The sequence below is a fragment of the Myotis yumanensis genome, unplaced genomic scaffold, assembly GCF_028538775.1.
Source record: "Myotis yumanensis isolate MYYU_CA2020_CCGP unplaced genomic scaffold, mMyoYum1.0.hap1 SCAF_9, whole genome shotgun sequence".
Taxonomy (NCBI): domain Eukaryota; kingdom Metazoa; phylum Chordata; class Mammalia; order Chiroptera; family Vespertilionidae; genus Myotis; species Myotis yumanensis.
Genome location: NW_027223760.1, coordinates 4647332 through 4923633, shown reverse-complemented (window position 1 = coordinate 4923633; position 276302 = coordinate 4647332). Strand labels below are relative to the sequence as shown.

The following is a 276302-nucleotide window of genomic DNA, read 5'->3' as shown; positions in this document are numbered from 1 at the left end:
CCCCACAGGCTTGGAGCTCCTCCTGGACCACAGCAGCATGAACGCCCAGGACTGGGCGGTGGAGCAGGTCTGGTACAACGGGAAGTTCTACCGAAGCCCAGAAGAGTTGGCCCGGAAGTACGATGCTGGAGAGGTGGACGTGGTGGTGCTGGAGGACCCGCTCCCCGAGGGCAAGGGGGCCAAGGGCAGGGAAGAGCCGCCCCTCTTCTCGTCCTACAAGCCGCGCGGACACTTCCCCAGCCCCATGACCGTGAAGGGCCCCCACCTGGTCCAGCCCCAAGGCCCCCGCTACAGGCTGGAGGGCAACGCCGTGCTCTACGGGGGCTGGAGCTTCGCCTTCAGGCTGCGGTCCACCACGGGGCTGCAGGTGCTGAACGTGCATTTCGGTGGGGAGCGCATTGCCTACGAGGTGAGCCTCCAGGATGCAGCGTCGCTGTACGGAGGCCAGACGCCTGCGGGCATGCAGACCAAGTACATCGATGTGGGCTGGGGTTTGGGCACCGTCACCCATGAGTTGGCCCCCGGCATCGACTGCCCAGAGACAGCCACCTTCCTGGATGCCGTCCACTACTATGATGCCGACGACCCTGTCCACTACCCCCGAGCCCTCTGTGTCTTCGAGATGCCCACGGGGGTGCCCCTTCGGCGACACTTTGACTCCGACTCCAACGGTGGCTTCAACTTCTATGCAGGGCTCCAGGGCCAGGTGCTGGTGCTGCGGACGACGTCCACGGTCTACAACTATGACTACATTTGGGACTTCATCTTCTACCCCAACGGGGTGATGGAGGCCAAGATGCACGCCACTGGCTATGTGCACGCCACCTTCTACACGCCCGAGGGGCTGCGCCACGGAACACGCCTGCACACGCACTTGATCGGCAACATGCACACTCACCTGGTGCACTACCGCGTAGACCTGGACGTGGCAGGTAGGACTCGCTGGCGCCAAACGTCCCCAGGCCAGACCTCTGTGTGCAAACACTGACTCCCACTGTGGGAGACAATGCTGCACCCCGGAGGCACACCATCAGGAGAACCTGCCCCACCTGCTCTGAGCCCACAGGGCTGGAGTCCCTGAGCCCCCGGAAAGGGGTGAACGTGAACAGCGCCCCAGTGCTGCCCGGGGTGCGGCAGCCTGGACCCTGTCCCTGCCTTGGGGCTGCGCTGACCCCTGGGTCAGGTGGGTTGGGTAGAAAGGTGCGCTCAGGGTAGCAGAGAGGACAATGCCTCGATGTCAGCAAGGTCGCTGCTGCCTGGCACCTGGAGGTGGACGCAGCACCATTGGGGTTACTCACTGTGTCTCCTGGGTTGATGGTGTCACCGCGGTATAGGCCTCATGGCAGGATGTGGCCTGACATCAAGTCAGAACCGCCCCCAGAACCAGACAGGTGGCTCCCCTTCCTAACCCCGCCCTCCCCACCCGGCTCAGCCCCCTCCACCCACGCCCTGGGCACAGCAGGTGGTGGACACAGCCCCCGCCTGGGGAAAGGTGGCCGCCCCTCTCTGGGGCTGCAGGACAGCCCAAAGCCTGGGACTCAGGGCTCAAAGAAACTGCCCACAGTCCCACCGCAACCACCGCAGCTGCAGCGACCTATCGCATCGTCCCTGGTTCCCCTGTTGGTTTTCGTGTTTAATCCCTTCCTCCCACCCCACAGGGGCTTCATGCGAACCCACGACACCCGCTTCGCCCCTGATGGTTTGCTGCTGCACGTGGTCTGGGGTGGAGAACCCAGTGTAAAATGGGGGAAGGGGTACTTTGGGCGCTGGATCCTCATTCTGCATCTCCCTTCACACCCACAGGCACCAAGAATAGCTTCCAGACGTTGGGCATGAAGCTAGAAAACATCACCAACCCCTGGAGCCCGGAGCACCGGCTGGTCCAGCCAACCCTAAAGCAGACGGGGTACCCCCGCGAGCGCCAGGCGGCCTTCCGCTTCGGACAGACTCTGCCCAAGTACCTGCTCTTCACCAGCCCCATGGAGAACCGCTGGGGCCACCAGCGCAGCTACCGGCTGCAGATCCACTCCATGGCTGAGCAGGTGCTGCCGCCCGGCTGGCAGGAGGAGCGGGCTTTCACCTGGGCCAGGTAAGAAGGCCTAGGAAGCTGGAGGGGCCGGGGGGGGTTCTATCCTGTGTCTGGGGTGGCTGTGTTTCTGTCTGAGACTCTGGGTCTGTGTGGCAGTGTGTGTGTGTGTGTGTGTGTGTGTGTGTGTTACAGGGCGTGGCTCTGTGTTTGAGGAGGGGAGTGGAAGGCCTGTTCTGAGCACCTGAGCCCCCGCTGACCCTGGGTCAGACTGACAGGCTCCCAAGACATGATGTGGAAATCCGGTAAAGCCATGTCATTGACCCTGCAGATGTGCCCCGGGAGGGGCTGGGCCACCCCCAGCGCCCAGAGCCACCTGGCTGCTCTGCCCGACAGGTACCCCCTGGCAGTGACCAAGTACCGGGAGTCTGAGCTGTGCAGCAGCAGCATCTACAACCAGCTTGACCCCTGGGACCCGCCTGTGGTCTTTGAGGAGTTTCTTCAAAACAATGAGAACATTGAAGAAGAGGTACTGGCCCCGCCTTCTTCCAGCCCCAGCCCCTGACTAGAGCTGTGCCCTGTCCCGGGGCCTGTGCCAGCAGCACCTCGCTGTGTGGAGAGCAAGCTCAGTGTCCCCAGATCTGCCCATTCCTTATGAGGAGAGCTTGAGGGGTCGCCCACCCCTCACCTCTCCTAGCCCGTCAGCACTGCCCACCCCTCTCTCCCACAGGACTTGGTGGCCTGGGTGACAGTGGGCTTCCTGCACATCCCCCACTCAGAGGACATCCCCAACACGGCCACCCCCGGGAACTCCGTGGGCTTCATGCTCCGGCCCTTCAACTTCTTCCCCGAGGACCCATCCGTGGCATCCAGGGACACCGTGATCGTGCGGCCCCGGGAAAAAGGCCCGAACTACGTGCAGCGATGGATCCCTGAGGAGGGTGGGGACTGCTGGAAGCCTACTCCCTTTAGCTACAATGGGACTTACTGGCCGGTGTGAAGGGCCCCTTGTTATAGTAATCCTTATGACGCTTAATGTTAGGGCCTTAGAATGTAAGACTTAAAGCATGTAACCCTGTGTGGGCTGTTATAGTAATGCTAGGTATAGGAATGCTGTGTGGGAACCAGGAATGCACCCTTGTAGCTCTGCTTAGTACTGATAAACAGCCTATCTGATGGTAACGCTCAAAGCCTGTACACACCCATAGATTAACAGACCCTGGGTGGATCCACACATGGCAGCCGCTGATAACACACACACCAACAAAGACCACGTCTACAGAGGGCTATAAGATCAGACAGTTTGATGGACCCAGCAGCGCATAGCTCTCCTGTCACCAGAGCGTGAGAACCTGTGTGTGCTCATGTCTTGGTTCCCAGCACCAAACTCTGCCCAATTAACTGTTGATCGACAAAAGAGCCAGCAGCCAACGGCGCCGTCTACCCCTTTGTGTGTGTCAGCAAGCATTGCCAGTGGATCCTTCCTAGCATCTGAGACCCATCAGGAACTGGTAAATAAACCCTCTGTGTGCTTGCATCTAACCTGTTTGTCTGTGTGTAATTTCTCCGGCTCGGCTCAGATCTCGGTGCTGTCTCTGTGAAAGTGTCTGACCAGAAGGTATTGGCGCAAGCCTCAGGCAGATGGTCCAGACCACCTGTGCATGTCCCACTTAGGAGCAGCACCTTTATGGGAAACCCCCGCACCTCAACATAGGTGACGGGCCTTAAATATACAAAAACAGAAACTTGCCCTAACCAGTTTGGCTCAGTGGATAGAGCATCAGCCTGTCGACTGAAGGGTCCCAGGTTCGATTCTGGCCAAGGGCACATGCCCAGGTTCAGGACTTGATCCCCAGTAGGGGTCGTGCAGGAGGCAGCCAATCAATGATTCTCTCTCATCATTGATGTTTCTATCTCTCTCTCCCTCTTCCTTCCTCTCTGAAATCAATAAAGAAATATATTTAAAAATAAAAATAAATAAAAATACAAACTTATTTGGGACATTCCTGCCCCAGCTAACTCCTCACTAGAAGCCCGAGTCCCCCACCCCACACAGGGACAGATAATAAACCCTCCAGGGCTCAGCTCCAAGTGCTGCTTCTTGTGGGGGGCCCAGAGGGTGAGACACACCCCTGCCCATGGCCTCCATTCACCTTGGTCTACTCCATCCCAGAAAAGACCTCCATTACAAAGGCACATGACAGCCACTGAAACACAAACTTTACCTGTCACATTAGTTTTAAAAGCCTGAGGCTGACAGCTCCCTCTTGGGAGTCTGTGGGGGGAACTCCCCTACGTCACCAAGGGGCGGGCAAATTAGGACAACGGTAGGGAGACACTTTGGGAAAAATCTAGCAAAATTGCCAACACCTTTACCCTTGGACACATTGATCCAATGTCTAGCGGTTTATCCCAGAGATCTGCTCACAAACACAGAAAAAAGTGTGTACACAGTGACTCACTGCAGAGCTGTTTGTCATAGCAACGTCTGAAAACAACCCAAACATCCATCTATGGGAGAGAGCTTGCAGGTCTGAGTAAACTATGGCACGTCCACACGGTGCAATTCTAGGGGGTCGTAAAAGAAGCGTGAAGGAGCGCCTTCTCTGTACCGATGGGGAGTGGGGGTGGGGAAACCTAAGGAAGAAAAGAGCACGGATATAGAACAATCTCTACAGCGTGCCAACTTCCGCATAAGAGAGGAGGATGTATATTGACTTATAAGACTACACACTTGTTTACATTGATTTGTAGAAACTCTAGGAAAGTGGCTGCCTGTCCTCTTAGTCCCTTCAGGCAGCTATAACTAAATGCCACAGGCTGGGGCGTTTCTGAGCAGAAGTCTATTGCTCACAGCTCTGGAGGCTGGAGATCAAAGATCAAGGTGCCAGCAAAGTCACATGAAGGCCCTCTTCTGGCCTGCAGACTGCTGACCTCTGTCTGTCCTCACCTGTCTGAAGAAGTGCGGGGCTGCGTGGCGTCTCTGAGAGCTCTAGTCCTGCCCTGGAAGCTCCTCCCTTGTAACTAAGCTCCTCTCAAAGGCCCATCTGCTCCTACATCTCAGTGCCTTTCCCAGGCTGCACTTAGTGGGCGCCCAGCCGTGCTTGTTGTGGGACTGAGGGACTGACCCACAGCTTAGGAAATGCAAATTCCAAAATACACCTATTCCTCACACCCTGCCTTCCCCCATCCTGACCCTTTCTTGTCCCTTGGCCCTAATCATGATTTTGGCTGTTCCCTTGGCTATGACCACACTGTCTCCCCCCTAATGAGATGGCAAGAGAACCTGAGCCTTGCCCCTCAGAAAGGAGCCCAAGAACCTCAGAGAGTTCACTTCTCCCTCTCATGAGATCCGGTCCCTGGTGGTCCTCGCAAGCAACCAATTCCCCACCTCCTTCCCTGCTAGTCCCTGGAGTCTACTTACCAGCATTTCTCTCTTTGCTTTAAGCCTGATGCAAACCCAGAATACAAAGGGAGACAAAGATGAGGACGCTAGAGTCCCATCCTCAGAAGTCTAGGTCACGCTGGGGAGACAGGCCAGAGAGACAGGGCAGTGCCACTGAGAGGGCTGTCCCCAGACGGTCATCTCATTTTCGACACTGGAAGTCTGGTCTGACCTAGAGCCCGAGTGTGACCCCAGCATTCTCGAGTGTGCAGCGTCCCGGGCCTGGAGGTGGCTCTATCCTCAGGCTCTCCTCGGGGGGGAGAAGGGAGACTAGCAGATGTCCCCACCCAAGCCCTGACCCTGACTCAAGATAGGGAGACCCCAGAATCCTCATGGCCAGTCTGACTGGTCCTCTGAAAACATAGGTGCCCTGGAGAAACCCAAGTCCAGCTACACGGGGTGGCCCAGCTGGCCAGCCAAGGGACCAGGACTTCTTCACAGCAACCTGCCAGCACTCACAGGGCCTGAGGGCAGCAGCGATGGGACAAGGTCTCTACAGCTGGAGAACCACAGCGACAGGGGTGTCAACTACAAAGTCTTGGGGCTTGGAGTTGACTTGTGGAGTCTGTGCTGGTGGCCTCTGTCTAACCCTCCAGGTTCCCTGGGGACCAGGCCTCCATTGTCATCCCCCTTGGCCTCTGGGTGCCCCAAATCCTCCTTGTGGACTTACACACCTTCCAGAATCAGCCACCTGTCCTTCCTAGTGGGAGATAAATCTCAGCTTACATCCAAGCCAGCAGCCTGGCCTGCTGCGGACAACTGCCCACCAGGACCAGCGACGTAACTTGTGGCCCCAAATGAACTGCAGACCAGGCCCCTGGTTCAAAAGTTAAGGATTTGAAGGTGGCACCGGGTGGTGTGGCTCAGTTGGTTGGAGCATCGTCCCATGCACTGAAAGGTGGCCGGTTAGATTCTTGGTCAGGGCACATACCCAGGTTGCAGGTTCCATCCCCATTTGGGGCAGATATGGGAAGCAACCAATTGATGTGTCTCTCTCACACTGATGTTCTCTCTCTCTCTCTCTCTCTCTCTCTCTCTCTCTCTCTCTCTCTTCCTCTCTCTAAGAATGTCCTCAGATGAGGATTACAAAAAGGAAGAAGAATTTGAAGATGGTGACAACAGAGAATTAAACTAAGTGTGGGCCCTTCAGATTAAGGCAGAGGTCCTCAAACTTTTTATTTTATTTTTTTAATTGTTTTATTGCTTAAAGTATTACAAAGAGTATTACATATGTCTCCTTTTTTCCCCGCCCTTAAAAATCTCCCGGCCTCCCCTACCCCCGCCCCCAGTGTCTTATGTCCATTGGTTATGCTTATATGCATGCATACAAGTCCTTCGGTTGATCTCTTACCCCCGCCCCTCAACCCTCCCTGGCTTTCCCGTTGTAGTTTGGCAGTCTGTTCGAGGCAACTCTGCCTCTGTATCTATTTTTGTTCATAAGTTTATAATGGTCTTTATTATCCATGAGTGAGTGAGATCATGTGGTGTTTTTCCCTCATTGACTGGCTTATTTCAAGTAGCCTAATGCTCTCCAGTTCCATCCATGCCATTGCAAATGGTAAGAGTTCCTTCTTTTTTACAGCAGCATAGTATTCCATCGTGTAGATGTACCACGGTTTTCTAATCCATTCATCTACTGATGGGCACTTAGGCTGTTTCCAGATCTTAGCTATGGTGAGTTGTGCTGCTATGAACATATGGGTGCATATATCCTTTCTGATTGGTGTTTCTGGTTTCTTGGGATATATTCCTAGAAGTGAGATCACAAGGTCAAATGGGAGTTCCATTTTTAGTTTTTTGAGGAAGCTCCATACTGTCTTCCATAGTGGCTGCACCAGTCTGCATTCCCACCAGCAGTGTACGAGTGTTCCTTTTTCTCCACATCCTCTCCAGCACTTGTCGTTTGTGGATTTGTTGATGATAGCCAGTCTGACAGGTGTGAGATGGTACCTCATTGTTGTTTTGATTTGCATCTCTCAGATGATTAGTGACTTTGAGCATGTTTTCATATGTCTCTTGGCTTTCTGAATGTCCTCTTTTGAAAAGTGTCTATTTAGATCCTTTGCCCATTTTTTGACTGGATTGTTTCTCTTCCTTTTGTTAAGTTGTATAAGTTCCCTATAAATTTTGGAGATTAGGCCCTTATCAGATATGGCATTGGCAAATATGTTTTCCAACAAAGTGGGCTTTCTTGTTGTTTTGTTGATGGTTTCTTTTGCTGTGCAGAAGCTTTTTATTTTGATGTAGTCCCATTTGTTTATTTTCTCTTTAGTTTCCAATGCCCTAGGAGCTGTATCGGTGAAGAAATTGCTTCAGCATATGTCTGAGATTTTGTTGCCTTTGGATTCTTCTAGAATTTTTATGGTCTCACGTCGTACATTTAAGTCCTTTATCCATTTTGAGTTTATTTTTGTGTATGGTGTAAGTTGGTGGTCTAGTTTCATTTTCTTGCATATATCTGTCCAATTTTCCCAACACCATTTATTGAAGAGACTATCTTGACTCCATTGTATGTTCTTGCCTCCTTTGTCAAATATTAATTGAGCATATTGGTTCGGGCCGATTTCTGGGCTCTCTATTCTATTCCACTGATCTATATGTCTGTTCTTGTGCCAATACCAGGCAGTTTTGAGAACAGTGGCTTTGTAATACAGCTTGATATCTGGTATTGAGATCCCACCTACTTTGTTCTTTTTCAGGATCACTGCAGCTATTTGGGGTCTTTTTTTATTCCAGATGAATTTTTGGAGGGTTCTTTCTAGGCCTGTGAAATATGCCGTTGGTATTTTAATGGAAGTGTGTTGAATTTATAGATTGCTTTGGGTAGTATGGACATTTTAATGATGTTGATTCTACCAATCCAAGAACATGGTATGTTCTTCCATCTGTTTATGTCTTCCTCTATCTCTTTTTTCAATGTCCTGTAGTTTTCTGAGTAGTAATTTTTTTTGTGCAATGGTAAATGGAATTGTTTTTTTAGTCTCTCTTTCTGTAAGTTCACTATTGGTGTATAGAAATGCCTCAGATTTCTTGGCATTAATTTTGTATCCTGCTACTTTGCAGAATTCATTTATTAAATCTAATAGTTTTTGATGGAGTCTTTAGGGTTTTTTATGTATAATATCATGTCAACTGCAAATAAGGACAGTTTTACTTCTTCTTTTCCTATTTGGATGCCTTTTATTTCTTCTTCTTGTCTAATTGCAATGGCTAATACTTCCAGTACTATATCGAACAGGAGTGGTGAGAGTGGGCATCCCTGTCTTGTTCCTGTTCTTAGGGGAAATGGTGTTAGTTTTTGTCCATTGAGTATGATGTTGGCTGTGGGCCTGTCATATATGGCTTTTATTATGTTGAGGTATGATCCTTCTATTCCTACATTGCTGAGAGTTTTTATCAAAAATGGGTGTTGGATTTTGTCAAATGCTTTTTCTGCATCAATTGATATGACTATGTGGTCTTTTTCTTTCAATTTGTTTATGTGATGTATCACGTTTACTGATTTTCGGATATTGTACCATCCTTGCATCCCTGGGATAAATCCTACTTGGTCATGGTGTATGATCTTTCTGATGTACTGTTGGATCCGATTTGCTAAGATATTGTTGAGGATTTTGGCATCTATGTTCATGATGGATATTGGCCTGTAATTCTTTTTCATTGTGGTGTTTTTCCCTGGTTTTGGTATTATGGTGATGCTGGCTTCATAGAATGAGCTTGAAAGTGTTCCTTCCTCTTGGATTTTTTTGTAGTAGTCTGTGGAGGATAGGTTTTAGTTCTTCCTTGAATGTTTGGTAAACTCCCCGGTGAAGCTGTCTGGTCCTGGGCTTTTGTTTGCTGGAAACTTTTTGATGACTGCTTCAATTTCTTCCATAGTTATTGGCCTGTTGAGATTTTTAGATTCTTCCTGATTGAGTTTTGGAATGTTGTATTTTTCTAGGAATATGTCCATTTCTTCCAGGTTATCTAATTTGTTGCAGTAGAGTTGTCCATAGTATTGTTTAACAATCATTTGTATTTCTGTGGGGTCTGTTGTTATTTCGCCTCTATCATTTCTGATTTTGTTTATTTGGGTCCTTTCTCTTTGCTTCTTGGTTAGCCTGGCTAGAGGTTCATCAATCTTGTTTATCCTTTCAAAGAACCAGCTCTTGGTTTCATTGATTTTATGTATTGTGTGGGGGGTTTTTTGGCTCTATGTCTTTATTTCTGCTCTAATCTTTATTATCTCCTTCCTTCTGCTCACTCTGGGCTTTTCTTGTTGCTCTCTTTCTAATTTTTTGAGTTGTAGAGTTAGATGATTTACTACCATTTTTTCCTTTTTTTTTTTTTTTTTTTTGAGATAGGCCTGTATAGCTATAAACTTCCCTCTCAGGATTGCTTTCATTGTGTCCCATAGTTTTTGGATTGTTGCATTTTCATTGTCATTAGTTTCCAGGATGTTTATAATTTCTTCTTTGATCTCAGTGGTAACCCAATCAATATTTAATAACATGCTATTCAGCTTCCAAGTGTTTGAGTATTTTGGGTTGTTTTTTTTTAATATTTTATTGATTTTTTACAGAGAAGAAGGGAGAGGGATAGAGAGTTAGAAACATCGATGAGAGAGAAACATCGATCAGCTGCCTCCTGCACACCCCCTACTAGGGATGTGCCTGCAAAAAAAGGTACATGCCCTTGACCGGAATCGAACCCGGGACCCTTCAGTCCATTGGCCGATGCTCTATCCACTGAGCCAAACCAGTCAGGGCTTTGGGTTGTTTTTATTGTAGTTTATTTCTAATATTATGCCCTTGTGTGGTCTGAGAAGATGCTTGGTATGATTTCAATCTTCTTGAATTTGGGGAGACTTTGTTTGTGACCCAATATGTGGTCTATTTTTGAATATGGCCCATGAGCCCTTGAGAAGAATGTATATTCCATTGCTTTGGGGTGAAGTGTTCTGAAGATGTCAATTAAGTCCATCTGATCTAGTGAGTAATTTAGGATTGCTGTTTCTTTGCTGATTTTTTGTCTAGAGGATTTATCCAGTGATGTCAGTGGTGTATTAAAGTCCCCTACTATGATTGTATTGTTGTCGATCTCTCCTTTGATATCTTCCAGGAGTTTTTTATGTATTGGATGCTCCTGCATTGGGTGCATATATGTTTATCAGGGTTATATCTTCTTGTTGTATTGATCCCTTTAGTATTATGAAGTGGCCTTCCTTATCTCTTCTTATGGCCTTCACTTTGAGGTCTCTTTTGTCCGATATAAGTATTGCTACCCCAGCTTTTTTTTCATTTCCATTTGCCTGAAAGATATTTTTCCATCCCTTCACTTTCAGTCGTGTGAGTCCCTTCTTCTGAGATGGGTCTACTGTAGACAGCAAATGTATGGGTCATGTTTTTTTATCCATTCAGCCACTCGATCTCTTTTGGTTGGAGCATTTAGTCCGTTTACATTTAAAGTTATTATTGAAAGGTACTTGTTTGTAGCCATTTCTTTTTTGTGTGTGGCTGTTTTCTTTCTGAGCTTTGTATTTCTTCTTTTTACACCAGTCCATTTAGCATTTCTTTTTTTTAAAATATATTTTATTGATTTTTTACAGAGAGGAAGGGAGAGAGATAGATAGTTAGAGACATCGATGGGAGAGAAACATCGATCAGCTGCCTCCTGCACATCTCCCACGGGGGATGTGCCCGCAACCCAGGTACATGCCCTTGGCCAGAATCTAACCTGGGACCCTTCAGTCCGCAGGCCGATGCTCTATCCACTGAGCCAAACCGGTTTTGGCCCCTTTAGCATTTCTTGCATTGCTGGCTTGGTGCTGATAAACTCCCTTAACCTTTTTTTGTCTGTGAAGTTTCTTATTTCCCCTTCAATTTTGAATGATAGCCTTGCTGGATCGAGTATTCTTGGATTCAGTCCTTTGCTTTGCGTCACTTTGTAGATTTCCGTCCATTCTTTTCTGGCCTGATGTGTTTCTGTTGAGAAATCATTTGATAATCTAAAGGGAGATCCCTTGAATGTAACTTTTCATCTCTCTCTTGCAGCCTTTAAGATTCTCTCTTTGTCCTGAACATTTGCCGTGGTAATTATGATGTGTCTTGGTGTGGGTCTTTTCGGGTTCACCTTGTTTGGGACTCTCTATGCTTGTGTGATTTTTTTCTTCCCCACCTCTGGGAAGTTTTCTGATATTATTTCTTCAAATAGGTTTTCTAACCCTTGTTCCTCTTTCTGTTGTTCTGGCACCCCTATTATCGTATGTTGTTTCGTTTCATGTTGTCCCATAGCTCCCTTAGGCTCTCCTTCTGTCTTTTAATTTTTTTCTCCAATTGCTGTTCAGTTTGGGTGTGTTTTGTTTCCCTGTCTTCTAATTCGCTAATTCGGTCCTCCACTTCTCCTAGTCTACTGTTGAAACTTTCAATGGTGTTTTTTATTGCAGCTATATCACTCTTCATTTCTTCTTGGGTCTTACATAATTTATTGATTTTTTTCATCTGTTTCTTCTTGCTTCTTGCATAAGTTGTTGATTTTTTCCTCCATACGGTTTTTTCGCTCTAGGACCCTTAATTTGAATTCTTTTTCTGTCATGTTGCATGCCTCTGTATCACTTAGCTGCTTTTCTGGCGAGTCCTCCTTTTCTTTCCTTTGGGGGTTTCTTTGTCTACCCATGTTTGATCGTACTGCCATATCTAGATGTTGAGTCATTCAGTGGCTGCTCCTGGGGTGGCAGTGGCTCCTCAGGCTGCGGTTGCTCCTCGGGCGGTTGTGGTAGCAGCTGCTCCTCAGTTGGTAGCAGCTCCTCTGGTGGGTGCTCTTCACAGTTGTGGTGTCTCCTCTAGCTGGTGGGGGCAGTCTTCACACAGCTGCTGTTCCTCAGACAGAGGGTGTGGTGATCAGGAGGCTGCTGTTCCTTGGATCTCCTCAAACTTTTTAAACAGGGGGCCAGTTCACAGAGCCTCAGACCATTGGGGGGCCAGACTATAGTTTTTTAAAAAAAACTATGAACAAATTCCTATGCACACTGCACATATCTTATTTTGAAGTAAAAAAACAAAACGGGAAAAAATACAATATTTGTATTTGCATGTGACCCACGGGCCGTAGTTTGAGGACCCCTGGACTAAGGCCATGTGCCCAAGAGGCTGGTTCTGCTGCCTGCACCCACAGCCGGCCTTAGTCATTCCCCAGGCTGTTTCCTTTCAAGAAGCAACATAGCAATATAGCATGTGATCTGCAAAGTACTTTCCGCCTCCCAAAAGGAAATACATATTCAAGCAATATGCCTATAGCCATAATATTTCATTTTTAACCAAATTCAAGCTTATGCAAATTGCAGCAATTACACACTTAACCCTAAATTATCATGGCAGTAAACTATTTTTGTTAAAAGGACATGATTAGTTCAACGTTTTTCTCACCTGGAGATTTGCCAAGAACTAACCTAAACCCTTGGCCAGCTGCAGGCAGTTTCTCAGAGCCGTCAATCTGGCCTCTTTAACTCTCTCTGCTCTCCAAGTTAGGTGTGACGTCTGTAATTTACTACTGCACATGAGATAAGTTACCTGCCCTATTGCATTGCCTGATCCCTTGTTCTGGGGCCTCTTCCAAATCCACATCCCATAATCTGGAGTTTCTCATTTATATTTTAGAAAAATGGATAAAACTGACCCTGCACTTACCCATGACCAGCAGACTTGCTCTTGGGCATTTAGCCCAGAGAAATGGATTCCTATGTTCACACAAAAACCTGTGCACTCATGTTCACAGCAGACTTATTCATCATAGTGGACTGGAAACACCCAAATGTCCCTCAGTGGAGAAGTCCCTGAACCAGGGGTCCTCAAACTTTTTAAACAGGGGGCCAGTTCACTGTCCCTCAGACTGTTGGAGGGCCGGACTACAGTTTAAAAAAAAACTATGAACAAATTCCTATGCACACTGCACATATCTTATTTTGAAGTAAAAAAACAAAACGGGAACAAATACAATATTTGTATTTGCATGTGGCCCACGGGCTGTAGTTTGAGGACCCCTGCGCCTGACAAACTCTGTACAGCAGAGCACTGATCAGCAGTGAAAAGGAATGAACTTGTGATCCAGGCACTATGCCTGGTAAAAACAAAAGTCCATCCCACAACGATGCTTCCAGAATGATATCATCCAGATGGCATCTCCAAATGAGAAAACCGTGGAGATGGAGAAGAGGTGAGTAGGAGTGGGCGGAGCATGCGAATAACAGAGGCAGCAGGTGATGGAGAGGTTCTGCATCTTGATTTTTGTGGCGGATTCACAAGTCTACGCCCGAGATAAACATGGTGGAAACTGAGCCCCTCCTGTGGCCCAGCTAGCAGTGTGCCAACATCAAGGTCCTGTTGTGACTTTGAACCACAGCACCAAGATGGCACCACTGGGGAAATCGGGAAGAAGGGGACTCTGATTCCTGGTACCATTTCTGCTATCCCTTGGGATTTTATAATTATTTCAAATTAAAAGGATCTTTATACCTGAAAAAATACATGTAACATTCCTCAAGCAAAGGAGAGTAAAGCTCTTCTTACTTTTTCAGGTTTCTTATTCCTTTAACTGTATATTGTTTGAAAAGGTACAGAACTCATAGAAACAGAACAGATTGGTAGTTGCCAATGGAATGGGTGACAGTGGTCAAAAGGTACAAACTCCAGTTATAACAATTGCTGGGGCTGTAATATGCAGCTGGTGGCTGTCGTTTACAGTACCATATTGCACATTTGAAAGATGGTAGGAGAGCAGATCTTAAAAGTTCTCATCACAGGAAAAAAATTGTGACTCTGTGTGGTGATGGATGTTAACAAGTTGTGGTGATCATTTGCAATATTTACATGCTTCAAATGATCACATCATACACCTAAAACTAATGCAATGTAACATGTCAGTTACATCTCAATAAAACTGGGGAGATTGAAATGCAAAAGGAAAGAAAGAGGTACAGCATGAACAAATACTGTGGCGGGGATATTTCAATAACTCTCAACTCCCCACATCCAAGAGCTGGAGCACAAGAACAAAACACTGCGCCCAAGCAATCCAGCCATTACTCTTTCAGTAACAGTACGGACCTGAAGAAGGACAGAGAAAAGAAGCACTATTTTCAAACCTCAGGCATCAAATCAGCATATTTTACAAGGACACGTGAATTCAAGGGTACACGTCCAAGAGCAAGGGGCTCAGGCTGTTCCTATGCTCCTTTCCTCATGGCCTCCCTGCCCTCCCTCTGCCAGGACTTCCCAGGCACTGAAGGCCTATTGTTTCTGGGCTCCCTTTCTTTGTCCTTGGTGGGAGGGGTTGGCGGGTGGGGAGGACGTTTTTCCGGCACCGCCACCGGTTGAGCGCTAGGTGGCGCCCTGAGCTGATGCGACTCCCGCGCCCAAGGTTACCACCAGAACCCAGGCTCTGAGACTATCCTGCTCTTTGCACCACTGGGTCCAAGTTCATGGTCCAGACCGGTGTGCCTGGGGAGGACCAGGAGGGCTGGAAGGCTAAAGACAGAGCGGCCAGATGCCTGCCTTCCTGCAGGGAATGTCTTCTCCGGGCACTGACAAGTTTTGTCTGTCTGTTGCACCCCCTTTCTTTATCCTGCCCTCTCTGTTTCTCCATCTCCAGGCCCTGAAGACTGTGCCTTCACCTTCTCCTCCCAAACCTCCCAGGTTGTCTCAGGCCCCCGGGGTGATTCACTTTTCAGTCGAAAGGGCAAACCACACATTTGCAAGAAGAGCACCCACCAAAAAGCACAGGCACTTCTCTATTGGCTGGGAAAGCACAGTTTGTTGAATTAGTGAATTATTTTAATTCTGTGGATTAGTCTCCTCTTGTCTTTACTTGAAGTAACAGAAGCATCTCCAACCAGCTTAAGCATAAAGGGAGAATGTATTGGCAGGACAGTGTGTAACTGGCCATAACCAAGGAGGACTGCAGGCTGGGAGCTTGGGCCTGCAGGGAACTGCTTGGGAATCATTGTGCGGCATGCTGGTCCCTGGAGACAGCCAGGTGCCCTGGCCACAATCACAGAAGTAGCTTTCAGAAGTGACAAAATGCTCCTACAGCCACCCAAACCCCTGGACAATTAGACTTGGACACCAAACTCAATAGGTTAACAAGGGACAGTGCAAGTTAGAGGAGAAACCGCTTCCTCCCACATCGCCACCTTCCCCAGACTTTCTACTCTGGTCTCAAAGAGGAGATGATGCAGAAAAAGATGCAGCTCCCCCCTCCCTCTCCCCCACGCCTCAGCATACAGAGCTAGTGCCATCCTCAGCTGGGAGCTGGCCTAACCTTCCCATCCCTGCCCTTTACCATCCACCCAAACTGGGGAGGGAAGGGGGGCAGCCCAGCACACCCGTCATCATTCACTTCTCTCCCTTCTGAGCCTCCAGCTGGTGGGAAAGACTGAGACTGGGCTTTGGAGGGGCGCACAGAGCCGCCCCCCATTACCTGCTGTGTGGGGGGCCCTCACCAGGCTTGGGGCCCACCCCCTGCTGACAATCCATGTGACCTTGCTTGCCTTTGCCTTTGCTCCTGGTTTTCTCCATCCTACCCCGGGACTCCGTGGGAAGGTGTGGCCATGGTCTGGGGCAGGATTAGTCTGCGCCCCCTGGTTTCCAAGGGATGTCTTAAGCAGACAGACCGTTGATTATGCGCAACTTTCCAGAAACCTGTCTGAAGAGCTTTCACTTTTAGGACAGCAGGAAGATGGACCTCAAACCTATTATCTTCCCACTATTAAGGTAAACATTCTGGGATGTGGACAAAGCACTTTTATAACAACTGATACAATATTTAAAACATCAACAAATTTTATCTTGGTGATTTTTTTTAAATTGTTAAATCATCCTAACATTGTATCAAAGCTTTGAAACCATTAAAAAACAAAGGATCATAAATGTTCATAAAAGGAAAGGGAAATAGCAAATCTTTCAGCATTAGGGCAAAAACATCTCATCTTCCCCAACGAAAAGGGTTAGGGGTTCAGTGAACAATAACTTCTTGTAAAGAGGAGCCAGAAGTGTACTTTGCTTTGAAACTGCTTAGTTTTGACCTTCAGTAATACTGAAGAAGCCGGTCACTGTGCTTTGAAAATTCTTTTTTTTTCCTCATATTTTTCTTGAGTTGAAAGGAGTGTCTTCAACATTAGCTAGTATAACTATTAATAGCATTCCACATCCTAACATCATTCCTAACATCTGACATACTCTACTATTAATCATTAGATTAACAAAACAAAAATATAAAGAAAAAAATACATACACACACACAACTCAATAAAAAGATACATTTGAATACCTTTTCTCCTTTCAGTAGACACAAATGGCCAATACGCATATCAAAAGATGGTGAACCTTACTGTTCATTAGGGAAATGCAAATCAAAGCCACGAAGAGATGCCCTTTCACTTTCACCAGGAAGGCTAGACTCAGACAGACAACAGCAAGTGCTGGAGAGCATACAGAGCAACTGGAGCCACCATATGCCATCGCTGGTGGGCGTGTGAAAGGGTGCAGCCTCCTCCCTCCTCTCTGTAGAGTAGTGATTGCCTCAGGCTGGAGAGTGTTGGGGAGAAACTGGGAGTGACTGCTAATGGGTATAGAGTTTTGTTACCCTGTGTAATAAAACCCTAATATGCAAATCAACCAAACAGCTGGACGACCAGTCGCTATGATGTACACTGACCACCAGGGGGCAGAGGCTCAACACAGGAGCTGCCCCCTGGTGGTCAGTGCACTCCCCCAGGAGGAGTGCCACTCAGCTAGAACCTGGGCTCACAGCTGGCGAGCACAGTGGTGGTGGCAGGAGCCTCTCCCACCTCCAGGCAGCACTAAGGAGCAGCGAGCATGCAAGTGATAAGGGGCAAGGGGTCCCAGACTGCAAGAAGGATCCTGGACTGCGAGAGGGATGTCCGACTGCTGGTTTAGGCCTGATCCCCAGGGGCAGGCAGACATCCCCCAAGGGGTCCCGGACTGTGAGAGGGCCCAGGCAAAGCTGAGGGACCCAACTCCCCCCCCCCCCTGCCGGGCACAAATTCCATGTACCGGGCCTCTAGTTGGGATAATAAAAATGTTCCAGTGTGGCAATCATTGCACAACTCTATTAAAAATCATTGAATTGTGCACTTTAAATGGGTGAATTATATTGTATATGAATTATATAAACTGTTATATTTTTTATTTTATTAATTGAAATTTGGAAAGAGAGGAAGGGAGGGAGGGAGGGGGCGAGAGAGAGAGGCATCTATTGGGTTGCCTCCTATCAAACCTGCAACTCAGGTATGTGCCCTTGACTAGGAATGGAACCCATGACTCTTCAGGATGTGGGCCTCTGGACTAACGCTCTAACCATTGAGCAATTTCAGCCAGGGAAAACTGTTATTTTTTTTTTTTTTTAGGAGGGAGGGAGGGAAGGCGGGGCCTTTTTGCTATGGGGAGAAGCATTCAACCCCTCTTCATTACTTCTAACATCCTTCCACAGTATCTGGAGTTAGGAATAATTTGTGCCGCCAAGCCACAAAGATCTCTGCTCCTACATTGGGATCCCTGGCTGTGAGCCACAAACAATCCATGTCAAGGAGGCAAGGAGGGTCCGGGTGCGAGTTCAACCCAAAGGGCCTGGCCACCAGCCACCAGCCTGGTGTCCAGTGTTGGTAGCCAGCAGGAGGCTCTGGGCTGGCAGGCCAGGTCACTGCAGGAACAATTTATTGCCCAGAAGTAAGTAAACAGATTTAGACTTGACCATAAGCCTGAGCAGATGCCTGAATTTTCACTGTTAGGGTAGCTAATTAAAAAGAAAAATGAGGAAGAGACAACAGATCATTGAATGGGACCTTTTCAGTGTCTGTGAATCTTTCCTAAAGCCCAAAGCTGGAAACACCACCCACACAGTCCCTGCGAGTATCGTGAGGCTGAAATTCCCTGTACCGTCTCGGCACCTTTCAGGGTCTCCGGTCCCACAGGCCCAGTCCTGGGTTAGCTCCCTGTTTTCTCCAGGGATGCCCCAGCCGCTGGCTCACTCCTCGGCCCTCTGGCCCTCCCTCCGCCTCACAGATTCACTTCCTCTGCACCAGGAGGGCGGTCTCCGCAGTCCCCTCCCAGCCCCGCCCTGAGCCCAGGGGAGGCGAGGCGCAGACAGCAGCCCCTGCCCATCCTCGGACTGGGTTCAGGCTGAACTGGGAAGAAAAACTTTTAATTAAGTGTCGAATGAGAGTTTTAAATTGATTTGACAAGCTGTTCAATACCCGAATGTAATCAAACATTGATGGTAGGGCCTGCCCAGGGTCATTAGGGCCAGGATGGAAGACCTGGGCAGACGAGGGGATGGGGAAGCAGAGCCTGGGGTACCGAGCACAGAGCCCACAAACCCAGGGGCCCAATGGCTCGGGGGACGGAGGAGCTGAGAAGCAGGCAGGGCAGGCATTGCCAGGAGGGGTAGCGGGGGCGGGGGCGGGGGCGGGGTGCTGTCACTGACCACTGACCGGGCGCCTGGCCACCAGGGAAGCTGGACACCACCCCGCCCCCACGTCTGGAGCGTGGGGAGGAGGGATCTCGGACCAGCACCGCAGGTTGAGCGGCAAAGGGGAACCTCCGTTTGTACGTTGCACCCACCCAGCTCCGAGCGTTCAGTAAGTGGGCTCATGGTCCTGCTGGCCTCAGAAACAGGACCAAGGGTGTTCAGAGATGCCGGGTGGCCCGACCCAAAGTCGCATAAGCCACACAGGAGCCCTGACCACGCCCTTGGGCAGATCACTCCGCCTGGGTCGTGGGCGCCTCCACGTGGCCAGACTGACCGGCTCCTCTGGCTGCTCACGGGCCCCAGAACACAGGGGCAGGGAAGGCGAGGCTGTACCGGGAGGGAGCCCCTCCTATGTGTACCTCTGCCCTCTCACGCCTGCCAGAGGCTCCCACCTGGGGTGAGGCGAGGGGGAGGAGGGGGTCCCTATGCATTTCCCCCAGGACAGGCGGAAATCCAAACCCAGCCCAGTCCTGCTGGAGGAATGCTGGGGACGCCCAGGCCAGGCAGGGCGGACGGGAAGGGCAGCAGGTGAAGCTTGGGGCTGGATTCTGAGTGGCAAATGGCGCCCCGACCTACTTGAACTTTCTAGGACCACAAAGACCCGAGAGAAGGGAAAGGAGAGGACAGGACTTCCACCCTCCGCCCTCCCTCCCTCCAGCCCAGCACATCCTGCTGTTTTGTTTGTGGCTCTGCTTCAGGTGGAGGTGCAAATGGGGAAAGCAGAGAGAACGCACTGCTTTGCATGAGGAGGGGGAGCTAGACAATTTACAAAACCCTGTTGCTCCTAGAGGCCTTTGCTGAGGGGTGTCAAGAGAAGGGGAGCCAGAACCGGTTTGGCTCAGTGGATAGAGCGTCAGCCTGCGGACTGAAAGGTCCCGGGTTCGATTCCGGTCAAGGGCATGTACCTGGGTTGCGGGCACATCCCCAGTAGGAGATGTGCAGGAGGCAGCTGGTCGATGTTTCTCTCTCATCGATGTTTCTAACTCTCTATCTCTCTCCCTTCCTCTCTGTAAAAAATCAATAACATATATTAAAAAAAAAAAAAAGAAGAAGAAGAGAAGGGGAGCTTTGGGAGGAGGACAGGAAAGGGGAGTCGAGCGACCTTCTCGCCTGGCCAACACACGGAGACCCTTTTGTCATCTTGAGCATAAAAGGGATGAAGAATCACCAGGCGTCCCCATTGTCTGGGTGCTGATTCCAGACCAGCAGGACTCTGACCCCAGTGGGTGGAGGGCCTGGCCTGACCCCAGCTCTACCAATCAACCCTGCGCCAAGCTGTGCAGGTCACACCCTCTCCGAGGCCCAGCTTCTTCCGCTGTCAAATGACAGGTTAACTCTAAGGTCCTTCCTTGAAGCCCTGAGGTCCGGGGCTCTGGGCCGGCCTCTTTATCCCCACCACGCCCCCCGCCTCCGCCCACCCCAGATCTCATTCCTTCTTCCAGCTCTATCTTCTCATTACCCCCACTGCCTGCCTCTGACTCCTGTCCACTTCCACCCAGGCTTACAGGTCCCTCCCGGAGACTAAGGATGGTCATGAACCCGCTGGATCCCACCCTTCCGTGTAACAGGGACCTACACACACACACACACACACACACACACACCACCGACATGCAAGCGTCTCCTTTCCACTCTGGGTAAGAGCCGGGGAAGTCACCTTCCCGCTGTTCTTGCTTCTGCTCCTCCCCCAAAGCCTCTGCTATATCGCCTTAGTGACTGAGGGCCCGCTAACTGCAAAGGCCGAAGTAGTGGCACAATGTCAGGGCTGAAGGCGTTCTGGCCACCTTAGGTACCAAGTGGAGGGAACCTGGAGAGAGAAAGTGGGCACCAGTCACACACTGTGGGTGGCAGGCTAGGTGTACACCTGTGTGTCCAGGTGCCAGGGGTCTTTCTGCCAAACCTCTCAAATTTCCAAAACTCCAAGACTGGTTTTGGCAATTTGAACTCAACTTTGGCCATTGTTGGGCATGTCGGGTGTGTGCCTGTGGTCAGCAGAAGGAAGCGTTCATCAGCCACCCAGAAAGCCCACGTTGCCCGAGGCTCGGAGACTGCACATCCTTGTGTCCCAGCGGCTGCCAGATTAGGGCCCCTTGCTGCTCATTTCCTGCTCATCGAGGCCATGAGTCATAGCCTCCCTTCCCTCCCCTTCCAGCTATTGCTCTGAAACCAGAGTCTGCAGAAGGAGAGGTCACACCGAATCTTTCATTTTAGCACAGAAGTTCTCAACCTAGGGAAGGGGAGCCCGCCCCCCCCCCCCCCCCAGCAAAGGTAGCTGGAAACAGCCCCCCGCTGGTTCTGAGCATCTCGGGACAGAGGGGAATTCCTGGAGCTCTCAGAGGCCCACAAACGTTCAGGGCTCTGGAGCACTCATTTTGTAACTGGTTAAAGATGATTCAGGGAACCAAAATGGCAGTGTAGGTAAATGCCTATACACGCCGCTTCCCACAACCACATTAAAATTAAACTAAAAGACAAAACAACCATCATTCAGAACCGCCTGAAAGCTGGCTGAATGGAAGTCCTACAACTAGAGAAGTAAAGAAGAAAGCACATTGAGACTGGTAGGAGGGCTGGAGGCATGGCATGGGCTGGTCCAACATCCACGTGTGCTGTTTTTTAATTGGGAGGGAGATCTCTGCAGAGGCTGCCTTTGAGAAGCAAGGGGTCCCAGCCCCACACCAGACTCCCAGCCCATGATCCAGAGCTGAGGAGAGAAGTCCACACAACTACGGGCTGTAAAAACAAGTGGGGATTGTGGCTGAGTGACAAGGAGGCTGCTGGAGACCCAGGTGTTCCATTTAAAGGGCCCACACACAAACTTAGTCAGACTACCAGTACTGGGTGGCTTTGGGAGACCCAGACACATATGGGGAGGAACTGGATTGTCTGGCATCAGGGCAGGAACTAGGGGGTGGCTTTCTCCCAGATAGGGGTGCTTGCAGGAGTCATTGTTCCTGTGCTGGGACCTCCCCCATCACAGGGTTGATTGGCAGCCATATCTGAGTCTCCATCAGCCTGGAGCACACTGTTTGCTCCACCCTGGGGATTCCCTGAGACCCCACCCTATCCAATTTGCAGCCCCACCCAAGTTATTTACAGCAGCTTTTCCATATGAATGGCCTGTGCTGGCTCAGGCTTCAGACTTTGCTAAAATCTCTCAAATAAGCAGCAGCTGGTATCTTCATTCAGGCCTCCTGCTCACTGCCCCCTTTTGTTCTTTAATGGTTGAGGCCGAGAAATATTCCTCCTAGGGCTTTTCTGTTCCACTTTCAGGTCTGTGGGACCCACCTTTCCCCCTAGGTGGTGGACAGGCCTTTGGGAACTGGAAAGGGCTCAGCCTGCTGCTCAGGTGAGACTTCACACTCACCCACTGGAGAGCATTTTCCTGGCAGGCATCCTGGTGCTCAGACCACGTGGGGCCCTTGAAGGACATACGCAGAGGTCCATCTATCTCAAGTGCTTGGTATTCTTGAAATGAATTTGAAGCGCAGGGCTTTCCAAGGTGACTGTTTTGAGACATCTTTAGATAATTGTATATCAAGAAAGGGTGGTTGGTGTGAAAATTAATGAGGAGTTAGTAAAAGACTGAGTTGTCATAGTTTTCTTAAAGCTGCATAGATGCATGATATTAAATCCTATAAAAATTCTATGTACCTTAATCATCTTATTGCAATAGCAATTTACATAAAGTGATTATTGACAGTCCAAACACAGGGCAAGTTTTTTTGCTTAATTTTGTATTCCAAACAATTGCTTAAACCATCAGCTTCATTATTTTATAATCACAGCTTACAAGTGAGTTGGAAGTCTGCGAGAGCCATCGCTAAGAAACCAGAGCAGGAGAATTTAGCATGATGTCTTACCATTATTTTAAAATTAGCACTAGCATAAGGTCTGGCTGCAAAAGACTTCGATGCTAACTGGCAAGGAAATCAGTCATTAGGGAAACAGCCTGGAGAGGGTTTGCGCAGTGAAGTGGCCGTATGTGACGGCGGTGCTTCCTCTTCCAGCTCTATCAGGTGACGGAGAGCTGCAGACTCTGAGGGACCTTGCTGATTAGGGACAGTAGGAGGGTCAAATGAGGCTGTTCTCATGCTCTCGAGTGGCCTAAGTGGAATGAAACTCTTAGCAGATGGGAAAATGACCAAGTGCTTTATTTAATGTCAAACTGCCCCAGGCGCTCCCAAATTATGACTGTCATTCATGCAAGTTTGGCTTACTGTGGGGCTCTGAGTGGCCATAAAGAAGAGCGATGGTCAGGGCTGGTGACAGGAGTGTGGGGAATGAGGACTGGGTTAAACCGCGATTAGAGACATGGCCCAGCTGCCCTCCCTCCTCCAGCCCTGAGTTGGGGGGCTTCCTTTGGGGTGCTGAGAATTGGCTGGAGCCCCATCCTGTGGAGAATAGGGTGTGCCCATTGCCTCCCCATCTTGGAGCCCTGAGGGCCGAGGCTCCAGTTCCAGCCAGCCCCCTGGACTTGTGTCTCTGCAGGCACTTGTCCCCTAAGCATGCTGTGGCTGCTGCCACCTCTTCCATCCCTGAACCCCACTAGCCACAGGCTGTTGCCTACAGCAGATGACACATGCAGATTTGGGGGGTCATTGTGAGCACAGGGGAAGTTATCTCACAGCACAGCCCAGAAGACAACCAAAAAGAGGGTCTCAGACATTACAGCGGAATTCTTGGTGCCTCCTTGTCCACATCTTTCTCACTGGCTGACCTTCCTCATCTTTCCAAGACCTTCTTGCTTGGTTCCCATCTTTCTAAAGACCCTTCTCTGCCTCCCCCAGCCCCCACCCCCATATCCCTGGCCGGTTCCCAGACACTCAGATTGTCCTTGCTGGATGGACAGATCCAATTAAGTTACTCCAGGCTGCTCTCAGCTGACCTTGCCCAGGGCTCCACCCTTCTTCTTCTAAGTGGCCATCCCAGGCTAAGGGGCACTATCCAGACCTTCATCTGATGGACCCAGGACTAACTATGCCACGAGAAGGGAGCAGTGCCTGAGGCAAAGTTCTCCGCCCCCCCCCCCCCGCCCCTCACAGCAAGCACTTCCCCCAGATAACAAGTTGTGAGTCACAGTGAGACAGCAGATGGGAGCATGGGGCAGATCTGAGGATGGCTTGGCCCTGTCCAGTGGCTCCTGTCACTGTCCTTCCACGCAGGTAGTCTTGACGGGCATGGGAGGAAGGGGAGTGCATGAGCTCAGGCAGAGCTGTGCAGCCCAGGTCTTAGGAAAATCTGCTCTCGTGAGCCATTAAGCTTCTCTCCTGTAGCAGCACAGGCTGGGGCTCCAGCCCAGGTCACCCTCTTGTGACCTCAGGCATTTGGTGAAGCGGCAGTGTCTGGAAGGGACTGTAAGAGACCCCGCTCACATCACACAAGGCCATGGGGAGGGGTTGGGGTGAAGCACCTATGACTGAGGACAGACGACTCATTTCCCACTAACTTCTTGCCAACAATCTGGCAAGCACTAGATGTGCTGGGCGACTGTCACATGTGTGGTTTGGGAAGGAATAAAATGCAGAAAAGCTGCAAGTGACATTGGTGAGGAGGCAGCTCCTTTGACTAATTGCTTGGCAAGCTGCTGCTGCACTAGGACGAGGCTTTTGTCTCTGCACCGTCCTCGCTCAGGGGAACACCTTCGGGGTGCGAGCAGGGGTGCTCTCCTCAGTGACGACATGTCCACTCCCACTTCTTGCCTGGACATGGGCACATCCTTCCAGCCCTTCTGGTGTGCCCCTCATTCAGCCTATCCACAGCTTGGCTGGTCCCAGTCTCCTCAATTCCTGGTTTCCCCCCCACTCCCCACTCCCCACCCCCGCCATGCAGATGCCTTCGGGGAAGCGTCTCAGTGCCTTGCTCCCTCTCCAGCTGTGCGTTGGTCAAGCACAACTTGTAATTAGGGGGGAATGCCCACTCTTCCTTCAATAGCAGAGGCTCCCCTAACTGTGATGTCTCTGGTTCCGGTCCTTGGCATCCTTTCTCCGCACAAGAACCCTGGAAGCTGCCCCACGTGGGACCAGGAGTCTGTGTAGATGGAGCATGGAGCCTGGGGGAACTCCTTTCAGTGCTACCTCTTACCTGAGATTCTGATCTCACCTATGGCCCACGCTTGAACACCAGGTGGTGGGCCCCAGATGACTCTTAAAAAGACTGACCTTCCATGTCTTAATGGGAAACCAGCAGAGCAAACTTTTCCTGGACTGATACTGTATTCTCTTTGCTCTAAAGGAGGGCTTGAAAGGGAGTCTCCAGTTTGCCCTGGCCGGTGTAGCTAAGTTGAATGTCAGCCCCACACTGAAAGGTCACAGGTTTGATTCCCACTCAAGGGCATGCATCTGGGTTGTAGGTTCCTTCCCCTGGTCAGGGAGCGAACCAATATCTCTCTCTCTCTCTCTCTCTCTCTCTCTCTCTCTCTCTCTCTCTCTCTCTCTCCCCCTCCTTCCCTCCCACTCTCTCTAAAAATAAAAAAATAATAAAAGGAAAGATATCCTCGGGTGAGGATTAACAAAAACTAAAAAAGTGGGGGAGGAACTTCAGTAGTCACAGCAATACCATGCTGTAGAATTCTTTTCATTTTCAGAACCTTTCAAACACAAAATCGTCCCACATGGGGGAGCAATGCACAAATTGGGATCAGAGCCTGGCAGGGTCTCATTTGTCCGCTGGCTCCTCAGACAGGGCCAGTCTGATGAATTCAACTGAAGTCACACACTGACCCATGGATAAAACCTGCACAGTTGTGAGTGGGTTGGGGTTGCTAGAAAGCCAGCCAGGAGAGCTGAGGGATGAGAGTGTGAAGGGCTCATATGCTATAACTCATATGCCGTTCAGGCTGCTATAACTTAAGTACCACAGACTGGGTGCCTCATAAACAACAGACATTTCTTTCTCACCGTCTGGAGGCTGAGGAGTCCCAGATCAAGGCAGATGCTGTGTCTGGTGAGGACCCACTTCTTGGCTCATCGGCTGAGAGGGTGAGGGAGCTCTCTGGCTCCACCCTCATGACCTAATCACCCCAAAGGCCCCACCTCCTAATATTCACCTTGGGCATTAGGTTTCAACTTACTAAATGTTTTTATGGGGGCGCGGGAGGTGTCACAGATATTCAGTTCATGGCAGATTGGACCAATCACAGCAGGATGATCCAGTTAGACCAACTGACATACCCTTACATGGACCCGATCGATCGCCACATTCTCCTTGGCCAGAGGGAGAAGAAAAGAGTGCAATGAATGAACTATAAAAGATGGATTTGTTCTTGTAGAATTTAAAAGCTCATGTCAAGAGTTATAAATTATGAAACAGGCCTGGAATAAACCAAGTTATTTTGGGGCTACATTTTACAATTGTGGAGAAGGTGGCATTTTTCACCTTTGGCAAAATAAAATAGAAATGTGTGCTAGTCTTGACTTCTCAACCCAAGTATAAATTGCTTGGAGACAGGGCTAAGACTGGAGTTGAAATTAAAAGTGAGGGGCCATCTGAGAAAGTCTCTCACCAAAGGATCACATGAAAGGGCAGCTGCCACACAGCACTCCCCAACTCCTGCCTCCCTTGTCCCTGAATGCAGCAAATAAAAACCTGGGGTTAGGGTTAGGGTTAGGGTTAGGGTTAGGGTTAGGGTTAGGGGAATGGGCCTGGGCTCCATGAAGGTTGGCTGGCTGATTGAAAATATCAGGGTTGGAGAACTGGGCTGTTGGGAAAACTCAACAAGTGATGGAAAAGTAGAAGGCCAGGCAGGGAAACAGGCTCTGTGGGGCCAAAGGTCAGAGCTGGAAGATTCGAGAGCACTTGGCCACATCCGTTCATTACTATACCAGGAAGCTGAGAGCCCAGAGGGCTTGCAGCTCATCCAAGGTCATACAGGTAATTAGTGGCAGGCAAGGCCAGGTCTAGAACACAGGTCTCTGGCCTCTCTACCCCACCAGATGCCCAAGTCATGACACTCCCAATCCTTGGGACACGTTGTTGTGAAACCCGGACTGTTCTTTGAACATGAAGATGTTACACTAGGCCAGGGGTGGGCAACCCCTGGCACACGTGCCAAACATGGCACGCCGGTAACTTTTGCTGGCACTCAAAACCCTCTCTTATAATCTTCCATTTACAATTGTGAATCTTTGTTCTCAGTGATGAATTTTGTTAAGTCTTGTAATAGGAGTAGCCTGACGGATGAAAGTAGTAGCTCGTGCATATCTCTGAAGGTCACGAAATATAAACCTGATGTAAAATCTCTGTCATCAGTGATGCAGCAGCAAAAGTCCCACTGATAATATCAAATAGAGTCATAAAGTTTTCTGTAGGACTATCAATGTACATGTATACATTAAAAAATAAATGTATTTTTCATCATCATATACTGTGTTTTTGTCGCTCAAATGAATTGTATTATTTCTTCAAGGTTCTTCACATATGTACACCTTAAGAGATATCAAGTAGGTGTAACATGTTCTCAAAAAAATTAGGGTTGGCAGAAGAATTTTGAGTCAGAGATTTTGCTGGTTTTGGCACGCACTCACAAAAAGGTTGCCCACCCCTGCACTAGACTCTTCTCACACAGCTTGTGTCTGAGAGTCTTCCTCAGGGCTTGGGGCAGGATTGAGTTGAGCCATTCAGCCCCTCCTACCTACTCTTCCCAGGGGTGTCTCTGTCCCTCAGGGGTGCAGAGCGGTGGAACCCGTTCAGTCAATGTCTACTTGGACACCAGCATCTCGCCCCAGCTCTACTGCCTCTCAGACCCTTTTATTACCCACTCTCCATGTCTGGCTCCCTGCTAGCTGGCCCTGGTCACAGGACCAGCCTCAAGTGAGCTGTGAGGGGATCCTTGGATCAGAAGGCACAGAGCGAGGTTATCTTGTCCTGTCCTATATCTGAGGCATGCCTTTCTACAGCCCTTGGTTCTCAAGCAGGGGTGATTTTGCTTCCCAGGATCTGATGATGTCTGGACATATTTTTGGTTGTCACAACTAGAGGTGGGGGTAGGTGGCATTGGTGGGTAGAGGCCAAGGATGCTACTAAACATCCCACAAGGCACAGGGCAGCCGCCCATGACAAGGTTGTTTGCCTAAAATGTTAACACTGCAGAGGCTGAGAAATGCTGTTCTATCCCTCCCCCTTACAATATGTTGGGAAGAGGGATATCGCAGACTTCTTTTCCCCTGTCATGTGGTGAGTCTTGTTATACCTAATTTGACTCCTACTTCGGTGTTTTCTCATTGAAAGTGGGGACAGCCTTTCTATCCTCTACATGTAACAGAAAAACTATTCTAAAAAGCTGACTATAGTCAAGGACATGTGCCTGGGTTGCAGGTTCCTTCCCCTGGTCAGGGAGCAAACAAGACTTTCACCATAGGAGAAAAGGCAGAATATTCCTGCTAGGAAAGAACTTTAGGAATATCTTTGTGGGCCTTTTGGTTATTAAAAATGAGGTTCTGTTGGGGTCCAGCCCCAGCGGGTCTAGGGGTCCCCAAAGGTGTGGACAGAGTCGGCGAAGAAGGAATGACATGAAGACAGCCTTCAGTTGATCAGCAGCCTATTCAGGACCTCTAGCCAGGATCTCCAGCCAAAGTTCTGGTCGGAGTTCTGGTTAGGAACTGATGAGGATCTGATGTTTATTGTCTTGTTACATCCGTATTTATACCAGCCGATTTTAATCCTGTCAATTTCTATTACAAAGGTTAGGGCATTTCTTATCTCCATTCCAGGGAGTAAAGATTATGTAGCTTAACTACCCGCCTGGCACTTAATTAAGGGGTTGTATCCCCTCCCTAACCTCAGGGAAAGATCCCCACCTGGGGAAACAACCTTTCTTGGAGAGGTGACCTTGGTTAAAACACATGGCGCTAAAGGGAGCAAACATATTAAGAACAGTATGCTATATATGCCAGGTCCATTGAAACATATGCTGTGCAGATGTTTCTTTCCTGCAGCGACTGTGTCAAGCAGCAAGGATGGACCGGCTTCCGGCACAGAACCTAGACACAGAACCTAGAGAGACACAGAACCCAGAGACAAGACTTGGCTGGAGATCCTACACAGGACCTAGAGACAGGACTTGGCTGGAGATCCTAGACAGAACCTAGAAACAGAACCTAGAGACAGAACCTAGCAGGAGAACATGGCAAAAGATCCTGGACAGAACCTGGCTACAGAACTTTGCTGGAGAACCTAGACAGAACATGGCAAAAGAACCTGGATAGAACCTGGCTACCGAACCTGGCTGGAGAACCTGGAGAACCTAGCGAGAGAACATGGCACCAGAACTTGGTTGGAGATCCTGACCAGAACTTGGCTGGAGATCTTGGCTAGAGAACCTGGCTAGGCTGCTGATCAACTGAACGCTGCCTCTGTGTCATTCCTTCTTCGCCGACTCCGTCCACACCTTTGGGGACCCCTGGACCCGCTGGGGTTGACAAGGTTCCTAGAGATAGGCCTGGCTAACTGAGCTCAGGGCAGGGATGGAATACAGGAATAATTTATGGGCATCCTGGAAGGGAGAGTTCAGGACCCAGAGATGAGAGGGAGAAGGATCCAGGAACTATGGAGACCCTGACAGTAGGAAGAACTCTGGGGCAGGAAATGGCCAATGAATTCTTCAGAAAATTGATGCTTGATCTTCAGTGCTGCAATATTTCCTACCTGTAATAAAATTACTGTCTGTGCTGCATAAGCCTTTAGGAGAAGTCCACTACGCACATCACTGTGTGATAGCAGTGCTTTGGGGATGGAGGAAGGGGAGTTTCCAGGAGGACACAGATGCAAAGTGGGTGAGGCAGAGAGGAGAGAGATGGTTAGAAGCCAGGCAACGTCTTTTCTTCCTCTCCTGTAATCTCTTGTCATTGGTTCTCACTGATGAAACTTAACTGGAAGCCAGTTGGCGAGGAGTTTGGGATATGTGTATTTCAGATTTCCAGCCCTCACAACACAAAGGCAAGTATGGAAGGTGAGTATGGGTCTAGGACCAACAGACAAATAATTGGAGCATGGAGGAAAGCAATGTTTACAGTGTTCAACTTTCCAGATGAGCCTCACTCTGAGTATCTTTTCTTTTGGGGATTAAATTTTATTTTTTTTATATATATATTTTTTATTGATTTTTTACAGAGAGGAAGGGAGAGAGATAGAGAGTTAGAAACATCGATGAGAGAGAAACATCAATCAGTTGCTTCCTGCACATCTCCCACTGGGGATGTGCCCGCAACCCAGGTACATGCCCTTGACTGGGATTGAACCCGAGACCCTTCAGTCCGCAGGCCGACACTCTATCCACTGAGCCAAACCGGTTTCGGCTAAATTTTATTTTTAATATGAAAAATTTTAAACATATACAAAAGCACTAAGAATAGCATACTCACCCTTCATGCGTCTATCATATAAGTTCAATAGTAACCAGTTAATGTCTCAGCTACACCATTCACACCCCTGACATCAGATTATTTTGGTACAGACCCCAGAATATTTCCTATTCATCTGTAAATAGGAAATAACCACAATAGCATTGCCATACCTAAAACGTAATAATTTCTTTTTTTAATGCATATATATTTATTCCAATAGATACAATTTTATCAAAATAAGATTATATCATAAACACATTTTTTACTATTTCATACATGCTATTTTTTTTAATTTATTAAATCATTATTGTTCAGATTACATTTGTTCCTCTTCCCCCCCGCCCCATAACTCCCCTCCTCCCTGTTCCCGCCCCACCCTCCGCCCTCACTCCCCACCCACTGTCCTCATCCATAGGTGCACGATTTTTGTCCAGTCTCTTCCCGCATCTCCCATTCCCCTTTCCCCCCCAAGAATAGTCAGTCCATTCCCTTTCTATGTTCCTGATTCATTATAATCACCAGTTCATTCTGTACATCAGATTATTTATTCACTTGATTCTTAGATTCACTTGTTGATAGATGCATGTTTGTTGTTCACAATTTGTATCTTTACCTTTTTCTTCTTCCTCTTCTTAAAGGATACCGTTCAGCATTTCGTATAATGCTGGTTTAGTGGTGATGAACTCCTTTAGCTTTTCCTTATCTGTGAAGCTCTTTATCTGACCTTCAATTCTGAATGATAGCTTTGCTGGATAAAGTAATCTTGGTTGTAGGTTCTTGGAATTCATCACTTTGAATATTTCTTGCCATTCCCTTCTGGCCTGCAAAGTTTCTGTTGAGAAATCAGCTGACAGTCGTATGGGTATTCCCTTGTAGGTAATTGAGTCTCTTTCTCTTGCTGCTTTTAAGATTCTCTCTTTGTCTTTTGCTCTTGGCATTTTAATTATGATGTGTCTTGGTGTGGTCCTCTTTGGATTCCTTTTGTTTGGGGTTCTCTGCGCTTCTTGGACCTGTAAGTCCATTTCTTTCACCAGGTGGGGGAAGTTTTCTGCCATTATTTCTTCAAATAGGTTTTCAATATCTTGCTGTCTCTCATCTTCTGGCACCCCTATTATTCTGATGTTTGTATGCTTGAAGCTGTCCCAGAGGCTCCTTACACAATCTTCATATTTTCGGATTCTTTTTTCATTTTGCTTTTCCGGTTGGGTGTTTTTTGCTTCTTCGCATTTCAAATCTTTGACTTGATTCTTGTGCTTCTCTGGTCTGCTATTGGGTGTCTGTATAATATTCTTTATTTCAGTCGGTGTATGCTTAATCTCTAGTTGGTTCTTTATCATAACATCGAGGGTCTCATTAGATTTCGTGAGGGTCTCATTACATTTCGTGAGGCTCTCATCAAGTTTATTGGCAGCTTGTAGCACATTATTGCAAGCCCTCAAAATTGCGTTTTTTAGCTCTATATCCTCCATTTCTGTCATATTTTTTTGTCTCCGCATTTTTTATGCTTTCTTGGTGCACCGCCTTGTGGTCTTTGTACACAGTCTTGTTCTAGTTAAGCCCTGATTGTTGTAGTTAATACTAGAGGGATTTGACCACCAGGCCGACTGGCTGTAAGAATCACCTGTGTCTGCTGGGAAAACTTCTGTCCTCTGGAGAGGTGCTAATCTAGCCTTTGCCTGAGGCGATCCGGCAAATGGCTCTGCGCAGGGCTTGGGCGGGGCGGGTCGCAGGGGATCAACAGGGCGGGCGGAGGGAGCAGTTATGGCTGCTCTCAGTCGTGTTCCCAGGGCTCTGCTTCTCAGAACCCCGGCAGCCGCTGCAAACCTCGGAGAGAAAGCTGCCCTCAGGTTCCAACTGATGCCGGACAATCCCGCTTCTCCTGTCTGAGTCTGAGTCCCTAGAGACTCGCCCGGATCTGGAGCCCAGAGTCTGAGACTCACTCCCAACCGAAAACGACAACTGCACCCTCAGCCACCAGCCAGCTTTGCACGCACACCTCGGTACCTTTATATTTTCCACACTGCGCCTCCTCTGAGCTTCGGTATGCTGTTCTCTTTCCTTCTAGTTGAAGAGTCTCTCCTCAGCCAGCTTTCCTGTGGTTCTGGGTGATGTCCGTTACGTCTTTTAGTTGTATTTTTGAAGTGGTTGTTTGCGGCAGCAGTCTCCGGTGTTTACCTATGCCGCCATCTTCCGTAATAATTTCTTGATTTCATCAAATCTCCAGTTGGTGATTAAACTTCTTCAGTTGGTTCACACATTTTTGAAAAACAATTTCTTTATTTGAATCAGAAACCAAATAAGGCCCATACATTGCAATTGGAAGATACCTTTTATATAGGGCTCTCCTCCATATATTTTTCTTGATTTTTTGGTTTTCATTGAAGGTTCTAGGTCACTCATCCTATATTTTTCTCTGTCACCTATTTTTCTCATTAGTTGGTCATTAACTCTAGAGCCATTGTCATACTCAGGTTTAGTTTTCTGGTAGGATTATTCCATAGTTGGTGGTACATTATTCTAACAGGGGGCACATAAATAGTTGGTTGCCTTTTGTGTCTGTGGTATTAGCTGCTATTCATGACCATCACTTAAACCCATTCATTTGTTAAGAGTTGTAAAATGGTATGTTCTAATTCTATTTTCCCTTCCTATTTGTTATCTGGACTTCTTCTTTTTTAAATTTTTTTTTATTGTAATACTAGAGACCCAGTGCACGAAATTCGTGCCCATAGGGAGCGGGCTTAAGCCATCAGTCAGACATCCTTAGGGCTGCTGTGGAGGCGGGAGAGGCTCCCAGTACCGCCACTGAGCTCACCAGCCCTGAACCCAGCTTCTGACTGAGAGGTGCTCCCCCTGTGGGACTACACTGACCACCAGGGGGCAGCTCCTGCATTGAGAGTCTGCTCCCTGGTGGTCAGTGCACGTCATAGTGATCGCCCCTAACTGCCTCTGCCAGCCTGCCTGATTGCCCCTAACCCCTCTGCCTGCCTGCCTGATTGCCCCTAATCCCTCTCCCAGCCTGCCTGGTTACCCCTAACCTCTCTGCCTGCCTGCCTGATTGTCCCTAACTGCCCTCCCCTACCAGCCTGATCTCACCCCCAACTGCCCTCCCCTGCTGGTCTGACCTCGCCCCCAACTGCCCTCCCCTGCCAGCCTGATCACCCCTAACTGCCTCTGCCTCGGCCCCCACCACCATGGCTTTGTCCAGAAGGAAGTCCGACATCTGGAAGATGGCCAGTTGACGCAGTCTAATTAGCATATTACCCTTTTATTAGTATAGATAGATTATATAGAATAGGATTGCTTAAATGGGGGGGGGGGGGAGCTTTTTCAGTAGGAGGAGATGCTCTTGGCAGACAAAAATACATAATCCCTATATCTGGACTGATAGCCAGCCATATGCACTATACTACCAAACCAGTCATTAAAAAATTGAACCGCTTTCTTACACCTTATACCAAACAGCTGTTGCCCTTAAAACCCCTCCTCATCCCCCACCTTAGGTTCTGCCTTCGCAGTTCACCCAGATTAAGTTCTGATTGATCAGTTTCTATGCCAGTCAGTGTCTCTGGGCCTATCTCCAGGCCTGATCAGGGAGGTGGGGCTGATCAGCAGCCGCCCCAGGCTGCTGGCAAGCGGGCTGAACTGCTGACCTCTGGGAGAGAGAGAGAGGCTTGGCTGCTAATCAGCCTTTTCCTCTCTCTTTCTCTCCAGGCCTCACCAGCAGTCTGGGACAGCCGCTGATCAGCTCCATCTCTCTCTCTCTCTTTCCAAAAGGTTAGCAGTTCAGCCCGCTTGCCAGTCCCCGCCCACCCAAGTCTGCTGCGCGCACAGCCTGGAGTTCTGTCGTTCCTTCGGTCGTTTTGAACATTGCAGACCCTGGCTCTTTATATATATAGATAATCCTATCTAATAATAGACAAACATGGTAATTAACCATAACTTCGCTACCCTTTCCATTGGCTAATCAGGGCAATATGCAAATTAACTTCCAACAAAGATGGCAGCTAATTTGCATACATAGGTTCATTGATGGGAGGCGAAAGGGGAAGGACGGAAGAACGGTGATCGGAAACCCAGGCGGCAGGCAAGAGCCGGGTGGCAGGGTAAAGGCACTTTGCCTTGCCCCCAGCCCTGGATCCAAGAACCTGGGCAAAGGCCCACCCCCCAGCTGGTGATCAGAGAAGTCGGGCGGGGCAGAGAAGCGGCTGCCAGTGTCTGCCTCTTCCCTGGCCCCCACCCCGATGGTGATTGGTGACCCCTTGAAGCAGGGAGGGACCCAGAACACCGAAGCCGTCCTGCCTGGCCACGGGGTACCTGATCGCATCCCCAGCGGTGAGGCAGGGAGGGGCCCAGAACACGCAGAAGCCAGGTCTTTTTTTTTTTTTTTAGATTGTGTAATTATTTATTACAAATAAACGGTGGTTTCACATCTGTCAAAAACGGGTCCTCTTTTTACATGTGTATGCAGGTTGTGATGTACAAGAAAGGGTCATGTGCTTAGTTCGTCCATGCAAAGCTCACAGGTACATCACTAAATACTTTAAAAATAGAATGATCTCTTTTTGAACCAATCTGTTTAGATTCAGGATTAGTAAAACAGTATGAAACTAATGAAATACAGTGATAGGAATTAGGAAGTGTGACACTGATGGTTCTGGGCATGTGAAGGGTGAGGGACAGAAGGGTATACATGGCCTTCCCTTCAGTTCTGCTGGAGAGATGAGCTCTGAGGGCCGGAGCTGCTCCATGCCCAGAGGAGGTGGGTGTGGTCGGTGGCTCTGTTACAGAACTTCTTGCCAAGCAGAGAGCTTACCCGACCCACAGGAACCTTTTACTCCAGAAAACAGAAACAGTCAGTTCCCAATGGGCATGGGAAAACCAGTGTACCCTCCTGTGCACGGTGTCCTGATGGAGTGACGGGGGAGGTGGGCGAGGGGAGCAGTGCAGAGTTGTTAGGCAGCTGGAGTGGGAGTGGAAATGCCATGAAATGTCCATAGTCCTGGCTGTGCCCACGGCCTGGGCTGCTCCTCCAGGCCCTGGCTGAGGGATTAGGGCTGATTCTCTCAGGAAGGGAATAGTCCATGGGTCGAAGATTTACAGGCTCAGGGTGGGCCGTGTGTTAGTTTGGGGCAAATCCCTCAACATTCCTGCTGCCAAGCCCTCAAAGGAACGAGGCAGAGGCACCCCTCACCCCCAAGACCCCTTCGTGGACATTTTAGCATCTACATGATTTTTAATCCCTTCAGGGAGACTTTCTACCCTGCAGTCCCATCCCACCCCACTGTTGCTGTTTGTCTGCCAGCTGGGTCGAGCATCAAGGGGAAAGGGGGTTAATACTCACTGAAAGACTACTGATCCTACCGGGAAACCAACCTGTTTACTGTACTGTTGTAAATATCATACCCTTTATATCCTGTATATTGGCTTCTTTTAAATAAAGTGAAGTGTCTTAGAAAAAAAAAAAAGGCAAGGCAGGGCGGGACCCAGAAGACCCATATGGGGAGTGCCACTCAGCCAGAAGCTGGCTCATGGCTGGCCAGCGCAGTGGTGGTGGAAGGAGCCTCTCCCACCTCCGTGGCAGCACTAAGAATGTCCAACTAATGGTTTAGACCTGATCCATTGGGGGCCTAAGCCTTTAGTTGGACATCCCCCAAGGGCTCCCTGGCTGCCAGAAGGATGTCTGACTGCAAGGTTAGGCCCGATCCCTAGGGGAGTGGGCCTAAGTCAACAGGTGGACATCCCCCAAGGGGTCCTGGACTGTGACTGGGCACAGGACAGGCTGAGGGACCCTCCTCCCCCGATTGCACAAATTTTTGTGCACTGGGCCTCTAGTTGATATATAACATTATATTAGTCTCAGGTATGTAACATAATGATTATATATATATAGTTAATAATCTCTAAGTCTAGGTAACATTCATCATCACACAGTGACAATTTTTTTCTTGTGGTAAAAACTTTTAATAACTACTCTTTTAGTATCTTTCAAATATACCATACAATATTATTGACAATACTGTTAATATACCCTCAGGACTTATTTATTTTATAATTGGGAGTTTGTACCTTTTGACCTCATTCACCCATTTCCCCTACCTCCCAATACCCACCTATCTGTTCTTTGCATCTAGGAGTTTGGTTATTTTAATTTAGATTTCACATATAAGTGAGATCATATGGTATTTGTCTTTCTCTGTCTGACATTTCACTTAGTATAATACCCTTGATGTTCCCCCATCTATATTATAAAAAGCCAGTGGCCATAACACCATAATGCCGGAATGACCAAAGAACCAGTCAGCAGGAGGTTCATTGATGGGTCCCTCCAGCCTTGGGAGGGACTCTGGGTCTCGCGGGAGCAGTGGGAATCTGGGTCCCATGGTGCCAAAAAGACTCGGTCTCACGCGATTTCATGCCCTGGGCCTACTAGTAGTGTTGTCATAAATGGCAAGATTTCCTTGTTTTTATGGCTAAATAATATTCCATTGTATTATTTCCTTTATAAGTGATATGGACTATTTAATCAATGTTCAAATGTATTTTTCCTCTTTAATGTTCATTTGTCTAGCATTTGTCATTGTCAGCTGTGCTGGGATGATTTTCCTGGGGAGTACAGTGTTCCATTAAGTACAGCTTTATGTATTTTTATTTCAGAAACAATTTTTCAAAATTTTAGTTTTGAGTATTCTGTTTTATAGACTTTTTTTTCCCTTGGGATTCTAATCTATAAACATTTGTTTTATCTTCTTCACCTATCTCCTGTTACTTTCTCTGACATTCTTTTTATTTTCTAACTCATTCTTTTTAACTAAAATGTTTTCCTTTTTCATCTTTTATTTCACTTAAGGCATTACCCATTGTGTTTATTTGCATTTGTGATTCTTTTAGCTTGGTCTTCATTTCTGAAATAATTTTGATTTCATGTCTAATTCTCTCATCTCTTTTCATACCTCCCTTTTCTCCAGTCACCTCCTTTCTGAGCTTTTCTGATTAATGATGTTCTTTCCCAGCTTCTATCATTTTATTTACTTTAGCTCATTTTGGAATGTTAAGTGACCAGCTTCTTTTATGTTCTGGCCTCATCACTCTGGTCTGTCTTTACTGGCTGTGGGGATGTCATGCTACCCCCATCTCTCTTCTTTCCATTTTATGTGCTTTCACTTGGTATTTAGGAAGGTTTGAATTATTGTTCTAATAAATGAGTGCATTTATTCTAATGCCGTTACACGACACTTTTTGTTCCTAGTTTTACTTACTTTTTATTAGTTCCCTGCTAGGAACAATATTAAAATGAGCTGGTAACCTTTCCTTCTCACTCCCCTGTGTCTTCCTCAGCATATAATTGGAAATAACATTCTTTTACTTACTGTTTCTACCTTTGAGGCAACCAGCAAGCTGATTCTACACTTTATGTTTCTTCCCACTCTCTCCCGCCATCATTTTTGACAGTTGCGTTATATCTACAGCATCAGACACAGCAGTTCCCTTCTCTGTGGTCTCTCATAATTATCTCGGAGTCTGAGCACCAGTCTTGCTGCCTGTCCTTATCCTGATGGGAATCCTAGGGGAGGTGTCAGGGAGGGTCTTAACAGAATATTCATTAATTTTCAGGTGTGTCCTTCAATATGTTGATTCATCAAAATGAGTGTATAGAGGGGTCAGGGTCATTCTCTGGTCATTTTCATCTTTAAAGCATGCCATTAAAGAGGGACTGGGACTGAGGCAGGTCTGCCCCAACATGGTCTAGAATGTGTAAATCATTTGTTCCTAAGTGTCCTTGGTTCGGGAAGATAATATCTTGTGATTCTCTAGCTGGTTATAAATTGCTCAGATGGTGTGGCCTTGTGTAATTATTTTCTCTAAATTTCCCACATTCCACCTGCCAAAGAATTTCCCTAGCTTCTTACTATCCTGCCTCAGAAGTATGTACGTGGTATTCATGAAATGCTAACCAATCATTGTATCCTGTGTGTTGCAAATGTCCTATTCAGGGCAAAGTGTCCAGAAGACACACCCTGAGCAAATGTAATAAAGATTTAGGGGTTGTATTGATTTCCTAGGGCTGCCGTAACAAAGTGCCACAAACGTGGTGGCCACAGAAGTTTGTTCTCTCACAGTTCTGGAGGCTGAGGTGTTGTCAGGCCACACGCCCTCTGAAGGGTCTAGGGATGAATCCCTCTTGCCTCTTCCAGCTTCTGGTGGTAGCCAGCAATCCCTGGCTAGTGGCCTCATCACTCCGATCTCTGCCTCCGTCTTCACATGGTCTTCTCTCCATGTGAGTGTCTGTGTCTCTTCCTTCCTTATGAGGACTCCTACCAGTCACTGGGTTAGGGCCTAATGCAGTATGACCTCATCTTAACTCAATTTCATCTGCAAAGACTATTTCAAAAAAGCCTTCACTCCCAGGTACAGGGTGGACATGGGTTTTGGGGGACATTATTCAACCCAGTACAAGGGTGATAGACTACATACCAGTACATGTATAATAGGGGGGTTTCCTAGACAAAGAAGAACAAAAATGTCTCCAGAAGAAGAGAGTCGGAAGATTTCAGCCCACTTCCTCCCATCTAGGTCATCAATCATGAGGCATGTTCCCCATTAGTGAGGCATGGCCATGGTGACATGTTCTCTCCAGGCAGCTCAGGGCTCCTCCTGAGGTCCAGAGTGCCCTTGGCTGTGTCCTTTGGGCTAATCTCCATGTGGACCTTGCACCAGGCTGGGGAGTAAATTTGGTTCAGAGAGAGTTTAGCTCCCTGCCAACCTTCAGAAAGGCCATAACCTGAGAAACTGTCAGAGAGAAGCTCTCTACATCCAGACCCAGTGGGTAGCAGCAGAAGAGAAGGGCTGTTCTCTGCTCCCTATTCTGACCATAGAATTCATATAAATGAGCTTCTTTTTAAAAGCCTGAAACACTCACACAGGCAGAGAAGGAAACAAGGAGGCAGAGCAGGTGCCAAGAGCTATAAATTTTCTCTGTCTGTCTGGAGCCATTATTCCATTGCCTGCAGGCACTCGCTTGGCAGCTCAGAACAAATCAGTCACATCCAGGTGGATGCACTGGTGGTTTAATTAATCGGATGTAGAGACCAGGGTCCTAGCTCTGGCTCGGCACGCCTGCCAAGTTCTCAATAGTCTAGAAATATCCCAAGGAACTTTTCTGACTGATAAATAGAATCACTGTAGACATACCTCTCTTGTTCTAACTCAAAGCCTATCACTCTCAGTCTATTTGAACAGCAGCAACAACAGAACAACAGTGACTCCACTCCAACCCACCATTTCTGGACATTGTGTGTATCCTTAGACCATTTGCAGCTGCTTCACAATGAATTCAGGGGAGTCTCTCAGTTGACATGGTCTTATGCCTCATTAATGTGCCCTTTGCCTTTATGAAGCATTTTTTAAGAAGTTAAATTCCGTTGGAAATCAACTCTGTATTCTCTTTGCAACCTTTCTGTAAATCTAAAATTATTCCAAAATAAAAGATTTGTTAAAATAATACATCTTTAAGAGAGGAAAAAAGCTAAGCCACAGAGTAGAAGACAATATTTGCAATGCATATAACCTACAAAAGACTCACATTTAGAGTATACAAAGAATCCTTACAAATTAATAAGAAAAATGCAGACAAACCAACAGAAATTAATAGATAGCCGAAACCGGTTTGGCTCAGTGGATAGAGCGTCGGCCTGCAGACTGAAAGGTCCCAGGTTCGATTCCGGTCAAGGGCATGTACCTGGGTTGCGGGCACATCCCCTGTAGGAGATGTGCAGGAGGCAGCTGATCGATGTTTCTCTCTCATCGATGTTTCTAACTCTCTATCTCTCTCCCTTCCTCTCTGTAAAAAATCAATAAAATATATTTAAAAAAAAAAAGAAATTAATGGATAAAAGAATGGAACAAGCACATTACCAAAAAAAAAAAAAAATGGCCATTAAGCAGAAAGAAGTGCTTTATTCCATCCAGGACATGCAAATGAATTATTTCTTTTTTAAATACATTTTTATTGATTTCAGAGAAGAAGGGAGAAGGAGAGAGATAGCAGCATCAATGATGAGAGAATCATTGATCTGCTGCCTCCTGCGTGCCCCCTACTGGAGATGGAGCCCACAACCGGAGCATGTGCCCTGACCAGGAATCGAACCTTGACCTCCTGGTTCACAGGTCAAGGCTCAACCACTGAGCCACGCACGCAGGGCTGAATTTCTTCTTTAAGTATTTGTTGTTACTTTGTTTTTCCTCTCCAGACCTTCCAATTATGTGTAATTTGGAGCTCTTTCACCTTCTCTCACATCTGCCATTTTCTCCCTGTATTTGCCATTTGGTTTGCTTGTCCTTCTAATTTATGCCCTCCTTGTCCCTGTACTCAGAGATGTCTGTTCTCTCTTGTGCTGTTTCCAGTGTTGTCTTCATTTCTGGGATGATTTTATTTTTGATTCTGCACTTCCCTGAGTTTTGACAACTTGGCTTTTCATATCCTTCTGTTTTCTCACCATCTTTTTCTTGAGCTGTTGCTTCATGAAGTTTAACAAATTCATGGCAAAATATTTGGATACAGTTTTTATCTGTTCCTTGCAACACATTTTTATGAGTATTTTTCATCTGCCAGTTTTTCTTTTATTTTCTCTGCTACTGTGTTTTTTTATGGATTTTTTTTTTAGTTCTAAATATTATCCATATTTGAAGCAGGTGAGTTTTTCCTGAACCAGATATCTTCAGAAGGTCCATAAAGATTAGGGTTCAGGGCCACTCCAGCCTAGAAAAAAATTTTTCTTATAAACTGTTTTTTTATTATTTTGAGTTTAATTTTTACTTTTTCCCACTAAATAGATAAAGGAAGGTAGGGAGCTGGGCTTAGGGGAGGAGAGAAATTCCCAGCACACAAATCAATTGGGGACTGTACTCTTTTAAGAAAGGGACTGATGGAAACATTAGCTTTGGAGTCGGACAGATTTGAATTCAAATATGAGCTCCAATATGTGCTGGCTGCTGATTGTGTGACCTTGGCGACATTGCTTAAAGTCTCAGAACCTCAGTTTCTGCATTTATAAAATGGGAGTGATATTACCTCCACACATGGGGTTGTGGAAACTTAAAGAATATGTGAGCCCTGGCTGGTTTGGCTCAGTGGATAGAGCATCAGCCTGCAAACTGAAGGGTCCCGAGTTTGATTCTGGTCAAAGGCACATGTTGGGTTGCCAGCAATCCCCAGTGGGGGGCGTGCAGGAGGCAGCCAATCAATGATTCTCTCTCATCATTGATGTTTCTATCTCTCTCCCTCTCCCTTCCTCTCTGAAATTAATAAAAATATTTTTAAAAGAATATGTGAAAAAGCAAATCACTAGTTATATAAATCAAGGCTATCTGCCAGGGCAGGCAAACTCCATGGTTTGTTTCTTGTTAGTGCAAAGTCCAGACTGCTCAGCTCCATGCGGTGACAGAGATGGAGTTGGTTAATCTGTGGCTCTATCTCGCAACATGGGGTCTGTACAGTTGCTGCCAAGAGGAGCTGGAAGAGGCATATCTGCTCTTTGTGCCTTGGGTGGAACTGGCCACATGGCCCCACCAGGACGCAAGGGAGGCTGGGAAATATAGAGAGCACAGGGATATCGGGGGACACTCACATTTACTCACACAGCTCAGTGCTTCACTCCACCAGCGTGGTAATGTTTGCCTTTGCCTTTGCCTTTGCCTCTGATTGATCATTTCCCAACAATTCCTTTAGTGTATCCCAACATTGCCTCTGCTGTAACAACAGGAAAGGGAGTTTCATACTTTGAGACGCAGGCCAGTATGGGGGGAAGACGAGGCATCACCCAGAGGATATGGTGATGAGCTTGGCAGCAGGAAAGACATTTCTAAAAGAGACTGTAAACATATCTCAGAAAAACAAAGGGAAAAATAAATAGATTGGAGGAATTAGAAACTCTGTCTTTTTAGGATAGAGGAAAGAACTGGGGCTAGTGATAAATACAAATTCTTTCCTCTTGGAATATTCCGCCGAATCCATACAGAATGGAAACCCTTCCACTGCATCCCAGACGCGCAGACCTCTGGGCAGCGATGAACAGGTTCTACTTTATTGGACAATGTCTATTTTTATGACGAACCGTCTTCCTGTACCTTCCATTCATGGGTCCTGTTTCTTCACTGGGCAGCCCCGGCAGCCCCACCCTGTGACGATGACTCGATGAGTTAGATGCTCTATTCCCCTCAACCATTCCCCCTTCAGGCAGAACAACTCCCATTTCAGCCACAGCTTGTAGGATGTACTTTTGAGATGCTGACCACAAAAGGCATGGCAGCCCTCACCACTAGCCCAAAGGTGCTGGTTTCATCAGCCTGCAGAGCTTCAGCCCTGGTCATCCCATTGGGGCAGGTGGGCAGGGGGAGGAGTAGAGGCCCCTCAAGACAGAAAGCTTGAAGCATAAAATCAACACAAATGGTAAGAGACAGTGCACCTCTGGGCCAAATATAAGCCAAAGAAATGTCATTAGCAGAGCTAAAAAAATAATGTGATGGGGGAAAAAGGGGATTTGGACATAGACGCAGGGAGTCGGAGAGAAGAAAGTTGACAGTGTCTGTCCAGTACAGTCTGGGGACTGGTACGTTGAACCTGAGTGACTTGAGCAATTAGGTCACAGGAGAGCTGGTCAGCGTGGGCAGGAGAGTCACCAGTGCTCCTGGGTGGGGTGAAGTACCCTTCAATATCAGCCTCCTGGCTTGGATCTGATGCTACATGTTTAGATTAATAATTTCACTTCCAGGTTCCCTGATCCTAGGGAGGAAAATGTTCTGGTAGATAACACGAGAATTCTGGTCACTGAAATGGGATCCTGTGCCCTGAAAATGAGTACATTGGTGTTTGGTTAATATCTCAGTAAACTAGGAAATATCAACCCTTCCCTGCTGCAGTGATGGCCCATGGGTACTGTGCATCACTGACAGTTGCTATCCAACTATTTTCCACTCTTCCTTATTGAGTCTCATGTGTCCAGCTAAAAAGACTCATTTCCCCAGACTCCCTTGCAGCTAAAGGTAGCCATGTGCCACAGTTCTGGCCAATGCAATGTAGATGGGCCTCGCTGGAGAGTGTGTTCCTTTTCTGGATAACAAAAGTGAAGCCTTACTAGGAGAAAGTGGTTTTGCCCTTTTTTCATCTCTCTACCTAGAACATGGATGTGAGGCCTGGAAGTACAACAGCCATTTTGTGACAATGAGGACAAAAGCCATATAGAAGGATGACAGAGAAATCAGAAAGAGGGGATCTGCTCTTTGATGACATCCATGAGCTGCTGCACCAGCCCTGAATTGCTTCTCTCCACTCATTGTTAGAAAATTAAGCCCCTATCTATTTAAGCCAAAATGGGTAGGGCTTTCTACTATTTACAGCAGAACATATTCTTCAGGAATACAGGTTCTAGGTGGAGTTTCTGAGTTAGCAAAGCTGAGAACAAGACTCTAGAACAGCGGTTCTCAACCTGTGAGTCGCGACCCCTTTGGGTGTCAAACGACCCTTTCACAGGGGTCGCCTAAGACCACCAGAAAACACATATATAATTACATATTGTTTTGTGATTAATCACTATGCTTAAATTATGTTCAATTTGTAACAATGAAATTGGGGGTCACAACAGCATGAGGAACTGTATTAAAGGGTCGCGGCATTAGGAAGGTTGAGAATCACTGCTCTAGAATGTGGCTTATTGACACAGTGATGCATTTATGATGCTCTTTGGTAGTCTTCGCAGTTTTGTTCTGATCATAAATATAGCTCATATATTCTGTGAAAATTCAAATGAAATAGTAAATCATAAAAAATAAAGAAAAAATGTCTCTCTAAAGCTCACCATCCAGAGATAACCATTGCTTGCACAGTAGTAAATGCCTTCATAGATATCTGTGGGCCTATTTAAGTAATACATTTTTCACATAAATAGGATTGATGTTATAACTTGCTATTCATTGGACAATTATGGACATCTTTCTAGCAATTTTGTGAAGAAAACCCATTCTGACTATTGTCTGATTAAATATAGATCCTCATTTTTAATTTTAACTATTTTAATATTCAAATACTGTTATTTAATTAGGTATACTATAATTTAGCCAGCCAATCTTGGATTGTTATCTAGTTTTTTATATTATGTACTAGAGGCCCAGTGAATGAAATTCATGCACGGGGGTCCCTCAGCCCGGCCTACACACTCTCACATTCGGGGACCCCTCGGGAGATGTCCGACTGCCGATTTAGGCCCAATCCCAGCATGTCAGATATCCCTCTCACAATCCGGGATCACTGGCTCCTATCCACTCACCTGCCTGCCTGCCTGATCACCCCTAACCACTCTTCCTGCCTGCCTGATTGCCCCTAACCGCCTCTGCCTTGCCCCCCAACACCACGGCTTCATCTGGAATGAGGTCCAGAAGGTTGTTCGGCTGTCCGGTCTAATTAGCATATTATGCTTTTATTATTATAGATAGGGCTGCAGTGAAAGTTCTTGGGTAAACATCTTCGAGAACTTTTCTGATTATTTCCTAAGGAGAAGTTCTAGAGGTGGGCTTACTGGCTCTGAGGGTTAGGCAAGTGTGCCTGTGTCTCCCACGTGCCCTCCAAGCCCCACTGCTGCCCACTGTGTGACCCCTGCATTACAAGGTCATTCTGGAGATGCCCTGGCTCTCTGCTGGTTTGCCCTTCCATGTGTCTAAGCTGCCTAGTCTCCGTGGACCCTGAGATAACTCAGCAGGGGTTTAATCACCACCTTTTCTCTAACACGTGCCCACAACAGCTGTTTTAGTCTCCACATTTCTTAAACTCCTAGTATGGGCTGAATTGTGTCCCCTCTCAAAATCACATGACGAAGTCCTAACCCCCCAGTGCCTCAGACTATATTTGGAGAAACGGCCTCTAAGAGGTAATTAAGATAAAACGAGGTCATATGGGTGGGCCCTGATCCAATAGGACTGGTATCCTTATAAGAACAGGAGATTAGGACACAGACACACGCAGAGGAAAGACCATGTGAGGACACTGGAAGCAGCTGGCTGTCTACAGGCCAAGGAGAGAAGCCTCAGAAGAAATCAACCCTGCTGACACCTTGATCTCAGACTTCTAGCCTCCAGAATGTAAAACATAAAAAATCTGTTGTGTAAGCACCCACTGGGTGGGATTTTGTTACAGCTACCCTAGGAAATGAATGGAGACCCCCATCCCACCCTCTGGAACCACACTGAGGAGAGGGTTCCTTTTCTGTAGACCAAAATTAAGCTCAATTCAGGCTGTGTTTATAAGGCATTCTAAAATATTCAGCTTTCTAAGGGAGATATTATAATAGACTTTCTTTTTTGAAAAAATTATTGATTTTAGGGAAAGAGGAAGGGAAAGGGAGAGAGATAGAAACATCAATGATGAGAGAGAATCATTGATCAGCTGCCTCCTGCATGCCCCCTACCAAGGATCAAGCCTGCAACCTGGGCCTGTGCCCTTGATCGGAATCAAACCCAAGACCCTTCAGTCCATGGGTCAACACTCTATCCACTGAGCCAAACCAGGTAGGGCCAGCCTCTCTCTTAAAGAGGTCTCTCAGCACAGTTCTTTACTCCACTCCCACACACACACCCCACCCCCAGGAGAGGTGGACAAAAAGAGGTTAGTCTGCAGGCCACCTGGGCTGTAGCCACACCAGCGCTTTTCTCCAGAGAGGCTGGCTGCTCCCTGCCCAAGCTGATGGACAGTGATGACAATGGACTTCAATGTCCTAGTCCTCATGGGGGACTTGAGAAGAGGGCTTCCTCTGTTCTCCCACACAGATATTGTAAGTAGCGAGCATGCAAAGTTTTCTAACCAAACCATCTATACTATTAAAAGAGTAATATGCTAATTAGACTGGGAGACCTTCTGGAGACCTTCCAGACAAAGCAGGGGCTTGGCTGGCCTGCAAACCACACCCAGGTCCTCGCCCAGGCCACCCCGCCCCCCAGCCCAGGCCAACCCTACCCCAGCAGGGACCCCCACCCCATCAGGGGGCTGGCTGGCCTGCAAACGGCCCCAGGCCCCTCGCCCAAGCCGCCCACTCCCCAGCGGGGACCCCCACCCCTATGGTGGCCTGGATGGCCAGCAAATGACCCTCCGCCCCTCGTCCAGGTTGGCCTGCCCCCAGCAGAGACCCCCACCCCAATGGGGGTGTGGCCAGCCTGAAGACAGCCATCAGCCCCTTGCCCAAGCCCACCCCACCCCCAGCGGGGACCCTTACCCCAATTGGGGTGTGGCCAGCCTGGAAATGGCCATCAGTCCCTCACCCAGGCTGGCCCTGCCCCCAGCAGAGACCCCCCACCCGACCCCAATGGGGGTGTGGCCAGCCTGAAGACAGCCATCAGCCCCTCGCCCAGGCCGGTACCGCTTCCAGTGAGGACCCCCACCATGATGGGGGCATGGCCGGCCTGCAAACCTCTGGCGGCACCTCACCCAGGCTAGCCCCACCCCCCAAGGGGACCCTCACTCTGATCCAGAACTCTTTTAAGGGCAGACCAGCCAGCCCTCACCCATGCATCTGGCCTCTATCTATAGTAATAAAAGGGTAATATGCTAATTAGACCAGACATCCTTCTGGACAAAGCCATGGTGGTGGTGCCAAGGCAGAGGCAGTTAGGGGTGATCAGGCCAGCAGTGGAGAGCAGTTAGAGCAATCAGGCTGGCAGGGGAGAGCAGTTAGGGGGATCAGGCCGGCAGGCAGGAGAGCAGTTAGGAGCTAGCAGTCCCAGATTGCGAGAGGGATGTCGACAGGGATTGGGCCTAAAGCGGCAATCAGACATCCCCAAGGGGTCCTGGATTACAGAGGGTGCAGGCCAGGCTAAGGGACACCCCCTTCCTGTGCACGAATTTCATGCACTAAGCCTCTAGTCTATAATAATAAAAGTGTAATATGCTAATTAGACCAGACAGCCAAACAACCTTCCGGACGTCATTCCTAACATCCTTCTGGATGAAGCCACAGCAGCGGGGGCTGAGGCAGAGGCAGTTAGAGGCAATCAGGCAAGCAGGCAGAGTGGTTAGGGATGATCAGGCAGGCAGAGTGGTTAGAGGAAATGAGGCAGGCAAACGAGTAGTTAGCAGTGATCAGGAAGGCAGGTGAGTGGTTAGGGATGATCAAGCAGGCAGGCAGAGGCAGTTGGGGATGATCAAGCAGACAAGCAGTTATGGGCGATCAGACAGGAAGGCAGAGTGGTTAGGAGCAATCAGGCAGGCAGACTAGCAGTTAGGGGCATCAGGCAGACAGGCAGAGCAGTTAAGGGCAATCAGGCAGACAAGCAGAGCAGTTAAGGGCAATCAGGCAAACAGGTGAGGGGTTAGGAGAGATCAAGCAGGCGGGTGAGTGGTTAGGAGCCAGCAGTCCTGGATTGTGAGAGGGATATCCGACTGCAGGTTTAGGCCTGATCCCGCAGGGATCCTGGATTGCGAGAGGGTGCAGGTAGGCTGAGGGACCCCCCCCCCCCCATGCATGAATTTTGGGCACCTGTCCTCTAGTCTATAATAATAAAAGGGTAATATGCTAATTAGACTAGATGTCTTTCCAGACGAAGCCAAGGCCGGAGCGAAGCCCAGGTCCTGGGTGCCTGCAGGCAACCAGAGGGAAGCCAACCTGGGTCCTGGGTGCCTGTGGGTGGCCAAAGGGAAGCCCAAGTCCCGGGTGCTAGAGGGAAGCCGGTGCCAGCAGCTGGGGGAAGGAAGGCCTACTCTTGCACGAATTTCATGCATCGGGCCTCTATGTAAGACATAAAGACTAAAGAACATCCTGGCCCTCCTATTTACCCACTTGTTATCATCTCCATTAAGTATCTTGTGGGCCAGGACATCCTAGGCCTTGGGGTACCAGTCTCCTTAGGGATAGTTTTCAAAACCCAAACATTCACAGGTGGGTAATATTATAATTGACAAATGGCCAAGGGCCATCCCCCTACCCACCACTTGTGTAGGACCACCCTGCTGTTCCCAGCACATCAACTCTTTTGTTTCCTCCTGGATAAGAGAAATAGGAGATTTCTATTTGCATTTTTTTCTTTTAAAAATTTGTAGTAAAATACACAGAACATAAAATTTATCATTATAACTATTTTTGAGTGTATACTTTAATAGGATTAAATACATTCACATTGTAGGGCAACCACCACTACCATCCATCCTCATAACGCTCTTTATTTTGTAAAACTAAAACCCTATATCAAATAATAACTCCCTATTTCCCTCTCCCCAAAGCCCCTGGCAACCACTGTTCTACTTCCCCGTGTTTATGATTTTGACTACAGTAGTACCTCATAAGAGTGGAATCATATAGTGTTTAACATAATGTCCTCAAGGTTCATCCATGCTGTAGCATGTGTCGGAATTTCTTTTCTTTTTTAAGGCTGGATAATATTCCATTTTATGTATTTACCACATTTTGCTTATCTATTTATCCATTAAAGGACCCTTAGATTGTTTGCAAGTTTTAGTTCCTGCGAATAATGACGCTATGAACATGGGTGTGCAAGTATCTCTTTGAAATTTTGCTTTCAATTATTTTGGGTACACACCCAGAGGTGGAATTAATCACATGATAATTTCATTTTTAACTTTTTTTAGGAAACAGTATACTGTTTTCCATGGTGGTTATACTATTTTCCATTCCTACCAACACTGCACAGGGCTCCAGTTTCTCCACATCCTTGCCAACATTATTTTCTGTGTGTGTGTGTGTGTGTGTGTAGTAGGTATTATAGCATCTCCTTGTAGTTTTGATTTGCATTTCCCTAATGATTACTGATATTGAATATCTTTTCATGTACTTATTAACCATTCATAATCGTCTATCGAGACGTGTCTTTGTACGTCCTTTAACCATTTTTGGTTGTTGAGTTTTAGGAGTTCTCTATATGTTCTGGATATTGATTCCTTATCAGATAAATGATTTGCAAATATTTTTCTCCCATTATTTAGGTTGACAGTGGGTTTTGATGCCCCCAAGTCCCACTTGTCTTTTGTTGTTGCTGTTGTTGTTACCTGCACCTTTGGTGTTATGTCCAAGAAATCATTGCCAAGGTCAATGTATGAAGCATTTCCATTTTGTTCACACATTGTTTTCTAAGCTTTCTCCACATCTTCCTTTGGTTCTTCAAGCACCTTAAAGACAGTTGCTTTAAAGACTTTGCCTAGTATGACTGCCATTAGGGCTTTTTCAGGGACAGTTTGTGTTGAATTATTGTTTTCCTTTGATGAAACACACTCTTTTGTTTGTATGCCCTGTGATTTTGTTGTCGTTCCATAATGAACATTTGAATCTAATCATGTAGATTCCTCCTTCCCAAGGGTTTGCTTTTTTTTCTTTTTCTTTTCTTTTTTATTGTTGTAGGTTGTCTGTGTGCCAAAGATCAGCCTGAGATGCAAACCTAATGTCCTCTCAGGTTTCTTCTGGCCTTTTCCTGGGCATACACGGTCACTTTCTAATTCCCTGTATATGCAGTTGCTTTTTTAAAATTTTTCTTTATTGATTAAAATATTACATATGTGTCCTTATCCCCCTCCTTTCTCCCCCCACCCCCACTCATGTCCTCACCCCCCTGTTGTCTGTGTCCATTGGTTAGGCTTATATGCATGCATACTAGTCCTTTGGTTGAATTCTCCCCCTTACCCCCAGCCTCCCCTACCTTCCCCCTGAGGTTTGAGCATCTGATTGATGCTTCTCTGTCTCTGGATCTGTTTTTGCTCATCAGTTTATGTTGTTCATTATATTCCACAAATGAGTGAGATCATGTGATATTTATCTTTCTCTGACTGGCTTAATTCACTTAACATAATGCTCTCCAGTTCCATCCATGCTGTTGCAAATGGTAAGAGAGCCTTCCTTTTTACAGCAGTGTAGTATTCCATTGTGTGGATGTACCACAGTTTTCTAATCCACTCATCTGCTGATGGGCACCAAATCTTAGCTATGGTGAATTGTGCTGCTATGAACATAGGGGTGCTGTGGTTGCTTTTTAATGTCCTAGTCTTTTATGTCAGACTCTTAAGGGGGAAAGAGTCTTATTTATGAAATCTTCCCTGAATTCAACCTCAGGTATCAAATACATTACAAAAACATATTATTGTATGTTTTTCCCTCTTAGTTTTATAGTTACATCTTCTCCATGTAGATCTGTAATTCACCTGGAACTAGTTTCCCCAACAACTATTTACTAAACAAGTTCCTTCTACACTGACTTGTGGTAACTTCTCTCTCATGAACCAAATTCTTGTATATACAGGGGACTATATCTAAGCTCTCTATTTTGGGTTATGGTGCAAGACTTTGTTGTTTTATTACTATGGCCTTGGAGTATGTCTTTATATCTGATAAGATCAATTTCTTCTCACCCTTCTATTCTAAAATTATCTTAGTAATTTGGGAACTTTTATTATTCTTCCTTATAAATTTTAGAATAAGTTTAATTCCTAAAAAAGTACAGTTGGAATTGATTAGGATTATAATTATGATAATATTTGGGTGGAAGTGACATTTTTATATTGCATGGATTAGTTCATTTACTTAGATCTTCTTTTATCTCATTTAATAGAAGGTAAAAATTTCCTCCATTGAGGATGATGTATTTTTTGTTATATTTTTAGAGATTTTGCAGGTTTTGTTGCTATTATTAATGAGATCCTTTATTCTATATCCTACATTGTCATATTTCTAAGTGGTTATTTTGGTCTGGAGAAAATGCTATTGATGTTTGTAAGTTGATCTGACATTTATCTGACAACCCTTTTATTAGTTCTAATAATTTGTTCAAATTTCTATGTAGATCATCATATTGTCGGAAAACAATGACATTTTAATCTCTTTCCTCTCAATTCCTATGTCGCTTATTTATTTTTCTTATTTTATAACATTGGCCAGGACCTCCAGTTCTTTGTTACATAACAGCAGCACTGATAGGCTTTTTATCTTGTTGCCAATCTTTTTTTAAAAAATACATTTTATTGATTTTTTACAGAGAGGAGGCAACATCGATCAGCTGCCTCCTGCACACTCCCTACTGGGGATGTGCCCGCAACCAAGGTACATGCCCTTGACCGGAATCGAACCTGGGACCCTTGAGTCCGCAGGTCGACGCTCTAGCCACTGAGCCAAACCGGATAGGGCATCTTGTTGCCAATCTTGATCAAATGTTTCTAAAGTGCCACTAAGTATGAAGATTGCTGTGGGTTTTGATATACAGCCTTTAAAAGGCATGGAGAGAACGCTGGACATGAATCAGGCTGTTTTGGCTTCAAAACTGGGACCTGCCACTTACTAGTGTGATGATGACAAGCTATTTAAACTCTCTTCGTCTGAGTTTCCCCATTTGCAAAATTGGGAAAATAACCATACCTGCTTCCCTGGGGAAGCCACAGGGTAGGCTGTCAAATGTAGTAATTCAGAAAAACGCTTAGCAGAGACTAGTAATTGTCAGCTATTGTATTCTGAACCCACACAAGGAATATCATGGACACACAAAAAGGTTCACGGAATTTTTAATGATATGCAAAATGCTTTTGGTAAAAAAGTTAAACAAAAGCTATAAACTGACTAAGTCAACATTTATTCTAAAATGTTTTTAAGTCTGCATAAATAAGAGATTAAAGAGAAAGATGTTGAAATGAGGGGTTACAGGTGATTTTAAATGATCTTTTTATTTTTCTGTGTTTTCGAATTTTTTTCTAATGAGCACAGGATGACTTTTATAATCTTTAAGACATGTTTTCTGGAAACAAAAACTCAGTGTGACTCAGCAATGACGAGGCTGCCAGGAAAGCTAGTGCCATCTTTGGCCGCCCTGGAGAAATACCCAGGACCGGAGGGACGGCCTGCAGTGTTTGGCACTGGCCAGACCCTGTCTAGATCAGCGTTTTGTTTAGCTCTGAGCATAGGTAACCATGGGGACCTTAAATGTCAGGGAGGAACAAAAATGTGGTGAGTGCGTGAAGGCCTCACAATCTAGAGGAAAACAGGGCTGCAAAAGCAGGAAGGGAGTGACGCCAGATTGGGAGAAGCAGAAGAGCCCCCAGCTTGGGTGTGGGGGGCAACAAGATGACACATGGGGGTTGGGTGAGGGGAGAAGAGATGGAAATAGAGGTTGGGGAGAGGAGAGGAAAGAGAGGGAGAGAAAGAGAGGGAACAGGGAGGGGGGAGATAGAGAGACAGAGAAGGAGAGGAAGCAGGGAGAGAGAGAAATATCAGCATGGGAAGGGAGCTTCCGTAGGAGCACAGCTGGACCTAGGGCCCATCCATTGCTTTCCTTGTGCCTGGTACCCGAAACATTCTTCTGGGCACCAGGTAGTTGACTCTGAGTTGCAAGGTATCCCCTGGTCCATTGATCCCAGCAAACAGGTGTCCTTCTGGGGAGCTTGCACACTGGCCCTGGGGACAGAATTGCCCCTCAGTGGGGATGAACTCACCTTGGGGGGCTCAGGCAGCAGCAGGACCCTAACCTCTGGTGGTGGCCAGTGCTGGGTCCCCGCCAACCTGTCCTCCTCCAGGGCCTGGCCCTCCTAATCCCCTGCACCCAACAGCTTTTCAGAGCAGATTTCTTGTTTCTTAACCTTCAGGCTGGGTTTTATCACCTGAAACCAGAAGGGTCCGGAGGAACACAGCATGACAGACGTTATTGGTAAAGAGGAGCTAAAATGAGAGTTTCTAGGGAGGCTTCATCTTGGACACCTTCATAGAGCTCCTATACCAGCCCCAGGCTGCTTTTTTAAATAATTTGTATTGATTTCTGAGAGGAAGGGAGAGGGAGAAAGATAGAAACATCAGTGATGAGAGAGAATCATTGATCGGCTGCCTCCTGCACGCCTCACATTTGGGATGGAGCCCAAAACCCCGGCATATGCCCTGACCAGAAATCAAACCGTGACCTCCTGGTTCATAGGTCAACACTCAAGCACTAAGCCATGCTGGCTGGGCCCAGGCTGCTTTTTCATAAAACAAAACTTCTCTCTTGCTGAAGCCACTGTTTTATTTTTCTGTAAAATTTAGCTGAACTTAGTCCAAATGAAAACATTGTGATTCTGTGATGTTTGTCAAGCTGCAGCCTGGCACCCGGGAGCATTTCCAGGCGCTGCTGTGCTAATCTCTAGGGCGGGTATGAGTGAAAGGCCAGCTGCGCCAGGGAGCTGATGGCTAAGGTGAGATTCGTCACCAGGTGCACATATGTCAGACAGCACCCCTTTCAAGGAAGGTGCAACATAGCTAGAAGCGAGGATGCTCTCCTGGGCTGTCAGGCTTTTACCACAGATCCTCACCCCACTTGCTAATTTGACCTCAGTCCCAAATCATTTTTTAAAAATCTTTATTGTTGAGAGTATAGCAGATGTCCCCTTTTTTTCCACCCAGTGCCCACCCAATTCCTCCCCCACCCCAGGCCTTCACCTTCTTATTGTCTGTGTCTACAGGTAAGATCTTTGGTTAATCTCTTCCCACCCTCTCTCCCCACTTCCCTCTGAGATTCGTCAGTCTGTTCCATGCTTCTATGACTCTGATTCTATTTTATTCACCAGTTTATTTTGTAGATTTCTTGTTCATTTATTTTGATTTTTAGATTTAATTGTTGATAGATATGTATTTGTGTTGCCATTGTATTGTTCATATTTTTTTATTTCTTCTTCTTCTTCTTCTTCTTCTTCTTCTTCTTCTTCTTCTTCTTCTTCCTCTTCTTAAACATTTCATGTACACTGGTTTGGTGGTAATTAACTTCTTTAGCTTTTTCTTATTTGTGAAGGTCTTTATCTGATCTTTAACTCTAAATGAGAGCTTTGCTGGGTAGAGTAATCTTGGTTGTAGGTCCTTACTATTCATCACTTTGAATATTTCTTGCCACTCTCTTCTGGCCTGCAAAGTTTCTGTTGAGAAATCAGCTGACAGCTGTATGGGTGCTCCCTTGTAGGTAACTAACTGCTTTTTCCTTGCTGCTTTTAAGATCCTCTCTTTGTCTTTTGCCCTTGGCATTTTAATTATGTTGTGTCTTGGTGTGGGCCTCTTTGGGTTCCTCTTGTTTGGGACTCTCTGCACTACCTGGACTTGTAAGTCTATTTCTTTCACCAGTAGGGGGAGTTTTCTGTCATTATTTCTTCAAATCAGTTTTCAATATCCTGCTCTCTCTCTCTCTCTCTCTTCTCTTTCTGGAAATGGGAATGTTGGTACACTTGAAGTTGTCCCAGAGGCTCCTTATACTATCTTCATATTTTTGGATTCTTTTTGCTCTTCTGATTAGGTGTTTTTTGCTTCCTCGTATCCTAAATCATTTATTTGATTCTCTGAATCCTCTACTCTATTGTTGAATCCCTGTAAATTATTCTTTCAGTTATTATGCTTAATTTCTGACTGGTCCTTTTTCATGTCTTTGACATTCTCACTAAGATCCTTGAAAGTTTCATGAAGATCCTTGAGTAACTTTATAATTATGGTTTTGAACTTTGTATCTAGTAGTTTGATGCCTTCTATTTCTTTCATTTGTGACATGTTTCTTTGTCTCCCCATTTTAGCTGCTTCCCTGTATTTGCTTTTATGTATTAGGTAGAGCTGCTATGTCTCCTGGAATTGGTAGAGTGGCCTTGTGTAGTAGATGTCCTGTAGGGCCCAGTGGCTCAGCCTCCCCAGTCACCTGAGCTGGGCACTCTAGGTGCACCTCTGTGTAGGCTGTGTGCACAGTCTTGTAGTTGAGCCTTGATTGCAGATGGCATCACTAGGAGAAATTGACCTCCAGGCCAATTGGCTGTGAGGACCAGCTGCAACTATAGTGGGAGAGCTACTATGCAGGGAATACCCTTATGAAGAAGGACTTGCTTCAGTAGGGCTTTAGTGCTCACTGAGTTTGCCTTTTGAGTGTTGCTTATAGATGTGTAGAGTTGTAATCTGCTATGGTCTGAAGCTGTCCAAAGGTACACTGGCTCTCAGGCCTCCAGGGATGTGCAAAATCAGCCACTGCCTGGGGCCACCTGTCAGGAGCTACAGAGGGATCTGCAGAGGGCCGCTATTTGATACTTATATTGGGCTTGGAAGTGCCCAGGAGAGGCCCAGCTGTGAAGCAAGTCAGGCCAGTCCTAGTACCAGGTCTTAGGCCTTTTATTAATAGGTTTGGGGCATGATGTCACCAGCTACTGCTTGTTTGAGAGATTTTAGCAAAGTCTGAATCCTGAACAAGGACCGGCCATTCATATGGAAAAGCTGTTGCAAATAGCTTGGGTAGTGCTGCAAATTGGATAAGGTGGGTCTCAAGGAATCCCTAGGGCAGAGCAAACAGTGTGCTCCAAACTGATGGAGACTCAGATATTGCTTCCAGTCAGCCCTGTGATGGGGGAGGTTCCAGTACAGGAAGGATGACTACTGCAAGCACTCCTGTCTGGGAGAAAGCCACCCTGGAGTTTCTGCCCCTATGCCAGACAATCCAGTTCCTTCCCACATGTGTCTGGGTCCCCCAAAAGCCACCCAGTGCTGTAAGTTTGAGTAAGTTTGTGCACCAGCCCTTTAAATGAAACACCTAGGTCTCCAGCAGGCTCTGTGTCACTCGGTCACATCCCAACTGGTTTTTACAGCCCAAAGTTGCAGTAACTTCTCTTCCCAGCTCTGATACCATGGGCTGGGGGGCTTGTGTCAGGCTGGAACCCCTTGCTCCTCATAGGCAGCCTCCACAGAGACAATTTCCCTCCCAATTAAAAAAACTGGCACATGTGGTTGTCAGACCAGCCCATTCCATGCCTCCACCCCTCCTACCGATCCAGTGTGCTTTCTTCTTTACCTCTCTAGTTGCAGGACCTCCATTCATCCAGCTTTCAGGTGGTTTTGAATGATGGTTGTTCTGTATTTTAGTTGTCATTTTGATGTGGTTTATTGTCAAGTACCTTTTAATGTTAAGGATGTTGGCAGTAATCAAATCCAAAATGCATTTAGTAAGTTGCTGAGTGCCTACTCTTTGGGGAGCCACTGTGCTTGGCTCTGGAGGGGACAGAGTGTAGCACAGAGGCAATGAGTCCCCCATATCCAGCAGTCCTGTGTCTGAGAGCGGGGTGAGGAGAGCAGAAGGTGGGGAGGTTGCACAGTGAAGCTCCCAGCCTAACAGAGTGGAGCTCTGAGCCTTTCTTAGAAGAGTCCCCTGAGGACCAGCAAGAATTCACCAAGCAAAAGGTGCTCCAGGCAAAGGAGCAGAAGTACAAAAGTCTGCAGGGGAGAGAAGGTTCTAGAAACCCCAAAACCTTGCAATTATCTCCTAGTCACTGTCCCTTGAGCAAGGGAAGCCATGTGAGCAAGGGTTTAAGCCAGCAAGTGGTGGTTCTGATCGCCTGGTTCACTACAGCTCTGTTCTCAGAAGCTGTGGGCTCAGGCAACTTACTGTGTGTCTTTGGGTGCAGCCTCAACCTTTGGTTTCAGACAATAGGAATAGTACTGGCCACAAAACATGTGTTGAGTATCAGTTCCTCCTATTTGTCAATGAAATGTGAGAGCTGGTCTGCCTGGGCTGAGTAGGGGCAGAAGTCCAGGTAAGGACAGGTGTGGAGCTTGCACCTGGTTGCGGGCAGAGGCTGAGTCATGAGGCCGGAACACACCACCAGGGCCTCATTCAGCTCCCGGGCCCTTGGTGCACAGGTGGAGGTGGGGGAGGCAGCCTGGTCCTGTCCCTTTGGTTCCAGCCTCAACTCTTGACCGTGTTCCAGCTCTAAGCCCTTCCTGGGTGCTGGCAACCACATGGAACTCTTTCCTTACCCAACACAGCTCCTCCACCTCCCACCCCACCTCACTGGCCCTCGTAGTTTGGGAGAACCTTCAGTTCTGGACAACAGCCCGCCTCCCCCCCCCCCCCCAGCCAGTAATTTGGTGCCCAACCCTGCAGGAGAGAGGACTACACCACCACCCTGGCCCCACCCCATCACCAAAGTTCTTGTGGCTCTGCGAGCCCAGGTCACAGGGGAGGCCAGGGAGCAGGTCTGGTGCAGGCCTAAGGACAGACACAGAGATATGGTCACCAGGGTGAGGGACCAGAGCCCTGGGAAGGTGCCCCTCTCTGCTCCCACCAGCCATGTGAGGCCTCCCACAGTCCTGCCTGTTCCGCCCAAAGGCCTCTGTCCCAGGGAGGAGGGCGCTGCTTTCATTCATCCATTCAGTCGTTCGTTCAACTGAGCATGTTCCGGTGGCAGGCATTGCACCTCCGCCTCACGGAGCTGACAGCCCACATCTCATTGCCTGCAGGCCAGCAGAGGGAGCAGCCCATTTGTCTGACCGGACCTGTCCTAGGATGCACAGTGGCTGCATGGTGGGCCCTAGGCAGTTAGTGGGGCCCACCTCCTCCTTTCTCCCTTCCTGAGGCCCAGGCATCAGTTGCCTCTTAGGCATCCCTTCTCCCAGGCTCAAAGGTTACTATCACCCTTTCTGCCTGGCCCACCTCTCTCTGCCACACCTCTCTACCCTGACCCCAGGGTCACATACTTCTCCTGTCTCTATGCCCTGGTGCACAACTGTCTGGACAAGAGAAATTCTTCCCCACTCTCCTATCTGCCCTGGACACAGCAAAGACCCCTCCAGGATGTTCAGAGACCTGGTCTCTCCTCCCAGCACCCCCCATCCCTGGCACTGACATGGCCGAGTTTGACTTTTAATCAAGGTTAACAGAGTCACCTCACAGGGTCAAGGGACTAGGTGGGCTCTGGAGTCCTTTGGTAGCACCTTCGCCCACCAGCAGAGCTGACTAATGCACTTGCTCCTCAGGGAGACTGGGTGTCCTTTCGGGGCCAGCAGCCCACACGCACCTGCCCACCCACACTTGCGTACACGTGAGGGCACCACCCTTCATTAGCCCAGAACGTGTTCTGAATTGTTACCCCAATAATGGGAATGAGCCACCCTCTTTCAGCAGCTCATCTGTGATCAATGATCACAGGTGAGCCCACCTGCAGCCAGACACCAGGGAAGCTCTAGTCAGGGCTAGGAATCCAGTGTGCCAAGAGCGGGGTTGGCATATATAAGGTCCATGAGAATCTGGGTTAAGGTCAACATAAGGCCAAGTTGAGGGTTTAAGCAGCGGTTCTCAACCTGTGGGTCGCGAACAATAAAAATACATCCTACATATCAGATATTTACATTACGATTCATACAATAGCAAAATTACAGTTATGAAATAGCAACACAAATAATTTTATGGTTGGGGGTCACCACAACATGAGGAACTGTATTAAAGGGTCGCAGCATTAGGAAGGTTGAGAACCACTGGGGGTCATGGGCCAAGACTTAGGCCAAATCCAGCTGCAGGTTACAGTCAGCATGACTGGGTTTATGAACTGTGTAGGAAATAAGAGCATGGCTGCATTAGTGGTCAGTGTGGGAAGGGCTTTGAGAACCAGTACCAGGCAGCAAAGCAACATGACCTGGAGGGGCTGGACCCCAGCCTGCATCCCATCAGGTCTGCCTCCCATCAGGACTGCCTCCCATCAGGACTACATCCCATCAGGACTACTTCCCATCAGGACTACATCCCATCAGGACTACATCCCATCAGGACTACATCCCATCAGGACTACATCCCATCAGGACTGCCTCCCATCAGGACTGCCTCCCATCAGGACTGCTTCCCATCAGGACTGCCTCCCATCAGGACTACATCCCATCAGGACTGCTTCCCATCAGGACTGCCTCCCATCAGGACTACATCCCATCAGGACTACATCCCATCAGGACTACATCCCATCAGGACTGCCTCCCATCAGGACTGCTTCCCATCAGGACTGCCTCCCATCAGGACTACATCCCATCAGGACTGCTTCCCATCAGGACTGCCTCCCATCAGGACTGCTTCCCATCAGGACTGCCTCCCATCAGGACTGCCTCCCATCAGGACTGCCTCCCATCAGGACTGCTTCCCATCAGGACTACATCCCATCAGGACTACATCCCATCAGGACTGCCTTCCATCAGGACTACAGCCCATCAGGACTACATCCCATCAGGACTACATCCCATCAGGACTGCTTCCCATCAGGACTGCATCCCATCAGGACTGCATCCCATCAGGACTGCCTCCCATCAGGACTATATCCCATCAGGACTGCCTCCCATCAGGACTGCCTCCCATCAGGACTGCTTCCCATCAGGACTACATCCCATCAGGACTGCCTCCCATCAGGACTACATCCCATCAGGACTGCCTCCCATCAGGACTGCCTCCCATCAGGACTGCCTCCCATCAGGACTACATCCCATCAGGACTGCCTCCCATCAGGACTACATCCCATCAAGACTACATCCCATCAGGACTGCCTCCCATCAGGACTGCATCCCATCAGGACTGCCTCCCATCAGGACTACATCCCATCAGGACTACATCCCATCAGGACTGCCTCCCATCAGGACTGCCTCCCATCAGGACTACAGCCCATCAGGACTACATCCCATCAGGACTGCCTCCCATCAGGACTACAGCCCATCAGGACTACATCCCATCAGGACTACATCCCATCAGGACTGCCTCCCATCAGGACTGCCTCCCATCAGGACTGCATCCCATCAGGACTACATCCCATCAGGACTGCCTCCCATCAGGACTGCATCCCATCAGGACTACATCCCATCAAGACTGCTTCCCATCAGGACTGCATCCCATCAGGACTGCATCCCATCAGGACTGCCTCCCATCAGGACTACATCCCATCAGGACTGCCTCCCATCAGGGCTGCTTCTACATTCAAACAGCTCAGGTGGTTCTTTGCTTCCCTGAACCCAGGGCCCCACAGAGGCAGGAAACCCTGGTAGTGACCTGTGTCAGCCCCAGGGATACCCGCCACCACGCATACACCACACTCAGCGAGGCAGCCCCCGCAGGCCCTGCACATGCATTCCTGCAGAGTCTGGTACGCACGGACACATGTGAACGTGAACACAGGCTACTGTATGCTGATGCCACGCCCTCCCAGCACCACTGGAGTCAATTCAGGATAATTATTTATTATTCATAGTCATCAGCATCTTCATTAATTATTCATATGATCCTTAATTATTATCCTTAACAATAAGAGCAGTAAATAGCAGAAAAGTCCTTGAGTGCCTAAGGCCTAGGGCGGGGTGTCACCAGGCAGTTAGACCAGCTACTGCCCCCAGAGCAGTGGGGGGACCACAGACCCCCGTCCACTGCCCAGCCTTGCCCCTGCCCCTCCCACTGCAGGAGGAGATGGTCCCAAGAGCTGGGGAGGGGCTGTGCCTTGAGTTCCTCTCCCCTTTGAGTTCCTCTCCCCTTCGTGGCCAGGGCCTCCTGGGCAGGGCCTCCGAGGGGAGGGGCCCAGGCCGTGTGCTGAACCCGAGGTGAGCCACGTGTCCACACCGGGCCGCCCCACTAACTGCCTGGGTCTGAGCCGTGTCTGTGCAAGGGCTGGGAGGTGAGGGCGCCCAGCTGGCCCGGCAGGGAGAGGCGTCGAGTAGGGCCATCTTGAGGGAGCTCTGGGCCCCCCGGGGGGAGCTCCTCACACACCATGAACTGGGAAACCTGCAAAGAACAGAGAGTGTAAGAGGCAAGGAGCCCTCAGAAGGGGAGGGGGTGGAGATGCAGTCATGTGGGTAGAGAGGAGGTCAGAGTTTGGAGAGGGTCGGGAGAATCTGGGGGCAGAGGACAGGAAGACAGAAAGGGGTTGGAGAGGACACGTTGAAGGGCCAAGGCAGACAGCGCAGCACAGGACAAGGACCACAAGGGAGGCTCTGAGGATGGAGGTAGATCAATGTACTGTCAGTGGGCAAGAGCCAAACCGGGCAGCTGGGAGCTGTGGGAGCTTCCCTGATAGGGGAGAACTCAAGGCCACAGCTACTCCCCAGGAACGGGGCAGCTGAATCCAAACCAACCCAGGACAAAGGGCCCTGAGTTGGGACAGAAGCTGGGACAGAAAGAGAAACAAGGTTGCTTCCTCCAATCTAGAAAGAACTCAGGGACCAAATGCGAAGGCCAGGGAGCATACAGGGCCAGCAGAGGGGTTTTCGGGTGCTGACGAGTCTGTGTGAGGTCTGCGGGGGAGGCTGTGAAGGGAGACTGGCACATTTGCTGGCATGGGCCCTGTGTCTGAAAACAGGAGCTGGCAGCAGCAGCATGGGCGGGGGGGGGGCGGGGGGGGGGGGCGGGGGGGGGGCGTCAAATGCCAGAAGAAGGGGCAGATCCAGTTAGGAGGCCATTCAGGAGAGGACAAAGGGCAACAGAGGCCCATCTCCAGCAGAAGGAGGAAAATGGGGCCAGAAAGCTACCCTAGGAACTAGCCAAAGCCCTCAGGACAACCCTGCAAGGCAGCCAGTGTGACAGCCACTGGCTCCAACAGTCAGGTCTAGGGGTGCCCTTCACACGAGAGACCTGGGACCCTGTCCCAAGGGCTCACTGGCACTCAGCACTGACTACCAGGCCATGGGGTCAATTAGTATCCCCTGAAGACCACTTATGGTCACGACACAGGCATCATGAGCAGATCGGGCCCTCCAGTGGCATAGGGGAGCCCACACCACTCAGCCTGCTCGTGCCTCTGCCCAGCTGCCTGGGGACCTTGGTTTGGGGGCTCTGCTGCTTTGCCCTGTGCCCACAGCTCCTGGGGCTGCCCTCCTTTAGGAGCACAGTCTGGGAGAGGCTGGGGCCCACGGCTAAGCAGAAAGGGCAGCAAAGCAGGTTAGGGTGGCACTGGCTCAGAAAAGGCAGGGCTGTGGTGCCATGGCAGAAGGGGGTTTGGAACTCACCTGAGAAAGGGAGTACTGGGTGAGGGTGGGAATGGGGCTGACAGGCAGCAGGGGGCAGGTAGAGGTGGGGCCGGGGCCGGGGGGTGGTCACAGCACTGTAGGTGGGCGGGACCAGCGTCATCTGCCTCTGTAGCAGCTGCAGGATGGTGGCCATGTCTGCACTGAGCCGGGTCTCCAGCCTGGGGCAAGAAGGAGGATGCTCTGGGTCTCGGGGAAGCGGAGACATCAGTAGCTGTGACTTTGAGACACTCTTGATGGGCCAGCTGGTCAACCCCAGGTATGTCAGTCCCTGGCTCAGCTCTGAATGGGCTCAGCTCTGAATGGGACACTCAGGCAGGCCTGGACAGAGCACACTCTCCAGTCTCCATACAATACAGCCAGGAACCCAGAGATCACACTGCAATATCCCGCACCACACAACTCACAGATCCCCAACACACAGCTGGCGCTCAACTGGACCCCAGGGGCTGCCCTCACCTGTTGAGCTGCCTCTGGAGGGCATCCAGCCTGCTCTCCACGTCACCCCGGGACCGCCGGCCGGGGCTGGAAAGAGGGATGTTGAGGAGGCTTGGGGCGGGGGCGGGGGCGGGGCATCGAGGCAGCTCCTGGTACTGGCGGCCCCGACTGTCCCCCCAGAAGCTGAAGATGTTGGACACTCCTGAGAAGGCCCCTGGAGCCAGAAAGCTGGGTGAGGGAAGCCAGGACAGACACCACGCCCCGCCTTCCCCTCTCAGCCCTCGCCCTACCTGACAGTGGGTTACAAGTGTCACTGCTCTTCTCACAGTCCTCAGTCAGGGGCTCCCCACCCGGCAGCTCTCCAGGGGGCCTGGGGCTGGAGAAGGGCACCAGGCGGAGGGGGCTGGAGCTGCGGCCTGGGCCTTCGTCGTCACTGCTCTCAGGGCTGGAGGGGCCACTGGATGGGCTCTCCCCCCATGGCCCCCCCTGGCCGGCCCCGGCCACTAGGCGCTGCCCCCACCCGGCCTGGCCCCAAGGCCGACACCTCCCCTGGCTGCTCCGGGTCTGTCAGAAACAGAGAACGGGCCTCAGAGAGGGCAGGAGGCATGGAGGAAATCAGAGTGGAGAGGCAGGAAAGGGGAGAGAGGGAACCAGAGCAGGCCCGGAAGAGGGCTGTGGCAGGCCACCCTGGGGTGTCTTCCCCTGGCAACAGGCCCAGGTCCTCTCCAGCCACTGGCTGCCTAAGATGGGCAGCAGCAACGCTGGACGGGCCCCTCTGGGTTCCCGGGCCCTCAGCCCAGGTCCTGCCCCCTTGTTCTCCTTTGTCCTGTCTCTTGTCCCCTCATCAGTTCAAGGCAGCATCCACCCAGACACCAGCCCTGGGAGGACCAAAGAAGCTCAGGCGCGCCCCTGCTGTGAGGGCAGAGGGCTTCCTGGAGGAGGTGACAGTTCAAGTGGCCTGAAAAGACGGGCTAAGTTTGGACAGTTAAGGTGAGGAGTAGGGAGCACTGAAGGTAGAGGCATGGAGACAGGACAGAGCGATACTACTGGACCCCGAGCTCTGCCCTCCTCCTTGTCACCTGGACCCCACCCTCTGCCCTCCATCCGCCTGCCTGGACCCTGCCCACACCTCCCTCCCTCCACCCTGTCCCCTCCTCAACAGGACCCGCCTGCCCCTCCCCCGCCTCACCCTTGTCGGTGCGCCTGCGGAAAGACAGCTTGCGCTTGCGTTGCCGGTTGAAGCCACCCTCCAGCTCCGCGCTGCCGGGAGAGCCGGGGATCATGTTGGTCTGGAACCAAGGCAGGTGTCAGGGCCCTTCCACGCCACCCACCCTGCCCGGGGTCAGGCTCAAACCCCTCATTAACGGAGATGGGGGGGGAGGGCACTGCCCTGACCTCTGCCTCAGGACAAGGGCGGAGGCGGAGTTTTCACATCCTGGTCAGACTCTGTACCATTTGACAGGCAGGGAAGCAGGCCCAGGAGGGCAGGCAGCTTAAGGGCAGCCCACTAGGGCGCAGCCTGCAGGGGCAGCCCACTCACGTCTCGCAGGTTGAATGTGATCTCCAGGCTGGACCAGAAGTGGTCGGAGAACTCGGGGTACATGTCCAGCACCTCCAGCAGGTCGTCCCGATGGATCTTGTGCAGGTCGCAGTAGGTGAGGGCCCGCACGTCCCCGTTGGACTTGCCAGGCCTCGCGTAGAGGTTCAGAGGCTCTCCGAAAATGTCGTTCTTCCCTGGAGGCCATGGAGAGGGGGACTCAGCCCCGGGCAGCAGCCAGACAGCAGCACCTGTCTTCCCGAATGCTCACCCATTGTCCACACCTAGCCCCCACCCACAGAGCCAGAGACCTACCAGCCAGCCCCCTCCTCCCTCAGCTCCCAGCAGTGCCTGGTGGGGTGAAGGCAGGAGTCCGGCTCTCCCTGTCTCGGCTCTGGGCCTCGCAACACCAGGAACCAGCCAGCAGGACCAGTTGGAAGCCTCGCTGTGCCCACAACCCAGGTTTCCTTAGATTCTTACTCCACTTCTCCCCCTGAAACCCATGTTCCAAACCTCCCCTGGCCAGTCACCACACCCTCATAAGCATTATTCAGACTACAGATCAGAACACAGTAGGGACTCGAGGCCCATATTTTGTTTACTGAAAGACAGGCCAGCATAGCTTCGCACAGCAAATACCTAGTAAGGCTGAGTGTTGTGTAGAGAAACTGGTTTTGGTTCTGTTTGGGGGTGTTTGTGAACTAAAAATCTAAAGTGGCCCTCGGTGACAAGGAAAGAACAGGAAGAAGGCAGGAGGTCCCCTGCCCAGGCACACCGCCCGGGTGGGCAGGTGCCCAGGAAGGGGCGAGAGGGGAAGAGGGGCAGGACTCCCTTTGTTTGCAGACTGTGCTGGGCCTGGTTGTATAACATGAGGCTGCAGAGACTTAGTACATTTCCTTAGTAAAATCAGATGCATAACCTCCCTCCACTGCCCACCTTGGAGCAGGCTTTGCTGCTACTCTAAGGAAGCCAGGGGTCGCTGCCTGTGGGGAGCTCCTGAAGGGAAACCAAGTCTGGGGACCCTCAGAGTTCAGCACCCCTACCCCCTGGGGGGCTCCTCTCTGCTGCCCCCTTGGGCCTGAGCTTGGGTGAATTAAAGGAGCTCAAGGTCCCTGTTAGCCGTCCCTGGTCCACAGACCCCACACCTGTGTCCTCAAAGGGCTCAGACCTCTCCAGGCCTTGGCCGACACTCGGGCCTGGCGCCCAGTCCCCACCGTACCCAGGATGGCCACGACGATGTCACCCCGCAAGATCTCGATGGAGCCCCGGGAGATGAAATAGAGGGCAGTGAGCAGGTCCCCCGCGTGCACCAGCGTGTCCCCTGGTGGCGCATGTGTCGTCTTGAACTTCATGGCCAGGGCCCGCAGGCAGCCCTTGGTGGCCCCGCGGAAGGGCTTGCAGTGCTGCAGCAGCGAGCGGTTCAGGTGCAGGCAGATGTCGGCCTGCAGGCACTCCGGGAAGCCCTTCAGCACCTGGGGACAGGGCCAGCTCAGCGCGGCACCCTGGGACCCCCACCCCACCCCCACCCAGAGATCCAGGGAGGAGCATCAGGGTCCAGTTTGGGGGGAAGGTTGTGGGTGCCAATTCCAGCTCCACTCTTTCTAGCTAGGCACCCTTGGGGACCCACCTCATTGCCCGAGGCCCCCATTTGCTCATGTGTTCAGTGGGAGAGCAGTTCCGGGCAAGGCTGTTGCAAGGATTAACCATAATGGCCTTCATGCAAGAGCTGGTCGCCGCCTGCCCCAAAGTGAGAGCTCTCCCAGTAAATGAGCTCCAAGGGCAAAAGGAGGGTGACCACTTCTCAGGGGCTTTCTAAGCACTAACCGTGACCACCTGAACATAGGATGTGAGGTGTGATTACGGCACCTAGAGGCGTTCCCACCGCCACTCCGCCGCTCCCTTCAGCCAACCAGCCAGCCTTCTACAAGCCAGGGGCCTCACCGCGTTCATGTCGATGCCGTTGGTGTAGGACCAGGCGTGCTGGAAGTACTCCTCAAGGCGCTGGCGCAGCGGGTTGGGGATCTGGTGGAAGCGGATGAACTCACGCACCCGGAGCATCTGCGTGTGGTAGCGGGCTGTACCCGAGTACAGCCGCTGGATGATGGCCGACACGTTGCCAAAGATGCTGGCGTACATGAGGGCTGGGGGCGGGGGTGAGTGGGGCTGTCAGCATCCAAGGAACCTGCCCGCCCCTGCACCAGTCAAGGACACATGCATGTGAGCGTACACGCAAGAGTCACAAACACAGAAGCCCAGGCCTGCATGCCCTTGGGCTCTGTCTGTGCCCTTACCCCAGTGTCCCAGCCCCCAAACACACCGTGATAGTGGCCCTGGAGTCTCCAAGTCCCAGGGCCCTAGTTGGCCCCTCCAGCATCTACCCTTTCCTCCACCTGGGGCTCTTCCCACACCCAGCGCACACTCACAGCCGATGAGCATGACGCAGATGGAGAAGATCTTCTCTGAGTTGGTGTTGGGGGAGACGTTGCCAAAGCCCACGCTGGTGAGGCTGCTGAAGGTGAAGTAGAGGGCCGTGACGTACTTGTCCTTGATGGAGGGGCCGCCCAGGCCGCTGCTGTTGTAGGGCTTGCCAATTTGGTCACCCAGGTTGTGCAGCCAGCCAATGCGGGAGTCCATATGCGGCTGCTCCATGTTGCCGATGGCGTACCAGATGCAGGCCAGCCAGTGCGCGATGAGCGCGAAGGTGCACATGAGCAGGAAGAGCACGGCTGCCCCGTACTCCGAGTAGCGGTCCAGCTTCCGGGCCACGCGCACCAGCCGCAGCAGCCGCGCCGTCTTCAGCAGCCCGATGAGCTGGGGTGGGAAGAGATAGTCCACGTGGGGCCAATGGAAAGTGGAGGCACCGAAGCCCTCGGGGAACATCAGAGGAAAGGTCCCCAAAGACTTCCTCCCAGAACTTCCTCCTAATAATTGAAGCACCTCCCACTGAGCCCTGCACAGTGTCCTGCTAATCTTGGCTTGGCTTTGGGACAAAGGGTTCATGGCTCCCATGGTGAGAATGAGGAAACTGAGGCTTGGAAAGGTGCAGCACCCACCCTAAGGTGCCTGGCCAGAGGTCCCACTGGCGCCCAGGGCACTTTTCTGTGAATTAGAAGAAGTGGCCTTTTTGGATAGACAAATGAGAAAAAAGCTCCCCCTCTGGACCTCTGCACCTGTCGAGTGGCTGGGGTAGACAGGGACTGGCATGAGCCAGCTGGGGCGGCCTCCAGGCCCCTGCAGCCCTCTTTCTAGCCACCCCTCCACCCTACCACCTCCTCACCCTTCTCCCACACCCTCCAGAGGCCTCTGCTCTCCTCCCCTCCCCCGGCCTCCCTACCAACCCACCTCCTCCGAGCCAGAGCCAAAGATGAGCAGGTCGAAGGGGATGGCGGCCACCATGTCAATGAGGAACCAGCCCTTGAAGTAGTGGACGGCGATGCGGCCCGGGTGGCTGACCACCTCCTCGTTGGCATTGACGTAGGTGGTCCGGAAGTTGATGAGGATGTCCACGATGAACATGATGTCCACAATGAGGTCCACCACGGCCAGGGGCTGGCAGGCGTAGCCACAGTCGGGGGCCACCGGGCCCTCCTCCGTCTCCTTCAGCAGGAAGGCGGCTGAGTAGGGTGTGAATACGGCCGTGTAGATGACCAGCAGCAGGATGAGCCAGTCCCACACGGCCTTGAAGGGGCTGTAGTGCAGGATGGTCCAGCGGTGGATGCGCGGCGCCTGCAGCTTGTACTCGGGCAGCACGTCCGCCCCCAGGGACAGGACCTGGACAGGCAGGGAAGGTGGCGGTGAGGGGGTGGTGTCCAACTGGAGTCAGGAGAGGGGAGGACAGGCCATGGGACCTCCAGGGTGGGAGCAGGTGACATCTCTGTTTGGAGCCTCCAGACAAGAGGCCAAGCAGAGTAAGGAGGGAGGCCAAAATGTTTTGATCAGAATGCCCGCCCCTCGGCCAAGTGGCCACAGCCACTGACCACCCCTCAATCTGGGCACTCCAGTTCCCCATAGCTGGCTCCAAGTCCAGGGCACCATGCAGTAACGCCCAGAATGGCTCCCACCAGCAACACAGACCCCTGCCTGGGGGTGGGACTCCCATCATTCGATCTTGCCCACATCTCCCCAACAGCCCCACACACACATACACCCACACACACACCATGGCCTCCGTCCATGCCACTGGCCCAAGGATACCAGCCATCCAGACTCAGGCCCCTTGGCCCCAAGGGGAGAGAGACTAAAACACCCCACCCCTGCTCCTGCAGCCCCCTCTCGCCTGGCCCAGGGCAGCCCTCTCACACTCCCACAAAGGCACGCAGAAGACCTCACCCAGCAGAGACGTGCCTACACGTACACAGAGGGACATGCTCACGGGCAGACGTCCAGAAGTGACGCAGACAGCCAGCAGAGGCTCACCTTCACATCCTGCCCCACAATATCAGGCAGAGGCAGCTGGCCACCCAGACCAGGTCGCAGTAGGCACGCCACGCTTTCTCCCCAAGCCAAACTAGGAAGAGCTGAGGCCAGCTTCCCCCTGTCCCAGGAGCCTCTGTGCGTCTCCCTATGGCCCCCCCCCCCCCCCCCCGCCCCTGAGAATCCTCTCACAGACATATGACTCAACCCAGGAGCCCCTCCCCAAGCTCTCCCGGCCTGGCCCACCCTGAGAGCCAAGGTTTCCGGCCCTGCTGCTGTAGCACTGAGTGCCAGAGTCCCTCCCCCCCCACCCCCACCCCACTCTGTCCTCAGGCCTCTGGGCTGGGGAGGGCCATGGTGGGTGGAGCCTCAAAGAGTCCTACTCACATTCAAGCTGGGAATCCCCTGGGCCCCCCCTCACCAAAGGGACTGTTTGGAGAACATCGCCTTAGAAGAAGTAACTGGAAGTTCAGACAGGCAATAGTTAGGGGTTGGTCCACCCTGGGCTGGCCACAGGGCTCCAAAGGCACATGATGGGTGGAAGGAGCAGCTGGGGCCTAGGGCAGGGGAGGGAGCGTGTGGCTTCCAGGTCCTCACTCTGCCCTGCCTTCAGCCCAAGCTGCCTGCTCCCTAAGGCAGAGAGCATGGGGCAGTGGCCTTTCCAGGGTCTGGTGGGGATTGGGAAAAAGGAACTGACCAGGGCCCCTGCAGACAAGGGACAGTATAAGGTAACTGCCTCCCCTCCCCTGCCATGGGTGTCCTCCAATGCCTGAGAGGCAAAACCACGCCTGATAACAGAGATCCGGTCCCTGAGGTCTGCCCACAGCAGGACCACCACCACCCTAACGCACACACACACACTCAAGGGACAAGCCTGGACACAAGACCTAGACCTGCAGACCTCATCTCATGGGAGCCAGGCCCAGCTCTGCAACCACCAGTGTACTGTGTGGCCTTGGGCCGGGTGTGTAACCTCCTTTGACCCACAGAACACCGAAGCCCACTTAAGCCAAATCCTGGATCCTCACCTGTGGGTGGGAAGGAGTCTCCCCATACCTGTCCCGGAGCTGGGAGGAGCACATGAGCCAAGGCAGAGAGTGTTGCCAGGTGGTGGTGGCAGCGGTGGGATCCTCAGACTCACCTCCAACACCCCCTCTGCCGCCCTCCCCAGCTTGCTCCAGTCTCTCTGACATGGGATGGAAAGGTGGCTCCCAGAAGGTACCTACAGAGTCATCAGCCTAGGGGACCTGGGGCAGCTCAGGCTGTCCCAGGTGAGCCAGGTGCCTCAGAGTTCAGCTACCCTCACCGCATCCATTGTCCTCTGACCCCACCCTCTTCAGACTCCAGCCCCAAAGCCTGGACCACTGAAGCCTGGACCACTGAAGCCTGGACCGCGCCTCCCTCACTGGCCCACCCCCAGCACGTGGAGAAGAGGAGCAGTGGAGCCGATGGCTTCCAGGCCAGGCCTGGCCACTGCCCACTGCGGGAGGTGTGGTGGGAGGGGGAGGCAGGCTCCTCTCCTCCGTCCTGCCATCCTCTCTGGGCACCCATTTGATTCCTACTCTTCCTCCCCTCCCGGAGCATTTTGAGCTAGAAGTGTGTGGGCCATGGAGGCCCTCAGAGAGGAAAGTCCTGGCGAGAAAAATACTGTCCTCCAGGCCCAGCAGGCCTGGGGAAGAGCGACCTGGAGCCAGGAGTGGGATGAGCAGGGCTGCGGACCCTCTGGCTCCCCAAACTGGCCTGCTTCTCAGCAGCTCTCTCCTGCCTGGAGCCAGAGTCGCTCCTCTGGGCTACATCCTGAGTCAGTGCCCAGCCTGGAAGGGAGAGGGAGGGGCTGGGGGTCACCTACCTCCTGGGCCACCAGGCTGGAGATGCGCACGGCCCGCCTCACCCGGCCTTTCTGGGCCCTGGGCTGCAGAGCCCCAGTCCCGCTCGCCTTCCTGGCGGAGGCCGCCATGGAGGACTTGGCTCCCCCCAGCCTGCCTGCCCTGGGGCCCGAGAGCCCAGCCAGCGCCTCACCTGCGCCCCAGCAGCAGTCCCAGCCCAGGCTGCGCCCCAGAGACTGGCGGCCTGGCTCCCAGGGCAGCCTCTGGAATGAAGCCAGGGTTGCTGGGGCTGGGCCCCAGGGCTGGGGTCACCCTGGCAGCGAGCGTGGACAGCAGCCCGCCTGGCTCAGGCTGCGCATGGCCCCCTGGTACAGGCCCGGCTGCCAGGGTGCTGCGCTCTGCCTGCCGCCAGCCCAGTGGCGGCTCCGCGGTCAGAACCTCCGCTCCTGGGCCCGCCCCTCCTCCTCCCCGTCCCCACCCCCACCCCGCCAGCCCGGCCAGCGGCCCCCTCCCCCGCAGCCGCTCTGGGCTCCTGCTGCAGCCGCTCCTGCAGCCCGCACCCCTCCCCCTCCCCCAGCAGCCCGGCCTGTCACCACAGATTAATGGTCTCCCCAACACCCCCGCCCGCCAGTCCAGTACCCAGCCAGCCAGTCAGACAGACGGCCAGAGATGGAGAGACCGGCAGAGCCAGGAACACCGGACACATAGACGCACACACACAGACCACAAGTACACAGAAGCGCACGCTGAGGGCCAGGAACAGGGCTCCAGGTGGGAACAACAGAGCCAGGGGCCAGAGGGGAGAGGGAAAGGCAGCCAGATATGGGGCCTGGGTGTGGGGGAACATTCTGGACTCAAGGCCAAGGGGCTGGAGACCTGGCAGGGACCCAGAGAGCCAGAGGCAGTGGGAGCAGGGCCAGGAGGAGGGCTGAGGAGGCCGGTGCTGGCGGCTCTCACGCGGGCCAACTAGGGGAGTTGCTGTGGAAGGGGCAGGAGGCAGCCACGGGGATTGAGGCATGGCAGGCAAGGGACAGGAACCCCCTGTCCCAGGCTTCTCACCCTCTGCCAGGACTTGAGGAAGGATCTGGAATGGACTGGGCAGTGAGGGTGATGCAGGCGATCTTCCTGCCGGGAAGGGGCAGGAGACAAGGCTGGCCCTGCCACCGGGCAGTGCTGGGCACAGCCCCCAGAGTCAGGGACTTGATCACTCCATATCTGTACACCCACCACCATACCCTCCCCTCCCGACCTTGCTGGGAACAGGGGTGGGCACTTCCAGGCCACCCTGGCCCCTAGCACCAGCCCCCACCATCTCCTGGATCATAACCTTGGCCTAGAAGAATCAGGACCCCCAACTTTGACCCCTGAGGCCCCTTCTAATCAAAGCCTCCTCTTGGTTGCCCCTCAGTACTCCCCTCATGACACCCTAAGAGCAGACCCTGTCATGCCCCTGTGGCTGCCTTCTCCCACCCACCCTGACCCTCTCAGGTACCCAGCCTCAACTGCACTGTTCCCCTGAGCCCCATCAACCTGTTCTCTGTACCCATCCTGTCCTAAAGCCACCGGCCCTCCAGTCTCCCTTTCTCCAGGACCTCCCAGACTGTCTGTCCTCTCACCCCAGCTCTGAAACCCCCACCCCCACCCCTAGCCAGCAGGTCTGCCCACCCTCAAGAGGCCCTCACTGTGGCCCCCTCCTCCCCACCTTTAACCACAGCCCACAACCACCCCTTCTGAGCTCCTGCAAGCTGAGGGGAGAGCCAGGGACTGGGCACCTACCTGGGTGACCTTCTCCGTGACATTGTGGGTCCGCTCCTTTATCTTGGGTGCTATGATCTCCCGGTCGCTGGAGGGCGAAGCCAGGAAGGGGTCGCCCTTGAGGTCCACAAAGTTGAGGGTGATTTGGGGGATCTTGCTAATGGTGCGGTAGCGCACGAGGTCCGAATCTGATGTGGAATTAAGCAGGCCACTGCGCAGGGGGTGCATGGCCCCTGGGGTGAGGGGAAAGCGGAGTCAGGGTGGCAGGCAGGGATGCATGGCCCTGGGGTGGGGGGAAAGTGGGGTGTGGGTGGCAGGCAGGGGCCGGCATGACACTGTGGTGGAGACCAGGCCTGCAGGAGCCAGGCCATGGGGGTCAGTGTGTCATGGAAGCCAGCTCAAGAGCTGGGGCAGAGTCGCCGAGAAACAGGCCAGACTCCTCCCCACTTAGGGGAAGCGCAGGGTGAGCAGAGGAGGAGGAGCCTCCCGCAGGCTCTGTTCTAGGGCACTGAGACCCCGCCAGAGGGCCAAGTAGGGACAGGGCCCCAGATGCTGTCCTGCCCTTCAGACTCCCCCAGGCGACCCCTGCTCCAGGACCCCAGCGGGAGGGAGCTTCATGGGCCCAGCAGGCTCTGAGCGTGCACGAATGAACCGCGATGGATGGGCATTCAGTGGGATTAAACAGGCGTGAATGGGGTTTCCATCCCCCAAGCACCCTGGACGGGTGGAGACCAGGAAACTACGGTCCTGGAACTGGGCAGGCTGGCTGCGGCGGGGAGATGCTCTCACCGGTGGCGGGTGGGGAGGTGCCCTCACCGGTGCTGGCGTGGCGCGGGGGCGGGGGCAGCACCCCGGCGCGCATGGCCTCGATGTCATCGGCTGAGGAGGCGCGGCGCACGCTGGCGCAGCTCTCCCGGGAGCGAGTCCGGGCCAGGCTGCAGGTGGATCCCGAGGCCTCGGGGTTGAGGCCCTGCGCCTGGGGCGCCTGGGGCGCCTGGGGCGATGGGTGCGGGCCTGGCTCACAGGAGGGCGGGGAGCTGGGGGCCACCAGCGCGCGTTGCTCCTCCGTGGGCCGGAGCCCTGCCACGTGGTTGTCCATGGCCGGCACCTCGTCCAGGGCCAACGACTCGCTGCTGGGCGCCGCGGGCGTCAGGTCCAGGTCCACGTCCACCACCACGGCCCCCGCGGCCCCCGCGCCGCCAGTGCCCGTGCGACCCGGCCGCCCCGAGGACTCCCGGGCTGTTAAAGCCAGCATGGCGGGCAGCTTCAGGCGGAAGGTCTTGGCGCGACCTGTGGGGAGAAGGGAGCTGTCTGGCTGGGGGACAGGAGCGGCGGAAGCAGGCAGGCCCAGGAGCTGGAGCCCCTGCCAAACAGAAGGGGAAGGTGGGGAGTGGGAGCCTGACAGTGGGCACCCCTCCACCCGACTTCCACTCATCTCAAAAAAATTCTAGGACCCGATCTTATCCGAGGCTCTGAAAATAATAAACTACTATTTCTTGAGCCAAATACCCCAGTGGGCTCTACTCAAACCGTGGGTGACGCGACTGCACTGCGGGCAACATTTCCCCTTAGCGAGGCAGGAAACGCAGGCGTAATGCACTGTGACTCGCTGGAGGCCGCTCGGTGCCTGGTGGGCCTGCCTCCAAACGGGGCAGCCACGCAGGCCTTCTTGCCAGACCCCGCCAACTTGCAGATGGCCCCAGCGTTAACACTGCCAGGTTAGAGCTTGAGAGACCACGGGGTGTTCTCCTTGCCATGACTCTAAAGGGCAAATGAGATTTAAACTCAAAGAGGCCACTGCAGGGAGGAAAGGAGTCTGAGCCTGAGTCACAGGGGGATGAGGGGAGGGTTCCATGTCTCCAGCCACGGTGAGCATTTCCCTCAAATTCTCTCCTCAATTAGCCCAGGCCACACCAAGGAGCTGTCCTGTCCAGGAACAAGGACCAGGGGCAGAAGTTCCCCAGAAAGACATCTGGGTCCCTGAGAGACGGGGCCTTCTGATGAGCAAAGGGCCAGAATGTCTGGAAGGGTGAATGCCCTAACCCTGGGCTGCAGAGAGGACCACACCCAGAGGATGCTGCGGTGGAAACCTGAGCAGGTAAAGCTAGGACACCAGGTGCAATCTTGCCCCAAGGACCTGTGGCGCTGTCACTCCATCCCTGTCTGTTCATTTTGAGCCAGATGAGACCAGGCCACGTCCTCGGTAACCTCTGAAGGGACCCCGCACACACATTCCTTCATGCAGGGCAGTGGCCTTGGGTAGCCTCACGGCCCCAGAAAAGGGAGAGCTCATTATTCCTGCACCAGTCCGAGTGTGGCTACACTTACCTGGGGCCAGCCAGCTGGTGGGGGGCCCGCGGTGATTGGTGTCATGAGCCGGGGACCCCACCATGTCCTTCTCCATCACCACCTCGAAGTTGAGGATAAACATGATGACAGCTCCATCCTCGTTCTTCACGGGTACCACGTCCACCAGGCACAGGAAGCAGCTCCCTGTGAAGTGGGGGACACGGCCACTGTGGTACCAAGGCCCCTGGGTGGGCAGAGCAGAAACCTGAAGGGGCCCGTCCATGTCTGCCTCCCCCACGGCTTCACACAGTTCTGCCCCTTCCTCGCCAAGTCTCCTGTCCCACCCCCCTTTCCCCTGCAGCTTTGTGTCAGCCAGACTGAGCTTGTGACCTCAGTCTACCTGCTCCGACTTGCTGCTGGCCAGGCATTCCCTCTCTCTCCGCCTGTCTTGTTTCTCTAGCCCTCTCCCCGGGTGCATTCTCCCTCACCTTGGCTTAAGCTCCTTTCTGCCTCCACCTTGTCATCTCATTCTCCCTCACCTCTCAATGTATCCTTGTGACCCTCACACAGGGCAGTGTTTGGGAAGCCGCCTATTGTCTTCTCTAGCAGAGAGGTGTGGACAAGGAGCCCAGAATGCTGGTGACCCTTGAGCCCTGGCAAAGGTCAGGGCTATGCACCCACTGTTTAGTCGAGACAATGGTAGCTGAAGCAACTTCCCCACCAGATAGTCACGTAAATCCTTACTGACAAGATAGTCTGTCTGTTACTGGAACTTGCCTGTCTAAGGGCTATGGGTGGATCCCAAACTGAGTAAAAGGATGGCGAGGCCTGAGCACAAGCGGAGTCCATCCTCTTGGGATGGGCTCTCGCCTGGCCCCCCAATTTCCAAATTATTATCTCTTGTCTCTTTCATTTGTGTGCGGCCCCTCTTCCAGATCCTGAACCCTGAACCACACGGGACGTGGGGGTACACATACACAGCAGTGCAGTGTGGGAATTAAGCCCACAGACTTTAGGCCCAGGGTCTCTGGGTTCAAATCCCGCCTCTGCCACTTAGTCCTTTATGCTCAACTTAGTTAGCCTTCCTGTGCCTCGTTATCCTCATCTACAAAGTGGGAATAGGAGTTCCTTTGAAGGCTGTGAAGGAAAGTTGCAAAGATGAAGTCAACACATGCTGAGGGCCTAGAGCAATGCCTGGTGTACACTGAACACTGCACACGGGTTAGGGATCGCTCTCTGTCCCCATCCTGGCTCTTTCTGCATTAGTCCCACCAGTCGGTCCACAACAAGATACACTCAAAGTTGAGAGCAAGAGTTTCAAAACCTTCAAGCAATTCAACATTGCCACGATGTCCAAGCATGTGATTTTGCACTTCACAAAGGTCTGTGATGTATTAGAAATAAAGAAAAGTGATCCTTCACCAAAGAGCCGTGAAGCACAGCTCCTACATCTTGCATCACTGTCTCCCCTTGTCTTTCTTTTTCTAAAAATATTTTTTTATTGATTTCAGAGAGAGGAAGAAAGAGAGAGAGAAACATCAATGGCACGCCCCCCACTGGAGATCGAGCCCACAACCAAGGCATGTGCCCTGCCCGGGAATTGAACCCTGACCTCCTGGTTCATAGGTTAATGCTCAACCTCTGAGCCATGCTGGCTGGGCTCCTTGTCTTTCTCTTCTCTCCCAGTCTCTCTGTCTGGCTACCAGGTGAGGCCAGTGCACCAGGCCAGATGTGCCCCATCCACCTCTGCTCCCTGTCCAGCGCACAGCCTCTCACCCTCCTCTGCCAATTTCTGAAGAAGACCTTGATGCTCATATTAACATCCTGTTCCCCTTTCCCCATGTTCCCTGCGGGCACCAGGCTTATCCCTCATCATGCTTTCTTCTCAGGACAAACTTCTTTTCTTGTCCACCTGCTCATCTGTCTTCTCTGAATTGCAGGGACCTAACTCACCAGTGTCTGTGTCCCCTCTGCTGGCCTAGCACCTAGAACAACACACCAGGGAGCAGACATTGGCCAGTGGGGCTAGTGATGGGGCAATGCTGGTGGAGAGCGGTGGAGAGGAAGTATCGGTGGTGGATTGAGTCAAGGGAGGGGCCAGCAACCTGGAGGCTCTCTGGACAGGCCCTGGTGGCTGAGCCGTGGGGCCTGCAACAGCAATGGCCTGAGCAGACCAGACGTGCAGGGCCTGGTTCCTGCAGAACAGCAGTTCTAACAGCCGTGGGATTCATCTTGTGGAAGGAGATCCTCTGCAACCAACTGAAACAGGATGGCGGAGGGGGGAGAGAGGGAGGGCGGGCTAGACCAGGTGAGGGGCTGGCAGGGATTCTCCGCTCTGCCTGAGGTCCTTCCACTCACCTCATCCCAAGCCCTTATGGCCCAGCCCTTAGAACCTAAGCTGAGGGCTCTGTCTGGATCTCCCATCAGCAGCCTCTACTGTCCCCTGACCTCCGGCCTCTGAAATGGCCCAATTGAAGCATAGCTGTGGTGCTGGGAGCTGCAGGGGGCCAGACCCAGCTGGAGACTGTTTGGCACCCAACAGCCCGCCTAGAGTTCATGTCCTAATATGGTGATGGCCGACAGCGGCCTGAACAGGGACTGGCCCTGATCTGGACTAGAGAGGCCAGAGACCAGGAAACCTTAGCCCTGGAGATCCTGAACACCCAGCCCCAGAACCCCAGGCATCCAGGCTCCTGGTCCTCATTCCTCACTAGGAACTTGTCCCAGAAGTCCAGAGTCTGGAACCCGGAAGAGCCCACCCTTTCAGGACAGCCTGGGGATTCTGACCTTGAGGCCTCCGCACCCTGCCCGCTCCATTCAGACGTCTCAGCGAGGGAGGGCAGAGCTGCATTCTGCCAGCCCACCCCCTGCCTGGCTGCAGAAACTCCAAATAGAAGCCTCCTTGCAGCTCAGGCTCACCCCTGCCCCTAGACACACACTCAGACGCAGAGCCCCCTTGGCCCTCTCTCCCTTTGTGACATTCAAGGAATTTTTCCTTTCAAATAACCCTGTCAAAGCCCAGCTTCTTCCAAAAATGTGACCTGGAGCCCTGCCTGGTGGCTGCGGGACGTGGCAGGGGGAGAGGAGGCGCCAGCTGCTATTTTCAAGGAGACACAGAAGAAAGGAAAGCAGGCAGCCGACTCGGGGCTCTTTGAGGCTCTGCCTTCCCACCCCCTGCTCGCGTGGATGGTTGGTTGGTTGGTTGGTTGGTTGGGTCTTCAGTGAGCGTCACATCACTCACCCCCAGCCAGACCTTCCAGCGGACCCCATGGACCCCATCTCATCTCTGGCTGGGAGTCTGGGAGGCGGGGGTCCCTGAGGGCAGCTGAGGTTCAGAGCAGGTCAGGGGTGGGGCACAGGGATAGTGGGAGCCATGTCAGGCCTGCAGGCAGGTGGTCTCTGACCCTCACACAGCAGAAATGTCGGCAGTCGGTGGCTGAGCTGCTTCTGGGAGACCCATGCTGGCACTAGCACATACAGTGTCTTGCCCCCCACAGTCCTGCTCCTGGCCCTCACTCTCTGCTCTCCTCCCTCAAACCTTGCCCTGCACCCCAGCAAAGGCTGACTCTGCCCGCCCAGCTGCGTGAGGTTGCAGTTCCTCGGAGAGCCACACCGTGGCAGGCGCGGCCCACACTCCCGAGGCAGCCAGCACCAGAGCGCGCTGGGAAGGAGGGAAGGGGTGGAGGGGAGCAGAATTCCCACCCCCGGGCTTCCCCCACCACCCCCCTCTGCCCACAGATAGGATGTGGGGTTCCCCGACGCAAAGGGGAGGGACACAGGCTGTGGAGTCAAATAGCCTTTGCTGATTGTGTCAGAATCACCTTGGGCAGGTCACCTCCCCTCCCCAGCCCCAGGGTCACGCCCACCCCAGGAGGCTGGAGGTATGGATGACATGTGTGAAGCAGAGCGGGACTCATGGGAAGTCCTGATCCTGGGAGGAGGAGAGGGAGAGACAGGTGGCTGGGTCTCCCCAGTGGAGAGGCCCCGAGCCACCTGGCTCTTGTAGCTGATGCCAAGAGCCCTTACTCACACTCCCAACCCCCAGCCCAAGCTGAGGACACCCGGCTCTGGGTGGGGAGGCTGAGTGCCCAGCCCTCGCCTGCCTTCTGGAGCTCAGGGCACCCTGGGTCCTGCGGGATGGAGACAGGAAAGTAGACTCAGCCATGCAGCTCACCAAAGGTCACTGAGAAGGAGAGGAGGAGGGGACAGCAGAGGGACCCTGGGGGAGAACCAGGCCTGGACACATTCCAGGTGCAGCAGGTACAGCTCTTCCTGTCCCCAGGGAAGGGTGCCGTCGCTCAGCAGAACCCAATGTTGGCTTACTTTCATCTGCTGCCAACCCTGGTCATCATCTTGCTCAGTGTCCCAACCCAACCGGGGGCCCCACTCATGGTCCCAAACTGGATTTCCCACCTCTGGGCACCCCTGGCCTCAGCTTCATCACTCCCAGGCCTTATCCATCAGGGCGGTGTGGTCAGGGGTGGAGGGGCCAGCAAGGATTCGGAACGTCCTTCAGCAAACCCCCAGGTCAGCCCTCTGCCTGTAAACAGGTCCTGATGCTCCTTCATCCCCCACAAGCAGTCACTGAGGGCACCAATGTCAAGCATTTGGGCAGCACAAACCACACAGGCCTGGCACCTGCCCTCATTACGCCAGAGAGTCAACAGGACCCCAATCCGGAGCCTGGGCAAGATGAGGAAGAGAGAATAACCGAGGCAGAGGGACGGGCCCGGGGAGCAGAGGTGATCTGCCAGCCATCAGGAGACCTGAGCAAGTGCTGTGTGACTGTGGGCAGGTCGTCCGCCTCTCTGAGCATCAGGCTCCCTGGGGGCACCACAGGGATGAGTGATTCCTGCCCTGGCCGCCAGAGGAGATGACAGATGGCTTGTGGAAGCATCCAGAGCTGTAACGAAACAGGGCCCTGCAAGGAAGGTGACCTCAGGGAGGCAGCCATCCTAGCCCTGGTCCCCTCCCTGTCCCACTCCCAGCAAGAGAAGCTGAGCCCAAAGTCACGCTGAGGGCAGGAGGCTGGGGCCCCATCAGCCCTGTCCGCCCCCAGGCAGAGACGCTGTCTCCATGCAGGGCTGTGCAGTGTCAGGTTATATTTAGCCTGGTGGCGGCGACAGGAAGATGCAGAAGGAGCGACTCCTGGACGGGGGCCATCGTGTCACTAACACGGCTCTCATGGGCAGCCTGGGGCCTAGGGAAGCGAGGGACATTGCAGGACCAGGGGACAGAGTAGGGGAGCCTGAGAGGCCAGCCAGTGAATGAGTGCGTGTGAGACGGTGGGGTGGGGAGAGAGAGGCCATCTTCTCAGCTGCTCCAGGGGCTGCGAGGCAGACACCCTGGGGAAGACTCACTGCGGGGCAGGAGTGGGGAGCCAGGGTCCAGACCCCGACTCACACAAAAGAGGCATCATCCCCAGACAGACCTCCACAACCCTCCCTGTCTAACACCTACCCAGGGAGTTAGAGGCCATACAGAGGGTCTCGGGGGGCCAGTCATCTAGACCCCCCAAACCCACTGCCTGTGGCCTGCCTGCATCATCTCCCCCTCCCCAACCACAGTGATAGTCTTGAGAAGAGCTTCTTCTAGAAGAGCTCTGGGCCCAGCCCGGCCCTGCTCCAATCCGCTGGGTGCCACTCAACCTCTCGGGGACACAGCCTCCTGATCTCTCACGTGGAGTCACCGGCCCTGTTCCCCAGGAGCCCGAGGAGGTAGAGCAAGGCTGTGCTCAGGCGGAGAAAGCTGCTCCGTGGACCCATTCCCTTCCTCCCCAAGGCCTGCACGCTTCACCTCCCTCCTCTGACTTCCTGGAGTCCGTCCCCGCTGAGAATCCTTCAGGATCTGCCCTTCTGGATCCCAGCATTCCCTGCGCACAGGCACCTGAGACACGAGTAGGCTGGCCTACAGGGCACCCCAGCCTCACCGGCCTCCCACTCCCCACAGCCCTGACCCCTCTCCCCTCTCCCCTCTCCCCTCCAACTGAGCCATCCTCTAGGCCAGCCGTGGGCAAACTACGGCCCGGCCCGAGGGCCGGATCCGGCCTGTTTGAAATGAATAAAACTAAAAAAAAAAGACCGTACCCTTTTATGTAATGATGTTTACTTTGAATTTATATTAGTTCACACAAACACTCCGTCCATGCTTTTGTTCCGGCCCTCCAGTCCAGTTTAAGAACCCATTGTGGCCCTCGAGTCAAAAAGTTTGCCCACCCCTGCTAGGCTCTGCAGGATCCCTCCACAAAGATTTCCCTGACTGCTCCATCCAGCCCACATGGATGTTTCTCATTGAGAACTCTTCTAAAACGATATCCCTAATTTGGGAGATAATTGTATGCTGGCTTCTGCAGTGAGGTTCCTCCCTCCCCCAGAGTCAGAGCCCTGAGGCTAGGGCTGGGCTGTTCGCAGGAAGTACTGGGGAAGCAGGTGTTTGAGGACTGCTGGTGGACTTGAGGCCTCCACCTGCGCCAATGACAGGTGTGTGTGAACAGGGCCATCTCCCACCCTCAAAGCTCTTCCAGATCCAAGGGTACCAACTGTCCCTTCACAACCTAATTTGTCCATTTCAAACCATCAGAGTCTAGATAGCAGTCAGGACCACCGTGGGACTCAGGCGGTATCTTTGCGGACGTGTTATGAAATCCGGTCAGCAGTTAGCATGGCACATAGAGGCTGCCCACCCAGGAAGCTGGGGAGCAGTGGAGCAGGAGCCTCACAGGTGTGGGATTTCTGAACCTCAGACCCCTACCAGCCTGCTTCACCGTGACCCCACACAGACGTGGCCACCAGGAGACAACCTGGGGGTCCTGCCCTCCCCCAGGGCTCAGCAAGCTTCCAGAACTGTGCCTCCTCTTAGCCCCCAGCGTGCCCCAGAAAGCCTGGGGTGCCTGGAGAACACCTCTCCCTAACTCCAGCTCTCCATCAGCCACAGCTTCTCAATCACTCAACCAAGACTTGTAATCCCTCCAGAACTCGACCACCTCACAGGGCTCTGAGACGTGCCACCACAGACAGCACACATGAAAGCTTCCTGAAAAGTCCAGTGGAACATTCTAATGGCATCAGAACATATGACAATGATCCAAACATAAACAGAAAACCGGCATTATGTGCAGATGATAGGGTCATCTCCCTAAAATAACAACCAAATCAACAGATAAACTATTAGAACAAATGATGGCGTTCAATATAGCTGCCTGGTACAAGGTCAGCCCACAAAAATGGGCAGCATTTCTCTCTACCAGCATGGAGCTATTTAAATAGGTGTTCCAAAATAAGACCCTTTTCATAACAGCAACAGAAGGATAAAATATCTAGAAATTGACCAGAAATGCACAGGCCTTTAGGGGGGGCGGGAGGGGGGGGGGACAAAGCTTTAAACTAATAAAGGATACAGAAATGATCTGATAAATGGAGGGATAATCCAGGCCCTTGAATAGGAAAATTATTATAAAGATGTCAGTTCTCCCCAAATTCATCTATAAAACCAATCTAATTCCAGTCAAGATTGTAGGGGGGTTTTTCTTTGCAGGGACTCGATAAAAGTTTTTTAAAAGTTTATAAAGAAAAAGAAGCCTTGAGTGCTTTGGCTCAGTGGCTAGAGCATCGGCCTACAGACTCAAGGGTCCCAGGTTCGATTCTGGTCAAAGGTATGTACCTTGGTTGCGGGCACATCCCCAGTAGGGGGTGTGCAGGAGACAGCTGATCCATGTTTCTCTCTCATGAATGTTTCTAACTCTCTATCCCTCTCCCTTCCTCTCTGTAAAAAATCAATAAAATATATTTTTTTTAAAAAGAAAAAGAGGAGCCCACAAATCCCTGTGTCAACCATTAGAATGAAGAATAGAGAGAAAGCCCTAGCCAGTTTGGCTCAGTGGATAGAGCATTGGCCTGTGAACTGAAGGGTCCTGGGTTTGATTCCGGTCAAGGGCACGTGCCTGAGTTACGGGCTTGATCCAGCGTGCAGGAGGCAGCCAATCAATGATTCTCCCTCATCATTGATGTTTCCATCTCTCTCTCTCCCTTCCTCTCTGAAATCAATAAAAACATATTTTTTTAAAAAAGAATAGAGAGATGCCCTAACCGGTTTGGCTCAGTGGATAGAGCGTTGGCCTGCGGACTGAAGAGTCCCAGGTTCGATTCTGGTCAAGGGCATGTACCTTGGTTGCAGGTACATCCCCAGTAGGGGGTGTGCAGGAGGCAGCTGATAGATGTTTCTCTCTCATCAGTGTTTCTAGCTCTCTATCTCTCTCCCTTCCTCTCTGTAAAAAATCAATAAAATATTTTTTTTAAAAAAGAATAGAGAGAAAAGATGTGCCTTTCCAGATGATGAGATATACTAAATGTCATTGTTGTTGTTTTTTTCATGTGGTTTTGACGCAAGAACAGACAAATAAATATTTGGAACAGAATAGAGAGCTCAAAAACAGACCCAAGGATATATGGGTAATTAACTGGTGGTACAGGGGGCCCCACACACCAGTGGAAAAGAAGAGGCTGTTTACTAGTCATGTTGGGAAAACTGGCTCACTACATGGAAAAAAACATAACTTGATCCCTACTCGACACCGCAGACAGAGGTAGGCTCCGGATGGATCAGAGACCCAACCGAGGAAGGTGAAACAATTACGTAAATAGAAGAAGGGGGTGTAGACTTTTGCAACCTCCGGATGGTGAAGAATTTCTTCAACAAAACTTCAAAAGCTCAAACAAAGCTAAAACTCAGGCAGTGTGTTTGTATCAAAATTCAGTATCTCTGTTGGATAACTTGAACAGACAACTGAATGGGAGAAAACATTTGCAGTATCTTGATTCAGCAGGAAACAATGCCCAGAATATGTATGTTGAATATTTAACTAGGCATTTGCATTTCTAGAATACACAAGCAACTCCTGCAAACCAAGAACAAAAGACAGCGGCTTCGGTGGAAGAGTGAGCAAAGGATATGAGCAGGTGATTGACGGGAAAGTAAGCCGAGAGGCTGTCCAGCCTATGAGGTGGATGAGCGAACTCATGTGAAGCCAAAGAAATGCAAATTCAAGCGGCAAGATCTCACTTTCACCTATTAGACTGGCAAAACTTAGGAAGGTAGACAATGCCAGGTTGGCAGAGATATGGCGGAACAGCAGCCTCGTGCTCTGTGTAGGTGGGTGATGATGGCGGCAGCCAAGCTGGTACACAGTCAGACAATACTTAGTTGAATTAGGTGCCCACAGATCCCAGGATCCAGCTATTCCACCTCTGGAGATATATCTCAAAGACACCCTCACATGAGTCCAAAAGGGGCCACGGGTGAGGATGGTCACTGCAGCATTATTTAGGGAGACGCTGTGGAGGGCCCTCCCTGGGAGGAAATTAGGTGGGTTCGCCCCACAGAATGTGAAGCTACAGACTAGATGTCAAGTAACAGCCTGGATGGACTTACAGGCGTACTCCTGCGTAAGAAGAGTAAGTGCCAGAATACAACAGCTAGCACATCCCATTTACATAAATTAAACCTATACGCATCCAGACAAAACACACATTTTGCAAGAACATATGCAAGCAGCATATTCACAGGAAGTACATTTCAATGGTTGCCTACGGGGAGGGTAATGGGATCGGGGAATGAGAGCAAAAGGGAAAAAAGCAAGGGAAAGAGAAGGCAAAAACAATAACACAAATATCGTGTTTGCATGATTTGAGGGAGAGGCAGGAGCTGGGGCAGGCAGGGTCCCTTGCAGGACAGGGCAATGGGGCACAGGGGTGCTGAGACCCTGGCTCATCCAACTTCAGTACCTGGGAGGGCAGGCGCTTGACGCCACTTAGCCAATGAGGAACTGTGGCTCTGGAACCGAGCTGACACCCACACTTCTTGGGGCCCTGAACCCATCGTGCCCCCAAAGGACTCTCTGGGGCAAGACAGCTGGTGTGGCAGAATTCCAGCTGCATGTGGGAGGGCTCTAGAGCTGAAAGAGGAAAACTGGGTTCCAGTGCCCACTCAGGTGCCCACCAGCTGGGTCAACAGGCGCAAGTGCCCTAGCCTTTCTGAGCAAGCGTTTCCCTCCCGTGAAACGATGGAGAGGAAGTCTGCCTCTCGGAGGGCTGTGAGGACCACCTGCCAAAAAGCACGCCTCCCTACCTGAAACCTGGAAGGGCAGTCACAATGGCTGTGCCTGTGAGTGCGGCCCAGGCAGCTGCCACCGCCACCTCCCCCAGCTTTGCTCCCCCACTCAAGCCTCCTCGGTCCATCTCTGGCCTGGGGGAGGGGGGGGGGCGGGGGGGCGGGGGGGGGCTGGGAGTCCCAGATACCTTCTCTGTACCCCACCATGTCCCCACACACAGCAGGGCTGGAGGACTCCTAGGCCTCTCAGGCAACCTCTCCCTGGCCCACCTTCCTTTGGCCCTGAAGCCTCCCCATCCTCTAATCCTCATCCCTCACAGAGGGAGAGACTGAGGCCCAGAATGGAAAGTGATTTACCCAAAGTCACACAGCAGCTCTATAACTGGGCCAGAAACTGCTCCCAAGTCACTGACACCAGTGTATGGCTTCTGCAACAACATCCTGCCCACCTTATTCATTCTTTCATTCGTTCATTCATTCATTAAGTGAGCAAGCAAGCAAGCATATACTGAGCTCCCACTATGCACTAGACACACAGATTCAACAGAGAACTGAACAGACGGCAGTCTGCCCTCACGGAGCTTGCAGTCTGGTGGGAGAAGTCTGACATGGCACCCTCATCCACAACTGTGAACAAGGAAGACGGCGGGCCAAGGAGAAGACACTGCCCAGCCCTCAGGCGCTTCATGTCACCTAGACAACCAGAGGTTTGCTCCAGGCCAACAGTCCACAGCATGGAGACCTGTAGGTACCCAGGACAGGAGGGGCCTCTCCTGTACTAACCACCTGCCCCAGGCGCCCTCCACTCTCCCTGTTCTGGCCTTGCCCCCAGGGCCTTCCTCCATGGCAGGGAGCAAAGTTTCTGTTAAGCTCCCACACACTAAGGGGCTAGATAACTCCATGTTCCTCCCTGCATGTGATCAGAGAGAATGTATTTTTAAAGAAAAAGACTCATTCTCCCTCAAGCAAAAGGTTCTCTAATGGAGGTATTTGAGGCACCGTGTGTGTGTGGGGGGCGGGGGGGGGGGTGTTTAAGTGTGAAAGGGGTTTCTTAGAACCTGTCACAACACCCCGGAAGCCACCTCTGGGCTAAAACATGCTGAGTCTCAGCAGTCTCACCCCCACTCCACACTGGCCCCCCTCCCTAGAGTCCAAGGCCATCACCAAACTCTGCTCCCATCCCGCCCGCTCTGTGCAAATATTTACATAGCTCCTCTCTGGGGTCTACAGCAGACACAACACGGAGGAGCCGCCCTCCTGACACTCTCCAGAGCCAAGTGTGCAGGAGTGGCCCGCACCCCTCAGTGCTGGCAGGCCTGCCTCACTTCTGCCCCAAGAACGGGAAGACCCATCCAGAACTGTGAACAGGGCACCCTGCTCCCACTCAGGAATGTCTCCTCCTGGAGCCTTGAGGAAAGGTGCTGGGTGGGGAGAGCCCTGGGCACCGTTCCTGGCCTCCTGGCCTCCTGGCCTCCTGGCCTCCTGGCCTCCTGGCCACAAGCAGGTGCTCTCACCTGCCCTGTCTTGGAAGGCCCAAGGTGAAGGGAGCCCCTGATGGCTTCCGCTCCTCCAGAGAAGTGCTCCCTATATCTAACCTTGTCCTCGGTGTTCAATCTAGGCTGCTCCCATCTCAAGGATGGCACCAGCCTGGGTCCCGCCCTGCCTGCCCAGCTCAATAAACCCTGGGGCTGCCTCACCAGCATCCCAACACAGGGCTTCTGCACACAGCACACTGCAGTTAGGGGTCTGGGCCTGAGGGCCATGGGACTGGAGAGTGTGGAGGAGGGTGGGGGTCTGAGCTTGGAGAGAGGTCAGCTGTGCTGGAGGAGGGGCACGGGAGGAGATAGGGAAATGGCCTGGGTGTGTCGAGGGTCAAGGGAGGCCCATAGGAGTGTCACTGGTGCCAGCAGCGCCTGCATAAGCTGGGGTCTGAATCTGGAAACCATAAACTAGCTGGTATGGGGCCACCTCTGGGGCTCAGGTTCCCCACAAGCACTGGGGGATCCAGGGCACAGGCTGGCCCACTGGTCCCCACTCCTCCCCAGCCCACAGCTCAGCTGTTGCAGTGGGTGCCCTCTGACCCTGTTACCATGGCAACCAGCCTGCAGCTGGAGCAGAGAAGCAGACAGATTCTTCTCTAGAGACACCCCTATCTCCACCCACGCATGGGCTCCTGGGGACACAGGGACACAGAGACCAGGCCAGTGCAGGCAGAGGTATGGGGGAGCCAGACAGAGCCCACAGGGAGAAGGGCTCAGGGGGGCTTGTGGGGAAAAGAAGACAGACAGATGCAGGGAGGAGGAGATAAGACCAAGGGGACAGGGTGTCTGCAGGGAGGGAGCCCTGGGGAGAAGGAAAGCAGCAGAGACCATGGGCACAGGCAGACAGGCTGAGCGCTGCAGGAGGTGGGGTGAAGAGAGACAGCGGGAACAAAGAGCAGAGGGGCCAGGGACCGCAGGGACAGAGAGCAGGGGGGACCTCCACCAGGCCCGGCAGAGGAGGGCAGCAAGGGAGGAGGAGCCTTGCTCAAAGGGATCCCGGGCCACCCCTCCAGCGATGTGGGGATGCAGATGTGCTCCAGCAGCACCTGCTGCCCAGGCAAGGCCCCAGGGCCCTGCAGCCATGTTACTGCCTGCCAGCCCCACACTAGCTGGCTCTGCTCCCAGTGCCACCTTAATCCTGGCCTGACGTGAAGGGGCATGGACGCGGGGCCAGCAGGTCCCTGGCACCTCGTGTCTCTCCTTCCAGCCCACACACCCCCAGTCCAGCCTCCCTGCCTCCCAACAATCCCAGCAACTAAGTAACGGAGCTGTCTGGCTCCAGGCCCTGATACTGCACAGAGCTAGGCCGGAGGCACCGACACAGCACAGCTGTCCGCACTGGCGCCTGCCAGCAAAAGGCCCCGCCTCCTGCCCAGCCACCCACCTCCCTGGGGCTGAAGCCCAGGGACCTACTCCCCCGTGGCTGGCCCAGGCAGAGACCCTGAGAAAGGCCTGGACAGAAACAAGAGGTGGCCCTGGCATTCTACACCTCTGCCTCCCTCCTCTGCCCGGGCGCAAAGTGTGAGCTAGTGCACGCACACACACAGCACAGGTCAGGCCACACAGAACCTCCCTAGGGACCCAGCGTCTCACGGCAGCGGGGGAAGGCGGAGGAAATCTGTCTGCTTCCTAGGCTCCAGTGCCAGGACAAGTGGGACTCACATGACCTGAGGGCCCAGGCCAGTCTGCTGGCCAACAGGAGATACCTGGCCCCATGGGAAGTCTGAGAGCAGCGAAGGGGGCGGGCAGAGATGACTGGCACAGGATTTTCTGGGTCACAGCCTCCTTTGGACTAGTAACCTGACGGGGCAAAGAGACTGAACCTGGGCAAGAGGCCTGGGTTCTAGTCCCACTCCCTCCACTGATTCACTGGTAACTGGACCTCCGCCTCTCAGTTTCTCCATCTGTAACCTGAGTGAGCTGGATTGTGATCCCCAAGGTCACCAAGATTCCAAGCACCCCTGCAGAAAGGGTCCCTTGGCCATCCTCCCCCAAAGGAGCCAACCTGGGGAAAGAAGGAAGGCCTGCTCCATACACACTACCGAGTAGACAAAGCACTCAGGCCCCTGGTGCCAAGGGGCCGAGCAGATACATTATCCCAGAACTAGAAAGAGGCTCAAGACAGTAACCAACTTGGCCCTACATTACATTATTTCTGGTGTCAGACCTGAACATTAGACTTAATGTATTCACATTCTGTTCATTACACCAACGGTTTGCAACTTTCAGATAAAATTGTACATGAAGTCATTCGAATCTGCAGATACCCCTGTAACTAGTTGGTGTCACTGTTAATATATGACAGCAAAGCAGAGTGGGGAGGGCTCTGACCAGACAGACACAGTCGCACTCCCCGCTCTGCCACTTACTGGCTGTGTGACTTTGGAAAAGTTTCTTAATTTCTCCAAACTTGTTTCCTCATCCATAAATGGAGAAAAAATTATATCTACCTCCCAGGGTTGTTGTGAAGATTCTGTGAGATAATGTAAGTGAAACATTTAGTAGCACAGTGTCCAGCACATAGAAGCCACCCACCGATGTTAGCTAGTACTAGATGGCCAGGCAGATATAAAAGCAAATCGGCTCTGGTTTAGGTTCTGGGAGACATCGGTGAAAAAGCAGACAAAGGCCCTGCCTTCCGAGTTTCCATCCAGTCTTGCAGCCCCTGCCTCCCAGCCAGAACCCCCACGTGCTGTAAGCTAATCCTCTCCCACAGTGTCCCCTCTATGCTGTGCAGTGATGTCCAGGCTGGGCACCCTGCAAAAGCAGGGCCATGGGGGAGGCACAAGCCTTTACAGGGCAGCCTCCGCCAACCCTGTGCATAGAGGGGAGGTTCCAACAGGCAGGGCCAGGGGCCTAGCTGCTGACTCACTTTGCCTACCCCCAAGGGGAGACAGAGCATGTCAGGGAGACAGACCTGCAGGTCAGCTCCCTACAGGCAGGAACCCCGAGTGGTGTTCACTGCTCTATCTACAAGACCCTGAGTTCAGCAAATGCTCCTCGGAAAGCACTGAGCAGCAAGGTTTGGGCACCCACGGGCAGTCCAGAGGCACCTTCTGGAGCCACCTCCCTAGCCCTGTGCAGACCTCCCAAAGCCCTGTGCACTGAACTTCCAGAGCAAAGCCCACCAGCCAGGACAGACACGTGTGGGAGCAGCTCCGCCCAGAGCTCTGTTTATCCGATCTCCGGAAGCCCAGAGCAGATGAGCTAGGAGGCGGTGGCTGAGCCGAGACACCTGGCGCAGGAAGGGATGGAAGGCGGGGCCTCAACGGATGAGACAAAGGGAACTGGGGTTGGGAAGAGGCACACACCTCATGCCAGGTGCAGCTGGAAGTGCAGAAGAGAGAGGGGGCAGGAGAGGGGCAGTAGAGAGCGAGCTAGTCCTCAGCCCTCCCCCTCTTGGCCCTCTGTGACTTCTCCCCAGACCTGTCAGGCACACGGCAGGGGCTGGCTGCTAGGGTCCCTAGAGGCCCGTGACCAGAGGTCAGCGCCCAGCCGCCAGCCTGACCTATTCTGTCCACGCACGCACCTGCCATCCCGGCCCCATTCACCTCTAGCGCATCGTGCCCACATCTGCCCAGGGAGGAAGGAACCAGAGGTCCAGACCTACAGCCAAGCAGCCCACTGGCTACCCCGGAAAACCATCCCGCCAGAGAGAGGTGAAGACGCAGACCGCCCAGCAGCCCCAGTGCCCAGCCCTGGTCTCCCACCTGGCCCACTGCAATGACCCCAGCTGGGGTCACGCAACTATGGAACCCGCCCAGGCTCGGGCCATTTTCCAGCTGCCCCCATCCCGGGGCCGCACCTCCCCCGCCGTGGCCCCGCCCCGCGGCCCCGCCCCCGCGGCCCCGCCTACCATCCTTCCGGTAAAAGGCGATCTCCACTTTGCGCTCCTCCGCGCCCAGCAGGGCCTGCGCGATCTGCGCGGCCGCCCGGCGCTGAGTGCGCGGCCCGTGCAGGAAATCGCAGGTGCAGGGCCGCTGCATCACCTCGGCTCGCGAGTAGCCGCACAGCTCGCAGAAGCCGTCGTTGCAATAGATGACAGCGCAGTTCTCTACCCGAGCGTTGGCGATGATGAACTTGCGGCCTGGGGGGCGGGGGGACGGGGTAGGGGAAATGGGGGGATTGAACAGGCACGTGAGCAGGGACCCCTGCCCCGAGGGCTCAAGCCCTCACCTACATCCTCTCGTCACACACTGCCGCCCGCCCGGGGACTCCCGGCCTCAGGGAGCACCGCGGAGCCGGGGTCCCCAGCAGGGGGGCGAACGCAGCTGCGCCCCGACACAGGTGCCTCGCCAGCCCGTCAGGCGGCGCCCCCCCCCCCTCCCGCCGGGCCCTCGGGCTGGCTCCGTGGCTTCCCCCGGGCAGGCTGCCAGAGGCCTGCCGCCCCTCCGCGCCTGGGGCCAGGGCCAGACTGGGCGGGTGTCAGCAACGTGTGTCAGCAGCCGTGGCGGAGGGATAAACACTGGGCCTGGAGAGGGAGGCTGGGAAGGGTCAGAGATGGCGGCCGGCCTTCCCTTTGCACGGCTCCTTCAGCTGCTTTTGCAGACACACACCCCATCTCTGGACCGAGAGGAGGTCCCCGGACACTCCTTACCCCGGGGATCCCTAGGGAATCACTCCCCCGAGTATCAGTACTTCCTGGAAGGGCAGTTGGGGGCTGGGGAGGCTGAGGAAAGTACCACGTGAGCACCTGCTATGCTGTATCTCATGTAATATTGACAACCCCATAAGGTAGGCGTCCTCGTATTGTAGATGGAGAAACTGGGACTCAAAAGAAGTTCGGAGCCGTGCACACAGCTTGCAGCTTGTAAATGAGAGCCAGCTTCTGAACCCAGTTCTGGCAGCTGGTGAAGGAATATGCTAAGGGCCACAGGCAGAAGCCCAAGGTCATAGGGAGCAAGGAAAGGGACCTGCAGCGCCAACCCTGGGGACACCTGGAGCCTGGCACTTGTAAGAAGACAGATGCAGGAAGGGGACCTTCCGCAGGAATGTGAGGGCTGCCTCAGTTTTGCCCCATCGAGGAGGGGTGCCCCAATGGACCTATTTCAGCTAGACTGGGCTCGCCCCTCCATGCCTGCCCTGAAGGCTGAGCTGGCGGGTGAGCAGCAGGCAGGCAGCAGGAACTGGTGCCAGGGAAGATGCTCCCAGGATAAGAGCTTTTTATAAATGCATAAGTTTCCGGCCACTTTGGCCTTTAATGCTGGGGCTTTCAGTAACAGTCGGAACTCTGTCCCTTCCCTTCTCAGTGGGCACAGGCCGCAGGCTGCAGCCCTGGGCAATCCCAGGGGCAAGGCCTAGGCTGCCTAGGCAAGGCCTCACTGAGGCAGGCGAGGCCACAGGATCTGCCTCCCCCTGCCTTCCTCCGCAGCCCCTGACCCTGGCCTCCAGGAAGTTACTTTTTGAGGATGGGTCATCTTTAGGTCAGTTTCCTAGGCCTCAGGCAGTGGTCAACCCTAGTCAGGGCTCTCTGTCACATACAAAGACCCCAGATTCGGCCTCCATCTCCACCTAAGTCCATGGCAATCCAGAGTTCCAGCCACCCGCCAGCTCCGGAGGAAGAAGAAAAAACCACCTGGCACCCAATGCCAGGCCTGGAGAGGAGTTTCTTCGAAGGCAGGCCCCACCCTCACCCCCTTCACTGAGCTCCTGGAAAACTGGACAGAAGGGACCTGAAAGGCTCCTTCAGTCTCATGCACCCTTCTTCCCAGATGTGGAAACTGAGGCTCAGACAGGGAGGAGACTCGCTCAAGGTCACAGTGGCAGAGGTAGGGCCAGAAGCCAGACCCCCGGCCCCAGCCCAGGTGCCTGCCCTGGAGCTCCTGGGAAAGAAAGCCCCTGCCTCCGGGCCTCCACCCGGCAGTCTCCTCCCCCTCGGGATCATCGTGTTCCTTGCTCAGACAATGCTGTGCATCGAACGGACCCCTCCCTCTGCCCACCACTGTAACAAGCACACGTTGTCCTATGTTTGCAGGGTCATGGGCAAGGAATGTCACCAGCTCTCTGCTCCCAGGGCCCTTGGCAGTCACACCCACCACGGTACACGCAGCCTTGGAGCAGACACATGCGCTCGGGCAGGTGCAAAGCCCCCGCCAGCACACTCACCTAGCCTGGGACACTTCTGGAAGCCTCCCCTGCCAGGCCAGTTTAGGGTGCTGAGTCCCCGAGAAGGGGCTCACGGCAGGAAAATCCACAGCATGGGAGCACTGCATTGGGGCTGTTAGACCCTCAGAACTGGGGTGCAGCCCATGACATCCTCTCACCCCAGGGCCCACAGTGTGTAGCCTTGACTAAGACACCACCCCGCTGCCCATGCAGGGTCAAACTCATAGGTGACAGACACACATCCCACACCCCCAAGAGCAGGTTAGGCAATGATCCTACCTGCTGGCGTTCCCTCGCCCACAGTACAATCAAGACGGGCACCCATACGTCCTGTTGGGGTCCCACAGTTTGGGAGATACCTCCTCTCCTGTCCTTGCACCCACAGAGCCCCTCCACATCCAGGCACCCAGAGCCAGGGGTACCTGCACACCCCATCCCATCTCCCTGCCCTGCACACTCAGGGTCACACACCCTCCCCATCCCGGAAAACTGAATTGAGCCTTCCACCCGGCGCCCCAACACCAGGTCTCTTGGCCCCCAGCACCAAGCCTTGCCCCCGCGACCCCTGGCCAGCGCCCTGAGGACATCAGCCCCTCTGACTCGCACTTGGCAGGTGCACACGTCCCGGGCACGCCCCCCTCCCCCCACTCACACTCGGAAGAGCTCGCCCCCCGCCCAGTGCCCGGCCCCGCCGGCCCCTCCCCCACTCACTCTGGCCCTCAAACTTGCGGATGATGGTGTCCAGGAAGGTGTTCTGCGGCGCGACGTGGCCCCTCCGCACCGGCATCCTGAGCCCATGGGCGGGCCGGGCGGGCCTCCACCCACCCCGGCCCGGCCCGGCCCAACACTCGGCTTTGGGTAGCCCTGCCTAGCCGTGGTCCCCGCACCCCGCGGCCAAGCAGAGCACGGGCGGGGTCGAGACTGGGCTGCGGGCGTGGAGTCCCCGGCTCAGCCCGGCTCCGGACGCGGGCCCGGCCTGGAGCCGCCTGAGCTTGGGCCGCCCGCACACCTGTCCGCCTGCCCCCGCCGAGCCGCGGGCCCCGCTCCGCCGCGTCCCCGCGCTGCGCTCCGCTTTCCCGAGCTCGGGGCTCCCGGCTCCCACCCTCCGCGCCCACAGCGGCTCCGGCGCCGGCGGCTCGGGCTGCGCCTGCGGCTCGGCCCGGCCGCGGAAGGGTTAACGCGTCGCGCGCCCCTCGGGCTCTGGCCCCCGCCTCCCGGCCCCCTCCCGCCCGCCGCGCCGGCAGCGCCGCCCTCTCCCCACCCCGCTACACACACCCCGCGCGCCCGCCCTTCCCATTGGCTGAGCCGCGCCGAGGGCTCCCCCCACCCAGCCCCACGCTCAGCCCGGAGCCCCCGGGACTCGCGCCCCCACGAGGGGAAGGGACCCTTAGGGAACCTTGGACAGGTGCGCAGCGGCAGGGCGCGGCCTGGGGATTCCGCGCCCCCGCCCTGCCTGGGAGGCCTGGGGACCTGACTTGAAGGGAGAGGGCGGGTCCCTCACGCCCTGGCCCCGCACAGCGCCGAGCACCGTGGTCCACCCCGCAGAGCGGCGGCTGGTACACCCCGCACGCGCTCGGTGGCCGCTGCAGGTGACAGGGCGAGGCCTGGGCCCGGGGAAGACGAGTCCGGGGTCAGGGGAGACCCGAGAAACGTGAAGGGCAAGACAGTCTGGAGGCCCCGGCCAACCGAGAATTGAGATAATACTGGGTGAGATTTAGGGGGACGCGCACCGAGAGCGGGACGCCCCCACCAACACACACACACACACACACACACACACACACACACACACACACACACGGCCCTCTCGGGGTTATGCGGGGCCCTCCTCTACAGGGACATTCTGACAGTTAGCTGCGGGATCAAAGAAAAGCCCCTGAGCGCGAGGTTCCAGCCTGGGGATCCCCTTGTGCTAGCGGCCCGCCCTCCGTCTGCAGCTCGCGGCTGAGGTGCAGACCCAATGGGCGGGCTCGGGGCCCTGAGGCTGCGGCGGCCCAGCCCCTCAGAAAACCCTGGCCTCGCCGCCGGCCCCTCCCCCCGCCAGCTGGCTTGCTGCAGCTGCAGCTCCCTTATTTAGGCAAGGAGGCCTGAGGATGCTCAAGGGCAGGCAGGGTGTCTGTCTGTCGCCTCCCCATCTCCTGCCTGGGTCTGAGTGAGGGTCTCCTGGCGCGGTGTCCCTGGCTTGAGCAGCCAGGCACGGCCCTGGGAAGGCGAGGGCGGGAAGGTGAGTGTTGACAGCTGTACCGACAGGCGGGCATGAGCCGGCAGCCTGCCGGGTCCTCTCCCCTGCAGCCCCGATCAGAGACCCGGCTAGATGGATGGGACCAAGTGGGGGCCCCTGAGGGCTTGCAGCTGCCTCTGTCCTTGAGCTAGGGGGTGGGCCTTGTCACCAGGGAGAACCTTCATGGATGTGGGGGAAGGGGAGGAACAAAGGGCAAAGAAGGAAGCCGAGTCTGAAAGAAGAAAAGCACAGAGGGAGAGGTCTTATGGAGACCTATCCAGACTCTCACCTATCACCCAGGAGCACAAAGACGCAAACAATGGGGCCATAGGCCAGCAGATGACACCCCCTTTTTATTTGCTGGTGGGTGGGCAGTGACTCAGGGAGGCAGCCAGTGGGAGAGAAGGGGGTGGCTCTACCCACTGATGCTAAAAAAGACCAGAGGCTCCTGCCTGAACAGTCATCTCATCCCTTCGGCCCTCTCCACCTCCAGCAGCTTCCTCACTTGCATCTTCACTTGGCCTCCAAGATTCCCAGAGCCCTCAGTGGCACAGAGTCCCCTTCCGCTGTGCCTGGCATCAGGCACATCCACCCACCTTGGGTGCTAGGCAAAACCCAGCCTATAGTCAGACTGGCCCAGCACCTCCCCCGCCCTCCACCACTCCCTGGGGAGTTAGTTACCTGCCCTAACTCCAGGGTGATTCCCATTTGAGTGCAGTGTTTGCCCCTCAGATTGGGGATCTAGAGAGTGAGAAAGGGCCTGCAGTAATAACGGAGAGAGGACATGAAAGTGACATCTGTCGGTAGCATCCCTTTCTCTCCAGACCAAAGGTGAGGAAGAGCCAGGCTGAAGGGGACTGGGGAGGGGGGCAGGGGTACTACTCATCTAGCCCAGACAGCTGTCCACACTCCAGTACCCATGTTCCCAGGACAGGCATCTGCTCTCTTTCTAGCTGCTTAGGAGGACAAAGGAATCTGAGGGGCCCTTAGTCTTCCCAAAATAAAGGTGACAAGGCTCAAAGTAGCCCTCCTCCTGGGCACAGAGGCAGGCAGGGGGGAGCTGCCTCTCTCTCTCTCTCTCTCTCTCACACACACACACATACACTTCATGGAGGCTGAGAGGAGAGCCTGAAGGCAGTTTCACTGAGCCACCCCCACAGCCAAGAACTGGGACAAGGAAGGGAGGTTGTCAGATGGGGACAAGCTCTCGCCAAAGGCATCCTTCCTGGGCCCACAGGTGTCAGGCACCAAAAGGTAAAGGGCAACATGCGAGCTGAAGCCTCCCTGCCCATCGCTTCCACTTCCACTACCCTGGACCCCGGGGAAAGAGGCAAGTGCCCAACCTTAATACCCGGAGCAACTAGAATCCGTCCCACCCCAACTTCCGCTCACAGAGCCATTTGCAGGGACTGGTCCTGGGAAGAGCTCTCCCCACCCGGCCTGTGGCTGAGAGACCCCCACTGTACCAGCGGTTCTCAATCTGTGGGTCGCACCCCCTTTGGGGGTCGAACGACCCTTTCACAGGGGTCGCCTAAGACCATCGGAAAATACATATATAATTACATATTGCTTTTGTGATTAATCACTATGCTTTCATTATGTTCAATTTGTAACAATGAAATTGGGGGTCACCACAACATGAGGAACTGTATTAAAGGGTCACGGCATTAGGAAGGTTGAGAACCACTGGTATAGACAATGAGACACTAGGCTCCTCCCAGCTCCCAGAGACAATTTGAGGAGAAGAGTCTGTGGAAAACATCCTGCCCACCCCACCCTCTGCTCCTGCTCAGTCTGAAGGAGTCAAGCCAGGACACCCTGGGAGGAAAAAAGAAACTACAGCCTCCCTGCTGTGGACCCCCGAGGAGTGGGCCAGGCAAGACAGCCAAGGCCCAGGAGAGCAAGTGACAATCACAGGGGACTGGGAAGCAGCTGAGGGAGGAAGGGTGCCTCAGAGCCCCTGGGAAGGGAGCACAGAGCAGCCCTCCCTGTGCAAGGGGAGCTCGGAGTGCACGGTGGGGCCTTGCTCTTCTTCACAGCGGAGTCCTGAAGATGCAGATGCTTTCAGGTAGGACCTGGGCTGGAGGAGAGAAAGAGCAAAGAAACTGCATGTTTCCTCCCCAGAAGTGGGTGCTCAGGGCTTGCGGAAGGCCAGAAAGAATGGGAGAAAGGGGAGGAAGGGGAGGAGGGAGAAGGGAGGAAGGGATCCACCTCAAACCCATAGCCAGGAATCTGTGCTCCCTCCACTTATTGCCACCTGCAACCCCACATGCAGCGATCCCATCACACACACCCCACACAGCCAGGGCCATAACCCAGGTCTTCTCCCACCAACCTGATACACACCAATGACGGGGCTTTTTCTTCGCTGTGATGATATAAAAAGAACCAAAGAAGATATGCCGAGGAGCCCTGGCCGGTGTGGTTCAGTTGATTGAGTGTCGTCCTGTGCACCTAAAGCTTCCTGGTTTGATTCCCAACGGTTAGGGCACATGCCTGGATTTTGGGCTCGATCCCCAGTAGGGGGCGTGCAGGAAGCAGCTGATTGATGTTACACTCACATCATGTTTCTCCCTCTCCCTTCCTCTCTCTCTAAAAATCAATAAAAATTAAAAATATAGAAGATATGCTGGAGACTAGGACTCAGAAGACTTGACTTCTAATTCTGGTTCTGCTACTAATCAAGTCAACAAATGTTTACTGGAGGCCTCCTGTGTACTGATCCCAGCACCAGACGCTGGGCGGTGGACTAGAGAAGGGACAGGAAGGGAACCCAGGATCTCTGCTCCAGGACTCAGGCTACTGAGGCTGAGAGAGGCAGTGGGCAGGCAGAACTGTGCGGTCTGCGCTGAGTGGGGTTGCCAGGAAGTGTTGATTACGCTCATGGGAGGAGTCCAGGAGGGCCTGGCGAAGGGAGGAAGTTTTGGAGCAGGTCCCCGAAGGTCGAGATGAGGCAGGACAGAAGCACGGCAGGTGGAAGGGACAACATGAGCAAAGGCATAGAGACTGGAGACTGGGTCTGGGCAGCAATAGGCTGGAGCCATTAGTGGAGGACTGAGGAGTTTAGTGTTTATTCTGTGTGCAAAAAAAAAACAATGGTGGTAACTGAAATGTATTGTCCACAAACATAGAAATCATGTGCATTTGCACAGATCCTAGCATTGCAGTCGGTACCTAATAAAGGTCTGTTGAATTCATGAAACACGTAAAATCGTTGGGAGAAACTGAGGCAGCTACGAGGTGTTTCAGTTACTACTGCTGCCTGACCGCTATGCCAAATCCCATGACTTAGATCAATGGCAGCATTCATTCTGCTCAGGACTGCCGTTTGGGCAGGTGCAGCGGGAACCACTTGTGTCTGTTCCACTCAACTCAGGACTGAAAGGCTCATTCACTCTTCACGTCTGGTGGTTGATGCTGGCTGTCAGCTGGGACCTCAAGTAGGACTGAGGCCAGAACGCCTACACGAAGCCTTTCCTCGTGGCTGTCTGGCCTCCTCCCAGCACGTGGCTAGGTGCCAAGGGCATGTGTCCCACCAGAGGTCCAGGCAGCAACTGTACCACCTTTAATAACTCGGCCTCAAAAGTTGCATAAAATAACTTCTGTCACAAGCATGGCCAATCAGACTCAAAGAGAGAAACATAGATTCCGCCTCTCAATGGAGCAGTGTCTCTGACATAGTTTAAGAAAAGTGACGGGATCTATTGGCACAACCATCTTGGAAAAATAAAATCTGCCACAGGGAGCTATGCAGTAGTCCAGGAGAGAGATGTTGAAGACTTGGACCAGGTTAGAGGTGATGTAAAGGGGCCTGCTTATTGGGTAACTTTAGGAGGATCACTAAATGTCACTTTCCTTATACCTGTAAAATGAGGAGACCAAACAAGCTGATCTCTCAGAGTCCTTCCAGCCCCAACAGTGAATGATTTCTTTTCTTTTTAATTAAATCTTTATTGTTCAGATTATTACAGTTGTTCCTCTTTTTTCCCCCCATAGCTCCCCTCCACCTGGTTCCCACCCCACCCTCTGCCCTTACCACCCCCCCACAATGTCCTCATCCATAGGTGTACGATTTTTGTCCAGTCTCTTCCAGCACCCCCCACACCCCTTTCCCCCCTGAGAATAGTCAGTCCACTCCCTTTCTATGCCCCTGATTCTATTATATTCACCACTTTATTCTGTTCATCAGATTATTTATTCACTTGATTTTTAGATTCACTTATTGATAGATGTGTATATGTTGTTCATAATTTGTATCTTTACCTTTTTCTTCTTCCTCCTCTTCTTTTTTTTAATAATTAAATCTTTATTGTTCAGATTATTACATTTGTTCCTCTTTCCCCCCCCCCCATAACTCCCCTCCTTCCAGTTCCCACCCCACCCTCCGCCCTCACTCCCCACCCACTGTCCTCATCCATAGGTGCATGATTTTTGTCCAGTCTCTTCCCGCATTTCCCACACCCCTTCCCCCCCAAGCATAGTCAGTCCATTCCCTTTCTATGTCCCTGATTCTATTGTAATCACCAGTTCATACTGTTCATCAGATTATTTATTCACTTGATTTTTAGATTCACTTGTTGATAGATGTGTATTTGTTGTTCATAGTTTGTATCTTTACCTTTTTCTTCTTCTTCCTCTTCTTAAAGGATACCTTTCAGCATTTCATATAATACTGGTTTGGTGGTGATGAACTCCTTTAGCTTTTCCTTATCTGTGAAGCTCTTTATCTGATCTTCAATTCTGAATGATAACTTTGCTGGGTAAAGTAATCTTGGTTGTAGGTTCTTGGTATTCATCACTTTGAATATTTCTTGCCACTCCCTTCTGGCCTGCATAGTTTCTGTTGAGAAATCAGCTGACAGTCATATGGGTACTCCCTTGTAGGTAACTGACTTTTTTTCTCTTGCTGCTTTTAAGATTCTCTCTTTGTCTTTTGCTCTTGATTTATTTTTTTTTTAAATATATTTTATTGATTTTTTACAGAGAGGAAGGGAGAGAGAGATAGAGAGCTAGAAACATCGAATCAGTTGCCTCCTGCACATCTCCCACCGGGGATGTACCCGCAACCCAGGCACATGCCCTTGACCGGAATCGAACCGGGGACCCTTCAGTCCGCAGGCCAACGCTCTATCCACTGAGCCAAACCGGTTTCGGCTCTTGATTTATTTATTAAAATAAATTTTAATTATGATGTGTCTTGGTGTGGTCCTCTTTGGATTCCTTTTGTTTGGGATTCTCTGTGCTTCCTGGACTTGTAAGTCTATTTCTTTCACCAGGTAGGGGAAGTTTTCTGTCATTATTTCTTCAAATAGGTTTTCAATATCTTGTTCTCTCTCTTCTTCTGGCACCCCCATAATTTGGATGTTGGTACGCTTGAAGTTGCCCCAGAGGCTCCTTACACTATCTTCATATTTTTGGATTCTTTTTTCTTTTTGTTTTTCCGGTTGGGTGTTTTTTGCTTCTTCGTATTTCAAATCTTTGACTTGATTCTTGCGATCCTCTAGTCTGCTGTTGGAACTCTGTATAATATTCTTTATTTCAGTCAGTGTATGCTTAATATCTAGTTGGTCCTTTATCACAACATCGAGGGTCTCACTAGATTTCTTGAGGGTCTCACTACATTTATAGGCGGTTTCTAGAAAATTCTTGAAAAACCTTATAAGTGTGGTTTTGAACTCTATATCCAGTAGTTTGCTTTCCTCCATTTCTGTCATTTATGACCTGTTTCTTTGTCTCTTCATTTTTTATGCTTCCCTGTGTTGATAGAGTGGCTTTCTGTGCTAGGTGTCCTATAGGGCCCAGTGGCTCAGCTTCCCCAATTACCTGAGGTGGACACTCTTGGTGCACCCTTTTGTGAGCTTTGTGCACAGTCTTGTTGTAGTTAAGCCTGGATTGTTGTAGGTATCACTGGGAGGAATTGACCTCCAGGCCAATTGGCTGTGAGAATCAGCTGTGTCTGCAGTGGGAGAACTTCTGTGCTGGAGACACCCTTCTGGGGCAAGACTTGCTTCAATGGGGCTTTGGTGGTCACTGAGTCTGCCCCCTAAGTGTGTCCTTTATAGATCTGAGGAGTTGTAATCTGGATGGTCCCGCTCTGACCACTGGGTACACTGGCTCTTGGATCTCTAAGGAGGTGCTAATTTAGCCTCTGCCTGAGGCTACCCAGCAGGAGCTATGGAGAGTTCTGCAGATTCCTCTTCTTTGTTTGGGATTTGGAGGTGCCCAGATGAGGCCCAGCTGTGAAGCAATGCAAGCTGCTGTGGGGCCATGGGCCTTCTTTTAGAAGTTCTGGGTCTCTCTGACCCAGCTGCAGTTTGTTAGGTAATTTTCAGATTGCAAAGGGCCAGGCTTTTCATATGCAAAAGCCTCTGCGCACAGCTTGGGTGGGGCGGGGTCTCTGGGGATCAACAGGGTGGAGCAAACAGCTATGGCTGATCCTCAGTCCTACCCTAAGAGGCCCTGCGTCTCAGTGTCCTGGTAATCGCTGCAAGCACCTCTGAGAGAAAGCCACCCTCGAGTCCCGACCGATGCCAGACAGTCCAGTTTCTCCCCGTATGAGTCTGGGTCCCCAGAGACTCGCCCGGAACTGGAGTTCAGAGCCATCGGGAGCTTGTGTCTCCCTCCTGATTGAAAAAGACAACCATGTCCTCAGTTGCCAGCCCTTTCCTCGTGCGCCTCCGTACCTCTGCACTTTACTTCCGCACCTCCTCTGAGTCTCAGTGTGCTTTTCTCTTTCCTTCTAGTTGTAGAATTTCCACTGAGCCAGCCTTCCTGTGGTTCTGGATGATGTCCATTTTATCTTTTAGTTGTATTTTTTAATTTGTTGTGTGAGGCAGCAATTTCCGGTGTTTACCTATGTCGCCATCTTGGTTTCTCGTGAATGATTTCTTAATGCTACACAATCATATTGTCCACCCATCAGTGCATCCTCCATTTTTCCCTCAATACTCATCTCCAGCTCCACCTCCTGTCTGCTCAGTGATCCTAGGTGCCCTTGAGGCCAACGGTTACTCCAGAGATAGCACCCTGGTCCATCCTACATATTTATTCAGAATTTAAAAGTGGACTGGGAGAGCCTTAATGACATGTGAGAAGACCCTCAGACTCCTCAGTCTCCCACTCCCCTCTGCGGTGTGCTCTTTACTGGAGGGTCTTCTGAAAGAAGATATGTGATATGGAGTCCACCTGCATGGAGTTCATAATCTAACGGGGGAGAGGGATCTAATGGGCATGAAATGTCATGAAAACAATCTGGCGTGACTCTGTGTAACTGACAGTACTTGCAGGGGGTCTGGAGGAGGTGGGCTCTGAGCTCCCCGGGGCAGCCAGGAGGGCTTCCCAGGAAGGCTGGCCCTCCTGGATGGGAAGGGTTTTTTCAGGCACAGAGGGAGTGAGCATTTTCCTAAAGCAAGATCCCAGCAGGGGTCATGTGTGGAGTCTTCCCACCCATCTACTTACCCCCAAATGCCTGAGAACTCAATAGATTTAAGGATAAGGCTCAGCCTCTTCAGACACCAGAAAGAGCTCTCCAGAACTTAGCGAGTTGAAGCTCTAGAATTACTATATAGGAGTCACTGATGGGAAGGGGAACCCGCGTGTAAGGGAGACTAGGACACGTCACCATAGGGTGTCTATGAGAGACTGAAAAAATATTGAGGCAAACCCCTCTTTGGTGCCACCCTGCGGGGTAGCTGGCCTGGAAGGAAATCCCAGGCCTCTGGGCTGCTCAGGTCCAGCAGGGCTGGTGCTCTGTCCCTGTCCGAGGTGCTGAAAGCCCTTCTTGCCAAGCTGGGCAGGAAACCAGGGATGGGCACTCAGGTGATTAAGACTGGGGCATCCTTGGACACCGTGAATTAGACAGTCACCCCGAACCATGAAAATACTTTTGGAACTGGACAGTAGCTCCAGGAAGCAGCATATGGTGAAGCAAGAGCTTGCTTTGGGGGGAAAGAAAGGGGAAATGGGAGACATATGTAATACTATCAACAATAAAAAATAAAAATAGATAAATAATAAAAATGTTAAAAAGAGCTTGCTTTGCCAATCAGTGCTAAGAAGCCAGAGTTCTCACTTCCATATGTCCATAATGTGCCTTCCCCTCCACCCCCACCCAAGTCTTCAAGAAAAAGATATAACTCCTCCCCTGAACTTTACACTTGCAAGCTGTGGGCTTTCCCTTGGGGGTTTCTGTTGCTTTATAAAATACTAGAGCAGCGGTTCTCAACCTGTGGGTCGCGACCCCTTTGGGGGTCAAACAACCCTTTCACAGGGGTCGCCTAAAACCATCAGAAAACACATATATAATTACATATTGTTTTTGTGATTAATCACTATGCTTTAATTATGTTCAATTTGTAACAATGAAATGGGGGGGTCACCACAACATGAGGAACTGTATTAAAGGGTCATGGCATTAGGAAGGTTGAGAACCACTGTACTAGAGCCAAAAGGAAGCATTTTCATATTTTTATTTATTTTTTTCCCATTTTCATATTTTTAGATGAGAAAAAAGATTGAGAGCCCTGCAGACCCACAGAGCTCTAAATACAGAGATGGCTACCTCAGCTCTGCAGAACCAGCCCTGCTCATTCTGCTAAATTCATCAGGCAGAATTCAGAGCCTGCCCCAGCCTGGGTGATGGGTGAGCATGTGGATGCTAACCTGATACTAGTTCCATATCCTGTAGGTAGCTATCCCACCCCATGGATCAACGGCCAACATGAAGGACCAGAAAAGAGAACTCAGGTCCACAGGGTCCCCCAGTCCATCATCTCCTCAATCTACTCACAAACAGTTACCCACCACTTTCCATGTGCCCCAAGCTGGGTGGGATCCATCTATACTAATAAAAGGGTAATATGCTAATTAGACCAGGAGACCTTCCTGATGTCCTTCTGGACAAAGCCATGGTGGCAGGGCCGAGGCAGAGGCAGTTAGGGGCAATCAGGCCAGGAGGGGAGAGCAGTTGGGAGTGATCAGGCCAGTGGGGGAAGGTGGGCAAGCAGGCAGGCAGTGGGGGGCAGTTGGGGGCTATCAGACAGGCAGGCAGGTAAGTGGTTAGAAGAGGGTGCAGGCTAGGCTGAGGGACACCCACCCCCACCCCCAGCTGCTGTGACGAATTTCATGCACTGGCCCACTAGTAGGGTAATATGAGGCATACAATCCAGGCCCTGGGCCTTAAAAAGTTTGCAATAAGTTGGGAAGAAAAGATGCTCACACATGAAGACAATATTACAAGAGCCAAATACAACTCTTGGCAGCCAACAGAGAAGTGCCTAAATCCCAAATACCAAGAAGTGGCACAGACCATGAACGTTTTGACTTCAGAGAAGGAAGAGACCATTTTAAGGCTGGAAAGGGTGGAACCTTCACAAAGGAGAGGGGTTTGGGGATAATTCGACTGAGTTGAGAACAGAGGCCAGGACACCTCCTCTCTGTCCCTCTGGAGGATGGCAGCCCAGCGTTGGGCCTTCCTGTAGGAAGATAAAGCTGGTGATGGTGGAAAGACGAGCACAGAGGCCAGTCACAGGGCATGGGCCCAGAAGGTCCAGGAAGAGAGGACTCTCTCCCCCAGGGGAAAAAAAAAAGTTTAGAGAGCTCCCCCTTCTGGATCCATGAGGCAGAACACCATCTAAATCAGGATCCTCCCAGGGGTGGGGACCACACAGCCTTCCAGGCCAAGGGCTGTAAAAGGCCAGCGAAATCATCTGGTCTGGCCCTACCAAGGCATTAGGGGTGAGTTAATTAACCGTTTGAGTCCCAAGCATGCGATCGCGCTGCTTGGTATTTCTCGTCATAAAATAAAACAAGCGCTATCACGCTGTTTGGGTCTTTTCGTACTCATTTAGAGAAAGCGCGGTTGCGCTGTTTGGGATTCTTCAACAGTGTTTTTTCAATACCCCCTGGGACTCAAACGAATCGTATGTTTTCTCCACATAAAATCTCAGCAGCACAATCGCGCTGCTTGGGACTCAAACGGTTAAATGTTTGACCAAATATAGCAGGCTAATTTTTTTAAAATATATTTTATTGATTTTTTACAGAGAGGAAGGGAGAGGGAGAGTTAGAAACATCGATCAGCTGCCTCCTGCACACTCCCTACTGGGGATGTGCCCGCAACCAAAGTACATGCCCTTGACCGGAATCGAACCTGGGACCCTTGAGTCCACAGGCCGACGCTCTATCCACAGAGCCAAACCGGTTAGGGCAAGCTAATTTTTTTAAAAATATATTTTATTGATTTTTTTACAGAGAGGAAGGGAGAGGGATAGAGAGTTAGAAACATCGATGAAAGAGAAACATCGATCAGCTGCCTCTTGCACACTCCCTACTGGGGATGTGCCCGAAACCAAGGTACATGCCCTTGACTGGAATCGAACCTGGGACCCTTGAGTCCGCAGGCCAACGCTCTATCCACTGAGCCAAACCGGCTAGGGCAGCAGGCTAATTTTTAAGTGGATAATTTTGTGTGGCCTGCGAATGGTGTTAGAAATATACAAATGGCCCTGGGCAGAAAACAGGTCCTCACCCCTGTTAGGAGCTGGAGTCCACCAGTCCTTCAGCAGCCTAGCTGGAGTTAGAAAACCAGACAACAGAACGGGGGCCCCAGGAAAAGCCAAGATCATCATCTGCAGCAAAGATACCAGGAACATCTCACTTGCTGGTCATTGGGAGTCAAGGGGCTTATGATCCGGTTGGGAGAGCAGGAAAAAGACCACACAATAACTGAAGTTACGTCAGGGTTTGGGGTCAGGGTCTCCATATCTCACAAATCAGTGCAGGGATCTAAAGGCTTCTCCTCCCACCCCGGTTTGGAGAGAGGGTCTGGCCCCTCCCCGGGCACCTGAGAAGCAGGGGAAGGGTTTCTGCCCAGCCAATCCCCAGTGATGGTTGCTATGGAATTTCCAGGCTGGGCATACTCGATGCTCAAAGCCCTGGTTCCCAAGAGACCCAGCACCACAGCAACCACACCAGGAAACTGAGCCAGCCAGAGCGATTGAAAGAGAGAGGACAGGGAGAGGAGGAAGGAGGGGGGCAGGGCCTGTCAGACTGATCCCTGACAACTGGGACCTTCTATGTAGGGCCCCCATGGCCTGAGACAGGGGCCCCCATAGTCATCATTCGGGAGAGCGCCACCTGAACCTAAAAACTCCTCGTTCACTCAGGATCCCAAGAATGAAAGATAATTTCAAGTCCCCGTGGATGTGACAGCATTCATATCCACAGCAGTGTTCTTGGCCCAAATTAGCTTTGGAGGGGCAGGACCAGATGAGGAGGCCAGTCAAGGAGTGAGCCTCAGGACACACTGCCCAGGGACACATGCACATGTGTGTTTACACACATGTGCGTGCACACACATGCTTACATGCATGCACAGTCACACTCACACATACATACATATACACACTCAAACATAAACACATAAATATACACACATACACACTCACACCCATGCACACTCACACATAACTTACACACACACACACACACACAGGCACAGGATCTGCTCAGGATGTCGTTCAGAAGGCAGAGTCTAACCCTCAGGACAATCAAGGCCTCAGGAATTAGTGCAACTCCCCAGGAGCTCCCATTGGCCAGCACTCACCCGTCACCCCAGAGCAAGGACTTAGGGTTCTCAAAGCCTCTTGGCCCCAGGACTTTCCTACCAGGCTGAGGACCAAGAGGCAGAAGAGTGTCCAGAATGAACGGGCCATCTGCCCTCGGAGCCCCTCTGTGCGACGGGGGCCCCTGCACTGCTTCCCACGCCACCCCAGCAGCTGCCTCATGGGGTTGGCTCTCTGCGTCTTCAGCACATCACACCCCGAGTGGTCTGTGCAGAAGCAGGGAGGTTTCTCAAGGGAAGGTACCCCGGTTCCTGTCAGGTGGGCTGATCACAGAGTCATCGTCAGGAATTTCAGGCTTATGAGACCACTTTAGGGTCCTAGAGGGCTGGGCTGACTCACCAGCCCAACGTGCCAGGCACGGGCCACACTAGCCCTCCCTCACCCTGGTCTCATTGTCTGTCTCAGGGTGTCAGAGCCCAGGCCTCTGCTCCAATCTCTTCTCGTTGGCTCTCTGCTGCCCCCATGTGGCTGCCTCAAGAAGGGCCGGGGCTGCTGAATGGCTCCGCAGTGCCAGCTAGGAGTCCCTTTCAGACAGGCAGCGCCTTCCACTGCCTGAGCCCTAGACAGCCAGACCCTGCCCAAAGCCTCTCCCCAAATGCCCAGCCTCCACCTTGCAACCTAGAAGCTGAGCAAACCTTTCTAGGCCCGATCTCAGAATGCAGCATGAGTTATATCCTGAGTCAAAGAGGGCTGATCCCCTCCCTTCTGCCCACTTCCCCCCTCCCTCCCCTCCTGTCCCCTCGCTCCCCACCCAGGCCTTGCCAGCGGGCAGGAAGGAAGCTGCTCATAGTGGGGAGGGTGGGGCACTTCCAGCTCACACTGAACAACCCCGGGTTGGGCTATAAAGAGCCAGGGCCTTCCGCTCCCATCACCCGCCACCCTCCACAGCCCCCACAACCCCCACAACCCCACACACACCCCTGTGGCCAAGGCCTCCCCTCCCCCAAGGTCAGAGCATCCACCTCCAGCACTGCCCAGCCCTGTGCTCTGAAAGGGAGGCTGGAGCCAGGTTTGCCACCCTCAGAGAAAGCAGGAAGCAGGGTCCTGGATACTCACCCACAGAGGGTCTGTTGCCCTCATCTACCAAGGCCAGTGGGGGCTGGGGTCTAGGCCAGCCTTCCCAGTGGCAGAAGACACAGGCGCTGTCAGAGACCAAGGGGCTAGGTTCCCAAAGATCCTCTCCAACGCCCTTGACAGCTTGAAGTCCCGCCATTTAACGTTAAAGTTCTTCCCTATCCGTGGGACTTCAAATCTGTAGGTCTTGAAAAAAAAATTTTTCAGAAATTACTCTTTAAAATGCAACTACTGAGAAGAGCATTCAGCCACTGGGATGCAGAGGCCTAAATGCCCTAGCAGGATGGCTGACAAAGATCAAGGAAAACAGAGAACTGGGCAGGGTCCTGCGGAAGGGAGAGAAAGCCCTCCCAGAAGCAGAAGAATCAACAACTGCCAGGAATGCCATAGTCCCTTAATGGCAATTAGGACACTTGGGACAGTGTGGCCACAGCCCCAGGACAAGTAGAAGGAGGAAAAGTCCCCAAAGAGGAAGCTTCCACCTTCAACTTCCTCTGACTCTACCTTGACTTTCTCCTCCTCTTCCTAAAACCCAGGTGGTGGCTCCTTGTGTTCAGATCAGTACCAGTTCAGGACTAGCTGGCCCCTGCCACCAGTAAAGCTGTGCTGGATCGTCCCCAACCTCCCTGTGGCCAGAGAATGCCCCTCTTGGGGCCATCCCCTTCACCAGCCGGACCCTTCTTTTTGCCCACATAGACCCTGTCCAACCTCGGCCAATTCCCTTCTCGGTGGCCCCAGAACACACATCTGCGGTGAAACAAGCCAGTGTTCACAAAGCACCTACTCCATGCAGGGTCCTGGGGCCCAGCAGGATCTCACATGAGCAGCACTTGATCTGTTATTCCAGAGCATACATGGTCATTTAGGAGAGAAATTCCAGATGCAGAGCAAACTGCCCCAAAACCACCCCAGGAGAAACCAAGCAAGTGATGCTCCGTGGCCTGCGGGTGCTGGCAAGGCCTCCCAGGGGCAGGATACCGGGGCTGGGTATGGACAGAGCCCTCTGGAAGCACCTTGAGAAGGAGTTAGAGGCATAAGAGAATGACGGGGGTAATGCCTGTGAACGGTGACAGGAGGCAGGGAACGTCTCTGGAATGAGATGCAGGTCTGACATCTGTGAAAGGAGAGAGGGAAGGAGCAGGGTCAGGCGGGGAGAGCCTCAGACCAGAGTGAGCTCCACAAAGCTCTCTGCCAGGCCAACGGGAGCTCTGCAGAAGCCGACCGCAGAGGAGCCCAGCTGGACAGGCGTGGTGAGTCCGTGAGCCCGTGAGGCTCAGTGACCCTCTGGAGCTTCTGGAGGAGCACGGGCCTTGGGGTGCACGCTGGGCAGATTCTGAAGACATTGCAGCTGGAGCTGCCCGCCCCCTGGACCTCCTGCAGCAAGTTCTCTCTTGAAGGGAGATCTGGGCAGGACGCGTCCAGAACTGCCCAGGCTGAGCCACAAGGAAGAGGAAGAAAGATTCCAATTAGTCAGAGGGCAAAGGGAGAGGTCAGTATAGGCAAGCGCCCAGAGGCAGGAAAGCACAGGACTGTTTGGGAATCTGTGAGGAAGCCCGTTTGTCTAAAACAGAGGGTGTGAGCAATGCGCTTGGAAAATTGAGGGCCAGGCCAATGTGTTGAAGTGGCCTTGGCCTTAGATTAAAAATTTCAGGGTGAGCCAAAGCATGAGGTAAGCCCTGCTTTTGAGGTGAATTTGACAGCCTTGTGGAACACAGAGGGGAGGGGAGCCCCCAGGTCAGGGAGGGGCGGTGGTCAGTGGTGCAGGCAAAAGGTCAGGAGGACCTCCGTATCTGACACCTATCACCTTGTCTCTGAGGAGGCCAGCCACAGTTCCATTAACTGGAATCTGGAAAAAGTCATGCACACTTACTAGGTGGTGGCTGAATGAGAACCAGAAATGGGGTCTGTTGCTCAGCCATTGGGGTGAAAATGTCTAAGAGGAGAGGCCTGGGTGCCATCTCCTGCCTCAAGGGAAAGGGGGCAAGTGGGGTGGGGTCTCGGGCTCCAGGGCCGTGGGGCCAGGTCGGGACTCAGCACAAACCTCATGTTTCTGCCCCTCGTCTGCTCCTTTGCTGAGATAGGCAACAAAACTCTAGGACAGGGGTGGGCAACCTTTTTGTGAGTGCGTGCCAAAACCAGCAAAATCTCTGACTCAAAATTCTTCTGCGTGCCAACCCTAATTTTTTGAGAACATGTTACGCCTAACTTGATATCTCTTAAGGTGTACGTATGTGAAGAACCTTGAAGAAATAATAAAATTCATTCGAGTGACAAAAACACAGTATATGATGCTGAAAAATACATTTATTTTTTCATGTATACATGTTATGTATAATTATTTATTTATCTAAGATGCACCTACACTGAATTTATCTGAAAAATAAAAAAGTCGATATTAAGAAAAAAATTGTAAATGGAAGATTATAAGAGAGGGTTTCGTGTGCCAGCAAAAGTTACTGGCGTGCCATGTTGGGCACTCGTGCCAGGGGTTGCCCACCCCTGCTCTAGGAGCTCAGGTTTGTCCAAGTTTACAAGGCCCCTTCACCCTCCTCCCTCCAAGCTGGCAGACCCTACCTTCTTGTTGTGACCCCAGAGCTCACAGCACACCCCTTCCTTCCGGTTGATCCGCCAGCCACCCCCCATCCAGGCCCACCCCAATCTATCCTCACTGCTTTCCAAAGGAGTCCAGCCAACACAAATCTATGTTTGTTTGTCTGCCTGTCTGCCCCTCCTAGTCTCTGCCTGTCCTGTCTCTCAACTTCCATTTCTTTCTTGCAGTTTCTCTTGGTCTCTGTGGTCTCAGATCCACACGGCTTGGACCCCTGTAGATCCAGATGCCCCAGCCTATGGCCTTTCTCCAGGCCACAGATGTCTTGGAACTACAAATCCCAGCATGCACCACTCTCTGAGGTGTCTGGAGAGTGCTGGTGTGCACCATCTGCATTCTGGGAATTGTGGTTTCCCTGTCTCCATTCTCTTGCTAGTGCTCTAAGGTCTCCCCAGTGGTCAGTCCCGCCTCAGCCCTGACTACTGGATCTATCAGCTGACCTACCACCCCCAGGGAAACATACGTCACTGGATGACAGGGTAGGGGGTGGAGGCCCTGGATGGCAGCTTCCTGCAATTTTGTGTTCCCCACTTGAGTCACAGGGGGGCAGGGTTCCAGGAAATTGGGGCTGGGAGGGGAAGGGATGCCCTAATGCCAGACTCAAGGACAAAAGGTCACTGCATCCCTGCTGGGTCGATATCCCTAAGGGACTCAAAGGCGGGGTTGGGCGACACTGAGATGTAGGGAAGGTGGAGGAGGAGAGTGCCTGAGGGGGCCCTGGAGGTTCCTGTGGTCACTGAGAGTCTGGGACTCATCCCTTGTTGCTGACATGTGCTCACCTTCCACAGGACTCTTAGGGCACGGCAAGGGCCAGGTTCAAGGTCTTCCCTGGTCAGACACCACTGAAGAGCCTTTCTGACCCTCTGGTTGGCCATTCTGCCATCCCCTGCCCCCGCACCCCCTCCCTCCCCCGGCTCCTGCACTCCAGCCCCAGAACACAGCTGGACACCTGGGTTCCCACTTATCAGCCCCAGTCCTTGGAGCGGAACCCAGGCGTCCGCTCCCCACCCTGTGGGCGGGCGGGCATGGAGCCCGAGGCTTTAGAGCCTCCCAGCTGCCTTGTTCCTGTCCCATTGTGTGTGGACAGGGGCGGGGCGAGGGCCAGCACCGGAGAGCCCCCTCCCCTTCCTAAGGAAAAGGCCGGGCTCTGCTCAGAGACGCAGAGCTGAAGCGAGGTCGACATGGGCAACTTGAAGAGCGTGGGCCAGGAGCCTGGGCCACCCTGCGGCCTGGGGCTGGGGCTGGGCCTCAGCCTGTGCGGCAAGCAAGGCCCAGCCTCCCCTGCGGCATCCGAGCCCAGCTGGACACCAGCAACCGCACCCGCACCCCTGCCTGCGCCAGACCCCAGGTGAGCTAGGAGCAGGTGACAGGAGAGCCAGAACACAGGGCTTGGAAGGGCTGGAGCCTGCAGCCCAGCCAGGAGGGCCAGTGCCAGTGCAAAAGGGCTGTCAGTGTGGACAGAACAGGACCGTCAGGGTTAGGACGTGAGGGGCACTCACACAAGAGACCAGGATCAGGGACCGCAGGCAGTAGGTGAAAGTCGGAGGTAAGGGCACCCACTTACCAGGTTTGAATGCTGCTCTGCTGCCAAGAGCTGTTTGACTTTGAGCAAGTTACTTAACCTCTCTGAGCCTTCATCCTATAAAATGGGGATGTAGCATACCTATTGTCAGCTTCCAGCTCAGGACAAGTATTCCACAAACAGGATGATGATTGAACAGAAGAAAGTTGCTGGGGGGGGTTGGGGGGGGTAGTTACAGGAGACCAAGGAGACAGGTCTTGTGGGAAGGGAGAGCCAGGGCACAGGTCCTTGGGGTGGGAGATTGAGGTCTTTTCCCCCTGCTCCAGGCCCCTCCTCCTCATGGCCATCAACCCCGAAAGTAATGGGCAGCCCCAGAAGGGGCGTCCCTGGGGCAGAGGTCCCTGGACGGAGGAAACTGGAGTCCAGGTGGGGAGCCCGGCTGGTAGGGTGGCTGGGCTACAGGCAGCTCCGCGGAAAGGTCTCCGCACAGGCGCACCGGCGGCCTGAGGCCCTCCCTTCCTCCCGGGGGCTGGCCTGGCGGCTCTGGGAGGAAGTGATAAGGCCTCCGAGGCTTCCCTTCACACGATGGCTACTGTCAGGAGGGGTGTGAGTGAGGAGGGAAATCTGGGCTGAGAATCCCTGCTGGGCACGGGCCTCTACACCTTCAATGTCCAGCTCATTGCAACTTCGGGGGGTTGGACACCCCATGTTCAGAAGAGGTGAAGTGGGCCCAGCAGGGGGATGAGGACCCAGCCTTGGGCCAGAGGCTGGGGGCTCAGCACTAGAACACTGCTAGATGCCTGGGTTCAACCCCAGCAGCCCCAAGTCGGGGCAGGGGGGCGGGGGGGGCCTGTGTGTGGACAGGACCAGCGCTGCCTGTGTGGCCTCTGGGAAGATACTTAACTTCTCTGAGCCTCCAGTAGGTCCCTCCTCTGTGAATGGGATGCAGACACTGCCTACCTCCTAGGGTTGTGGTGAAGGGAGAGAAAATGTAAGAAAGCAGCAAACCAATGGGAGTATTGGTGCTGTCGGTGGGGCCTTGGGTTCATCCAAAAGGAAACACACTCCCCGCTCCCAACAGCCCCCCGCTGACCCGGCCCCCGGAGGGGCCCAGGTTCCCTCGTGTGAAGAACTGGGAGGTGGGGAGCATCACCTATGACACCCTGAGTGCCCAGGCACAGCAGGTAAGGGGAATCCCCACCCCATCAGCTGAGGTCTGGTCCCTCCTAAACTGGCCAGGAGATAAGACTAAGAAGAAGCGGAGGAGCTAAGGGAAGGCAGGGACCTGGGGACTCCGAGCCTCCAGCCCTGGCCCAAGTCCTGCCCTCACCCAGCCCAACCTCACCCCATTTCCAGCCTCAGCCCCGGCCCTGAGCCCACACCTCTTCACTCAACCTCCCTCTGCCCCGACCCCTGGTTCCCGCACCCTGACCTGGCCCTGACCCGTGTGCTCCCTGCTCGCTCCACCTCTGCTCCCCACCGACCCAGGACGGGCCCTGCACCCCACGACGCTGCCTGGGCTCCCTGGTATTTCCACGGAAACTGCAGAGCCGGCCCTCCCAGGGCTCTCCACCCGCCGAGCAGCTGCTGAGCCAGGCCAGGGACTTCATCAACCAGTACTACAGCTCCATCAAGAGGTGTGACCCCGACCTGACACCCACAGCCCACCCTGTCCTGCCCCAGGGTCACCCCCATCCCCCTCCTGATACGGCCCACACGGAGCCTGAGCTCAGCGCCAGGGGCCTCCCCCACACCCCCACCCACATGGTCTTAGGGGCTCTCTCCGCGCCCCCCCTCCACTTCCTTCTGCTCCCCTCTCCTCCGCAGGAGCGGCTCCCAGGCCCATGAGCAGCGTCTTCAGGAGGTGGAAGCCGAGGTGGCGGCCACAGGCACCTACCAGCTGCGGGAGAGTGAGCTGGTGTTCGGGGCCAAGCAGGCCTGGCGCAACGCCCCGCGCTGCGTGGGCCGGATCCAGTGGGGGAAGCTGCAGGTGTGGCTGACTAGCAAGCACCCAGGATGGGGGTGGGGGGCACAAAAAAGGAGGAAGAGGGGTGCAGGCAGCTCCTGATGCTTCCTGGAGGGTCCCAAGCAGTGGGAAGATTCCCGCTGTTCCCTCAGACACTGGCTCCCCTGGGAGCCCTGGCCCAGTTAAACCCCTGCAGTGCCGCAGCAGAGAAACACCAGCCTCACGGCGTCAGTGAGGGTAGCTGAGCAGTGCTCCCTGGGGGTTGACAGAGCCATGGGAGCCGCCTTCTGGAAAAGCCCAGACTGCCTCTCCCAGGCGGGCCTCACTTGCCCGGCCTAGTCCCCTCACCCCAAACACACTGCTCCCTTCCAGCCCCGTGCCCAGCCCACGCCCCCCCCCCCCCCCCGCCCCCTGCACAGCCCCACCACGTGACTCAGCACGCCTGGGCTCCTGGGACAGTGTGTGGCGCTCAGGGAAGCAAGCTGACCCACAGGGGAACTGAACGCATGACCTTGGTCTCCTGGCTGTAACTGACCACCAAAGCCTTTGGAATAAAGCCACGTGCTTAGTCAATCCCAAAGGAGCACCAAGTAGAATGAGAACAGTCTACCTGACGCGTGCATAGCCCTTTAAGTGGTTCAAAGCTCTAGCTCCTCTCTGAACCCATCAGAGCCTCCATATTTGACCCCACTCACTGCTATACCCCTCCTTGGCCCCAGGCCAGCCCCTGCCACCTCCTGCTCTGTCACTAGCACAAGTCTCCTCCGCCCTCAGGCAGAGAAGGGGCCTCCCAGCCTCCCTCCCGCTGGGGAAGGCTCCTCCGAGCACCAGAAAGCCAGCTCTCGCTGCCCCCCTCCCTCCCCAGCGCCAATGTGCCAGGGAGAGTCGGTGACTTGGTGACTTCGCTTAAGCACCGTGAATAATGGGGAGCCCACCACCCACACCTCTAGGTGGCCTCCCCGTCCCTTGGTGCCCCTCCCCAGGGCAGTGACTGGGTCCCTCCTCTGTACTGAGTGCCAAGTCTTCCCCTGTCGGGTGGGCTAAGGAGCAGACCAGGCTATCCGGGGGGTGGAGGTCAGGGCAGGAAGGGTCAGTGTGGCTGCAAATGGTCAGGGAAGCGCCTGAGAGGAGAGAGAAGTGGGCTCCCAGCAAGTGGCCCCCAGCCTTCAGGCTGCAGAGGGAGGTCGCTGCTCTCTCCGGCAGCCAAACCTCCTCCTGGGCTGGCCTCACCCCTGCTCTCGCCCTGCCTCGCGGCCCAGGTGTTTGATGCCCGGGATTGCAGCTCCGCGCAGGAGATGTTCACCTACATCTGCAGCCACATCAAGTACGCCACCAACCGGGGCAACCTCCGGTGAGTGTCGGAGCCTGCCAGCCCCAGCCCACCCCGGGCGGCAGAGAGGCTGGGGCTGACCAGTTCTCTCCCGTCAGCTCGGCCATCACAGTGTTCCCCCAGCGCGCCCCGGGCCGGGGAGACTTCCGAATCTGGAACAGCCAACTGGTGCGCTATGCAGGCTACAGGCAGCAGGACGGCTCTGTGCGAGGGGACCCAGCCAACGTGGAGATCACCGAGGTGGGCACAGCCAGGTGGAGGAGGGGCCGGCCATCCAGCGAGGGCTCTGGGGTGAGGTGCGGGTGGGGCGGTCAAAGAGGGGTCAGTGAAGCAGCGAGAGGGGACCTCACCAGATGAAGATGAGTGATGCCCAAGAAGGGTCCCGGGGGGGCGGGGGAGGGGACCGAGATCCAGCCACTGAGGGTCCCTGGGAGGAAGGGTGGCGATGGCTGATGAACGGCGCCCACAGCTCTGCATCCAGCACGGCTGGACCCCAGGCAACGGTCGCTTCGACGTGCTGCCCCTGCTGCTCCAGGCCCCAGATGAGCCCCCGGAACTCTTCACTGTGCCCCCCGAGCTAGTCCTCGAGGTGCCACTGGAGCACCCCACGTGAGCACAAGAGGGAATGGGCCGGTGGAGGAGGGGGCTGCCCCGAGGGTGCCCAGGCAGGCAAGTCTCCACAGGGGCCTGACCCCGAGCCCCATGCCCCCAGGCTGGAGTGGTTTGCAGCCCTGGGCCTGCGCTGGTACGCCCTGCCGGCTGTGTCCAACATGCTGCTGGAAATCGGGGGCCTGGAGTTTCCTGCGGCCCCATTCAGTGGCTGGTACATGAGCACAGAGATCGGCATGCGGAACCTGTGTGACCCTCACCGCTACAACATCCTGGAGGTGAGCCCCAGCTGCAGGAGGGCGGGAGGGTCCAGGCACTGGTGCAAACAGAGCCACAGAATGCCAGCAGAGGGAGGAGCTGAGCATGGGCAGGCCAGGCTGCCTCCTAGGCCAGAGCTGATAGGCGCCTGGGAGCACCAGGGCTGTGTGTGTCTGCTCCCAGGAATACAGCTGACCCTTGAATATCACAGGTTTGAACTTTGAGGGTGAGTTGGGGAAACCAGCGTGTAAGTGAACCCCTGTTGTTCAAGGGTTAACTCTATGTAGTTATTTTTCTGGGAATAGGACCTATAGTTCCATAGCTTACATCAAATTCTCAAAATGGCCAAAACCGGTTTGGCTCAGTGGATAGAGCGTCAGCCTGTGGACTGAAGGGTCCCAGGTTCGATTCCGGTCAAGGGCATGTACCTTGGTTGAGGGCACATCTCCAGTAGGAGGTGTGCAGGAGGCAGCTGGTTGATGTTTCTCTCTCATCGATGTTTCTAACTCTCTATCCCTCTCCCTTCCTCTCTGTAAAAAATCAATAAAATATATATTTTTTAAAAATTCTCAAAATGGACCTTGACCCCAAACTGTGAAGACCCATTTAGAGATGAGAAATTAAGGCCCAGGGCTGAGAAGGATCTAGCCCAGGGGTGGGCAAACTTTTTGACTCGAGGGCCACAATGGGTTCTTAAACTGGATCGGAGGGCTGGAACAAAAGCATGGATGGAGTGTTTGTGTGAACTAATATAAATTCAAAGTAAACATCATTACATAAAAGGGTACGGTCTTTTTTTTTTAGTTTTATTCATTTCAAACGGGCAGGGTCTGGCCCGCGGGCCGTAGTTTGCCCACGGCTGGTCTAACCCAAGGTCTCTGCTCTGTGGTGCCCCTGCTAGCAAGGACCCGAACCCGCCCCAAACTAGGTAGACGGGCCTCCCAGAGGGCCACCCACCCACCTCACTGCTTCCACTCCCGAGTATGAGGCAAAGACGCTGTCGGCACCTCCCCACCCTGTGCCTACACCACCACCCACCTCTGCTCCCAGGATGTGGCTGTCTGCATGGACCTGGACACCCGGACAACCTCGTCCCTGTGGAAAGACAAGGCAGCAGTGGAGATCAACTTGGCTGTGCTGCACAGTTACCAGGTGCGCAGGCCCGGGCTGGCCAGGAGGGCAAGGGCGAGGGCGAGGGCGAGGGCGAGGGCGAGGGCGAGGGCGAGGACAGGGCAGGGCTGCCAGAGAGGGAGGCACAGGAGCTGGACAGTGGGAAGGAGTTCCACGGCCAGGTATGATGGCGCACACGGGGCCTGCATTTTGGGCACAGCACACACTAGTCCGGGTGCTGCAGTACGGGGCTTGTGTGTGCTGGGACCCCAGCGACTAGTGTGTGCTCAGCAGTTCTGGGCCCCAGGCCACACTGGGCACTGACGTTTATGCCACCCACTGGATTTTGGAAACTCGTTCCAGAGAGCATGCCGGGTGCAGTGCCTGCTGAGTACTTCTAAGGGGTGTCCAGAGTTTAGGACATTGGGTTTGGGGGGCGGAGCTGCTATTGTCTGCTGAGCTTTGAGAGTGACCTTGTATGCTGCTGGTAGGGGCCACGTGCAGTTGGGAGAACAGAGGATATGTTGGGTTTGGGGTGACGAGCGGTGGGGCCTGTAGGCTGAGCCTAAGCCACCCCCTCCCACTCGCCCAGCTGGCCAAGGTGACCATCGTGGACCACCACGCCGCCACCTCCTCCTTCATGAAGCACCTGGAGAATGAGCAGAAGGCCAGGGGGGGCTGCCCTGCCGACTGGGCCTGGATCGTGCCCCCCATCTCGGGCAGCCTCACCCCTGTCTTCCATCAGGAGATGGTCAACTATTTCCTGTCCCCTGCCTTCCGCTACCAGGTGCTCACCCACCGGCTGGTCCCCCAGGGTGGCTCTAACCAAGCAGCCCCCCGGGCTGCTGTTTTCATTACTCACTTTCCCCTCCACCCCTGCAGCCAGATCCCTGGAAGGGAAGTGGAGCCAAGGGTGCCGGCATCACCAGGAAGAAGACCTTTAAGGAAGTGGCCAAGTAGGTGCCCCAGGAGTGCCACCCTTCTCCCACACCCAGTGACCAGCCAGTGGTGGTCTGGCACCACCCCTCCATGCCTACCACTCAGGGCCCCAAGGCCTTGCTTGGCCCACGCGCCTGGGGGGACCCCAGCTCTGTGCGCCTGGGATCCCCTCACCCCACCCTCGTCCGCAGTGCGGTGAAGATCTCTGCCTCACTCATGGGCACGGTGATGGCCAAGCGTGTGAAGGCCACAATCCTGTACGGCTCCGAGACCGGCCGGGCCCAGAGCTACGCGCAGCAGCTGGGGAGGCTCTTCCGGAAGGCTTTCGACCCCCGGGTAGGACTGAGCCTGCAGAGGCAGGAATCTGGAAGGGGGGCAGCCCTTCAGATATGCCCTGGAGGATAGGAGAGGGTCACAAGGCAGGGCTCACAAGGATCCCGGGGATCCACGGGGAATCAGGGACCAAGTCGGGGCCTGCGTCTTGCCCGCCAGGGAAGCCAGAGTGAGAAGGACCAGGCAGTAAGGACATCTGTCTTCCCACCCACAGGTCCTGTGCATGGATGAGTATGACGTGGTGTCCCTTGAGCACGAGACGCTGGTGTTGGTGGTGACCAGCACATTTGGGAATGGGGATCCCCCAGAGAATGGAGAGGTGAGGCCTGAGGGGAGGGGGTGAGGGGAGAATCAACACTGGGGTGGCTGGGCAAGACCCCCCCCCCCCCCGCCCATGATGGAAAGTGGGCGAGCATGAGAGTCCCCCAGAGTGTGACCTACACGGGCCACACTCCAGGCCCACCCTCGAGCTGCAACACTGTTTTACTGGGTCCTCGAGTGATTTCCATCCCCAGTGCAACTGTGTAACACGCTGAAGGCACTTCTGTGAGGCTGCTCTGGGATACTGACAACTGAGGAAAACAGGAATACTCCATTTAATACGCAATTTCAGCTTTTTCTTCTTAACGGAAGAAACTAGCCCTGTTCAGATGTCAGCAGATTAGGTACCTTTCACTTTCTGAACAAATATTAAAAGAAAGAAAGAAACTTGAGCACCATTCAGTCCTTTACGGTTAACCATCATCTTCCAAGCATCTCTGTCCCCATCCACTCCTGGCGCCCTCCTGCCTTTGGCTTCTCCGCGCCTAAAGCAGGAGGCTGATGTCAGCCTCTCCCCTACCTTGCTGCCTGGGTTAGGCCTTTTAAAGAAAAATAGAACCACGAGCTTTTGTTTAGTATGAAAGTATTTACATCCATGTGACCCGCAGCACTACCAAGATCTAGAACATTTCCATTGCCCTGAAAAGCTCCGTTGTCAATTCCCCCATCAACCCCCTTCCCAGTCAACCTTCCCCCTCCCCCTGCCCACAGGCAGGCCTTCTGACTTCTGTCCCCGGTTAGTTCATCTGCCCTCGGAAGGCAGGAAAGGGGAGCACACAGTACCCCGGCTTCTTTCGCTCACCCAGCTCTCAGGTCCTCTCCAGGTGGGGGGCTCGGGGTGCGGTCCCAGGCGGCGAGCAGCGTCGCTGTGTGACTACCCGTGTTTCTCTCCACTCTCCTGTGGACGGACACTTGGGCCCGGTCCAGTGCCCAGCTATTGTGAATCAAGCTGTTATGAACATTCCTGTGCAAGGCTTTTGTGGGCTTATGTTTTCATTTCTCTTAGAAAAATACCCAGGGGTGGAATGGCTGGGTCATCGGGTAGATGTATGTTTAACTTTTTTATTTAACTGCCAAACGGATGGAACTACACCCTTAACTTCTGTGCATTTCTATGTATGTAAACTGTGTTTCAAATTTTAAAAAGTGGAGCAAACCTAGGCATACACCCCACAAAAAATGGGATATATTCACTAAACCCACAAACAAGAATATTCATAACAGCATTGTTCATCATTCCCCACACCGGAAATAGCCCAAGTGGCTGTCAGCGGCAGACCGGATAAGTAAATTGCGGTATATTCGAACGCCTCCCAGTAAGGAGGGTGGACGGATGACAACCACATAACGACGTAGATGAGATTCAAAATGCCACGTAGGGTGAGAGAAGCCAGACACAAAGGAACACAGACCGTGGGATTCACTCTGTGTAAAGGTCAAAAGGAGGCGGCCGCACCTGTGCTGCCTTGCTCAGGAGCGCGCTGGTCCCCTTGGGGTGGGCTGGTGGCAGGGAGGGGCACCGAGGTGACTTAAAGGACGCCGGTGGGTTTTCTTGATGGGATGCTGATTGCACAGTCTGTTCGGTTTGTGAAAATCTAGAAAGCTGTACGTTTATGATATGTCTGATTTTCTGTCTGTACTTTGCGCTTCAACAAAATGTTTTAAAAATCAAATTAAGGTAGGACAGGCCAGTTATGGCGAACCTGACAGACCCAAATACACCTGCATTTGACACTGGATGCAATGGCCTGGCCGCATTTTGCTGTTTCCTGCGCGAAGGCTGAGTAGTTCTAAGCTGCTTCCGTGGCAGCGGTAATGTGGCTCGGCTCAGGGAGGTGTCCGTGCCGGCAGTGCCAGGAGTCCGCCTGTAGCACTGGCTGGAACATTAGGACTCATGACACCCGGTGGTTTTGTTTTTGTTTTTAATATACTTTTATTGATTTCAGAGAGGAAAGGAGAGGGTTAGAGAGATAGAAACATCAATGATGAGGGAGAATCATTGTTCGGCTGCCTCCTGCATGCCCCCCACTGGGGATCCAGCCTGCAACCCCGGGCATGTGCCCTTAGCCGGAATTGAACCTGGGAGCCTTCAGTCTGCAGGCCGATCCACTGAGCCAAACCAGCGAGGGCATGACGCCCAGCATTGATGGCAGTGAGGAAAGAGCAGTCCCCTGCCCTGATGCAGTCCCCTGACTCAGCAACCCCACTTCTCAGGACCACCCTACTCAAATATGCAAAAGAGGAAGCAGTACCTGAGTGTCTGAGCCTTGGTCATAGACCACCCAGATTCCTCGGTCAGAGGGAGTCTCATATGTGAAAGGTACATGTCATGGCAGACAGCATAGCCACGCAGTTTTGTGTACTGACCTGGAGGGAGGTCCGTGACAGACTAGTGATAAAAAGCAGGTAAAGCCCTGGCTGGTTTGGCTCAGCGGATAGAGTGTCAGCCTGCGGACTGAAGGGTCCTGGATTTGATTCCAGTCAAGGGCCCATGCCCAGCGTTGCAGGCTCGATCCCGTGAGGGGCATGCAGGAGGCAGCTGATCAATGATTCTTTCTCATCATTGATGTTTCTCTCTCTCTCCCCCTCCCCCTTTCTCTCTGAAATCAATAAAAATATACATTTTTTTAAAAGCAGGTAAATACAGTTTAGTCCCATTTTTACTTTTTTAATATATATATATTTTCTATTTCAGAGAGGAATGGAGAGGGAGAGACAGATAGAAACATCAATGATGAGAGAGAATCACTGATTGGCTGCCTCCTGCACGCCCCCGACTGGGGAGCGAACCCGCAACCCGGGCATGTGCCCCTGACCAAAATCAACCCGGGACCTTTCAGTCTGCAGGCCAACGCTCTATCCACTGAGCCAAACTGGCCAGGGCCCATTTTTACTTTTTAAAAAATTATAAATGCAGGTATGTGTATAAAGACAACAGGAAATGGGCGAGATGGTCAAATGCCTGTCAGGCGTTTACGTGCCTTCGGGTGAGACTGGAGGGAAGATGAGGGCAGATTTTCTCTTTTATCACTTTGCATGCTTCTGGAATGTTCTCAAAAAGTCACTTTCAAATTGAAAGTTACAAATAATAAGAAGGTCCAGCCTGGTGCTGGCCTAAGCTTCTGTGTACTTACAACTGAACTAACCGCGATGCCCACGCTTCCCCTCGCAGAGTTTCGCGGCGGCCCTGATGGAGATGTCGGGCCCCTACAACAGCTCCCCTCGGCCCGAACAGCACAAGTGAGTGGGGGGGGGGGGGGCGGTCTGGGGGCCGGAGGCGATGAGGCACCGGGAGACAGGAAAGGAAGGCAGCTGTGAGGAGCTCCCCCTCTGTGCCTCCAACAAGCTGGCACCCCCCCCCACAGCCTCCCACAGCCCCCCTTCCTGTGACCTGCCCCCCTGCAGTCCCGGGACTCTAAGAGGCATCAGTCCTTCAGAGAAGGGAAGGAGGCAGAGCAGAGCAGAGGCACAGAGACCCTCAGCCTCCACCGGAGACAGCACCAGAGAGCAAAGCCCAGCCAGGCAGGGCCTTTCCTGTCCCCGATGCAGAGACCCTGAAGCTGTGCCCTGGCTGTGTCTGAGCCTGTGCCATGTCTCCAGTCCCCTGTGTCACCCTTGTCTTTGTCCTCTCTTGCCAGGAGTTACAAAATGCGCTTCAACAGCGTCTCCTGCACAGACCCGCTGGTGACCTCCTGGCGGCGGAAGAGGAAGGAGTCCAGCAACACAGACAGCGCAGGGGCGCTGGGGACCCTCAGGTCTGGGGGCCTCAGGGAGGGAGGCGAGCGGGAGGGCAAGCTCCCCGGGCACAGGGGCTGGAACGGAGTGGGCTCCCGTGACAGCTCCCTGCCCCCAGGTTCTGTGTGTTCGGCCTGGGCTCCCGGGCGTACCCCCACTTCTGCGCCTTTGCTCGCGCGGTGGACACACGGCTGGAAGAGCTGGGTGGGGAGCGGCTCCTGCCTCTGGGCCAGGGCGACGAGTTGTGCGGCCAGGAGGAGGCCTTCCGCGGCTGGGCCAAGGGCGCCTTCCAGGTGAGCCCTGGGCCTGTCCCAGCATCTGACCCCTGTCACTGCTCCGGCCCCAATTCTGACTCACTCAGACCTGGACACCTCCCCACTGAGACCTGCAATACTAAGACAGGGCCTCACTGCCGCCCAATCCCTTTGGGTGTTTTGGTCTCTTCCTGTTCCTTCCAAAGTCCACCCTCATTTGGCTCAGTCCTGAGCAGTGGATGACATGGCCCTAACCTCATGGGAGGCTGCTGGCCAGGACTAAAGAGGGCAGACAGGCCCTGGCAGGTGGGGGCCTGAGTGGGCGCACAAAGGGAGGGGCTTCAGGGGGGACAGGACGCAGGGAGAGGGAAAGGATGGAGAGAGAGCTAGGCAGAGGTGAGTGTAGAGCTGAGGCCAGCACAGAAACTCAGGGAAATCAGAAGGCAGACAGGCTTGGGGCAGTACCAAGGGGTGAGTCCCGGGGCTGTAACTTTCTAAGCCGGGTTCCCTGCAGAAGCAGCTCTGCCTGGTCTGGTAATCATGCCTGGACCTGAAGGAGGCTTGTTCTCCCAGTCCTGACAGTGTTCTGGGCAGTGCTGGTCCCACTGGGGTTCCCGGGCTTGAGCTCAGCAGGTGTGGGAGGAGGAGAGGAGGAGGGTGTCCCAGAGATGGGCTGGGCAGGCCGCCTGGCACAGGTGGAGGGTTTGCTGGGGAGAAGGTCAAGCTGGAAAAACAAGCTCAGATTGGAGGAGAAGATGAGAATGGAAAACAAGACCACAGAATCTAGACACAGGGAAGCAACCGGAGGTCAGGAATGGGACAAGAGAAGGGGCCCAACGTGAAGTTTCGGGACCTGGTCTAGAGGCACAGGGTGGGCGGAGGAGAATCCCGCTGGAAGCAGGAAGGCTCTGGCTAACGAGGGTGGTAGCAGTGGGGGAAGGAAGGAAGGGAGGGGGCCAAGGAAGGAAGGAAGAGATATAAGACTTCACACGCACAAAGGAAAGATTAACAGGACTGGCGGTGCAGGGTGAGAAGAGAGGGGAGGCCCAGCTGGATGCGCCTGGGATTGCAAGCTGGGGGCTGGCCATGCGGTTCACCAGACTTGTGCCTGAGCAGAAACTAATGAAATACGGACCCTCCTGGGGCTGGGCTCCAGCGGCTCCTCCGGCCCCTGCATGGGTGCAGGGCAGAGCAGGCTGCCAGAGACCCCTCCGCGGCCTTTTACATAAAGTATCTCATGTCATCGTCACCGGACCTACTGAGGTGTAGAGACAGGGAAACAGGAGGTTTACTGTGAGGGCAAGAGCAGAACTTTAATGCGGGTCTGAACACAGAGAACGGCAGACACATTCAGCGGGTGCTACCGCGTGCCAAGCACGGTGCTCCTCGGACACCAGACTAACACTCCAGGTTACGGAACTAGTGGCCGTGACAGAAACCCATGCAAAGGGACAGCTAGCACAGCGGCCGAGGCAGGACGTGGGCTAAAGATCGAAGGGCCGCAGCCTCAGCCTCCATTTCGGTCCCATTCTCCCTCCTGCCGCTATGGCAGCCGATCCCACAGTCGTCTGTGAGCCTCGGATGGTGCCCCCCGACTCCCGGACCCCTCTGCTCCCACAGTCCCAGGCAGGTGGCAACTGGGGACCCAACAGGCCAGCCCCACCTCCCCCATCAGCCCCCCTCAGTTCCACAGCCCTCATCACCTTGCCCCTCAGGCCTCCTGCGAGACCTTCTGCGTGGGAGAAGATGCCAAGGCCGCTGCCCGGGACATATTCAGCCCCAAACGGAGCTGGAAGCGCCAGAGGTACCGGCTAAGTACCCAGGCCGAGGGCCTCCAACTGCTGCCAGGTGCGCCCTGACCTCCCGCTGACCCTGCTGGCCTTCTGGACCCTCCAGGGTCCCACGACCAACTCCCAGGCACCCGCTCCCTGGCTCAGGCTTGTCTCACCCCCTGCCCCCAGGCCTGATCCACGTGCACAGGAGGAAGATGTTCCAGGCCACAGTCCTCTCAGTGGAAAACCTGCAAAGCAGCAAGTCCACGTGAGGAAGACTCCCCCCCACACCTGTCCCAGCCCCTCCTTCCCCAGACCCTGGCACCCTCCTCCTCCCACATACTGCCTCCCACTCCCTGTAACTGCCTCTCTCCTCACCCCCAGCCGGGCCACGATCCTGGTGCGCCTGGACACTGGAGGCCAGGAGGGGTTCCAGTACCAGCCGGGGGACCACATCGGCGTCTGCCCGCCCAACCGGCCCGGCCTTGTGGAGGCCCTGCTGAGCCACGTGGAGGACCCACCCCCCCCAGGCGAGCCAGTGGCCGTGGAGCAGCTGGAGAAGGGCAGCCCTGGTGAGGGGGCTCGGTCTGAAGCATGGCATTGAGGGCTTGCTCCATCCTCATGGCACCAGGGTTCCCTGGGTTCAGGACCTGGCAAAAGGTTGCCACATTCGCTCAGCTGGACAGTCCACAGAGCGAGGCTCTGTTCTCTGAACCTGTCCCCACACCTTTAGCCTAAAGCAGTGGTTCTCAACCTTCTGGCCCTTTAAATACAGTTTCTCATGTTGTGACCCAACCATAAAATTATTTTCGTTGCTACTTCATAACTGTAATGTTGCTACTGTTATGAATCGTAATGTAAATATCTGATATGCAGGATGGTCTTAGGCGATCCCTGTGAAAGGATCCTTCGACCGCCAAAGGGGTCACGACCCACAGGTTGAGAATCGCTGGCCTAAAGGCTGTCTCCGGCCTCAGGGCTCCTCCCAAAAGCTCCGCCTGGCCACTAGCCTGCTCTGTAGCTGGCATGCGGTCTACCTTCCGCTGCCCCCCGAGCCTGGAGTGAAAATAAGTTGGGTGGGGGAGAAGTAGAGGAGCCCAAACCAACCCAATCCAACCGGGGGCCCCAAAAGAAGCAACATGGGGGCTGTCCAGACAGTTCCAACACCGCTTTCAAGGGCAAGGTCACCTATAACACGAGGCATGGTCAGGCCCCATGTCCTCTCCAAGAAGCAATCATCACCCCAGTCCGGCTGCCCCTTCCTCAGAGCTCCTCTATGCACGACCCCCAGGTGGCCCTCCCCCCGGCTGGGTGCGGGACCCCCGGCTGCCCCCGTGCACGCTGCGCCAGGCTCTCACCTTCTTCCTGGACATCACTTCCCCGCCCAGCCCTCGCCTCCTTCGACTGCTCAGCACCCTGGCTGAAGAGCCCGGCGAACAGCAGGAGCTCGAGACCCTCAGCCAGGTTGGGGGCCACCCAGTGCGGGGAGCAGGGGCTAGTGAGGCTGGATGAGCTGGGGGGAGGGGGGCCTGCCTGGCTCACAAGTTCTGACCCAGCTCAGAGTCACTAATGCATCTAGAATGCTCAAGGTCTGGAAGAGCTGGGCACGGAGAAGGTGTGCGGGAAGGCTGGGCTTGGTGGGGTCAGAAGGTGAAGTCAGCAGGCAGCACGGGAGGTTCCAGCACGCTGCACCCCACCCCCCAGGACCCCCGGCGCTACGAGGAGTGGAAGTGGTTCCGCTGCCCCACGCTACTGGAGGTGCTGGAGCAGTTTCCGTCGGTGGCACTGCCTGCCCCGCTGCTCCTCACCCAGCTACCCCTGCTCCAGCCCCGGTACTATTCCGTCAGCTCAGCACCCAGTGTCCACCCACGGGAGATCCACCTCACAGTGGCCGTGCTGGCATACCGGACCCAGGGTGAGGCTGGGGAGGTGGGGCAGGACCAGGGTCAGGGCCACATAGTGACCCTGGAGTGGGCCCCTCACTGACCCCTTCTCCTCCCAAACTAGATGGGCTGGGTCCCCTGCACTATGGAGTCTGCTCCACATGGCTCAGCCAGCTCAAGGCCGGAGACCCTGTGCCCTGCTTCATCAGGGGGTAAGTGAGCACGTCAGGGGATGGAGTGGACAGACAAGAAGAGAATGTCTGTCCGAGCAGGGGCAGAGAAAGAGCCACATGGGCGGCCAGGACAGATGGAGGACTCTGTGGGGGCTGCACAGGGTGAGGCTGGAAGCGCTGGTGGGGGGTGTGACTGGGAGCAGGGAAGACCCACTTCACATATCCGGGACAGGGTATCCGGCTGAGCCACTCCAGGACGTGGGCTAAGCTTTGGGCCTTTCACCAATTTGGATGTAGGGTCCTGCTCTGAAATGGTGGCCCCCAGAGGGAGGGCTGGGTTCAGCCTGAGGTTGGGAGGCACAGCCCCTAGGCCCGTGGTCGGCAAACTGCGGCTCGCAAGCCACATGCGGCTCTTTGGCCCCTTGAGTGTGGCTCTTCCTAAGCCTTAGGAGTACCCTAATTAAGTTAATAACAATGTACCTACCTATATAGTTTAAGTTTAAAAAATTTGGCTCTCAAAAGAAATTCTAATCTTTGTACTGTTGATATTTGGCTCTGTTGACTAATGAGTTTGCCGACCACTGCGCTTAGGCACTGTGCCTGTTCAAGGACAAGCCCCTCTCAGTCCAGGGAGAACTAGTTCAGTTACGGTAGGATCAAGGAGGACTCAGGATACCCTCCCCTCATGCTGTGTAAGTCTTGCCCCATCTAGCAGCGAGGAGCCGAAAGTCTCAGGCGGGACAATGAAGAGTTCCCAGGATGGCACCAGCTAGGCCCAGTGACCCAAACCCATCCAGGAGGCGAAATTACAAATAGGCTGTGACCTACTGAATACAAACTACCTACCAATACGGAGACTAATAAGCACACTCAGGGAACTCATAAACCAAGACTGGCCTTCCCTTCCCCTAGTTTCTAACTCTCCTCAACTGAGACATCAAAATGGTCTTCAGTTCAGGTTTGCACTGTGTTTCCTTTCACCCAGCTAGCAGAGTTGTTACTAAACACGTCATGCCTACTATGAACTAGACACGGTCATAGCACTTGACAAAGCAGTCACTCGGTGGCCAACAGAAACCAAGTTCTCCTCTCTCCACCCCGCACAAGTGGTAGGACTGGGAAGCGGGGAAGCAAGAGGCCTGACCAAATGTCTCTCTGCTAGGGCTCCCTCCTTCCGGCTGCCACCCGACCCCAGCTTGCCCTGCATCCTGGTGGGCCCAGGCACTGGCATCGCCCCCTTCCGGGGATTCTGGCAGGAGCGGCTGCACGACATTGAGAGCAAAGGTTCGGCTGGGGGGCCAAGGGATGACGGGGTCACAATCTAGGGACAAAGAGGTGGGGACTGGAGTGCAGGAACCAGGTAGGAAAGAGGGCAACGAATGGGCCACAAAGGTGATCTAATAAGTTCAAGGGGAGGGGAAGGCCTAGAGGCCAGGGCAGTGCCCGTCTGGCCTCCTAGTGCTGGGCACAAAGTCGGGGTTGGATTGGATTAAGGACAAAGAGAACTGGAAGGGGACGGGGCTGAGGCTCAGAAGACAGAAATGCCCCAGGAAGACTCACCCAGGTCAGGCCAGGACCCGAGGTACAGGGTGTTCAGGGTGGGCACAGGGTGCCCAAGGCCTCCGGTAAGTCACAAGAAGGGGGGCTGTGACTGAGAGGACGGTAGGAAGTGTGGGAGCCCAAGGTGGGGGGAAATATGGGTTGGAGCAGGGAAGGAGCCAGATAGAATCCCCACTGCAGCTCAGAGGGTGCAAAGGACAGCAATTCTGGGTACTGAGCCCGTGTTCTAGCGCCACACACTGGCCACTGGAGCCCAGGAGAGGCACCGCCCCGGGTGAACGTGGGCTTCCCTGTGAATCAGGATCAGGCAAGGCTTCTGAGAAATACGTCCTGCGCTCACCTAGAAGCCAAACAGCCCAGAGTGGTTGTTTCTGCCCGAAAGGCGGGGGCTGTCGGCCTGGGCGAGAGTAGCCAACAAGAGGTGCGCCCCGCCCGGGGAGGCAGCCTCCAACCCGCAGCGCTGCTTGCAGGCCTGCAGCCCGCCCCCATGACGTTGGTGTTTGGCTGCCGATGCTCCCAGCTTGACCACCTCTACCGCGATGAGGTGCAGGGTGCCCAGCAGCGCGGGGTGTTCGGCCGCGTTCTCACCGCCTTCTCCCGGGAACCCAACAGCCCGAAGGTGGGGACCCCGGCGGGCGCAGGGGCAACCTGAAGCGAAGGATGTGGGCAGGCCCGGCGCGCACGGCGGAGGGGGGAGGGGGGGAATCAGGCCCAAGCCCCGCCCCGCCCCCTTAGTGAACACCCTCCGCTTGGCCCCTCAGCTCCCGCCCAGCCCCATCATTGGCCCAAGGCCCTAGGGGTCTCCCCCACCCTCCCCCAAGCCCCGCCCCTGTTCCATCCACCGCTCCAGACCTCACCCCAGTTCACTTTGGCCCGGGCGGCCCCTGACCCTGCCTCCCCTCAGACCTACGTGCAGGACATCCTTCGGACAGAGCTAGCCGCGGAGGTGCACCGCGTGCTGTGCCACGAACGGGGCCACATGTTTGTCTGCGGCGACGTCACCATGGCAACCAGCGTCCTGCAAACGGTGCAGCGCATCCTGGCGACAGAGGGCAACATGGAGCTGGACGAGGCCGGCGACTTCATCGGCGTGCTGCGGGTGCGAGGGCGCGGGCGTGGGCGGGCGGCTGCCGGGTAGGGGGCCGGCGTGCTCCGGCCGAGTCTGGCTGCCGGGTTCTGATCTCCTGTTTTCCCCGCAGGATCAGCAACGCTATCACGAGGACATTTTCGGGCTCACGCTGCGCACCCAGGAGGTGACCAGCCGCATACGCACCCAGAGTTTCTCCTTGCAGGAGCGGCATCTGCGGAGCGCAGTGCCCTGGGCTTTCGACCCACCCGGCCCCGACACCCCTTGCCACTGAGAGCCCTCTTTCTTGCTTTCCACCCAGTTCCCGGAGAGGGGCCGTAGTCCACACTGGCGCTGCAGCTCTTCCCTCGGCTGCCCAGGCCCGGCCACCTCTCCCTCCCTTCCCCAGGTGCCTTCCCCCGTCTGTGCAGAGTCCGCGGAGACTCGCCTAACACCTGGGAATGAGCGAAGTCTTTCTCTCTCTAGGCCTGGTTCCCTACCTCGGGTCTGACCAATCTGGAAGGCCCCTCCCAGCAGTGGTATTCCAAAGCCTCCTGTCACCCTCTTCGTGTTCTTTTTAAAAATATATATTTTTTTTATTGAGTTCAGAGAGGAAGGGAGAGAGAGAGCTAGAAACATCAATGATGAGAGAGAATCATTGATCAGCTGCCTCCTGCACGCCCCACACTGAGGATGGAGCCCACAACACGGGCATGTGCCCTGAGCGGGACTTAGAAGGTAATCAATCTCCTGGTTCATAGGTTGATGCTCAGCCACTGAGCCACCCTCTCCGTGTTCTTTAGGTGGATTTTAGATTTCCCTTACCTCTCTCAGGAGTATTTTATCTCGAAACCTAATCTCCAAATCATTCAAATATTTATTATTGAAGATTCACCATAAGAGACTGGACCAGGTGTTATGAGAGCGACTGAGATGCCTAACCCAGCCCTGTGGATTAAAATTACAGAATGACAAGCTCTGTCTTTTAACTTGTGCGGATGTGGGGGTGGTAATTCTTGGAGAGCAGTCCTACCCTACATACTCCACTTTGACCCAGCTCTCTAGGAGCCAGGCTGTCAGTCACAGGCATTCCCGGGAGCTGCTCCCTCACTCTTGGCTGAGAAGCGGTACCGCCCCCTGCTGCCAGGAGTGGGAACACTGGAGACCAAGGTCGTAAAGATGAGCAGCCGTGAGCAACCTTTACCACTGGTTTCCGACAGGATGGGCAGCCACACCCACTTCCTCAAACGTCATACTGATGCCGAACTCCAAAAACATCAGCCCTCGCTAGTCTTTCCACTCACAAGTCCCCGTGTCCCCCCTCCACAAATCCCATGGGAACCTGAAGAACCAACTGCCTCCCAGGCACGATCCTCACAGTTTCCCGTACACTGAGTTTGGCCTCCACCTTGGCCTTGCCTCCCACCTGGGACTTGTTCCCAGGTAACTGTCCCAGGACAGCTAATGGGGGGGGGGGGGGGGTCGCCTTCTCCCCTCCATGTGGGGATTGTCTCTAAGACATGTTTCCAGATGCCCTTGCATCTCCTCTCCTACTCTTTCTCTGCTCTCTGGGGCCAGATGGTCATTGACCCCCAAGTCCTGCCCAACTAAAGCATCTCGGGGGCGCCCCTTAAAAGGGCTTGGTGTGTTCTTCCACTCCACCTCTTCTGGTCTCCTGGGCTGGAGAAGCTGGGGAACCTGAGGGAGGAGAAGCCTCTTGGCAAGCAGTCCAGGGGTTTAGGTTCGAGAGGTGACCATCCCCCTCACCTCAAATACCCACCCCTGTTTGCATTCCTCCAAGTCTGGCTCCATCTAATTTCCTACTCATCCCCTTCCCCGCCCCCATTAGACAATACTGACTCTGAGAAGCCCTCTCAGGCAGTGCTATGGGCCTGGCCAGGCTCCTTCTGAGTGTCCGTGGTCTGAAAACCTCCAGGGAACAGATTCTGGGTCCTCTGGGTTCTCCACTGCTGTCTGGGGCTGGAGGCAGGACTGGAGCCTAATGAGAAAAGCTATCAGCTGGGCAGTGCCCTGGTGCCTGCTATCCCCCCAGGACCTGTCCCCTGCACACCCTGACCGCCTCACCATCACTTGACCAGGATGGCTTCTCCTCATCAGGTGAGAGTGTTTGCGGGGGGCTGGACCAGGGCCTGGACAGGGAGGAGGCTGAGGCCTCGCCCCACAATTCCTGCTGCTGCTGCTGATGGAGCTAAATGGAAGAAAAAGAAATGAGGACTTCCTCTTGCTCGAAGCACGAGGCTCAGGCCCTGGGCTGGGCACAGAGAGCTGTGAAGCCTCCTCCCCAGCCCCTGTCGGATACGCCCTTATCCCGCCTCAGCCTCTATGTTGGGCAGTTGCTTTCTCCCCACATCCTTCTGCACCTCTTTACTCACCTGGTGCAGGTAGATGGCATGAAGACTCATCTCAGCAGAAGCAAGTTCTGGTAGCTGGGCCAGCTTCGGGCCCCCAGTACCTCCAGGGGACACACAGCTGGAACAGAGGGTGGCATAGATCAAAGACATGCCCCTCCCCCGGCACCCCACAGGGAGGGCAGGCTTGACCTCCCCTACCCAATCATCCACAGTGCTCCCGCATCTTGCACAACCACCCCTACTCCCCTGAATCTGAGGCCCCCAACCCTCACCTGTGGTCCTGGCCAATTCGGGAAATGGAAGCCAGGAGGCTGGCCGTGGCTGCAGCTGGGCAGGGGGCTGTGGGGCTCAGGTCCCGTGGGGGCAGGAAGGGGTGCACCAAGAGGTTAGCCAAGAAGGCCTCCGGCTGCGGGCACGAGAAGACGGGTCAGGATAGAGGACAGAAGGGGGGAAGGAGGTCTCAGCAAGGCAGGAGAGCAGTCTGGACCGGTGAGTGAGCAGGTTAATACAAAAGGTGAGGCAGAGGGAGGGGAGATGGGTGGGGCCGGAGGTGGGGGCAGAGGGCTGGCCAGGCTTGGCTCACCAGAGGTGAGGAAGAGTCGCTGAGTACCCCAGGAGTGGCAGGGCTGCGAACCGAGGTGGCGCCCAAAGCGGCTGCATCCTGTTGTACCCGGCCTCGAAGTTGCCCCAGGAACTTGGAACTGTGCCCTGGGGGGCGCCATTGTGGGTGCACCAGGGAGAACCTCATCAGGGAGAGCTCAGTCTTTCCGTCCTCTGCACGCTGAGACTGCGAGGCCTCTGTCTGTCCTGCCGAGAGCCACTGAGAGAAAAAAAGCCGTAGTGGGAGCCTCGTGGGGTATGAGGGACAGGAAACACTAGCCCCAGTCTTTAGGTGAAAGAACAGAGGCCACAATAGACACTTGCTCAAGGTCACCCAAAAATACAGCAGCAGAGCTGGGACCTGGGTCAAGGCCCAGCACTGGAAGCTGGTGTGGGCTCAGTGTTTTGCCAGCTATACACAGCAGACCCGCGGCTAGCCTGGGCCTTGGTGGGGAAGGCCAGTCTTACTCCAGGCCCACCCACTGACCAGCCCATTTCCCGGCCTCTCTGGTGGCCTTCACTCCATTTACTGGCGCTAGGATTATACACACATCATCCTTACACAGCCCTGTCCATTGGCTACAGTCATTGTCCTCAAGGACACTAGGGCGCAGGGAAGTGAAGTGAACTGGGCAGCAGCCCCTTATCTAACCATCACCCCGCACATCCTGGGAAGGACTCCAACCTGAGGGTGGCCGTGGCGCTTCACATCCATGAGGGCAAAGGAACAGATGTCACCAACCCCAGCCACATCCACAGTGAAATGATGAAAAAAGTCAATAATCTCCAGGGCACGAGGGCAAAACCAAAAGAGCAGAAACAGTGGGGTGAGGAGCGGGGACAGGAGCTCCTCCAAGAGGGAGACCTGGGGAAGAAGGGGGGGCGTTAAGAAGGGGTTGCTGAGGGTGACCACGACCAAGGGGTCCCCAGGGATGCGGGCCAGGGCAGGAAACCTCCAAGCCAGGCACTCCCCGGCTGCCAGCCCCGGGGCCATTTGTCCCAAGCCCTTTCCGAGACCAGGCGGCTGCACAGCTTCCCAGCAGAGCAGCCCCGCTTGGGTCTGGACCCTCACCGCTCGGTATTGCAACAGCCGCGCCATCTGCCGGTAAGCGCTGGCCCTGCCGGCAGCACCGGGCTCCTCGGGGAGGTAATGCATGTGGGCCAAGGCCGACTGCAGCAGGAGCTGCGGAGAACGCGCCTGGCACTGCTCCTCCGGAATGAAAGACCTGGAGGGCGGGATCCGGGCGGGAAAGGCGCCTGAGGTTAGGAGGCTGTGCGGACGGGGAGGCAGGGCTGAGAGGGGGAGGAGGGGGGACTCAGCCTTAAATCAGAGGCATGCCCCCCTCCCTGGGCAGCTCCCGTCGCACCTGGCCACGGTGGCCGTGACCCCGAGCGCGGTCATGGCGGTGAGCACGTGCTCCACGGCGAGCACGTCCTCGTCATAGACGGTGAGCAGGAGCAGCGCGGCGAGGAGCGCCCCCGCGAAGAAGACGAGCTGGCGGGCCAGCAGCGCGAGCAGGGGCGCGGGGGGCGCCGCGGCGCGCAGGAAGGCGGCGGCGGGCCGGTAGGCGCGGGCCAGGCGCGCGCGCAGCTCGTGCGGCAGCTCGTTGAAGTGGCGGAGCTGCAGGCGGGCCAGGCGGGACCAGCGGCGCGCCCCCAGGGCGCCCGGCTCGCGCCGCAGCAGCTCCACGTGGCTGTAGAAGGCGTGCAGCACCTGCCAGGCCAGCACCAGCGGGCTCAGCGCCAGGTTCACGGCGGCCAGCAGCAGCACGGTGCGCCGCCAGCGCGCGGCCAGGGTGCCCCGCTGCTCATGGCGCTTGTAGGCGTCCGGCAGCTCCCAGCCCCCGCGGAAGAGCGAGAAGGGCCCTCGGAAGAGGAGCAGGTCGACGTTGAGCGCCAGGCCGCGGCTGAGGAAGGCCAGGCTGCCCCCCCAGGGCAGCGCGCAGCGCGCCGGCAGCAGGCCCTTGTTGGCCAGCGCCACCTGGTAGTTGGTGTAGCGCAGGATGCGGTGGTGGACGTCCAGCTCGGTCAGCGGCCGCGGCTGCACGCACAGGCCCCCGCTCCTCTGCAGCGCCAGGAGGCGCGACTGCACCTCGGCCCAGGGCACGGAACTGAGCTCCTCCTGAGGACAGGGGCTGGTGAGTGCCGCGACCTGGAGGCCTCTGCACGGTGATGCCCAAACTCACCATGACCAGAGCTGCAGCCAGAGCTAGCGCCTCCGCCCCACCCCCCCTCACCGTTGTCCTCAAGTGGGAAACCCGTCACCACTCCGCCCTCCTTGCCCTTCCTTAACTGTGTCACTACCCGGGGGCCCTTCCTACTTCCTTTCATCCTCTTCTGCACTGTCCCACGTGGCCCTGCCACTCCTGAGGCCATGAGTCATGTGCTTCCCAGCAACACCTCATAAACTAAACTCTTCAGGTATTTGCTCTCAGCTCCTTCAGAGCAGATTTTCCTGAGCCTCCCGCCCTCACGTCCTACACACGGAGGACACTGCGCGGCCTCAGTGCCCAGGGTGCCTGCCAACGCTCGCCTCGCCTCCACATGCTTCCAGGCGGCCAGCCCCATCCCATGCCATCCCCACAGTAACCTTCCTAAGACTCTGCTGTGTCCACGTCTGGGTGGGGCCGTCAGATCTCACTTGGATCTCCTCTGCAAGCCTCATGTTAGCCCAAATCACCCAGCTGCCCCCGTCCGCTTAGCCAAGTCCCTTTGGGCCAGCCTCTCCAGTCCATCCCAGGGCCTCCCCTACCCCTGGAAGGAAGAGGGAAGGAGGAAAACGAAGAGAGAGGAGAAAGAGAAGGGTGAGCAGTGCTCTGACTCCTGCCCTCGCTGCCTCTGCGGCCCTGGCCCTCCTGCCCTTCCCTGTGCTATGCCGAGGGAAGACCATGGCGACTTCCTGGGACCTCTCCCCTGGCTGTACAGGAGTTACGTGCAGAAGGCCTAGGCTTCTAGGGGCAGCGAGGGAAGCTGGCTGCAGAAGGGAGCCTTGGACAGTGCTTTAAAGGGAGGACTCAGACACAAAACAAGGAGCGTGAGCAAGACAGGGAGGTAAGAAAGAGCAAAGCAGGACCCAGGGACAGTGACGGGGTCCGTGCAGTTGCTGACCGCAACACGGGGCAAAGCCAGAACGGGGAGTGGATCACCCCGCAGGGCCTGGGCACAGATGCAGGCAGTGGGTTTCTCTCCTCACTGCTGCCCACAGGTATTCACTGCCTGCCTGCTCCCTGCATCCGGGCGTGGCCTGCCTCCCGACCTCCTGTCCTTCCCAACCCCACCCCAGTTCCTCCTCCAGTAAACATCATAAGCACGTGACTGTACGTAATCTTCTATAACCCATCTAAACCCACTAGGCCTCACTAGAGTGGGGACCGTGTTTTATAAGTGGTGGTACCTCCTAAGATTATTCGGGGCCTAGAGTAGATGTCAATGAGGCCTTCTGCCAGCTTTCCAATGGGCCCTTCTGTCAGTATAGCCCCTACTCCTCCCCGGACTCTGCCCCATGACATGGCACCCCTCCACACAGACACCCCCACCCAGCTCACCGGGGGGATGTGCAGGGCCTCCCTGTAAAACACTTGGATGTCCCAGAAGCTGAAGAGGTTGCAGACTGAGCGAAGCAGCTGAACGAGCCAGAAGGCCGCAGCCAGGATCAGAAGGAAGACCAGGAGAGGGCTTGAGCGGATCCTGGGGGTGGAGGGTAACATAGCGAGAAAGTGGGACCCCCATGGAGAGGGAGACAAGACTTGGGGAGCAATAGGAAAGTCATGCAGGAGATCCAGCAAGACCAGCGGTTCTCAAAGTGTGGGGTGTCTGGCGGTCCTTGAGACCCTTGAAAATGTCTGCAAGGTCAAAACTTTTTTTCAGGTAATACTAATGTTTCTTCCACTTTTCTTCTCATTCTTTCACGAACATAGAGTAGAGTTTTCCAGAGACTGCACTGACAGCCAATGGAATGTGTGCTCTTAGGTTCTGCAGCTGTCCTCAGCTTTAATTTCTAATGAGGTAACTATAGATATGACTCTCATAAGCAAAAGTTCCTGGAGTTCTGAATAAATTTCAAGGGTATAAAACGGGGGTGGGGAACCTTTTTTCTGCCAATGGCCATTTGGATATTTATAACATCATTTGCAAGGCCAAACAAAATTATTAACTTAAAAATTAGCCTGCTATATTTGGTCAAACATTTAATTAACTCACCCCTAATGCCTTGGCAGGCCAGACCAAATGATTTCACTGGCCTTATACGGCCCGTGGGCCAGACGTTCCTCACCCCTGGAATACAAGGTACAGTATTCTGAGACCCAAACCTTGGAGAACTGATGATCAAGCCCAGGGACAAAAAACAGGTGGCTCTTGTCTGCTCCTCTCCCTCACCCACCCCCACCAGGTGTCACTCACCGCTGGGCACACTGGGACGAGGGTAGGATGGCATCTGACAAAGTCACTTTGCTGTGAGGCAGCCCAGGTCTTGTTTGGTTGTTTGGTTGGTTGGCAAAGAGAATGTTGTAATCCACGCAGCGAAGAAGGAAGGTCGTGAAGGTGATGATGAAAACAAATTGCCTGGAGAGCCGGGAGTTCAGTGATTAGCCTGAGAGCAGAGGGGCTGCTGCCCAGCCTCCAGGCCAGCTCAGTCTGCCTCTCCACTTGGCTGAGCCCCTGGCTGCTTGGGGAGGCTCTGCGTGGGCTAGAAGCACAGGGGCTACCAGGACAAGCATCTCACCCCAGCTGGAAGACATCCTCCAGCAGGATACAGGCAAAGCCATTCCGCTGGTGGTAGCTGTAGATGTGGCAGGTGTGTCAAGAAATAATCTTGAGACATGATGGGCCTTCCCTGAGCATACCTTCCCCTCACTCCCCCAACCCCTGCACCCTCAGAGTCCCCGGCCAAGGATGGCGCCTGCCCTGCCAAGTCCAGTACAAAGGATATCTTGGTGAAGAAGCTGTCCAGGTTCTGAATGTGGTGCCAGGAGCCTGGGCACAGAGAGAAGAGCGTTAGGACTCAGCTCTCATCTAAGCAAGCTTTCCACACTCTCAACCTGCTGCCTTGATCCCCAGGCCCTCCCCAACCCACACCCCCCACCACCCCACACCCACATGCTCACCTCGGAGCCCTTCAGGCACATGAAGCAGGGGCTGCTGCTCCTCCCCATGGAGGGGTGAGTCTTGGGACCCCTCAGGGTCACAGTCCTCCAGCCGCTCATAATCCTGCTCAGGGATCAGAGGGCCTATCCGCAGCCCAGGATTGTCCTGGGGGCATCGGCGTGAAGGAGGGGCAGTCACCGAAGCCAGGGGTGGGGTGGAATGGGAACCCCAGGAGGGAGGAGCAGTGATGGGTGTCATCACAAGCTCTACCTGTGTTGGGGGTGTGGCTGGGGTGGGGAGGGCCCTGTGTGGAGGCTGAGAAGCCCCTGGGGTCTGTACAGCTGGGCAGGAGGGCCCCAGGACGGGAGGAGGAACTGAAGAAGGCACACTTCTCGTGTGAGGAGCAGGGGACAGAGAGAAGATGGAGAGCCTCCCTCCCCCAGGCCCCCGACACGGAGGAGGAGGAAGAGGAGGCAGTGGCATGGGGAGGAGGGGCACTGATCCAGGCCCCAGGTCTCCCCATTGCCCCAGCTGCCCCCTGCTCCTCCCCCAGCCCATTCGCCTCACCATCAGGTTGGTGGCTTCTCCTGAAAGTTTGGAAGGATGGCAGCCGCTGCTGCTTCCACAGAGGTTTGAGGAGCTGAGCAGGAACTTTGACAAGACAGTGACAACAACACAGTGACTCAGTGGGGGCAGGCCCCAGGCGTCCCAGCTCCCAGTCACCTATATAAGCACTCACACCCCCTTCCAGGACAACCTGCAACTGAAGCTCTCAGGCCCCGCCTCCATACCTGGGCGGGGCATCAGCCGAAGGGGCGGAGGCTGAAGAACAGACCAGAGGAGACATCTAGTGTCCCATCCTCAGATCTCAAGAGGATTTGAAGGGGAGTCTAGAGAGTAGCAGCCAAAATAACAAAAGCAAAACGAAAACCCATCAAAGAAGATTATAGGACTATGGGGCCAAGATATTACATCTTTGATTTCTTAAAATCATGTCTTCTCTCCCTACACACACACACAAAGTGATCAACAGAGAAATGCTTTAAGACCAAAAACAGGAAGGAAGGTAGGAAGGAAGGAAGGAAGGAAGGAAGGAAGGAAGGAAGGAAGGAAGGAAGGAAGGGAGGGAGGGAGGGAGGGAGGGAGGGAGGGAGGGAGGGAGGGAGGAAGGAAGGAAGGAAGGAAGGAAAGAAGGAAAGAAGGAAGGAAGGAAAGGAAAGGCTGCCTATTTTGTCTGATAGTACTCAGGAAGGGAAGAGGGGAGACTGCCCAACTTCACATCCAGGTCAGGGGACACTGAAAGGAAGGAAGGGAAGAAAGGAGAGGCAGCTATTTTGTATGTGAGAAGTGGGTTTTTGGAGCTTACAGTAGAAAAGCGGGGTTCCTTGGGGGTTCCATTATGCTTACTTCTTTATCCTCTTGAACAATGAAACCCTCTCCCCCAAGCCCTGATCCAGTTTTTTAGGCCCTGAGAAGCATCAGGACTGAACCAGCAGAGGGAAGCTGGGGTCAGGGATTTGGAACAATAATTTGGATAACAAGGAATGAATTGACTGAGTTGTGTTCTTTGTTGCCACGTCAGTGAGGAGGAGGAGGCAGCTGGCCTGGTGGCTTGTCCAACGCCATTCTTGAGGTCCTGAATCACCAGGTTTCCTCCTGAAGCCCATGCCTGAGTTGCTGACTCAGCCACCAGGTGTCAGGCCTCCTGGGCTTAGGGTAAGGGCTGACGTAGGGGCCAGTGTCCATGAAATGGAGAGTGGAACAGATTGTTCACTGGAAGAATATGGAGGCAATCATAGAATTGCCCACAACTTTTGAGTCCAGATATGCCCATTTCTCCTTCTGTGCCTCCTTCCGGGGCCAACTGTCATCCTAGCCCAGGACTTGCATAGTTTTATCCCTGATCAGAAGGCAGAGCTATGAATTCAAGACTTGTCCTTTCTAGAGATGTCATACTAGTGCCCCAAATGGAATCCCACATTGTAGAGGGGATAGGAATTCCCCATGAACTCTCAGAGACATCTGTCCAGATGGATTCTGTGGGGTTTCATCTGTTCTCCCCTCAACCTCAATATTTTGCTACACTCACTATAGGACCCCTCCCACCCACCCTCTCCGTATGCCCAGCCCAACCTCAGACTAATCCTGGAACCTTTTCTTACCGAGTGCCACCCCACATTCATCCATTTACAGCCTCCCTACCACCACCCCCAGTTCAAGTCAATATAAAGGGCACTTTTTCCTGCCAAGCATTTGAAGGGGATGGGGGACGGATGAATGAGACAGAGCCACTACTGAAAAAGAAGTCGCAGCCAGTGGGGGAAGCAGCTACACAAACAAATAATGACACGGAAGAAGTAAGCACTAAACAGAGGTTCAAGAGCTGTGCTAAGGTGAGAGCCTTAGTCAGCCTGACCTTCGGGGAGGAAGACATCTGTGGGGAGATGCTCTTGAGGTCGTGCCGTGATAAGCCACCAGACCTCGATATCAGTGGTTCTCAATCATGGAGTAGAGGGAGCGTATCAAAACCACCCGGGGAGTTTTTTCTCAATTATACGTGGCTCCGTTCCCGGAGCTCTGACCAGCCTAGGACCGTGGTCGGCAAACTGCGGCTCTCGAGCCACATGCGGCTCTTTGGCCCCTTGAGTGTGGCTCTTCCTAAGCCTTAGGAGTAACCTAATTAAGTTAATAACAATGTACCTACCTATATAGTTTGAGTTTAAAAAATTTGGCTCTCAAAAGAAATTTCAGTCGTTGTACTGTTGATATTTAGCTCTGTTGACTAATGAGTTTGCCGAACACTGGCTAGGAGAGCGGGGTGGGTGGCAAGGCACGTGCACTTGTTTTGAAAAAGAACTCCGCAGCGGATTTTTGTCCCTTCTTTTCCCAGCGCCAGCGCTCTACACTCCCAGGAGACCCGGGGAGCTCTAGAGTCCTCTGGGAGCGCGGATAGAACAGCAGGGAGGGCTGCGGCTGACGCGTTACTATGGATACCCCGGGGCAGGGAACGCACGAACACACTCAAAACTTCCACCCAGAGCCCCGTCAGGCCGCGGGCCACAGCACTGCCCCAACCTGCTCGGCCCCGCCCACAGCCTGGGCGGGGCAGGTGGCTCTCTCCAATCACAGTTCCGGAGGGAGAACTGACAACGTTCTCCCCAATCATAGCCTGCAACGACATTGGTGCCTCTTTCCTCCAATCAGCACCGAGTCGCGAGGGAGTTGTCGGGATGGTGGCCGGAGCCAACATGGAGTCCTTAGTAGGATAAGGGTGAAACTGCTGTTGCCGGCTGCTCCTGTTCTTCCCCCCATCATGTTGGTGCACTTATTTCGGGTCGGGATCCGGGGAGGTACTGTCCTAGGCAGGCCGCTACTCCCCCTCCGCTTCCAGACATTCTCGACGGTCAGGTAAAGACCTACTGAGAGCGCGGGGCCATTGACCGGCTGGCCGGGCGACGGAGCCGCCGGGAGTTGGAGTCCCGGGCTCGCCTGAGGCCTGCTGGGAGTTGTAGTCCGACCGGGCCAAGGGTGGAATGTCACTCCCCGGAGAACTGGCCTCAATTATTCATAACGATGAGCCTGGTGCCTGCAGGAGGCTCCGCGCATCTGTGTCCGCGTGGGGGCCGACTGAGGGGACGCTCTGGGTCCGCGACCACGCCCGACCCGCTCTCCCTCCCCACCAGGGGGCGCCGAGCTGCACAGGTGTTGGCCCTTCGGTGCTGTTCCGGCCCTGTCCTCTTGTAATTAATTGGTCTGGCAATTTGGATAAAATTTATTCGGCTGCAGGCCCTGGCTTCAGCCTCAAGTTCTGAAGTTCAGAATGGACCCCAGAACAACCCTGCTGTAGGCAGCTTCTGGGTCAGACCCAGGTCCTGCCTCAACGACGCAGCTGCCGCAGCCTGGGCTGCAGTAAATAGTGACCTCGAGTCTTGGACTGCTGGTCTTGTTTGGTTTTCCACGGTTGTTTTATTTTGTTTTCTATTTTATCTTGGCTTGTAAATGTGTAGAATTAAATCATATTTCCTTGTGGGGAAAAAATGAGTCGTGTCCAGAGACACTTAGTATTAGTGGTGCTCCCAAGATTCAAAGTGAGCTGAACAAAAATGGTTCCTAGATGCGGGTACTTTCAGCAAAGACAGGCAGACTAGTAAGTTGTCCATGTGTGTTCTTGTATGTTCACTGTGCACACATGGGTCCAAAGAGCGAGAAAGAGAGGGGTGGGAAACGAAGACTCCAGTGTAAATGCTTTATGAGAGGCACTGGTTCCTTGTGACCCTGGAGTGAATGATCTGAGGGTCGAGCAGCAGCAGATTGTCAGGGTGGGTGGATGTGGACTTGTGCTTTGGTAAATCCATCCGATTGATACAGGGCAGGGGCCGGGTGGAGCTGGAGCCAGAAGTACCGGTGCTGGGAAGTAACCTGCGAGTTCTGGGCAGTGACCAAGCCCTGCGTAGAGCCTTAGTTTGGAGAAGATAAGAAAAGCTGGAGCCCAGCGGGTGTGGCTCAGGGGTTGAGTGTCGACCTATGAACCGGGAGGTCATGATTGGATTCTGGCCAGGGCACATGCCTGGCCTGTGGATTGAATCCTCAGTAGGGGGCGAGGCAGCTGGTCAATGATTCTCTCTCATCCTTAATATTTCTATCTCCCCCTCCTTTCCTCTCTCTGAAATCAATTTTAAAAAATCAACATATTAAAGAAAAGCTGGAAAGTGTCCATGGTAAATTATTAAAAGGTTTGAACAATCAGTAGGAAAAGAATAAGACTATCAGTATAATTTAAGCCAAAGAGAAACCCAAGGAAAGAGACCCAATAATATTCAAGTATTTGTTTGTGCTTTTGTGCAGTGTTTTTCAAATGTTCAAGTTATAACACAGTAGATCATAAAATGAACTTAATGAGTTGTAACCATTTAAAAGTGTATATAATAGAAAATAGAATACATATTTAAAAATAGAGAAAGTATCATTTTGTGAAGCATTTCAACTTTGTGTGACATATTTATGTCCCGTACAGGGTTACTTTGTAAAATGAATTTTTTACTGTTGGCCTCAGTAAATCTGAAACTTTGCAAACCCCAAAGTTGTGTGTTAGGTCCGGTTGTTCTGCATTTCTGATGAGGGCATTCACTCAACAAACATTTTTTAAACATCCATTATGTTCCTGAGCACTGCTAAGTGGTGAGGATGCGATGGGGAATAATATGAGTTTCCTAGGATAGTCTAATGGGGAAGTTGGACAGTTACACAGTGCAGAAGGAGAGTGAGCTTCTCTATTTACACTTAGGATAGCCCTGGCTGGTGTGCTCAGTGGTTAGGTCATCGGCCTGAGCACCAAAGGGTGGAGGGTTCAATTCCTGGTCAAGGGCATGTACCTGGGTTGTAGATTTGATCCCTGGGCCCCAGTCCCTGGTTGGGGCGAGTGTGGGAGGCAACCAATCAATGTAGGATTTTTCTCTCTCCACTCCTGCTCTCTAAAAATCAATGGAAAAAATATCCTCAGGATATTAACCAAAAAAAAAAAAACACCTGAGGACAGACATAAATTACACAGTGAAAACAAGACCTGAAAACCGGGAAGGTGGAAAGGGGTGAGTGGAGGCATAAGGTTGAGGTGGCAAAGGCCTCCTGCAAGAAGGGAAGGTTGAGGTGAAGTCTGCAGTTAGGAAGGCCTGGGATATAAAGCACTATCACCGTAAAGGCAAAACTCACTCACTGCCTTTCCCCATCGATAATCTCATTTGGGTTTTTGATCATCCCACTATGTACTCTTGGTTGTAACTTCTACTCCTAACAGGCCTCTGTGGCCAGTCTTGTCCTCCTCCAGCCACATCCCTCTGCTATGATCTTTAAAATGCAAATCTGATTATGTCACACCCACCCCAACCTAAAAACTGGAAGTGGTCCTCACTGCCCTCCCAAGTCCAGCTGTGACAAGGACTGTAATGACTGCTCCCTCAGACAGGAGGGCAGTCCCTGCTCTGCACGAGGAGTGCCGTGCCCCTCGGCTCCCCTACCCCACACTCTGCAAGTGTGACTGCCAGGAGGTGTTTACTTGGTCTCCTGTTCAGCTCCTGCTCTCCCTGCCTCACAGCAGAGCACTGGGCACAGTAGGCACACAACTCTACATGGCTATTTATAGATGCAGAAGCTGCAGGAAAAAGGAGGTGATCCTGGCCTATCCGAGATGACAAGATATGTTATTTGCATTTTAATCTTTCTTCCTTCAGCTGGCAGAATGGGAGCGTGTCACACTTTCCCTCCGTACACTGTCACATGAGCACTGGAGGCCTGGGAGGAGCCAGGTGATGGGATGCAAAAAGCATTGACCAGTAGTCAGAAGACTTGGGTCCTGGCCCTGCCACACATGGCCTTGGGCACGTCCCAGAGGGCAGAGTAGAATAAGCCTAGATCCTGGAATCCCGTGTCCGGGTTCCCCTCTAGTCCCAGTTCTGCTGCTTGGGGACAGTTTATTAGTTCTGTCAGCCCCACATGATTTTGCCATCTACCAAGTGAGAATAATGGCATCTCACTCCCAGGGATTCAAGATGACACGTAGACCATGAACACTTGGAGGCAGAGCCCTGGCTGGGTGCTCTCCCCCTCTTCTCTGAGCCGTGTGCACTCACGACTTCTGTGTCCTCCACCGGGAGGGAGTGCCATGAACTCGGTGCCAGGCAGGTTGTCCTCCAGCTCTGCCATCCTGGGTCCTGGGGTCTGACAGCATGTGGGTTGCAGCCAGTCACTGGTCCAGAGGTGCCTCTGGAGGCTGAGAGGGCCTGGCTGTCTGAGTGAGTGCACATGCCCCTGTCTCATTCCTCAGCTACTTTGCATGTGTATGTTTGTCTCAGAAACAGTTGCTTCAGAGCAGCCTGAGAAATGCAGTGCAGGGCCTGGCAGAAGGGAAGTGCTGCCCTCCAGAGGGCTCACCCCAGAGCTCGGCTGGTTCATGATCAGCGGGGCCTCGAGCCATCAATGCAGTTCTCTCCCCACAGGCACTCTGATGGCCGCCACAGCTCCTATCTCCTCAGGGCTGTGGCCCAGCTGCGGTCCCAGCTCCGGGCTCGCCTCCCTCAAGTGCCACCGGGTCCAGGTCGGAGCCCCTCTTCCTGGTGCTGGGTTGGGGGAGCCCTCCTGGGCCCCGCGGTGCTGAGTAAGTGCCCCCGCCTCTGCCTTGTGGCGCTGTGTGAGGCAGAAGAGGCCCCTCCTTCCTCCAAACCCTATGACGTGGAGACCCGCTTTAACTGGAAGCTCTTCTGGCAGTTTCTGCGCCCCCACCTGCTGATCCTGGGGGCAGCCATCGTGGTGAGATATTCCCCCACACCCCTAAAACCAGGGATAGGGAGCAACTCAGTCAAGGGTTTGCAGAAGCCCCAGCCACAGCTGCGTGGGGACAGCTTGCCTGCCTCGTGGAGTCTTAGGAGACCTTGGGAAGCAGCCTGGGCTGGCTTGAGGAGGGAGGCCAGGGATACAGGAGAACCTGGGTGTACAGGGTACAGGGGTCCCCAGGGCCTGGCAGCCTGAGCTTAGGCTCTCAAAGAGGCACAAGAGCAGCCAAAGCATGGACAGCAGCAGGAGAGGAAGGGCTAAGGTCAGAGCTGGGGGTGAAGAGTCTGGCCCCCTCTCAGTGTCTCTGCTCCCCCAGCTGGCACTGGGTGCGGCACTGGTGAATGTGCAGATCCCGCTACTCCTGGGCCAGCTGGTGGAGATTGTGGCCAAGTACACGAGGGACCACATGGGCAACTTCCTGAAAGAGTCCCGGAGTCTCAGCACCCATCTGCTCCTCCTCTACGGCCTCCAGGTATGGCAGGAGAGGGGGCCCGGGCAGACAGAAAAGCCGCCTGGGCGCCCCTGAATGCCCCTGCTTCTCTCCCAGGGATTGCTGACCTTTGGGTACCTGGTGCTCCTGTCCCGCATCGGTGAGCGCATGGCTTTGGACATGCGGAGGGCCCTCTTCAGCAACCTGCTCCGGTACGGCCAGCTGCAGGGTGTGACTGCGGGTAGGAGTGACCGATGGGCCCCCCGGGGGTCCCAGTGAATGTCTGGAGGTGGGGCCTTATCCTGAAGTAATGCCTCTCTCTTTCCCCCACTGTTGCCCCGGGACCCACTGCCAGACAAGACATTGCTTTCTTTGATGCTAAAAAGACAGGGCAGCTGGTGAGCCGATTGACAACTGACGTGCAGGAGTTTAAATCGTCCTTCAAACTTGTCATCTCCCAGGTCAGTGCCCCATGTTCCCTACCCACACCCCCCCACCCATTCAGACACACTGGGCCAGCCCCCCTGTCCTTTGGGCCCCGCGCCTGGTGAAGGTGTGGGTGAAGGACTGGGGAAGTTCAGGGAAGAGTGCCAGGGCAGTGTCCAAGGTCAGGATAAGCTGTTTCTCTCCTGTTCTGAAATCCTACCTCCCCCGGAAACCTTCCCAAGGACTCAGACAAGAGCCTTTCCTGGCCCAGCTTGCCAACAGCAGAATCACCTGGTCCGCAGGAGGCCTGGCATGTTGGCAGCGTTGAGGAGAATGAGCGATGGCTTTTACTATATTACTGATGTCCTCTCCTCGTCCACCGTGTTGGCACTGTGGCTGCTGGATCACGGCAGACACCAGCCCACAGCATCAGTTTCTAGAGCAGAAAGAGAGGCACACTGGGATCTGTCAGGGGACGGAAGCCATCTCCACAGACACTCTCATCCAGCCTCTTATGCCTGCTTGTCAAGTAAGGGTTATGACTCTAGCCAGTTTGGCTCAGTGGATAGAGCGTCAGCATGTGGACTGAAGGGTCCAGAGTTCAATTCTGGTCAAGGGCACATGCCCAGGTTGTGGGCTCGATCCCCAGTGTGGGGCTTGCAGGAGGCAGCAGATCAATGATTCTCATTATTGTTTCTATCTCTCTATCCCTTCCTCTCTGAAATCAATAAAAATATATTTTAATAATAATCCTATGTAATAAAAGGGTAGTATGCAAATTGACCAAATGGCAGTCAATATGACATGGTCAGCATGGAAGGGACTCAACACAGGAGCTGCCGCCCTGGTGGTTGGTGCGCTCCCACAGGGGGAGCGCAGCTCAGCCAGAGCCCTGAGCCGGGCCCACAGCTGGGGAACGCAGCCAGGGCTCCGGGCAGTGCTAAGGATGTAGCACGGCAGCACTAAGGATGTCCGACTGCCCTTGGGAGGCGGGCCTAAGCTGTCAGTCGGACATTCCCCAGGACTCCCGGACTGCAAGAGGGTGCAGGGCTCCCGGACTGCAAGAGGGACCCCAGAGTACATGAATTTTGTGCACTGGGCCTCTAGCAATAAAATGTCTAAAACCATTTACTGAAAAAAAAAAGAAAAGAAAAGAAAGGGTTATGTTCTTTGACCAGTAGGCCACCAGTTGGCCTCCCAGGAGTGAGACCTGTAGCCTTGGCCTTGTGGATGTAGAGCTGTAGCCAGCTGACCCTTCATAACATCCCCCATGTTGTGGTGCTGGTGCCAAAACTGCCTTCCTGCCTCCTTCCCTCTACTCAGGGGCTTCGAAGCTGCACCCAGGTGGTTGGCTGCCTGGTGTCCCTGTCCATGCTGTCCACACGCCTCACGCTGCTGATGTTGGTGGCCATGCCCTCCCTGATGGGAGTTGGCACCTTGATGGGCTCAGCTCTCCGAAAATTGTCTCGCCAGTGTCAGGAGCAGGTACCAGAACTCCCACCCATCCTCCTTAGCCTACCCTTTCTCTCTGCTCTGTCACTCCTCCTCATCACCCACCTGACTTCCTATCTCCTGGAATCTTTGCAGATAGCCAGGGCAACAGGTGTAGCGGATGAGGCCCTGGGTAACGTTCGAACTGTGAGAGCCTTCGCCATGGAGCAGCGGGAAGAGGAGTGAGTCCCGGGCAGGGGTGGAGCCCAAAGCAGGGGGGCTCCCCATATGCACTCCCATACCCTGCGCCCGGGCTGGCTGCTTCCTGAGGGCTGGGCTCGGCCTCTGTCCCCAGACGCTACGGAGCAGAGCTGGAAGGGTCCCGCTGTAAGGCAGAGGCACTGGGCAGAGGCATCGCCCTGTTCCAGGGGCTCTCCAACATCGCCTTCAATTGTGAGTGAGCAGAGGCCTCGCCTGGGGGGCAGGGCTGGGAGGAGCAAAGGACAGGTCCCCGCAGGGCAGCCCTCACCTGCTTGATGTCCTTCAGTGCCAGGAGCCCAAGCTAGTAACGCAGGCAGGCAGTGGGCAGGTGGGCTGATGTCACAGCCGAGCTATGTGTAGCATGGCCAGGAGGAAGCAAGGACGAGGCCCCTCCTCCCACCACTTGTTTCCAAAGACAGAGACCATTCAGGTGACTCACCAGAATTCAGCCAGTGGAGGCATAGCAGGGACTGGAACTGGGGACTACCACCTGGGCCAGGCTCTGCCCTATGCTTCCAGCTGCTTCCTTCCTAACCACCTGTCCGTTCCCCATGCAGGCATGGTCTTGGGCACCCTCTTTATTGGGGGTTCCCTCGTGGCTGGACAGCAGCTGACCGGGGGAGACCTCATGTCCTTCCTGGTGGCCTCCCAGACGGTGCAGAGGTGAGTGTGGGCGGCCCCCTTCCTCAGCAGCTGTGGGCTGAAGGGCGCGTGCCCCCTGCTGCTCCCGTGAAGCACAGGCCCTCCTCCCCGAGCGCCCTCCAGCCTGCTTCACTGACTCCACTCAGAGATGCAGCTGTCAGGTCAACCTTCCAAACCACTCAGGGGCTTTAAGACATTTTTTGGTTAATCCTGACCCAAGAATATGTTTTCAACTGATTTTTAGAGAGAGTGGAAGGGAAAGATGGGGGTGGGGTGGAGAGAAACCTCCGTGTGAGAGAGACATATCGATTGGTTGCCTCTCACACACACCAACGCGGCTGGCGATTGAGCCTGCAACCCAGGTACATGCCCTTGACCAGAATCAAACCCTTGACCTTCAGTCCTCAGGCCAATGCTCTAACCACTGAACCAAGTTGGCAAGGGCACATTTTTAAAATTATAGTAAAATACACATGACATGAAATTTACCATCTTAACCTTTTTAAAAAATACATATTTTTATTGATTTCAGAGAGAAAGGGGAAGGGAGAGCTAGAAACATCAATGATGAGAAAGAATCATTGATCGGCTGCCTCCTGCATGCCCCCCACTGAGGATCCAGCCCACAACCTGGGCATTAATGCCCTGACTGGGAAGTGAATCATGACCCCCTGGTTCATAGGTTTGATGCTCAACCACTGAGCCACACTGGCCGAGCTACCATTTTAACCATTTTTAAGTAATAGCTTAGTAGTGTTATATATACTCACACTGTTGTGTAACCATCACCACCATCGTCTTCAGAACTTTTCATCTTGCAAAACTGAAACGCTGTCTCCATTAAACACTAACCCCCATGCTCCCCTCCCCCAGCCCCTGGCACCCACCCCTCTATTCTGTCTCTGAATCTGACTACTCTGGGTGCCTCCTGCAAGTGGGATCACACAGGATTTGTCCTTCGTGATTGGCTTATTTCACTCAGGTTCATCCACGATGTAGCCTGTGTCAGAATTTCTTTCTTTTGAGGGCAGAATAAGATTCTGGATAGACCACTTTTCGTAAGAGCTGGCCTGCCCCCCTCTGCCTGACTTGCTCCCCAGCCCTGCACCCTGGTGGCTCCTTGTGCTGGTTGCTCTCAAGTCTACCTGCTCCTCTGGGCCCCGTCTGCCCATGGGCAGCCCAGAGCTAGGCTGACTTTGCCACAAGATGGCCTCAGGCCCCCTTCCCTGTATCTTCCTTCCCAGTAAACAGTAGCAGTGCCTTCTGCCACTTCTCCACACACTTCCCATGTGCACAAAAATATATGAAACTTACATGTTCCAACAAGTAGTTGAAGATTGAATATTACATAGTAAGTCATGAAGAGCCAAGACCTGTGTTACCACCAACCACGTCAAGGAAATAGAGCCTCACCCCAGGTGCCTCCCCGCCCCGCCCCCCGTGCCCTTTACCTGCTGCTCCCCATTCTGATGGCAGTTGGCACCTGGCTCCGCTCCATGTCTCCCACCTGTTCCTCACAGAATCCCTCACCGTCGGCCTTATTGTCCCAGGCAGAATGGAGCTAACCCCGGACAGGCAGGCGGAAAGGACTCGCGTCCTTGGCCCCATTTCTGCCCGGTGCTTTCTGATCTAGGCCTGCTTAGCCCCTCTGGTCCTGGGTGGCCCCCTCCTTCCTCCAGCCTGGGAACTGTTCCCTGGTGGCCGTGGGACTCAGAGGCTCTAACTGTCATAGTGCAGGCACTTGGGGCCTCTCACTGCTGGCCCTCCCCCAGGCCCACCTTTGGTCTCTCATTTTAGTCCTGAGGACCCTTATGAACCCACCAGCTCCCTTCATGCCTTCACCAGATGGCCTTCCATGGAGCAGTGGCAGGAAAGTCTTGTAAGGAGGGAAGCTGCACCCTCCAGGCCTGGCCTCCTCCGTCAGACTCGCCTTCCCTTGGCCCCACCCACCCCGCTTCTGGCCTGTGTACAGACCCTCTCCTTCCTCCCCCTGCTCTGCTAGCCAGTCAACAGAGTTTAGACAGATGCAAGGGGCCTTGGGAGCGCCTCCTGGGAGCGTTTACACTGCGTCTCGCAGGCTGCTAGGTGGGCCGCTCCCATAGCCACGGGCCTTTGGCCTGTCCTTTTAGGGGCCCCTCACCTCATGGGAATTTTCACCACCCACCTTGGAGGAATTGGGTTTCATTTTATTAAAGAAACTGGTGTGTTTCCTCCTGGGTCCAGCAGGAGGGAGGGGAGGGGTGGGGAGGGGAGGAAGGCAGTGAGAGCTGCCTTCAAGCTGCCCCAACCTTTGGACCCCATCCAGTTAGTCTTTTTGGTGGCATTGGGGCCCCCCAAGCGATGGGGAGGCACCTAGACTACAGTCAGAGCCACTCCAACTGGTCCACATCCGGGTCTGGGCTCACCTGGGCCTCCCCCACCCCCCACCCCCACCCCCGCCCCGCCAGCCAGGTCTCTAGGGAGAACCAAGGCCTGGCTTCTGAGAGCAAGGTCATGCTCACCAGCGAGTCATGTGCATCTGGTTTTCGGTTGCTGCTGGCACCTCTGCCAGGCACTAATGGCTTCCAGATCTCTCCCTTCTCACCCACAGATAGCGCTGTCCTGGCTCTTCCTTGTTCAGTGCGTCCTGCTCCCTTTGGCAGGTGCTGATGCTCTGAGCCGCCAGAGCCACTTCCCCGCAGGCTTTCCCCCGCCCCCACCCGGGGCTGGAAGAAGTGAGATTGCCGAGGAGTCAGCCTTTCCTTTCAGGAAGGCCCTGCACACACAGCCACACACTGTCATGGGCCGCCCAGGCCAGGGCAGGCCTGGTGACTAAGAACAGTGACTCACCGCCCTCCCAGCAGCCCGCGGCCCTGCATGATGGAGGAGGTGGCCTGCTGTCTAGACAGAGACACACTCGCCCATCCCTGCTGTCAGAGCCACGATACAGTGCTCCAGGGGTGTCCCCGGAGTTTGCCTTGTGCTGTGCTCTCTTTTCTTTGTTTGTTTGTTCGTTTGTTCATCCTCACCCGAGGATATTTTTTTCATTTATTTAAAGAGAGAGGAAGGGAGGGGGGGAGAGAAACATCAAAGTGAGAGAGACACATCAATTGGTTACCTCCTGCACATGCCCAACCTGGGCTGGGAATCCAATCTGCAACCCAGGTTCGTGCCCTTGACTGGGAATTGAACCCTCGACCCTTAGGTGCACAGGCCAACGCTCTACCACTGAGCCACCCTGGCCAGGGCTTCTGTTTTCTTTCTAAAAGGACTAACATCCATTCCCCCCTTAATTAGCCTTTGCTTCCCCCGTGGCTCAGTATCTAGCTCTGACCTGCCCCTGTGGGCCTCACAGCCCTGACTGCTGCTGATGGCTGCAGGCCATGTCGGGTCCTGGGCCTAAGGTAGCGACGCTCCTAAGGGAAGGATGTGGCTCCGAAGGGAGAAGCGACGCCCTGTGACCTGCCTGGGCCCAGGGCTCCTAGGGTTGCCGATTGCAGGACCATCCTCTGCGTTTGGCTCCAGTCCACGTTTCCTTGCCTCAGCCCACACGTTCCCAGCTGAGACCCAGGCCTCCCTCTGGTGCCAGCCTTCTCTCAGCCCTTCTCTGCTCCTCACAGGTCCATGGCCAACCTCTCTGTCCTGTTTGGTCAGGTGAGTGGCAGAGTCGGGGGTGGGTCCGGTGGCCACCAGTGTCACCCATGCGCTGCAGGAACTGGGTGTCTGGCCATGGGGATGCCGCACCTGCCTGCGTGGGAGCCCTCACTGCACATAAATCCCCTCCCAGGTGGTGCGGGGGCTCAGCGCAGGCGCCCGGGTGTTTGAGTACATGACTTTGAGCCCGTGCATCCTGCTGTCCGGAGGCAGCTGTGTCCCCAGAGAGCAGCTGCGTGGGTCCATCACGTTTCACAACGTCAGCTTCAGGTAAGTGTCGGTGGGTGGGGGCAGGGTCATTCCCTCCAGGCTGGGGACCTGCAGGCCACTGTCCCGCTAAATCAGCCCCCTCGGGTACAAGGAGACTTCAGGAGGGACTGGGGCAACCAGGGACCAGGAACCTGATCTGACTGAGGGTGTCTTGGCTCCTCCCAGCTACCCCTGCCGCCCCGGCTTCCCGGTCCTCAAAGACTTCACCCTCACGCTGCCCCCTGGCAGGATCGTAGCCCTTGTGGGCCAGTCTGGCGGAGGTAAGAGGAACCCACAGCCACTCACCCTGTGACTTCCCTCCTGTGGTGGCCACTCAGAGCAGAACCCCTCCACCGCCACCCCTGGAAACCCATGCCCCTCCCTGACTGCCCTGTCTCCCTAACCCCCATTCCGCAGGAAAGACCACCGTGGCTTCCCTGCTTGAGCGCTTCTACGACCCTACAGCAGGCAGGGTCACCCTAGATGGGCAGGACCTGCGGACCCTCGACCCCTCTTGGCTCCGGGGCCAGGTCATCGGCTTCATCAGCCAGGTGTGGAGAGAAGAGGCTTTCCTCACTGCCCAGGCACTCAGACGTCTCCCTCCTCCTCCAGGCCCTGCCTCTCTCAGTTCTATTCTATGGCACCTGGGCCTTTTCTCCTTCCCAGCCCCTCATCCCTGTACTGGGGGTAGGGGGAAGGCTCCAACCCCCATCATGGACCACCGCCCCTCTGCCCTGGTCTCACTAAGGGCTGCTCCTCAATCAAAGCCAGGAAAGGGGCTGGGATGGCTGTTTCAGGATCCCTGGGTTATGACAAGCCCAAGGTGTCCAGAGATCTAGAAACGCCCATGCGATGTTGGTGGTACTGCTGACGGCCACTCACTCACTAAGCAAGGTCTGACACTGCCTCTGCTTGAGGCGGTGCCGCCCAGAGAGGGTCCACTTTCCCGCTGGGCATGGATTAAGCGGGCACCTACTAACCCCCGAGGCTGCCTCCACGGCAGAAGAAAGCCGCAGTGCACACCCCTCTGTGCCCATCCCTGCAGAGGGGAGGGGCTCTCTGTTCTCACTTGAACTGTAACTGAACTGGCCCTGCCTGCCCTCCAAGGGGGCCTGGTTTGTCCAAAGTAGCCTCTCCTGACATCTCCCTCGGGGTTGGGGCAAAGTCAGAGGGTTTCCTGTGGACTCCCCCCATCCCACCCCAGGAGCCAGTCCTGTTCGGAACAACCATCATGGAGAACATCCGCTTTGGGAAGCTGGGTGCCTCTGATGAAGAGGTCTACGCAGCTGCCCGGGAAGCCAACGCACACGAGTTCATCACCAGCTTCCCCGACGGCTACAACACCGTCGTCGGTGAGTGCCAAGTGCCTGCTGGGTCTGCAGGGCCCGTGGTGTGAGGCTGGGGCCGAGGGGACAGGAATAGGCAGTGCATCAGGGAAGATAGGCCAGAACTGTGGCCTGTGGGGACAGGGGTGTCCAGGCACAAGCAGGCTGCACAGACAGACAGACAGGGAGTGCAGTCACCGTCCGGGCCGCGTAACGATGTCCTGGTCAACAACGGACCACGCACAGGACCGTGGTGCCCGCGCAGCCTGGCGTGTTGTGGGCTGCACAACAAAATCACCAATGACGCATTTCTCAGAATGTTTTTTTTTAATTCTCATTTGAGGATTTTTTCCATTGATTTTTAGGGAGAGTGGAAGAGAGAGGGAAAGACAGAAACATCGATGTGAGAAACACATCAATTGGTTGCCTCCTGCATGAGCCCAGACCAGAGCCTGGGCCGGGGAGGACCCTGCAACCAAGGTACGTGCCCTCGGCCAGAATTGAACCCAGGACCATTCGGTCTGCAGGTCAACGCCCTATCCACTGAGCTAAACCGGCTGGGGCTCTCAGAATGTATTTAATCGTTAAGTGATATGTAACTGTACAGGACCCGCCAGGGACACAGCGATTGGGTGTTGGGGCCTCTGCGTTCTGAGACCCGGAAGTGGGTATGATCTCATAGTCGTTCATCCTCTGGCTCCTGTGCCGTCCCTGTCCTGCTCTCTGACTTAATGGAGTGTCCTCTCTGACTTACCCAGGAGAGGACTGGCCCTGTAGGGCGTCCGAGTGGCAGCTTGCAGCGTCGCTCATCTTGGAGGTCTTCTCTCCAGCCTCTGGGGCATGTTATCTATCGTCCAGCCTCTGGGCTCTTGGCTAATGTCCCCGCATGTCTCTGGGCACAGGCACACCAGGTTCTCCGCTCTCTTCTTGAACTTTGGCCTCAGTCTAGCTGAGCTTCCACCTCCCGAGGGGTGTCCCTGTCTGTAGCCATCTTCATGTCCCGTGTTACTGACCAGCTGGGTTACTTACTGCTCAGATTCCACAGCCTCTTGGGTGGCCCTGTCGTACCTCGCACCCAGCACGCTCCAGGCTTCTCTGAGGCTTCAGCCTGCCCCTCACTGCTGTGACTGCCGTCACCTGGAGGCTCTTTGGCTCCCAGGCTGCCACCCCTGCAGTTCTCCCCAAATGTGGCCTCCCCAGAATGCCTGGGTGGGGGGCTTCGAATCCCACTGTGCTGTCACACCCCCAGGAGCCTATATCAGGTCTTGGATGTCCCCACAGCAGCAGAGACCCATGAGGCCAGGGAAGGCGGCTAGAACCTCAGATCCCATCCTGGCGCTGACACCCGGAGCCCTACCGTGTGCACAACTCACCTTGCACGAGTGTGCGTGCATTTGCACAGGGATGTGGGAGCCGATGCAGAGGCAGGGCGAACACACACACGCCAAGGGGGGACCCCAAGGGGCCAGATGGGAAGTTCCCAACAGACCCAGTGTCCCTTTGCAGGACCTCCCCCAGGTGCAGAGCTGACTACTTCAGGCCCCTGCCCTGTCCCCTTCCTCCCCAGGTGAACGGGGCACAACCCTGTCTGGTGGCCAGAAGCAGCGCCTGGCCATCGCCCGCGCCCTCATCAAGCAGCCAGCAGTGCTGATCCTGGACGAGGCAACTAGCGCTCTGGATGCAGAGTCCGAGCGGGTCGTGCAGGAGGCCCTGGACCGAGCCAGCACTGGCCGCACTGTGCTGGTCATCGCCCACCGGCTGAGCACCGTACGAGGGGCCCACCACATCGTCGTCATGGCCCAGGGCTGTGTCTGTGAGGTTAGTGGGTGCCCGGGGGGGGAGGGGGGGTTGTTGGGAAGCTTGAGCCATAGACACACTGGAGCAGTGGCTCAGCCGAGCTGTGTGAGGGTATGGCCGGGTCCTGGGGGCTTGGGTCTATCTTCTACAAGCAGCACCCCATGTGGATTCAGAAATTTCTGCCCTTTGGTAAGCGCTGGCCTCTCAGGTCCCCAGAGTCTTCCTCTGTGCCCTGGGGGCGGGAGAGCTCCCAGGGTCACAGGGAAGTGTAGTGTGCCTGGGGCTGAGGTGCAGAAGAGGCAGCCCCAGGGACCAGCCAGGAGCTGCACCCAGAGGCAGGGTCCGCAGCAAGGCTTGGAGGCTGCGTGGGCCTGTTCAAGCCAAAGCTGAAGGGTTTGCAGGGATGCTGGACCCTGAGCTGGGGGTCTTTGGGCTGTGAGGGGGCCTGGAGGACAGCAGGGAGTGCTGCTTACAAATACAGATGTGCCAGTGGCATCTGTAACTTGTGCTTTGGTTTCATAGTGTCCCCAGAAGGGACGCTGGCTTAGGTGACAGTGAGCCCGATGGCCAATATGAAGCCAGCTTTGTAGGGCCCTGAACTCTGTGTTGGGTGACCATCTGCCCCTCCTTCCTCTCCAGGAGGGGACCCATGAGGAGCTCCTGAAGAAAGGTGGCCTCTATGCCGAGCTCATCAGGAGACAGGCCCTGGGTGCCCCGTCTCCTGAGGCACCCAGAGGCCCCAGGAACCACCACCCAAAGTCCTGAGAGCAGCCCTCTGCAGTCTGGTCACCGCCAAGCATTAGTGCCCAGGACTGAGGACTGAGCTCCCCAGAGGGTTGGGCTGGGCTGTGGGCTGCCCCCCTGCCCACAATAAACCCAGGACAAGCCCTGGGCTGGAAGGAAGTTGGAACTGCTCCCATCACCTCCCCCACCTACCTCCTGGCTGCCTTCCTCCTGCCAGAGCCACCGAGTCATTGGGCTGCACAGGGAAGGAGGCAGAGTCCTGGGCCCATGCTCTGCTCTCTACCTCCCCCCAGACCCTCCTCCCAGGAGCTCTGCCAGCCTCCCTCCTACCCGACAGCCTAAATTTGTCCAGACCCCAGCTCTAAGGAGACTACATTCAGGGTTGGGGTGGGTAGAGAATTCACCCTGGGGTTCTCCCCCACACCCATGCCAGACCTCAGTTTCCTAGGCTGATCCCAACACCCCTTCGTCCCCACTGCCTCTCTGGGCCCTGAAAGAAGGAACCCCCACCTTGGGTCAACCCCTCAAACCCACAATCCCCATTCTCAGAACAATTTCTCTTCTTCACACAGTCCTTGTTTCTAGATTTCACCCTTCCTTGTCCAAACAGGATGGATGCCTGACAGGCCCTCGGGGAGGGAGAGGAGGGGTGGGCACTGTGGTCCAGCCTGGCTGTCTCACCACTGCCCCCCCCCCCCCCGCCCCGAGTCTGTAACAAGGTGAGATTGTAGACAGCCCCCCTCTACGTGAGGATACCAGCCTGAAGGGGACAGAGCAGGAGCCAGTACACCCCAAATTACAGCCACAGCCACAGGAGCACATAGTACCAACAGTCCCCAAACCACAAGGGAGGGGTTAATGCTAAGCCCCTTGGGCAGACAAAATACAAAACCAGTTTGAGGTCAGGCCAGGGGAAGCCGGCAGCCCCAAAGCTTGAATGAGGACCTGGGAGTAGCCTCGGTTTCTCACCAGCCCTCAGGGACTCCCCTCCTGCCTTGGTTCTGCCCACGTCACCTGTCAGCGGGCAACCTTCCCCTTTCACAGCCACGTCCGGCTGAGGTACCCACTGAGCCCTGCTCCCTAGGTCGGGGAGAGGGATTGCCTGTGCCAGACCTCCGAGGCTGACCAAACATGTTAGGTTTCTCCTGTGGCACAGAGGGTGAGGCATGGTTGGGGGGGCAGCAGCAATTGCAGAAGCAGAGCTCAGGTGTGAGCGCAGGAGCTGGGTGAGGAACTCCATAGCCTCTTCTGTGTGTGGTTAGGACCAGAAACCACCCAAAATACCACGGCCACAGCCGCCCTGCTTTGCTGCCCCACTCCCTGACCGATGGAGAAATCGCATCCCAGAGCACCCAGGAAGCAGAGCCCAGGGCTGACTTCTGGTTGCTTTGCCAACTAAGCACCTAGTGCCGCCAAGAGCAGGCCTTAAGCCCCCTCCCCCCAGTCCACACTGGCCCCTCCCTCAGGAGAGCCAGCTGGGCCAGTTCCTGCTACTCCAGCCCTGGCCTCGGTCCTCTGACACCAGATTCTGGGTCTCCTTAGCCCTTCATGGTGGCCTCTCCAAATCCTGCTCCCACGCCCCGCTCAGCTAGGAAAGTAGTGAGGTCCACGTGTGCCTTCAGCTGGAAGGCCATGAGGTTGGCGCCGTGTAGCCTGAACCTGGACCTTTGCTCCTTTGGCTATTCAACATGGATCCTGAGCCTGGCGGTGCTTAATTTTGACAGTTTGTTTTAAGAGTTTCAATGGTAAAGTACTTAAAACTCACAATGCTGCAGCCTCCGAAGGTGGTCAGATCTGGGCAATAAACCGTATTACCCACTTCTTCTGTCCAAAATGTGTTCATTGAGCACCTCTCATGCCCACGATGGGGTTGACAGCCCCTGCCCATCAGACAGGCAACTGCAGTGCCCTGTGACCATGTTGTGAACTATGTTTCTTCTACTCACAGCCAAGAGCCCACCAACATGAACCCAGTGGCCTCAAATGCTCTGTGGAGAGAGATGAAGTAGAAACAGATTTCAGTGAGTTAATGGAGATAAAAACCTGCTTTCTCTCAGGCCCCCAGTGCAGCATCTGTCTCCCCATTCCCCATCCACCGGGCTGGCTCCTGTGGCCCTCAGCTTGGTTCCCCAAGACACCCTGATCCGTCAGACCAGCAGGCAGGGACGTCACAGGCCATGCTCTGCTCTCTGGAGGTGCCTGCTCCAGCTGCTGGGAGATGCCCCACTGCCCCACAGGCTCTGGATCCTCTGACACTTGTTCAGTCAGATGTGCCAGCTCTGTGGCCCAGGGCCCTCCCGCCAGCTCACAAAAAAGCAGGCACTCTCCCGTGTTACTGCTGGGAGCACAAAATGGTGTGACTCCTACACCAGGAATTTTGTGGCATCAAATGACCCATGAAGTTGCCTCTTGACCCAGCACTTCTGTTTCTGGGAGTTAGTGTTGCTGAGCACACTGTAATGGAAGACTGGAAACCCCCGGAATTCATCAGGGATGCGGTGATATCAACAAGGGTGTGTCCACATAATGGAAGGGTATGCAGCCATTTAAAAATGGGGAAGTTTTCCAGGTACGGATATCACATGGTCCCCAGAATATGTTAAGTAAAAAAAGATGTGAAATCATAGAACACCATGGGAACTGGACTATGTTACCTGGGAGTGTGACAGGTGAGCCCACGTTCATTGTGATAGAGACCAACCTCCCAGGCAGGAGGGCACGAGTTGGGGGCGGGGGCAGGAAGAGGGTCACTCAAGAGACACCCCCAGGACATGGGACCTGCAGAGGCCTGGGCCACCTGGTATAGGCTGGAACACTGGGGGCTCAGGAGGAGGAGATGGCCAATGCCAAACGCCCCACCACCTTCCAGCCTGGTCAAGAGCCAACTCCCCTCTTTGCAAAATGAAACACCCCCCCACCCCCCGCCCCCCCCCACCCCCCCCCGTGATGATGTTAGTGGGGAGGGAGGAGGGAGGAGCCAGGCCAAGGGCCAGTGACTGACTCTCAGCCCCACACACAGGGACTGCAGCTGGGAAACCAGAGGCCCCAAGGGCACCCCCAGCCCCGATTATCTCTGGGTTCTCCTCAAGCCCAACCAGGGTTGCTGTGGTTTCCTGCTGGCGCCTCTGGCCTCAACAAACCCCCGCCCCCCCATGCTGCACTAATGGCTCAGCCTGGGGCTCCAGGGACCTCCCCACCCCCCAGGCTGCTCTGCCAGCCCCCATGCCCCTCACTGCTGAAACCCAATCCTCTGCGGCAGCTCTGGCTCAGCAGAGCAGCAGACCAGCCCTGCTCTCCACGCAGGCTGCACCCTACCTGCTCAGCGGCGGAGCCCCCAGCCCAGCCCCGGCCCGTGGAGCCACAGCCTGTTCCCGGACGAGGCCAGCTGGACCCTTCAGGTCACTGCATCCAACCCAGCCAGGCCAGTGCCTCCCCACCTCCCTTTCAGGTGTGGCTCCTCTCCTTGCCTCCCACTGCACTGTCCCCTGCCTGGCCAGCCCCTCCCAGACCTCAGGCTGACCCTCTCCTGCTCCTAAGCCTCTGTAGCCTGGCCACCAACCCCAGCCCTCTCTGTTCCCTCACCTCAGCGGGGGCCATGAAGCCCCCCTCAGGGCCGGAGGAGGCCCGGCGACAGGCCTCGGACATCAGTGTGTTCGCCAGCAGCTGCACGCTACATGGGCTGAGCCATGTCTTTGGTCAAGGAAGCCTGACCCCGCGCCGAGGGCTGTGGGCCGTGGCCATGCTCCTGTCGATGGCTGCCTTCCTCTACCAGGTGGCAGAGAGGGTGCGCTACTATGGGGAGTTCCATCACGAGACGGCCCTGGACGAGCGCGAAAGCCACCAGCTCACCTTCCCGGCCATCACCCTGTGCAACATCAACCCGCTGCGCCGCTCACGTCTCACGCCCAATGACCTGCACTGGGCCGGGCCCTCGCTGCTAGGCCTGGAGCCCTCTGAGCACGCCGCCTTCCTGCGCGCACTGGGCCAGCCCCCCACACCACCTGGCTTCATGCCCAGCCCCACCTTCGACATGGCCCGACTCTACACCCGGGCTGGGCACACGCTGGAGGACATGCTGCTGGACTGTCGCTACCGCGGCCGACCCTGTGGGCCCGAGAACTTCACTGCGGTGAGCTGGCCACCCACCCTGTCCCACCAGAGACCCAGCAGTGTCCAGGGCTGGCCATCCCAGTCTTCGCAGCCCAGGTTCCCCCAAAGCCAGGGATCTTAGCACCTGTGCCCTGGGACCCTGTCCTTCCCAGCCAGGATGCAGGCCCCCACCTGACCAATACCCACCTTTCTGTTGAGACCAGCCCTGTCACTCAGCTGGACTAGAGTGTGCCAGGTCACACCTTCCAGAGTGGGCACTCACCGAGGCTGGCTCTGGGCTCAGGTCTGGGCTATGGAAACCCCACTCCTGGGGGTGGAGGGATACAAGTGGGGCCCAACCGGCTCAGGGCAGAAGACCCTACTGTCTGCAAGGGAGGGGCTGGTTTCCCTCTGCTTCACATTCTGCCAGTCCTGGAGGGGAGCAACTGGGACCCACTGTTTTTTACCCCAGCCTCCAAAGAAACACTTGCCCTGTGGACTGGTGCCCTCGGCTGCGGATAGAAGGGGTGAGAAGGTGGCGTGATGGGAGCCCATGAGGGTCCAACTACATGCGCCTGTATGATGGGGGGCATTGAGATGTGGGCCTCCGTATTCAAAGAAGAAATCCAAACAGAGGATGGGGAAGGGAGCGGTCCCATGGCCCTGGGCTTGCCTGGCTGCCCCTTGCTCCCCGGTGAGGTCTGCACCCGTCTGCTACCCCCAGATCTTTACCAGGATGGGTCAGTGCTACACCTTCAACTCCGGTGCGGATGGGGCAGAGCTTCTCACCACCCCCAAGGGCGGAGCGGGCAATGGGCTGGAGATCATGCTGGATGTGCAGCAGGACGAGTACCTGCCCGTGTGGAAGGACATGGGTAGGGGATCCCGCGTGTGAGGCTAGGGGGTGGCCACCGGTGGGGTGCAAAAGGCTCTGGGAAGGAGAGGAGGTGCTGGGCAGAGACCTGAAGCATGTCCTTCCTTTATGAGTAGGGAGCGGGCGGGGTTGGCCCATCACAGGCCTGGGGAGAGGGGCTGCAGCCAGGGCCTCCAGGAACCCAGGCCTCAGGTCCCCTCCCCCCTCACAGAGGAGACCCCCTTTGAGGTGGGGATCCGAGTGCAGATCCACACCCAGGAGGAGCCACCTAGCATCGACCAGCTGGGCTTTGGGGCAGCCCCTGGCTACCAGGTGTTTGTGTCTTGCCAGCAGCAGCAAGTATCCTTGCCTGGGCGAAGCCCTCCTTCCCCCACCAAGGCTCCCACCCCCTCCTCCAGCCGACGCCACTTCAGACCCCAACCCTGCAGCTCTTCAGACCTGTCCCAGGGCCTCAACCCCTCAGTGACCACTCACATTCTCCCTGGGTGCCCGCTTCTCCCCAAGCCTCCTTAACCCTCTACAGCTGAGCTTCCTGCCACCACCCTGGGGCGACTGCAGCTCAGCATCCCTAGACCCCGACTTTGAGCCAGAACCCGCTGGTCCCCTGGGTCCCCCCAGCCCCAGCCCAGGCCCCAGCCCTCCCTATAGTCTAATGGGGTGTCGCCTGGCCTGCGAAACCCGCTATGTGGCTCGGAAGTGCGGCTGCCGAATGATGCACATGCCTGGTACGGAGTGGGGGAGGGGACACGGGGCCGCGGGGCGGGGCTGAGCCTGGGAGGAGCCCTGAGCTGTCACACACGCCCTCCCGTCTGGTCCCCCAGGTAGCGCACCGGTGTGCAGCCCGCAGCAGTACAAGGACTGCGCCAACCCGACGCTGGGTAAGGGGCCAGCTCCCTGCATCCCGCCCCCGCCGCGCTGGGCCCGGGACCCCCACCCCACAGGGCAGGCAGCCCTGACCAGACGACTGTGGCCCGCAGACGCCATGCTGCGGAAGGACTCGTGCGTGTGCCCCAACCCGTGCGCCATCACGCGTTACGCCAAGGAGCTCTCTATGGTGCGGATGCCCAGCCGCGCTGCTGCCCGCTACCTGGCCCGGAAATACAACCGCAGCGAGGCCTACATCGCGTGAGCCCGGCGGGGCGGGGCGGGCGCCTTCCCCCAGGCCAACCAGGCCTTCCTGTGCCCACCCACCAGCCTGCATGTCAGCACGGGGCTCTGGACTAGCCGCCTAACGTCTCTGACTCTGTGTCCTCTGCAAACGGGGGTGACGATGTCCCTCCTAGAGACCAGGGAACGCACACCAGGGGGTGTCCAGTGAGCATTCCCGCCCCCTTTCCTCCAGGGAGAACGTACTGGTGCTGGACATCTTCTTTGAGGCCCTCAACTACGAGACAGTGGAGCAGAAGAAGGCCTATGAGGTGTCAGAGCTGCTAGGTGTGTGCAGGGTGCCCTGGGGAGGTGTGCACAGAGCAGGTGGCTGTGAGCCGACAATGACCCCATCTCCACAGGCGACATTGGGGGCCAGATGGGGCTGTTCATCGGGGCCAGCCTGCTCACCATCCTCGAGATCCTGGACTACCTCTGCGAGGTGGGCCTGGGCCCAGCTCTGGGAGAGGGAAGGAAGCCCCGGACCCACCCGGGAGGTGGGGGGAAGAGGAGGAGGTGTGGGCTGACCACCTCCCCACTGCTTGCCCCCAGGTGTTCCTAGACAGGGTCCTGGGATATTTCTGGAACCGGAAGCGCTCCCAAAGGCCCTCCAGCACCCATCTGGTAACAGCCCGCTCTTCCTCCCCTGCCACCTCCACCCGGATGCAGGACTTGGCTGGTCCCTGGGTGGGAGGAGCCTTCCCCTCCTCTGACCCTCTCCCTTCTCCCACAGCTTCAGGAAGGGCCGGGCAGCCATGGAAATCAAGTGCCCAATCTCAGTTTAGGCTCCAGGTAACACAAAATGCCACCCAAAGGTCAAGGGAGATGGGGCAGGCCCAGTCCAGAGGGTGGCGGTCAGGTCCAGGAGGGCAGGAGCAGGGCAGGGCATTGGTCCGAGGCCTCCTGTCCCAGCGCTGTGGTCTGTGTCTCAGCAGGCCTTCCACCCCTCCCTGTGCCGTCACCAGGACTCTTTCCGCCTCCCACCGCACCTGCTACCTCGTCACACGGCTCTAGACCTGGTGTCTGCGTCTTCAGGGCCGAGCCTCAACATCCTGGACACCCTCTGCCTGCACGCTCTGCTCTTTATTTGTCACCTTCATCCCAAATAAAGTTCTAGTGCATCAGCCTGAGCTATTCCTCTTACGGGCAGACCAGTCAGGCCAAGGTCAGCCCTACTCAGTCAGGCACAAGACTTCTGCCAGCTATCATCTAAGGACATGGTGTCTGAAACGTGGGTGGCTTCCCAATTAGCCTGCAAATGTCTCTCTGGGAGAGAAGAGTAATAAGGGGGCACCAGTCATTTGTACCTCAGCGGGAATGAGCTTCAGTGTGACATCTCAGAGAGAATGGAGCCCAAGGCCAGGTGTGCAGGCAGACAGGGGTCAGTGGCAGGACAATCCCATTGGGGGACTATAGGGAAGTGGGGATCAGGCAGAGGGAATCTCCCACTTCCAAGAACACAAGCTGTTGTCCTGCCTTAGATCGTGACTATTTTTCTCACATATGGGATCAGGCTCAGCATGCTGTCTCCGTGGGAAGAGCTCTTGCTTCCCCGACCTCCCTTCAACAGCAGAGGCCCCAGCTTGAGAGGGTGAGGGGGCCGGCCTCACTTCTGCTAGTAAGGACACGCCCAGCCACAGCCCACTTTCCCTGCAACCCCAAATAGGAGAAAACTGACAAATAGGCAGGGAAAGGTGTTCCTGAGCTAACTACATCTTTGAGTCTCTCCTGTCCCAGCCTGCAGGCCAAGGTATGGGGGGGGGATGAAGAGGGAAGGGACAGGGCAGGCACCCATGGGATATGGAGAACCACAAGGAAACGCCTGGCCCTTTTCTCCTGTTCCAGTGGAAGCTCTCAGACACTGGCTGCCTACGCCCTTAGTCACGGGCCCTCCTGGGCCGAGAAAGTGGTGTGCACAAGCACATAAGCACGTGTGGGCACAGCACTGCCCTGCGCCCAGCCACTGGGTTGAGAGTCATAGCCCCCTGCCCCCAGCCCTCAGCCCTCAGCCCCCAGCCCAGGACCACGTACAGCGCACAGTGGGACAGGACAGGGTTGCATGTGGTGGTGAAGCGGGGTAGAAACCCCAACCCAAGCCCACCCTCTCAGAGCCACCCACCACCACATTAGCCAGACTGTGGGAAAGGAGCCAATTTATGAAATTAAATAAAGTCTGTAGAGGGAGAGAGAACCCAGGCGAGGGCGCCTCCCCCCTCGTGGGCCCAGCACAGCTGGAGCTCAGCACACTGTGCGTCCTTGCTTTCCTCCCCTCCCTGGAGGGGGCTGAAAACAGGCCAGGCCCCAGCCTGGCGGCCCAGGGTCCCAGCGCCTAGGGGGGGCAGAAGTCGGAGAAGTAGGGGTGCTGCAGAGCCTCCTCTGCCGAGATGCGCTGGATGGGGTTGCACTTCAGGAGGTTCTGGAGGCACAGAAGGAAGGCGTGGCAGGGTCAGGCAGGGCCAGCTGCCCAGAGCCCCACCCTCCCCCAGTTCCCCTGCTCTCGGTCACCTGCAGCAGGTCCCTGCCTGTGGCATTGAGCTTGGGTACGACGTTCACCAGGGATGTTGTGGCCGGGTACATCGGGTAGGGCTGTAGGAGACAGACAGAGTCAGACCAGAGGTAAGGGGCATGGAGGCTGCTAGGGCTGAGGAATAAGGACCACCGCTGAACCATGACCCCCACCCCCCGTAACACCTTATAGTCCGGGAGCTTGGTCATGGCGGGCCATTGCTCCTCAGTCGGTGTCCCCAGCAGTGTGTCCAGGGAGTCAAGGATCACTCTGTGCAACAGGGCAGGGTGCGAGGCTCTTCTCCCAGGAAGGATTCTTCAGACTCACCCCTGCCCGCCCCGCTTTATCCACCAGCTCACGACAAAAGCAGTCCCAGCACATGGGATTCTCATTTTCAGTCCCACCTGCATGGTGTTTACCGTGGGCCAGGCGCTACAGATACACATGTCATCTGCTGGGACCTGAACCCTGATGTCTGTGTACTGAGCACCGGCCAGCCTCCCCCGACTCCCACAGACCCTCCTGCTGATCCTTTTGGCTCCTTGGTCCTAAGGAGTCACCTTGTAGCTGGAGGATCATTCTCTTGGCTTCTTCCCCCAGGGATACCTCCTTGTCTACATGTCACACTCTTTCCAGCTGGCTGCATGCAGCTGCACTGTGACAACCAGGGGTGTTCCCCACCCTCTGCCCTCCATCCCTGACCTTCAGAAGCCCACAGCCCCTCCCATGCTGACCCAGCCCATCGCCCAAGGCTCCTTACTCCCCTTCCAGAGGGCTCGAGGCGAAGGGGAATGGAAGGATATCGGAAGATCCTCTTCAACTGGTCATCTACATCGTTGCCGGGGAAGAGAGGCCTCCCTGCATTGGCCAGCTCTGGGAGAAAGAGGACAGGGTGAGAGGAGCGGACACATGAAGAAACCCTCACTCCCAAGACTCCCCAGCCCCAATGGCCCTGCTCCTTGCCCCAGAGGGGACCCTCCAAACCCTATCTGTCAGCTCAAAGGGGAGAGAAAGTGCCTCTGCAGACCCCCAGCACGTCACCTGCAAAAATGCAGCCGGCTGACCACATGTCAATGGACGTGGAGTACAGCTTGGCCCCAAAGAGGACATCCGGTGGGCGGTACCACAGCGTGACCACCTGGAAAAGACCCCACCCACAGGGACCCCCCACTTAGAGGGCTGGGGGGAGGAGGCTCAGATAGGAGAGAGTAATGTTTTGGGTCCTAGAGTAGGAGCTGAGAGAGCTGCTCACTGGGGAAGCCCTCCCTCAACCCAATATCCCACCCCACCCGCTCACCTCAGCGGAGTAACAGCGAACAGGGATCCCAAAGGCTCGAGCCAACCCGAAATCAGCCAATTTCAGCTCCCCATTCTGAGGGAGATGGGAGGAACAGTGTCAAGCCTAGCTCCGTGGTCCCACCTTCTAGCCCGGCTTCCTCGTCGTTCAGACATTGGCTCCAGTCTCCCCCATCTCCCACCTTCTCCCCAAGAGGTACCCTGTTTATGAGCAGATTCTGAGGCTTCAGGTCCCTGTGCAGCACGTTTCGGCTGTGACAAAATCCCAGGCCTTTTAGCAGCTGGAAGAGGAATGACTGGGGGAGGAGCAGGGAAGAGGGCGTCAGACCCTCTGGATGGGAAGCTGTGCCCAACTGCCCTCTTCGCCCTCTGTTTTGCTTCGTGCCCACTGGACTTTTAGCACCAAGTTGAGCGACACACCACACATTTATTATCAAGGGTTTACTCTGTATTATGCTGGATATTAGAAATGAACAATGAATGGGGGGACTTACAGCCATGTGCACCTTCCTACCTTCCCGGCCCACACTATTCTCTCCTCCCTGGCCTCATTTGAACATCCACATCATAACAGTCAACATATACATATATTGTGCTGTAGTATTATTCAGCATTTGTTTCCCTTGGAATCTGAGACGAGGCATTTGGTCGTGGGCCTAGAACAGTGCCTGGCGCACAGCAAAACATTCAGTAAGTATTTGTTGAATGAATAATGTCTCTCTTTGAATCTCATTTTTTCATCTCTCAAGTGTAAATCATGTCACTGAGACCATTACTGTCAGGTCAGAAATCATGGGAAAATGCTCCTGGAGCGTAAACACAGGATTCTCTCAGTCCCTGACGCCCAGAGCATCTCTGTTCAGGGCCTGAGCTTGGTACTCAAAGGCAGGTACACTGAACGTATAACTCGAACCCCAGCCTCCACGAGACCCCAGAACACCAGTCCCCTCACCTTCACAATTTCAGGATCTAGATCACCATTGCAGCTGTCAAAATATTTCTTAAGGTCCTAAAAAGGGATGGAGTGGGGGAATGGGACAGAGTTTAACCTCAGTCTGGGCCCCTATATCCTCCCAAGGCTACTGTCCCCCAAGTCCCACTCTCACCTGGTCACAGAACTCAAAAACCAAAGTCAACTTCTTGTCGCTATGCAGGACGTCATGAAGCCTAGGGAGAAGGGAGGGCTTAGCAGGCAGGTCCACAAGGATGCTCCTAACATCCCACTAGCAGCCCAGTCCATCGCTGAAGCCCCCACCTCCACCGGATGGCCACACAGGCAAGGAGGATCCTTCGGGCCTACACACCTGACAATGTTCTTGTGCTTCAGCTCTTTGAGTAGGCAGATTTCCCGAAGGGCAGAACTCGGCACTCCCTACACATGGGAGGGGGCAGGGTGGGCCACAGTCACATCCCACCCAGCCTGGGCCCTCAATCACCCCCCCCCCCCGCCCCCCGCCCAGATGGCCCAGTCCTACCTCATCATCGTCATCCAGCCTCACCCGTTTCAGGGCCACGATCTCATGAGTCTCCCGATTTTTGGCCTTGAACACTGTTCCGTAGGTGCCTAGTGGAAGGAGGTTGGGGTGAGGGAAAGAATGGGGCATCCTTCCCCACCCCAAGAAGTCCTTCCCAAGAGGGGAGGTATCATGGGAGTGTGTTCTGATGCCTGGAGGAATAAGAGAAGAGAATCAGGGTGAAAGCCGGGCGTGGCGGAGCTTTGTGAGTGGGGACGTGGCACAGAGGGGCCTGCAGAGGCTCAAAGAGGTCCACAGCAGGGAGAGGCTGTGACTGCCAGGTAGGTCTATAATGAAGGCAGTGCTTTGAGAGGGGCCGGAAATAGTGAGCAGGGGTCTGGGAGAGGAATGAAGGCTGGCAGGAATGTTGAGGTTGGAGGTCTGCTGCCAGAACTGAGGCTGGGGGGGAAGGGGGTTGTGCAAGTGGTGCTGAGGGTAGGAAATGCAGGAAGTACTGAGGTCCGGAGGTCGGGCCTACAGGGAGTGCTAAGTTTGGGAGGGGGGCGTCTGCAGGAAATGCTAACAGGAGGATTGTTGTCTGCACGGAGTGTGGAGCTCGAGGCCAGGGCTGCAGCCGGTGCTGAGGTCGGAGTCTGTGGGTATTGCTGATGGTAGAGGAGCCAGAGATGCAAGGAATGCAGAAGATCTTGCAAGAACATCTCGTGGTCCTATTACCTTCCCCAATCTTCTCCAGTTTCTCGTATTTCTGCATCGCAGCCGCTTCGGGGACCCTTGTGGGCCCTCCGTTTTAATATTCTGGCCCCGGCAATGCAGAGGAGGCGGCACCCCAGCCTCCAGCTCGGCCCCGCCCTCCCGCCTGCCCATGAGCTTCTGGAGCTTGTAGTCCTAAGACTGCCAGGCTTCCCAGTAATGCCCGGGGCCCTAGGCCGCCAGAGGACTACAACCCCCAGCAGGCTGCGCTCAGGCTCTCTGCGGCACCGACTGCCCGGGACTCGGGTTCCCCGGTGGAGGCAAACCCTGGACTTCAAGTCCCAGGAAGCATCACATATCCGCTTTCCGGGCGCCGGGGTAGCGCCGCGCTCCCAGTGTGCTCCGCTCTAATTTCTTTCCGTGACCACCACCTTCTTCTGAAAGAGGCCTCTCCGGGACGACACATTCCAGAGTGTAGCAGGGCTGGGGGTGGGGCGCTCTCTGAGGTTTGGGGTTTGGTGGCTTACATTCCGAGCCCAGGCGGTCCGGCTCTGACCGGGTCGATGGTGTCAAGGTCTCAACGGCCTCGTGGCCACCTCTGCACGGGTTCCCACTTCTCTCCAGGCCATCTGGTGAGCGCAGCGTTGATTGGGGAATGGCTCCCAGCCATCTCTTCCTGATGATGTCTTTACGGGGACCAGCTGACCCTAAGGCTGGGCCGAGAGGCAGGTGTGCCCCATTGGAAACTGGAATTAGCGTTCACCGAAGACCCTTCTGTTCTCTGGGCCCCCGACTCCGGTCGCTCGCTTCCCCAGGCAAACCGGCTGGAGTCGTTCCCCGCCCCCCAACCCCAGGCCAGTCTCCAGAGCCCGAGCCCAGCCAGGGTGTGGCCGAGGCTGGCAGGTTGGTTACCGCCCTCAACAGACAGACGCACAGACAGATGCAGCAGCCTTGACCGCATCCCGTACGGAGCTGATTATAGATGTGATCGCGCTGCTCTCTCATTGTCTCATGATTGCATTTCTGAGGGCTGTGAACCGAACGAAATGGGGCCCAAACCACACGTAGCGCAGGAACCCGAGTTGGTGCTAAACATGTATTAATTAACTCGTTTACATCTGAACGTTTTTGTGCGTTCACGATTCTGTGCTTCACCCAGGGGCAGACTATAGAAAAGAAGCGGAAAGTATATTCCTTATCCGGAGAACTTATCATTTAGTTGAGAAAACCAGAAGTACACACAGATTTTTAAATGACAGGTGATGGCTATGAATTGGGTTCAAGGACGGAGGTCACCGCAAGGAATCTCTCCCGGGCAGAAGTTCCCGCTTTTGGGGAAGTCAAGTCCAGCTCAGGGTACTGGGCATCCAACCTCCAGCCCGCAACACCCCTCTCGCCCCCCACCCCGCCCTTCCCCCCCAAGATGGGGCTTTCGTGGAGGTGCTGGGGATTACTGGAGGGGAGGGGCGGCGGGCGCGAGAGATTCTTAGCCCGATACACTCCTATTTCAGCCTCTCCGTCCCGAATTTCCTTGTCATCTTCGTGCCTCCGTTTTCCTGCCTGGAATCCCCAGAGTGAGCGGGCTCCTTTCCGCCCAGCGGTGCCTCCAAGGGGCCAGACACCGCGTCCCCGCGGCACCCAAGCCCGGCGCGTGGGAGCCCGGGCGGCGGCCTTGCAGGAGAGCGGGGACCGCCTCCCGGACGCGGGGCTCCGGTGCCTGGTGGTGCCTGGAAGCGCGCTTCCGCTCGCGGGTCTGGGCCCCCGCTCCCCGCCTCCCATCCTTTGCGCCGGGGCCGCGCACGGTGCGCCGGGGGGCGCGCACGCAGGGGGCTGGCCTGCCCGCGGCGCGGGGGAAAGTTGAGTTGGGAGAAGTTGGGAGCGGCGGGGGCGAGCCCCGAGGTGGGCACCGGAGAGTCGTCGGGAGCGCGCGAAGGCGTCGGAGCAGGGGGAGAGACCCCCAAGGCCCCCGGGGCACGAAGTCTAGAGCGAGCGGGTGAGCGAAGAGGGGGCGGCGGGGGAGGGCCCGGGCCGCGGGGGAAGGGAGGGGGAAGGAGGGGGAACTCGGGACTCGGAGCCGGGAGGGAGTGGAAGTGGAGGAAAGGGCGGAGACTGGGGCGCGGGCGAGCGATGTCTGGGGAGAAGGATGGGGAGGCGAGGGGAGTGCTTGCTGGTCAGAAACGGGATCGTGGCTCCGCTGCTTAGTTTCCTAAGGCGAGGGTGCCGCGCCCCCTGTCCCCGGGAGAGGGCAGTCCCGGGAACGCCGTCGCCCCTCCTAATTCCCGGGCGGGCTTCACACGACCCTCTTCCTTGCGACCCCTACTCTATCCTTTAGGCCTGTGCAGGGCACCCAGCCTGGGGATTGCCCGGCGCCTTCTCCCCCAACCTCCGGGCTGGAGGAAGAGCCGAGAAGGGGGTGGGGGTGGCGGGTCAGGTGAGGACAAGGGGTCCGATAGAAGAGGGAGCCGCTGGGTAGGGATGGAAAAGACGAGCCCCGGGAGCTGGACCTGACTCCTGGGGGGCTGGCTGGTCTGGGTGGGGAACTCCGCACTGGCTGTGGGGGACGGTGCAGCCTGAAATGCAGGGTCCACTTTATCCTTCTCCCTCCGCCCCCCACCCCAGCCAATCCCACTCGGAAGAGCTGTGGAATGTGCGAATTCACTTGGTTAATGCCCCAAGTGGGGGTCCGGGTGCTAATCCCCTGGGCAGGGGCAAAGATGCTAATCCTTCGGGCCGGTCAGGGCTGGTCCCCGGAATGTGTCCCTACCTCGGATTATCGGCACCGGTGCTCTGGACAGAAGCTGCTTTGTGTTCTAGGATGTCGGGGGAGGGGGCGGAGGGGGGCTAGGGGAGGAGGGAGGATGGAGGAGCATTTGGAGGGCACAGCCTGGAGGTGAGAGTGGGGCACCTGCATGTGCTCAAAACACTCCACAGGCTTCTCGGACCAGGGTCGTGTGTCCCCCCTCCCTGCTCCTCTCCCCTGCACCAGACGTGTCCTGGCTAAAGGCCTGTTGGGGGAGGTGAAGAGAGCCGACAGCTGAGTTGAGTGCTTGCCAGGAATGTGTCGCTTCAGGCACCCCATTCTGGACTGACACCCCCCTCAGACATATATTGTTGGACCCTCCACTGGCCTGTCTTACCACGGAGGTAGCCCTAAGTTGGGCAACCCTGAGTCCCCCAACCACACAGTGGGGAATTTCAGTCCTTTTGCCCCCCTGTGATTCCCCCACTTGTGAATGGGTACCCCAGTTTGCACTGGTCAGGTTCCCTAATTGCAGCTCTCTCCTCCCCCACCACACACAGTGTTCTCCCAGACACCCCTATAGTCACAGTCAGGAGGGCGTCAGCCCTGCCACTCAGATTTTCCTGGCCCGAGGGGAAGGGAGCGATCAGGACTGCCCTTCAAGGCAGAACCTCAGGGCTCTGTGCCCACCTCCTCCAAGTTCACGTGCCCTTCCCCCAGTATAAAACTCGGCCTGGTCTGTGCCTGTCCTCCCTCCCTCCCACGGAGTGAGTGGAGTGGGGCTCCTGCCCCTCCCCCAGGGAGCCTGCATCCCTCCGGCCTGGCTTTCATCAGGGGAGGGGGCAGTCATGCTCTCCTCCCCTGCCCTGGGCCGTCCCCTGACCCCCTTGCTTGCCTGTTTGGACTCTCTCCAGAGTTCTTTCTCTCCCTTCCTTCCTCCCCACGTTCCTGCTCCATGGGGTATCTCACTCTCTCCAGCACACCCTCCCTGGTCTCAGTCCACCTCCGCATGCCACCACGAGGTCACTGCTCCTGCTTCTGGCTCAGCCTGTCCTTTCCCTCCCCCCCCCCCCCCCCCCACACACACATCTCTGATGCTTTCCCTCCAGGTCTGGGCCTTGACTCCTTTCTCACCCCCACACCCCTACTTTTTTTGCAGCCTCTCCCACCTCTGCTTTCTACCCTAACTCCTTTAGTCTCTTGGCCCTTTGTGGTCCCAGTCCTCACCCATCTTTCTCTTTGTTCTTCTCCTTTCTTCCTATAAATAACTCTTCTCTTTGCTCTCACTGCCTCTAAGGGCCACTCTGAGGCCCTTAGTGACCTGGGAGGATCTTGCACAGCTGGGAGACTCCTCGAAGCCAGGCAGCGGGAAGCCGGCATCCTGTCCTCCCTGGGCTGGGCCAAGGGCTGTCGCCCCACGAGGTGACCGGTCCTTTCCCTTGTCCAGGTTATGCCGCCACCTTGTTGCCCTGAAAGCCGCAGCGACAGCGAAAAGGGCTAAGATTTGGCCATGAGCAGCGCCCCCAGGCGCCCCACCTCGGGCGCAGATTCTTTCCGAACTGTGAGTATTGCCAACTGAGTTGGCCACCGCACTGTCTCTCCTCCCGCCACAGGAGCTCCTGAGGATTCCCATTGGGTGTGTGCGTGTGCGTGTGCGTGTGTGCGTGTGTGTGTGCGTGTGCGTGTGTACAGTATGTGCATGTGCCCACAGAGGCTTGGGAGTGAGGGGAACCTGTAATGGATACCCGAGGGGTGCTAGGGGTCTGAGGTCGGTAGTGGTTGGGGGGCATCAGCAAACTTCCAGACCTGGGGAGGGAGTTGAGGCTGTTTTACTGAAGACCTCGATGGTAGCCTAAGTGAGAGAGAAACGGGACGCTGGTGCCCAGCCCCACACAGGTCTTGGAGAGCAGCAGTCTGTGCTCAGTGGTTCTGGGCGGAGCTCACTAGCAGGGACCGCCCAGGCCCCGCCCCAGCCCCACATGCCACCCAAGGCCCCTCCTAGCCCCCACGTGGTCCCCACCCCACGTGGCCCTCCCGATTTTCCTGGGAAGTGTAATGATTAACCCCGAGTGCCATAATCAGCCCGTTATTGGTCACTTTGGCCCAGTGGACATGTGACTGAGAAGGGGCGCGGGCAGGTCCCTTCCCCCCTCCTTCCCAAGTTCACCCCTGCCAGGCGATGGACTTCCTCCTGCGCCCTCAGGTGCGAGGGATTCGAGACCCCCCCCTCCCTCACCCCGCTAGCTCCCCGTGCCCTCACTCGCTTCAGCACCTCCCCCTGCCTTCCTCTCCGCAGCGTGCTGTGGGGTGTGTGTGTGTGTGTGTGTTGGGGGCGGGCGGTAGGGGGGGGGGGGGGCGGGGAGCGCCTGGGAATTGCAGGGCTAGAGCTGCAGAGATGGGCTGGGGAGAAGCAGCCCCCTGACCCCTTCCTCCTCTTGAATCCAATATCCCTGTTACCCCAGCTGCTCCTGTCCTCTCCTCGGAGTCTCCCCAAGACCCACCCTTCTTCCCAGCTTCCTCCCCTTGCTCTTCCTTGCTCTAGCCGCGCCAGCAGCCCCATGGAGGGGACTCCATACCCTGCCCTTTGAGATCTTGATGCCCTTCACGTCCAGGAGCTCTTGAGCAAATATTTGGCGCGCTGGGAGCTGAGACCGGCAGGGGGTGGGTGGGGGGCTGGACCAAGGCGGCAGACTAGGCTGTTAGCTAGTCTCTAAAAGCGCCAGCTCTTGAAAGCGCCTGGCCACTGGGCCACTGGCCACCGCAGTCCTGCTGCTCCTCTCCTGCAGTATGACTCAGGTGGTGGGAGTGGGGGTGGGGTGAGAGGCGGGGCCAGGGAGCAGTGGAGGGACCCCAGGGAATGCAGCTGTGGTGTATGGGGGGGCAGGGGGCTTCCCTGATGAGGTGAAGCTACGTTCCTGTCCAGGGGCTTGGTTTCAGTTTGACTCAGACCTGAGTCCAGGTCAGTTAGCTTAGGTGCTTCCAGAAATTACTTTTCAGGCTCAGCAGCTGCCTCCGGCCAGAGGGAGTGTGTTCACCGCCAGCCACGTGAGCTGCAGGTTTACATCCCCTGCCAGGGGCTGCACACACAGGGTTTCTGTTGAGACTTTCAGAGCAGACCCTTCCCCCGGCCCTAACTGCCTGGATGGGCACAGCCAGGGTCCAGATAGCCTGGAACTAGGGGGTAGGCTGCTGGGGGGCAGGTCTGAGTCCCCAGCATTTTTTTTTTATTGATTTCAGAGAGGAAGGGAGAAGGAGAGATGGAAACATCAGTGATGAGAGAGAATCATTGCTGGGCTACTTCCTGCCTGCCTCCCACTGCAGATCAAGCCCCCAACCCAGGCATATGCCCTTGACCAGAATCGAACCCGGGATACTTCAGTCCGCAGGCTGATGCTCTATCCACTGAGCAAAACCAGCTAGGGCCATCCCTAGCATTTGAGAGGACAGGGGTACTAGATCCCCAGCACTTGGCAGGGTAGGTTTCGGTGTGCGCTCCTGGTGAGCCCCTGTGTCTTCTCTCTATCCCTTCCTCCTCGCAGCCAGAGCCAGAGAGCTTGGGCCCTGCCGTGCCTGGCTTCCCTGAGCAGGAGGAAGATGAACTTCACCGCACCCTGGGCGTGGAGCGCTTTGAGGAGATCCTTCTGGAGACAGGGTCTCGAGGAGGGGAGGAGCCAGGCCGCTGCTATGGGGAGGAAGACTTTGAATGTGAGGGGATACCCTGAGGAGGGGGTAGGGGCCCTCTGGCCTGACTGCCCACAAAGGAAGGGGCAAGGGGTCTAGCGGGAGGGGCCGGGGCTGGGGCCAGGATGGCCGGGGAGTGAGGCTGTGCCCGGCAGCCAGGTCCCCTTCTCCCTGCAGACCACCGTCAGTCCTCCCACCACATCCATCACCCACTGTCCACCCACCTGCCTCCGGACACCCGCCGCCGCAAGACACCCCAGGGCCCCGGACGGAAGCCTCGAAGGCGACCTGGAGCCTCCCCCACTGGGGAGACCCCTACCATTGAGGAGGGAGAGGAAGATGAGGATGAGGCCAGTGAGGCCGAGGGGGCCCGGGCACTCACCCAGCCGTCCCCTGCCTCCACGCCCTCTTCCGTGCAGGTGAGTGGGAGCAGGGCGCCGCGAGGGTGTCTGTGGGGTCTCCAGCCTGGCCCTCTGCCTACGTGGGTCCCTTTTCCAGTTCTTTCTCCAGGAGGATGAAGGCGCTGATCGGAAGGCAGAAAGGACCAGTCCCTCTCCCCCTCTGCCACTGCCCCACCAGGAGGCAGCTCCCCAGGCCACCAAAGGGGCCCAGACGGGGTAAGTGTCCCCAAACAGAGAACTTCCCTGCTTTTGTCCGCGAGGTGACTGAGAAAAGAAGCAGAGCCTTGGGGTCATCAGACTGGGGTTTACACCTCAGTTCTGCTTCTCACTAGCTATTTGGGCGAGTAACCTCTCTAAGCCCGTTTCCCCATCTGTAAACCAAGAATCATAGACCCTTTCTCGAAAGGTGGGTGTAGGGATTAAGGGGTGGTGTGTGAGTTAGGGTGTAGCCTGGGACGGAACAGATGTGCAGTCTGAGCTGGCTCCCCTGCCCCCCACTAGCCCCTCGCCCCAGGCTTCATCAAGCTCTGGGTCAGGGACTGGTCTGATGACTTCCAAGCACCCCAGGGGCCCTAAGGACGTAAGAGAAGTAGGAGAACCCCTTTTGCACTTGGGGAGCTGCCAGTCTACCCTGGTCATCATCTCGGGAAATGGCACCAGAACAAGTTACTGTGCCAAACGGCCTGGTTCAGGCACGGCGTCAGCAACAGCAGGTGATTGGAGTTTGGGGGCGTTGGCCAGAGAAGGCTGCCTGGAGGAAGTCACTTTGAACGAGTTCTCAAGGTCGCTACTATCAGGGACCTGCTGTTTTCTGGGTGCCAGGCAGCATGAAGGGCTGCGGGGAAGTGAAGGGCACGGTGCCCCTCCAGGGTGTGCACAGGCTCGTTGTGCAGGTAGTGCTGGGTCCCCCGCTGGGTCTCACTGTAGGTACTGGCCGTGGGCAGCGGGTGGCCAGTGGGAGGTGGGGGAGCCTGAGAGAAGCCTGGCATTGCAAACGGGGGTCAGATTGTGAGCAAGGGTGCGAGCAGAGCCCAGGGGACTGAGCGAGGGCATAGGCAGAGGAAGCCTGGTGGTGGAGGGTCCTGGTCCTGGGCTGGATGTGGTGGGAAGCGCTAGGTACCGGGCAGTGGTTGAGAAACCATCACTGGCGGTGGCAGAGAGAAAGGAGGCATCTGGTTGGAGGACAGGAGAGGAAGTTGGAATGTGGACGGGATAAGGAGTTATATCTTCCTCATGACTACTGGAGCTGTCTGAGGTCTCAAAGCTCATCTCCATATACTTTACCCCATTTGGTCAGAAATTTGGGACCCTGGGACCCTCTGGGGGCCATGGTTAGGGAAGTGCCTGGGAGGGGCGGAGGGAACCAGCACTGTTCTGAGTGGCGGCTTCAGACGACCCCACCCCACCCCACAGGAGTTGCCTCAGCTCAGTTTTGCTGCTCAGGACTTTGTTCTCAGGTAGCTGATGTGATTGTTCAGGGCATAGCCAGTAGAGGGGAAGGCCACATAAATCTAGTCTGCTTCCAGAATCCTCCATCTTTCACAACTGCACGCCCTAGAGTGGGGCGCTCGGAGGGTGGGGTCCTCCTGCATGCTCCTGGCTGAGGGGAGGGGGCCTGGCCTTCCCTGTCTCATGGCCGCTCTGTCTGTCCAGAGCCGTGGTGGAAGAGGTGATGGCAGTGGCCAGCGGCACAGCAGGAGGTGACGATGGAGGTGCCTCAGGGCGCCCCTTGACCAAAGCGCAGCCTGGGCACCGCAGCTACAACCTGCAGGAAAGGAGGCGCATCGGAAGCATGACAGGGGCCGAGCAGGCACTGCTGCCCCGGGTCCCCACGGATGAGAGCGAGGCCCAGACACTGGCCACGGCTGACCTAGACCTCATGAAGAGTGAGTGCTGGGCCTGGGCCAAGCCCAGTGCTCGTGGGAACAGGGTTAAGAGAAAGGGGGAGCTTGATCCTGTCCTTCTGCCTCCCAGGTCACCGGTTTGAGGATGTTCCTGGGGTTCGGCGACACTTGGTACGGAAGAATGCCAAAGGGTCCGGGCAGAGTGGCCGGGAAGGACGTGAGCCCGGCCCCACTCCTCGGGGCCGGCCCCGGGTGCCCCACAAGCCCCACGAGGTCAGGTTCTCGGCATCACACGCGGCCTTCCTCTCCTCACCGCCCCTCCCCCTGCCTCTCGGACCAGCAGTGATCGCCCCAGCCCCAGCCCACCCGCCGTGGTGGGGACATTTCCTTCCACACTGTTCGTGTCTGTCGTGGCCACTCTCTGGCAGTGAGGTGTCTGTGGGCCCTTTGGACTAGAGATAGCTCTGCAGAGCCTTGAACTTCATTTTCCAGAATCCAGTTACCTCTGACTCATTGATCCTCCCACAACCTGTAAAGACGATGGCCCAGGTGGCGTCAGCCATAAACGAGGGCAGTGATTGGTCAAGGTCACTCAGTGACTTAGTGATGCTGCCCCTCTTAGACTCCAAGGCCATGGTCCTGAACCCTGACCCTCCCAGTGGATTTTTTAAACCGTTTTATTGAGATCTAATAGACATACAGTAAAGTGAACTCGGGCTAACTGCTCAGTGGCTTTGTGCACATACACACAGCTGGCTCCTTGCACGAGACACGGAACATTTCCTGCACACGGTGGGTTCCTTCACGTCTCCGCCCGCCAGCACCCTCAGCGGCGACTGCTCTTTTGTTATTCTCAATTAGTTTAGCCAGTTCTTGAATGCATATAAATGGAATCATACACGTGTGTGTGTGTGTGTGTGGCGACTGTTCACCAAGTACTTACCCTGAGTTGTGTCCTATGCTCAGTGTTTTGTCTGCTTTTTCTTTTAATCCCCCTAAAGGCCCTTTGAGGTGGGTGGTATTGCTCCCATTTTACAGATGAGGGAAAGAAAGTCTCCGATTGGATAGGAACTCACTAAGACTTTGTGCCTATTGCCCTGTGCTGTCCAGAGTCACACGTACCCATCTCGACACTGTCTGTCTGAGAGCAGTCCCTGGGAACCCCAGGGGCTCTGACCCTGCCCTGCCCTCTTGTCTCATCTCAAGGTTTTTGTGGAGCTGAACGAACTGCTGCTAGACAAAAACCAGGAGCCTCAGTGGCGGGAGACGGCGCGCTGGATCAAGTTTGAAGAGGACGTGGAGGAGGAGACTGAGCGCTGGGGGAAGCCCCACGTGGCCTCCCTGTCCTTCCGCAGCCTCCTGGAGCTCCGCCGCACCCTGGCCCACGGTACCGCTCTCCCCTGCTCCCTGCCTGTCCCCGCCGCAGGACACACCCTCCCCCCTCAGGCCAGTTCTCTGAGAACCACATGGCCAAACGGCCCCACCTCTGTCTTGAGCCACATGATCGATGTCACCAGAACCCGGAGGAAGCCTCCTCCCAGATGTCAGTCAGCCTGCCATTCCTCGGGATCGCCTCGCCGTGGGTGACCGCAGGATTGACGCCTCTCTCTTATCTTGTCTAAGTGACATTTTCTTTTTCTTTTTTAAAATATTTTTATTGATTTCAGAGAGGAAGGGAGAGGGAGATGGAAACATCAGTGATGAGAGAGAATCATTGATTGGCTGCCTCCTGCACGCCCCCACTCGGGATGGAGCCTGCAACCCGGGCCTGTGCCTTTGACTGGAATCGAACTCGGGACCCTCCCATCCGCAGGCTCTGTCCTCTGAGCTAAACCAGCCAGGGCCCTAAGGGACTCTTTCCAGTAACCGAAGCTGGTATGTTTCGGATGCTAACATGGTTTTCCACAGGTTTGATGGCACACTTTCCAAAATGGTCCAACCTGTAGGGCGGTGTAAACCCTGACTTACACGGCACAGACGCAGCCTCTGGGGCTCCGCGGCTGCTGTTTCTGCTCTTTGCTTGTTTCCTCCCTCCCCCGGGAGAGCACTCTCAGCTACTGTCAGGAGGCCCAGTTCTAAGCACTGAGGATCGAGAAACCTGCTGTTAGAACTGTTTCCCAACGAGGAGTAAAGAGGCTGCCTGAGGCCTGCGGCGCTTTATCGCCAGGCCTGGCGATCTCCGTTGTGGCTGCGCAGAGGCTTTTGGTTCTGTTTGTTCTTTAGTTCTGTGTTCAGAAAGTTGACCTTGACAGAAAAATGACCTGGTGACTTTTAAAAGGACTTCCACTGCTCTGCCCAGCTGGTGTGCTCAGTGATTCGATTCCTGGTCAAGGGCTCGGTCCCCAGTAGGGGGCGTGCAGGAGGCAGCCGATCAATGATTCTCATCATTGATGCTTCTATCCCTCTCTCCCTCTCCCTTCCTCTCTGAAATCAATAAAAATATATTTAAAAGCACTTTCCCTGCTGTATGAAATGGCAGCTCAGAGGAGTGACCTGTCGGGGAGGTCTAGTAAGTGCCTGTGAGCAGCTGCTGGATGGGGGGGTGCTGAGGAGCGGTGGAGGGGTCGTCTTCAGATGGGGCAAGGTCAGAGCTGCGCTGAGGTGCTCCAGAGGGCAGAGCGAGGACCTGGAGTGGATGCAGGGCGGCAGCGTGCGGCTCACTGCGGGAGGAACTTTCTCACAGGAGCTGTTGAGCCTGCGTGGGTGGCTGGGGCCCCCACGGAGTCCGCCTGCATCCATGGAGGGGTGCCTGGGCAGTTTGTGGCCCAGGTTCCCACTCTGATAGCTGGGGTTCTGAGGCCTCTGCTGAGCCCCACAACATTCCTGGGGGGAGGGGGATAGGAAGGAACAGGTCAGAAAGGCAATGAGACTGGGGCCTCAAGCCCTGCTCACTGTCCCCTGAGCGGCCCTCACCTGGCTGGGCCCTCGTCCCAGGCTCTCCCCCAGCCCTACACTTTCTTGCCTGAGGGCCCCCCTGAGTCATCCTTCTTCCAGGGGCTGTGCTCTTGGACCTGGACCAGCAGACCCTGCCGGGGGTGGCCCACCAGGTGGTGGAGCAGATGGTCATCTCTGACCAGATCCAGGCCGAGGACAGAGCCAACGTGCTGCGGGCCCTGCTGCTGAAACACAGGTGAGGCCCCGCCCATGGCACCTGCCCTCGGCCCCTGGCCCCCGTTGTCGTGCTTCTTACCCACCGTTCTCTGCCCACCAGCCACCCAAGTGATGAGAAGGACTTCTCCTTCCCCCGAAACATCTCTGCCGGCTCCCTGGGCTCCCTGCTGGGGCATCACCATGGCCAGGGCGCTGAGAGTGACCCCCATGTCACCGAGCCGCTCATTGGAGGTGTCCCGGAGACCAGGCTGGAGGTGGAGCGAGAGGTGAGTGTGCCCTGCCTGGGTCGGGTCTGGCCAGCACAGCCGGCTGCAGGGCTGCGAGCAGGCTGGGCTGAACTCCGTTCTGCATCCCCAGCGTGAGCTCCCGCCTCCAGCCCCGTCGGCCGGCATCACTCGCTCTAAGTCCAAGCACGAGCTGAAGCTGCTGGAGAAGATCCCCGAGAATGCCGAGGCTACAGTGGTCCTTGTGGGTATGTGGGGGTGGGGGCCCTGGCAGCAGGCCTGCCTCAGTGCTGCCCCTGGGCTTGGGGCTGGGAGGTGGCCTGCGCCCTGCTCTTGCCCACGATGGCCCTGTGCCCCCAGGCTGCGTGGAGTTCCTCTCCCGGCCCACCATGGCCTTCGTGCGGCTGCGGGAGGCAGTGGAGCTGGACGCGGTGCTGGAGGTGCCTGTGCCCGTGCGTTTCCTCTTCCTGCTGCTGGGCCCGAGCAGCGCCAACATGGACTACCATGAGATCGGCCGCTCCATCTCCACCCTCATGTCCGACAAGGTCAGCCCCAGCCCGGAGCCCAGCCCTGCCCCAGGCCCCTGGCCCTTGTCCGGTGCCCTCACCAGCCCCCGTCCTGCGTTGGCAGCAATTCCACGAGGCAGCCTACCTGGCAGACGAACGGGAGGACCTGCTAACTGCCATCAACGCCTTCCTGGACTGCAGTGTGGTGCTGCCGCCCTCCGAAGTGCAGGGCGAGGAGCTGCTGCGATCCGTCGCTCACTTCCAGCGTCAAATGCTCAAGAAGCGGGAGGAGCAGGGCCGGCTGCTGCCCCCGGGGGCTGGGCTGGAGCCCAAGTCTGCCCAAGATAAGGGTACGGGCCAGTGCAGGCTGGGGCTGCCCGGGGGCAGGAGTTGGGTGGTCTGTGCCTTTGCGGAGGGGAGCGGGGCGGGCGGGGGCTGCGGCAGGCACCCTGATGGAGGCCTGGGTTGCAGCGCTCCTGCAGATGGTAGAGGTGACAGACACAGTGGAAGATGATCCCCTTCGGCGGACAGGCCGTCCCTTCGGGGGGCTGATCCGGGATGTGCGGCGCCGCTATCCCCACTACCTGAGTGACTTCCGGGATGCGCTCGACCCCCAGTGCCTGGCTGCGGTCATCTTCATTTACTTTGCAGCCCTGTCTCCTGCCATCACCTTCGGGGGCCTGCTGGGTAAGGAGAGGCTTCAGGTGGGGGTGGGGAGCACACGGGGCTGGGCGGCCAGCCCCTGAGCTGGTTCCTGCCACCCCAGGAGAGAAGACGCAGGACCTGATCGGGGTGTCGGAGCTGATCATGTCCACGGCGCTCCAGGGTGTGATCTTCTGCCTGCTGGGCGCCCAGCCGCTGCTGGTGATCGGCTTCTCCGGGCCCCTGCTCGTCTTTGAGGAGGCCTTCTTCTCGGTGAGGGCCCACAGGCCACGTGGGGTGCCCCTCCTCTTTCCGGAACATGCCCAGCCAGTTAGCCCCGGGCTCTGGGCCTGACTGGGCCTATCCCCTCCCTGCCCCGCAGTTCTGCAAGAGCAACGACCTGGAGTACCTCGTGGGCCGCGTGTGGATTGGCTTCTGGCTGGTGCTTTTGGCCCTGCTCATGGTGGCCCTGGAGGGGAGCTTCCTGGTGCGTTTCGTCTCCCGTTTCACCCAGGAGATCTTTGCCTTCCTCATCTCCCTCATCTTCATCTACGAGACCTTCTACAAGTTGGTTAAGGTGGGCGAGGCTTCGGGACTGGGGGGAGCCGGGGGTTGTCTGGGCCTCTCTGTTCTCTCTCCTGGGTGTGAGGCCAGGCTGGCTCGGAGATCCCCGCCACAGTCCATCGGGCCCACAGAGTATGCGCTGGTTTTTCCCCTTGCCTCCCCATAAGTCCTGCCAGGTCATCAATACACACCCAGGCTTGAGATCAATCTGAAAAACATTTTTAATAACAAAGTAATCACTTTTGTTAAAGTGGCAAACAGCCCAGAAATGTAGACAGGAAAAAGCCCCTGAGAGGACAGACGGTCACAGTCAGCACTCCAAACCTGTGTCTGTGACAGGCTCGGTCCTGCACTCCACATCCTGCTCCTCCCGGCCTGGGTGGAGCCACACTCCCGCTCCTTCCCGAGTTAGAGCAGCCTCCCAATCCTCAGGCTTCCTGTGCGCACATCTGGTCTTCTGAGTTATTTTCTTGCTAATAGTTTGTTGTTGTTGTTAATCCTCACCCGAGGATATTTTCCCATTGATTTTTCAGAGAGTGGCAGGGAAGGGGAGACAGAGAAAGAAACATTGATGTGAAAGAGACACACCTATTGGTTGCCTCCCGCACGTGCCCCCTACTGGGGCTGGGAATTGAGCCTACAACCAGGTATATGCCCTTGACCCAATCAAACCCAAGATCCTGCCCTAACCGGTTTGGCTCAGTGGATAGAGTGTCGGCCTGCGGACTGAAGGGTCCCAGGTTCGATTCCGATCAAGGGCATGTACCTCAGTTGTGGGCACATCCCCAGGAGGGGGTGTGCAGGAAGCAGCTGATCGCTGTTTTTCTCTCATCATCAATGTTTCTAACTCTCTATCCCTCTCCCTTCCTCTCTGAAATTAATAAAGATATATTAAAAAAAAAAAAAAAAAACCCGAGATCCTTCTGACCTTGGGCCGATGCTCTAACCACTGAGCAACCGGCGAGGGCTGGGATATTTTCTTAATCAACAAGGAAAGCCCCTTGAGGGCAGGCTGGCCATCCCGCCCCACTTGTCTTGTTCAGCATATAGCTGAGCCCGGAAATCTTGCTGATGGAGCCCTTTGTCCTCTCCCTAGATCTTCCAGGAACACCCCCTCCATGGCTGTTCGGTCTCCAACAGCTCTGAAGTGGACAGCAGCGATAATACCACATGGACTGGGGCAGGGGCCACGCTGGGGCCAGGGAATGGGAGCTCGGCCCAGCCCTCTGGGCAGGAGAGGCCCCGGGGCCAGCCCAACACAGCCCTGCTGTCGCTGGTGCTCATGGCCGGCACCTTCTTCATTGCCTTCTTCCTGCGAAAATTCAAGAACAGCCGGTTCTTCCCTGGCCGGGTGTGTGGGCTGGAGGCCTGAGGGAGGCTGAGCTGGGGGTCGGAGGGTCTGAGGAGGAGTCAGGTCTGCCTGGATCGGGGCAGGAGCCTCTGGTCTGAGCATGGTGCTTGCCCACAGGTACGGCGGGTGATTGGGGACTTTGGGGTGCCCATCGCGATCCTCATCATGGTGCTTGTGGATTACAGTATCGAGGACACCTACACCCAGGTAAGGCAGAGCGCACAGTGAGAACGTGGGGCCTGGCACGGGGCTCTGGATATTGCCCTGCGGTCCCCAACCCCAGAGCCGTCTCCTACGGGACAGACGGGCCCTTTCCACGGCACATCCTCAGGGCTCAGCCTGCCTCTGCAGCTCAAGGCTCTCGCACCAAGGTTCACCAGCCCCACCTCTGTCCTGCAGAAGCTGAGCGTGCCCAGTGGATTCTCGGTGACAGCCCCGCAAAAGCGGGGCTGGGTCATCAACCCCCTGGGTGAGAACAGCTCCTTCCCCGTGTGGATGATGGTGGCCAGCCTGCTGCCTGCGATCCTGGTCTTCATCCTCATCTTCATGGAGACGCAAATCACCACGTGCGTGGTCCTCGCCAAGGGGGTGGTGTGTGGATGGGCCAGAGCCCTGGCTAGGGGCTGATGCGTGAGGGGAACCCAGGCTGCCAATGCGGAGTTGATTTTGTAGATGGCAGGAAATCTGGCTGCTGTGTGCTGGCACGGCCCAGTCCAGGCTGGAGCTGTCCTGGAGGCCAGGGGCATGCAGAAAGGGCTCAGTTCCATGATGGAACGCTCATTTGGACAGAATGGGTGGGGACCACCAGGTTCCGAAAGCAGAGGCTCTGGAAAGACCCTGCCTGTTGAGCTGGCCCCAGGTTCAGTGAGCGCCCGTCTCACGCAGGCTGATCATCTCCAAGAAGGAGCGCATGCTGCAGAAGGGCTCCGGCTTCCACCTGGACCTGCTGCTCATCGTGGCCATGGGCGGCATCTGTGCTGTCTTCGGCCTGCCCTGGCTGGCTGCTGCCACTGTCCGCTCTGTCACTCATGCCAACGCACTGACCGTCATGAGCAAGGCTGTGGCTCCCGGGGACAAGCCCAAGATCCAAGAGGTCAAGGAGCAACGGGTGACAGGGCTGCTAGTTGCCCTGCTTGTGGGTATGTTCACCTCTTGCCCCTGCCTGTCCTGGTGGGGCCCCGGGTCCACTGGGGTTATGGAGCTCTGGGGACCACTGTTTCTCCCCTCCTCCCAGGCCTCTCCATGGTCATCGGGGACCTACTCCGGCAGATACCCCTGGCCGTGCTCTTCGGGATTTTCCTCTACATGGGAGTTACCTCCCTTAACGGGATCCAGTTCTATGAGCGGCTGCACCTGCTGCTCATGCCGCCCAAACACCACCCAGATGTTACCTATGTGAAGAAGGTGAGACCCCACTCAGAGGGCTGCATGGGTCACCCTCCAGCCCCCCCATCTGCCCACTTTGGCCAGCCACCATTCAGTCTGTCCAGACCGGCTCTGGTGTGCACCCAAGGAGGCACTTCTGTCTTCACCCCTGTGGAGAGGAAAAGGGTCAGCCCTCCTCTGGATGTGGCAGAACCAGATGTCCCAGCAGGGCCCAGGGTCCTCGGCTGGTAGAAGCCTGGGCTCACCCGTCTCGTCCCACCCTGCCCACCCCTAGGTCCGGACCCTCCGGATGCACCTGTTCACAGCCCTGCAGCTGCTCTGCCTGGCCCTGCTCTGGGCCGTCATGTCCACAGCGGCCTCCCTGGCCTTCCCCTTCATCCTCATCCTCACAGTGCCTCTGCGCATGGTGGTGCTCACCCGCATCTTCACGGATCGAGAGATGAAATGTGTAAGGCTGCCTGCCCTCCTGCCCCAAGCCCCTTTTCTGTCCCTGCCAAGGTCCTGGTTGGGGTCAACCCTCCTGACACCATCCTCCCCTACAGCTGGACGCCAATGAGGCAGAGCCCGTGTTCGATGAGCGGGAGGGTGTGGACGAGTACAATGAGATGCCCATGCCTGTGTAGCTGCCGCCGGGACGGACGATGGACAGAGGGACCAGGGGCCAGGGATGCTCTCCCATCCCCTTCCCTCCTCATTTTTATTTAAGTGATTAATTTAAAGTCCCCTTCCTCCCCTGCCCCCCGCAGTAAAGTGCTTCGGCCCCCACCTATCCTCGGCCTACTGTCTCTGTATGAGGGGTGGGGCATGGATGGAAAAGAAGTGGGGAGACCCAGTCTGCTCCCCATCCCAGAAACAAGATGTGCAATGAAGAAGGGACTTTAATGAACAAAAACAGAGGGATCCAAAGTGCAAACTGTCTACCCCCCATAGGGGAGCCATCGTGAACCCCATGTGCATCCCCTCACCCCCCTTCAGGACCCCAGCGGAGGCCCAAGGCTTGCAGCTTCTGTCTCAGGTAGCTCTTGAGCTGGTGCAGGCCTCTCTGTGACTCCAGTTCCTCAAAGGGTAGCTGTGGGGAGAGGCAGCAGGTTACCCACAGGCCCTGTGGGTGAGGGAGTGGGCGCACACAGTGTCACCAGGGGCGGGGCAGGGGAGGCTCACCGGCAGAAGCTGGTAGCCCAGCAGGCCCAGGTGCCGTTCCCGCAGGGCCCGGGAGCCCAGCAGCACCCTGCTGTCCCGGCAGAAATGCCAGCGTTCCTGCAGCATCAGCACCACCCTAGAGAGAGAGTGGCTATGGCTCAGGGTCGCTGTCTGTGAAGGCAGGGGAGGCCTCCTGCCCTCTTCCCTTACCTCTGGGCAGGGTCTTGGGTAGTGGGCTGAGAGGCAGCCTGGCCCTGGGGACAGGACCGGGGAGGGTAAGGTAAGAAAGGGTCCTGGGTCCTCACAGGAAGCACAGCACCAGAGCTGCTGACACACAGCAGGAAGTCTGAAAGGCAGGAGAAGAGAAAGGGCCAGTGGCTTTTAGCCACAGCTCCATGTCAGCCTGCTGCCTGCCCACATACCTGGAGCTCACCTGTGCAATAACCTGGAGGCACGGTCAGGTCTTGGCGGTATTTCTCCTCCCCCAGCAACTGGCGCAGCCCCTCCGCCACTATATCCTTGTGACTGAGGGGAGTGGAACACCGATAGCAGGAAGGCCCAGGAGTCTCTGGTCGCGCCACGCCCCCCCCCCCCCCAGCTCTGCGACCCTAGGCAAATGCCTTTGTTGCTTCAAGGCCCATTTATTTATGACTGCTAAGAGTACCAGCCGAAACAGGTCCCAATTCTCTGGCCTTTCTACTCTGCTTCTGGCTGGTCCCTTCCCCTCCCCAAGCTGCCCCATCCACCTGTACTTGCAGCGAGCTCGGTCAGTGATGAGTGGCTGGGGGAAGATGGGCACTTTCTGCCTTCGGGGAAGGCGGGGACCCTGGTATCCTGGGAGTTCCAGCTCCACAGCCGTGTCCAGTAGGGAGAGGTAGCGCCGCACGATTGGGGCATGAGGGGTGCCTACAGGCAAGGGGACTGAGGTTTGCTGGGCTGCAGACTCCCACCCCCTCTACCCTGCCCACCAGCCCTCCGGGCCCCAGCCAGCCTTCCTGTCTGCGCACCACTGATGTGGCTGATGAAACTTGGGGAAAAGACAAACTGCAGGGCTCGGGAGGGCAGGCACTGAAGCTGGCACAGTGACATCAAGATGTTGACAGTGGCCAGGGGGGCCGCCCCTGCTTCTCGAGCCAGGATCCTTTCAAGGCAGGGCATAAACTGCTGTTCCAGGGGAAAGTAGTTCAGCCGCCCAAAGGGCAGGACCAGCTTCTGCACCACCTGTAGAGGGAGAGCAGCCATCACCCCGCAAGGAACATTCTCCAAAACCCTTCCCTGAGGTGAGCCTCAGGGAGGCTTGATCTGCACGTTTAGATGGTCACTGCCAAGGCAGAACCATTCCTCTACCGGACACACACCAGAAGTTTGTGGCATAAGCAGTGTCTTGAGCCCCATGCAGTCAATCACCAAACAAGTGGAGGAGACACTGCTATGGGGCCTGGCCCTGCAGGCCTAGAGGAGTGGGATCAATGAAGTGAGACGGTGCTGAGTGCTTGCAGGACTGCACGTGCTGGGGGGTGAAGCCAAGGAGGATGTGAGCAAAGATGGAAACCTGGGGATAGGGCCTGGCTGGGTTGTTTGCTGTGGGACATAGCCAATCAAGCTGGACAGGGGCTGAGCCTGGCGGTGTCTGGGAAGTACGGGAGGCAAGCCCACCTTGCTGCTGAGCTGGGCTTCCTGGACCACCAGGAAATGGGCAATGGCTTCCAGAAGCTGGGGCTCCCGCAACCGGTGTCGGGCCAGGTGCTGGGCCAGGCGCACCATCACGTGGGGAGTCAGTTCCTCTGGCCTGGCCTCTGTGAAGGACAGCCTATCACACTGGACCCTCAGGCCAGACCTCCAGACTAGTGTCCACCTTAGCCCAGACCCCACCAACTGCCTCTTCCTCGGCCCCTGACCCCCAACCTGCCTTTAAACCCCTCCAGCACCTGCCAAGCTTCGGATGAGGTGCTGCTGTGGATGCCGCAGAAAGTGGGGGCAGCTCAGAGCAGCTTCCAACCTTTGCCCACCGCGAAGGACAGGTTGCAGAGGGGGAGGAGGCTTCGGGGGGAGGCGGAACCTTCGCTCCCGCTCCAGGGCACACACCAGGGGCGCGTCTGACGGGAAGCCTGAGAGGGAGAAGGTCAGAGGAGGCGGTCCTGGGAGCAGAGCGGAGCTGCTTCGCTCCAGTCCTGGGGTTGTTAGTGGATCCTAACCTCTCTCATCTCTGTTTCCTGGGCTGGAAGGTGTGCTACAGTGTCAGTGGAAACACTGGGGAAATGTGAAATACCATGTGAACTAAGGGATCAGAACAGCTTATGGGGAAGGCTTTATACAAAGATGGCGAATACGTTCTCATCTCTTTCTATTGGTGACAGTGTGGTGGCTCCTAGAGCACGGGGGTAGCAGGAATCTGAGGCAGCAGCAAACGCTGCTGACTCCCGCCACCTGTGGCCGTTCTGGCAAGGCCCAAGAGGCGTATCCTGTCAGTGATCTGGGTCCTCTCCTGCTCTTCTCTATTCTTTCATTCACACCCACCCCCAGGCAGCCTCCTCACCAAGTAAGACTGCAAGGTGCAGACACACGTGGATGGTGTGAATATCAAAGGAGGGGCAGTTTCGGATGATGAGCTGACTCAAGTCCTGCAGGGAGGTCTGCTCCACGGGCGGGGGCTGTGGCTGAGACCCCAGGAGCTGGCCCAGACGACGAAGTGCCACTGGGTAGTGGTGGGCGCGCACCTTGGTGGGGTTCTGGCCCAGCCAGCGCACCAGCTCCCCGGGGCTCCTCGCCTGCTCCAGGAGCCGCTGCAGCCCCTGCGCGGGACCTGCGCGAGGGCCTCCTCCGGGAGGCCGGTCCCCCCACTTGCTGGGCCCCAGGCAGAAGGGCTGTATTGGCGGGAGCAGCAGCAGGCCAGACAGCTGAGCAGCAGAGGCCTGGGCAGCAAGCAGGACTCGAAGCATGGAGTTGGGTGACGGAGACCCTGAGGGCGGCCCAGAAAAGGGGGTGAGGTTTTCCCCGAAGGGGAGAAAAGCCTGCTGTCTACTCGTCACCTCACTCCCCATTCAGAGGGGTCTAGGGTCAGAGCAAGGCAGACTCCTGCTCACCCTTCTCTGCGACTGCCCTGGTCCTTTTCCCCGCCCGCCCCTCCGCCTCCTTCCATCCGTGGAACAGCCATCCTAATCCTTGAGTGCCCGGCGCAGGGCCGTTTACAGAGCAACCCACATGCATTATCTTCTCGGTCCTCCGCACACGCCCCCGGGGCGCAGGCAAGGCTGGCGTCACCTCGATCGCACAGGCGGAGAACCCAGACCCAGAGAGGGGAGGGGGTAAGGCCAGCCCGGGGTCACGAATCCGGTTAGTGGTTGCGCCCAGCCTGGAGCCCAGCCGGCCCCGGCGACCGGCCTTCCAGACCACCTCCCCCGCCCGCAGGAGGCGGCGGCGGCGCAGAAGGTGGCGCGCGGGCTCCGCCGCCGGACGGTCCTGGGTTCCACGCTGGGTGCTCCCACTTACCAGCGGCGTGACCTTGGGCCAGCGGCTGCGTCTCCTGCCTAAGCCTTCTCGCCTGTGAACCGCGCGCGCCGCGCCCACCGCGGAGGACGCCCGTGGAGCCCGAGTGCACAGGTTTGCAGAGGCGCGGAGTCGGCGGTGTCGGGGGCCCCCACACCCACCCAGGCCGGGGACCCCCCAGAGACCTGGTCACGGTGGCCAACACCAACTCCCGCAGCCCTCCCGCGGCCCGCCCCGCAGGGGCCGCCCCTACATGACTCCCCAGGCCCCGCGCAGGTCGCTCCCTCGGTCGGTCTTGGGGCCCGGGAGCCGAGCTCCCCCCGCGGCCTCCTCATCGACCGGCCACCGAGCCCGCCATCTTCCCAGCAGCCCCTGGACGCCAATCGCCGCTCAGCCCTCGGCCAGCAGAGACGTGGCTCCCGTCAGGCCCTGCGCGCCGGGCGCCGCCAGCCCCGCCCCCCGCTTCCGGGCAGCTGCGCAGGCGGTGCTGGGGGCGGGGCCAGGGCCGGGGGCGGGGCCCGGGCCGGCGCCGGGCCGAGGAGAGGAGCGGGCAGCTCGCGGCGGGCCGGGGCCGGCTGGGCAGGCGAGGCCCAGCCCGTGCCCTCACTCCTTTCCTCCCGCGGGCAAGGGCCCCGCCCCCACGGGCCCCACGCGCAGACACACACCAGGAGTGAAAACTTCACAGTTATTTAATCTGCACAAGTTCCAGGGAGCTCCCTCGGCCCTCCCACCCCCAGGGTCCTTGGGTCCCAAATCAGCGCGAGGAGCGATTAGGGACTAGAGGTGGCGGGGTCTTCAGGCCGAACCCTAGGCTGGGCCCAGGGGTGCGGCCCCGCCCTGCCCAGGGCCAAGGCAGCGACAGCAGCCGGCTGACCCGGAGGAGCCCATGGTCAGTGGGGGCTCGGAGCCAGCGGCCCCGGAAGGTGGCTCGGAGCCATGGAGGTCACCGAGAGGGGCCTCCACCTGCCGCTGGGGTGCTCCGCGGCGCAGGGCTGGGCTCCAGGGTGGAGAGAAGAGACAGGCCAGAGAGCGGGGCCCGGGCAGACAGCAGCCCCGCCGGCGTGGTGCGGGCCGAGGTCCCGCGGGGCCAGCCACACGGCCGGGAGCCCGCGGAGGCACTACGGGCGGTACATGGCAAAGGCCAGGAAGCTGAGCAGCAGCGTGAAGCCGGCCAGCCCCAGGGTGGCGGTCAGCGGGAAGAAGGGCCGGTACTGGATCTGGCAGTACCAGAGCAGCAGCAGCAGCAGGAGCAGCAGGGGGAGCAGCAGGCTGCCGATCTCCAGCCCGGAGGGGCCTGGCTCTGACCCCGGTGGGCAGGGCACGTGTGGGGGGCCGGCCCGTGTGGACACGTGGCAGTGGAGGACGCAGTTGGGAGGCAGGTGAAGGCTGCCCACGGTCTGGGTGTCGTCTCCCAGCAGCTGTCCTTGGTAGATGAGTCGAACCTGCTGCTCCCGGCCCGGGAACTGGGTCCTGAGGAGAGAGGAACCTGGGTAATAGAGCAATCCTCGTCCCTGGCCCAGAATACTACTCCCGCCCTTCACCTCTGCCTCCACTCCCACCACCCAGGACATGGCGCCCTCCGGGGAACAGGACAGTGTGTAGTTTGGGCATCTGGGTCCCCTCATCTATGAGACTTGGGGGAAGTCTCCAGTGTCTCCGGTGGTCCTTCCAGGTCTACGATCACTCCCACCCAGTCCTTGGCGTTTGTTCCTTTCCTCATCCCAGCTTACCTTTTCAGGGAGCCGATGGTGTCGTGGGGCCAGACCCTGGCCACCTGCTCTGAATCGTTGAGGAATTTCAGCCGAAGCACTAGAGGCTCCTGTGGGGAGTCTGGCGGTGGAGTGGTTGCTGGGAGTCCTGTGCCAGGCTCGGGGTGTGCAGCCTGACCTCTGTGTCTCAGGCTGGGGGTCTCGGCTTCCGGGGCCTCCCCTCTGGCACTGTCGGTGACCACCATGGCTTCGCTGGGCTGCGCTGGTGTTGGGGTCCCTGATGGCTGGGCCAGTGGGTCACCGCTCTCCGATGTGTGTGTTGAGACCCAGGCGAGAGCCAGCACCAGCAGGCAGGCAAGCACCGCGAAAAGGACAGTCACCTCATCACCCACCCCTTCAATCAGGGCCATGGCACCCGCCTTGCCCGCCGCGCTACTGAGCTGGAGAGGCACAAAGAACCCATAAGGGGTTGAGGGGCTGGCCCACCGGGGCCAACAGCTCTCTGAACGTCAACATGCTCCTGACCCCCCCGCACCCCGCTTTCCCACCGGCCTCACTCTGTCCCCTCACCCCAGTCCCAGCCCAGGGCATAGACTGTTTGGACTCCCAGTTGCCCCAAACTTGCTTCACGTGCCCCTTCCCATCACCACATTCCAAGTCCTAACTTTTGTAACCTGAGTTCTCGGTCTTTAACCAGCTCCCAAATTCACCCAAACACTATCCAGAGACAAGGTGCCTTGACCTTCGGGGCAACCTCTCCCCTAAATTCATCCCCCACCAACTTCACCCTAAATCTTACCTATTCTTCCGTCTGTTTCATCTCAACATTTATTCCTTCACCAGTTTCACCCAAAGCTGCTTATCTACCCCAAAGCTTAGCTCCTGCTCCGTGGCTAAAGTTTGTTCAAAGGGGAAGAAAAGGGCCTCTATGCCGCCGCCCTCTTACCATTTACCCTAACCCCACCCACCCACGCGGAGGGCTTCCCCAGGGCTCCCAACACCAAAAGTCAGACTCCGCCCTTCGGCATCGGGAGCCTCCCCAGGGTGCCACCCCCACCCAACCCGGCCCCACCCGGCGGCGGCACGACTCCGCGCCTCCTCGGGGAGCCTCTCCAAGCCCCTCTCCAAGCCCGGCCCCCGGGGGGACCCCAGGTCCAGCTCGGGGTCCGGGGCTTCGCCCTCCCCATTCCCAACTATCCATCGCCCCCCGCCCCCAACCCCGGGCGCGGGAGGGCGCGGGCGACTCCGGGGCGGGGAGCGCGGGTGACTGCGAGCTCGGGGAGGCGGGGTGGGCGCGGGCGCGGCTCGGGGACTCACCGCCCGGCTCCACCGGCTCCATAGCGGACCCTAGGGCACTTCCGGGCGGGAGGCGCCGAGGCCGCCGACACCTGAAGGCACCCCCACCCGCTGCTCCGCCGCCGCTGTCCGGAGCATTGTGGGACTTGTAGTCCTGACCGTGCGAAATCCCCGCCCTCCTCCCTGCGGACCTACCAGCGGGGTTGGGCGGATGGTTCCGCTGCCCTCGAGTGGCAGAGGGGAGGGCAGGGCAGGTTTGGGGTTGTGACAGCCCCCAGAGGTCGGGCCGCAGCGGGATCCGCCCCTCCCTCTGCCAGCATCCAGTGCATCTGTCCCCGCATCCACCAGCGTCAGCTGGAGCAGATCAGAGCCCCGCGTTTGGAGATGCAGGCTCTGGTGAGCTCCGGGGGCTCATTCTACTCTTATGGCAGGTGAACGCCAGGAGGCACCTCGGACACCCCCTCCCGCCCCCCCCCACCCCCCACCAGTTGACTCTCCGGCCCAGAGCCCAGCAACTATGGGCTGCCCCACCAGTCTGTCTGTATACATCCCAGGGCTGGCACGGCGGGCTGGGCTGTCCTTTTCCCTGGTCCCCTTTTCCGCCTTGCCTCTGCAAGACTGGGAACGAAGCGTGGACTTTGGAACCTGACACAATGCTGATCCCTTATCCCTTAATGACCTTAGGTTTGTTATTGAATCTTTGAACCTAAATTTCTTCATTTCTAAGACCTTCTTCATAAGGCAATTGTAAGGAAGAGCTTGGTGTTTTGTTAAATAAATGTGGAAACTGTGTAAGGGATCTGTCACATGGTAGATATTTGCTCAACTAGTATTAGTACACTCTCTCCACTCAAATCTGGGCTTGGAAATGGAATCCTTAGCATGCTGCTGTGTAGAGTATGTGATTTGATCCCCAGCCTGGCCCAGGCCAGCTAATTTCTGTGGGTTTTCCCTCCTTCCTCTGGGCTTCTATAGCCACAGAGATCCCACATCCTGGATTTTATAGGCCAGTCTTGATTAAAAAGTATGATACCCTCATGTTCCCATAGCACATGCCTATTTGTGGGAGCAAGTACTCCCAAGTGTTGCCTTAAGAAGTCAGTTTAGCCCAGCTGGTGTGGCTCAGTGTTTGAACATTGACCTATGAATCAGGAGATCATCGTTGGATTTCCTGTCAGAGCACATGCCTGAGTTGCAGGCTCCATCCCCAGTAGGGTGTGTGCAGGAGGCGGCTGATCAATGATTCTCATCATTGCTGTTTCTTTCTTTTTTTTAAATATATTTTTATTGATTTTAGAGAGAGGAAGGGAAAAGACAGAAATGCCAAGGATGTGAGAGAATCATTGATTGACTGCCTCTTGCGCGCCCCCTACTGGGGATGGAGCCCATAATCTGGGCATGTGCCCTTGACTGGAATCGAACCTGGGACCCTTCAGTCCGCAGGCCGACACTCTATCCATTGAGCCAAACCAGCTAGGGCTCATCAGTGATGTTTCTATCTCTCTTTCCCTCTCCCTTCCTCTGTGAAATATATATATATATATATATATATATATATATATATATTCAGTTAAAAAAAAACCCACCTCAATACAATTTACCAGAAAAAAAGAATGTTAGTTTATTTTATTTTAAAAACATTTTTATTGTCCTAACGAGTTTGGCTCAGTGGATAGAGCGTCAGCCTGCGGACTGAAGGGTCCCAGGTTCGATTCCAGTCAAGGCCATGTACCTTGGTTGCGGGCACATACCCAGTAAGGAGTGTGCAGGAGGCAGCTGATCGATGTTTCTCTCTCATTGATGTTTCTAACTCTCTATACTTCTCCCTTCCTCTCTGTAAAAATAATCAATAAAATATATTTTAAAAAAACATTTTTATTGCCCGGCCAGTATGGCTCAGTGGTTGAGCATAGACCTAGGAACCAGGAGGTCACAGCAGCATCCCCACTAGGGAGTGTGCAGGAGGCAGCTGGTCAACGATTCTCTCTCATCATTGATGTTTCTATGTTTCTATCTCTCTGTACCTTCCTCTCTGAAATCAATAAAAATATATTTTAAAAACATTTTTATTGATTGATTTGAGAGAGAGAGAAGGGAGCAACATCAATTTGTTGTTCCACTTTATTAATCCATTGGTTGATTCTTGTAACTGCCCTTAGGACACCAGAACCAGTCCACCCAACCCCGCATGTGGGTGGGTCCCGCAACGTTGCATATTGGGACGATGCTCCAACTGAGCTACTTGGCCAGGGCCAAGAATGTTACTTTAGATTTATAACATATAGAACTAATTTATCTCTAGGTCCTTTGCTCCCATTCATCCATTTGTTCTACAAACATGTATTAAATATATACTATATGCCAGACATGTAAGATGCTGTCCCTGCCCTCATGGGGTTCATATGCTACTAGGGGACACACATGTAGACAGCACACCAGTGCAAGAGTAAATGTGTGCTAGCTGCTGGGCAACACATTTCAGAAGTTCTATAGCCTCAGCATCTCTCCTGGGAGGTACTGGTAGCAACTTCTTGCTGTGGATTCTAATTAAGCATCTAAAACAGATGCTTTTAGAATTACAGAACATCAGAGCTAGGTGTTCTGTTCAACCACTATATTTTGCAGATGAAGCCCAGAGAGTGTATGATATCCTGAATGTCAAACAGGTAGATGGATCCACATCTCTCGGGAGGTGGGAGGTGGCGGGTGGGGAAACCTCCAGTGTTGATTAGCTTGCATCTCATTCTTTGGAAAGTTCAGGAAACTTAGGAATGGTGACTTGGTTGGTACTGGGGCAGAGTTGTGTGGATAGCCATGTGGGAGACAACTTTATGCTGGTCTTGGCCTGGGAAGTGGAAGTGTGTTGAAAAAGGATGACAGACTGGTGCAGCCATTATGGAAAACAGTGTGGAGTTTCCTCAAAAAATTAAATTTGGAGCTGCCATTTGACCCAGTGATCCCACTTCTAAGGATATATTCTAAGAAACTCGAAACACCCATCAGAAAGGATGTGTGCATCCCTATGTTCACAAGCAGCTTAATTTACCATAGCTAAGATCTGGAAACAGCCCAAGTGCCCATCAGTAGATAAGTGGATAAAAAAAGCTGTGGTACATCTACACCATGGAATACTATGCAGCAGTAAAAAAGAAAGAACTCTTAACCTTTGAGACAGCACTGAGGCACCTAGAGAGCATTATGCTAAGTGAAATAATCCAGTCAGAGAAAGACAAGTATCACATATCTTACTCATGAACAAAATAAACTGATGAACAAAATAGATCCAGAGACATAGAAGCATAGAACATACTTTGGAATTTCAGAGGGAAGGTGAGGGAGGGTGGGTGGGTGGGAAGAGATCAACCAAAGAACTTGTATACATATAGACAATAGGGTGGTGAGGGCCTGGGGCGGGGAGTGGGGGTGGGTGGGGGCTAGAAGAGGTCAATGGGGGGGCGAAAAGGGGGACATATGTAATACTTTCAACAATAAAGATTTTTTTAAAAAGGATGAAATTTCTTTCAACAATAAAGATAAATTAAAAAAATAAATAGTCCCTGGCTGGTTTGGCTCTGTGGATAGAGCGTCGGTTGGCCTGCGGACTGAAGGGTCCCAGGTTCCATTCTGATCAAGGGTGCTTGCCTGGGTTTCGGGCTCAATCCCCAGTAGGGGTCCTGCAGGAGGCAGCCGATCAGTGATTCTCTCTCATCATTGTTGTTTCTCTCTCTCCCTCTCCCTTCCTCTCTGAAATCAATAAAAATATATTAAAAAAAAATAAATAAAAAGGATGACACATCTCAACTGTGCTAGAAGACATGGGGGCATGGGGGCGGGGGGTGGAGAGGCAGCCCTGTGCTGATTGGCTGGGCCAGTGTCTTGGACATGCCACCCCTGTGGGTTCTAAGAAAGGTTGGTGAGAGGGGTGGCTAGCAGAGCTGCAGACAGCTGTGGCAATGGGAATGCAGAGGACTGGGACAGTGAACGGAGCTCCCTGGCCCTGGAGGAGTGGACATGAACGCAGGATGGACAAAGGGGTTAAAACAAGAAACATTAAGACAGTCATGTGGGCTCTGTTGTCTCTTGAATGGGGTGAGTTGGGGAAGAGGACATATATTTGATTCCTCCCTCTTCCTTTTTTAAAAAGAAGCTAGGGCTTCTTCTTCTTTTTATTGTTTGAAGTATTACATGTCTCCTCCCCCCTCCCACCCCTGAGGGCAAGCCCTCCCTCTTCTTTCTAAGTACCTGTGGGGTTCCGCAGAGGGGTCTTTAAGGAGAAGAGGGAAGATAGGAGTGGGGAGTTATTGTTCAAAGTATCATTTCCAAGGGCCCCGCCAATAGAGCTCTCAGAACTGGAAATAGGATTTCAGCCTCTGTGCGGCAGCTGGCAGCGGGGAGTCCAGGGGAGGGAGAGAGAGAGAGAGAACCCCGAGGGAGGGGTAGTCTCTAGGAATGACCTCAGGCCAGGGACAGGGGAGCCTGTGCCGCATTGAAGGCAGGACGATGTCAGGGAGGCGCAGCTGGGCCTGGGCTGGCGGCCCTCTTCCACAATCTACCGTGTTCATCAGCACCCTCAGGCGCAGGGCACTGTTCGGGCATTGCCCAGAGATAGGACACCCCGCCCAAACCAGCGCAGGAAGGCGAAAGTGACCGCCGGCCCGAGGAGGCCCAGGCCACAGTCCCTTGGCGTGGTGGTCCCCGCCGCGGGTGTGGGTGTGGGCTGCAGAGGAGGCGGAAGGGCTAAGGCGTGGTGGGAGGGGCCGGAGCGCCCGGCTGGAGCGCGAGGCTCGGGGGTGGAGGCTGCAAAGCCTGCGAGCGAGGGGCGGGGGCGCTGGGCTCGCGCGCTGGAGGGGCGGGGGCGGCGGCGGCGGGGAGGGGGCTCGGGTTGCTTGTGCAGGAGCCGGCGGGGGTGGCAGTGCGTGCGCATGACGCGGGGGGAGGGCCCGGGCCGCGCGCTCCCGGTGCCGTTGTTGTTGCCGCTGGAGGCTGCTCAGAGGCAGCGGGATCGCGGCGGCGGGAAGCGCCCGGCAGCGGCCACAGCGTGCGCGGCGGCGCCTCCCGGCCAAGGCCCCCGGCCCCCGGCCCCATGCACTAGTCTCGTGCCGCCGGCTCCGCAGTCCCAGCCCCGCCAGCCCCGCGCGCCCGCCCGCCGCCGCCGCGCCGCCCCGGCCTCGGCCGGGCCCGCCTCGGGCCCCGCGGCTCCGGAGCCATGAACTTCCAGGCGGGCGGGGGGCAGAGCCCGCAGCAGCAGCCCAGCCTGGCGGCACCGGGAGGCGGTGGCGGCGGCGGCGGAGGCGCGGGGGGCGGCGGGCAGTTCGGTGGCGCGGGTCCGGGGTCCGGGGGCGGCGGCGGCCCCTCGCAGCAGCTGGCCGGCGGCCCCCCCCAGCAGTTCGCGCTCTCCAACTCGGCGGCCATCCGGGCCGAGATCCAGCGCTTCGAGTCCGTGCATCCCAATATCTACGCCATCTACGATCTGATCGAACGCATGGAGGACTTGGCACTGCAGAACCAGATCCGGGAGCACGTCATCTCCATCGAGGGTGAGCGGAGCTGGGCGCGGTGGCCCCTCCGGGCCCTGCGGGTCCGGCCTGGCCATGCTCTCCCCGTCGGGGATCCTCGCGCGCCTCAGGTCCGGGCCACGCGGTGTGTTGAATGCCGGCGCTGCAGTGCCGGCGTCCAGGCTTCGCCATATCTCGCCTGGGGACACTGGGGCTGGGGGCCGGTCCCGGGCCAGGGTGTACATTTTCGGCTTTTAGTGCTCCAGGGCGCGAGGATAGTGTCTCTTCGGGGGCGGGGGCGCTCGGAGCCGTAGCGGTTCCGGGAGGGGGGGGTGGTCCGTGCCCGATCTGGTCAGGCATGTCCCGGGAGGGTGGGCGCAGCGGAGGGCCTCGGCGGCCGGGGAGGTGGGGCCGCTGCCTGAGAGGCGGCTTAGCTGTCCAGGCTCTGCCCCGCGGCGGCGGCGGGGCCGGGGATCGGAGCCTCCGTTAGTGGGTGTCAGCCTTCCCGGGCCCAGTGCCCGCAGGCCGGGGAGGGTGGCGCTCGCTGCGGCGCGCCCTCTCCCGACGCACATCCCGCAAGCTGCCAAGGCCCGGTGGGCCGGGCCTGACTCGGGCTTGGGCGCTTCGACCGTGTGGGAGGCGCTGGCCTGTCCATCCGCGCCTTCGCTGGGTCCCGCGCGCGCCGGACCCACTGCTGCTTTCCAGGGAGCCTCTTGTGGGTCACTGACCAACTTCCAGGGACACGTCGCCGGGTGTCAGGGACTGCCCCCTTCCCAACCCCCCCCCCCCCCCCCCCACACACACTGCCCAGCACTCCTTTCCCAGGGGCAGGAGAGATGGTGTAAGCTGCTGGTAGATGCCCCTGGACCCCTGGTGTCCTGGGGGCTGGCTCCACCCGCAGGCCCTCCTGTGGCATGGTGACCTTTGAGTGCCCAGTGGGCAGATGGCCTCACCCTGGGGCATCTGCTTCCTCCTCAGGTTCCATTCCAAGGGGAACGCCCACCAGCAGGTGGTGGGTTGGGCCTTCAAGGCCTTTTGCTGATGACATGGAATTGTGCACAGGGGCCTGGCCACGACTTGAGCCTTGCAGTTGGGGCACACTCCCATTTTCACCTCTTTGTGTGAAGCCCCGGGGGCTCCTCATCTGAACACCCCCTTTCTGCTCCCAGAGCTCCCGGTAGCTGGGGAAGGAGCATGGGGTCTTTTGGCAGTAAAGGGCCCATTAGAGCTGGGGTCCTGCCCTTTGGGGTGACATCCCAGTCTGACTGCTTTCTGTCCGTTCCCCAGCACTCTCTAGCCTCTTTTCTCTCAAGGCTGAGTTCATTGTGAACTAATTAGGTGACAGAAAAAAAACTCATTAGCATGGATCCGAGTAAATGGCCTGAATCAGTGCTGTGGCTGGGGACCTGGAGGTGCATTGTGTGATCCCGGGGCCCCAAAGAGAGGCGCGATGACCAGTTTTTCCTCCTGGAGCTGAAGGAGGTGGGGCAGGGAGAGCAGCCATTCCCTGCAGCTTCAGTGTCCTTTGGAGGAAGTAAGAGAAGTCAGCTCCCACCCCCATCCCTTTTGGTGAAGAGACTTGGAGGGACAGCCACAGAAGGGGTGAGGGGAGACATCTGTCACAGAGCCTTTCCCAGAGCCGGGACAGGCAGGGAGAGGCAGGAATCTGGGCTTCCACAGCTAACTCCGCTTCCTTTGTCAGCGATTAACCCCCACCCCCCAGCTCAGGAAGTCTCTGGCCCGCATCATCGGTGATGCGAAGGCCTCGATTGCCTTACGCACTTGGGTTTTCACCCAGTCGTAAATTCTTCACAACAGGCAGATTCCCGTCTTAGAGCGCTCCCCCGTGACCAACTTCCCCACTGTGGTTTGGAAGTACCCCATGTTCCTGCTTAGCCTGGGAGCTTGGTATTACCCCTGTGAATCCTGGGACCTGATGTCTCATTGTCACCAGGCCCAGCTGCTCCTCACACATCCGTTCTCAGCTCTCCTGATCCCTGCTTCCCTGTTCTTTCTTGGCAAGGCCTCCCACCTCTTTCTTTCTCCCCCCTTTTTTTTTCCAAACTCTTTCCTGGAACCCGTTTTTATTACCCACCTCACCGCTGCTTTCCCACTTCTATCTCCCCAGCTTTCCTGCTGTAGGCAGGCATCAAAAAAACCCAGAAAACTCCTCCAATTTCTGCCCTATATCCTTCCTCACTCCATCTGCCAAACCATATTGCTGCTATCCTGCAAAGCAGTGTCCCCACCTTCTTTTTTGGCGGAGGGAGGGGAACAGCTTCCCGGCGGTTCCCTGCTCACTCCGAACCTGACTGAGCCCCCGAGCCAGGGCCCAGCTGACCTGGGTTCCTGCTGTTACATAAACACACTCCTGGCCTGGGAGGCAGGTCCTGTGTTTGCTAGGGATGAGCCTCTTCGTGGGAAGGAACGGCATTTTCCTGGTGTATAATAAGTCTCCGCCTCACTCGGATAATATCAGTGGAGTGTGTCTGTTCCAGCTCTGAAGGTGACCTGGAAGATGCCGTCAGGATGCCTCTGGGACTGAGGAAGTGCAGTGGCACCTTGCCCGCCTGTCCTGGCTCTGCTCCTCTCAGTCACCTCTGACCCTCTCTGACCCGTGGTTAGGGCAGGGGGGAGCTGAGGAACATGCAGCTTTGTGGGGTTTTAGGACAGGATTTGAGGGGAGACAGACTGTTTTTGAAAAGTTCCATTCCCCACCAAAGGCCAAAAAAAGAGAAAACGTGTCCGCTCGGGGGTCCTAAGGAATGAAGGGAGTAGAGCCAGGAGCTGGGACTGGGATGGAAGGCTCACCCTGTGCTGACCCTCTGAGCTGCTCTCACCTCCCTGTGGGGAAACTGAGACTCAGAGAAGGGAGGGCTCCAAGCTGATCATCCGGGATCAGGCTGAGCCTCAGGCAGGGCCACAGGCTGGATCCTACAGGGAAAGGAGCTCCAGGGACTGGCATGGGTCTCCTGCCTTAGAGAGAAGGCTGCAGAGGAACGGGGCCTCAGGTCAGAGGGCGGACAGCCTGGGCACCTGGAATGCAGGAAGCTGGGCCAAGTGAGGAGGAGCCAGATGAGCTGTTGGGAGAAGCCGCCCTTGGGGTCCCAGCAGGTGGCCTGCAAAGGCAGAGTTGTCCCCGAGATGTGCCCTCTTCCCCCAGGTCTGCCAGCGGGGAGAGCAAGCAGCCTTGGGCTCCGAAGGTCCCAGGGAGGGCCTGGCAGTGGACCTTGGCCATGGGTGTGCCACATGGCCACTGTGTGCAGGGACTGGGCTTTGTCAACTGGGTGACTGTTCCTGTCCTCCTTATTTTCCCCTAGGGTCTTTGTTCTTTATTTTTTATTTTTATTGATTTGGGAAAGAGAGATAGAAACCTCAATGATGAGAATCATTGATCGGCTGCCTCCTGCACAGCCCACACTGGGGATAGAGCCCACAACCCAGGCATGTGCCCTGACTGGAAATTGAACCGTGACCTGGTTCATACGGCGATGCTAAACCACTGAGCCACTCCTGCCGGGCTCCCCTAGGGTCTTTTTTATTTATTTATTTTTATTTATTTAAATATATTTTTATTGACTTCAGAGAGGAAGGGAGAGGGAGAGAGAGATAGAAACATCAATGATGAGAGAGATTCATTCATTGATTGGCTGCCTCCTGCATGCCCCCGATTGGGGATAGAACCCGCAACCCAGGCATGTGCTCTTGACTGGAATCGAACTCGGGACCCTTCAATCCCCAGACTGAGCTCTAGCCACTGAGCCAAACCCGGTTCAGGCCAGCTAGGGCCTATTTTAAAGCAGAGTTCCTTTGGGCATTCCAGAGGCAGGCTGGCTTGTTCTCACCCTCACCTTTGTCTTTCAGGCACTTTCTTCTGTAGGCTGGGGGCTTGGTAACATTCTAAATAAGGTTTTCCTGTTGGTTCAAGTCTAGGATGTGGCGGGGGGCAGAGGGGGCTGAGCTGGGGGCGGATGTGTTGGGGTGGGGGCTCAGTGAGGCTCAGCAGCCACACTCTTCCTGGCTGGCCTGCCTGGGGCTTTAGAGTTGGTTCCGTCTGTGTGTGTCCTGTGGCTAGATCCTGGCAGCAGCCCTATGATGCAGAGAGAATTGTATCCATTTTGGAGACAGGGAAGCTGTCTCCTGAGGTAATTGGGCAGCCCCCCCAACCTGGTGAAGATGCTCACCCAGGGGACTTGCTAAAGTGCAGATTTCTGGGGCTCCCTCCAAGGCGTCTGGGTGCATCTGCGTTTGGAACTTTCCTGGGCCATCCCAGTAATTAGCTGGTTTAGGGAATGAGTGCCTGGTGGGAGGCTGGTTGCTTATGTAGGACTTTGCACAAAAGAGTTCCAGGAATTCTGAAAAAGAGGATATCCGAGCGGGGTTAGTGGCCAGGGAGAGCCACACTTGTTCCAGATACATTTATTTAGCTCCGACTGCGTGGCCCAGTTGCACCTAGCTCCGTGGAAGGCAGGAAGGCAGGGGAAGGAAGGAGGGGCTCCGGCCGCTCCCTGGATCCCAGAGGTGAATGGATCAGCCTGCACGAGGTACCAGACAGGGGATTGGGAGTGGCAGGAATAAACCCAGATTTTTAAAAAATTAGGGCAAAAGTTAGATACTGGGGAAGATCCCTTTCCTTAAGGTTACAGGAGAGGGATGGAAAGACCCGTCCCAGCCTGACCTCAAGCAGCCAGGCGGACCCCTCCCCATTCAGTCCCATGGGGACCCCTCCCCATGCAGGGGAGGTGAAAGCATAGCGTGGTGTTCAAGAAGCAGCAGGCTGGGGCATTAAGTCCACGGGGACGGCAGGAGAACCCTGGTTCAGCGGTCTTAATGCTTTATCCTGTCTTATCCATTGACACCTTGCCATGTTTCAGGAGGCCATTTGAGATGGCACTTAATCCTGCAGGAGGCGGGCTGTCGCAGGAAGGTGCACTGGAGAGCACGCAGTCTCGGCCCCAGGTGCCGGGCCAGGGGGACCCGAGGGTGGGAGGGGCGGGGAGTTAGAAGCGGATGAGTGGGCTCCTCAGGTCCACACGGTGCTTTTGCCCTGTGAGCCCTCAGAACCACAGGAGGGAAGAAACGAAGATGCCCGTCCAGAAAGCGGGGCTAGCGGGGTGAGCCGAGGCCTGGAGAGGCAGGCAGCGCCCTGAGAGTTGGGTGTCGCTGTTTAGTGTCTCCTCAACACCCGCCTGCCTGGACCCTCTGCTTGTCCTCATTCTCGTTGTAATATGCAGTCACCCGAAATCAGTTTAACCAGATTGCATTCCTCCTGACCCTTGCTGCCTTCCACAGCGCAGGCCAGGGGCGTGGGGCCGGCCGCTGGAACGTGGGGCTGAGCACGAGGCTGTGGATGTGGGGAAGGGACGGGCCTGGGACACCTGCTTGGAGGATGGAGACACTGCTCTGTGCAGGACTGCACCAATTAGCACTCTTCTGCCTGCCTGCCTCCCTGCTGGAGGGTGTCATGAGGCCTTTGCAGCACTGCCCTCACTTTCTTTTCCCAGAGGCTCTTGTGAGGTGTGCAAGTATCACCCCCATTTGAAATGAGACAGCCTAGGACTTAGACAGGGGCAGCTCCCCCAGGCCACACACAGCGGCAGGACCAGGCGTCACCACCAGGGCGTCACCTGGTTTTCCAGCTCCTGTCTCACCTTTGCCCTTCAGGGAAGGACCAGTGAGCTTTTGGGGGGCCGTGCTGGACTCTCGTCAGCCCTGCTGGGGTGCCTCTCAGGGATGCTTTTGACCTGAATTTAACTTTTGGAAACGTTTAGACTATAATCTAAGGGCGATGTAGTTCTTTCCTGCTGTGTCTATCTTCTGATGTCTTTTTAAAAAAAAAAATAAAATTTTTATTTATTTCAGAGAGGAAGGGAGAGGGAGAGAGAGATAGAAACATCAGTGATGAGACAGGATCAATCATTGATCGGATGCCTCCTGCACACCACTACTGGGGATCGAGCCCGCAACCTGGGCATGTGCTCTTGATTGGAATCAAACCTGGGACCCTTCGGTCTGCAGGTCGACGCTCTATCCACTGAGCCAAACGGGCGAGGGCTGTCTTCTGATGTCTTGAGTCCCCAGCTGGATGGTGGCTCTCGGAGCTGCCTCTCCCCTATGTGGGCAGCCCGGATGTGGATAGGCTGCATAGTAGGTGCTTGGTCAAGAAACACTTGATAATATTTAAACATGGTTAAAGTGTAATATATGTTCAAACGACAAGAATAACTTTTTGTTGTAACAAATTCAAATGTGTAGGAAGTAGAAGAAATGTGTGTGGCCCATCTCCCCCCAGGCGTACCTACTTTGACTGTCTGACCTGCTCCCTTCCCGCCTGTTTCCCAGCCTACGAATACCTGCCGTCAGCTACTCTGGGATCGATGTGAGGCTATGGGCGTTTCACAGCAAAGGGGGGTGGGTTTGTGGGAAACACTCGGCCAGAGTCACAGGTTCACAAAAGGCCCCAGGTCCGTCCTCCCCTCTGGCAGCTCCCTGACGGGGAGTCAGGGTTCCGGGGTTCCCCGTCTGTTGTGCCGCTGACTGGCGGTGGGAACTTGGGCGAGACGCGCCAGCACACTTGCAGGCGTGCACACCCGCTCGGGCGGGTCTTCTTCTAGCAGCATTCGGGTTGCATCTGTGCAGATTACCGTGACCCTGCAGGGAGCAAATGAACTAGCTCGGTCTTGGCTCCCTGGCCTTGGCCCCACGGTCCAGGGGTGCAAGCCAATCACCGAGGGTTCTGGGTCTGGCTCCCGCGCTCAGCCTGGCTCTGGCACGCGCTGCCTGGGTACCTCAAGGAGCTGGTACTTGAAGAAGCCCGGTGCGGAGAGATGAGATCTCTTGCACCTCAGTTTCCTCTTGTGAGATGGAGGGTAATGCGAAACCTACCTGCAGGGTGTGCTCAGGTGTGAGGGGTTGTGCATGTAAGGCGCTCAGAGCAGGCACCCCGTGAATGCTCGTCATGTGCACGGCTGCGTGGAGCCCAGTGTACGGGTGTAAGTTCATTATACATCTCCCTGGACGGAGATCTTCGTTCACTTGTCCGGTTACTTCCTCTGGACAGATTCCGAAGAAGAAGGAAAGAGTGAGACTTCCGTGTGCGCACGTTTTTAGGGCCACACTACCCTCCCAGTCCCAGGAGCAGCGGTCCCCATTCCCCGGACCCCTGCTGCCACCTGATTGGTTAAAAAAAGGACAAAGTGATTTTCATTGTTGTTTTGGTCCTTTGTATTTTGTTTAATTCTGTTTATATTCTTTATTCATTTTGGTTTTTGTTGTTCCCTCTTTTTCTTATTATGTGTAATACAGTTTTAATCTCTTAGATTTTTCTCTGGCGTACGTTTCTTTTTGCTGGAGGTAGGCGCCATGTCGGGGCCCGCGGCGGCCAACCCCACACCCCATGGTCCCAGGAGAGGCCCCTGCTGCTCTGTGCCTGGTGACAGTGTGTATTTTTTTGTTTTTTTATTTCTTTTCAGTCCGCACCCCTCCTTGCCACCGCTGGTGTGCCTGCCCACAGCAGTTTCTCTTTTGCATTTAATTCGATGTTTCGATGCTTGCAGACCCGGAGCCCAAGCTCTGGAGTGGGACTGGAGCCAGTCACAGCCTCTGGTGTGTGCGTGTCTGTGTGGCGGAACCCGGGCTCCGTCTGCTCCTGGTGGGCGCTCCCAGCCCCTCCTCCTCCTGGTCTCTTCCTGGGAGGGACCCATGAGGATTTTGTTGTGTTAAATCATCTCTAAAGGAAGGCCCCAAAGCCTTGGGTAAGAAGCAGTGAAGGTTTGATGTCTTTGGTCACTCCAGAGCCCCCTCTGCTTGGTTATTGCTTCTAGACCAGTGAAGGCGAACCTTTTGAGCTCGGCGTGCCAGCATTTTGAAAAACCCTAACTTAACTCTGGTGCCGTGTCACATATGGAAATTTTTTTATATTTGCAACCATAGTAAAACAAAGACTTATATTTTTGATATTTATTTTATATATTTAAATGCCATTTAACAAAGAAAAATCAGCCAAAAAAATGAGTTCATAGGTTCGCCATCACTGTTCTAGACTGTTCCACGTTGGGTGCTGTGGTGGAACGGAGCCTGGGCATCATCCCTTCTCTGTCAGAGCCTGCACAGGCTACAGTTTCAGCTCTGGTGCTAGGCTGACTCGATTTGAACCCCAGACCTAACACTTGGTAGCTGTGTGACTTTGGGTGAGTTCCTTAACCTCTCTGTGTCTTCCCTTTCTTGTTGCTAAAATGAGGTTAACAAGCACTCACATCATGGTATAGGCCAGTGGTTGGCAAACTGTGGCCCCTTGAGTGTGGCTCTTCCACAAAATACCACGTGCAGACGCTCACATACAGTGCGATTGAAACTTCGTGGCCCACACTCAAGGGGCCAAAGAGCCTCATGTGGCTCGCGAGCCGCAGTTTGCCGACCACTGGATAGGCGGAAGAGTGAAGGAAGTTTAGGCATGTGAAGCTTTTAGACCAGCACCAGCCTCTAGGAAGTGCTCACGTGTGGCACCGCTGGTCCCCTATTCATAAACGAGCTGCCACGCTCCGCGCAGGGTGGTGAGCACTGAGTGAGGGCGCACGTGTGAGTATGCCTCGCTCGGCGCCCGGGGCCCGCAGCAGAAGCTCCCTGAAGGGTGCTTCCTGAACCCGAGCCACAACCTAGAGGGGCAGAGTTTGGGGTTGGCTGGCATAGCTCTGCAGGCCCCGGGGCAAGGGTGCCAGGCAGGGATCTGTCTGAGGTTCCAGCTGATGGACCTGGACCCTGGACCACAGCTTGTCGCGAGGTGTGTCACACAGCCACCCGGATTGCCTTCATTTGATGATTTGCCTGTCAATTAAAGTGTTTCCTCCAGCTCAGCACATACAGGGTGGGGCAGAAGTAGGTCCACAGTTGTTCATATGGAAAATAATACAATAGTTAACAAATAATAATACAAGATAAACTGTTTTATGTGCTCACAACTGTAAACCTACTTCTCCCTCACCCTATGAATCACGTGCAAATTTAAATGTCCAGGTGGCCATATTAAAAAAGTAAAAATGGTGAAATTGATTTTAATACTGTATTTTATTTAACCCATATACCTGGCATATTACCATTTCCACATGTAATCAATACAGACATTTTTGATGAGACATGTTACGTCTTTGTTCATACGAAAGTGTTCAAATTCCACTCTGGGTTTCACATCGTAGCCCCTCTCCATGGGACAGGCCGCATTTCACGTGCTCAGTAGCCACACGTGGCCACTGGCTGTGATACTGGAAAAACAGCTCTCGTTTTAGCCTGTAACAAAAGAATACCCGTTTGTTTAAAAGAGTGAACACAGGAGTAGTCACCTTTTGGACTCACCTTTCTAAAGTTTTGTATTTAAATTTTTAAAATAATGTACATATCACAGTGTGCTGCTATTTTTTTCATTCAGTCATTCAACAAACATTCATTTATTGAGGACCTGGTAAGGCCATGGTGATTGAGTGCAGACAGATCCACGGGAAACCGTTACTGAATTCACAGTAGCTTTTGTCACCGTGGATTTTCTTAAAACCTGGAAATATAACTACTGTTGTGAAGGGTCGGCCAGAAAACTCGTTAATGTCAGAGGGTTCCCATGCTCCAAGTTTGGGAATCACAGTTTATACCCTTTGCCCCGCTCTTGCAAGAAGATGAAGGAGAGTGCGTGTCTGGGGGCCCGTGTTGTGGGCCCCCCGTTAGTCAGTGTCTTGGTTACAATGGGTTGGCCACAGGCCTCCGTGTGGCTGGCTCGTGTCACTTCAGTTTGGCAGTTTCATCCCACGTGGCTGCTGCTGTCTTATTCATGTCCCCTCCCCTCTCCCAGCTGGAGGATAACCCTGAATTAGGGTGAGGGAAGAAAGGCCGCGACAGGTCCCTCCGCTCCTTCCGTCTGCTGCTGGGCTGGGCCAGCCCCGAGCCTGTGGGGAGACAGACTGTGTGACTAGCACAGTGGACTGGGCGGCGTTCTGTGTATCAGCTCTGCACACGGCTCAGAGGGAGTGCTGGCTTGTGAGGTGTGGACAGTTAGGGAGCAGGGTGCTGGATACACAGCCCAGACGCCACGCAGGCCAGAGAGGGTGGGCGTGGCCGGCTGAGGTCACTGTGGCAGCGGGGCCCAGAGTGGCCCCAGGTGTTTTGCATCCTGACGACCTCCTTCCAGAGGAGAGGTGGGCTGGAAGCCACCTTCCCCTCAGCCGTGACCTACGATGCTGCATGTCACCAGCAAATGCCACAATATTCCCCTCACCCCATCCTGGCATTTTAGGCAGGGGCTGTTTTTGTAATTTTGTTGTTGTTGTTTGCTGTGCTTTGGCCTTAGTTTATGCTAACTTATCCTATCCTATATAATAAAAGGCTAATATGCAAATAGACTGAACGGTGGGACGACACTCGTTGCTATGACACGCACTGACCACCAGGGGGCAGACACTCAATGCAGGAGCTGCCCCCTGTGGTCATTGCGTTCCCACAGGGAGAGTGCTGCTCAGCCAGAAGCTGGGTTCATGACTGATGAGCATAGCGGCAGTGGCGGGAACCTCTCCTGCCTCTGCAGCAGTGCTAAGGACCCCTGGGGGATGTCCGCCTGCCGGCTTAGGTCTGCTCCCTGGGGAGCAGGCCTAAGCCGGCAGGTGGACATCCTCCGAGGGGTCCCAGACTGCGAGAGGGTGCAGGCTGGGCTGAGGGATGCGCCTCCCCCCCACCGTCCCCCACCCACCAAGTGCACGAATGTCGTGCACTGGGCCTCTAGTCCTAATATATATAAAAACCCTGGGTTGTAACAACTGGTAACTACCGAGGCTCAACCAACCAGAAGTCAGTCTTGCAGTCAGCGCTGGTGGCAACCCAGCGCTGACTGCTTCCGCTGCAGGTGTGGTGCCCCAGCACTGACTGCTGAGGGGGCTGTGAATCAGGGCCAGAGAGAGGCCTGAAGAGAGAAGCAGGGACTAATCCATTGCCTCTGTGGCAGCTTTTGATCAGCACTTGCCTCTCTCTCTTTCTCTCCCAGTCTGGCCAGCAGCCGTGCCTCCATTGCTCTCCAAGCCTCTACCGGGGCTGCTGATCAGCCCTGCCTTTCTGATCAGGCCCTGTTGATAGGCCCAGAAACGCTGACTGGCATAGAAACCGACCAATCAGAACCAAATCTGGGTGAAGTGTGAGGAACCAATGGCTGCCTAGGAGGCGGAGTTTTTGATGCTGACTGGCATAGAAACTGACCAATCAGAACCAAATCTGGGTCAACTGTGAGGAGCCAATGGCTGCCTAGGAGGCAGAGCTTTTGATGCTGACTGGCATAGAAACTGACCAATCAGAACCAAATCTGGGTCAACTGTGAGGAGCCAATGGCTACCTAGGAGGTGGAGCTTTTGGTGCTGACTGGCATAGAAACCAACCAATCAGAACCAAATTGGCCAGCAGAGGAGGGCAGTTGGGGGCAAGATCAGGTCGGCAGGGGAGGGCAGTTAGGGGTGATCAGGCAGGCAGGCAGAGGCAGTTAGGGGCGATCAGGCAGGCAGGCAGGTGAGTGGTTAGGAGCCAGTGGTCCCAGATTGCGAGAGGGATGTCCGACTGCCAGTTTAGTGGGATCGGGCCTAAACCGGCAGTCAGACATCCCCCAAGGGGTCCCTGATTGGAGAGGGTGCAGGCTGGGCTGAGGGAACCCCCTTCTCCGTGCACGAATTTTGTGCACCGGGCCACTAGTATATTCATAAAATAGCAGGAAGTTTGTGAACAGACACATACCCTTGGAAAATGGCACAGATGGCAGCCCCTCAGCTAGCATCCCTGCTGGCCTCCTTGCCCTGTCTCAGCCTTCCCAGGGCTGAAGCCAGGACTCTCCCCACCTCCCTGCTCAGCGATGAGGGAGCTGTGGACCTGGCCAAGCAGGGGCATCCCCTAGTGTGACAGCAGTAAGTGCTGGCACCTTTTACAAACCCCCTTGTGTTAACTTTTGTCCAGGGAGCCCGCAGGGAGCCTAAGGATGGCCTGGTGGGCAGCCCTCTGCCTTGAGTGCAAGCATGTCAGACTCAAAGGCTGACACGGGCCAAATAAACAAGCTTTAAGTTTATGTGGGCTGCAAAAAAAAAAAAAAAGCTTCAATTTTCATAGAAATGTAGGTTTATTTCGATAGAGACATGCTGAATAAATGAGTAATTGTGCCCTAGCCGGTTTGGCTCAGTGGATAGAGCGTCGGCCTGAGGACCAAAGGGTCCCAGGTTCGATTCTGGCCAAGGGCACATGCCTGGGTTGCGGGCTCGATCCCCCCTAGTAGGGGATGTGCAGGAGGCAGCTAGTCAATGATTCTCTCTCACCATTGATGTTTCTATCCTCTCCCTTCCTCTCTGAAATCAATTAAAAAAAATATAAAAAAGTAAATAAATGAGTAATCGTTAACATAAAATATTAGACCATTTTAATAAAAGTTAATATTTTTTGTTTCGGTAAGGTTTATGTTGTTTCAAAAAAAAGAAATAAAGGCATTCTGAAGCTCAAAAAAAGGTTAATATTTTTTCTTGAACATTAACTTATTAGACATTGAATAACTGCACAAATTAATAAGCGTAACGCAAATTTATTTTTCTTGTTGTCCAAAAGCAAAATATTTTCTGTTGCTCACACCAAACAAGTCAGTAGAAGACTAATGACGTGGCAATCGGCTGCTAAAATATTCGCTGCTAGTATTAGAGGAGAGAAATGGTGCGTCTACACACACGTAAGGGAAATGAATGCAACACAATTATAGTAATCAGTCATTAGCAAAGGTTGTAGTTTGTTATTAATATTATATATAACAGGACATGTAAAAGTTAAGTCACGAAATTTTTATTAAAACGTTGTATTGGCTGGGCTGCAGAAATATTCGCTGTGGGCCATATGCGGCCCGGAGTTTGACATGCTTGCTTTAGTGTGCCCTTGGTGACATCTTGGATGGGATGTCCGGAGGCCCCTCCAGCCAACCCAGCGAAGACAGGTTGTCATCTTGTGGAGCTGTCGTTCCCCCGCAGCCTCGTCACTGCCACCCTGGACCTGTGTCATAGGCTCTCTCACCCCTTCCTGGGTCCCCATCCCCCTGTGGCTGTGGCATGTCTCCCCGATGGGCCGTGAGCCCCACAGCAGCCCCTCCAGGGGGTGTCCCTGCCCTAACCTGTGAGCTGTATCTAAACCTGGCTTGTCCAGCTCCAATGCCCACCTTTCTGGTTCAAGGACCTGGTGTGTGGGGCGCCCTCCTCCCCCAGCCTTCCTGGTCGGGTACCTCATGGGGCCAGCAGCAGAGGGTGCTCTTTCCCCGGCTGGCATTTGTCACGAGCTGCTGTCTGCTCCGCTCACTGCTTTCCCTTAGACCAGTGGTTCTCAACCTTCCTAATGCCGCGACCCTTTAATACAGTTCCTCACGTTGTGGTGACCCCCAACCATAAAATTATTTTCGTTGCTACTTCATAACTGTAATGTTGCTACTGTTATGAATCGTCATGTAAATATCTGATATACAGGATGTATTTTCATTGTTACACATTGAACATAATTAAAGCATAGTGATTAATCACAAAAACAATATGTAATTATATATGTGTTTTTCGATGGTCTTAGGCGACCCCTGTGAAAGGGTTGTTCGACCCCCAAAGGGGTCGCGACCCACAGGTTGAGAACCGCTGCCTTAGACACTGAGCCCCGAGCCCAGTACCAGCCTGGCAGGTAACGCTTGACAACGACCAAGGAGCCTCTCTGCTCTGTGCCCAGCCCAGGAGCCCTGCTGGGCACTGGAGGTCACTGCGGGAGCCTCCCTGCCCAGGTCACACGGCTCTGTCTGCTCCAGGGCCACACTGCTGCCCAGCGTCCCCGCCCAGCCGGTGGGCCCCGCTGGCCTTGGGAACAGGGGCAGGTGGGCTTGGGTCTGAGAGAGGAGCCTCGGGTCCCTGCCAGAACGGGCCTGCGCAGGTGCTCGTGGGCCGGCAGGGGCACCATTCAGGGTGAGGACAGGTGCTCCTTGTGAGCCCGTGTCTCCCCTCTGGCAGGAGGTGGAGAGGTGCCTCCGCTTGAGTCCCTGGGACAGGCTGGCTCTCTGGCCCGGGCCCAGCTGCTGGCTCTGGGAGAGCGTCAAGTCCCTGTCCTCCCTGGGATTCCCATTCCGCCTCGAGGTCAGAGCTGAGTCAGGCCGGGCCATCACTGAACACACGGGCTCCTGCTTTTTGGCTCAGGCTCCTGACAGGCCAGCTGGCTAAGGCTGTGAAAATACTACCTGCCCAGTGAGCAGGCTTCCCCGGGGCGGGGAGTGGCCTTCCCTCTGCCGGGGCCCAGCGAGGTGGACATGGGCGAGTGGCCAGTTACTGGCCGGGAGGCAGTTGTGAACTGGCCCGCTACTGGGGTGGAACTGCAGGTGACGGTGGGTGTGAGGCCCGAGTGAGCCTTCCCACCCCTGGGGGACGGGAGCCGGTCCCTCAGTGAGGTGCCCTCTGTGTGGGGTGGGGAGGGACACTGAAGTGCAGGTTGGGGGCACCAACGGCACAGATAGAGACCCTGACCCCATCCAAACAGCTGAACATAGGCCCTCCGCGGGGCGGGGGGCAGCTGGGGGCCGTCCCCGGAGTGTGGTGTCTCCTTTCCTTGCGATGTGAGAGGGACACGCTGAGATTTTCCTCTTGGTGGTAAAAGAAAAGCTGTCCTCGGGAATGAGGGCCCGGGGCACCCCAGCCCTCTGGTCTTGAAAGCGAGGGTGGACTGGGGGTGGTCCAGGTAGAGGGAGCAGGTAAGTAGGGTACGGGTGAGGCCCTCCTTATTTCCGATCCGGGGGCAGTGGTCACAACCGGGCTGCTTCAGCTGCCATAAGCCTTTCCTTGCCAGGTTGCCCCCAAAACTTGATCCACAGTAAAATTGATTATTTGCTACCAGGGGGTAAAAGTCACACGCTGCCCGAGGCAGCCGAGGGCCCAGAAGTGCGGCCTTTCTCTGAGCTGGAGACCTGGGGCTGGATTGAGTTGAGTTGACACCAAAGAAACAATGTGTTTACCGACTGGGCATGTCCGCAGCCGGGACCGTGGTCTGGGCCTTACGCAGTGACTCGGGTTGGCTGGCCCTGTGAGTGAGCGCGCGGCTGCTTTAATGGGCACCCGAGACAGTTGTACTGGAGTCAGGATTTCATTATGGAAATGGCTGGCATAGTGTGTTTTTAAACTTTTCAAATGTGCCTCTCTACACTCTAGTACTTGATGTTTGTGCTGCAAATGTCACACAAGATTGACAGCTCTAGCGGGTGACGGAGCTGCAGGTTCTGAGCTGGGGTGGGGGCAGGATCGTCGGTAAGAACGGCAGTGAAAGAGGAGCTTCCTGTGGGTGCTCCGTGTGTGCCGGGCGCTGCCCTGTGTCCTGCGTGCCCGCTTGTCGCTCCCTGCAGGGGACACGTTACCCCATTTTTCAGATGAGGAAGCTGAGGTGCGGAGATGTAAAGGAGTTGTCCAAGGTTGCTTGCTAGTAATAGCCGAGGCAGCACCTGAACCCAGTAAGTTTGGCCTCAGAGCCCGTGTTCTGAGCTGGCATGCACTGTGGTAACACGAAAAAGAGAAACAATTTAAAATTCAGGAGGAAATTAGAAGAATATTGTGTCATCTTCAGAGAAGAGGGATCCTTTTAAGCCAGACAGGAAGCCCAGAATATATAGAGGAAAAGACTGACAGGTTTCCCCTCCAGCTTTTTATTTAAAAAAATGACCTCCTTGAAATTTGTTAACATTTTATTCGGTTTGTGCGAGTGCTCCCTCTCTCTCTCTCTTTCTCTCTCTCTCTCTCTCTCTCTCTCACACACACACACACACACACACACTCACTTTTTGGTGGTGGTCACAGTCAGCACCTGTATTATTTCCCTGCTAAGCACTTCAGGAGGCATTTCCTAAGAACCAGACACCTTCCACACAACATAGTACCAGCATCAAACCTAAGCCTGGGACAGGAATCCTCTCACATCAGTAGTCGCTCATCATCCGTAACCAGATTTCCTCAGTTTGCCCCCAGATGCCTTATATCACGTTTTTGCTTTTCCCCGTCAGAACGGGTCAGGATGGAACAGGCCCATCACGCTGTTCCCTTCACACAGACGGGCGAGGCGTCCGAGCCAGATTTCTTGCAGGCAGTGCTCCGCCCGGCACGGGCCGCTGCTGCTGCTGCCTGGTGGTGGTAACTTGTCCCTCCATCCCCGGTGCCAGTGCCACAGTGACTGGAGGTGAGGTCTAGGGGCTCATGGGTACCTCCTGCCGAGTCACCTCAGGCCCTGCTGTCGGTGATGTTGAGACAACTAAGACCTCCCAGTCTCGCGGTAAAGCCACTCACACATTTTTTGGTTTCCCAGTGCATGTGAAAGTTATGTTTACACGATACTGTCGTTAGTCTTTATTTATTTATTTATTTATTTATTTATTTATTTATTTATTTTATTGCTCTGAAGTTTTGCATATGTCTCCTTCCCCCCCCCCATTGACCCTCCCCACCCCAGAGGGCAAGCCCCCACCGCCCCAGAGTCTGTGCCCATTGGTTATGCTAATATGCATGCATACAAGTCCTTTCTCTACCTTCCCCCGTCCCGCCCCCCCATTTGTCTCTGGATCTATTTTTGATCATCAGTTTATGTTGGTCATTAGATATTCCACACGTGAGTGAGATGTCGTTGGTCTTTGAAATGTGCAGTGGTATTATGTCTAAAAATATATACTTACCTTAATTAAAAATACTTTATTGCTAAAACATGTCAGCCATCACTTGAGCCCTCAGCAAGTGGTGAGCTTTTTACTGGTGCCCGAGAGGGTCTTGCCTCAATGTTGATGGAAACGCAGTGTCTGCAAAGTGCAGTGAAACGAGGTTGACCACTGACACAAGCACATTTCTTTTCATGTGTTGATTTCCCATTAATTGTATTTCCATCAGGGTTTTCACAGGCTTTTATCATTCAGGGCTTTTTATTTTTATGTAGTTGAATCTGTTGATCCTCTCTCTCCTGTTCTGTAACTCCAGCGAGCCTTGTTGCATCTGCTTGGTCCTTCCCACAGCCCCACAGCCCCCTCTCTGGTTCATTGCGTGGCCACCCTCCCTGCATGGTGCCAGTGCAGCACGGCCTTTGGGCAGGTGGGGGTGAGGAGGGCGCACAGGAGCACGGGTGAAGGTGGGAAGACAGCCCCAGGAGACCTGTCTGCGAGGTGCTTTGCAGACAGTTACCAGGTTGCCAGGGTCCCCGCCACCTCTGTCACTGGCCCGCTGTGCCTGGCATCCCTGAGCTGGCTGCACACAGACCAGGACCATCGCCTTGCTCGTCAGGGAGGGGTCCTGCCAGGGGCCTCCTGGTCTGCTGACTCTGACCTTGAAAGTTCCCAGAGGGCAGTGGCTCTAGATGGCCTAAGACCTCTGCCGGGAGCCGGTCCATGGACCGGCTCCCGGCAGACCTCCTGGCCTTTCTCATCTCGAAGCTGAAGGCCCAGCCACCCAGCCAGGGGAAGGCCACTGTCAGTCACAGAGCTCCTTCCCTCATGCTCTCCTGTGGGCCCCCGCGTGGTCACTGGCCTGAGAGCTGGTGGGCTGGCCCGGGCTGCAGTCATCGGGCTGAAGGCAGATGACAGTAGACTTAACATCGAAGTCTAACCCCAGTCACCAGATGCCTGAAGTGCTGATCCGATCGTCAGTGGCTCTGCTGCAGGAGAACCTGTGGGCCGAACGCACGTGGTTTTGTTGGCAGGAAATTGTGCAGGTGAACTGGCCGCATCTGGGGTTGCTCCTGCCCCACCCCAGTTCTATGCATCTCCTGTTCAGGAGGGTGGTCTGACCTACCCACGCTTCCCCTCCCCGACTAGTGGGCCTGCCCTGGGTCCTCTGTGGCTCTGTCTACGTGGCATGAACCCATCTGCCCCTCGATAGGTCCCCTTTTATTGTCAGAGGTAGTTACCCGAGGCAGCTTTCTCCTTTGTAAGTGGCCACGGGTCCCTGGGAGAGTAGCCCAGCTTGTATTAGCCCCTTGCACTGATCCAGGGCTGGGAGAGTGGGGGTGGGGCAGGAGTTCGTTTGGAAGGTGGGTGAAGAGGAACCTTGGGGAGGGTTTTTGAAAGGAGGGCCCCCGCTAGGAACGCCATCTGGGCTGCCCCGATGTGGGTACCAGGGCAGGAGGAAAGGAAGATAGGAGGGGGAGGATGGCAGTAAGATGAAATTCAGGCTGAAGTCGGCCCTGTGTCAGCACAGATGTCACCAGGCCAGGGAGGCCCAAAGGCTAGGGGCCAGCCAGATAGCCTGGGTTGGAATTCCACTTACTGGAGACCTTGGGCAAGTTACTTGGTGTCTGTGCCTCAGTTTCCTCATCTGAAAAATGGGTTATTGTGAGTGCTCAGTGGGTCATTGTGTGTAAATGCCCAGAGTGGGGCCTCTCATCTATACTAACAATAGAGGAATATGCAAATTGTCCAGGACACCGGCACAGTAACAGTAACGAGGGAACAGCAGGCTGCATGGGGCGACTAGGCTGGCAGGGGGGTTAGTGAGGGGCGACCAAAAGACTGAACAGCAGGCTGTGTGGGGCGACCAGGCTGGCGGGAGGGGGGGGGGTGCAGTTGGGGGCAACCAGGCTGGCAGGGGAGACAGTAAGGGGCAACCAGGCCAGTGGGAGGGGGGCAGTTTGGGGTGACCAGGCTGGCAGGGGGAGGGGGCAGTTGAGGGCGACCAGGCTGGCGGGAGGGGGACAGTTGGGGGTGACCAGGCAGGCAGGTGAGCAGTTAGGAGCCAGCGGTCCTGGATTGTGAGAGGGATGTCTGACTCCCGGTTTAGGCCCTGTGGGATTGGGCCTAAACCAGCAGTAGGACATCCCCCGAGGGGTCCCGGATTGGAGAGGGTGCAGGCTGGGCTGAGGGGACCCCCCGGCCCCGTGCATGAATTTCGTGCACCGGGCCTCTCGTGTTCAATAACTGGCTATTCCTTCCCAGGCACCAGCAGTGTCCCACGTGGCTGCTGCCTTGGTTCTATGGGGCACCGGAGGCGGCCCTGCTGCCCTTGGGGCTACAGAGGTGGGCTCTGAGCTGCCAGGGCAGGTGTCTGTCATCCTGCTTGTGCCCAGGAGCCCCAGACAGGTGAGGGCAGATGATAGCTTCTATAGCAGAGACCAGATGAGCTGGGATGTTGAGAGGATACTGGCAGGTTTGAGAGATCCCCTCTCCCCGGGGGCATTGTGGGGATAGCAGGCATGAGCCAGGGTAGGCGGAGAATCACCACTGAGCTGGCAGAGGTAGAGGAGGCAGCCTCCATGTCCAGATCCTGCTGGTGTCAACCTGAGCCCTGCCCTGGGGCTTCCCGGGCTCCCGGGCCTGGGCCTGTGTGCTGGATGCTGGGGCCAGTGGGTGGGCTTGGGCTCAGTATAGGCCCCTCCCCCTGGCGAAGTTCCTGTCCTGCTTTTAAAATCTGTAATGTGAATTCAGACACTTTTTTTATTTTATTTTTTTATTTTATTTTATTTTATTTTATTTTTTTATTTTTCGCTTCAAGTATTACAAAGGGTATTACATAAGTGTCCTTTTTTCCCCCCCGCCCTTGACAAACCCCTACCCTCCCTTACCCCCCAGTGTCTTATGTCCATTAGTTATGCTTATATGCATGCATACAAGTCCTTCGGTTGATCTCTTACTCCCCTCCCTCCTGCCCCCCAACTCTCTCTGGCCTTCCCACTGCAGTTTGACAATCAGTTTGAGGCAGCTCTGCCTCTGTATCTATTATTGTTCAAAAGTTTGTAATGGTCTTTATTATCCATGAATGAGTGAGATCATGTGGTATTTTTCCTTCATTGACTGGCTTGTTTCACTTAGCATAATGCTCTCCAGTTCCATCCATGATGTTGCAAATGGTAGGAGTTCCTTCTTTTTAACAGCAGCATAGTATTCCATCGTGTAGATGTACCACAGTTTTCTAATCCATTCATCTACTGATGGGCACTTAGGCTGTTTCCAGATCTTAGCTATGGTGAATTGTGCTGCTATGAACATCTGGGTGCATATATCCTTTCTGATTGGTGTTTCTGGTTTCTTGGGATATATTCCTAGAAGTGGGATCACAGGGTCAAATGGGAGTTCCATTTCCAATTTTTTGAGGAACCTCCATACTGCCTTCCATAGTGGCTGCACCAGTCTGCATTCCCACCAGCAGTGCACAAGTGTTCCTTTTTCTCCACATCCTCTCCAGCACTTGTCGTTTGTTGATTTGTTGATGATGGCCATTCTGACAGGTGTGAGATGGTACCTCATTGTTGTTTTGATTTGCATCTCTCGGATGATTAGTGACTTTGAGCATGTTTTCATATGTCTCTTGGCTTTCTGAAAGTCCTCTTTTGAAAGGTGTCTATTTAGATCCTTTGCCCATTTTTTGATTGGATTGTTTATCTTCTTTTTGTTAAGTTGTATGAGTTCCCTATAAATTTTGGAGATTAAGCCCTTATCAGATATGACGTTGGTAAATATGTTTTCCCACGAGGTGGGTTTTCTTGTTGTTTTGTTGATGGTTTCTTTTGCTGTGCAGAAGCTTTTTATTTTGATGTAGTCCCGAATTCAGACACTTTTAAACGTTTGTCCATTAGACTCTCAAACCACCTGCCTTTGTTATTTTTTTGTTGTTGTGTACACTGACCCTCCATCCCCTTTACTTGTGCATTTGAGGGCTGAGGTGGTGGAGTCCGGCTGGGGCGGGGAGGGCGTAGTACCTGGCAGCAGCTTCGTTTCTGCAGCTCCTCCATCTAGGAGCAAACTTAGTGCAATTATCTGAACACTCCATTGCATCTTCCCTTGATTCAAATACTTTACTTTTGTGAAAATAGGATGAAAGTAGACGAGAGAGCTGATACCGCTGAGGGACGGTGATCTCATCACTGAATGTGCTTCAGAAGCCTGTGAGGCTGGAAGCAGCGGGTTCTTAGCTCATGGGACATAGCTGGGCCGTTTAAAAATATGAAATGCAGGAACCGTGTCCGGACTGGGATGCAGGCAGAGTGACATTAGGGAGCGCCCACCCTCTTACACTGAGTCTCGTCTCCCTCCATCAGGCGACTGTGCAGTCTCCCCGCACTAGCTCCCTTTCCTTTGGGCTTTTTGGGCTTTTTGGTGAAGGGCCCACGGTCCTCAGACGGCCCCGGGGATATTTTCCTGGGCTGGGCAGGAAGCAGCATGTCCGGGATCCCGCTCAGGGTGTTAGAATGTGGGTCAAGGTCAGGAGGCCGGTGGGGCTGCACAGAGGGAGGGACTGAGTCTTCGGGGGCCGGTCTTGTTGGGTCTTGTCCAGAGTTTGTGGACAGAAAGGAAAGGGAAGAGACTATCGCTAAGTAGCTAGTTTGGGGCTCGAAGGCCATTTCCGGGCTGGGATGACGTTGCTTCCCAGCGGACAGTGTTGGTTTCCTCCCTTTGTCCACCCCAACCTGGCCCCTTTGATGCCCTCAGCTCTCTCTACCTTGGGGTGGGGTGGGGTGGGGTGGGGTGGGGTGGGGGTGACACTGCCGCTGGGGAGCTCTCTGACACGGAGTTGGGAGACAGGGCAGAATTCCCCAGCCCCTCTGAGCAGCCCCGGGGGATGATCTGGGCTGGGCTGGGCTGGGGGGCTGGTTTCTGTGCAGTCATCCCTGCTGGGCCCCCTGGAGCCGCCACCTTCTTCTTCTTTTTGTTTGTTTTGTTAACGCTTATCCAAGGATATTTTTCCACTGATTTTTAGGGAGAGTAGAAGAGGGAGGGAAAGACCGAGAGAAACATCGATGTGAGAGAAACACATAGATTGGTTGCCTCCTGCACGAGCCCTGACCAGGGCCCCGGCCAGGGAGGAGCCTGCAACCAAGGTATGTGCCTTTGACTGGAATCAAACCCAGGACCCTTTGGTTCGAAGGCTGATGCTCCATCCACTGAGCCGAACCGGTTAGGGCTGGAGCCACCGTCTTGAGTCTAACAGCTTCTGTGTTTCCTGGGGCTGCAGGAACGGCAGCCCCACGTATGGGGGCAGGGTAGTGGGGGGTGTTTTCTTTAAACAACAGGAATTGATTCTCTCACACCTGGAGGCGGGAAGTCTGAAGTCCAGGTGTTGGCAGGGCTGAGCTCCCTCTGATGGCTGAGGAGGATCTATCTGTTCCAGCCTCTCTCCTTGGCTTGTAGATGGCTCCCTTCCCTCTGTGCATGACTGTTTCTATGTCCACATTTCCACGTACCAGTCACATGTGATTAGGAGTCCACCCTACTCAGTGTGACCTCATCTTAGCGAGTTACATTCGCACCCTTGCTATTGCCAGTTAAGGCCTCAGTCTAAGCCCTGGCCAGCTTGGCTCAGTGGATAGAGCGTCAGCCTGCGGATTGAAGGGTCCCAGGTTCGATTCCGGCCAAGGGCACATGCCTGGGCTGCAGGCTCGATCCCCAGTGGGGGGCGTGCAGGAGGCAGCCAATCAATTATTCTCTCTCATCATTGATGTTTCTATCTCTCCCTCCTCCTTCCTCTCTGAAATCAATAAAGAAATGTATGTTAAAAAAAAAAAAAAAAGGCCTCAGTCTAAGGCCCGGGGGTTAGGACTTCACAGTATGAATCTGCTTTTTCCAGCCCATATTGGTTTTCCTTACATACTCGGAGAATGACATGACCCACTTAGGCCCGGGGACTCTGAGGTCCAACTCTCCAGTCCAGGGGTCCTCAAACTTTTAAAACAGGGGGCCAGTTCACTGTCCCTCAGACCGTTGGAGGGCCGGACTATAGTTTAAAAAAAAACTATGAACAAATTCCTGTGCACACTGCACATATCTTATTTTGAAATAAAAAAACAAAACGGGAACAAATACAATATTTGTATTTGCATGTGGCCCGCGGGCCGTAGTTTGAGGACCCCTGCTCCAGTCCCTTGGGGAAGCGATGGAGGGACCAGTAGCCCAAAGGCCCAGCAGACATGGAGCTGCTGAGGTGTCCCCCTCACTGTCTGCCTGGAAGAGGGCTGGCGCTGGTGTGAATGAGTGAGGCTCCTTGGTTGGATCACCTGCTGTGAGCCAGGTTCCGAACGGGCAGGGTGGATGATCCCTGATTTACAGACTGGCCGCCGAGACCCAGTGAGGTGACTGCACATGGATCAGCACAGAGGCTGAATTTGAACCCAGTGCCCTCAGCTCCTGAGTATGTGAGTGTCTTGCCAGTGCACTGCCACCCTGTTGACGTGGGGTCTGTGTGAACTATTTTGCCTGTAGTTTATTGCCTCAAAAGACTGTACCAGCCCTGACTGGTTTGGCTCAGTGGATGGAGAGCGTCGGCCTGCAGACTGAAGGGTCCCGGGTTCGATTCTGGTCGGGGGCATGTACCTTGGTTGCAGGCACATACCCAGTAGGGAGTGTGCGGGAGGCAGCTGATCGATGTTTCTCTCCCATCAGTGTTTCTAACTCTCTGTCCCTCTCCCTTCCTCTCTGTAAAAAATCAATAAAATGAATTAAAAAAAAAAAAAAAGACTACCAATCAGGGGCCATCTCTCCCAAGCCTGCCTCTCTGCAAGGAGAACAAAGGCCTGGTGCACAGTTCATGCTCAGTGGAGACATTCATTCACTCACTCACTCACTCACTGGGAGTCAGGAAGCCCAGCTGAGTGCAGGGGTGGGTGGGGTGTTAAACACACCAGGAAAGTGCCTGGGAGTAATGCTTATTAGGTGGCCATGGTGATGGGAGTGGCTGGGCACCCAGCTGCTGAGGGAAGGGGATCCGGGTGAGCTGGGTGAGCTGATGCACCAGCAAGTGCAGAGGCCCTGTGTCCGGGGCGCTGGCTGACGCAGGTGGGAGGGGGCGCGTGCCAGGAGGTGAGGTCAAAGAGGCACATGGACTTTGGATGGTAAGGAACTTGTGATTCTGCACCAAGTGGAAAGCCCCTGAGGGGCAGTGCCCGGGTCACTTCTGGATTGGCAGTGGGGCCCTGGGCTGGGAGGTGGCGGCTTGCCTTGGCCGGGTAGAGGAGGTGGTGAGAAGTGGACTTGAGGAGGTAGAGCCAAAAGGACGGACCTCGGGTTGGATGTGGGGCGTGGTGAGGAGGAGGGAACGGAGAACATGGGTAAACGGTTTGGGGGGAGAATGTGGAGGTTCCTTGCTGCTGCTGCTGCTGCTGCTGCTGCATCTGCATCGAACTGTCTTGGTGGACAGCCCCTGACACTTGTAAAGACTCAAGAATCCTGCAGGCCTCCAGCGTGAGTGCTGGCTTGTTGGGGAGGCTTTGAGCAAACAGGGACCAAGGGGGAAGCCTCGAGCCTCCTCTCCCTTTTCCAGTCCTGGACTGGAGACCTGCATATGGCGGCTGCTGTGGTCACCTGCACTGGCCGCCAGGGCTGCAGGAAGAGGTTTTGCTGCCACCTTGTGGACAAGGGGAACCTGTGTGACGTTGAGGGATATTGGGTGACGCTGGGGCTGGTAGCTCTGGGATCATCTGGGCTGCAGGGAGAAGCTGAAGATTTTCCCTGAGCCACCCACACGCACCTGGTGTCAGCAGGCAGCTGGCCCATCCCACCTCTGAGGAGGCCAGCCACAGCTCCCTGTGGGCCGCGTGGCCTCAGCTGGGCATACCTCAGCTTATCAGCAGATCACTGGCAAATATTTGAGTGGAGACTCAAGTAGGTGCAGGTTCTGTGGGATTCCTGAGCCCGAGGCCGCCCTTTGCCCTGCTCAGGACCAGTGTTCTGTGTCCGCAGCGCCTGGAAGTCAGGCCTTCACTGGGTCCTTCTCTTCACCTTAGCTCCGCTGACGCGGTCAGTAGTATATTCCTGCTGCCCCCAGACACGCAGAGCAAGGTGACTGAGGCCCAGCAGCACGCTGCATGTGTGCATAGACTCAGCATCTTCTGATTTGCAGGCCCTCGGACCAGAGGGGCCGTGCAGTGCTCAGCTTCTGCACGCTTGGCTCTCAGGGCTGCGTGCCCATCTCACCCGGAATGCTCACTGCAGGCATCATGAGGCATTGCCTCTTCCATTCCCCCAGAAACTGCCATGGTGACCCTCACCCCCCAGCGACAGGTTTAACTTTGTGTTTCTGATGACCGACAGATAGCTGACCTGAGGGCTATTGTACGGATTTTCTGTCGTGTCTGCAAGGTTGCAGCTGGGAGCTTTGGGTGCTGCACTCGTGTCCTTCAGGCTTGTTGAGCAGAACTGTTTACCACTTCTCTTTGGAGCAGAATCTTGTCAGACAGAACAGAGACCTCGTCCCTGGTGGGGCCGATGCCCGCGAAGAGCTGTGTGCCTGCCCTGTTCTCCTCTCTGGGGTCTCCATGTCCTTGGGCTCTAAGTGTAGGCAGGTGCCCTCTCTCACTTCTGCCCGTCAGGAACGGGTTCTGGGAAAGGGCTGGGAAGGAGGCAGCCCGTTGACGAGGAAGCTGTTTGGTTTGGGAAGTCAACATTTTGCCGGGGCTGATCATACAGGTGCAGGGGGAGCCAGCGCTGGTGTGTCCTCTGAGAATAGGAGATGTCCTTCCATGTCTGGTACTGGGCACTGCTGCCCAACCTCCCTGTGCCAGTGTGCCAGTGTGCATGTAGCTGGCGGGGGTGGGGGGGCTTTTCCCCTCCAATCCCATCCTGCTACTCCCAGCAAGAGCCAGTGGATTCTAAAGCAGCCCATCCCCTCTGGGTATCTTGTTCCCTCTCCCTCAGTCCCCAGATGGCCCCCAGACCGCTGTCCTCTGTGTGCATTTTCATTGGCTTGGGGGAAGGGTTCGAGATGAGCACCTTATTCTTTGGGGGAGGGGCAATTCTGTGTGTGTGAGAGAGAGAGGTGTGCAGATAGGGAAGTTGGAAGTCGAGTGTGGGAATTTTAAACTTGGAAATGTGAGTCAGGATTCTTGGGTCATGTTCTGGTCTCCATGCCTGAAGGATCCTAGAAAAGGCCCTTCAGCGGAACCATCTATTATGTGGAGACTATGCACCCCGAGAGGACAAAGCCAGCCTCATCACTGTTAATGACTAGTCCCAAGAGAACACAACTTCACCCCAGGCCTCTCCGGGCAATCCAGTCCGGGACTTGGGAATTCCCAGCCCCTTTCTGCCCCAGCACCTTAGGATGGAGAGGCCCTGCCTTCCTCAGGCATTCACCCCCCTCCAGCCCCCTCTGGAATGTGGCACTTTATCTTGTACTTTGCTTCTGACGAGGACCCTGGTTCTAAAGCTAAGAGGCAAGTTGGGAGTTGGGTTGGACTGGGGGGTGGAGGAAACCAGGGAGCATTACCTCTTTAAAGGAAAAGAGCTCCTCACCTTCGCCACTTCCAAAACTGGTTTCTCCTGATCTGCCCGGGGTCCTGTGGATTTGGTAAACTGGCTGCTGGCTCCTCTCCAGGGCGCTGGAGAAGGACTGGGAGAGCTCCGTGTTTAATGAGTGTCTGGTGCAGCCCACACTGCACAGTCCAAGGGCTTGGAGAGAGCGTGTCCACGCTGCAGGCCAGCTCCTCACCTCTGCTCAGCCAGCCAACCTCTGGGCACCTCTGACAGGAGGCGAGGCCCGGGGGCTGCAGACCAGAGTTCAGGAACCCGTAAGTTGAGTTTTCCTTGTCCAGAACTGTATGGTCCAAGTCCACAGGTCACCGTTGGGTTTTCCACTGCCCTTAGGCAGGACGACACAAGCCAGTCCCGACGATGTCAGTCACCGAGGAGGAAAGCCTCAGTCGTGAGCAGAACAGCAACTCCCCTGCAGCATCCAGCAGCCCTGCTCCGCCAGCTCCCCAGCCTCAGGATGTCTGAGCCTCGAACTAAGCTGGGTCCCCTCATTTGGGCTTCCCATTTTACAGATCAGGAGAGGAAGGCCCAGAGAGGGTGTGTGACTTCCTCCTCTTACTTCACCCTTTTCCTAATTTCGGCCCTGGCGTTTCACCGTCAGGTTTTTCCTTTGGAGAAAGAGTGGCCCACTTCTGTCCAAAGTGGGCCCAGTAAGAACTGTTAGCTCCTTGGCTTGCGCTGAGTGACAGCTCCTCACCTACCTGCTCCACTCCGAGGAGGAGCCCGGGGCTGGAATTTCCTGTTCTCCGAGGGCTCCCGGGGCTGCCCCAGTGGGCCGGCTCCCCGCGCCGCCGTTCCGGGGTGTTCCAGGCCGGGCTTGCCGCCTCTCTCTCCTTGCTGGGCAGGCTCCCGGCCTCGCCAGGTCTGGGCTTGCCGGCCGCGCGGTGGAGGAGCTGTGGGACTCAGTCGACCGATGCCAGGTGCCCAGAGGCCGGAGGTCCGTGCGCCGCGGCCCCGGCCCCGGCCCGGGCCTCGCCCCACGCCCCTCGCCATGGGCCTGGCCCTTGCCCGCGGGCCCTGACCATGGAGCAGGGCTGGCCGCCCGGGGACAGCTGCAGCCGGGAGCGGCCCGCCGCCTGCCGCCGCGCCCTCAGTGTCTGCGACTCGCTGGACCTGCACGGCGCCCCGGTCGCCCGCGCGGCCCCCGCCCTGCCGGCCGCCCTGTGCGCTGGGCGCGAGCCGCCGGCACGGCCGCTGAGCGTGTGCTCCGGGGACCCGGGGCCGGCACCCGCCGGCGCCCGCACCCTGCTGCTCGGCTTCCTGCGCCCGCGCCTCGGCCGCCGAGGCCCCGCCGACGGCCGCCCGCTGGTCCTGGGGCCCGCGCCCCCCGAGCGCCCCGGCTCCGCCGCGCCCAGCCCCGCGCCGGCCCGGCGCAGCCGCTCCGGCGGCTCTCAGGCGCCGCGGCCGCGGCCCACCAGCATGACGTTCCTGGAGGTGAACCGCCTGGAGCTGGCCGAGGCCGAGGGCGCCGGCGCGGGGCTGGGGCGCGCGGGCAGCGCCGGCTTCCTGCGGGGCGCCTCGCTCTGGAGCAGCCAGCGCTGGCAGGTGTGGCGCGGCGGCGGCGGCGGCGGGCGCGCAGCCCCGGGGCCCCGGCGCGGCCTGTCGGCGCTGAAGAAGAGCTTCAGCTTCCGCCTGCGCCGCGGCCAGGAGATCCGGCGCTCGGAGTCGGGGCCGCTGCCTCGCGCGCGCACCCGCAGCGACGGCGACGCCAGCTCGCTGGGCGCCTTCCCCAGCCGCCGGGACTTGCTGCTGGGCGCCGAGGCCCCGCGCGCCGCGCCCGAGCCCGGGCGCCCCCGCTCCGCCGCCGGCCTCTGGAAGCTGCTCACCAGCCGCTTCCGCCGCAGGGACCCCGCGCCGCAGCCCGCGCCCTCCGAGCCGCTGTGGAGCCGCCGGGCGGCCGCCGCCCCCGGGCTCCTGGGCGCGCCGAGCGGTAAGAGGGAGAGCCCGGCCGGCCGGGGTCCTTCCCATTGGAGTCCAGGCTGAGCGGGTGGGAGCCTGGAACCTCCCGGGCGAGGGGGGCGTGTCGTGGGCCAGGGACGGCGGGACGCCCGAGTGAGGGCAGCGCCCAGCGGGCTCTGGGTGGTGATGATCCCTGGAGGTGGCAGCGAGACAGGAGGATGTCCAGCAGGTCCCGGTGCCAGCGTGGCCCCGACCTGGTGGAGTAGGAGACCTTCGTGGCTTTTGGCACGTGCAGCGTGGAGGCCCAGGGCAGCCTCCGGCGGAACGCATTTCTGTTTTCTAGCTCCCGCGGGCTTGGGCTCTCCCTTACCGCGGCTTCTGCAGATGAGCGCAGGGGCTGCTGTGGACGCGGTTGGTCAGTGGGTCGTTTGGTGCGATAACTACTCTTTGAGAGCCTGGGTGGGGAAGCAAGCGCGGCCTGGGTGGGGAAGCAAGCGCGGCCCAGGGGGTTGCCATTGCCACCTAGAAGATGAGGAAGGTTGTGCAAGCCCTCGGAGGGCTCTGGGTGGCACATACTCCGTCCCCAGGACAGTGCCAATGTCAGGCCCGCTGTCCTGGTCTGAGAATGGGCTGAGGAGGGAGCCTGGGAGGCGGGTCTCGGGGAAGGAAGGGTGGTGGCCTCCCAACAAGGAGGAGCTGCGGGTGGAGGGCTGTCACAGAACAGGGCCAGGTCAGGGCTCCTCCCTCTTCACGCTGGCAGGAATGTGTGGGTGGCCCCACCCTGCACAGGGAGCTGTTCCTACTCGCTGCAGGAGGCTGCCCCCCCTGCCCAGCTGCCAAGTGCCCAGCCCAGCGTGGGTCTGGGCTGAGACCTGCTGGAGCTGCTCTCACCTCGGCCTATTGTCTGGGCCCCGGGGGCACCAGGCTGGGTGTGGCGCAAGGTGGGAGCTACTTACTTTGCTGGAGCAGTAAGAGGAGGAGGGACCCAGGTCCAGACCAGGGGGCAGCCCACACCTCTCAGCGTCCTCCCCGAGGACTGTCTTCACTCTGCTCCACTGCCCTGCTGCTCCCTAGGGAACTAGGGGTGAGGGTTAGGGTCCCCTCTGGACAGTCCTCTGGCCTGGGCCTACGAAGGGGCAGTGTAGGAGACAGCTGGTAGCAGATGGCAGAGGTGTGGGTGTCACCCAGTCCTGACAGGCAGCCTTCTCTCCCGCAGACTCCTTTGTGAACAGCCAGGAGTGGACCCTGAGCCGCTCGGTGCCGGAGCTTAAAGTGGTGAGTGAGGCGGGAAGGGCCGGGCAGCCCCCTCTCCTCCAGTCCTCTCCCTGCAGCGTCCTTCTGGCCCTCTTCCCCCTTCAGCACTGGTCCTTCTCAGTCCTTATGGTTTCTGCCTTTCCTGCCCCATCTCCTCCGTCTGCCTTCTGACCACTGCTGCCGCCCCTTCCTCTCCCACAGGGCATTGTGGGGAACCTGTCTAGTGGAAAGTCAGCCCTTGTGCACCGTTATCTGACGGGGACCTATGTCCAGGAGGAGTCCCCTGAAGGTGAGCGTTACAGGCTGGCTGCGCTGGGGGTTGGGGGGCTCGAGCCCCGTCTTTCTCAGGCTCCTGCCTCCTTGGAAGCTGTGTGTTTCTTCTCTGCTCGGCCCCGCGGGTGCTTCTCCCAGCTGCGGCCCTGACTGTGCACTCTGTCCTAGGGGGTCGGTTTAAGAAGGAGATTGTGGTGGATGGCCAGAGTTACCTGCTGCTGATCCGAGATGAAGGAGGCCCACCTGAGCTCCAGGTGAGGCTCCTGCCCAGCTCTGGCCGTTGAGTGTGTGGGGAGAGGGGTACGGAGTCCGCCCTGACCAGGCGAGGCTGGTAATTGTGCTCGGTCCCCCCTAGTTTGCTGCCTGGGTGGACGCGGTGGTGTTTGTGTTCAGCCTGGAGGATGAGATCAGCTTCCAGACGGTGTACAACTACTTTCTGCGCCTCTGCAGCTTCCGCAACGCCAGCGAGGTGCCCATGGTGCTGGTGGGCACGCAGGGTGAGCGGGCCTGCGGGCCGGGTCCCTAGGCAGGCAGGTGTGTGAAAGCCCATCCGCCACCCCCCCTGCTGCCCCACGTTGACTGAGCCCTCATCGACCCAAAGGGCACCTCATCCTGGTTCTACCCAATGGGTCTTCCCCAGCTGCATCCTGCCCTCCCCGTGACAACAGGGTCCGTGTTTTCTGAGATGGTTTAACCGAGTGGCTGGCTCATTCCCACTCAGCGCGTCAGGGGCAGAGCTGGAGCGAGGCCATCCTGGGTTCCTGTGCTCACCCAGCCTCTGACCAGAGGCCCTCCCCCCAGCGCCCAGCTTCTCCGCAGGCTGAGCTAATCCCCACCCTGCGCCTCCACAGATGCCATCAGTGCCGCCAACCCCCGGGTCATCGACGACAGCAGGGCCCGCAAGCTGTCCACAGACTTGAAGCGCTGCACCTACTATGAGACGTGCGCCACCTACGGGCTCAATGTGGAGCGCGTCTTCCAGGACGGTAACTCGGCGCCCGCCTGGTGGGACTGCTTCCCCCGTGGGTCAGGAGGGCCCTCTGGCCAGCGGCGCGGGCTCCGGGGGCGGATCTGAGCTGGGCTTCTCCCTTCTCCCCAGAGGGGTAATTGACTGTGCTGTCCCCTGCAGTGGCCCAGAAGGTGGTGGCCTTGCGGAAGAAGCAGCAGCTGGCCATCGGGCCCTGCAAGTCACTGCCCAACTCCCCCAGCCACTCGGCAGTGTCCGCCGCCTCCATCCCGTCTGTGCACATCAACCAGGTGCGGCAGCCTCCCCGCGTCCCCGAGTTCGCGCCTCAGCCCCGCCTCACATACTGTCTGTCTGCCTGCCTGTCCCTCCTCATCCGGTCTCCTGCCTTGTGGACGGTTTGGAAGCCCTGGCTCGAGTTCATGCAGCCTGTGCGACTGGCCTGGCCTCATCTGCACGCCTGTGGTGACTGCCTTCCTGCTAGCGCCCCACCCCGCTCGCCACCCTCTGACCCTGCAGCCCCTGCAGCCGAGGCAGCAGAACACTTGCTCTAGGGAGCGCTGTCAGGGCTGCTTCAGGAGCCGCTGCCCGGGGAGCGGACTCAGGAGGCACAGAGGCGATCTTATTGGGACTAACCAGCCCCTGGCAAAATTGGGAGCGTGAGCAGGCCCCCACCTGTCGGCCCTGTCAGTGTGTGAGTTTAGAAGGGCAGTGCCTGCTCCACAGGGACCAATGGTTTTCATGCCATGTGGGGTATGGGTAGGGGGGGGGGGGGTGCTTCTGAGCCAGGTTCTTCCAGTGTCCTCCCATAATTCCACTTGGACATCTGTCCACTTCCTGGCCCACTGCCTGGTTATTTTTCGGCCCCTGGCACATGGGCCAGAGCTTCCTTCTGGAAGTGCGTTTCCCACTCTGTCCCTGCTCTGCGGAGCGCTGGGCCGTCACAGGTTCCCCATGGACTGGTCCAGCGGGCAGATGCTGCTTTACTTCTGCCCAAGGCCCACCCGGCGACCAGCTTCCTGTTGGCAGCCTGGTTGCTTTTTCCGAGATGCCTCCCTTTAGCATTTTAGAAGGCAGCCAGGCTCTCCCTGTGAGCGTCCCTCGTGGAGCAGAAGAGCAGGGACTTAGCTGTAGGCCTTCCTGCACTAGCTCTGAGCTCTCCACCTCAGTTGTGCACGGGGGCCCTGCCAGGGAGGCTCTGATGGGTGAGGGGGCGCAGCTCCTTTGCTCCTTGTGCAGGTGAGGGTCGAGGGGCTACCAGGGCCCTGGACTGTGTGTGCTCTGAGTCCTGGAGTAGACACTGGCATGCACTTTCTGCTCCTCTCTTTTTTGTCTTTCCTCCTTTTCCCAGCCCTGTCCCTTCCTGCCACCTCCTCTGACAGTGGTCTGAGTTGTCATGTGCTCGGCCTCAGCTCTCCCGTGTCCCTTCCCCTGTCACACACACTTCTTACAAGCAAACCTCGTCCTCCCCTGCCCCGACCTCCTGCATCCTTGACATGGCACATCCAGGGTGACCTGCTACCTTGTGTCACACCCTCCTGTGAGCCGACTCCGCAGTTCACTTCCAGCCTCAGCCACTGATTCCGACTTGCTAGGCACTGCCTCTCATTAGCTCCCTGGGGGGCACGGGGCAGCCCCATGCAGTGGCCTCCAGGCCATGCTGCCTCTCTCCTCAGTTCTGTCTAAGTGGCCCCTCTGCTGCTCCATGAGCCCCAGGCCAGGCTCCCCATACTGCAGGGCTCCTGCCTGCTGCCTGCCCCGGCACCCACCCCAGAGCCGCCACGCCCTCAGCAGCCCTCTCTGTCCTTAGGCCACGAATGGCAGCAGCAGCGCATTCAGCGACTACTCGTCCTCAGTCCCCTCCACCCCCAGCATCAGCCAGCGGGAGCTGCGCATCGAGACCATCGCTGCCTCCTCCACCCCCACACCCATCCGCAAGCAGTCCAAGCGGCGTTCCAACATCTTCACGGTACGTGCCCGTGCCCCGCCCCCTCCCACCTGCCCAGCTGCCTCCACCCGACAGGCAGGGCCCATCTAGGAGGGGAGCCACCTGCAGTCTCCATCCACACAGACACACACAGCTCAGTAGGCTCTAACCAGCACCTTCGTCCACTCCCAGACTCTCTTTCTGAGCCCACGTGGGCTGCCCTCCGCACATCCACATGGACCCACCTGCCCTGCCGCACACACCTCCCCTCCCGGCCACCTTAGGGCTTCTTGGCCAGCTTGAGGGATCTGTGGAGGCATCTGCTCTCGCTGCCCCAACACCCTAGATTTCGAAGTTGTGCACCAAGGCTACGCAGAGAGCTAGCGGCAGAGCTTGAACCAGCGCCCAGGCCTCCTGTCCACATTCTGATCTTTCCCATCACCCCATGCTTCCTACCGCTGCTGCGGTTGGTCTAGCAAAGCCTTAGCCATCTTTCCTAGGCCTCCAGCCTGTGCCCCACCACCCTGCCTTTAACCTCACAGGTCGGTTCTCCCCTTCCCCGCAGACCTCACACCCAGGGCCCCATGTGCCTCCTGCTGCTTGGGGCCCAGCCCCTAAGCTCTTAGGTATCCTGAGCCTGCTGTCTGTCATGCCCAGGATCTAGCATCTGGCACATAGTCCACCCCCAAATGCTCACCCTCCAGCTGGGACTTGGCTGGACCATTCCAGGATCTTGGGTCAGACACAGGTGGGTGAGCTGCCGCGTGGATTCTCAGGAGACCGCCCTGTCCTTCTGCGTCACTCCATGCGCCTCTTTCTGAGCATCAGGGCGGGGCTCTCCGCCCGGCCTGTGTCTGCCCGCCAGGCCAGGCCCCAGCCGGGCTCTCAGGAACCAGTCCAGCAGAGCCAGTGCTCCCAGGCCTTGCCCATTCATTCTCGCCCCTGCCTCGCCCAGCACACTTCTGCCCGGTCTGCCTGCCTCTGTCCCCTGTGCCTGCCACGCACTCCCGCCCTGTCCATGCTGACAGCTGCCGCCATGCCTTGCACTGCCCAGCCTTGACCCTGCCTAGACTCGAAGCTTCTTATTTCTGTTCAGGCCCATTGAGACTCACAGGGCCTTGGGCTGCCTGCTTGTGCCACCTGCTGCTGCTGCTGCCACCACTGTAGAGCCTGTGGGTGCCTGTGTGACCGCCGTCCGTGCCCTCTGCACATCCTGCCTCCGTCACCCGCTCCCTCAGCACCATTCTTAACCTTCCACCTTCCTTTGCTGCTAGTCCTGCACATTTGGGCACACCCGCCTTCTCTGTCCTTGCCATGCTCCTGGCCTCCTCGCCACGGCCCTTCGTGCTGCCTGCCCCGTGCCCCTCTGCTGCCTGCTGCCACTGTGCTGCCTCCGCCTGCCATCCTCCCGCGGGGCCTTCCATTCTCTCCATCTTCATGGTGGCAACCTTATTTCCCCCTGCATTGTTTCCATGGTGACCTCACTTGTGCCATTGTTCCCGAGGCTGCCTCAAGACATGTCCCCCATCTCTAAGGGTTCATCTCGAGACCTCCCCTCTCATCCTTGCTATTGGGGCCACCCCCTCTCCTCAACATCTCCCTGGCAGAGCAACGCCTGCTCGAGCTGGTGCCCTTGTGACCTGCCCACTGGACATGGCTGTTGAGCTCTCCAGTCTCCCCCATGACTTCATGTACTCGTTTTGTTGACACTCTTGCCCTGGTTCCTGCCATGGGGGTGTGCCCTTCTGGGCTCCCGGGACCCTCTGGTGGTTGGGGACCTCTCGGCTCGCCAGTCTAGCTGGGGCAGGCTGCACCCCCTCCCCCCTCCCTCCCCGCCCTCCAGTGGCAGTGATCCCATCCACCTTCCTTCTCCCTGGGCCAAAGGGGCAGAGGCTGTGGCACCCAGCGGAGGCCCGGAGCAGGCACTGCTGGAGCTGCGGGCGGTGGCCTTGGGCCCAGTTCTCCCTGCTCCTCGGCTGTGCTCCCCCTGTGCTGCTGTAACTTTGCCCCCTACCTGTGCTCTTGGCTCCCGGCAGCCTGGGTGAACAGGGGGGACATGGGCCTGGACACTCCCCGCTGGCTGAGATGGACTGCCGGCTGCCCTGCCGCCTCCTCTGCCTCCTCCTCCTCCGCCTCCTCTTCCTTTTCATCCCGCTGCCATCTCTCCCCAGGCACCTGGGTCTCTGCCCTCACCAGTGCTGACCAACTTACGCGGGGCTTGAGTATAACTTGCCAAAATCTTTATTCTTTCGATATTTGCAGATATGTGCCACTGTTTCCAACTTTTCATCAACAAAAAGGCCTTTCCAACTCCTTCCAAATTAGAAGACCAGGTGGTGACACAGCACCTCTGGACATTCCCCTGTGCGGGGCCGGAGGCGGGCCGGGCCTGGGACTGCTCTCAGATGAGACGCGGCCGCCGTGCTCCCCACTCCAGAGACCCACAGGAACCTTTGTAACTAACCCCCACCCCCAGGGAAGGCTAGGAAGCTGGAGCCCGAGGCTGGGGGCTGCCGGGGACCAGGCCCGGCTGGACGCTGCGCCAGGCTCGCTGCATGGACAAGAAGGGAGCTCGGCCCCACGCCTGCCCGGCAACGTGGCCCAGAGGGGCGGGGTGTCCACGCGCCCACGGCCCAGCTGCTCCTGGGGGAGCTTTCCTGCCCCTCCCCTCCTCTGCTCCTTCCTGCATGGACTCTGCGTTCCTGCTCTGCTCTGGACGCCAGCACCGCCGCGCGCTTGCCTTTCCCCCTCTTGGCCTCCCGTTTCCTAGGATCCGCATGGGGCGGCTCTGCCCCAGGAGCCTGGCAGGGGCGCAGGGCCTCTTCCGGCCTCTCTCCTCTCTCTCTCCATCCACTGTGCCCCTTGGGCCACGCCGATGAGCTCGGCGCAACGTGCTGTGTGGTATCTGTACCGCAGACGGGCCACTGCCCGCTCACTTCTGGACTTTGCTCTCCCCGATTGTCGTGCCCTGTGCTCCTGGCCATTCCTCAGTCCCACCGTCCACCTCTCCTCACCCCTTCCCTTCTCTTACACCCCAGCCCCCTGGGCTGTGCGCCTCTCACGCCCTTGGTATTTCGTGTCCTTGCTCTTTTGTAAGGGGCGGTCCCGGCTCAGTGACCTGTGCTGCTCTGTATGGTGCCCTGTGTAAGAATAAACCCATTGGAATACTCGTGGTCTCAGTTCCTTCCCCGTCCCGCCGCCCCGGCCCTGCCCCTGCTAGGGCCTGTCCAGGCCGAGGGAGGGCGGGCGGGCGGGCGGGCTGGGGATTCCAGGTGGGCAGCTTTCCCCCGCTGACCCTGGGCCCCTTTAACATTCCTCCTCTTTTCTCTTCCAGTCTCGGAAGGGTGCCGACTTGGACCGGGAGAAAAAGGCCGCTGAGTGCAAGGTGGACAGTATCGGGAGTGGCCGGGCCATCCCCATTAAACAGGTCAGCACCCCTTTTCCCTGAAGCCTGCGGAGCTGAGACAAGGCCCAGGAAATGCTAGAGGATGGTTTTTTTCTAGGCCTCTGTGATGGGAGATGGTGTAAGAGGCGGGCACCCCCTCCTGTCAGGCCTGAGGTTCTACTAAGAAGGTCTAAACCTCTGGTGGGAAGGGTAGCCAGAGCCGGTCTGCGGTCTGTTACTGCAGATCTGAGCCTGTGGCTGGAGCAGCCTGCTCTCCAGGCTTTGCCTGTACCTTCTCACCACCACCAGGGGGCAGCAGAGAGCCGCCTTCAGTTGCTCTCCTGCTGGTGGTTCTGGACTTGGGTCACCTGGAGGGGGCGACCTGCTATCTCTGCCAGAGGCTTGGTCTGGGCGCTCTGGCCCGGAAAAGGAAGAGGACTCACAAGAGTACCCTGAGCGTGCACTGAAGGGCGGACTGAGAGCTGTAGGTCCTCCAGGTACCACGGCAAAGTCTTACCCATAGGAGCCTCTGTTCATTTGTAAGGAATAAACTTAGTTGAGGTGTCTCTCCCCAACTCCTTTCTGAGCCTGCCTGGCAGGGCTCCCAGGCCTCCTGTGTGGGTCCCTGTGCTGGGAAAAACTTGAGTGACGGGGGTTTCTTTGTGCAGAGATGGTGGTGTCCTGGACAGGGCTCTAGAACTGCTGGCTGGACAAGGGTAGAGCCAGGAGGTGTCCCTCTGGGGCTTGGGCAGGAGCCTGTGCACTGAGGTGCCCACGAGGATGGGGGCTGTGGCCTGGAGGTCAGTTTGCTGTACCCACAGGAGCTGGGCGAGGCAAAGACCTTCTTGGGAGCTGGTGGTTAGAGAGGTGGTGTCTACAGGGGCCGTGTTGTCAGGTTTTGACCTCAGAGCAGCAGAGCTCAGCGTGGCCAGGGCCCCTGTGGTCCGGTCTGGCCCTCTAGGCTGGAGCTTCTGGGGTCCTTGGGCAGTGTGACAAGAATTCGTGTGAAGGTCCATTTAGAATGGAGCCCAGGGTGTGGGTCAGGGTCCCAAGGGCAGGATGGGGACACTACGCGTCCTGTTTCTCCCCTGAGATGTCACTGCGCTCCAGTTGGGTCTGCATGCGGGGAGGCCAGGTGAGAGGCTGAGAGGAGAGGCAGCCGCCACTCTCCTGTAGGTCCCCACAAACCCAGTGACTGCCACTGGGGCTCTGCACACCGAGCACCTTGGGGGGCTCTTCTGGGCGACGTGACTGTGACCCCAGGACTCTTTCCCCGCCTGGTGTGTGTACACATAAACCTTTCAGACGTGGTGAGGACGGGTCCTGGGCCCGCGCTGTGAGAAATGGCAGCCCAAGTCCTTCCTGTCTGGGGAAGCGTTGGCCAGGGATGCAGGAGCTGCGGGTGGGGGTGGGAGCCCTGTGGCCAGCACCTGGGCCTCTGGGCTGGGCCAGGCAGTCAGCTAGGTCACTGGCTGTTACAGGCCCATAAACCTCAGGGCCCCCAGGAGGACCGATACTCCGGGAAGGAGCCCAGCACAGGCCTGGGCCCGGGCCCCATGGCCTGCTGGAGGCAGCAGGCACCTCAGACAGAGGGATCACCCCGGGCGTTTGGGGGAGCGCCTGCGGTTGGGGTGGAGGCTTCGCCCCGCCGGGGCCATTCCTTCCGCTCCCCGCCCCCTGCCCAGGGCCACCCTCCCGCCGCCCGCTCCTTCCCTCCCCCCTGCTCCTGCTGGGAGTGGAGATTGCATTTCAGTTGCCATTTGCATTCCCAATCAATCCGGACTCCGCAATTAAGCCGGCTGGCGGAGCTGGGAGGGAGGTGGCGGCGGAACGGGTCCTCTGGGGGCTGTCGCCTCGGCGCCGCTCCCATCCGCCCCAGATTGCTTCCTGCTCCGCCGTGCGCAGCCGGAGAGGGAGCGGGACCCCTGGAGCTCCTTCTCCCTCCTCGGAACGCGGCGCCCCGAGAACGGGCGCGGGTGGCGGGGCGGGCGGGCCCTGCTGGCCCAGCTTCTCGCGGTCCTGCCCTCCCACAGGCACCGGCGCGGGGCGGGCGCCACGTCGGCTGCACTGGCTTCTGCACTGGCTTCTCCGGGAGCCGGCGCTCCTCCCACGCCCCTCCAGGCTCAGGCTGAGGAGCCATCTCATTGCCGCCGCCCTCGCCCTCTCCGGAGACCAGGCGAAGAGGCCAGGGTTTGGGTAGGAAAGGGTTCCCTCCCGCCTGCCTCCCGGCGACTCCTGGCCTCCGCTCCGAGGAGGGAGGCTGCCATACGTGAGTCCATGCTCCCGGCCGTAGGGGAGACAGGCCGAGGCAATGACATGACTTGTCTGCTGTGAAGGGCTAGTTGGTGGCAAAAGAGGGAGAAGAGGCCGGTTCCCTTTTCTTTGGCAGGAGCCGGGCTGGACCCTAGAGCTCTGGTGGCCAACCGGTGGTCCGTGAGGCCCGAAAGGTGGGCCATCGCTGCCCTAGAGAGAGGGCAGGGCTCGGGTTCTAAGGATTAGAGAACAGAGGTCACTGTGGAGCCCCCCCGTCCCCCAAGGGAGGCTTGGGTGCGGGGTAGTGAGATGAGTTGCCCGGGAGCCTCTCTGAGCGGGAGCAAGATGAGAGGGGGGGACTCAGTCAGGAGACGGGCCAGGCACCCTCCTGCTGTGAGGGGATGGATGCCCCCCCAGAAGCAGGTCAGCAAGGCTCCGGCACAGGCCAGCCGTTCCTGCCACCCCTCGGTAGTGAAGGTCCGTTAACACGTGTCTGCAGAAGCACCTTGTGACCATATGTCTGTCAGGCTGACTTGGACCAGGATGTGTCCTCCACCTCCAGTCGCAGGTGGGGGCAGCAGGAGGAGGAGGAGGGAGGGAGGAGGGAGAGCAGGGATGTGAAATGTCTGTTGAGAAGTGGGAGACTGGAGTGGAGGGCCCTTATCTCCATCCGGTCCCTACTCGGGGGAGAGATGAAGCAGGAAATCCCAAACCACCTGTTTGCTAATCTCCTTGCTCCGAACCTAGTGTTGTATTCCCCTGGGTTCCCCCCACCTCGGGCCTCAGGGCCACAGCCGATGCTGGAGAGACTCCCTGCTTTCTCACACCTGAGTCCCTCTTTTCTAAAAAGAATTTCAGTCCTGGCCAGTTTTGCTCAGTGGTTTGAGCATTGGCCTGCGGACTGAAGGGTCCCGGGTTTGATTCCGATCAAGGGCACATGCATGGGTCGCAGGCTCTATCCCCACTAGGAGGTGTGCCGGAGGCAGCTGATCCATGATTCTCTTTCATCAGTGATGTTTCTCTCTCCCTCTCCCTTCCTCTCTGAAATCAATAAAAAAATATTTTTTTAAAAAATTTCAGCCCTGACCAGTTTGGCTCAGTGGATGGAGCGTCGGCCTGCAGACTGAAAGGTCCTAGGTTCGATTCTGGTCAAGGGCATGTACCTTGGTTGTGGGCGCATCCCCAGTGGTGGGTGTGCAGGAGGCAGCTGGTCGATGTTTCTCTCTCATGGATGTTTCTAACTCTCTATCCCTCTCCCTTCCTCTCTGTAAAAAATCAATAAAATATATTTAAAAAAATTTCAATTACAGCTGAAATTCAATGTTATGTAATTTCCGGGTGTATAGCACAGCGGTTAGACGTGTACCCTGAGAAGATGATATTTCTAGTATCTACCGGACACATGCAGAGTTATTACAATATTGTTGCCTGTATTCCCTATGTTGTACTTACATCCCTGTGGCTATTTTTATATATCCCTTCACTTTTTCCCCCTCCCCTAACCCCCTCTCACCTGGTGACCATTAATTTGTTGTCTGTATCTCTGGTTTTCTGTTAGTTTGTTTGTTTTCTTGTTAGATTCCACATATAAGTGAAATCATAACACCTGAACCTCTTAATCCCTCCTTTTCTCTCTAGGGCAGTGGTTCTCAACCTTGGCTGCACATTAGAATCACCTGGGAATCTTTTTAAAATCCTGATTTCTGGGCCTCATCCTCCGGAAATTCTGTTTCTTTATTATGGGGTGGGTAACAAAGAAACAAAATTTTTGGAGGATGAGGCCCAGAAATCAGGATTTTAAAAAGATTCCCAGGTGATTCTAATGTGCAGCCAAGGTTGAGAACCACTGTCTTATAGCGTCTGTCTCTCTGCCCCTCCCCCTTTGACCCCCGTTGAGATGGACTCGGGGTGCGTCCCTGGTCTCCCAGCTATTGCCGATCCGGATTTGTGGCCCCTGGTTTGTGGCTCTGGGTGGCTGCCCCTGTAGTTTTGTCCAGGCACTGGCGAGAGCACGGCCTCTGCCCAGCTCTCCTGAGTTTGGGAGGAGGTGGCCCACAGAGGCCATGCTGGTCCTGGAATCTGCCACCTGTATACATTCACAGCCGTCCTTGGCCTCTCCCAGCCCAGCTCCTGTCTTCACTCACAGGTTGTTATTTCAGAGGGAGAGCCAGAGTGGGGAGGGCATTTCCAGGGCTTGTCATTCGAGGAAGGCAGCGAAGGCTGCCCCGAGTATGGTCTCGTTTCCTCTTCCCACTTTCTGCCAGTCTTGTCTGGTTTCTCCCTGACCCGTCCACCAGATGTTTCCTGGGTGTCTGCTGTGGCCCAGGCATTGTCCCAATCTGAGTGTATCAGTGAACAAAACACACAGCCGTCCTTGCTCTCATGAGCTCTGTCAAACCTCATGCTCATGTGACCTCCATGCTCGGAGTGTCTGACCTGCTTGCCCGGGAAGTCGGGTTGCTGGGCTCCATGGTGGGGTCCTTGCGGCCTCCCTTGGGGGAGTTGGGCATTCTGGGATGGTTAGGGGGTTTTCTGTCCTAATCTGGGGCCACCACAGGCTAGAAGGCCAAGGCCTATCTGAGGTCTCTGCCCTTGGAGGGCCAGGCAGGAGGGAAGGGAAGGGAAGGAGGACACCCCCTGGCGCGCTGGCCCGGGGCGGGGGGCGCCTGCCTCTGATCCTGCCTCTGTCCTCAGGGCATCCTGCTGAAGCGGAGCGGCAAGTCCCTGAACAAGGAGTGGAAGAAGAAGTACGTGACGCTCTGTGACAACGGGCTGCTCACCTACCACCCCAGCCTGCATGTGAGTCGGGGGGCGGGGGGGGGCAGAGGGACGGGCTGCTCACCTACCACCCCAGCCTGCATGTGAGTCAGGGGGTGGGGGGGGGGGCAGAGGGACGGGCTGCTCACCTACCACCCCAGCCTGCACGTGAGTCCGGGGGGCAGAGGGACGGGCTGCTCACCTACCACCCCAGCCTGCATGTGAGTCCGGGGGGCAGAGGGACGGGCTGCTCACCTACCACCCCAGCCTGCACGTGAGTCCGGGGGGCAGAGGGACGGGCTGCTCACCTACCACCCCAGCCTGCATGTGAGTCCGGGGGGCAGAGGGACGGTGCTCACTCTGGGGCCTTAGTGAGTTCGAGTGGATTCTTGCTTGAGTTGAAGGACTTCACTTTGGTGGCTTGGGAACTGCACAGACCCCAAGACCCAGGCCACACGCTTACACTGAAGCTCTGAGTTGTGGCTGAGCCTGTTGGAGGAAACTCCTCTGGGATGGTCAGCCAGGCTAGGCTGGTGTGGGCAGTCAGGTTTTGTATCTGACATTCTAGTTGTTTGAAGAGCTGATTTGGCCCCTTTACACAGAATTGCTAAAGTTGGGGGTGCCCATGTTGCCAGCCAGGTGTCTTTAGGGAGCCACACCAGTGGGGGCGCCCTGGGCCTGGGACGCTGGAGCTAGAGGGCAGTGAAACCGGGGCTACGGAGAATGGTGTTGGCACTTGGACAGGTCCTGGGAAGAGGAGAGTGGGGTCTGGAGGGTGTGTGGCCTGTGGCCGGGGCTTGCAATGATTGTAGATTGTGGCTCCCCCACCCTTCCTTCTTCCCCCTCCCTCACTGCGTGGCTCCAGCACACAGCTGTCACCAGAATCCATCTCTGTCACCTCCCCACTGTGGGGCTAATGAGTTCTCCTGTGAAGCCCCTCAAGCACAGCACGTGGGCCAGCCCCACCCCCGGCCCAGAGGCCCAGGGCCTGCCTCAGAGGGTCCCTCGCCTGCCTTTGATTCTGCACAGGCATGGGGAGGCCCAGCCCTGAGGTGCTGGTGGTAACCGGGTCCTGGGAGCACCACTCAGACAGCCGTGCTGAGAGCACGTGGAGGAGGCCTGGCTCGGGGGGAACCAGCAGGCAGTCCCTTACCAGGGCGGCCAGAGCCCAGGGTGGCCCCTGTTTGATCTCCTCTTGTCCCAGGGGACAGCACTAGTTGGACTGTTCGCTCCTGGTCTCCCTGATTCCACAGGTTGGGAGCTGGTGCTGGGGTACCTGGCGATTGGAGGAGGGGCCACACTCGGGTGACCTTGGGTATTTAGTACGAAGGCTCCCCAGCGCTGCCTCTCTCCCACTCTGGCCTCCTCCTCACACTCAGCCCCGGTCCCGCTGCTGAGCTGGTGACACCATGAGAGGCAGCAGGGTTACTAGGAAAGGCACTGACACCGAGGCACAGGGCTCTCAGAAAGTCAAGGGGCAGCGTCTCTAACTAAGAGGAGCCCAGGGGCTGCCGTGCCCAGGCCTGCGCTGAGCTCACAGTGGCGCCTCTTAGCTTCCTCTACCCGAGGCAGCTTTGCTCTTACCTGTTCTTCTGCTTTGTGCTGCCTTGGCTGGGTGCTGTGTTCTGTCCCCTGTGCTTGTCCCCAGGCCTCAGAAACCCAGCGTGAGGGGCGGGTAGAGGAGGGGTCTTGACACAGAGGAGAGGTTGGGAGTGGTGCTGTGTTTGGCTTGGGTTTGGGTTTGGGTTTGGGGCGGGCGGGTGAAAGCCCAAGGGAGTGCTGCTTTTATGCCAAGGCTCAGTGGGCTCTGTTGGATCATCAGTCACGCAGCCAGTGGCTGAGCTAATACGTGGACACGTGACTTGGACTCTACGCACTCCCCAGATTCTTTGCACGTGCCAAGAGCGCCTCCCTCAGGGCCAGCTGAGAAAGTCCCGGAAAGTGAGCGTCAGGGTACATGTTGCCCAGACGTACTGTCCACAAGGAGGTTGTCCAGGCTGTGTCAGCCCCTCGGAGCCCTACCCAGCGCCATGCTCGCTGAACTGTGTGTAGCTTAGTGTGTTAGGGCCTGGGGCAGGATCGCAGGAGCTCTCAGGCTTGTCCTTGCTTTCTTGCCACGTGAGCCTAAGAGGCAGGTGGCTCTGCTGGCCCAGCACACCAGGCCTCAGCCAGGGCCGCTCTTGCTCTCCCAGCCGCAGGACTACGTTGAATGGACAGCTCTTGGAGAGCCTGGGCTCTGGCTCTGGGGTCAAAGTGCATGTCCTTCCCCCACACACTGGATGCCAGGAGGAACTGGCACATGCAGATGGTGGCAGCATGCCCCGCAGGTGCTTCTTGTCTCATTCAGAAGAATGAATCAGATCCAGAACACGGTAATGGTGGAAGGCTGGGTGCGGTTCCATGAATGGGGCCTGAGTTTGCTGCTAGCAGAGGCTGCTTGGGCCGCCCCTCCTCTTCTTGACCTCCTTCCTTGATTGTCACTAGATTCGTGTTGCGGGTTTACCTGCCTCCATCTCCCCTTTTCCATCTTTTCCAACCTGAGCAAACCTCCTAGTTGCCAGCAGCGAGCAGGCACCCTGCCTCCCTGTGAGCGGCCCTGCGAGAGCGCCGTGCAGGGGAAGGACCCTTGGGAACTCCAGCCCTGCTCACGAGTACCCTCGGCCTAGCCGGCTGCCCTCCAGGGCGGCTCTTACCTGAAACCCCAGGGCAGCTGTGCTGGATACTCACCTGCCCACGGAGGCCAGTTGGGCTGGATGTGCCGGATGGGCGTGCAGAGGAAGGGCTGGTGGGCAAGCCTCGGACCTCGCGCCCGATCCTCGCCTGGCCCAAGAGAGCCGCCACAGCCTCCCCCATTTTGCATCCAGCGGAGCCATTCACACAATCACCTTCTGTTAATTCTATCTGCAACATCAATTAAATTGTTTGTAGAAACTAATTGAATGTGGCTTAATCACACATCTTAATAGCTTTCCACGCTCTGAACTCGTTGTTAATTCCAGTAATAAAACGAGATGAGAACGCTGGCTGGGTAATTAGTGAGGAGGCTGGGGAAGAAATTGCTGTTTGATGGTGGGTAATAAAGGCAGCCGTGGTGACCGCTCTCCTGAGCAGCCGCTGCCGCCGCCACCACAGCGCTCCCCGTTCTGCTGACGGAGGGAAACGCGGCTGCTCACCCTCACGCTCTGTCCCTGCTGCTGCTCTTGCCACTCTCCTCGGGCTGGGCTCCCTCTCCCAGGGGTGCGGCCCTGGCAGTTAGCCTGGCACCGGGCACAGAGCAGAGCCTCATCTGCGAGGTCAGAGATGCCGACCGGGCTAGCCCTTTCCCCTCCTGTCAGGGTCTGGCTCCTTGGCCTCGAACAGAGTCCTCCGTGCAGCTCTTGTTGGCGCAGGGTCAGCTTCTGTCATGTCCCAGCTCTGCCTCCCAGGGCTGTCATGGGGCCTGAAAACTGTTGCAGCGGCTGTGGCCTGCTTGTGAACTAGAGCAGCCCAGCCCCTCCCCGAGAGAGGGACTGCAGCTGTGCTCCGGCCCCGCCAGCTGTTGACAGTTGTCTGGAGCAGCCTATCCACGATGTGGTTGAGTACAGGGACCCAGGATGAGCACGTGCAGGGACTCAGGATCGGTATATGCAGAAGCCAAGTCAGTGGATGCTGGGGCTTGGCGTAGGGAGGGCCAAGACAGTGAAGTCACACGTGGATGCTGGGCTGAAGCAGGACAAGTGGGCCGTGGTGGCTGAGTTGGCTGGAGAAGAGACAGAGAGTGGGCAGAGGGGCGCCTGGGTTTGTTTGTTTCCTTCCCAGCCACTGAGGCTCAGTGCTCGGGACAGAGGCCTGGCAGCACTCGGCAGAGTCGGGGGCCAGCGTGTCAAAGGCTGTTCCCGTGGGCGGAGACTGCTCACTGATGTCGCAGTGACATCGTTCAGTGGTTCTGAGAGCAGCATGTGCCTGAGACCGGGCGTTTGGCCCCATCCCTCGGAGAGGACGAGGTGGTGGCGGGAGGCCATGGGCACAGCGGTGCGGCAGGGAGGGAGCCCCTCCTTGGACACACACTCTGGAAGCTGTGCCTCCCCTGGCTGGCCACGCCCCTCGGTCCTTCCGAAGGGCCCTCTGCCTTTGAGGGTTCTCAGAGCCGCTTGGAAAATAAAAGGTGACCACAGGCCTGGCCAGGCCTCCCCACAGTCTTCCCACCCTGCAGTGCCGTCCAGCCTAATGACAGGTGCGGAGAGGCCGGCGTTGGTGCTGCTTCCTTGTTCTTGCTCCTCTTCCTAACTGGTCCCTTCCACATGGGGCCAGGTGACCCCTTCCCACTTGATGTCCTCTCGGTCGTTCCCAGAATGATGGCAGCCCTGCTTCCCAGAGGCAACACTTCTATCTGCTTTTTTAAGCAGAGGGGACTGTCGCTCTTCCCGGAAGCTAAAAAGTGAGACGGTAGGAGAGAATGCCAGGGTACCAAGAAGTCTGATGCCCCAACGTGGGTACAGATAGGGCTGGGCCTGTGAAGGCTGCGTCTGAGATGGCGCTGTGCTGCTCAGGGACGCTCTCTGGATGCAGAGTGTCCCAGAGGTGCTCCTGAGGGGAGAGGAGTTGATTCCAAGTCTAATCAGTGGGATTCTGTGCACCTGGCTTCTGCTCTCAGGGACACCCCGGGGAGGGTGTCGGGGGAGACAGGAGTCTGCAGTCTGGAAGGAGAGACCGGAGCAGTGGGGAGAGCTGGGCCCCACTGAGACCCAGGGCAGCACTGTGCTCTGCAGCCCCTGTGGCCACTCCCCCGTGGGGCGTCCTGGCCGAGGGGGCAGTGGCAGTGATGGTGGGGTCAAAGCACCAAGCAGCTCCCACTCTGGGTCCCTCTGACTGGAAGGAAGAGCGGAAGGAAGTCGCCTTCAGTGCACAGGCTTGGGAAGTGGAAACGCCTGGACTTGAATCTGGCTTCACTGCCTTCGGCTTGTGCGATTTGGGGCAGATTAACCTTTGTAAGCCTCAGTTTCTTCATCTGTAGAGTGGGTGGCGTGAAGATTACATGCGGTAACGTGTGTAATATAGATACACATCTACAGTACAGTGACTACCTGGCCCCTGAATGGGAAGAGGATGTGATGATGATAATGGTGTTATTATTAATTCCTGAGAACAGCAAAAAGAAGCAAAGGGTTCCCTTTAACTGTTCAACAAATATTTATTGTCAGGTGCTGTTCTAAGGACTGGGGGCTGGGCTGTTCTAGGCTGTAAAGGTTCTCCATGCCTCATGTGGTGAGGGAGCTTCTGAAAACAGGACTGGAGTGCTTGCTGACCAGCCCCCAGAGCCTGGGAGCCCAGTTGTCTGCGTCCCGTGGAGCCTGCCAGTTCCTCATGACCACATGGGCCCTCTCCCTAAATCCCATCTCGGTCCAGTACTTGGCCTCCTTAGCCATCTTCCCTATAGGAGGCCTGAGCCTCAGCTCCTGGCTCCAGACCTTCTCTCCCCTGACTCTGCCCCCCTCCTGGCTGAGTCCCCCGCGCAGCGTGTGGTCAGCGTGTAGATGTAGGTGTCATCCAGACTTGGGGCCATTCTGTGGGATTCACAGTCCTGCCCTTTAAACTGGAGCTTTCCCTCCCTGCGCCACCCCAGGCGTAGGAGTTGAGAGAGTCAGTGCCAGAGAGAGAGAGTGCTGCCGAAGAATGGCCTGTCCTAACGAACCGTCTGTCTTGCCCCGTGGCCCTTAGGATTACATGCAGAACGTCCACGGCAAGGAGATCGACCTGCTGCGGACAACAGTGAAAGTGCCAGGGAAGCGCCTGCCCCGAGCCACGCCAGCCACAGCCCCCGGCACCAGCCCCCGGGCCAACGGGCTGGCCTTGGATCGGAGTAACACGCAGCTGGGTGGGGGCACAGGTGAGGTGGCTGCTGGGGCGGGGGGCGTGTGGAGAGCATTGCTTCCTTTTCGGGAAGAGTGGGGAGTGCTGCGACGGTGCCTGGGGAAGGCGTTTAGGGCCTTTGCCTTCAGTGGAGTCCTGTGAGCTCCAGACGTGCTTGCCACCCAGCACTGGAGCAGCTTAGCCAAAGGCATTGCCAAATCCCTGTGGAGTTAGAGAGCAGCCGATGGACAGTGCTGCAGATGATACAGAGGTCAGAATGGGGCCAGAAGCCTCTTGCTGATTGGTGGCTTCAGTGGTCTTGGGACTGTCTTTCAAGGCAGGTGATGGTGCGGGCAGGACCTTGGGCACGCATAGCCCGAACCTCAGCCCTGCTTGCCATGTGGGGAGGGAGGGGCTGGAAGGGGACAGAGCTGCTGCCTGGGGCCCACCTGGCAGATGTCATCCTGTCTTCAGTGAGAGGTGGGGTCTTTGCTCAGAGAGGACTGAGTGTAGAGACAAGCTGGAGGCCCAGCAGCCTCTGCCGCGTGACCCACGGTCTGGAAAGAAGAGATAGAGCCTGAGAGGGCCTGAGCTTGAGGCGAGGCAGCTCTTCCTTGGCCAGTTCTTCCCTTTGCGGAGGACACTGTGGGCTCAGGTGCAGGTGCTGTGCTCCTCCCCAGGCCTCTTCGGCTCTAAGCCACATTGCTCTTTGGAGGGCTCTCCCTCCCAGGCCCAGTCCCCTCGCCCCAGGTCTACTTGGCTTTTGGACCCTTCCCTCTCAAGACCTAAGTCTTGGTGTTGTTCTAGATAATTGGATCTCGTTTTTCCCTGGCCCGGAAACAGCTGCTCAGACACTGTCCTGCCCTCCTAGGTGCTTGTCACATTCAGTGGACAGGGGGCTGGGGTACTTAGTCCCTAGAATGGATGGGACAGACCCCAAAAAATTGCCCCATTGAAAACGCTGGTAGGGCCGCTCACTGAGAAAGTCGGGACTAGGGAAGGTAGGCAGGACGACGGCCTCCTGAGTGGGCACCTGCCCTGGGGCTTGTGCTCTGCCTGGAGGCACTGGGAGAGGCCAAGGGGCACTGACATCCACCAAGTGAGGTGAGCCAGGTGCAGGCCCCGCTTCCAGCTCTGCAGCTGAGATCATCATCCCCATTTTACGGATGAGAAAACAAGGGAAAGCCCTGGCATGTAGGGGAGGGGGCTGGAGGTCAGCCAGGGCCCCAAGAGCTTTCCCAGAGCTGCTTGGGGAGAGTGAGTGTCAGTGCCTGGCCTGGCTCAGGGTTTCCCACGTCATACTGGAGGAGGAGGAAGTGTAAGTGCCCCCAAAGGGAACCTTTCCTTGAAGCAGGTAGCAAGAGAAGCTGGGCTGTTACCCCAAAGAAGGAAACAATGAGACCCTCTGCCCAGTCACATTCCTGGGCCCTGATAGCTTCACCTGGGGAGCAGAAGTGGCGCCTGGAGAAGGGAGACGCATGCATCACACTCACCCGCATCATTACCAGCGCCCACAGACCCTCGCTGACATTCCCAGAACATATGGACCAGCATTTATTCAAGCCTGCGTCCCCTCGCTGCACGCTGACACCGACCTCATGCACACTCACACATGTCTCCCGCTCACCGGGCGATGTTAACATCTCATTATCTTTGTTACTGTAATTACATTATCCGCTGCTTTATGCAGAATTATCCTCCGAGGACTAATTGATGGCTCCATGTTTAATTCATTAATCATTAGCATCAAATTCGACAATTACAGTGCACACTGATTGTGGGATTGCAGGCGTAATGAGGGGAGAATTAACAAAGAAAAGGGAGAGTACTTTTTCTTCCCTGGGGTTTTGGGTTGGGGGCTTGGGGAGGAAGGTGGGCCTGTGATCTTTGGGTTGGGGACTGGGGAGGCGGGAATAAGATTTGGAACCCAGGAGGGGATGGGAGCAGGAGAGGGGAGAGCAGGGTGTCTGAGAAGTTAGGAACTGAGCTGTTCCCCTGGAAGGTTTCCTGACCATGAAAAAGGCTGTTTGCAGAGACCTGAAGCCAGAGCAGGAAGGGGCAGGATTCTGAAGAGGAAGGTCAGCATGTTGCCTCAAGGGGACAGGAAACAGGGTAGACTGGCTGCAGTCTCAGCCCACACGTCTAAGCACCTATTGTGTGCCTGGTCCTGCCTTGGAATACAATAGAAACACAAACCTTGAAGACCTTTCAGTGTCATACTGTCCCCAGAGGATTAGGGAGGTCTGGTCTGTTCCATTTTCTTCTGGCTTCAGCTCAGAGCTTCCCACCCCTAGGCTTCCAAAAACTCAACCCGTGTGCTCGCAGGGCTGGTTTGAGGCCTTGTGTTTGCTGCTTGCTCTCTCCAGCTTTTTCCAGCTTGCAGGCCCATCTCTGCTTCCTTACTAACCTCCAGCACCTACCTAGCCATGTCCTCGCTGCTTTGGGGCAAACACCTCGGGTGTGGCCTACTCATCCTGAGACCTCCCACGGCCATTGCCTTCTGGGCTTAGGTGGACTGAGGTGAGAGGGCAGTGTAGGCCCTTTGAGTGTGATGTGCTCTGAGGTCCCGTGACTGTTCCCACAGTCTCTCCACTAGTGACTCAGTGCCTAGGGAGAAGGCAGGGAATTCTGAGGTCACTCATGGTTCTCCCTGCCCAGCCTTGGCACCCCTGGAGCCTTCGGTTCCCCTCGGCTCTGCCGTTCTTCCCTGATGGGAAACGAAAGATTAATTTTCTCCAGCCCAACAGGATAATTACTAATACTAATTAGACATAATTACTTGAATTTGATACACTTATTTCTCATCAGAATGGCAGCAAAGCTGAGGCAAAGCAAATAGCATATGTGGACTAGAATGAAGGGTGCAGGTCCCTGACCAGGAGAGAGGAGGCTGGGGATAATGGCTGGATGAGGGGCTTTGCAGTGATGGGGGTCTCGATACCACCCCCCACCCCCCCCACTTTTGGGTCCCAGGGAGGGGACAGATGTGCATACCTTCTTGTGTATGGAGAGAGGAGGGGCGTGAGGTCTGAGACTGGCTGCTTCCTAAGGCATGGAGAGCCTGTGTGATGCCCCTGGTTCTCCAATAAGCCTGGCCCCGTACCTGGACCCAAGACCCCTTAATTTCCGGTCAGCTTCCTGTTGGAATTTCTCAAGCTGTGCCTACAGTCCTGTTTCCAGGAAAGCCTATGTGCACCCCTCCCCTGACTTCTCCTCCTAGTCTGACCCTTCCCCTCTCCAGGCGCCCCCCACTCGGCCAGCAGTCCTGCCTGGGCTGGCCTGCGTCCCGAGGGGCTGCACCAGCGCTCCTGCTCCGTTTCCAGTGCCGACCAGTGGAGTGAGGCTGCTGCCCTGCCCCCAGGTATGCAGGACCCATGAAGGGACAGAGGAAGGCAGCATGGGCCTGGGTGGCTGTGATTGGATGGTGCCCAGGCAAGGGGAGGGGCCCTATGGAGCCCTTGGGGCTGTCACAGGGGCTCTTACCCTTCTCTGGCCTCCTCATGAGCTTCCTGCCCCCAGGTAGAGCCCTGCCTCTGCAGCTTCTCTGGCAACCCAGCCACTGTCCCCAGGCAGCACTGGTGGCAGCTCTGCATCCCCATCAGCCCCCTGCACAGCCAGCTCATCAGCCTCACTGCAGGGAGACAGGGAAGCAGGGCTGAGTAGGGGAGTCCAAGGCAGGAGAGGGGGTCCCTGCAGACAGGATCCAAGGAGTTGTCCAGAAAGGTAGTGTCCGCACCCCTGCTGTCTCCTCAGACAGGTTGAGGCCCCACCCTGCCTAAAACCACCACCTTCTCCTGTCCCACCCTCCTCTTTCCTTGGCTCTTCATTTTATTCCCTGTCCATTTTTGTATATTGCATTTCAACTTTTTCTCCTCTGCACACACATTCTCTCTCTCTCTCTCTCTCTCTCTCTCTCTCTTTGCCCTTCTCTCTCCTTACTCTCACCTGTATCCTAATCCTTTGGACACAGATCCTGGGAGCAGTTCTCATGGCTAAAAGGAAAATGGGTGCAGTTCTGCCCTCCTTTACTGAGGGTGTAAAAGGGAGGAGACCCCAAGGTCCAGGTTTGCCTCTCCCACTGCCCCTCCTCCCCACACACACTGGGCAGTAGTGCCCCTGCACATTAACTACCCAGGAAAGTGCCGCTCCCAGTCTGAGCTCTGACCGAGGCACGCACTGGGTATTCACAGCACAAGGAATCAAGTCCAACCTCCCTGGGGGAGTGAGTGTGCAGGGCCTGAGAAGGGGAGCTAGGGCCCTTCCTGGGCCCCCTTCCCCAAGGCCTATCCTGGCCTTGGTGGGGTCCCTCTGTTGAGTCTGGAAGGCAGGCAGGGAGGGAGGGAGGGAGGGAGGGAGCATGTCTACCTCTAATGAAGTTTGACATTTAGTGGTGAGCGCTGGGCGGGGTATGGGAGATGGGAGCTTGATTAGCGCGCTCTAATTGACAGTAATTAGGCAGCTCCCTGATTGTTTCTAATTCTGCTATTAATTGTCAGGAGCAGGGAGTGTGATTGAGGATAAATTTGGTGCGGAGCTGCTGGGGCTTCAGCTCCCTATGAGTTCCCTAGGCCGCCTTCCACCCCTCCAGGCTGCAGAAGCCAACATTCCTGCCTCGCCTTTATTCTGTTCTGCCTGACTTTCCTACACTCTCCTTTCCCTACCTTCTCCTCCACCGAGGCTGGCAGGCTGCTCTCCCAGGGTGGCCCGGCTGCACTTCAGGGTGGCTCTCTTAGGTGCACTAGACAGGACTTATGCTCAACCCCCACCCTCCCCTCTGCCCACACTTCTCCAATTCTCCCCTCCCCAGCCAGTGGCCCAGCTGAGGTGCTCGGTTCCAGCCCCAAGCTGGAGCCTCCCCCATCTCCCCACTCCAACCGGAAGAAGCACCGGAGGAAAAAGAGCACCGGGACCCCCCGACCAGACGGCCCCAGCAGTGCTGCCGAAGGTTAGGGGGACCCAGAGGGATACCGGGGCACAAGAGGTGGGCAGTGGGACTTGGGGATAGTACCCTAAAAGTGTTAGGTTAAGCACTTTTAATAATCCTCAGTAAAAGTAGTTCCACACCTTTTGGCAATCTAGACCTGGTGTCTTAGCTCTTTTCTTCTGCCTAACTTAACCCTTTCTGTGAAAATGTCAGCTTGCTTCTCTTATTCTTGTAGAAGGTAAAAGATCACAGGCGGCTACCCCAGTAGCTCTTCCAAGACTTGTGGAAAAGCAGGACCTGTTTTCTGTGTCTCTTGTATCACCCATTGAGTTTAATGAGTGCTGGGCACATAATAGGTGCTTAATACATGTGTACCGATGGGCTGAGCCTCTCCTCAGTCAGCTGTAGGCTAAAGGATTCCAGCTCCTTGTTTGTCCATAGGCCCTCTCACATAATCCTTTGTCCGCCATCGTGCCACTTCTGATTTCCCCTAAAGTATCTTCAAAATATTCCTCTGACCAGTGGTTGGAGTCTCCCTCTGACATTGACACCTAGTTTGTCATTTCTGTTCTGATTGTCAGGGTAGGGGTGTAGGTATGTGGATGGAGACCACCTCCGTGGGAAAGAGCTACCTTTCCCAGCCACCCTGTGATACAGTGATTCTTAGTGTTCGTGGCACATGGTCCACCTGTCCCAGGGAACTGAGTCCCAAATGATGGTGGTGATATATTTCAGAGACTGTGTTAAGAGCAAGGTGAGGTGGAATTATGAACGTAGGGAGAGAAAAGGTGCCAGTATTCTTTTTCTAGGAAGGCAGTTCTGTTAAGGGTGCCCTTAGAGCAGGAGACCAGCAGGATGACTTCCAGGGGATGTTAGTGTCCTTGAGGTGAGAGGCTGGCCTGGGTGGAACACATGGCTCAGGCCTTTGCCAGGGGCTCAGCCTTGGGCCTCCAACAGGTACCTGAGCTGTCTCTCCAGCTCCCACAATACATTCACACTGCTTGTTAGGAACTGTTCACGCATGGGGCAGTGACCATTGGGAATGAGATTCATGTGGCTGTCTTCTGGGGGAGAACTTGGAACAGCTGGACCACATTGCTTGGGGTCACAGTCCAGCCTACAGTACTGTCACTGCAGATGTCCTTCGGTCCCTATCTGCTCACACATCCTAGTTTGTGGAGAAAACCTCTCCTCTCCCCATCCACTTGCCCTTCCTGCCTGTCTATGGGAGGGTAGTGGGGGAGGGGCACAGTTCCCAGGAGCCCCATGCTGACGCCGTCAGGAATATTGGGTTTAATGAGCTGCAAAATGAGGTGGCTGCAGCTGACATGTACGGATGCCCACACCAGCCTCCCCCACCCTCTCCCAGCATTGCCTCCTAGCACCCCACCTCATCCTTCTCCAGATACTCAGCTCTTCTTGTTCCAGGAAGCACCCTCTCTGATTTCCAGACCCACTGCTGGCAGTGCCAGTGATGCCGAAACCTTGCACCCCCATCTGTTTTCACTCAGGCTCTCCAGGTGGTTAGGAATGGAGGGTTGAGGCTCCACATTACTCTTGCAAGTGTCCTCCCTCCCACCTTGCAAGTTGCCCTGGAGAGCGTGGTCCTGGAGGCTGGGTGCCAGGAAAGCAGGGTGGCAAGTGGGTTTGTGGCAGTGGCCTGGTGTGCCTGCCAAGGCACCTACTATGATGGTGGTAAATGTTCCATCCCCCACAGACGTGGAGGAGTCCTTTGAATTTGTGGTGGTATCCCTCACCGGGCAGACGTGGCACTTCGAGGCCTCGACAGCAGAGGAGCGGGAGCTGTGGGTACAGAGCGTGCAGGCCCAGATCCTCGCCAGCCTGCAGGGCTGCCGCAGCGCCAAGGACAAGGTTGGCATGGAAGCCCGAGTGGGGTGGGACCCAAACGTGGCCTCATGATTGACCAGCCACCCCTTGTCTCCCACTGTGGCAGACTCGACTGGGGAACCAGAATACAGCTCTGGCTGTGCAGGCCGTCCGCACTGTTCGTGGCAACAGCTTCTGTATCGACTGCGACGCCCCCAGTGAGTGGCAGGGCCAGGGTTAGCAGGGTTGGGCTTGGGGGCGGCTTAGAGAAAGCTCCATGGGCTCTACAGAGAAAACGACAAGAGGCTTCCAGTAGGCCCAGGAGGAGGGCAGGGAGGAAGAGGACTCTGGGGGGTCTTACTGGTTGCGCTGGGGCTTCACTGTGCTTCTTCTCCTTACCTAGATCCAGACTGGGCCAGCCTGAACCTGGGCGCCCTGATGTGTATCGAGTGCTCAGGGACCCACCGACATCTTGGGGCTCACTTGTCTCGGGTCCGTTCCCTTGACCTCGATGACTGGCCACCTGAGCTGCTGGCTGTCATGACTGCCATGGGCAATGCCCTGGCCAATAGCGTCTGGGAGGGGGCTCTGGATGGCTATGCAAAGCCAGGGCCTGACGCCTGCAGGTAAATGGATGGGACCCTGAAACTGGCCAAGAAGGGAGGGGCCGTCAGTGTTCCTGTATGGGGAAGATTGAAGATGGTGCCAAGAGTCTGTGACAGTGCTAGAAGGGTTAAAACTGGCGGTTGCTGTGCTTGGCAGTTGGCCCCTTGGGGTTCCCCTCCTCCTCCCTCCCTGTCACTCAGGCGCCTCACAACAAGAGGCCCTTTCTGAGTTGTTATCAGCTGGTCAGGGGGCCAGCAGGAGGTGCGTGCGCAGGGCCCTATCTGCACTGTGGTGCAAAGGCCCAGCCTGCGCTCTGAGATGGGGAGAATGGGTAGTAGATAGGATAGTGGTGGGCCCCCAGCACAGTCTCCTATCCCCTTTATTCTAGCAGGACCAGATAAGCTGCCACACGAGCCTGCCTGGAATCTTCCTGCCCTTCCGGCCCTCCACATCACTGCTGTCCCCAGGGCCTCCCTTCAGCCTTCCTTCCTTTCTTCTTCCACACCCTTTGCATTGCCCACTGCCCCTCTGTATGCCCTTGATCTCTTAGGCTTCTCTTTTCTCTACCCTGACACCTTCTCCCACTATTTTTCCCTTATTCTCCTTTTGGGTGTTTATGTGATTTCCTGACCACTCTCCCTGGCCCTGCCCTTCCTCACTCATGCCTTGATGGGCCCGTGTTTTCAGAGAGGAGAAGGAGCGCTGGATACGGGCCAAGTACGAACAGAAGCTCTTCCTGGCCCCACTGCCGAGCTCAGATGTGCCACTGGGGCAGCAGCTGCTCCGGGCCGTGGTGGAGGACGACCTGCGGCTGTTGGTGATGCTTCTGGCACATGGGTCCAAGGAGGAGGTGAACGAGACTTACGGGGATGGGGACGGGCGGACGGCTCTGCATCTCTCCAGTGCCATGGCCAATGTTGTCTTCACACAGCTGCTCATCTGGGTGAGTCCTGGGCTTCCTCCTTGCCTTCCGAGTCCCACCCTTGCAGGCTCCTCTGACCTGCCCTGACATCCTTTTTACCCCAGACCTTTGAAAGCCACCTCTCCTTTTCCTCCCCAAGAACCTGTCTTCCCTGCCATGTCACACCAACTGAAAATATGCTTCCTTCTGCAGTATGGAGTGGACGTGAGGAGTCGGGATGCCCGGGGCTTGACTCCACTGGCCTATGCTCGCCGGGCTGGAAGCCAGGAGTGTGCAGACATTTTGATCCAGCATGGCTGCCCTGGGGAGGGCTGTGGCTTAACACCTACCCCCAACAGAGAGCCTGCCAATGGCACCAACACCTCTGCTGAGCTGCACCGAAGCCCTAGCCTCCTTTAAGGCCCAGGAAGAGGGCAGTGATCAGAAGGACTCCATACCCTGGGTACCTCCTCCCAATAGGCACTGGGGAAAACAAATACAGAGACTGAGAAGTAGAGACATGCAGAAAGGAAGAAGGAGACAAACAGCTAAATGAGGGAGACAGATGAGAGGAGACGTCTGGGATTTGAGCTGCAGCAGAGAGGGTGTGGAGGTATTTAGCCTTCTGCCCTACGGTGCCATTGAGAAGGGACAGGACCCTTTGGAGGTACCTGTAAGGAGAGGGGAGCAGGACCTCTCCCTCCTCCAGATTGCTACCCTCCAGTGCCAGCCCCCTGCGAACTTCATCTCAAAGTGGAGCCTGGATAAAGCACAGGTTGGGGGTGCTGGATGAAATACAAGGGGGTGATCTGTGAGTCCCATGTAAATTTGTACATTCAAATATTTATGTTTGTGTACATATTTGGTGTGAGTGTATGATGAGCCAATAAACCAGACTGTGTGGTCTTGTTTCCCCCTTTTGTATCTCTACCCTTCTCCAAATGCCCTCACCTCTACCTCTTTGCCCCATCTTCTCATGCTTGCTCTCGGTACTCTAGGATTGTCTTCCCTGAGCCTTCCATGAACATCACTTTCAGCCCTCTTTTGCCGCAGGTGTAGTTGAGTTTGTCAACAGCACTGGCAGTGAGTCTGGAGGAGGTGATACGGAGCTCTGGAAGCTTCCTGCTGCATTCTCTACTCACCACCACCCCCCACCCCCCAATTTTCCCAGTTAGTCTTATTTTCATCAACATTCTATCCAGTAACCTCCTGCCATGACTTGTACTGGCCAAAGTTCACCCAAAGAGAGGGTATAAGCATTGTCCCCCTTTCTAAGAATATGGGAACTAGCCCACACAGGGAAGGAAACGAGTCAGTGCACAGGAGGAGAGCTCTGAGGATGCCGCAGGAGGAGTGGCTTGGTGCTCACTAGGGCAGCACTTCTCTCTGCACGGATGCCTAGCCTTTGCTTTTAGGAAAGGGGAGGTGATAGGTCACTGATGGCAGAAGAGTTACCTTGAGTCCCACCATCTTGCCAGGCTGGGGCAGAATTCAGAGCCTCTGCTTTTCTCTCTCTCCCTTAGTTATGTTAGAAAGAAGATCTAGGGGAAACTCTCCTGTACCTGTTCTCGAAGGGTAAGAACTTGCTAAGTTAGGGTCTGTAACTTTGTCCACTAACGCTGTTCCTTAATTTGCTCATAGAATTCCAACCCCAAGGCCTCATTCCTATCTCTGTAGCTTCCCCCACAGTACATACCCTTCCAGAACCATCACAGATTCTTTTCTGCCTCCGCTTTGCCGTGGGCCTTCTCAACCAATCTCATTTTATAACAAGAGGATTGGTATCCCAAATTTCATAAATGCTGTGATTGGGAGGAGAAACCACAATTAATGCCATAAGAAATAACTAGAAATGTGTCTTTTACTCTATGCCCTCATGTCTGGGATACTAAATGGTGGCAGATGCACTTAGCTGCTGTGTCCTCTGCATAGATAAAGATTAATGAGCTCACAGGTGATGAGGGTGAGCCAGCACCCCCCCCCCCCCCCACACACACACACCTGCCTGCCAGTCATGAACAAATTCAAACTGCTAACATCTACCTAGTTAGGGCCTGGACACACCCAAGCTAAACTAGGGCCAAGTACTTAATTTCCTGTCCTAATACAAATGTGAATGAGTCCTCTATTCTGAAATCTGCCAACTCTTCCAAAGAAGGAGGCAGAGATGATGAAGCTTGCCTGTTTAATGGGTAGAGAGTAAAGGACCACGATAGGAACATGAGGTCTAAAGGTGCACAGTGGGCAGACCCCAGGCTGGGAAAGAACAGATGTGGAGGTAGTTTACATGAGAAGAGATGGTGTGTGTTGAGTTTCTAAGGAGGCTAGTGACGGTTCCATTTAGTTCCTCTTCATGTCCTTGTATTATAGATAGGCAAGACGGTAACCACTCCGAGGCAGTAAGATGGAACTAAATTCTGGTTGAGGATCGAAGAAACATAACTTTCCCAAGCCCTCTCAGTGCAGACAGACAGAGGCAGATAGATCCACATATACAAACTTTACACAAAATAAATAAGGAGTTGTGATCAGCTTGGCTGGCCATTACCCTGGATTCTTCCCCACCCATCAGAAGTGATTCCAGGAAACTTTCAGGCCCTAGGCATTTTAGAACCCAACACCTCCCCAGGAGTCCACCTCAGTCCCAAAAGCTTCTGGGCAATGAGAACCCAAGCCCCTTCAATCCTGAAGCCCCAGTCCTGAGGGTCTCTGGAATAGGCTCAGGAACAACATATCTCGGATTGCCAGGAGAGCATACCTAGAGCTAAGTGAGTTGCCAACTGAGCCCCCTGCTAGGGCAGAATCATAGTGGTAGCCCCCTGGTCCACAGAGCCCTAACCCAGTCTCTAAGCAAGACCAGGAAACGAATGCTTTGCCTTCTGAAGTCCTCAAGAGCCCCATTCAGGGCCGGGCCCCCTGTTCCATTTGTTGGTGCTGGCTCCGCACAGCGAACCTGTTGACATGCACAGGTATGGGCACAACAATCTTGGGGTTTCTTACGGGCTCTCCAGAACGGCTGCTGACATTGCCAGCTTTGATGCGCTTCCACTTGGCTCTCCGATTCTGAAACCAGATCTTGACCTGCACCTCACTTAGCTTGAGGGCATGGGCGATCTGGGAACGCTCTGTCAAGCTCAGGTATTTCTTGCAATGAAACTCCTTCTCCAATTCCAAAAGCTGCTCACTGGTAAATGCTGTGCGGCGCCTCCGGCTTTTGCCCCCAGGAGCCGTGACTCCTGATGCCACTGGGGCTGCCTCCTCAGCTCCAGTCCCCAGGCTTCCCTTTAGCTTCGGTTTAGGTGCCAGGAGAACCCCCGGGCCCCCTGCAGAACTGTCCAGGAAACCGTCGTCCTCACTGTCACCGCCCGAGCCCTCTTCCTCCTGTTCGCTGCCTGCTGGGTCTCTTGCTGGTGCCTCCAGCTTCTCCTCATCTGAGCTGTACACCTTCCCCTCTGTGGGGAGTGAAAACCAATGGACAGGAAGGGAGAAGGTAGGAAAAGAGACAGGTTGGAAGAGGCACATGAAACCATGACCAGGCATGGCCAGAACGACAGCAGGAAGAGATACAGATGTAGAGGGGATGAGATGGGGATGGAAGAAGTTCAGGGAAGACAAAGAAATAGGAAGAAAGGTATTAACCAGCACAGATTTCACTAAAGCAAAGTGGGGCAGGCAACAAGTGTCTATCAAAGGAACACCATTCCCAGGACTGTGTCTCCTCCACATTCCCACACCCTACCTCAGTTCTGCCTACCCTCTACCTTCCCAGCTTTCTCTAAACCCAGACCACGCAGCCTCAGGCCCCAGAGTGAAGTAGTAGGGGACCTGGCTTAGGATCCTTCCAGTTGCTGTGGCAGGAATGAACAATATAGGAGAACTTACTTTTGCAGGATGGGGGCTATCAGCCTTTGTTATTCTAGGAATTCTAACCAGACCCAGTGGAAGAGCTATGTGTTGACTTCTCTTCTGTCTTCCCTCTTCCTTAAATCTAGAATCTCATTTCCAGATGGGAATTTCAGGGTCATGTGATTCCCCATCCTCACTCTATTCCCAAAATCTAGGTCATAGAAATGTAACACAAGGACCTGGGAATCAGGAGTTTTCCTTACTGCACTCCTTCCCAGTTCACCTTAATCAGACCATCCAGCCCACAATGGGGAACCCTCCCAGCCACATGCCTTATCAGTGACCAGACTTTTCTTCCAATTACTTAGTCTCCTAAGTCCCTTTCATTCCTTCTCCTTGTTTAAAAAATGATGTCATCGCTTTCCCACCTTCCCTCTTTCCCAGTTAAGGTTGCTGAGCAGCACAAACAGCTGCTTTCTGCTTAAGTTCAGAATCCTGAGGACCCTGAGCTTGATGTCAGCTGGGAACATGGAAGGAATATGGGAAGAAATAAAAATGCAGCAAGGGAAAATATAGATGGTGAAAATGAAATTTTGATTCATTTAGTAGATTACTGATTATTTGTAATCACAGCCACATAAACATTTTAACCCATATATAATTCTAAAATGTAATTGAACCATTGATTTTATTCTATCCACTGACATTTTTATTCTTATAATGCAAATAATGCATTGTAAATGTTTTCAATGTTTGAGTTTTACAAAATCCCTTGTTTTCTGCCCAAAGGACCAATAAGCAGTGAAACAACAAAAAAATCACAAGAAAACCAACAAATAGGAAAGAGAGGAGAAAAATGAATAATCTGTAAACAGCTCCTTACCAATAGAGTTTAGTGTGTAAAAGTGGGGAGCACTTCACAAATTGGGAGCACATGTATCTATACCCACATGTCACATGTACACTCATAAGCACACTCCAAGGTTGTGAATACAACCCAAAGTAAAATAACTTCAGGGAATGAAGTGCCTTATATGGAAAAGAAGTGTGCCCATGTACACATGGCTAGAACACCTCTCAGCACTCAGAGGTTACCTGCTGCTCTCCTCTAACCCCTCCCCATCTGCCTTCAAGCCAGCAGAACTTCTCAGGGCCTCTAGTAGCAGCCCAGTAAATTTCAATCCCTTCCCCATCCCAGAGTTGTCCCTTTCCTCTCACTGATGCAATCTACGCCTGTTCCTTTTCCTTACGAGCCACACTGACATTATCCTTAGAGGCCAAAATTCTCGACCATATCCAGATCACCCACTTCCACCTCAATTAGCTTCTTCATACCTCAAGGGTATCTTTAAAAATGTTTTTATTGATTTTTTAGAGAGAGAGGAAGGGAGAGGGAGAGAAGATGGAAACATCAATGATAGCAAAACATGACAGAGAGACATCAGTCGGATGCCTCCTGCACACTCCCCACTAGGGATCCAGCCCACATCCTGGGCATGTGTCCTCACTGGGAATCGAACCAGCAATCTCTTGGTTCATGGGACGATGCTCAATCCACTGAGCCATGCCAGCCAGTCTCAAGGGTATTTTTATCCCCCAGGCCAGCACCTTTTCTCCCTGTAGTACTTCATTTTTTATCTAACCTTCTCAAAACCTATGTGGCACACCCCAGCTGAGGCTTATCCAGCCTTCCTATGTGACTATTCATTGCTTTTCACCAGCAAGTGGTCCTCATTCTCTCCCTAACGGCTGGCCACACTTCATGAGCACCCAACTTCACATACTATAAGGTGCTCCTCATGATACTCACCTCTTAGCACCCCACACTTTCTCCCTTATCCCTAGCCAAATCCATTTTATTTACTGTAAGATTCACATCCTTGGTTTCTTCCTTCATTTCACTAAGACAGGGGTGGCTGGGGAATGTCCAGCCTGTGTGCTATATAACACCAACAAAATCATTTCGTCTGGCCCTGCCAGGCATTAGGAGTAAGTTAATTAAATGACCAAATATAGCAGACTAGTTTTTAAGTTGATAATTTTGTATGGCCCAAGAATGATGATAGAAATATCCAAATGGCCCACAAATTATGCTACAAATATCCAAAGGCTCTTGGCAGAAAAAAAAAGTTCCCCACCCCAGCACTAAGGGCTTCCTCACACATCTTCCACTTTCCACTTCCAGAACGCAAACTTAACAGTCCCAAATGGAACTTGTGATCTTTCTTCCATGCTAGTTCTTCCCCACATGCACCTACATCTTTGCCATTTCAGTTAATGGTAACTCCATCCTCACTGTTGTTCAAACCAAACCCTGTCCAATCCACCAGCAAGTCCTGGTCGTGTTGCTGCCTTTAAAATACAAACCCTGACCTCTTCTCACCACCACCTCTGTATCCAGCTAGTCTAGGTCACCATCATCTCTCCCCTGGTTCATTGACATTTTCTCTAAACTGGTTTCTCTGCCCTGCCTTCTCCCCCTATCCAGGTTCTTCTCTCTGGAATTCATACATACTCTCACCTAGAGTTTTGCACTGGCTCATATCCTGTCTCCTTAGGTTTTTACTTTATCACCCTTTTAAAATTAAGACTCCCAATACTCCCTACCTGTGCTTTATTTGTTGCTATAGTACAAATCACCAACTTCATTTATTTTGTTGGTTCTCTCCTCTTATTAGAATATAAACCCCATGAAGGTAGACATTGTTAATATATTTTTTCACTGTTATACCTTCAGTATCTAGAAAATAACCTGCAGAGAGTAAGCACTCAATAAATATTTATTGACTAAATAAGAGAACTGTTCCCAAGCTTGCTCTCTTGCCCTCTGTCCTTCCTTTCCCATGTCTCTCCTAAGATATTCTCCACAGCTCCAATCCAACCCAGTTCTAGTGCACATAAGGCATCTTCTCCATGAATATTATCCTACCCACTGCTCAGCATGCCCTCAGATCTCACAGTAGCTGGAGAGGAATCCATATGGAGTAGTAACCTATAGGATTGTCTGCTAAAAGAAATGAAGGACAATCTCCAACATTATTACTAAATCTTTTAACTTCTAATTTTTAAAACATGATTTGTCGTAAATAATAACAAAAACCACCCAAAAGCTTATAAAAACTCTGCCCAATATTATAACATTTTAAACAGCTGCTAAAAAGGCAGATACTGGATTACAATATTTTAAACAGCTGCTAAAAGGGCTTGAAAGATGAAATCATTTAGCACAGTTCTGAGTACCCAAGGGGTGTCCAATAAATCTAAATGGATGATGATTGAGATGAGGCTCCCAGGTTCCTTGATCTGGCAGGGCCCTCCTGAGATCACATCATCCATCCCTCTGTCTTCAGACAGATTCCATAAAATCAAGCCCCCATAAGTGGGCCACCCTCAGTGCTGCTTTTAAAGCCAGACAAGAACCCCAGATTCACAACCTCTCTTGGTTACTTGATCCCAGTGGGATGCTGAGAGGCAGGGGCAGGAGTTTCTCTCTGAGTCTTTATAATCATGACATTGAAGGCTCTGATAAGCAACTCTTAGAAGGAGATGGAGGTGGGGTAAAAAAGAAAGGAACCGAGAGGGGGAAATACAGCTAAACAAGAGTCTTAGACAGTAAGACTGAGAAGGAGTGGGTGAGAGAAGAAAAGTTGGCAGAAAGGAGTGGGTCATGAGAGAAGGAGGGTAGAAGAATTAAGTGATGAATCAGAGAAACTAAAAGAGCTAAAAAGTTTAGAGAAGGAAGAAAGAAAATAGCAAAAAGCTTTAAAAACGCACATACACCCCTACCTTCTTTACCTAAACATTGATGCATTTGGAGCAAAGCAAAACATTTTAGCCCTGCCAATTTCCCTTTGCTCCACCAACAGTGGAGCACATTAGAATGTAATACCCAAAGTGATAGAGACATATTCAGAAGAATTGAAGGAACAATACATTAACCCAATCCTTTGCAATGTGTCAATCGTGAAACAGCTTATTATTTTCTCATGAGTTAACTAAGAAATAAATACAAACTATTTCCTTTTATCCAATTTATAATAAATATTAATGGTAACATATTCAAATCAAATAAAATGAAAATTGCAATAGAAAAATGTGCTGACTAAAAACAAAAGCAAAAATTTTTGATAAAATTTCCATTTGCAAAATTTGATTTAGAATAATTGGACTTGTTAGGTTTAATGTCCATAAAAGTAAAATTCTAACTGCAGGTGCTATAACTGGTTGATATGAACAAAAAACCTTGATCAACAAAACAAGACCACATTGAAATTTTACATGGGAAATAAAGATCCTGATGACAACAATTTCCACCAAAAGGAAAACTTTAAATTGGAAACAATTTGCCTGAGCTAGGTAGGTAAGCCAAACAGAAAGAAAGATTCTGTCCTTTGTGCATGAAAATGTTATTACTGGTAATAGAAGAGTATTTGCATTTTAAACTTGTTCCCTATGGGTAAGTCTCAAGTCTGTGAAAAAAGCTTGGTGTCTGTTCAGGAGGAATAATGTGGGGCAGATTGGTTATTAGGATATATCCAGAGTTCATGTGAACTCTCCTTGTGGGTGCTATTACACTAAGAACCAGAAATCACAAGTTTTGAACCACAATTAGTTGTAGAGTCCATGCCAGGGCATTAATCCCACTCCAGGGAGTAGTGTTCAGGCTGCAGGGATTCACTTGCCTGGGGCCTTCCTTCCAAGAGGAAGGGAAGCAGCTCCAGAGACAGAGAAGCCCCATCTTGGTAATGTTCCAGTCAGGCTGGAGAAGAAATCAAGGACCAAAGAACCCATGGTAGGTATTTTCCAGTAGAAAGAACTAATAGCACTGGCTCTCGCCATCTAGAGGGGAATCCCACAGCTGTGGTTACCAAGGATGGTGGCCTGGGTTGTGGCACAGAAAACTGCCCAGGGAGTGGAGAACCATTTTAGATTCCAGCCACAGGAACTCACAGGGCCCCTGTGCCATCCCTCATCCACCTGCTGTCCTAGCTTATATAAAATCAATAGTCTTTACTACCCACTGAAGAGAAGTCTCTCCCCCAATCACTCAATTCTGACTTCTCTTCCCTATACTTCAAAGATGAACTACCCTCACACTTCCCAGCCACTCTCAGGACACAGTTTCCTGATCCTACTGATCAGGTCAACTACTCAGTTTCCTGAATACAGAACCAATGGAGGAAGGTGTTGTCAAGAGGTGAGAAGAAACGCAGGTCATACCTCATAAAAGGGGTGTTTGCTACCACTCTCATTTCTAAATCCTCATCTCATCATCAAGCCCAGTATAGAATTATTGCTCTGTTCTTTTCAAAGACAGTACTTACTCCAATTGTTTATAGCAACTAGCTTACTTTCTCCCCGCCCCGCCCCAATATACCCATTTATTGCCATCACAGTTACCACTTTATTTGTTTATTTATTTATTTTTAATCCTCACCAGAAGATATTTTCCCATTGAGTTTTTAAAATATATTTTATTGATTTTTTACAGAGAGGAAGGGAGAGAAACATCGATAAGGGAGAAACATCGATCAGCTGCCTCCTGTACACTCCCTACTGGGTATGTGCCCGCAATCAAGGTACATGCCCTTGACCGGAATTGAACCTGGGACCCTTGAGTCCGCAGTTCGACGCTCCATCCACTGACCCAAAAGGGTTAGGGCTTTCCATTGATTTTTAGAGACAGTGGAAGAGAGGGATAGACAGAGCTATGAATGTTGATATGAAAGAAACACAATTGATTGGTTGCCTCCTGCACATGCCCTGACCAGGTACAGAATCGAACTGGAATCGAACCCAGGACCTTTCAGTCCACAGGCCGACACTATCCACTGAGCCAAACTGGCTAGGGAGCAACTAGCTTACTTTCAATTTGTTTTTCAGTAACCCATCCATTTCATGTCCCCCATTATGCTATTACTCCTCTCTATAATTTAGGTTCTCTCTCTCTCTCTCTCTCTCTCTCTCTCTCTCTCTCTCTCTTTCTCTCTCTCCCTTCCTCCCTCCCTCCCTCCCTCTCTCTCCTTTTCCCAGGGCTCTTCAGCATTCTTGGCTCCAGATTTGACATGAGTTTTCTCTGCATCTCGACCATCCAGAGTCCCTCCCACCTTCATGACAACTTCAGGACAATGTCCCCACCACTTCAAGCTCAGAGCTCCTCTCATGGCATACTAATGGTGCCAGTGCCAAGAACACCTAGCTTTCCAAAACACTTTCACATGTATTATTTTATCTTCAAGCAACTCACTGAAGTGGAGTAAAACCTATTATTAATAGTAATGAGAGGTTGGTAACCTTATTTTCAGGTGAAAACACTGAGTTTCAGAAAGATTAAAATGTTTTTCTTTTTTTAAAAAAAAATATATTTTGTTGATTTTTTATAGAGAGGAAGGGAGAGGGATAGAGAGTTAGAAACATCTATGAGAGAGAAACATTGATCAGCTGCCTCCTGCACACTCCCCACTGGGGATGTGCCCGCAATCAAAGTACATGCCCTTGACCGGAATCAAACCTGGGACCCTTGCCGAAACCGGTTTGGCTCAGTGGATAGAGCGTCGGCCTGCAGACTGAAGGGTCCCAGGTTCGATTCCGGTCAAGGGCATGTACCTGGGTTGTGGGCACATCCCCAGGAGGAGATGTGCAGGAGGCAGCTAATCGATGTTTCTCTCTCATTGGTATTTCTAACTCTCTCTCTCCCTTCCTCTCTGTAAAAAATCAATAAAATATATTTTAAAAAAAACACCAAACCTGGGACCCTTCAGTCCGCAGGCCGACGCTCTATCCACTGAGCCAAACCAGCCAGGGCTAAAATGTTTTTCTTAAGTCACATAGCTAGGGACAGAGCCATGTCTAAACCTTAGTCTCCTACACCTTTAGTCAATGCTCTTTTATTCTTTGCAGTAAAACATCTTTTCTCCCCTCCCACCTGAAGTAAAAGTCCTTTCCCTAGATGTCTCATCAGATAAATAACCTTCCTATCAAATCTAGTTTTAGGTTAGACCTCATCCCTTTCACTTATCACTGCAGAGCTCTAGCCTAATATTGTCCTTTAACAGGATATTTTTCTCATTTCCCAAAACAAAATTCCCATCAGATCTTTCTCATATTTTTTTTTCTGTCATTATTGGTTTGATGATATAATCCATCCAGTCAACATTCCTTTTATTTAGAAATGTACTTTCTCATTTAAAAATAATGTTGTCAAACTCTGGAAACAGCTTCGTTTTAATATAAATTTTCTCTAGCTCCTAGTTTACAACTGTCTCCCTCATCCCTCAAGGACAGCTCTTTCTTGTACAAGAATCAGCCTTGTTGAGGAATAGAAATTTTCTACTATCTTCATTTCTCTCTACCTTCCTCATTACAGAACTCTCTTCAGGCCTCACTCTGGGTATCTCTTCTATCACTCCCTAGGACTCCTTATCTAGCCAGGGAGAAGGCTTTCCTCCCTAATAAAGAAAGGGAGTTAAAGGTCGGTTTTTTTCTTTTTTTCTGGTCAAGATAGGTATCTGTTTGGGGTTTGTTTTGGTCTGCCCAGCATCCCTTCCCCCTTTGTTCACTCACAGCACCCCTTCCTTTGGGCACTGCTTTTCACCTATTATCCAGTACAGTGGGGCTGTCAATCACATCCCTCCACCTTAGTGAAATGTAGGCATGGGACCTAAATCTGACCAATCCTAACATCCCATCTCCCTGGGGACCTGATTCAAGCTACTTAATCAACCATCCTAGGATTTGATATGTGCTAGAACCCAATGGGGTCCCAAAATAGGATTATAAAATTTAGATCAGCTTATGCTTGTGCCACACTCCTCCTCCTGCCTCTCATATGGAGAGAATGAGGTGAAAACAGAGAAAGGAGACAAGTTGAGAACAAGAAGAAAATAATAGCACTATTTGCATTCTTGTACTTCAAAGTCATGTGAATCAATAACTGCCCATTTTAGCTTAGAGTTGAGCTGCTGTCACTAGCAACTCAAAGAGTTCTGACTACATACAATGCTGTAACTAGCTTATTCCAGCCCCCCCGCCCCGCCCCAGGGAAAGTAAGCATCTCCACCTCACTCCCATAACTTCCCATCAAAAATAATTTTTCACCCTGGCCGGTGTGCTCAGTGGTTAGTTTACAACTCAGTGCCGGCCTCAAACGGAAGGGTTGAGGGTTCAATTCCCGGTCAAGGGCATGTACCTGGACTGCAGGTTCGGCCCCCTGTCTGGTCAGGGGGGAAGTTCAGGAGTCAACCAATTGATGTGTCTCTCTCACATCAATGTTTTTCTCTCTCCCCATCTCTCACCAAAGCAATAGAAAAATGTCCTTGGGTGAGGATTAAAAATGATAATAATAATCATTTTCCCACATTACCTGAAATCATTTATAATACCACCCCCTAAAATTCCACCAGTTTGAAATTCATTTGGATTTTTAAAAATCTCATTAATCCATTTGAGTATGAATTAATTTTAATTCATTGGCTTTGCTCCTAACATCCAGTTGAAATCAGACATATGAGAGAAAAGGAATTTGGATGAAGAAAAAAAGGAGATGTTTTTATTTGTTTGTTTTTTGTTTTTGTTTTTAATGGAGAGAAAGGAAGAATAGGTGCCAGGGGGACACAGCAGAAGGGCTTTCAGCAGCCTTGGGATCTAGAGGAGATGCCAAAATGTGAGACATGGAAACCAAAAGGAGGGAGAAAAAGACCCAGAAATTCCACTTTGGGGAATATATCTGAAGAAACGCAAAACACTAATTCGAAAGAATATATGCATCCCTATGTTCATAGCAGCACAATTCACAATAGCTAAGATTTGGAAGCAGCCCAAGTACCCATCAGTTGATGAGTGGATAAAAAAAGCTCTGGTACATTTACACCATGGAATACTATGCAGCTGTAAAAAGGATCTCTTATGCTTTGAGACAGCATGGATGGACCTGGAGAGCATTATGCTAAGCGAAATAAGCCAATTAGAGAAAGACAAATACCATATGATTTCACTTACGTGTGAAATCTAATGAACAAGTAAACTAACAAATAAAATAGAAACAGACATTAGATACAGAGAACAGACTGACAGCCATCAGAAGGGAGGGGTGTTGAGAGTCTGAGTAAAAAAGATGAAGGGTTAAGCAAAAAAAAAAACCCTTATAGATACAGACAACAGTACAGAAGGAAAGGGGGTGGGGGAAGGCAGAAGAGGGTAAAGGGGGGATAAATTGTGATGGAAAGATACATGACTTAGGGTGGTAAAACACAATACAATATACAGAATGATCTTATATAATAAAAGGCTAATATGCAAGGGGGCACACGCTCAATGCAGGAGCTGCCCCCTGGTGGTCAGTGCACTCCCACAGGTGGAGCACTGCTCAGCCAGAAGCCGGGCTCACGGCTGGCGAGCGCAGTGGCGGTAGGGGGAGCCTCTCCCACCTCCACAGCAGTGCTAAGGATGTCCCCCAAGGGCTTCCAGACTGCGAGAGGGCACAGGCAGGGCTGAGGGACAGCTCCAGTGCATGAATTTCATGCACCAGGCCTCTAGTGTATTATAAAATTGTACACCTGGAACCTATATAATTTTATTAATCAATGTCACCATTTTTATAAATTCAATAAAAATTTAAATTTTAAAAAAAAGAAGGAAGGAAAGACAAGAGACAAAATCTACTTCTATTAGATTCATACAATGTTCTCTCCTAGCATTCCCCATATGAATAGTTCTCAGAATACAGTGCTACTTCTATCATCACTCCCAGAAATATTTGTCCCTATCAGTATAGAGAGTATTATCTATCCTAAACAATTCCTAGAGAAGATGTCTTTCCCAACTTAATTCCCAGGAAAGCGCCCCATCCATTTCCAGAACAAGGACAATACTGATAATTTTTTGCACACTTATTATGTTAGGATGCTGGACAAATATCTCCTTGTTCAGTCCTTAATTCTATGAGGTAAGTATTATTGCACTAATTTTACTGGTGAGGAAACTGAGACTGCAGAGGTTAGTTTTTTGCTTTAGGTCACAAAGAAAGGGTGGTACCAAGATCTGTATCCAAAGGTACTCCGGTACTCCTTCCTCTGCACCACACCACATCTCTTCAACACTGAGTGAAGAGACTGATTCCTAATGTCACCCAATGATAAATATTGTACCAATTGGAAACATAATATAGAAAGCCAGGAACTGATTCCACAACGTAACTTTTTTTTTCTCACTCTCTGGTGGGCACTGCTCTTTTGCCCACCAGATAAAGTCAGTCACAATTGATCCCCAATCTTTTTGGCCTGGATAAGATCAACTCCCACCTTTATCACATGTTTCTCCATCTCATTTAATCTGAAGGCTGTACACAGCCACAGCTCAGTTAACACCTTCCCAACCCCAGATGACAATGCCTTTTCTATCCTAAAGCCCAGTCCTGATTTTACCTCAAGACATACATATCCCAGCCTGCTCTTCCTCATCAGCTACCACGACAACTCAGCATTGAGAAGTATAGAATTTCACCCAATTTTTTTGCTCAGGATGACCTTTTTTTTTTTTTTTTTAAGGAAACAACTCATTAAGATATCCTTACAGATAAAACAGAATTGTAGAGCTTACAGATCACCTAATTCAAACCCTAATTTTACTGATGAGGGAGCTAAGACACAGAGTGGTGTGTTTTGGCCAAGAACACGTTCTTACATACTTCTAATATCTAGCTATAACTTATAGAATAGTTATCATCCAGCCCAGCACTCAGTGCTTCTGACCTTCACTCTCAAGATAATTTTCTCCTCCTCTCTCCCTCCAGTACACCTTTGCATCACTTCTCTTCCCATTGCTCCCAACACAGTTCCATATTCTCTGTTCTATTATAATACCATTTCCCAGGAATCACAGTCAAGAAGTCCATCTACTATTATCCCCAGTTCCAAAGTATTGTCCTGTTTCTCCTGTACTCATGTTTCACAAAGTGCCTTTTCCTCAGAACCCTGGTCTCTGCCCTGCAGTCTTCCTGATTCTGATACAGATTTTTCATTTCATCACTTGGAGATTATTCCTTTCTCTTCCATGAGAGGAAGGAAATTACTTGTAGTACAATCTTGTCGCTTCTTACTACAATTTATTTCAGCCTGTGCAGGTCATTCTTCTATCACACTAAATTCAAGCATCTCTTGTCTCTGTCATTCTTTCTCCTAATTAGTACATCAATATTTTTCCCACATTACTCTAAGCTGATAACTTTCTCCCAGGTTGACCATATTTCCAATAAAACATCCCAACTTCTTTGCCACTCTTAATCCAGATCTCTTTCGTACCCATCGTGACCACTGCAGCTGTGGTACTACCACCTGCATACAGAGCTCTGTCCTTTCAATTGGTTCGGATATGGGCCTTCTTTCCGGCCTCAACATGGGGCACCTCCCCACTCCCTTAGCTAAAAGTTCTCTTCCACCAAACTCTCATCATCTCTATTTAAGTGTCTCTCTTTTTTGTACATCTACTCCATTACTTCTCACATTTCTATTTCCTAATTCCCAATCAGTTTCACCACAAAGATCCTTTCCCTGTTACTTCCAAGGCAAAATACTTCCCTAGCTTCCTAACATTACTCTCGATGCAAAGCACTGCTCATACTATATTCATCCTTATTTCCAATTAAATATTTGTCCTGGTTGGGTGACTCAGTTGGAGCGTCATCCCATATACCAAAAGGTTTCAGGTTGGCTTCCCAGTCAGGACACACACCTAGGTTGTGGGTTCAATCCCTGGTCAGGTGTACACGAGAGGCAACATATCAATGTTTCTCTCTCACATCAATGTTTCTCTCGCTCTTTCTCTAAAAATTCAATAAAAACATATCCAACTACTGCCTCTTTCCCATTATTCCCTGTATAGACTATTCTTGCCCATGACTCTAAGAATTATCCTCCTAATTCTATATAATAAAAGCATAGTATGCAAATTGTCCCTTGACCAGAGTTCTTCCAGGAGTTCATACAGGGGGTAGCTGGCTGGGGGAAGGGAGGCACCAGCTGGCAGCTGCTAGGGACCCTAGTAGTGCACGAATTTGTGCACCAGTGGGTTCCCTCAGCCTGGCCTGTGGGATAAGGCTGAAACCGGCTCTCCAACATCCCCTGAGGGGTCCTGGATTGTGAGAGGGCACAGGCCAGGCCGAGGGACCCCACCAGTGCACAATCAGGGCCGGGAAGGGACGTAGGAGGTTGGCTAGCTGGGGAGGGACTGCGGGAGGGCTCCAGGGCATGTCCAGCCCGACTTGCTGAGTCCAGATCAGTTGGACCCCAGCAGCAAGCTAACCTACCAGTCAGAGCGTCTGCCCCCTGGTGGTCAGTGCACATCATAGCGAGCAGTTGAGTGGCCTTAGCATATTATTAGCATACTAGAGGCCCGGTGCACAAAAATTTGTAAACTCGGAGGGAGGGGGGTCCCCCAGCCCAGCCTGTGCCCTCTCGCAGTCTGGGACCCCTCGGGAGATAACGACCTGCTGGCTTAGGCCTGCTCCCGGGTGGCAGAGGGCAGGCCCAATCCCTAGGTGCAGCCCCTGGTCAGGCTCAGAGCAGGGCCGATTGGGGAGTTGGGGCGCCGCCCCGTCATGCACAGAGCAGGGCGGATCAGGAGGTTGCGATGCCACCCTCAGTCACGCTCAGGGTAGACTGATTGGGGGGTTGGGGCACCGCCCCCTGTTACACTCAAGGCAGGGTCAATGGGGAGGTTGCGGCGCCACCCCCTGTCACACACAGAGCAGGGCCCATCAGGGGGTTGGGGCGCTGCACCCTGTCACACTCAGGGCAGGGCCAATGGGGAGGTTATGGCTCTACCCTGTTACACACAGAGCAAGGCCTGTGGAGGGGGATTGGGGCGCCACCCTCTATTACCCACAGAGCAGGGCCAATAAGGGGGTTGGGGCGCCACCACTGTCACACTCGGGGCAGGGCCGATGGAGTGGTTATGGCTCTACCCTGTCACACACAGAGCAGGGCCCGTGGGGGCGGGGGGTTGGGGCGCCTTCCCCTGTCACACACAGAGCAGGGCCGATCAGGGGGTTGGTGCGCTGCACCCTGTCACACACAGAGCCGCAGGGCAATCGGGGGATTGGGGAGCTCCCCCCTATCAGGCACAGAGCAGGGCTGATCAGGAGGTTTGGGCGCTGCCCCCGTCATGCTGATCCCGGTGCCGGGAGCCTCGCTGCTTCGCTGATCCCAGTGCCGGGAGGCATATTACCCTTTTACTATATAGGATAGAGGCCTAGTGCATGGGTGGGGGCTGGCTGGTTTGCCCTGAAGGGTGTCCTGGATCAGGGTGGGGGTCCCCACTGGGGTGCCTGGCCAGGCTGGCTGAGGGGCTGAGGACTGTTTTCCCGCTGGCAGTTGACTAAAAGCTTCCAACCGCTCCTTGTTTTCTTTTTTTTTTTTTTATTCTGGGCCAGCTTTAGCTCTGAGGCCTCGCTGCTGAAAACATGGATACAATGTTGCGGTCCGGGGCTGACTGAAAGCTGGTTTTGTTTAGCTTCTTATTTGCAACATAGTAATAGTTGCTTAGAGTTGCAGTTGAGAGGCCGGAAAGTGAGGCGGGGAACGTTGGAGTCTGCAGTTCCTGGAGGAAGCAAGCCTCCCTGCTCGCTTCAGTGCATGGCTGCCGGCCGCCATCTTGGCTGACAGTTAATTTGCATAAGGATACGCTGATTAGCCAATGGGAAGGGTAGCGGTCGTACGCCAATTACCATGTTTCTCTTTTATTAGTGTAGATTACACTTTGATTGGTTGAATGGACGACTGGAAGACCAGACACTTAGCATATTAGGCATTTATTATATAGGCTATATCCCTATTTACATATACCACTGCAGAGATCTCTCCTGTCTTCCATCCCTCCCAAGGTTTACCTTTACCATGTATAAGGTATCCCAGTATCCCATTCCAACCCTAATAAAATTTTCCTCTTGTCATTTTTGAGATCTCTGTCTCAGCTAGGGATTCTTAACCTTTTTTGTGCCATGAATTCCTTGGCAGTCTGATAAAGCCTATAAACTCCTCAGAATAATGCTTTTAGGTGTTTAAGATAGATGAGAGAGAATCATTGATTGTCTGCCTCCTGCAGGCCCCTACTTGGTACTGAGACTGCAACCCGGACATGTACTCTGACCAGGAATGGAACCATGACATCCTGGTTCATAAGTCAATGCTCAACCACTGAGCAACACCGGCCTGACTAATCAAATTTCTTTATTAATTTATTAAACAAAAAGATGCCTTCAAAGACTGTAAATTTCTATGAAAAATATCTATGATTTCTACCGGTGACAAAAATCTCAGGTATTGTTGAAACTACTATGGTTTCTGGCCTACATTTATAATTAAAGGAAGCACCAAATTTAGTTACAAGTTAATAAAAATAACAATGTAATTTCCCCCCCATCCATAATTAACAGATCCCCTCACAAGAGGTGCATGAAGTCCATATTAAGAACCATACTGTAAACATGGAGGCTTTAAAGAGAAGCTTTATTCTATGGAATTGAAAGGAATATTAAAAATCATCTGAGCCCTAGCTGGTTTGGCTCAGTGGATAGAGCATTGGCCTGCAGACTGAAGGGTCCCAAGTTCAATTCCTGTCAAGGGCACATGCCTGGGTTTCAGGCTCAATCCCCAGTAAGGGGTGTGCAGGAGGCAGCCAATCAATGATTCTCTCTCATTGATGTTTCTTTCTCTCCCTCTCCCTTCCTCTCTGAAATCAATAAAAATATTTTTTTAAAAATCACCTGAACCAAAACTTTTTTGGGGGGGATTAATCCTCACCTGAGGATATATTTTCCATTGATTTTTAGAGAGAATGGAAGGGAGAAAGGGGGAGAGAGAGAGAGAGAAGTGGGAGAGAAAGAGAGAGAGAGAGAGAGAGAGAGAGAGAGAGAAACATTGATTGGGTGCCTCTTGCACTTGTCCAGGCCGGGGCTGGGAATCGAACCTGCAACCCAGGTATGTGCCCTTGACCAGGACTTGAACCTGTGACTCTTCGGTGCTCAGGCTGATGCTCAAACCACTTAGCCACACCGGCCAGGGTATGAACCAAAACTTTTATGCTATCAATGAGGAAACTGAAGCTTGGAGAAATTATAAGACTTTGAATCTGGCCTGGCTGGTGTGGCACAGTGGTTGAGCATTGACCTATGAACCAGGAGGTCACAGTTCAATTACCGTACATGCCTGGGTTGTGGGCTCGATCCCCAGTGTGGGGCGTGAAGGAGGAGCTAATCAATGATTCCCTCTCATTGATGTTTCTCTCTTTCTCTCCCTCTCCCTTCCTCTCTGAAATCAATAAAAAATATATAGTTTTAAAAAGGAAATTAACTGATGGTCATGTAACATAGTCTAGCTACAATCAGGTGCTTGGCTTACAGCAATCAGCACTCAAATACAGTATCATGCTCTTAGAAGTTTCCTGGTCTTCTGGCATGATTTCCATTATTATTGACAATCTCTATTCAGAAATTAGCAAATCTTTTTCTGTTTAATTTTAAAACATAATGTTCACTACATTGCCTTCTCTCAGGTTTGTCCCATCACATTCTCTTCTCTATATCATCTCAACTACAAATGTTTCCTTTTCCTTACCATACTCAACTAATCTTTGCTATCAATCTCTTACTATATTTTTACCATCTATACAAAAATTATATGTGGGTTATCTACCATCCCTCACTTCTTAAATATTTGTTTCAGATAATCTAATTCTTTTTTTCCCTGAAGGAAGCATTGCTCTAGACACCCCCAATTTAAAGTTTTCTTCTGCATTTCTCCAGACAGCTCTTTTTCTTCATTCCCCCAGCACATAGCATCCTCCTCACTTGTAATCTCTGGGATGTGTATTTGTACCACATCTTCAAGTTAGCTTAGATTTCTCTCAGCTTTAGCTCACACACACCTTCACACACAAGATCATCTCTGCCCATCCCATTCAAGGCAGAATTCTCCTTTTTCCTGCCATTTGGAGCTTACCGCTCTCTTTGCTCCATTGTTCCTAACATGGAGGACTTCACTATTCACTGAAATTCAAAGCTCCTTTTCCCCCATCATGTTCATATGACTGTTCTTACGATTCTCTAGATCTGTTATGTTGAATATGGTCACCACTGGTCACATGAGGAGACTGACCACTAGAAACATGGCTAGTCTGAATTGAGATGGACTGGAAGTGTAAAATACACACTGGATTTCTAAGACTTAATATGAAAAGGGAATATAAAACATCTAATTGAACACTGATTAATGCTGAAATAATACTTTGAATATATTGGGTTAAATAAAATATTAAAGTTAATGTCACCTATTTCTTTATCCTTTCTAACATGGCTAATAAAATTTTTTAATTACATAAATGGCTTGCTAGACAGCACTACTCTGGACTTTTCTACTGATTCATACTTTTAAATCTTCCCTACTAATTAAAAATTCTCTTCTTGTATCACACCTTCTCCAATTACATTCACTGCTTCCCATACTCCAAACTTAAAATTATTTTCAATCTGCCGTTATCAATACCTTTTCTACCTCATTATTTCTGTACACAGTATTTCTTTGTGCCTACAATATAGCTTCTACCCATGCAATCAAATCATAATAAAGTTTCTTCCTCATCAATTCTTGTAGGGTGGTATCTGTTTCAACTCTCAGCAATTTTTTAAAAAAAATGTCCTTATAATTCACTCATCATTCGCTAAATTGGCCTATCTTCACTATAATTTCATTTAAAAGGGCTAGTAATTGTAAAACACTAAACTAATGTAAATTAATAATTTCAGACCAATATCTCCTATTCATACTAGGACAGAAACAACTCCTCTGTCATTTTAAAGATAGAATTCTTTCTCCAAATTCTTCTAATTTTGAGGTTTCAATCCCATTATTTAAGCAGAGAACTCTCTTATTTCACACAAAATACTCAAATACAATTCTCAAAATGGTGCATTTATTTTCCTACCACTTTTGCAATGGGCCATGTGTCATCATCACTCCTTAAACTGATTTTATGTCCAACATTTCTGGAGTTGCCTTTTCTTGTCCCAACTATTTTAGGGGGGAATCAAGACTGGGCAGATGGGTATGAATGGCATGGTGAGGAGAGTTGGGAAAGTTTGTACTGGAAGTGGTAAGAAGTAGCAGTCACAGATAAGATCTCTTACTCATTATCTTCTTGGAATGCTTATTCTGAAATCTTTCCTTACTGCTGTGCCCCAGAAACCCCCCTGTAGACCCTTTCTGTGTATCTCTTCCCAATATGAATGATTACCTTCACTCCAGCACTTCTCAAAATTTTTCCTCTGTAAGGACTCTTCCCCTCATTTTTTTTTAATCCTCACCTGAGGATATTTTCCTATTGATTTTGAGAGAGAGTGGAAGGGTGGAGGAGGAAGAGAGAGAGAGAGAGAGAAACATTGATGTGAGAGACACATCAATTGGTTGCCTCCTGTATGAGCCCCAACTGGGATTGAACCCTGGACCCTTCAGTCCGTGGGCCCATGCTCTATCCACTGAGCAAAACCAGCCAGGCCCCTCACATCATTCTTAGCAAAGAAATTTCTTATCTTTACTCTAAGAGTAAGTTTCTTTTTTTGCTTCCAACATTTTCCTCAGATGATGATCTTTCCTTCATCATTCTCTTTATATAAATTCTAGTTTCCCATTACTTCTAGTACTGAAAAATCTTTTAAAAAATTACTCCTAGTGTTGAAACTTTCGCGTTTCCTACCTGTATATTTAGCTCTCATCCAGTCCTCTCAAGACAGAACTCTTTCTGATCCACACACTTCTGATCCAGATAGTGCTCCTTTTTCATCTAGCCCTGCTAAAAATCCCTTGTACATCTCTCTTCCAATAGACAGCTCTCTCCTTTCTAATATTCTCTCTTTGGATAATCTGGGTGTAAAGCTCATTTGTTGTTACATTCCCTTATTCTTCCTTTCTCAATATTTCTCTTCTGTTCTTTTCCTCTGCTTATTCCTTTCTCTCTCTCTCAGTGTCTGGTTTTACAGCCAATATTCTATCTGCGTCAGAAAAGAGCACCCATTTTACAAATGGTTCAATATCAGAACTGAGGGAAACCTGAGAGAGTAGGACAAGCTGCTTGTTTTTCCATGGTTTGGGCATATTCCCCTTCAGTTCTCCTGCACTGAGGTGTCTTCCTTTCTCCTCCCCCACAGCTTATCTCTTCCCTAGGTGTGTCTGGTTCTTCTTCTGCTCCTATTGCCTCCAAAGGTCCATTTCAAGAAAGGGCCCAGAAACCTATTATCAGGAATTGCCTTCTCCTGGCAAAGGACAAAAAATTATTGCATCTCCTCCTGGTCTTCACTAGAATCAGCCCCCATGCCTCCACGGGTCACTACTAAGCTGGTTGAGATGAACGGTTAAGCAAAGGCAGATCCATCCTGATGCTACAGAAGTTTAAGATTCAGGAATCTTGCACTTACATTTGGCCCTTATTTTTCTTAAACAGGGCCCACCAAACTGTATAAGCTTTGGATGTCAGCACACCCGGATCTGTCTCTGGATGGGGAGGAGCTTTTTCGGCTACTAAGGGTGAAGGATCAATAAATAGGAAGTCAGGAGCTCTCTAAATAGATCTATTCTAAACAGGGTTCAGTTTAATACACCCTGTCTCTACTTAGAGGGCATCTTCTTCCCATGGAGGACCCAGTGTTCCTGCATTAGCTTAGCTGAATCTCCTAGTTCCAGAATCTTAGGTGAATTCTTGACTCCAGGCTTTTGGGCTGCACCCAACCAAGCCCAGCCCAGCCTCTCTCTTGGCATCCCAGTGAGCCCTGGTCCAGCAGGTGCTAAGCCCCCTGCTAGCTAAGGTTTCCTTAGGGCCACTACTCAGTTATTACGGCTTAGCTCTAAATATGCCAATTCAGAAGTGACCTCTTCTACTAAGATGAAGATGGGTCATCAACATGGTCACCACCACTTTAAGACCCTCCCTTTGCCCCTGCATCCACAGAGCCCATTTGGGGTCAATACAACCTTCTCAGAAGCCAGAAGTGCCCCCCTCTTAACTGACAGCTGCTCCAGTGTACCCTCACCCTGGGGTCTTGCTGCTGTTCTCAGGAATCCCACACTTGCAGCTTCTCTATTCCCAGCATCTGAGGAAAATGAAGGGATTCGGAAAAGAAGATGCAGCAGAGCCAAGGCTTGAGGACTAGAATGCAGAAAGGAAAGACACTAATTTGGAAGTCTTTGGCGAGGCTTCGGGCACTTTGGAGACAGAGCAGGGCTGCGATTCTAGGATTTAGAAGTGCTCTGTGTGAAGGGAACGGGAGGTGGTTCCCAGAACCTGCCATTTGGGGGGTCTGGGATTCCAGGGCTCCAGGCAAGTGCCCAGTCTGAGTAGCCTGCTGTTGGGATTTCCGGGTAAGGAGCCTCCCGCCGGCTCCCTGGTCAGCCCCAGCACTTACCCGGCAGACTTGGGAAAGTCTCTGAGAAGTGCGGAGGCAGGGGCGGTGGGGGCTCTGCCACTTTCTCCCGGGCCGGCAGCAGTTCTTCGGCTTCCAGTCCACCCTCTGGGCGTCGGCCGCCGGGCTCAGGGTTGTTTCGGGCGGCGGCGGCAGCAGCAGCAGCAGCAGCAGCGAGATCTGGGGGCCCGTAGAAGGCGTCTGGCGGTTCTGCAAAGCTGGGCAGCGCGGTGGTCAGCGCCACCATCGAGGGCACAGCCTGCCCCAGCCCGGCGCAGAAGGTGTTGGTAAGGCGGCCGGCAAAGGAGGCTAGCGGGGCGAGGGGTGGGAGGCCGGTGGGGAGCGGCGTAGGGGCCAGCGCCTGCGGCAGCACGAGGGGCCGGTAGGGCATGAACATGGGGTAGCCGGTGTAGAGCAAGTGGCCAGAGCGTGGCGGCGGTGGCCCGATCAGGGAGTCAATGGAGAAGGCAGTGCCCGGGCCCCCACCACTGCCCCCGCCGCTGCCCCCGGGGGCGCTTCCGCCTCCAGCTCTCTGCATGGCGCTGGGAGCTGTGGCCGCCCCGGGGAGTCCCCTCTGGGCACCGCCGTGCGCCCCGCGGCTCGGGCGCCCGAGCGGACACGCAGAGCTGGCTCCTGGCTCCCGGGCCGAGGTGGCGCGAGGCTCGGGCTCAGCGCAGTGTGGCTCCCGTGCCGCGTTCCCTCTCTCTCATAAGGAGGGAGGGGGCGGGCGAGCGGGCGGGCGGGCTGGGGGTGTCGCCCTCCGGACTCATCCATCTTCTTCAAATTACGCTTCACTTCCTCCCTCCGCCCGCTGCGGAGCCCGCCCGCTCCCTCAGCAGAGCCTGTTCCCAGCGGCCCGACCCGCCCGCCCCCCGCGGCCCAACCAACTATTATTAATGGAGATTGATGAGTCCGGACACACCGCTTTGTGAAAGTTTGCGGCCAACGAGAAGACGGCTGCAGCTGTTGGGCCAGTGCCCCTCCTTCCACCCAGTCCGCCCCGACCTAGCCCAATCGGCCGGGTGTGGACTGGGCGCGGGGCGGCAGGCAAGGAGGGCGCACCGTGAGGGACAGGCTCAGACCAAAGTGCCCCTGCCCCCAGCCAACCCTGGCTCAGGCTGCTGCCCTCTGTCCGACCCAAGCCAGTCTCCCGGTGTCCCAGCCCCTGGGGCGAAAGACCTGGCAGCTCCAAAAGCAAGCCCAGAGGGGCAGACGAGACAGCACCTCGGTGCCCCCTTGGGCAGCGGGCCAGGCCGGCAGGGGGCGCACTCCGCTGCGGGGCACCGAGGCTCAGGGCCATTCACACCGGCCCTTTTCCTTCTCAGTTGGTCGTGTCCTCCCAGCCCCATCCACACTCTCTCCCCTGGTCTCTCTTGGCATTGGCTCTTCCTTCCTTGGAACCCTCATTTCCTCCTCCTCCTCCTCCTCCTCCTTCTCCTCCGTGGTGGACCCCCTTAGTCCCTCACTCTGGCCTCCTGGTCGTTTCCGGAAGGGCCCACACTATGCCAAGTGCTTAGCATCCCTCTCACCTT

At 54.8% G+C, this 276302-nt stretch overlaps 12 protein-coding genes across 25 annotated transcripts in view; 6 read left to right on the top strand and 6 right to left on the bottom strand.

Annotated features, from left to right (window-relative positions):
- Positions 1-3077, top strand: part of LOC139016687 (diamine oxidase [copper-containing]-like) — a 3730-nt gene extending 653 nt beyond the window's left edge. Inside the window, exons 1-4 of the mRNA XM_070424948.1 lie at positions 1-932; positions 1804-2089; positions 2423-2555; positions 2757-3077. The exon at positions 1-932 is cut by the window's left edge and continues 653 nt beyond it. Of these exons, the coding sequence (XP_070281049.1) occupies positions 1-932; positions 1804-2089; positions 2423-2555; positions 2757-3026 (1621 nt within the window). The 3' untranslated portion in view covers positions 3027-3077. The remainder of the gene's footprint in view (positions 933-1803; positions 2090-2422; positions 2556-2756) is intronic.
- Positions 3078-60302: 57225 nt separating this feature from the next.
- On the bottom strand, positions 60303-93102 carry KCNH2 (potassium voltage-gated channel subfamily H member 2). The gene is given in 17 exon segments (XM_070423667.1): positions 60303-60853; positions 62074-62154; positions 62156-62252; positions 62551-62743; positions 62820-63015; positions 63017-63093; positions 63719-63818; positions 64070-64263; positions 65286-65538; positions 66008-66207; positions 66490-66877; positions 67409-67837; positions 72082-72293; positions 72877-73350; positions 74389-74553; positions 89851-90081; positions 92811-93102. Coding segments are annotated over 17 exon segments (3516 nt in total). The 5' UTR covers positions 92887-93102; the 3' UTR covers positions 60303-60703.
- Positions 93103-110806: 17704 nt separating this feature from the next.
- Positions 110807-129432, top strand: NOS3 (nitric oxide synthase 3). Its single transcript, XM_070423665.1, has 26 exons — positions 110807-110974; positions 112230-112332; positions 112637-112785; positions 112976-113138; positions 114374-114465; positions 114543-114684; positions 114914-115053; positions 115157-115331; positions 116362-116463; positions 117014-117208; positions 117304-117377; positions 117552-117696; positions 117908-118012; positions 121187-121254; positions 121653-121769; positions 121868-122042; positions 123719-123851; positions 123965-124043; positions 124160-124347; positions 125067-125239; positions 125480-125690; positions 125783-125870; positions 126994-127115; positions 127862-128010; positions 128296-128490; positions 128591-129432. The coding sequence occupies exons 1-26, from the start codon at positions 110808-110810 to the stop codon at positions 128750-128752; spliced, it is 3612 nt and encodes a 1203-aa protein (XP_070279766.1). The 5' UTR covers position 110807; the 3' UTR covers positions 128753-129432.
- A 637-nt stretch (positions 129433-130069) lies between these two features.
- ATG9B (autophagy related 9B) lies at positions 130070-137197 on the bottom strand. Its single transcript, XM_070423666.1, has 14 exons — positions 136535-137197; positions 136360-136403; positions 136153-136217; positions 135831-135992; positions 134975-135116; positions 132797-133551; positions 132502-132655; positions 132115-132294; positions 131413-131649; positions 131102-131235; positions 130851-130947; positions 130543-130666; positions 130318-130456; positions 130070-130155 (listed from the first exon to the last, which is right to left on the bottom strand). Exons 1-13 carry the CDS (start codon positions 137082-137084, stop codon positions 130332-130334), a joined length of 2769 nt encoding a protein of 922 aa, XP_070279767.1. The 5' UTR covers positions 137085-137197; the 3' UTR covers positions 130070-130155; positions 130318-130331.
- Positions 137198-139737: 2540 nt separating this feature from the next.
- ABCB8 (ATP binding cassette subfamily B member 8) lies at positions 139738-154933 on the top strand. 2 transcript variants are annotated; one of them, XM_070423662.1, is made up of 16 exons: positions 139738-139922; positions 143507-143816; positions 144157-144312; positions 144388-144482; positions 144626-144731; positions 146020-146181; positions 146284-146369; positions 146483-146580; positions 146946-147051; positions 150630-150663; positions 150797-150933; positions 151099-151193; positions 151330-151463; positions 152117-152264; positions 153805-154055; positions 154674-154933. In XM_070423662.1, the coding sequence occupies exons 1-16, from the start codon at positions 139828-139830 to the stop codon at positions 154797-154799; spliced, it is 2139 nt and encodes a 712-aa protein (XP_070279763.1). In that variant the 5' UTR covers positions 139738-139827; the 3' UTR covers positions 154800-154933. The 2 variants fall into 2 exon arrangements, with proteins under 2 accessions (XP_070279763.1, XP_070279764.1); XM_070423663.1 differs by lacking the exons at positions 146483-146580; positions 150630-150663.
- A 1754-nt stretch (positions 154934-156687) lies between these two features.
- Positions 156688-161984, top strand: ASIC3 (acid sensing ion channel subunit 3). Its single transcript, XM_070423664.1, has 13 exons — positions 156688-157312; positions 158082-158226; positions 158366-158907; positions 159592-159742; positions 159953-160080; positions 160265-160466; positions 160563-160619; positions 160719-160866; positions 161084-161175; positions 161250-161329; positions 161440-161511; positions 161621-161679; positions 161823-161984. The coding sequence occupies exons 1-13, from the start codon at positions 157175-157177 to the stop codon at positions 161899-161901; spliced, it is 1893 nt and encodes a 630-aa protein (XP_070279765.1). The 5' UTR covers positions 156688-157174; the 3' UTR covers positions 161902-161984.
- A 1046-nt stretch (positions 161985-163030) lies between these two features.
- CDK5 (cyclin dependent kinase 5) lies at positions 163031-166995 on the bottom strand. 3 transcript variants are annotated; one of them, XM_070424946.1, is made up of 12 exons: positions 166879-166995; positions 166165-166253; positions 165994-166061; positions 165796-165856; positions 165642-165698; positions 164890-164985; positions 164691-164765; positions 164435-164531; positions 164197-164266; positions 163579-163639; positions 163393-163473; positions 163031-163303 (listed from the first exon to the last, which is right to left on the bottom strand). In XM_070424946.1, the coding sequence occupies exons 1-12, from the start codon at positions 166913-166915 to the stop codon at positions 163217-163219; spliced, it is 879 nt and encodes a 292-aa protein (XP_070281047.1). In that variant the 5' UTR covers positions 166916-166995; the 3' UTR covers positions 163031-163216. The 3 variants fall into 3 exon arrangements, with proteins under 3 accessions (XP_070281047.1, XP_070281045.1, XP_070281044.1); XM_070424944.1 differs by lacking the exons at positions 163031-163303; positions 163393-163473 and having other exon boundaries at positions 163637-163663; positions 164154-164266; XM_070424943.1 differs by lacking the exons at positions 163031-163303; positions 163393-163473; positions 163579-163639 and having other exon boundaries at positions 163641-164266.
- A 1689-nt stretch (positions 166996-168684) lies between these two features.
- SLC4A2 (solute carrier family 4 member 2) lies at positions 168685-184073 on the top strand. 2 transcript variants are annotated; one of them, XM_070423657.1, is made up of 23 exons: positions 168685-168847; positions 171042-171155; positions 173134-173299; positions 173453-173694; positions 173774-173892; positions 175330-175562; positions 175651-175793; positions 176727-176907; positions 178515-178650; positions 178732-178897; positions 178989-179103; positions 179216-179400; positions 179486-179711; positions 179833-180048; positions 180128-180276; positions 180386-180580; positions 181664-181918; positions 182036-182125; positions 182318-182484; positions 182804-183057; positions 183153-183322; positions 183579-183752; positions 183847-184073. In XM_070423657.1, exons 2-23 carry the CDS (start codon positions 171105-171107, stop codon positions 183925-183927), a joined length of 3714 nt encoding a protein of 1237 aa, XP_070279758.1. In that variant the 5' UTR covers positions 168685-168847; positions 171042-171104; the 3' UTR covers positions 183928-184073. The 2 variants fall into 2 exon arrangements, with proteins under 2 accessions (XP_070279758.1, XP_070279759.1); XM_070423658.1 differs by lacking the exons at positions 168685-168847; positions 171042-171155 and adding an exon at positions 171774-171797.
- Positions 184074-184164: 91 nt separating this feature from the next.
- Positions 184165-188329, bottom strand: FASTK (Fas activated serine/threonine kinase). 2 transcript variants are annotated; one of them, XM_070423659.1, is made up of 10 exons: positions 188184-188329; positions 186981-187403; positions 186373-186552; positions 186101-186240; positions 185452-185665; positions 185191-185365; positions 184878-184969; positions 184655-184790; positions 184466-184580; positions 184165-184373 (listed from the first exon to the last, which is right to left on the bottom strand). In XM_070423659.1, exons 1-10 carry the CDS (start codon positions 188263-188265, stop codon positions 184266-184268), a joined length of 1665 nt encoding a protein of 554 aa, XP_070279760.1. In that variant the 5' UTR covers positions 188266-188329; the 3' UTR covers positions 184165-184265. The 2 variants fall into 2 exon arrangements, with proteins under 2 accessions (XP_070279760.1, XP_070279761.1); XM_070423660.1 differs by having other exon boundaries at positions 185191-185350; positions 188184-188327.
- A 272-nt stretch (positions 188330-188601) lies between these two features.
- On the bottom strand, positions 188602-191063 carry TMUB1 (transmembrane and ubiquitin like domain containing 1). 3 transcript variants are annotated; one of them, XM_070424940.1, is made up of 3 exons: positions 190957-191063; positions 189661-190079; positions 188602-189400 (listed from the first exon to the last, which is right to left on the bottom strand). In XM_070424940.1, exons 2-3 carry the CDS (start codon positions 190047-190049, stop codon positions 189049-189051), a joined length of 741 nt encoding a protein of 246 aa, XP_070281041.1. In that variant the 5' UTR covers positions 190050-190079; positions 190957-191063; the 3' UTR covers positions 188602-189048. The 3 variants fall into 3 exon arrangements, with proteins under 3 accessions (XP_070281041.1, XP_070281042.1, XP_070281043.1); XM_070424941.1 differs by having other exon boundaries at positions 189661-190532; positions 190957-191058; XM_070424942.1 differs by lacking the exon at positions 190957-191063 and adding an exon at positions 190439-190602.
- Positions 191064-196125: 5062 nt separating this feature from the next.
- On the top strand, positions 196126-252394 carry AGAP3 (ArfGAP with GTPase domain, ankyrin repeat and PH domain 3). 7 transcript variants are annotated; one of them, XM_070423650.1, is made up of 18 exons: positions 196127-196472; positions 225800-225858; positions 226039-226126; positions 226279-226364; positions 226466-226607; positions 226962-227096; positions 227240-227367; positions 228885-229043; positions 232336-232428; positions 237334-237438; positions 243094-243262; positions 246467-246586; positions 248033-248170; positions 249867-250021; positions 250104-250194; positions 250380-250602; positions 251270-251525; positions 251697-252394. In XM_070423650.1, exons 1-18 carry the CDS (start codon positions 196142-196144, stop codon positions 251901-251903), a joined length of 2685 nt encoding a protein of 894 aa, XP_070279751.1. In that variant the 5' UTR covers positions 196127-196141; the 3' UTR covers positions 251904-252394. The 7 variants fall into 7 exon arrangements, with proteins under 7 accessions (XP_070279756.1, XP_070279757.1, XP_070279751.1 ...); XM_070423652.1 differs by lacking the exon at positions 246467-246586; XM_070423649.1 differs by lacking the exons at positions 196127-196472; positions 228885-229043 and adding an exon at positions 224104-224614.
- A 1990-nt stretch (positions 252395-254384) lies between these two features.
- Positions 254385-275308, bottom strand: GBX1 (gastrulation brain homeobox 1). The gene is made up of 3 exons (XM_070424939.1): positions 274774-275308; positions 267811-267813; positions 254385-254935 (listed from the first exon to the last, which is right to left on the bottom strand). The coding sequence occupies exons 1-3, from the start codon at positions 275306-275308 to the stop codon at positions 254385-254387; spliced, it is 1089 nt and encodes a 362-aa protein (XP_070281040.1).
- Positions 275309-276302: the final 994 nt, after the last annotated feature.

Coding starts and splice junctions, on each gene's coding strand:
- SLC4A2 (XM_070423657.1), top strand. CDS start 171,105: ATGAGCAGCGCCCCCAGGCGCCCCACCTCGGGCGCAGATTCTTTCCGA. Junction 180,581..181,663: donor CCTTCTACAAGTTGGTTAAG/GTGGGCGAGGCT, acceptor TCCTCTCCCTAG/ATCTTCCAGGAACACCCCCT. Junction 183,058..183,152: donor GCTAGTTGCCCTGCTTGTGG/GTATGTTCACCT, acceptor CCCTCCTCCCAG/GCCTCTCCATGGTCATCGGG.
- AGAP3 (XM_070423649.1), top strand. CDS start 224,104: ATGACGTTCCTGGAGGTGAACCGCCTGGAGCTGGCCGAGGCCGAGGGC. Junction 248,171..249,866: donor CCCCAGCAGTGCTGCCGAAG/GTTAGGGGGACC, acceptor CATCCCCCACAG/ACGTGGAGGAGTCCTTTGAA. Junction 250,195..250,379: donor TATCGACTGCGACGCCCCCA/GTGAGTGGCAGG, acceptor CTCCTTACCTAG/ATCCAGACTGGGCCAGCCTG.
- GBX1 (XM_070424939.1), bottom strand. CDS start 275,308: ATGCAGAGAGCTGGAGGCGGAAGCGCCCCCGGGGGCAGCGGCGGGGGC.
- ABCB8 (XM_070423662.1), top strand. CDS start 139,828: ATGTTGGTGCACTTATTTCGGGTCGGGATCCGGGGAGGTACTGTCCTA. Junction 144,483..144,625: donor CTCTTCAGCAACCTGCTCCG/GTACGGCCAGCT, acceptor ACCCACTGCCAG/ACAAGACATTGCTTTCTTTG. Junction 144,732..146,019: donor TCAAACTTGTCATCTCCCAG/GTCAGTGCCCCA, acceptor CCCTCTACTCAG/GGGCTTCGAAGCTGCACCCA.
- NOS3 (XM_070423665.1), top strand. CDS start 110,808: ATGGGCAACTTGAAGAGCGTGGGCCAGGAGCCTGGGCCACCCTGCGGC. Junction 121,770..121,867: donor GGGGCGCTGGGGACCCTCAG/GTCTGGGGGCCT, acceptor CCCTGCCCCCAG/GTTCTGTGTGTTCGGCCTGG. Junction 125,240..125,479: donor AGCTCGAGACCCTCAGCCAG/GTTGGGGGCCAC, acceptor CCCACCCCCCAG/GACCCCCGGCGCTACGAGGA.
- FASTK (XM_070423659.1), bottom strand. CDS start 188,265: ATGAGGAGGCCGCGGGGGGAGCTCGGCTCCCGGGCCCCAAGACCGACC. Junction 185,366..185,451: donor TTTCATCAGCCACATCAGTG/GTGCGCAGACAG, acceptor AGCAAACCTCAG/TCCCCTTGCCTGTAGGCACC. Junction 184,374..184,465: donor TGGGCTACCAGCTTCTGCCG/GTGAGCCTCCCC, acceptor CTCTCCCCACAG/CTACCCTTTGAGGAACTGGA.
- ATG9B (XM_070423666.1), bottom strand. CDS start 137,084: ATGGTGAGGCGAATGGGCTGGGGGAGGAGCAGGGGGCAGCTGGGGCAA. Junction 136,404..136,534: donor TGTGCCTGAAGGGCTCCGAG/GTGAGCATGTGG, acceptor CTCTGTGCCCAG/GCTCCTGGCACCACATTCAG. Junction 135,117..135,830: donor TCGTCCCAGTGTGCCCAGCG/GTGAGTGACACC, acceptor CTCCACCCCCAG/GATCCGCTCAAGCCCTCTCC.
- CDK5 (XM_070424943.1), bottom strand. CDS start 166,915: ATGCAGAAATACGAGAAACTGGAGAAGATTGGGGAAG. Junction 165,857..165,993: donor AAGCACAAGAACATTGTCAG/GTGTGTAGGCCC, acceptor CCTTCTCCCTAG/GCTTCATGACGTCCTGCATA. Junction 164,986..165,641: donor TAGATCCTGAAATTGTGAAG/GTGAGGGGACTG, acceptor CTCCTCCCCCAG/TCATTCCTCTTCCAGCTGCT.
- TMUB1 (XM_070424940.1), bottom strand. CDS start 190,049: ATGGCCCTGATTGAAGGGGTGGGTGATGAGGTGACTGTCCTTTTCGCG. Junction 189,401..189,660: donor ACCATCGGCTCCCTGAAAAG/GTAAGCTGGGAT, acceptor CTCTCTCCTCAG/GACCCAGTTCCCGGGCCGGG.
- ASIC3 (XM_070423664.1), top strand. CDS start 157,175: ATGAAGTTGCCTCTTGACCCAGCACTTCTGTTTCTGGGAGTTAGTGTT. Junction 160,081..160,264: donor TGTCTTGCCAGCAGCAGCAA/GTATCCTTGCCT, acceptor AACCCTCTACAG/CTGAGCTTCCTGCCACCACC. Junction 161,330..161,439: donor TCCTGGACTACCTCTGCGAG/GTGGGCCTGGGC, acceptor GCTTGCCCCCAG/GTGTTCCTAGACAGGGTCCT.